Raw genomic sequence first — 288358 nt, 5'->3', positions numbered from 1 at the left:
GTAATGCTCAAAATTCTCCAAGCTAGGTTTCAACAGTATGTGAACTGAGAAATTCCAGATGTTCAAGCTGGATTTAGAAAAGCCAGAGGAACCAGAGGTCAAATTGCCAACATCTGCTGGATCATTGAAAAAGCAAGAGAATTCCAGAAAACCATCTACTTCTGCTTCATTGACTAAACTAAACCTTTTGATTGTGTGGATCACATCAAACTGTGGAAAATTATTCAAGAGATGGGAACATAAGACCATTTTACCTGACTCCTGGGAAATCTGTATGCAGGTCAAGAAGCAACAGTTAGAATTGGACATGGAACAAAAGACGGGCTCCAAATTGGGAAAGGAGTACGTCAAGGCTGAATATTATCACCCTGCTTATTTAACTTATATGCAGAGTACATCATGTGAAATTCTGGCCTGGATGAATCACAAGCTGGAATCAAGATTGCATGTTATATCAATTATCAAGAGAAATATCAATTATCCCAGATATGCAGATGACAGTACCCTTATGGCAGAATATGAAGAGGAACAAAAGAGCCTCTTGATGAAAATGAAAAAGGAGAGTGCAAAAGCTAGCTTAAAATTCAACATTCAAAAAAATTAGATTGTGGCATCCGATCCCATCACTTAATGGAAAATAAATTGGGAAACAATGGAAACAGTGAAAACTTCATTTTCTTGGGCTCCAAAATCACTGTAGATGGTAACTGTAGCCATGAAATTAAAAGACATATGCTCCTTGGAAGAAAATCTATGACAAACTTAGACATCATATTAAAAAAACAGAGACGTTGTTTTGCCAACAAAGGTCCATATAGTCAAAGCTATGGTTTTTCTAATAGTCATATATGGGTGTAAGAGTTGGACCATGAAGAAAGCTGAGCACCAAAGAATTGATGCTTTTGAACTGTGGTGTTGGAGAAGACTCTTGAGAATCCCTTGGACTTCAAGGAGATCAAAGCAGTTAATCATAAAGGAAATCAGTCCTGAATATTCTTTGGAAGGACTAATGCTGAAGCTGAAACTCCAATAGTTGGCCACCTGATGTAAAGAACTGACTCTTTAGAAAAGACCCTGAGGCTGGGAAAGATTGAAGCAGGAGGAGAAAGGATGACAGAGGATGAGATGGTTGGATGACATCACCAACTTGATAGACATGAGTTTGAGCAAGCTCTGGGAGTTGGGGAAGTACAGGGAATCCTGGCAAGCTGCAGTCCATATGGTCAGAAAGAGTTGAACATGACTGAGTGACGGAAATGAACTAAACTTCAATGCTGACTCTCAATAATCATTTTTCTCTGAAGTTTCACTGCTCAAGAGATTCTACCTAGGGGAAGCTGGTTCTAATAAAAACTTCAACAACTCTTCCTCTTACTTTGGGATACCCACCAAAATCTGCTTTATTTTCAATTTCTAAAACAGAATCCATTTTGCCCCTCTTTCTCCCACTCAGTAAATTATTCATAGGTGATGTTAACCCTTCTAGATAGCAAGGAAGATCTAGACCTTAAAATATGGACAATCCAATATAGCTTGGAAGCGAGGGTCCTTCTGAGGTCCTTCTGAGGCTTTTTTCAAACACTCAGTACTTTCCTCAAATACTCAGATAATAAATTAACACAAAATATAACTATTATACTCTGGTAATGAAAGTATTACAGTCAGTGCTTACGCTAGTTAAAGACTTGAGATTGGAATAAGGCTGATGAATTTTGTAACAATGAGAAAGTCAGGGTAGCTGGAGTAACGTGAGCAGAAGGGAAGTTAATAGGAGACAATGTTGGAGAAAAATGCATGAGCAGAGAAAAATCATGGGGTGTCTAGCTACTTGCAAACAATTGACTTGATTCTTATCATGTTGCTCTAGACAGAAGGGTTAAGGGAAAGAAGAATGAAAACATTAAGCATTTCTAGCAGGATATTTAACAACAAATCTATCTTTAATATAGAATATGGAATGTATACATTCAATCTAAAATTAGTAAGTATTAAAAACAATAAAAATGCCAATATTAATAACTTCTTCACGTGTAACTCAAAATACTTAAAGGAAGGACAAAACAGACAGAAACGGTAGGACATCTTTCCAATTTAACCCACTCTGTTTCCCACAAATGCTTTCTTAGTAGCGTTCAATTGAAGACTAAGAGGTTAAAGACTTTGTCATGTTCTCCTAGCTTTCACTGGGTAACTGATGGAATAGACCAAACTCTTTATAAATAGGGTTAAGAGCCCTACAAATGTAAACATCAGTGGAGGTCCAAACAGTAGAAAGTAGAAGAATGGGTAGAAAGTCATCCAGGAAATGGACAAGAGGGTTATATATATTAGTAGGTAGTGGGCATCCACCCACAAAAACTGGAGTAGGAGGCAGAAGTCATGACTTCTCAAAAAAAATTCAAACACTTTGGAGAAAATACTGGCCTCCTTTTCCAGGTGAGCAGGAATCAATTCCGTTTTTGTCATCAGGAACAAAATCTGAGCAAGAGAGTAGACGAGGCAGGTTTTTTGTTTTTGCTTTTAAATAGATTGGAGGAAAGATGCTATGAAGACATCATCCTTCCTGAGTCAGAGCGTCAACAGCAGAGATGGACTGATATTGTGTAGGATGAGAACAAAACTTAGATCTCACCTGAAGACTCTACAGTAGAACCAGATAAGTTAGAGTAAGGCTTTAGGAAGTAGAGTAGGGGTTTAACGAGGAAAATACAAGTTGGAATCTAGAGAAAGAGGACTTTATTAAGAACCTTGAACTGTAAAGAAGCTGTGAATAGAGCTGAGAGTAGGGAAGACTGATGTCCCAAAGAAAGTGGAAAACTCATGGGGAGTTAATTTTGGGAGAGGAGGCAGTGATCTAGCTACTGGAAGTATGAAATAAACTGAGACTTTTTGTATTATGCTAAAGTAAAAGATCCATTTTAAAAATATTATGTACAGTAATATTAAGAATAGGTAAAGCTAGTCACTTATACTCTAACGACTTTATGAAAAATTATTCCTATACTCTATGAAAAATAGCTTTTAAGTAGCTATTTCAAAACAAGAGGAATTCCTTCTAAGACAGAAATGTTACTCATTTCCAAAACTATACAGTCACACATTTTTAATATAGAAAGGATTTCTTAAAGATGAGATGAATGTCTCAGATATATCAATCAGTCAGTTCAGTCACTCAGTGTGTCTGACTCTTTGCGACCCCATGGACTGCAGCACACCAGGCCTCCCTGTCTATCACCAACTCCCAGATTAACCCAAACTCATGTCCATTGATTTGGTGATGACATCCAGCCATCTCATCCTCTGTCATTCCCTTCTACTCCTACCTTGAGCCATTCCTGGCATCAGGGTCTTTTCCAATGAGTCAGTTCTTCACATCAGGTGGCCAAAGTATTGGAGTTTCAGCTTCAGCATCAGTCCTTCCAATGAATATTCAGAACTGATCTCCTTTAGGATGGACTGGTTGGATCACCTTGTAGTCCAAGGGACTCTCAAGAGTCTTCTCCAATACCACAGTTCAAAAGCATCGATTTTTCAGCACTCAGCTTTCTTTACAGTCCAACTCTCACAGCCATACATGACTACTGGAAAAACCATAGCCTTGACTAGATGAACCTTTGTTGACAAAGTAATGTCTCTGCTTTTTAATGTGCTGTCTAAGTTGGTCATAACTTTCCTGCCAAGGAGCAAGTGTCTTTAAATTTCATGGCTGCAATCACTATCTGCAGTGATTTTGGAGCCCCATAACATGAAGTCTGACACTGTTTCCACTGTTTCGCCATCTATTTGCCATGAAAAGATGGGACCAGATGCCATGATCTTAGTTTTTTAAATGTTGAGTTAAAGCCAACTTTTTAACTCTCCTTTTTCACTTTCATCAAGAGGCTCTTTAGTTCTTCTTCACTTTCTGCCATAAGGGTGATGTCATCTGCATATCTGAGGTTATTGATATTTCTCCTGGCAATCTTGATTCCAGCTTGTGCTTCTTCCAGCCCAGAATTTCTCATGATATACTCCGTGTATAAGTTAAATAAGCAGAGTGACAATATACAGCCTTCACATGCTCCTTTCCCACTTTGGAACCAGTCTGTTGTTCCATGTCCAATTCTAACTGTTACTTCCTGATCTGCATACAGATTTCTCAAGAAGCAGTTCAGGTGGTCTGGTATTCCCACCTCTTTCAGAATTTTCCACAGTTTATTGTGATCCACACAGTCAAGGCTTTGGCATAATCAATTAAGCAGAAATATATGTTTTTCTGGAACTCTTTTGCTTTTTCCATGATCCAGCAGATGTTGGCGATTTGATCTCTGGTTTCTCTGCCTTTTCTAAAACCAGTTTGAACATCTGGAAGTTCACTGCTCATGTATTGCTGAAGCCTGGCTTAGAGAATTTTGAGCATTACTTTACTAGTGTATGAGATGAGTGCAATTGTGTGGTAGTTTGACCATTCTTTGACATTGCCTTTCTTTGGGATTGGAATGAAAACTGACCTTTTCCAGTCCTGTGGCCACTGCTGAGTTTTCCAAATTTGCTAGCATATTGAGTGTAGCACTTTCACTGCATCATCTTTTAGGATTTGAAATAGCTCAACTAGAATTTCATTACCTCCACCAGCTTTGTTTGTAGTGATGCTTCCTAAGGCCCACTTGACTTCACATTCCAGCCAGGATGTCTGGCTCTAAGTGGGTGATCACACCATCGTGATAATCTGGGTTGTGAAGGTGGTTTTTGTACAGTTCTTCTGTGTATTCTCCCCACCTCTTCCTGATATCTTCTGCTGCTGTTAGGTCCAAACCATTTATTGTCCTTTACTGAACCCATCTTTGCATTAAATATTCCCTTGGTATCTCTAATTTTCTTGAAGAGATCTCTAGTCTTTCCCATTATATTGTTTTCCTCTATTTCTTTGCACTGATCACTGAGGAAAGCTTTCTTATCTCTCCTTGCTTTTCTTTGGAACTCTGCATTCACATGGGTATATCTTTCCTTTTCTCCTTTACTTTTCATGACCTGGGTTCGATCTCTGTGTTGGGAAGATCCCCTGGAGAAGGAAACGTCAGCCCACTCCAGTAGTGTTGCTTGGAAAATTCTATGGATGGAGAATCCTGGTCAGCTACTGCCCATGGGGTTGCAAAGAGTTGGACACGACTGAGCGACTTCACTTTCTCTTTTCATAGCTATTTTTAAGGCCTCCTCAGACAGCCATTTTGCTTTTTTGCATTTCTTTTTCTTGGAGATGGTCTTGATCTCTGTCTCCTGTACAATGTCAGAAACATCTGTCCATAGTTCATCAGCCTCTCTATCAGATCTAGTCTCTTAAATTTATTTCTCACTTCCACTGTATAGTCATAAGGGATTTGATTTAGGACATACCTGAATGGTCTAGTGGTTTTCCCTACTTTCTTCAATTTAAGTCTGAATTTGGCAATAAGGAGTTCAAGATCTCAGATATAGATACTTGTGTAATTTCTAAGTAGCATAATCATATTTAGGAAATATGTTTGCCACAAGATTGAACATGAGAATGTCTATAATTATCTACAGTAGTACGAAAAAAAAAATAAGAGACATACTCAGACTTGAAGAAGAGTTTGTATCTGTTTACATTGTCTTTTTTACCCTGGATTAAAATTGAATTGGGCTTCCCAGGTGGCTCTAATGATAAAGAACCCACCTGCCAATGCAGGAGATGTAAGAGACTTGGGGTTCAATTCCTGGGTTGGGAAGATCCCTGGAGGAGGGCATGGCAACCCACCCCAGTATCATTGCCTGGAAAATCCCACGGACAGAGGAGACTGGCAGGCTATAGTCCATAGGGTCACAAAGAGTCAGACACAACTGAAATGACTTTGTGCACACAGCACATACAATATTGACATGGTACAGGTATTTTACCACTTTCAAAATTTTCCCTCAATTTAATGACATTTGAACTAACTCCTTTTTCTTGTAAATATATGCCAAGCTTTAAATTGCAAAGCCAAACTATCAAAAAAACAAAAAGAAAGAAAGCCATAGGAGCCAAACTAACAAAAGAGCCATCTTTGCCAACTTGTACTTTTATTATTGAGAATGAGAAGATAGTGTGTAAAGATCTTCTGAGATGGAGCCATTAAAAAGGGATAATTAAGTGAAAGCATCTGAAATACATCTGGCAGTTCACTAAACACAGTTCACTAAATTCTGTTTTAAGTAATGACATATACATGATGCTCCAGAGTGGTGCTTGAGATTTGGTTATTCGAACTGAGGAAGTGAATTTTTATTTAATTTAAATTTAAATTGCTATCTGATAGTGTATGTCTAGAGAAAGTAAAAGTTTATATCTAAAGAAAGGAAACATGTTTTCCTCATGTAGCACTTCATTTGCGAGTTGAGAGAAAAAAATTGAAAAACATCTTTGCTGCTGCTGCTGCTAAGTAACTTCAGTTGTGTGTGACTCTGTGCAACCCCATAGATGGCAGCCCACCAGGCTCCCCTGCCCCTGGGATCCTCCAGGCAAGAACACTGGAGTGGGTTGCCATTTCCTTCTCCAATGCATGAAAGTGAAAAGTGAAAGGGAAGTCGCTCAATTGTATCCAACTCTTCACGACCCCATGGACTGCAGCCCACCAGGCTCCTCAGTCCATGGGATTTTCCAGGCAAGAGTACTGAAGTGGGATGCCATTGCCTTCTCTGGAAAAACATCTTTAAGTGTGCTCAAATCTCTCAAACTGAAATTAGTGGAAACAGTGGTTTGAGTCAAACATGCATGTCAAAAAGTGGGCACTTTGCCGTATACTCACATATATGGGATTATAGGAACATTTTTAAGAGAATTATCAGTCTATCAAAAGAGAGCATGAAAATTTAGAAAACATGAGAAATTGATATCAACACAACTTCATTTAGTTTGTAAACAGTTTTTGTGAACCACACATGCTGATCCTAGCTTTATTATGAACTGTTGGCAGCTCAGTTGGTAAAGAATCCACCTTCAATGTGGGAGACCTGAGTTGAGACCGGCAATGTTTGGTCAACTCCTGAAAAATGGCATCAATAATGAGAAAATGATATGCAAAGTACTTGGGAGGGTTTGCAAGTTTTAACAGTAGGAGACATAACTGAGTGCTTAAAAAAAAAGATAAATGGGGGTATAACAAACAAACAAAACCTGAGCCTTTCAAAGCCTCAAATGCACAGACACATATACTTCAGCATGAGCACAAACATCTATGAAAACTGTCCATCCTCAATTATTTATCTTTCTTTAATCTACCTTTGACATAAACCCAAAATGGTGAAATCTGATTGGAATTGACAGACACTGAAGTGAAAAATAGGGTAGATTGTCTGTTCTCTTTTGTTTTGTTTTTCTACTTTAAGCACAAGTAGCTATGTTTATGTGTGACTGAAATGCCTTTCAAGGAGCTCTCTGCCTAACAGTCCTTATCGCTGAAACGTTGTCTCAGGTCCAAATAAAAAACCCTGGTGACTCAGATAGTAAAGAATCCACCTGCAATGTGGGAGACCTGGGTTCAGTCCTTGGGTTGGGAAGATCCTCTGGAGGAAGGCACGGCAACCAACTCCAGTATTCTTGCCTGGAGAATCCTCATGGACAGAGGAGCCTGGTGGGCTACAGTCCATAGGGTCGCAAAGAGTTGGACACAACTGAGTGATTAAGAACACCCAACACATATTATTAGGTTGAACCATTCAAAATTGCCATTACTCAATCATTTATCTACAAAAATGATAGTTTCAAATATTCAAACTTATAGTACCAGGAAGTACAATTCAAAAAATATTGACTTTAATAATAACCATAAAATCAAAATAACATATACATTGTTTCAAACAGAAATTTGAAATAAAAGCAGCTCTTTTATTTTTGTATAACAGACAATGTAAATTACCATTTGCAAATTTTATTATTAACAATAGAAATATTCCAACATGTTCTCAATTTCTTGTCTAAGTCTGCTTTTATTTGTTTATCTTATAGTTTAATACTCCCTCCTTCACAAAAGAAAAACTTCAGTTTCCTAAAAAACAAAACTAACCAGCTTTTAAAAAATAAAAAAATGTATTTGGCTACCTCAGGTCTTAGCTGTAGCACTTGGGATCTGTGGGCTCTAGAGCATGTGGGCTTAGTTGCTCAGTGGCATGGGGGATATAAGCTCCCTGACCAGGAATTAAGCCCAGGTCCCCCGTGTTGCAAGGCAGATCCCTAACCACTGAACCACAGGGAAGTCCCATCCAGTTTCTTTGGAAATTCAGCTTTCTGCAACTTCAACGTTCTTAACTGGATCATCTACTCCTTAATAGTCTATTTTATTATTGCCATAGTATATTGTGAAATATTATCAAATATCAGCAATTTAATTTAATAACATAGAGAAAACCCTTTAGATTGAAAATAGAGTTAAGAATATTTAGAGTGGTAATGTATATGTTGGGGTTCCCTGGTGGTTCAGGTGGTAAAGAAATCTTCCTGCAACACGGGAGACCCGGGTTCGATCCCTGGATTGGGAAGATCCTCTGGAGAAGGGAATAACAACCCACTCCAGCATTCTTGCCTGGAGAATTCCATGGACAGAGGATCCTGGCTGGCTATAGTCCATGGGACCTCAAAGAGTTGGAACTGACTGAGCAACTAACACACACACATAATATATACATCACAAACATGAAAAGATCTTCAGGAAATATTAAATGATAAAATTAAAGCACAGAACAGTGTATAGTTAGCTATATTTTGTGATAGAAAAAAGAGAAAATAAAGCTATATCTATAAAAATGCTAGTAGCATACACAATAAACTAGTAAACGTGACATAAAGGATGAAAGCAGGAATGGGAGGATGAACAATAACTGTATATCTTTTTATATTACTTTGATTTTTTTGAACCATGAAATGTACTACCTACTCAAAAAATTAAATTAAATGTTAAAATATATAAAATTGGCACTGATTTGCCATTTTATTCTTTTCAAAATAAGAGTGCAGCAGTTATGATGCCTGGGTTTAACTATAGCAATAATTTAGGAAAGAAATTCTCAAAAATGTTAGGTAAAACATAACTAATATACAGTACCGCAGTTCTTAAATTTTACTGTGCATGATATATTCCATATGCTTTGCTAAAAATTCCATAATCTTGCGGCTTAACCCAGATTATAAATTATTAAGTTTCAGCTGGAGTTTAATAATGTATATTTTAACAAACCCTAGGTAAGCATCATGCAGAGGTTAATTGACCCTCCTCTGAGTAATCCTGTTTTAAAGTTAGGGTGTCTAATGTCTTAAAATATTATGCTATTTCAACATTAACAAATTCTCAAATATAGTAAAATAGTGTGTCTGAAAATAGCAATTTCCTAGCATGTATTATTTTCCTTTTTAAATTTGATATAATTTTATTGTATTCACTAATTAATTTAAAAAGTTTAATATTTACAGACCCAAACTTTTCTTTATATTTAATATTAACTGGTAATTTTATACAATAAACCATAAGAAGATAATAAAGAACATTGTATCAATATGATTATCATTTTTTTAAAAGCCTCCATGTCACTTTTAGACTACATTTCAAACTTTTTTTAAAGTGGAGTAGTGGGTATTTTTAACCTTTGTGTTCGTTCATCTTCTGAGCTTTACTTCCATTTGGCAAATTCTCCACTTTGTGAGTTTTGCTGACAAGCAGAAACTACCTTTCAATACAGAAGCTGAATATTCTTTTCAAAACAGTACCTAGCACTGCAACCAAACTTCACGAAAACAAGAAACTCCATTGACTCCACGGGCTCCAAGTCTAGTTCTCTGGCCCTACTAGAGACACTGTGAGCTACCCCAATCCTTTTAATAGATTCTTTTCCTGCTTACAAAATCACAAATGTATTGGTTCTGGTTGTTTTTTTTTTTTTTTTTTTTAAATGTCTAAGAACCTTGACTGATACATGTGAGCTTAGGTCTGAAAAAGCAACTGAAATATCACATAGAAGAAATAAGACTTAATAGCAGTTCAAGCAGGACTTCCCTGGTGGTCCAGTGGTTAAGTCTTTGCACTTCCACTGCAGGGGACATGGACTCAATTCCTGGTTGGAGAACTAAGATCCCGCATGCTGTGTGGCACAGCCAAAAAACAGAAAAAGTAGAATTTCATGGAAAATAAATATAATTGATTCAAGTCTACAATGCTGTATGCTTGTCCCAAAATACCCATACAAACTTGGGGAGGGAGGCAGCATTGAAAGAACAGAGACCAGGACAAGAGAAAAAATGGTACTCTGATGCTATAGGTCTGTCTGGGCAAATTACATTTGGTGCAGAGTCTTAGGCTCTGGGCCCACATCTTAGAGATACCTTTATAAATGTGTGTTTTCAGTGAAAGGCTTGAAAATTATATCATAACTGTCCATGCAAACAGAAACTTAATACTTTAAAGACAAGATTTGATAATGAATATAAAAACATCATCTTTCAACAATTCAAAGATTTTCTAAAGAAATTAGAAATTTAAACTGCTACCAATGGCAGGTATTTTCACAGAATATTATCTCATTGAGAATGGTAACGGACAGTTAAAATTGCAGGAAGAAAGAGATAATAGTATTCAATTAAAGAACTTAATAGCAATAATAGAGGTCTAATGATAACTTCTCAGCATGTTCAAAAGACATATGTTTCCATGTAATGAAATTTACTTAATAAACCCCGAATCTAATTGTCTACTTACTTTGCCTACTTTACATTGTCTGTTTCATCAGAAGATATAATTTCATACTTTTTACTCAAAGGCTCTTGCCACAACATTGAAAATGAAGAGTAAGTTTATAAGTCCATTCCATTATACCAGTGCTGAGACCATAATCAACCATGTCAACACAAAGTGAAAAGTTCAGTTCACACAGACCATCCATCAGTTTTTAGGAGGAGGTAAAGGCATTGCAGGCAGACGCTTTACCCTCTGAGCCACCAGGGAAGCCCCAAAGGCATTATGTTATAGTCATGTAGAGTACAGTTCTGGAGCATCTATAAATGGTTGGTACATGAGACTTCATTGAGGGAGGCAGTGTCATTGCATATAAGGTGATGGGCAGGGCTTCAGTCAATGGAGAGGGCACTTGAAAGGTCATGGCTGGGTGATTCACAAAACAGAAAACTAAAAGTGGAAAATGTGAAATACAAAGAGAGCTGCAATTCAGCTGCTAACATTGGAAGCCAGAAGCCAGCACTGGGTGATCTACAAAATGGCGGGATTCACTTGTAAATAAAGAAGCTCCAAATGTCAGTGTTGAGATCCATGACCTAGGACCTGGGTTCTGTTATCTGAACCCATGAAAAATCCAAACTCGCGGGAAGATGAGAGATTCAGAAACAGGTTTTCTGTATTTTTAGATCTTTTTTCTTTTTTTAATGTGGACCATCCTTAACGTTTTTTGTCAGATTTGTTACAATATTGCTTCTGTTTAATGTTTTGGTTTTGGGATTGCAAGATGTGTGGGATCTTATCTCCCTGACCAGGGATCCAACCAGCACTCCTATACTGGAAGGTGAAGCCTTACCACTGGACCACCAGGAAAGTCCCCCAAATCACATTTAATTCTTATATGCTTAAGTCAAAGAGAGCTGATGAGCTAAAATCTCCAGTCAGGAACACTAATGGATTCAGGAATGAACCCCAAATTCTTATCATCACTAATATACTCCCTTGATGATCTCATCTAGCTCCACTATTTAAAAACTATCACTGTGTTTATAAATTTATCTGGAGGCCTTATGTGTCTTCTTAGCTCAAGGATATTTAATATGTATCTCAAATGCAACATGTCTAGAACTCCCAATTTTCATCCCTATAGTTCTATATACTAATTCAAATAGGAACAAGCTTTTCTTATAGAGAACTCCATATGACTTTCCATCAATCACAGTTCCAGAATTTCCATACTGGCATCCCTTTGTAATAATAATCTAACTGAAAAAGAGAGGTTGGCTAGGGAATTTGGAAAGATGTTTTAGAAACATTGGCATTGCAAGACATCTTTTACTCAATTTGCCTATTTATTTGCATGAAGAGAGCTGGCTCCCACCTGCAGCCCCCACTGGGCATACTTGAATGAATTCCCATTGAACTTAACATGAATGATGTATTGCATCTTTAGTTTCCCTGGGCACTACATGGTCTGGCTTCTGCCTCCATCTCTGATGTTGATCTACCATTCATCCCTACCCTCTGCTTCACCTTTGCCAGCCACATTCTAGCCACAGTACATGGCTCGCTCACACTAAACCTGGAATTTTTCACCTTTTATTCTTTTGATGTGGACCATTTATTGAATTTGTTACAACATTGCATCTATTTTATGTTTTGGATTTTGGCCTCAAGGCATGTGGAATCTAAGCTCCCCAACTAGAGATAGAAACTGCATCCCTTGAATTGGAAGGCAGAGTCATAACCACTGTATCATCAGGAAAGTCCCTCAGCTTTTTTAATATTCTAAGCACATTCCTGATTCCGGACCTTTTCACAAGTTATTTTTTTCCTTTCACTTTTTGGATTACTTTTCCTTCCACTTTTTGAATAGTGGAACTATTCAAATAACTCTGCCTTGTTATTTAAGTCCATTTCATAGTCACCCTTTCCTCAGAAAATGTTTTCTAGCCATCTAATCTAAACTCTCTCTTCTGCCACATCTAATATCCAACCTTGCAATTTCTATCATGTTGCCTTTTTTCATCTTATCAGTTATTTATTTTTGTGTTAACTAGTGAATTTTTGTATTTCTCTGTTGGAATGTAATCTTCAAGGACAAGATGATGTATATCAGGCTTAACATGAGATGCCCTGAATTTAAAGCAGTCAATAGTAGATGTTGGAAAAACATGTTTAGAAAGAGTAGAAAAATCAAAAGTAGATAAATATGCAATGGCATTGGTAAAGCAAAATTTTAGCATTAAGTAAAACTTATTACAGTGTTAATAACATTTTATTTTAAAAACGGATAATAATTGTAACACTGGACTATCAAAAACACTTCGGTCTGTGCTAAAGGTGATGGGTAACTCCTAATAATGATTTACTTGGTGACGTGGTATCCATTACTTGAACATCTTTTCAGCATAGCATTTGACATAGGGTAACAGAAAATTGGAAAACTCATCAGTGGCCACAGGACTGTGGAAAAGTCCATTTTCATTCCAATCCCCAAAAAAGGCCATACCAAAGAATGTTCAAATTACCATACAATTGTACTCATTTCACATGCTAGCAAGATGATGCTCAAAATCCTTCAAGCCAGGCTTCAGCAGTATGTGAACCAAGAACTGCCAGATATACAAGCTGGATTTAGAAAAGGCAGAGGAACCAGAGACCAAATTGCCAACATATGCTGCATCATAGAAAAAGCAAGGAAATTTAAAAAAAATATCTACCTCTGCTTCATTGACTATGGTAAAGTCTTTGATCACAACAAACTGTGAAATATTCTTAATGAGAGGGGAATGTCAGACCACATTACCTGCCTCCTGTGAAATCTGTATGCAGGACAAGAAACAACAGTTAGAACTGGACATGGAATGTGCCTGTTAAATAAGCAGAGTGATAATATACAGCCTTCACATACTCCTTTCCCAATTTTGAATCAGTCTGTTGTTCCATGTCCAGTTCTAACTGTTGCTTCTTGTCCTGAACACAGATATATGCAGAGTACATAGGGCTTCCGTGGTAGCCCAGATGGTAAAGAATCCACCTGCAATGCAAGAGACCTGGGTTAGATCCCTGGGTCGAATGCAGAGAGCCACAAAATTAAAAGTCGCTTGCTCCTTGGAGGAATTGCTATGGCAAACCTAGACAGTGTAGAAAAAGCTGAGAAGTTACTTTGCTGACAAAGGTCCATATAGTCAAAGCTGTGCTTCCCTGACAGGCTCAGATGGTAAGGAGTTTGTCTGTAATGCAGGAGGCCTGGGGTCAATCCCTGGATCAGGAAGATCCCTGGAGAAGGGAATGGCAATCCACTCCAGAATTCTTGCCTGGAAATCCCATGGACAGAGCAGCCTACAGGGCTACAGTCCATGGGGTTGCAAAGAGCTGGACATGACTAAGCAACTAATGCTACACTACACATGGTTTTTCCAGTAGTCATGTAAGGATATGAGAGTCGGACCATTTAAAAGGCTGAGAACCAAAGAAGTGATGCTTCTGAACTGTCGTGCTGGAGAAGACTCTTGAGAGTCCCTTGGACAGCAAGGAGATCCAACCAGTCCATCCTAAAGGAAATCAACCCTAAATATTCATTGGAAGACTGGAAGCTCTAATACTTTGGCCACTTGAAGTGAAGAGCCAGCTCATTGTAAAAGACCCTGCTGGGAAAGACTGAAGGCAAGAGGAGAAGGGGGCAACAGAGGCATCACCAACTCAATGGACATGAGTTTGAACAAATTCAGGGAGATAGTGAAGGACAGGGATGCCTGGCTTGCTATAGTTCATGGCGTCACAAAGAGTCAGACATGAGTCAGCAAATGAACAACTGTGAAGTATTTCCTGCAAATGGTTGCAGTTAAATGTTTGTATATTGAGTTATTTTCTCATCATATACTTAAATTGACTTTTAATTTATAATTAATATCCTTTGACAGTAATTTTTAGTTACTGATATAAGGTTTTATCTCCACACCTTGTGAGGAAATTACATGAAACTATTTAAATATGCAATCGATACTCCTATTTTAGCATACTTTGCTTTAATATTTTTGTTAAGTGAAATAGTAATTTCTCTGTGAAGAGAACTATGCTAGAATATTTCACAAATGCTATCATAAAAGTGTGTTTTATGTACTAAGTTTTCTCAAAGAACCATTGTTGCTCAGTTGCAAAGTTATGTCTGACTCTGTAACCCCATGAACTGCAGCACACCAGGCTTCCCTGTCCTTTACGATCTCCCTGAGTTTGCTCAAACTCATGTCCATTGAGTTGGTGATGTCATCCAACACTCTCATCCTCTATTGTCCCCTTTTCCTCTTGCCTTAGATCTTTCTTAGCATCAGGGTCTTTTCCAATGAGTTGGCTCTTTGCATCAGGTATTGGAGATTCAGCTTCAGCATCTGTGCTTCAATGAATATTCAGGGTTGATATCCTTTAGGATTGACTAGTTTGATCTCCTTGCTGAAGAAGGAGTAATCATTACTTTATATTGCATTTTGAAAAATAAATATATCCAGGTGATCCCAGACAGCATGGATTGTAATATAATTACATAAAATATTACTGACTTAAAATTGTCCCAGGATTAGAGAAATAGGATTATTATTCCAGAAGGAATCCAATTCAATTGATTTCCAATGCAGGGCTTCCTTACTGTCTTCACATGAGCTACTGGAGAATTCTCACTGGGAAATAAGTAGACATTAACAGAGCCCAGGTAATAGAAAAATCCATTTAGAACACTTTAAAATGTCATGGTAGATGTGATTAGACATTTATAAAGTGAAACATGTCACTCACTCAGGAGCTCAGATTTATTTATTTTGAATAACAAAAATACAACTTTCCATGAAAATTTGATGTAATATAAGAAATTACTCTGAAAACTCAGTTTCCATAATTTAAAAAATTCCAATTGAACTACACCTTCCAGCAGAAATATTCATAAAGTTGTTAGTTTGTGTAAGTTGCATGAGAAAGACGATAGAAGTTTCCAGAGAAGGCAAATTTAACATACCATTTATTACAACTTTTCTTAAAGCCATAGTCTAAATACCCTATTTCTCATATTCACATTTCTTAAAATTTAATCCTGATGAGATATGGGTTAATAAGAGTTATAACTATATATGTTTAATAAGTATAAAATTATTTTGATGAAATCTACTATATTAAAGCAACTACAGTTATTTTGCTATTATTATATCACTAAATGGTGCCTGACTCTTTGTGACCCCATGTACTGAAGAGTACCAGGCTCCTCTGTCCATGGGATTTCCTAGGCAAGAATATTGGAGTAGGTTGCCATTTCTTTCTCAAGGGAATCTTTCCAACCCAGGGATTGAACCTGCGTTGCCTGTATTGTCAGGCAGATTCTTTACTGCTGCTTCCCCACCAGGGAAGCACTAGAGTTATTTTTACAAAATTTGAATTCCTTTCAAACTCCCTATCAAATGATAAAACACAATCACTATACACGGACAGACAATGTCTTAGTTCAACATTTTTTGTGGAAGTATTTAGAAATAATAATCTCCCTATTCTCTGCTGCTATGTAGAGGAAAATGTCAAAATTATCTAGAGAATAAAGGATTTACAAATGTTTTTCTACTGTCTACTCTCTTTGAAGGATCACAACATTCCTGGACTAGAATTAGAAAATCTGAATTCTAGTCCCAAATCATCTTTTACTAGATCACTCAGAATAAATAACTCTAGCTTTCTTTCTTCCTTGTACATATAACATGGTGACAGCCACACTGTCCTTAACTCATAAATTCCTTTAGTGGCAAAATTATTTTCAGGGTCAAATCACAGTGTCTATGACCTATTAAAGGAGACATGGGCATAATCCATGAAATATTTGCTGTTTTTTTCAATGATAAAGAGGAGAAAACATTATTTTGGATACTGATTCAATTTTTACCTACTTCTGTTAAGAGATGAGAATAATGGCATATGTGTATTTCCTGAGTGGGTATATGTTTAGTGGCATAAAAGTAAACAGGTTTTAGTTCTATGCAATGCAAACTATGTATTTTGGACCACAACTTCCACATAAGACTATTTTAAAGCTAAATAAAATATTGACATATTTCCTTAGAACATCAGAGAGCAAAGAAACAATAACTCTTATTGCTGACCAGTAGCAACAGACAGCTCTCTCTTCAATAGCAAAAAGGAAGTAAAAAGACAGGAATCATTTACCACAATGGCAATATCAAACATTTCCTATCTAAAAAACTTTTTTTAGAATGAGATCTGAAATACAGGTATTCTCACAAAAACCAAAAAGCAAAGAATTCATTCCAGCAGATTAATGCTAAAAGAAATTCTATCAGATGATGCTAGTAATGTAGAAAAAAAACAAAGAGCACAGAAACCAGTAAACATGTGAGAAAACATTGGTTTATCAGCTAATTATAGATACAATAAAAATAATGCTTCAAAGTGTCTAAAAGGGATACAGAAACAGATCAATATGACAGGATCTAGTAACAGGTTCATCAATGTGTAGACAATTTTTGTATGACAAAGATAGCTTTGCATAGCAATGCAGCAATAAATAGTCCCCAAATAACTGAGTATTCACATGGAAAAATAATATTGGACCCTATTTCATATGGCTAATGTTTATAGAATTAAATGCAGAAGAGCAAATAATAGATAATAAACAGTAGAAAAGACAACAATAGACATAATAATGGAGAATATCAACATGATATTAGGTCAGGGAAATATTTCTGAAACAGAACACAAAAATAATTGTAAAGAAAAGATCTACAAATTGGATTACATTAAAGTTAAGAATGTCTATTTATCAACAGCACCATCAGGGATATAAAAATAGAAATCACTACAGAGAATAGTTAAAAACATTTGTAATTGGCAAAAGGCTTGTATCCAAAACATAAAGAATATCTACAAATTAGTAAGAAAAAGACTACTCAAAGGAAAAATGGGGAAAATGAGTGACTGAAATTTCACAAGAGAATGTGTAATTGGCCATTATATACATGAAATGGTACAACTTCATTACAAATCAGAGTAACTCAAATCTATAATGAAGTGAAAGTGAAAGTCACTCAGTCATGTCCGACTCTTTGTATAGTCCATGGAATTCTCCAGGCCAGAATACTGGAGTGGGTAGCCTTCCCCTTCTCCAAGGGATCTTCCCAACCCAGGAATCAAACCCAGGTCTCCTGCATTGCAGGTGGGTTCTTTACCAGCTGAGCCACAGTGGAAGCTCCTATAATGAAGTATCATCACGCAAACACCACAGTGAACACAACGTAAAATGCCTGATGATACAAAGAGCTGGAAAGAATGTGGAGCAACAGGATTTCATGCAATGTTTCTAGGAATGTAAACAACTACTTTGGGAAAAAAAACCTAAATTCCTGAAAATTATCTACTAAAGTTGAAAATATGCAAAGCCTAAGGCAAGCAAATCTGTTCCTATATATTTAGCCATGGAAATTGTGGGCATATGGTACATTAGGGAATCAGCATACAAAAAAGTCAATGGCAGCATTATAGGTATAAGCTAAAAGTCCATTAACAGCAAAATAAATGAATATATTTTGATTTATTCATTCAATGGAATCAAGTAAAGTGAAAAAAGTGAATGGAACTATAACATTATTGGTAAATTTATAACAATGCTGAGCAAGAGATGTCAAATACAGAAGAAATACAGACTATGATTTAATTTATGTAAAGTTTAAAAATAGCAAAAACTAAGTTATAGTGCTCAGGAATGCATTTTGAGGGTGTAGAAATTATACAGCAAAACAAGGAAGTGTTTACATAAAAGTCAAGAAGGAGAGGTGAAGAGTTAAAAGTAGCAAGTGAGGAACTTCTGGGAACTCATAATGTTTTCCTGACCTGGGTAGTTTAATTGCTGGTCACTTTTTAATAATTTGAAACTGTGTACATTTATGTTTTATGTACTGTTCTGTGGGCATAACTACCACATTTTAAAAAGATGAACATTGTAACAGAAACAGCTGCACTCTGGAAATGAAATGCTTACACAAAAAGCTGAAATTACATAAAGAATAAGAAAATAAGAGAAATCAAGAAATTATATGACATATATTTCAAAGGAGATTGATAGATCTAAAAAGGTGAATTAATACTTTGTTTGAATAAACATTTAAAATACCCTTAAGATATCATAAGAAAACTGGAAGACATGTTTTTCAAATCTCAACTTTCTAATTTATACTTCTTAACTTCCCAGCAATAAATATATACAAAGAAGACTCTGCAGTCTCTGTGTGCATCCAAGAAAATTAATTGCCTTCCACAATGGAAAAGGATTACTGGGAAGTAGAATGAGAGAGGGAAATATAAAGAAGCTACAACTGGAGATAAAGGGTTTATGGCATTAATATTATTTTTAATGGTAAATGCAAATTAGGATAATAAAGAATCATGATTTTGTGATGAAGTAGTGTCTGGAGGAAAAATCTTATACCATTAATACACTATCTAAAACCGACCAGAAAAGGTAAAATACATTTAATAAGCAGAGATAATTATGTAAAAGGACAAAGGAAATTTGCATATTATATTTTTAAGAGCTAGTTATATGGAATTAACACAAAGTACATGTGGAATTTCTATCCATTTCTTCAGGAAGAAAATAATTGTAAATATATATAATATTAAATTTCCTTTTATAATAAAAAGTATAAACATTAAATGAAATTGAAAGAGGAAATAATTAATAAAGTGAGCCGTGAAGTGAACATTGCTCAGTCGTGTCTGACTCTTTGCAACCCCATGGACTATACAGTCCATGGAATTTTCCAGGCCAGAATACTGGAGTGGGTAACCTTTCCGTTCTCCAGGGGATAACCGAGGGATCAAACCTAGGTCTCCAGCATTGTGGGTGGATTCTTTACCAGCTGAGTCACAAGGGAAGCCCAAGAATACTGGCATGGTAGCCTATCCCTCCTCCAGCAGATCTTCCCAACCCAGGAATGGAACCAGGGTCTCTTGCATTGCAAGTGGATTCTTCACCAGCTGAGCCATTAGGGAAGACCAAAGTGAATAGAAAAGGACTTTTAATAAGAAAATGGACTCAAAATGGAGTCAAGTATGCTAAGCTCCATCTCACCAAACTGAGGCATAATTACAGTTTCTACACTCCCAAAAATAGACTGTTAAACTATCAGCAGCCACCAGATCAGCACAAGTTAGTTAATCTGCCTGATAGTCTCCTAGCCGTGCTTCAAAGGAAGGTAACTTTGCAATAAGCAACCCACTTTTTTTGCATAGTGTAACTTCCTTGTGTCTGCTCCCTTCTGCTTATAAAAGTCTTTCACTTTGTACAGCTCCTCAGAGCTCCTTTCTATTTGCAAGACTGGAATGTGCCCCAATTCATGAATCATCGAATAAGCCAATAACTCTAAAATTTACTCTGTTGATTTTAGCAGGGCCAAAGAAGAAAATTTTATCTTCCAAGGAATCAACCTCTATCTTTTCCTACCTTCATTATTCCTAATTAAGGAAAGAATTCCTTATTCAAGGGGTTTCTGCTCCTCTGCTACTCTTTAAATGTACATATTTCCCATGCTTCCATCCTCAAGCCTCCTTTGTCTCTCTCTGTTTTCTGTGGTAACCTCATCCTTTCTAGTGATTAAAATTACTTACATATCATTGATTTCCCAAACACAGTCCTTATTTCTTTCTGTTATACTACTTTTCTGCTGGATATTCCCACCCAATGCCTCAATTTTCCATTTCCAAAAAGGAATACATAACTTTGTCTTGAAGTCAGAATTAAAGCCTGCTTTTGGCAAATAGCAAGACTATCGATGCAGTAATCCAAATAGAAATTTTTAAAATTTCCTTAGCTCTTTATTTTCCTTTGGCAACATTTTCAGCCTTCTCCTCATGTGCATATCCAAAGATCATCATCATTATCACCATCACTGACACCATCATCATCCATCTCCAAACAATTCTGGTCTCTAAAATGCTGCCAAATTTTGCCTATTAAAAGCAAGCCTGAATATATAATATAGTTGCCCACTTAACAGTCTCTGCTGCTGCTGCTAAGTCACTTCAGTTGTGTCTGACTCTGTGCGACCCCATAGAGGGCAGCCCACCAGGCTCCCCCGTCCCTGGGATTCTCCAGGCAAGAACACTGGAGTGGGTTGCCATTTCCTTCTCCAATACATGAAAGTGAAAAGTGAAAGGAAGTCGCTCAGCGACCCCATGGATTGAAGCCTTCCAGGCTCCTCCGTCCATGGGATTTTCCAGGCAAGAGTACTGGAGTGGGGTGCCATTGCCTTCTCCTTAACAGTCTCTACTACTCCGTAATTCTTCCACTTAACACAGAAAATTTTTAATACAACACATATAAATCTAGCTTTATATCTAATTTTATTCTTTGTTTACATGTCTATCTCCATCAAATTGCAAATTCTTCAAAAGCCAATCATAGGCCTCAATCCTTAGAGCAATCAATACCAAATGCAATAAATATTTATGGAATAAATGCTGCTCACTATAAATTCAGCTTGCTTAAAAGCAGGAATTATTAACCAAAGGTCCTTGGATCCCCATGGGATACAGGAATATAATTTATGAGTCATCAAACTTGGATCAAAAGATATATACTAATTTTTTTAAAAATATATACTTAATTTTCACTAACCTGTGATGAAAGTGAGCATTGTCTTCAAAGCAAACTACAGTAGTATCTATAACTTTAATATAGATTTACTCATATCAGATATGGTATTGTAGATATATTAAAATATCTTTAAGACGATAATGATTTTGGAATTTGGAAATTATTAGATCCAAGTTTTACAATCCTTTGTAATATGTTAGCAAACACATGTACATATATTAATGTATACTAATTTTAAATATTTTGGTAAATGTTTTCTATAACATTTTCCTTGATAACCCCAGGTATTTAATTTTATTTATTTAAACCTGAGACAGAAGGGCTGCATGGGCTTCAACCGATACCCAAATGGTTAATGACACCAAAAATGTTAGGAAAACTTGTTTTAAAATGAAGTGAATATAACACACCACTAAAGAATTTATTTTCATTCTTCTATTAGATAAGCAGTTCATATACTAGAAATCACTAAAGGTGAACCAGCAAGTCAGTTGAGAAAAAACAAACAAAACAGAAAAACAACTCAAAGACTATGTGAAGGCCAACAGCACAAGCAGAAAGGAACAGAATTAATATCAAAGACTGAACAAGGAGACAAATAGTCATGAATAAAAAGAATTTTAAAATATAGAACTTAAAATATAAGAATATAAGTAAGGACTGAAAACGCCTGTGTAATGAAAATAATTAGACATTGAGCTATTTGTTTAGAATAGCTAAGTCTGCTGGAAAATGCAAAAGACAGAAGCATTACCACAGATAATGGCTTACCAAGATGAAAATACAGTTTTGAAGCACTTATGAAGAATACAGGTGAAGACCAAGAAAAAAAAAAAAAGTGACAGGTAAAATAAGACAAAACAAGTAAACATAGATATAATCTGTAAGTTAGTGAACTGTGATAAATTCCATGTGGAAAAGAAACTGGTTGCAAAAAACCTAGTTATAATTATATATACAGGAATATCATGTTTTACTGCGCTTTGCAAATATTGAGGTTTTGACTATTTTAAGCTTTATAGAAACCTTGAATTAAGCAAGTGTATCAACACCATTTTTCTAACAGTATTTGCTATTTTGTGTCTCTGTGTCACATTTTGGTAATTCTTTCAATATTTAAACTTTTTCACTATTACTATATTTGTTATGGTTATCACTGATCTTTGTTGTTACAGTTGTTTTGGGAGGTACAAACTGCCCACATAAGATGGCAAAAATCAGTAAATGTGAGTGCTCTTACTGATCCTTAAACTAGCTGTTCCCTTATCTCTTTCACTCTCTTCAGGCCTCGCTGTTCCCTGAGACACAGTAACACTGAAATGAGGCCAATTAATAGCTTACAATGGCCTCTAAGTGTTCATGCAAAATGAAGATCCTCATGGCTCTCACATTAAACTAAAGCTAGAAATTATTAAGCTTATTGAGGAAAGCTGAGACAGGCTGAAAGCTGGACCTCTTGTTCCAAATAGCCAAGTTGTGAATACAAAGGAAAAGTTCTTAAAGGAAATTAAAAATGCCCCCACTGAACATACAAATGATAAGAAAGCAACATAACCTTATTGCTATATGGAGAAAGTTTAAGTGGTCTGGATAGAAGATTAAACACTTCAAACCATTTTCTTAAACCAAAACCTTACTCAGAGCAAGGCCTTAATTCTCTTCAATTCTATGAAGGTTGAGAAAAGTAAGGAAGCTGCAAAACAAAAATGTAAAGCTGGCAGAACTTGGTTCATGAGGTTTGAGGAAAGACACCACTTTCGTAACATAAAAGTGCAAGGTGAAACAGCAGTTAACCATGTAGAAGCTGCCGCAAGTTATCCAGGATATCTAGTTCAGGTAATTAATGAAAATAGCCACACTAACCAACATAGTTTCAATGTACACAAAGCAAACTTACATTGGAAGACAGATACCATGTATGATTTTCATAGTAAGAGAGGAGAAGTAAGTGCCTGGCTTTAAAACTTCAAAGGACAGATTGACACTTCTGTTAGGGGCTAATGCAGTTGGTGACTTGAAGTTGAAGCCAGTGCTCACTTACCATTCTGGAAGTCCCAGGGTCCTTGAGAATTACGCTAAACCTACTCTGTGCTCTATAAATGGAACAACAAAGCCTGGATAAGAGCCCATATGTTTATGACAGGATTTGGTGAACATTTTAAGCCCACTGTTGAGACATACTGCTCAGGGGAAAAAAAAAAGGTTTCTAAATATTTCTGCTCACTGACAAGACACCTGGTCATCCAAGAACTCTGATGGAGATGTACAATGAGATAAGCATTGTTTTCACAGCTGTTAGCACAATATCCATTCTGCACTCCATGGGTCAAGTGATAATTTCAACTTTCAAGTAATATTATTTAAGAAATACATTTTGTAAGGCTATGACAAACATGGATAGCAATTCTTTTGATAGATCTGGGCAAAATTAATTGCAAACCTTCAGGAAAGGATGCAGCATTCTAGATACAATTAAAGACCTTAATGATTCATGGGAAGAGGTCAAAATATCAACATTTACAGGAGTTTGGAAGAAGTTGATTTCAACTCTCATGGATGACTGAGCAGCTCAGGGCTTCAGCAGAGGAAGCAATTGAATATTTAATGGAAACAGCTAAAGAACTAGGATTAGAAGTGGAATCTGAAGATGGACTGAATTGTTGCAATTTCATGATAAAATGAGCAGATGAGGAATTGCTTATTATGGATTAACAAGGAAAGTGGTTTCTTAAGATGTAAACTACCCCTGTATGGATGTGAGAGCTGGACTATAAAGAAAGCTGATCGCTGAAGAATTGATGCTTTTGAACTGTGGTGTTGGAGAAGACTCTTGAGAGTCCCTTGGACTGCAAGGAGATCCAATCAGTCCATCCTAAAGGAGATCAGTCCTGGGTGTTCATTGGACTGATGTTGAAGCTGAAACTCCGATACATTGGCCACCTGATGCAAAGAGCTGACTCATTTGAAAAGACCCTGATGCTGGGAAAGATTGATGGCAGGAAGAGAAGGGGATGACAGAAGATGAGATGGTTGGATGGCATCACCAACTCAATGAGCAGGCTCTGGGAGTTGGTGTTGAACAGGGAAGCCTGGCATGCTGCAGTCCATGGAGTCGCAAAGGTTGGATATGACTGAGTCACTGAACTGAACTGGACTGATCCCATCCTTCAGCAATCGCCCCCCTGATCATCAGCAGTCATCAATGTTGAGGAGAGACCACACCAGGAAAGACTATGACCCACTGAAGACTAGAATGATTGTTAGCATTTTGTAGCAATGAAATAAATTCTAATTAAGGTACAAAAGTCCTTATAGTCAAAGATTTGGATTTTCCAATAGTCATGTATGGATGTGACAGTTGGACCACAAAGGCTATGTGCCAAAGAATTGATGCTTTTGAACTGTGGTGTTGGAGAAGACTCTTGAGAGTCCCTTGGACAGCAAGGAGATCCAACCAGTCCATCCTAAAGGAAATAAGCCCTGAATATTCATTGGAAGGGCTGATGCTGAAACTCCAATACTTAGCACCTGATGTGAAGAACCAACTCATAGGAAAAGTCCCTGATGTTTCAAAAGATGGAAGGCAAAAGGAGAAGTGGGTAGCAGAGGATGAGATGGTCGGATGGCATCATCAACCCAATGGACACGAGTTTGAGTAAAGTCCAAGAGATAGTGAAGAACAGATGAACCTGGTATGTTACAATACATGAGGTCCCAGAGAGTCAGCCACAACTAAGTGACTGAATAACAACATAACTATAATCATAAGGGATTTGATTTAGGTCATACCTGAATGGCCTACTGGTTTTCCCTCCTTACTTCAATTTAAGCCTGAGTTTTACAATAAGGAGCTGATGAAAGAGGAGAGTGAAAAAGCTGGCTTAAAACTCAGCATTCAAAAAACTAAGATCATGACATCCAGTCCCATCACTTCATGGCAAATAGATGAGGGAAAAGTGGAAACAGTGACAGACTTTATTTTCTTGTGCTCCAAAATCAGTGCAGACTGTGACTGCAGCCATGAAATTTAAAGACACTTGCTCCTTGGAAGGAGAGCTATGACAAACCTAGACAATGTATTTAAAAGCAGAAACAGTTTCCACTTTGCCAACAAAGGTCTGTACAGTCAAAGCTATGGTTTTTTCAGTACCTATGTATGGATGAGTCAGTTGGACCATAAAGAAAGTTGCACACTGAAGAATTGATGCTTTTGAACTGTGGTGTTGGAGAAGATTCTTAGAGTCCCTTGGACAGCAAGGAGATCAATCCTAAATATTCATTGGAAGGACTGATGCTGAAGATGAAGTTCCAATACTTTGGGCACGTGATGCGAAGAGTCAGCTCATTGGAAAATACCCTGATGCTGGGAAAGACTGAGGGCAAAAGAAGGAGGCAACAGAGGATAAGATGGTTGGATGGCATCACCAACCCAATGGACATGAGTTTGAGCAAACTTCGGGAGACAGTGAAGAACAGGGAAGCCTGGTGAGCTGCAGTTCATGGAGTTCCACAGTCAGACACAGCTTAGTGACTGAACGTCAACAACGCGTGGAGCGTAGACCTGAGGCGGGCAAGTGCAGATGTGGAGAGATCAGCCAGGGGGCTTGAGTTGACATGATGTAGGAAAAGTACAAACCAGAGAAAATTCCACTGAGGACAGAGAAAGTGGGTAGATTAAAGAGTAAATATGGAGGTTGACCAAGGAACAGATATCAGAGAAAACTTAATTATTTGTGGTTTATAGAACTGAATGAATAGTATTACCATTTGAAGAAATACAGAACCTTAGAAGAGACACAGATTAGAGGCTAACAAGTATAGGATTAGTTCCGGACATGTGACGTTGGAAGTGCATTTGTGATATTTACATGGACATATCAAGTCAATTGCTGAATATATAGGCTTAAAATAAATTGGGAAATCACTGGCATACAGATGATAAATAAAGTTGCAGATATTAGTAAGTTTACTGAAGAAGAGTACATACTATATAACATGAAAAGATGGGCTAGGGCCAAGCTATGAGCAACTCCAACATCTAATTGGAGAAGATGATGATCCTACAAGAAGACTGAACATATCTGGCAACAAAGCTGGAGGAAAACCAGGAGAGGGCAATATAATGGAAGCCAGTAGAAGAGAGTTTCAAGGAGAGAGTTTACAGGTGTCACATTCTAGTGAGTTCTCAAAACAACTGAACAATATCCACTGGAGTTAGAAAATAAAGGTTATCAAAATTTGCTTCAGGAAAGGGGAAGTGATAAGCAGTGCATACACTATCAAGGAATAATTAGAGGGAGTGAACAGGGGTGGGACGAATAACTTCTGCAAAGATTTGCATTGCAAAAAGTTAAAGCACTGTGTAGAGAGAAGTAGGATCTGCTGAGTATTTTCCTTTGGTTCTTTTAAATGGTAGAGTTTAAGGCAAGTTTAGATGCTGCTGGGACAGGTTCTATTAACAAGTGGTTTATTGAATGAGGAAAATGTGATGGGACAAACTATACATTATTTCATATTTCTCTTTTAAAATACAACATGTCAGATTTAACTCTCCCTGTTAAGGACATCTCAGGAAGATCTCACGACTTAACCACCACCCCCAAGAAATAAGGAGTCTGATTCTATTTTACATTAAACATCCAACTCAGTCAAGTTATAGTTTGTTCTCTTCCTTCAAGTTAAGCCTACCTTTTTTTCCTGGAGACCTGGTCTGACAAAGATGTAATTTATCTGGTTTTCCTTCACTTACTTTTCTGCTGTTTGCACTGCCAGGATCAGAGCAGTGATGGAAGGAAAATAGACAAAAGTTTTACTTGATTAGTGCTGTTTAATCCGGCCTTGTGTGAACTATTTTCTGATGTGGGCAAATGCAAAGCAGACTTCTTGCTACATTTCTTCAGCTTCCATCTCCTGGAGGCATGTCAAAGAGTTTCTTAAGTGTGATCCTTTGAGACAGCTCAAGCCCAGGTGTATTCCCTGGCATCTGATTGACTCGTGAGGAATCTTATGTATCTCTGGTTTACCGAATGGTGGATATACAGCTTCAGAAATTAGCACTCTTTCTCTCTCTTCCAGAGAGAAAGTTGTCCCAGTTTACTTCACCAGCTCCAGTTGCAGACATTTACAGGCAGGAAGTAAGTATGTGTTTCTTTGTTTCTATGTTTACATTCAATTCCAAATATTTGATAATCCATGGGGCCCAGCCCTCCCAAAAATACTTCCCCAAACTATTATGAATTAAAAGGTCAGAAAAGGGAAAACAAGTGTCCTCTACATTTACAAATTTTTCTATTAGCAAACCTCTATTTAAGTTTGTAGTGTTTCCTTTAAGCTATGTCACTGTGTCCATTCTGTCATTTTGCAGTGAGTTCTTCATAGATATATCCAGTCATTTTTTCCAGAATTCTGATACTACTAGCATAATGGATCCCATCATGTTAATCAAACCAGTCAAGAGGAGAGGTTGACTAGATAGCAGAAAGAGAGTGTAATGGATATATCGGACTGACAAGAAAGTTCTAAGTCCATGGAATGATTCACCTCAGAAAGCCAGGATCATTCATGAGGGATTGGACACAGATATTTCTTTGTGTTTTTTAAATGTGGATTGCATTCTACTTGTATCACAAGGCTTTTGAATATAAGACTTGTACATTGAAAGATTCAAATCTGTTCTTTAAAACAAAAATAAAACAGGGAAGGAGGGCTGTGTGGGGGGAGTGAGAGCGAATTGAGGGAAACATTTAAAGGAAGCAGAGAATGGTTATCCTTAGTAAGGCAAAGACAGCTGGAAAAGAGAAGAGAAGGTAGATTCCGAAGAGGTCATGGAGTTACAAATGCCAGGTCCTAATGACCAGGGGAATGAGAGTAAAGAAATAGTCTTAGCTAAAGGCAATGGTAGGAATAGGGAACTTCAGATTGAATTCTGTGAATCATCCGAATGTTAAACATTATTTAATTGATACTGAAATAGAGTAAGCTTTGCAATGTTGTATAAGTTTCTGCTGACAGCAAAGTGAATCAAGTTATATGTATACATATATTTGTCCTTTTTAAGATCCCTTTTCCATCTAGGTCACCACATGGCACAACAGTTTCCTGTGCTATACAGTAGGTTCTCATTAGTTATCTATTTTATATATAATAGTGTATATATGTCAATTCTAATCTCCCAGTTCATCCCACCTTGCCTTCCCCCTTTGGTAACCACAAGTTTGTTCTCTATATCTGCGACTCTGCTGCTGCTTTGCAAGTAACTTCATCTATACCATTTTTCTGGATTCCACCTATAACAAATATCATATAATATTTATCTTTCTGACTTACCTCACTTTGCATGACAATGGCATTATTTCATTCCTTTTTTAAAATTATTTTTTCTTTTATTTTTAATTGGAGGATAATTGCTTTACAATATTGTGTTAGTTTATGCCAGAAAGAGAGCGCTAAGTCATGTCTGACTATGCGATTCCATGAACCATAGCCCACCAGGATCCTCTGTCCATGGGATTCCCCAGGCAAGAATACTGGAGTGGATTGCCATTTCCTTCTCCAGGGGAACTTCCCGACCCAGGGATCGAACCCAGGTCTCCTGCATTGCAGGCAGATGCTTTACCAACTGAGCTATGTGGGAAGCCTGTTTATGCCATACATCAACATAAATCAGCCACAGATATACATATGTCTTCTCCTTCTTGAACTTCCCTCCTACCTCCCATCTCAACCCTCCAGGTTGTAACAGAGCACCAGGTTTGAACTCCCTACATCAAACAGCAAATTCCCACTGGCTATTTGTTTTACCTATGATAAGGTATATGTTTCAGTGTTACTCTTTCTACTCGTCACTCTCTCTCCTTTCCCCACTGGGTACACAAGTCTGTTCGCTATGTCTGCATCTCTATTGCTGCCCTGCAAATAGGTCATCTGTACCATCTTTTTGGATTCCATATATGTGTATTAATACATCTCATTCATTTTTATGGCTACCATGTGATCCAGCAATCCCACTCCCAGGCATATATCAAGAGAAAACCATAATTCGAAAGGATGCATGTACCCCAATGTTTATTGAAGCACTATTTACAATAGAAAGTATATGGAAGGAACCGAAATGTCTATGGGCAGAGGAATGGATAAAGAAGATGTGATATATATAGACAATGGAATATTCCTTAGTCAGAAAAAGGAACCAAATGTTATGAATTTAAACTGGTTTTGTCATATGCAAGCTATGAATTTAGCTGCAAATATTACCTTTCTGAGTCACAGAATCTTTAAAATTTAAATCACTTTCATAGTGACTTGAAGACTCTAAGTCCACACACACACAAAAAATATATCTAATTCCTACCTCATTTCACTTTTCTCCATGTCAAAAGGCAATTTTCTTCCTGCTTTTAAAGGTCCTATTCAAAAGTTTTTTTAAGCAAATAGACAAATGGTATTTGCCAGGCATGATTCTACCTTGCAATAAAGCAATTGTTATCACCTATATATTGCAGATGAAGAAATTGAGCCCCTGAGATGCTCAAGATTATGCAGCTGATAAGTAACAGAGTTTAGATGTGAATCCAGTGTGTTTATGGTTATAATTAGGACACTGTACTCTGCTACTTTTCTCTCCTATAAGAAGCCATTCTTGATTCTTTCACTCACAAAAAATTGCTCCACTCACTCTAGTCTGAATTGCTATACTGCTAAATCTGGGCTCCTATGCTGGCAGTTTCTTTCTACCTTGAGTTATAGCTATTAATATAAATGTTCTAACTAGATTATCTACTAAATTCTCTGAGGTAAGGACCACTTTTCATTCATCTTTGTACCTATGGCCTAAACGAGCACAGTATAATATAGTGTGCTGGGTAATATTATAAACCCTAGAATCAGACAGACTTGAGTAGAGTGGATATTACTGAGTTGCTGTGTGACTGGAGCACAGTCCTAAAATTCACACCTTTCAGTTTCCTTACTTGCAAAATTGAGAAAAGTCTTTCTTTTGTTTATGAAGATTAGATAGATAATGCATAGAAACATTTTAACATAGTTCTTGATACACAGTGAGCAACCATGAAATATCTATTGTTTCCATTTTTGTTGCACATAAAAGCTCAGCAGATTTTTATTGAATTCTGTTTTTGAGATTACATATGGAGCTGGCTGGTAAAAAAAAAAACACAGAAGATGCCTCCCCTATTTAAAGTCACAGGAGAAGTGTCTTAAAATATAATTGCAATCAAATATTTCTACTTTCAGGTGTACTGATTAGTCAACATTCAAGCTTTAACTTGTCAAGAACAGCTGTCAACTATTATCCAGTAGTTTATTCTTATGAGAATAAAAATTATGTTCATAAGATTATATCAGATAGGAAAGACACAGGGCAAGTTTTGTTTGAAAATTTACCCAGAATCTTGCAGCATTTCTATCTGTAAAAGAAATAATAAATCAAAACTCAAGATTAAGGCTAATTATTTTGTAATTTAGAAAATGAAAACAAATATTAAGCATAATTGTTCAAATTAAATCAACTGGGACTGAGAATGAATGGGCTTATGAGCTGTTTGTTGTTCTAAATGGCACCAAGAAAACCAGATGTTTTCTATGAAATAGTAGCTGATAATTATTTTCATCCAGCCCTGAATTGCAGACTTTGTACATTGCCCTCTATGGATTCTTATGTGGAAACACTTAATGAAGGATATTATGACTCAATAAGGCAAATAGTACTGCATACTTGAATTTCTTTTCTCGACTATGAAAAGGTAGAGGAACATACGATTTCCCTAATCTCCAAATAACACTCTCCTATTATATTTATTTCTGACCAACTGGGAAAATATTATATGCACTACAAATTGTTGCTATAATGGAATTGCAGACATTGAATGTCTGTACTTTTTTCCTGAAAGGGCTTCCCAAAAGAAAAGCTTTTGTATTATATTGGTGTAAAAGAAGGGCATTGCTTTAAGTGAACCTGAATACTATTTAAAATGTCACACAGGTGGTTTCTCCCTATTTCTAATCCTTCACTTTCATTGGAAGATTTTAACAGGAAGAAAGATGTTACTGATGCCTTTGTAAAGGATAAAATGCTGAGGGTGGAGTAATACTAGAGATAGGGCAATCATTTCAAAGAGTATGCAGGTATAGCTTGATGAAGTCTTGAATTAGGATCAGTTTCAATTATATAAAAATAAACTATTATCCTTTTTTAATTTTTAGTTCAAGTCTAGTAGTAAAGGTTTTTCCTGTTAAATGGACTCACTGTTTAGTGAAGCACTAAGCCATTTAAATCTAAAACTTATAGGAAGAAAGTAGGTGATATACTCAGAGCCACTAGAGTTGAAACATAAACTCATTTGATTTCATGAGTCCTGAAGCCTCTAGGTGATTACTCAGTTCAAATGGAGAATCTCTGAGAACCTTAAAGCAATGAACTCTGAGAAAGAAGGAGCTAGCTTAACTGATTGCAAAAGGCAGAAGATAAAACCCCAGAGCTAGGTAATATGGAAGCAGGATTAACACATCATGTCATGCAGCAGCAGAAATGCCCCTCGGGTAAGGATAAGATGTTCTAGAAAATGCAAGGAAGCCATTTGGGGTTTGCCCTGTTGTCCCTGAATTGCAATCAGCCTAAAATTTGAGGCATGATGGTGGAAGAGGATAAAGTGACAAGAGAAAGAAGAAAGGTTGCAGATTTTATCAACAAGGCAGCTGAGTAAAAGGAACTTGAGCTCACCTGCTCCGATGAACTCACTAAAATCACAAGCAAATTCTGAAAAACCATCAATAACAAAAGACTGGAACCTACAAAAAAGATATTCCATATCTAAAGGTATAGGGAACAAACCCAAGGAGACAGGAGGGGGTGCATTCGTGATATACTCCAATCCCACACCACCCAGGTGACTGACCCACACATTGGAGAACAATTTAATCACAGAAGTTCTCCCACAGGAGTGAGAGTTCTGAGCCCCAGGTCAGCCTCCCCAGCATGGGGGTCTAACAGCGGGAGGAGGAGCCCTCCCACCCCCACCCCCAGAGCATTTGCTCTGAAGGCCAGCAGGTCCTAAGTGCAGAAGCTCCACAGGGCTGAGGGAAACAGAGATGTCACTCTTGGAGCCTGCACACAAGGTCTCAGGGCAAAAGCAGTGACTTCGCAGGAGCCTGGGCCAGACCTACCTCCTGGTCTTGGAGGATCTCCTGGGGGGGCCAGCAGGCGGCTGTGGCTCACTGTGGGGATGAGGGCATGGTGGTGGAGGTACTGGGGGAATATTCATCAGCTTGAGCTCTCCTGGAGGTCCCTATTTTGGCAACAAGGCCTAACCTCGTCCTGGAGAGGATACAGTTCTGGGGTGCCTCAAGGCAAACAACCAATTAGGAGAGAACTCGGGACCCATCAGTAGACTGGCTGCCTGAAGACTGAAGAGCCCACAGCTGCCTTTGGTCATGCCCATAGATACGACCCTGCCCATCAGAATATAATCATGCCCATAGATACGACCCTGCCCATCAGAATATAATGAGACCCAGCTTTGACCACCAGCCTCTCCCGTGAGAAAGCCTGCCCAAGACTCTTAGATCAGCGCCACCCACCAGGGGGCAGGCCCCAGAAGTGTGAATCCTACCCTCCCTCCTGCAACCGGTGGAACCAGTCAGCAAGCCAGTGAGAACCTACCCTGGGACCAGGCTTCCCTGCTGGCTCAGATGGTAAAGCATTTGCCTGCAATGCAGGAGACCCAGGTTCTATCCTTGGGTCAGGAATATCCCTGGAGAAAGAATGGCAACCCACTCCAGTATTCCTGCCTGGAAAATCCCATGGACAGAAGAGCATGGAGGGCTACATGGGGTCGCAAGAGTTGGACACAACTTAGTGACTAAACCGCCACCACCACACTGGGTCCAGCTGGTCCCTGCCCCTTCATGACGAGAGGGGAGTGTACTACTGGGAGGCGCAGGATATTTCCCTACAGAAGGCCACTTCTCCAAGGTCAGGATACATAACTAACCCTCCCCATACGTAAAAATACAAACAGAAATCTAGACTAAAGGAGTATGTTTCAGATAAAGAAATAAGATAAAAGCCCAGAACAGCTTAAGTGATGTAAAGATAAGCAATCTGCCAAGAAAGACGTCAGAGTAATGATTAATCATAAAATGATCCAACAACTTGGGAGAAGAATGGGTGCACAAAGTGAGGTTATAAGAATTAGAAAATATAAAGAATAACCAAACATACTTGAAACGTTGCAGAGTAAAATAGAAAACAAAAAAGCAATTTTAAAAAGAATGAAACAAACCCAAATCAGTAGTTACCAGGGACCAGGAATGGAAGAAATGGATGGATGACTTGATCCTGGTGGGAGTCACAGGCTTAAATGCATTTGTCAAAACTTGTAATACTATTTAGGTGAAAAGGGTGAATTTTCCTGGAGGTAAATTATACTTCATTAAACTTGAAGAAAAAATGTTAGACAAACATGATTCACTTAGAAAGATGAGCATGCTTAAAGAATTTTTTTTAAAAAAGTGAGTGATTTAATTCACAACAATTTAAAATTATAGCCTGTGGATTAAGAGAGGACCAGAGTTTAAAAAGGAGAAAGGGATGGGAAATTATATATTAACTTGACTTTTCAACTGATGGCTTGTGGAGTTTGTGTATTCTTTTTTTTTTTTTTCAAATATATATTTTTAAATTGCGGTGTAGTTGCTTTCGAGCTTCCCTGGTGGCTCAGAAGTAAAGAATCTGCCTGCCAGTGCAGGAGATGCGGATTTGATCCCTGGATTGGTAAGATCCCCTAGAGAAGGAAATGGCAGCCACTATAGTATTCTTGCCTGGAGAATCCCCTGGACAGAGGACCTGAAGCGCTACAGTCCATAGGGTCTCAAAAGAGTTGGACACGACTTAGTGAGAGTTGCACATGACTGAAGCGACTTAGCAGCAGCAGCAGTGACTGAAAAACAACAACAATACAGTTGCTTTATAACGTGTTAGCTTCTGCTATACAATAAAGTGAGTGAGCTATAAGTACACATATATCCCCTCCCTCTTGGACCTGCCTCCCGCCTCCCATCCTACTCATCTAGGTCACCACAAAGCACCAACCTGAGCTCCTTTTACTATACAGTAGGTTCACACTAGATAGCCATTTTGCACATGGTAGTGTAAATATGAGACTGTATATATGAGACTGCATATTGTTTATATGCAGGAACTTCACACAGTTTTGTGTCTTGAATGTGGATCCTAAAGGTGGAGACAAAAGGCAATTGTGCCCAGTTTGCTTTTAAAAGCTGGTGTACCATTGGTTAGGTGCTCCAGAAGTAAATACCACCACTGCTGTTGGTGAGTAAGGTGTTTGTTAGAAAAGGGGAGAGGGAATAAGCAAAATAAAGTAGCAAGAAATCCAACTGTAATGGACCCAATGAAACCTTGGCCAATTTAGTGTGGAGCTTCAGAAAGAACTCTGATGATCCCCAGGGACACTTTTGATTCTTCCTCAACCAATTGTGACAGTAAATGGGTAGGTCCATCAACCCCTGGTTGCCAAACACATCCAGTGGTGGGCCCAGTTGGCCAGGTCTTTCCACCCCTGACTTCTCAGTGTCTAGGCACAGGTGAGGCAGTTTGGTGCAGCTGACACAGACTTTGAAGGAACTGAAACTGGAAGGCCATCTGGTGATGGCATCCCATAGCAAGTCTGTCTTTGAAGGGCATGTGGGTGGCATACTTTCACAGTTTACCCTTTGTACCACTGGCACCTACTTCTCCTACATGTTCAAGTAGCAGCTCCTAGTAGAGCAGGATTCTGGTGGGTCTCTCCCCTGAGGCATCTCTTCGAAGTGGGAGGTCAGTGAGACAAACGACAGCCCCTTTCATGGCAGTTGTGCTTGGAGCCACAGCAGATATTCAGCCACAGTCTTCTCTTTACCTCAAAGACCAAGGATCCCACGTGGGAGATGCTTCAACTGTCCACTGTTAAAATCCTGGATCAGAAATGATGACTGAATGGGTCCATTACCTCAGTGAACTCACTGTAAGTTGGATCTTGGCAAAACTCCATTTATTATCTGGAGACCATGTGTCCAAACTCTAGCAAGGGGCATGATGATACTCTGTGTCTTTAGCTGTCAATGTCCACTCATTCACTCTGTCCTTGAGCCTGCATAATATCTAGGTTTCCCCCTTCCCCGTGAAATAGCTGGAGATTCCTTTGGGGAGAGACCTGGGGAATCAATCAAATATAATTGTCATATTGTTGCAGGGTTATTTCTCTCAGGAACAGCCAGAGTCAGACTGTTGCAGTTTTAAAAACTGGCTCAGGTCTGGAAATAGGGTGGTGTTATAGACTTGTGGTGTTTTTAATAGGGTATCTTCCCTCTACCTCCCCACCAAGTGATCCAGCTTTGATTTTTTTTCTGCTGGTTCAGATGAGCAGTGCCCTTGTCAGCTGTCCATCTGTTATGCCTTTTTGTATTTCCTGTTCTATGAGTCATCTTAATAGCTTTCCTTGGATAAGCCACCCACTAGGATGCCAGACTCGGCTTATTAGTCGTTCCAACTGTCTCTGTATCTTGATTTTTGGTAGTTAAGCACTGCTATCTTGAATTACATTGTTTTGAGGTCTTAGCATCCCCACTGTTATCAGTGAGCCAAGTTATATAACAGCCTTGCCTGAACTACGGAGGAGAACTCTCAGAGGAGAGCTACCACTGAACTGTTTAGTGATGCTGGTGTCTCTTGCACCAGGACATTCCCTATGGCCTTGTTAAATACTGTGCTGTATGGGCCTCCCTATAGAATAGAATAACTGGTGAGTCTTTTTTATTGTGCATAACACCTACATTCCTACATAGTCACTTTCCTGAGCTTTCAGTGATTTCCTTCACCATCTGCCATGGAAATTCTTGCATTTCATGGTTGCTCATTGTGATGGTTAATTCTTTTTTTTTTTTTTTTTAATTTTTATTTTTACTTTATTTTACTTTACAATACTGTATTGGTTTTGCCATACATTGACATGAATCCACCACGGGTGTACATGCGTTCCCAAACATGAACTGCCCTCCCACCTCCCTCCCCATAACATCTCTCTGGGTCATCCCCATGCACCAGCCCCAAGAATGCTGTATCCTGCATCGGACATAGACTGGCGATTCGATACTTACATGATAGTATACATGTTTCAATGCCATTCTCCCAAATCATCCCACCCTCTCCCTCTCCCTCTGGGTCCAAAAGTCCGCTATACACGTCTGTGTCTTTTTTGCTGTCTTGCATACAGGGTCATCATTGCCATCTTTCTAAATTCCATATATATGTGTTAGTATACTGTATTGGTGTTTTTCTTTCTGGCTTACTTCACTCTGTATAATCGGCTCCATCCTGTGATGGTTAATTCTATGTGTCAACTTGGCTGGGCTATGGTAGCCAATTGCTTGATCAAACACCAGTCTAGATGTTGCTATGAAAGTGTTTTTTAAAGGCCAAAAATTAAATCAATAGATTTCTTAAAACCATATCTATCTATATCTATAAAGCTCATACTGCTTCTCTGGAGAACCTAACACATTCATTTGTGGGTTATTGCTTTTTCCATGTTTTTCTAGGAGCTCTTCTGGTAAAGGGCTCCCACCAGCTTCTGTGCTTTGTTGCCAGTGTGTTAAATCCTATATCAGAAGTAAAGCACCACCAAGTTAATCAACTCTTTCCTATATAATTTTAAGTTTTGACCCCCTTGATTAAGAATCCTTAGGATCCAGTTACACAGTACTCTCCCAGCTCCCTGGCCAAGTCTTATAGCTGCTTTGGGGTATAGTCCTATAATCCTTAAGATACTATTTATTTCATACATCTAAATAGGCTGATACTTTGTTTTCACTAGTACATACCTTCTATTGGTATGCCTCTGAACACCACTGAAAAGTTTTAATAAATAGACCACCACACTGTTCCAGAAGCTGTCAGTGTTGGGGGTCCTCACTGCCAGCCAGGTGATGAATAATGCAGCTCTAAAAGTCTATAGTTATACCTGTTTTGTTAGATGCTCCTCGCTTCCCACTTTCAAAGGTTGGATTACCTACAAGTAGATTCTGAGAAGTTCAGGGTGTAACATATTTACTAGGAATCAACACGTAAGAAGGGAAAGGGCAATTAGCATGACTGGGCAGAAGAGGAATCAAAATAACTGGGTTTTATTACATCTGCTACACTCCATCACTAGATGCAGGCTACCCAAAACAGGAGGAAACATTGGACAATGTGATTTCCTGCAGCCAAGGCAGAACTTGAAGCTGCTGACATTTGGATGCTTCCTGCTAACCACACTCTCCACATCTGAGCTGCATCTGGGATCTAAGAAACACAACTGTGTCTACCACATGGAATTTAATTTTCAAAGGCAGGAGGCAGAACAACAACAAAAAAAAAAAAAAAGAAAAGAAAAAGAAACAAACAACAGACCACCTAGCTCTTTCTTTGTATATCAGACTTGATTCTCCTAAGGAAAACTGTAAGTCCATCAACTTACTGCTTCGTAATTTTCTACTAGATTGTTTCCAGTTGGAGAAAGTGATAGAGAAAAAGAGCTCAGGAGAAAAGTGTAGGAACTTGCATTTTCCAAAAATGGCTGCAACATCTTCCACCCTACATGATTTCTAAAAATGTATCTTTGTTATTCCGCCTCTGAAAAAGTGAAGTTGTTCAGTCGTGTCCGACTCTTTGAGAGTCGTGTCTGCCTCTGAAGGTGGAGTCTAATTCCTCTTTTCTTTTGTGGTAGCCAAAATGCCTCCCCAAAGATATTCACACTCTACCCTAGAGCCTGTGAATATATGTTGTTCACAGGGCAGAAGGATTTGCAGATGTAAATAAGGTGATGGGCCCTAAAATATGGAGATTATCCAAGGTGGCCCAACCTAATCACATGCATCCTTAAAAGCAGAGAACTTTTTCCAGCTGGTGCAGGAGAAGAGATGCGGTAAAGAGGAAGTCAGAGAGATTAAAACACATGAGAAAGACTCCAGAAACCGTTGCCTTTTGAAGATGAAAGAACAATGTGATGAGGAATAGAGGTGACCTTCAGAAGCCACCATGGAAATGGGACCTCAGTCCTGCAACTGCAAGGATCTGAATTTTGCAATCAGCCTGGGTGAGCTTGGAAATAAAGTTTTCCCCCAGATTGTGAGACCCTGAGCAGAGGAACTAGTCAAAGTAACTCAGTCTTCTGAACTTATACAATTGTGAGTTCATAAAGTTGTGTTGTTTTAGGCCACTAAATTTGTGATTATCTGTTACAGCAGCAATAGAAAGCTAATATTGACTTATGACTTGCTAGTTACTGTCAGGAAGCATTTAACAGGAGGCTTCCTGTGTGCTATTTTGGATCTATCAGGAATCCTCTGTTCCTTATTAATTCCTGGAATTAAGAGGAGAATTATTCAGGAATTATTCAGGAATTAAGAGGAGAGGCAAGCCTTTCCCGGGGCTGAGGGATCCAGGCATTTTCTTCTTTAGTTTTTCAATACAGTGATAAGTGCCCTCTTCCTTCTTGTGAACCATACGGTAAAAGTGATTGTTAACAACTCTCTCTCTCTTTAATATGGATCGCCTATGTTTTGTAACCAGTCCATTCTGAAGGAGATCAACCCTGGGATTTCTTTGGAAGGAATGATGCTAAAGCTGAAACTCCAGTACTTTGGGCACCTTATGCAAAGAGTTGACTCATTGGAAAAGACTTTAATGCTGGGAGGGATTGGGGGCAGGAGGAGAAGGGGACGACAGAGGATGAGATGGCTGGATGGCATCACTGACTTGATGGACGTGAGTCTGAGTGAACTCCGGGAATTGGTGATGGACAGGGAGGCCTGGCGTGTAGGGATTCATGGGGTCGCAAAGAGTCGGACACGACTGAGCGACTGAACTGAACTGAACTGATGTTTTGTAAGTCTGGAATTTTAATCTTTATGGCAACCCACTCCACTATTCTTGCCTGGAGAATCCCATGGATGGAGGAGCCTGGTGGGCTACAGTCCACGGGGTCGCAAAGAGTTGGACACGACTGAGCGACTTCACTTTCACTTGAGACAGTATATATGCCCACACTATGTTGATTAAAACACCTCTGCTCCATCAGAGCTTTGGTCCAGGTGTCTTGCTTTCTTTCTTTCTCTCTCTCTCTCTCTTTCAGGCTAATTCTCTGGAGTGCAGAGGCCCTCTGGATTCACTTTCCTGCCCAGGCTTCTAAGGCCCTCTCGAGAAGGCGCTCTGCAGCTTCACCCTCCTTGAGAGTGCACCTGAGGCCTTCGTGAACAGAGCAAGCCCTGTGTCAGGCACTTTATTGATTTTCTGCGTAAACCAAGGAATATCAGCCTCTTTCTGTCTCCTTTACTTTCTTATCATTGACTCTGGACCACCAGGTTCTGGTCCATTAAAGGACCTCAACAACTTACCAGTAGAACAGAATGGAAGAGACGCTAAGGAACTTCTGAGTTCACAAGAAACCCTACCTGGGCCTTGGAAGGCTAGTTCTCACTAGGCTGCCTTTAAGAGCACAGTCATCATACTGTAAGAATTCCAAACCATAAAGAGAAACCATGTCTTAGTGTTTCAATAAGGAGACCTTTGAGAACACAGTCCTTGAGTCATTCCAACCCAGAAACTCACACGTTTGGTTGAAGATGCACATTAACAGATTAGGGGCCTGTGTTCTAGTCTTTCCGGCTGAAGCCACAAATGTGGAGTAGAGGCAAGCCATGCATGTTCTGCAAACAGAATACATGAGCGTAGTAAAACTGTTGTTGGTTCATAACGCAATTTAAAAATTTCACACAAAAATATTAACTGGAGCAGAAAGGAAGAGGGAAAATGCTCTCAAATAAAAAGAGGGATAGTTTTTAAAAATCCCATCAGTTCAGTTCAGTTCAGTCGCTCAGTCATGTCCAACTCTTTGTGACCCCATGAATCGCAGCATGTCAGGCCTTCCTGTCCATCACCAACTCCTGGAGTTCACTCAAACTCACATTCATCGAGTTGGTGATGCCATCCAGCCATCTCAGCCTCTGTCATCCCCTTCTCCTCCTGCCCCCAATTCCTCCCAGCATCAGAGTCCTTTCTAGTGAGTCAACTCTTCGCATGAGGTGGCCAAAGGACTGGAGTTTCAGCTTTAGCATTACTCCTTCCAAAGAACACCCAGGGCTGATTTCCTTTAGAATGGACTGGTTGGATCTCCTTGCAGTCCAAGGGACTCTCAAGAGTCTTCTCCAACACCACAGTTCAAAAGCATCAATTCCTCAGCACTCAGCTTTCTTCACAGTCCAACTCTCACATCCATACATGACTACTGGAAAAACCATAGCCTTGACTAGATGGACCTTTGTTGGCAAAGTAATGTCTCTGCTTTTGAATATGATATCTAGGTTGTTCAAACTTTCCTTCCAAGGAGTAAGTGTCCTTTAATAAAATCCCGTACCTGGAGTGAAAAAAATGTGTGAATCTGTCTAAAGTAGTTATGAGATAGAAGTTTTAATCTGGTTGAATGACAGAGGAAGAGAGTATCTTTTCATGCTCTACTCTACAAGGGGATCTGTATTGATAGCTCCCACCTGATAAATGGTACTTCTTGCAGTTAATCTTAGCTAAATAGAAATTTATTTAAAGTAAGATGCCAGTGAAGTGATTAATTTTCTACATAAAACTATTTCTGTTTTGCAACTGTCTAATTGGTTCTTTAAAAATTAAAGAGACAAACATAAATATCAAATATTTGAATTAATTTTTATTGAATGATTCTTTAAATTCTATAGTGCTTTATAATGTTCAAATTTTTAACACACATGATTTCATACAATCTCATAGTAATGTTTCTTTCTCTCTATCCATATATTGCCCCTTCCTTCTTCCTTCTCCCCACTGGTAACCACTAGTTTATTCTCTATATCTGTGTCTACTTATTTTTTATTTATTTTTATTTTTAAATTTTTTCATGACTTCTGTGTGACTTTACTGAGCATGAAACAAACACCACTTTATTTTTTATTCACTAGTTTTTTTGTATTTTTTAGATTTCACATGTATGTGATATCATACAGTATTTGCCTTTCTTTGACTTATTTCACTTAGCATAATGAAAATATCAACTCTTAAGTAATATTACATTTTCCTTTCCTATTCAAAATTAACATCAGTTTGCTTTACTTAATTATGCAACTTTGTTTCTGAAAATAATATTTCCTAAATATGTACATATTTTACATATAATACCATCTTTCATTTCTGTTAAGCTTTAAAATTGAGAAATCATTTCCATTTATTATATCTCCTGTTTGACTCCTCTTAATAATAATCAAATCAAGTTTTTATTACTTATGAAGAAAGTAAAATTTAAAGTCTTTGGCAAATGTAGTGTCTCTGCCAAAATAGTGCATTAGTAAAGTGCCTGACTTGACCTATATCCAATTATTCAGATGCCTAGTAACTGAACTGCACTGATTTTTTAACACATTTTAATTTGGTGGCTCAGACAGTAAAGAGTCTGCTTGCAATGCAGGAGACCTGGGTTCCATCCCTGGGTTGGGAAAACCCCTGGAGAAGGGAATGGCTACCCACTCCAATATTCTTGCCTGGAGAATTCCAGACAGAGGAGCCTGGTGGGCTACATACAGAACACAAACCACAGGCTGAACTTAAACCTACATCACATTTCATATAATAAATCTCACAGACAGTATTTCCTGGGAAGAATTTATAAATGATAATTCAGTTGTGGTGGGCACAACTGAGCAACTAACACTAATTGTTTTTTAACACATTTTAAATTTTATATATTAAAAATCAAACTTTATATAACATGTGTCCACAAAAATATTTGTATTTAAAGATTGACAAAAGTAAATAATAAAATAATCCAAAAATTAATCCAAATATCTTTAAATATATGAATTGATAAAAAAAAATTGTGACATTTCCACTCAATAGAATACTATCTAATAAGGAAAGGAAAAACTACTGATGCTTACACACTACTACATGGATGAATTAAAGAAAAATGAAGAATAAAAGAAGACAAATAAGAAAGACTACATATAATGTCATTCTGTTTATATACCATTTTGGAGTATGGAAAAGCAACTGGTCTATGATGATAAAAACCAGATTAGCAATGGCCTGGGCTTCAGAAAGGATTAAATAAAAATAGCATGAATAAAGTTTTTGGGATGATGGAAATGCTTTATCTCTTGATTAGAGTGGTGAATAAATGGGTATATAAATTTGTCAAAATTCACCAAACTGTCCACTTGAAATGCATGCATTAATGTAAGTTATATATCAATAAATTTTATTTAAAATAGAATAAACCTGGTATATGACAAACATATCCACAATTGTTGCTTGACATCTTTGGCATCATGAAATAAAACTCATTCTCCTTTATAAAGGCTTCTGAGGAAAAAACTCTACATGTCTTTTTTGAAACATGTTTCTGAAGCTCTGGATAACCCTTCAACTCAATAACTAGGATAGTCTATTCCAGTTCAGACTGAAAAACTTATAAACTAATACCCCAGTATTTACACTCTGATACATGCATACACAATTATGGGGTGGGTATAATCATAACATTAGGATCATAAGTCTGTCTGCCTGGGAGAACCACTACTTACATCCAAACAGCTTATTACAGTGCCTATCAAGTAATAGTTGTTTAATAAATATGTCCAATGAATCAGACTCATGAAGACTGAATTCCATGACTGAAGACCTGCATTCAGAAATGAAATTCTGATAAACCAAGGAAAAAAATACAAAATCAATAATCTTCAGGTGACCACCTATATTGTTAGACTCAAGCACAAACCACAGGCTGAATTTAAACCTACATCACATTTCATATAACAAATCTCACACAGAGTATTTCCTGGGAAGAATTTATAAATGATAATTCAAGATCACCATCAATAACTCCCAGGGAAAAAAAATAGCCAACATTAAGAAATCATTAGAATTATGTAACAAAACAGCACAAAACAAATAATGTAGTTTAAATCAATGCCTGGAAGATGGAAATCAGAAAAAGAGCCCCTGAGTGGCAAACATGTATGTAGGTCAAGAAGCAATAGTTAGACTGAACATGGAACAACAACAGATTGGTTCAAAATTGGGAAAGGAGTGAGTCAAGGCTGTGTATTGACACCCTGCTTATTTAACTTACATGCGGAGTACATCATGCAAAATGCCGAGCTGGATCAAGATTGCTGGAAAAATATCAATAACCTCAGATATGCAGATGACACCATCGCTATGGCAGAAAGCAAAGAGGAACTAAAGAGTCTCTTGATGAATGTGAAACAGGAGAAAGAAAAATCTGGCTTAAAACTCAACTTTAAAAAAATGAAGATCATGACATCCTGTCCCATCACTTCATGGCATAAAGATGGGGAAACAATGGAAACAGTGACAGATTTGATTTTCTTGGGCTCTAAAATCACTGCAGATGGTGAGTGCAGCCATGAAATTAAAAGACACTTGCTCCTTGGAAGAAAAGCTATGACAAACCTACACAGCATATTAAAAAAAAGCACAAACATTACTTTGCCAATAAAGGTCCATAGCATCAAAGCTGTGGTTTTTCCAGTAATCATGTAACGATGTGAGAGTTGGACTATAAAGAAGGCAGAGTGCTGAAGAATCCATACTTTTGAATTGTGGTCTTGGAGAAGACTCTTGAGAGCCCCTTGGACTGCAAGGAGATCAAACCAATCAATCCTCAAGGAAATCTTCCTGGATATTCATTGGAAGGACTGATGCTGAATCTGAAGCTCCAATACTTTGGCCACTTGATGTGAAGAACTGACTCATTTGAAAAGACTCTGATGCTGGGAAAGATACAAGGCAAGAGGAGAAGGGGAAGACAGAGGATGGGATGGTTGGATGGCATCACTGACTCAATGGACATGAATTTGAGCAAGCTCTGGGAGATGGTGAAGGACTGGGAAGCAGTCCATGGGGTTGCAAAGAATTGGACATGACTGAGTGAGTGAACATCAGCAAAATGGCAAAAAAAAAAAAAAAAAGGCAAAATGGCTCTCACTTTAGGCAAATAAAACAATGTAAGGCCAGTTGAAAATCTAGATTACTGAGAAGCAGGTAGCTGAGAGTATTTTAGCCTGAAGCTGTCTTGTGACCTATGAGGCATTATGTAAATGCAAACAATGACTAACCCTTCAAGGACAGTCCAGGCACAAAGCAAGTTACACGAGGCTAAGCAGGCAACTTTAAGCTTGCATTCTCATGCATCTTGACCAAAACTACTCTCCAAAATATTTAAAGTAAACAGTTAAGTTTAGTTAGGGGAAAAAAAAAAAAAAATCCTCACCATATACAAATCTGTTCTTCCTCTTCTAAGAGTATGTAGAGTATGTATAATATCTGTGGATCTTTGCATCCTCAAAGTGCTTGAAAGTACCACAGAGTTCTAAAAAGTGCAGCTCAGGTTAAATTCACAACAGCCCCAGCTGCGCCCCCCCCCCCACCCCACCCCACCAAAACCACAAGTACAGGAAAAGGCACAGAAACCTAGCTTCCTTAGTTCCATGTTCAGTCAGTCATCATTCATTCATTTAATAACGTGCATTAAATATGAAATGCTTATAAAGCATTATTGACAAAATTCTTGCCAAGAAAGTTTCTATTGTAAAAAATTTTAATCCAAGTTTTAAATTTTATATGCTTTCAGAATAATTAACATATTCATATGAAGACATCTATAATTAAACTTATATTTAGAATCCACTAAAATTACTTTATACATAACATTAAATGAATTGTAAAATTACGGAAAAAAGGCCAATGCACAGGACTTTAGATGCAGGATCCACTGAGAGATTTTTGGAACCTCAAGAGTTATTTCTTTTGACAAAAGACCTCTCTGAGCTTCTGTACAGTTATTGAAAGGCACTCCATACAACCATGTCCAATATTATTGTTTTTCCTTTTTTATTCTTTGTAAACTGAGACTAGGTTTGCTTTCTCCACAATTCTACGAAGCTTCCATAGAAGAGATTTCCAAAGTAGCCTATATAGAGACACTCAAGATACAAATCTACAAGCAGTGGAGTGAGGTCTTTCATATTTTGTACATTGTATGAAACCAGGTCAGAGCAATCATATTCACAGCTGCTCGCCAGCTACAATCTCTGTCACAGTAGGCTGCCACTGGATGGCAGGTACACGTTCACTTTCGCTTAGGCTGAGGGGAATACTGGGACATTTAGTCTTCTGTCTTTAGTTAAAACCACTCTATTGTGTGTAGTAAACACACATACACACATACCTGTTTTGGTGTCACAGAGTCTTGTCAAGAAAAGGCTGTTGTATATCTAGTTTGGAATCAAGATGAGATCGTGATTATATATATATATATATATACACACACACACATAGAAAAAGAGAGAGAGAGAGCCTTGACTTAAGAACACATTAGAGCATTCTTGTAAGCTCAGTGTTTCATTGGGTCATTATGCCTTATGATTTATAATCTTATTAAATAATATCTTCCATTGGTCAGAATAGGCTTGACTCTGTTCTCATGACAAGTCCTGAAATCTCAATGGCTGAACACAATAACGGTTTCTTGTTCACACAGAGTCCAGTGCAAGTCAAGCAGCCTTTCTTTATCGTTAGTGACTCCATGTTGTAGTGAAACATGTCTATCTGAAACATGAGGCTATTTGAGCAGAGAAAGGCAGGGATGAAGGAGAATTACTGGTTCTTAATACTCTTTAGCCAGAAATTATGTAAGCTGCTTTCATTCATACTCTGTTAGATCTAATCACATGATCCCAATAGAACTGTAAGAGAAACCAGGTTATGTAGTAACATGCAGATCATGGATACTATTAGTGCCAGGAGCCTCTAGCACATGTCTGTTCCAAAAACAGTCACGCTATCATCCTTTTCCTCCATTGGGCAAACATTGTTGATTACCTTCTATCTGCAGGAATTTGTGCTGGATGTTAAAAGATTACAGAGAGGAATAAACCGTCATCGCTACTCTCTAGCAGCCTAAAAGACAGGTAGACAGAAAAAAATTACAATATGGCCAACTGTGTAGCAGAAAAAAACTGTCCCAAATAGAGGCATATACCATGTTCCATGGGAAAGAGCACAGAGGAAGATGGGAATTCATTTTTAGCAAAAAATCCTTGAAATGCTACAGAGGTGATGACTTACATGCTGGGCCTTGAAGGGGGAAAAAAAAAAGGACTTAGACAAGTTTGATACAGAAAAGAGGGTAGGGAATGAGAAAAGACAGAAAAATTGGAGAAGACAACAGCATGACTGAGGAATGAAGGGGCATAGAATCTTGAATATGAGGTTGTGGGTGTGTAATATAAGTTTGGGCTTTATTAGTTTGCATGTTGTGTATATGTTTATTTGTTCTAGGAATATTTAGTCTATCGCTATCCCTTGTTTCTCCTATTGTTATTTCACCTACGAATAGAAATCAAGGCACAAATTTTACCAAAAATATTTCAAGTTCTGATCATATGATTTGATTTCCCCCTAAGTTGTATTTTTTTCTTAATTTCTGAAGAATATTGAGATTGCAAGTCATAGAAGAAATTGACTGGATTTATTTCTACCTAATACTCTTGCCTGGAAAATCTCATGGACGGAGGAGCCTGGTGTGCTGCAGTCCATGGGGTCGCTGAGACTTGCACATGACTCAGTGACTTCACTTTCACTTTTCACTTTCATGCATTGGAGAAGGAAATGGCAACCCACTCCAGTGTTCTTGCTTGGAGAATCCCAGGGACGGGGGAGCCTGGTGGGCTGCCGTCTATAGGGTCACACAGAGTCGGACACGACTGAAGCGACTTAGCAGCAGCAGCAGCAATACTCTTCACAGATTCCTCTCTAAGCCAACCAAATATTTACATAGCAGGCCTAGCCATAGCAACAAGGCAATTTAGAAATGAACACCCACATACTAACACTGGGGCATTAGATAAATTGGATCCAGGGTTTTAATTGTTGGAAAAACAAGACTTAAAAAGAAAATTTGCTACAGTTTTGATACAGTGCTTTGAGTAATGATGGTTAAGAGTTTGTAAATGGGTTAAATAGGCTAAGAATATGAGGCCATGAAAAGTACAGGGTGAAAAAGAAATATAGGACAATAAAAGAAAAATCAGAGAGAAGGAAAAGGGTGAATAGGATCTTTCTTTTTCCTTCTCTTCTTTGAAGTAAAATAAAAACCATGAATGAACTAGAAAAATGTCAGTAGTGAACACTCAAGAAAATGACCTTGAAGTATGTATCTTAATGTTTCTTTTTAAAATTTAACATTCTTCCTTGTGAAAATGAAGTGTACATTCCATCATTATCTAATGTCTATTATATCTTATCCAAGTGTCAGTTTGCAGATTTTTGTTTGTTTGAAATTAAAGTTCTTTCTTGAATTTCTGCCATAGTTATTTAGTTTCTAAACTACCCTTCTGTGTGCAATACGGTCTTCCCCACTTTTTGATGTTACTAATAACATTATTTGGAGAAGGCAAAGGCACCCCACTCCAGTACTCTTGCCTGGAAAATCCCATGGGCGGAGGAACCTGGTAGGCTGCAGTCCATGGGGTCGCGAAGAGTCGGACACAACTGAGCAACTTCACTTTGACTTTTCACTTTCATGCATTGGAGAAGGAAATGGCAACCCACTCCAGTATTCTTGCCTAGAGAATCCCAGGGAAGGGGGAGCCTGGTGGGCTGCCGTCTATGGGGTCGCACAGAGTCGGACACGACTGAAGTGACTTAGCAGCAGCAGCAATAACGTTATTAATTCATCTTATATTATCTTCCATCAACTTCACATATATCATCCCACCTAAATCTTCCAATAGCAATAAAAAGTTGATTTTGTTACTATTTTGTAATAGTAATAAACTATTAGCAGAAAGTAAAATTCCAGCCTACAGACTAGCTGTGGTAGAAGCAAGGCAATGTGAATTTAGCCAACTACTTAGTTTCCACTTGTAAAATGTGAATAATCTGCCCGCTACAAATTGGCACTTGCCATCTATTGCTACAGGATTAAATCATGAGCTGCTGCAGCTGCTGACCTTCAACACCCCCTTAAAGGAGTTCGGAGTGGAGATCAGGAATGAGACGCTCTGTGCTCTGGAAAAAACTGGCAGAAAAGGCCTTTAGATAGATATTTTTCAGGAGGTTTTACAAGTCTGATTCTTACATCTTCTCATATCTAGAAAAGAATTAAAACCCTTCATGGTGACCTCTACTCCTCAGTGACTAGCAGCAACCTTCTGCAAAAACATGTGCTGGTTTGCATGTAACCCCACCTCCACCAAAGTCACATAAATACCGACCTTCACCCTGGCTCTTGAGGGCTGTTTCTCAGAGCTATCTGAAATGCTGGCTTCCAGGCTATAGACCTCATTTTGCCTCAAATTAAACAACTCACAACTCCTATGTGGTGTATTTTTTTCAACCAACAAATCTAATAGTGTTATTGTATTAATTGGGATAATTCATGTAAGTACCTAGAACAGTGTCTGACAGTGATAAACATTTAATAAATAAATAATTATTATAATTATTACCATAACATCATTTTGATTCTTTGTCCCTTGGGCTTCAAAACTGCAATTATTTCAATTAAATTATCTTGGCGGTTTAGAAATGATTTAATTCTAGAACAAACAAAAGCTTCTAGTAAGTTACATTTTTTTACCTAAGATGAATGCAACATTTTTATATCTTTCATTTTGGGGGGGGGGGCAGGAAAGGGGGAGGGTCCCTAATTGATAGAAAAACTGGAAAATGATTTCTCAAATCCAAGACCCTGATTATTCTTCCAGATTCTTTCTTTTTCTTTAAGTAATACTTCAACCTTAAAAATATTAGAGGAAGCCAATGTAAATGTTCATTTCCAGCACTTCTTTTTTCCAACTTCCCCCAAAACATGTCTAGACAGGGGGAGGAAATAAAGGTATAAGAAATCAAACCAAGACTGATTTTACCATTATCCCTAGCAGTGTGAGTGTAAGCGAGGGCGTGTGTGTGTGTGTGTGTGTGTGTGTGTGTAGCAAATAACTAAGTCCTATTTTGAGGAATTAAATAATTTGAAGGACTTCCCTATCTGTCCAGTGATTAAGACTTCTGCTTCCACTGCACGGGGGGCGTGGTTCTGTCCGTGAGGGAACTAAGACCCCCCACAGCCCATGTGGCCAATAAATAAATATATATAATTTGAGAAACTAAAACGAAATCATTTACAAATGACTTTCTCTCACTTCTTTCACATTTTCAAGTCCTTTTGTGCTACTCCTCCGCCCTCGGGGTAAAATTTATTTTTCCCTTAGAGTGTGTGAGTGGGTGGATGAACCGAATCTGCATCACTGCAGTGATCCCGCTTCTTGTGCCCCCCAAAAGACTTCAGTTGAAGAATGGCCCAACACTTTAACTGCGAGCTCACAAGGAGACTCAGAGTTCTGTCTCCGTGCCTTGGGCCAGGTTCTTCTTTTTGTACGGCTTTTCCTGCCTATTGGTTGCCCTACTGCCCAGCGTACCTACACAAAGGTACCACACACCGGCTCCTAGGTTGTGCGCCAAGTACTTCGAGTAAAGCCGTTGTGGAACAACTGTTCGACCAGACTTGTGGCTTTCTCTCAGGGTCAAAAGTAAAGTCTGCAGTGCAGCGCTCCGAGCCATCGAGTGTCTTTGACAGTCGCCTGGAGCATGCTCAGTCGGCTTGGAGTCACTGGGCTGCAGCCGGCGCCCACCCGCGGCCGCGGGTTCCCGCAAAGCCCCGGGGGATCGCCGCCGCCCTCCCCGGCCACCTCCCCCTCACGGAGCCCTCGCCCTCCCCCTCCCCGTGCCCTCCCCGTCCCTCCCCCGGTGTCGCGGCGCGCGCTCCTCGGCATCCACTAGGGTGCTCAGCCGCCGCGCCTCCCCTCCCCGCCGCCTCCTCCTCCACCTCCGGCGGCGGGCGAGGACTCGTCCAGGGACATAAATAAATAAATAATTCCATTCACCCTTTGATAGCGAGGCGAACTGGCGGCAGACGGACCGCTGCAGCGCCCACCCAGTGCCGGAGACCAGGTCAAGTAAGTGACACCCCGGGAGGAAACGAGGACTAGGAGGAGGAGGGGACGCTGGCGGAGAGGAAGGCGAGCGCGCGTCTGTCACCCGAGCTGCCCGGGGAACGGCACGCGCGTGTGAAACTAATGGCCAGTCTGTGACACGCGCGCCAAAGCCAAGTTTGCCCGCGAGCCCTTATATAGACAAAAATCCCCAGAGCGGCCGCCGGGGAGCTCGCGTCACCGAAGCGCGCGGACTGCAACGCGGGACCTGCGGGGGCGCAGTCGGGCGCGGGTTCCGGGCGCGCGCGCGTCGGGGAGGGGAGTCCCGAGGGGTCCAGCGCGGAGAGTGCTCCGCGCCGGCGCGCGCTCCCGGCCTCCAGGTGCCCGCACCCGGAGCTCTGGCTCCGAGGCTCCCGCGGCGCCGTATCCCGCCCTCCCCGCCCCCGCCTCCTTTCTTGGACGTCTGAGTTTCCCTGGCAGGTTCCCACCTGGCGCTTCTCCGCAGCATCTCGCCCCGTGCCCGCCAGCACACCTGGTGGGCCGGGACTGCGAAGCTGGGTATCGGGCGGGAGTGGGGGTGGGGGTGAGAGTGTATAGGGAGCCTCTTCTTTTAGCAGATGGTCGCACTCAGAGAGGCTGGGAAGAAGGGACGATATACCGGGGTCGGGGTGGGGGTGAGAGTTTCTTATGTTTTGGGTCCCAGGTAGCCTGGCGCGGGCGAGGCAGAAGGACGGAAAGGTGTGTAAGGGAGAGACACACCCGGGGACAGAAAAGGAACGTTACTTAACGCGGGCGGAGGAGGGCCTGCGCCTCCCGGCTGTTTTTCCTGGCAGAGCTGTGGCGCCACGCTGGGGGTGCCAGGCCCAGCCAGGTAGCGAGGAGGCTAGTGAGGCGGCTCACGTGTGAACTGCCTCCTCTTTCGGGCGGATGCTGCTTGGGCGGCTACTGTTTCCACCCCATTTTTCTCCCTAACTTCCGCGAAATTGCAGACTGGTCTTGGCAGGGCGGGGTGGGGGTGGGGTGGGGGAGGACCGTGACCAAGGCCACTTTCCTGGTAGGGCTGAGGAGGGAAATTTGTGATCCACGTCAGGGATGTTAAAATTACACACGCAACACACGCAGGAGAGGGAACGTGCGGTTTACTCTACAAGCACCTCTGGTAGTAGTAGTAAAGCTAGTCTGTCGTATCTTCTTTCTCGGGTCTGTTAAGGGGCATAGCAGGGGAGTAAAACCACGAGCAGTGATGAGGGAGGGTGGTGCGGAAAAGCGTGGGCGGAAGGAAACAGTGAGCACAAAATGCCCTTTCCTGGCACCCAGTGCTTTATGGTAAATCCAAACTGGGAACTCAGGAGGGTGCATACTTTCAACAGACCCTTGGCTTGACTGTGCTGTGTCATTGGAATCTCAAGTACTAAGTGCATTTTTGGGGAACTTGGCTGAAAAATTAGAGCTGAGTTCTGGCAGCAGCGACTGATGAGGGTTGAATGAGGTGACCCTTTCATGGCCCTGGTGAGGCAATCTTAGCCCCACTCTCTGCTTCTGAGCACATTGCGTTTAAAGCAATCTAAGTCAGCCGGCAACCGAATGATCTCAGTAAAAGGGAAAGATTACTTAGGCAACTCAGTGTGTTGTGTAACAACTCATAAAGTCAGAAATTAGGTTTTTTTTTGCAAAATTCACATCGGCAGTTTGCAATTACGTACTCCCCTCCCCTTTGGCTGTTTCAATATTGGTAAGTGAACGAACAAATTAGTGCCCCTTGCTATAAATGTTCAGTTTATTTGTAGACGTGCATTTAGTCTTTTATAATATTTAGCTGATATTTTAGGCCTTGAGCCCTCCTGAAGGGAAAAAGGGCAAAGAAACTTTAAGAAATATACTTTATGGAGAGTTATATTCTTGGGTCATGGATCAGAAGTAAAAGAAGTCTCCTGCGATTGCTTTTCATTATGTATTCATTTATCAAACTTTTTTTTTTTTTGAGACATTCACATGGAAAAAGGTGATTAACTTTAGAGTTAGATCTGGATTTCAAGCTCACTTCTTCACTTTTGTAAGGCTAAGTAATTATTCAACAATCTTATCCTTAGTTTTTCTTACTCATACAGTGAAATTAGTGGTATCTACCCTGAAGTGCTATTGTGAGGAATAAAGTGTACTGCAAACAGCTGAAAAATAAACTAGCCAAGGTTGTCCAGTGATAAAGAATCCGCCTTCCAATACAGGGGACACAGATTTGATCCCTGGTCTGGGAAGATCCCGTATACCTCAGGGCACTGAGTCTGTGCACCACAACTGTTGAGCCCAGGTGCTGCGACTACTGAAGCCCACTTGACCTAGAGCCCCTGCTCCTCAACAAGAGAACCCACTGCAATGAGAAGCCTGAACACCACACTGAAGAGTAGCCCCTGCTCCTGGCAACTACAGAGAGCACCAAAGACCCAGTGCTGCCAAAAGTAAAATATATAAAAATATATTTTGACAAAAATAAAGTAGCTATTTTTGAAACCCTAAAATCACTCCAGACACTGCACTGCGGTTACAAAGATAAATAAGGTTGGAATTCTGCTCTCAAAAATAAACAAAAACATTTAGTCATCTGGGCTGATCTTTCTGTCCTCTTTGCTGTTTGTTTCCTTCTCAATGGAAGAAGCATGTTTCTCAAGGAATTTGAAAGTTTGTAGCAGTTTTAAGAAATGTAAGATATGCTAAGAGGCACATTTGAGTAGGGCACCTTGCTTTAGAAACCTGTGTGTCCAGCCCCATCCATTTGCCCATTGACCCCGTATAAACAGAGGATTTTCTGTTGTTATGAAGGCAGGACATCCCTTCCCTGAAGAATGTCTTTGCTAATGGATTTCTTTCTTTTCTTTCTTTTTTTATTTTAAGAGATTGAGCAGCAAGTTTTTTCTGCATGTTGGACAGACTAATCCCCTCACCCTGAGAAGCCCAAGAGTATAGTCACTATAACATTTTCTCCATAATGCTCACCATGTTCTGGGCACTGTCTGTTAACTCCTTTTATCACTTTAACAATCCTAAGAGGAGGATCTATCGATACTCACATTTATAGAAGAGGTGCCGAGTTAAGAAACTGACTCAAAGTGCACAGCTAGCAAGCGGCTGAGTGGGGGTGTGCCCCCAGGTAGGCTGTCTGACTTTAACCACTGAGTAGTATGGCTTCTGCTGCACGAAGCTGATTGAGGGCAGGGACTTCGTCTGTCGTGTTCTTCCTTCCTCGTGCAGTGCCTGGCAGGTGATAGTCTGAACAACTGATTATAGAAAAAAATGAAGCAAGGAGGGAGGGAGAAACAAAGGAAGAGTGAGCATCCTTTCTTGCCTACAACTCTCAGTCTGGCAGGGAATTCCTCCTGGAACTCTGCCCTGGGGGCAGGATAGTTGAGGATCTTTTTGTGATTCCTTTGTTACTTATACTGTGTGAGCACAAGCATAGAAATAACTCAGTATATGGTCTCTGATGAAGCCCCCACAATATTGTAAAGCAGTTATCCTCCAATAAAATATAAATGTAAAAAATCCAAATCTTTCATATTTGCATTAACTCTTGTTTTAAAAGGTGCAGGGACTTCCCTGGTGGTCCAGTGGCTAAGACTCTGCACTTCCAACGCAGGGGTCTGGGTTCCATCCCTGATCAGGGAACCAGATCCCACGTGCCAGCCAAGTAAATAAATGTTTTATTTAAAAAAATACATGGTAGCTAGTGTCAGGTATTAAATATCTGGCCTTAAGACTAATAGGTTTTAAAAGGTTCACTGGCTTATTCTTCTTAACAGATTTTTGGGAAGCCTTTGAAAAGCAAAGTTTCTCAGTAGATGGCATGATAGTGCTGAATTGCAAAATAAACCTTGGAATGAACTCCCATTGAGAGGTCATCATTGTTGACTTTCTCAAAACTATTTGGATCAAAGTATGTAGGAAATGTGTTGAGAAACAACTGCAAACACTAAATCTCTGTGAGTAATAGAACTGTCTTTTAAAAACTTACAGAGAAAGCTTTATTTTCTCAATAGGTCCCTGAAATGGTGATCTACCTACGTGGAAGATTCACTTGTTTTTATTAACCTTTATTGAAATCCCAGATAAGTTCATGAAAATTTTACAAGGCATTTGGGTAACAACTACAAGATGCTGGTGTAAAGATATTTTCGTTAAAAGTTATGCACAGGTAAGATAGCCCCACAAGAAAATGACTTACTATGGGGTTTAGTAGGGCTTCCCTGGTGGCTCAGTGGTAAAGTGGTAAAGACTCCGTCTGCCAATGCAAGAGATGCGGGTTCATTCCCTAGGTTGGCGGGATGCCCTGGAGAAAGAAATGGCAACCCACTCTGGTGTTCTTGCCTGGGAAATCCCATAGACAGAGGAGCCGGGGGGCTACAGACCATGGATTTGCCAAAGAGTCAGACATGACTTAGCAACTAAACAACAACAATAACTTGGTTTAGTTATCTGAACTGCTGATTAATTTTTGGTCATGTTTGGAATGAAACATGGAATTTAATTAAAAAAATTAAAAATTTCAATGAAAGTATCTAGTATGAATGGTAACACAGGGAAATATTTGTTTAGATAAGTAAAGGTCTGTACAAAATACTGGTATTTTTAAAAAGTGTTTGCATTAAACGTTGGCTGTTTCATACCTAATAGCACAATGACATGTAGTATTATTAATCATCCACACTCCTACACAGTTTCTGATTAGAGCTAATGTATAGAAGAGTTTTAAATTATAAGAAGCTGCTCTACTAAGTAATTTATTTGAAGACCTATTTCTTTGGGAACTAAATTAGACATGAATAAACAGTAAAACCAAAAAGGCATGCATTCGCTTGAGAAGTTTCTAAGGGATGAACTGATTAATAGTATTTGCCTGTGTTTGAAATTGATTCTCTAAAATGTCAGAAGCTGAAGTTCTGTCAGTTTTTCTCAAATATACAAAAGGTATATTCAGTGGTGGGCTTCCCTTGTAGCTTAGTTGGTAAAGAATCTGCCTGTAAGGTAAGAGACCCAGTTTTATTGCTGGGTTGGGAAGATACCCTGGAGAAGGAAATGGCAACCCACTGCAGTATTCTTGCCTGGAGAATCCCCTGGACAGAGGAGCCTGGCAGACTCCACTCTATGGTGTTGCAAACAGTCAGACACAACTAAGCGACTAAACCACCACTACCACAACATTCAGTGATAAACAGTGTTTCTCGACAGGTAACAGTGTTGGCATTTTGGGCAGGGCTCTTTTACATGGTGTAGGAACGCTGCTTTTATTGCAGGACACTTAGTGTCTGTGACCCCTGTCCCCCATATGCTGATAGTTTCCCCTTAGTCATAATTACCGAAAGTGTCCCCTGACATTGAATACACTTTTTGGAAGAAAGGTACTATATGTGATTGAAAATTACTGCCTGTAAAATCAAATTGAAAATGTTTAAGGAAAGTATCTTTGAAATCGGTCTATCTTCCAATAAGAAATTCTTTTGTGTTTTCTTCAAAGGAAAAAAAGAGTGAGTTCTTCCTTGTAAGATATATTAAGTATTAACATTTTATAATCAGGTTATAACTGACCTCTGAAGCTCTAAATCTTTACTGACTTCACACTATCCACAGCCTTTGGCAATGTTGGCACCTGCTGCTTCTTGAACTCCTCTCTTGATTTCTAGGTGCTCTTTGTGCTTCTCCTACTTCTCTGATTGCTCGCTAGCGGCTTCCTCTTTGACTTTCCTTTCATTGCATAGCTCAGCTGGTAAAGAATCTGCCTGTAATGCAGGAGACAACCCCCAGTTCGATTCTTGGATTGGGAAGACCCCCTGGAGAAGGGATAGGCTACTCACTCCACTATTCTTGGGCTTCCCTTGTGGCTCAGATGATAAAATGCAGGAGAGCTGGATTCGATCTCTGGGTCAGGAAAATCCCCTGGAGAAGGGAATGGATACCCACTTCAATTTTCTTGCCTAGAGAATTCCATGGACAGAGGAGCCTGGTGGGCTCAAAGGGTCAGACGTGATTGAGCGACTTGCATTTTCACCTACTCACTCAAGTATGTATTCCTCAATTTCTGTTTTGAATTCTTCTCTTGTCTAAATTTGATCCATTGACAAAGCTTGTCCTCTCTTGGACTGTGCTTTGACCTCAGTAGGAGTAACACTCAAGCCATTATCTTCAACCCTGACCTTCACATAGCTGTGGCCAGAACTTTCCAAATGCCTGCTGGACAGCTCCCCTCTTCTGTGCTGCTGACACCAACACCCTTCTGAACACTCTTCTTTCCTTCTGTTGGCTCTGTTTCTTTTATTGGTGTTAGTATTCTAATCTAGAATGAGACTCTCAAGCCCCCCACCCCCTTCCCCAGCCTTGAATTTTACAGTCAGTTGCTAAGACATTCAAAATATTTCTTTCATCAGTGTCTTTTCTGATGCTGCCAGAGTCCAGGCACTTTTGACATACTACTTAGACTCACAACCTAGTCTCTTAGCTGATCTCCTTACTAATAGTTTCCCACTGTACTAGTTAATTCTGTACGTGCCTCCAGATACTCGCACTGAAATACACCTCCCTTTCCTATATGTTAGTAACACTTTGTGACTCCCATTACCTAGGTCTGAGGACCAACATTTCAATCTCTGTATTTCCGAAAATCTTTTCTAGGCTCACCTCTGACTGCCACCATCCTCAGGACAAACTGAACTGTCCCTTGTGCCTCATTTATTTTCATTCGGTTTCCTGCCTCCACATTTTTGGCCATGCTGTTCTTTCATCTTAAGATGCTCTAACCTCCTGCTGTTTCCATGTCAAGCTTCAACCTTCAAAGCTGGGTGTAAACACCACGTTCAAATTTTCTCTGAAGCCTCTGGATAGGTACAAGAAGCTTTTTTAAGATTTCAGTATGTATATTGCAAACTCCAGGGGACAGCAGAGGACAGATGAGCCTGGCATGCTGCAGTCCATGGGGTCAGAAAGAGTCAGACACGGCTTAGCCACTGAACAACAACAAATGTGTACTCAGGCAGCCTGTTCTTTTAAAGGCAGTTCCAGTTGTGACTGCATTCTTCTTACTTCTACCAAGGGTCCTTATCCTTAGCTTTCTGGCGCCACACAAAATAAATCTTTTTCTGGGTTGACTGCCAGCCTGTACATTTGTGGTGACAGCTGACGTGTCTTATGTTTTCTCTATGAAGGTAACATATTCACTTTTCTATCTCTTCTTTATGTGACCTGGTTAAGCTTGTTTTTAGGGCCACTATGTTTCTGGAAGCATTCAAGTTTAGGAAAGTCCGTTTATCTACAAAACAGTTGAAGGATGAAAATGGTTGTTTATGAATATAAATGTTTGATCACTTGCTCATGATCCCACTGGCCATCAGTATCATCTTTATTCAGATTAAATTAGAAGCTGGGAAAGAAAGGCATATAGAGAGATCTGCCTTTGGAAGGACCCACTGTTACCTCAGAGCTGAACATTTTCTTTCTGTGACCCATTACGCTGAGCATAATGAATGAATACATGAATAAACACTGAAAGGGAAGAAAGAAGAAAACTCATTTTAAATTTTGTTTACAATTAGAAATTAGCCCCTCAGTAAAATTATTTGTCTTTGCAGATTAATGCCATAAGAGGTAAAGAACCTAACATGCTGTGTGTTTGTGTGTGTGTGTGTGTAATAAGTGAATTTAGAGACCAAAGATGTAGCTTTTACATAGAGCTATAGAGATTACTTTGAGTAAAAATAGCTTGCCTTCATCCAGGTCTTCTACATGCCAGGCATCATTTTACATATTCATCTTACACATTTTTGACTAATTTAATCCTCCAAGCCTTATGAGAAAACATTATTATGACCCTTATTTTACAGCTAAGGGAATTAGGGCCAGAGGTTAAGTATCTTGCCCAAGGTTGTACATCTTGTCAGTGGAGGGATCTGGTCCTGAATCTATTAACCACAATGTACCTTCTCAATATTAGTATTTTAAAATATGCAATTCTGCACTGGATTTTAAGACATTCTAGAGGAAGGAAGTTTGAGAAATGTTAAAAAAAAAAAGACTAGTCAAGGATAACAGGACTTGATCTGTTAAAACACAGAGTTGGAAGAATGATAAGACTTCCTTACTTTTTAAAGGAAGTATCTGGAACCAAACAAAAAGACTTAGAGAAAATAATGACCACTTATCATCACTTGTGGACTCAGGGAGGCTGGGGAGCCATTAGGGGCTGAATAAACACTAATTCCAGGATTCGATCCCTTTAGCACAGGTAGCAAGATGATGGGGGGTGGGTAAGTGTGCATAGGGTGGCAGGCCTCCTGTGGATACGCCAGGCTGCGGGCAGCGGTGGATGCATGAACAGAGGGGCGTCTGGAGAATTCTCATGGATATGTACATGTCACATCTGCTGTGAAATGGGATTTAGAATAAAGCCTCTGACATATTTCAAGCCAGAGAATGTAATCCTTTTAATAACAACTATTTATTCCTCCACTGTGCTCCAGACACCGTTTTAGATGTTAGAGATGGCTGTGAATAAAACAGTAAGATCCTTTTAGTCTTGAGTCACACAAATAATGGAACCTATTTTCAAAGCAAGTTAAAGCAATTTATGTCTTTCCATCAGCTTTGTGTAGAGCTCCAGTGTCGTGTTCACTCTAGTCTGTCTTATCCTGTGGGTCTCTCTTTTCTCTTTCCCTTTTTTCACCATCACTGTGTCACATGTTGGATCAGAGTCTTTGTGGATAGATAGATAGACCTTGGTGGAATTTTGATTTAGCCACATCTCAGCTGTTTAAGCAAAATTAAGGTATGTAAACCTTCAGAGCCTCAGTTGCCTCATTTTTAAAAAATAGAAACAATAAAGCCTATATCACAGGATTGCTGCTGGAGAGTAACTAAATAATGCAAGTAACATAAGTGGTAATCACAATTACTATTCTTTTATCTCTACTAATATTTTTGGTGCATTTTGAGGCAGAGTCTCTTTATTCTTGAAAAATCCTCTTCTGTGCAGTTATTTATGAATTATATTATTTTCACGGCCTGATCCAAGTAGGAAATTCAAACAACAACAACTCATTGACTTTATAGTAATTTGGGTATTTCCCATATAGACAAAACTCTGGGTTTTGACACATCAGTTCAGTTCAGTTCAGTTGCTCAGTTGTGTCCGACTCTTTGTGACGCCATGAATCGCAGCACGCCAGGCATCCCTGTCCATCACCAACTCCTGGAGTTTACTTAAATTCATGTCCATAGAGTCGGTGATGCCATCCAGCCATCTCATCCTCCGTCGTCCCCTTCTCCTCCTGCCCCCAATCCCTTCCAGCATCAGAGTCTTTTCTGATGAGTCAACTCTTTGCATGAGGTGGCCAAAGTACTGGAGTTTCAGCTTCAGCGTCGTTCCCTCCAAAGAAATCCCAGGGTTGATCTCCTTCAGAATGGACTGGTTGGATCTCCTTGCAGTCCAAGGGACTCTCAAGAGTCTTCTCCAACACCATAGTTCAAAAGAATCAATTTTTTGGTGCTCAGCTTTCTTCACAGTCCAACTCTCACATCCATACATGACCACTGGAAAAACCATAGCCTTGACTAGTAGGACCTTTGTTGGCAAAGTAATGTCTCTGCTTTTCAATATGCTATCTAGGTTGGTCATAACTTTCCTTCCAAGGAGTAAATGTCTTTTAATTTCCTGGCTGCAATCACCATCTGCAGTGATTTTGGAGCCCCTCAAAATAAAGCCTGATACTGTTTTCACTGTTTCCCCATCTATTTGCCATGAAGTGATGGGACCAGATGCCATCATCTTTGTTTTCTGAATGTTGAGCTTTAAGCCAACTTTTTCACTCTCCTCTTTCACTTTCATCAAGAGGCTCTTTAGTTCCTGTTCACTTTTTGCCATAAGGGTGGTGTCATCTGCATATCTGAGGTTATTGATATTTATCCTGGTAATCTTGATTCCAGCTTGTGTTTCTTCCAGTCCAGCATTTCTCATGATGTACTCTGCATAGAAGCAGGGTGACAATCTATAGCCTTGATGTACTCTTTTTTTCTATTTGGAATCAGTCTGTTATTCCATGTCTAGTTCTGTTGCTTCCTGACCTGCATATAGGTTTCTCAAGAGGCAGGTCAGGTGGTCTAGTATTCCCATTTCTTGAGTTTTCCACAGTTTATTGTGATCCACACAGTCAAAGGCTTTGACAGAATCAATAAAGCAGAAATAGATGTTTTTTTGGAACTCTCTTGCTTTTTCGATGATCCAGTGGATGTTGGCAATTTGATCTCTGGTTTCTCTGCCTTTTCTAAAACCAGCTTGAACATCTGGAAGTTCACAGTTCACATATTGCTGAAGCCTGGCTTGGAGAATTTTGAACATTAGTTTACTAGCATGTGAAATGAGTGCAATTGTGTGGTAGATTGAGCACTTTTTGGCATTGCCTTTCTTTGGGATTGGAACAAACATTGACCTTTTCCAGTCCTGTGGCCACTGCTGAGTTTTCAAAACTTGCTGGCATATTGAGTGTAGCACTTTCACAGCATCATCTTTCAGGATTTGAAATAGCTCCACTGGGATTCCATCACCTCCACTAGCTTTGTTCATAGTGATGCTTTCTAAGGCCCACTTGACTTCATATTCCAGGATGTCTGGCTGTGCGTGAGTGATCACACCATCGTGATTATCCAGGTCACGAAGATCTTTTTTGTACAGTTCTTCCGTGTATTCTTGCCACCTCTTCTTAATATCTTCTGCTTCTGTTAGGTCCATTCCATTTCTGTCCTTGAGCCCATCTTTGCATGAAATGTTCCCTTGGTATCTCTAATTTTCTTGAAGAGATCTCTAGTCTTTCCCATTCTGTTGTTTTCCTCTATTTCTTTGCATTGATGGCTGAGGAAGGCTTTCTTATCTCTCCTTGCTATTCTTTGGAACTCTGCATTCAGATGCTTATATCTTTCCTTCTTTGCTTTTTGCTTCTCTTCTTTTCACAGCTTCTTTTCTCCTCAGACAGCCATTTTGTTCTTTTGCATTTCTTTTCCATGGAGATGGTCTTGATCCCTGTCTCCACTACAATGTCACGAACCTCAGTCCATAGTTCATCAGACACTCTGTCTATCAGATCTAGACCCTTAAATCTATTTCTCACTTCCACTGTATAATCATAAGGGATTTGATTTAGGTCATACCTGAATGGTCTAGTGGTTTTCCCTACTTTCTTCAATTTAAGTCTGAACTTGGTTATAAGGAGTTCATGATCTGAACCACAGTCAGCTCCCGGTCTTGTTTTTGTTGACTGTATAGAGCTTCTCCATCTTTGGCTGCAAAGAATGTAATCAATCTGATTTCAGTGTTGACCGTCTGGTGATGTCCATGTGTAGAGTCTTCTCTTGTGTTGTTGGAAGAGGGTGTTTGCTATGACCAGTGTGTTCTCTTGGCAAAACACATACTGGAAGACAATTCAACATTGATATTCATGATGCAAAAATATTTAAGTGCTGAATTTTTCACATAGACACAAAATTAGTAACATCAACTGGGAATATATCCCAAAGGAGTTTTAAGATGGAAATTCCTGACTTTCCTCTTAGAAGTAGTAGCACATATAAGCACATTTAAAGACTGTGGCAAAGGGAAAAGCAATAGTGATTATGCTATCATGATTTAGAGATGTTTGGTCATACTAAGATACAAACCTTTGTCAACATAACTATTGTTGTGCTTTTTTTAAAGCAACATTTAAGTGCTTCCTATGTGTCTGATCTTTTAAAAATAGAATTTCTATTCTTCATTATTACCAAGTAAGACAAATGCAGGTAGAACAAAGACTCAGCAAGGTGAGTTTGCCCATTAGAGAACTCCAAAGGTCAATGTCTCAGTAGATGTTTCAGTGCAGGCTGCTAATGGCAAGTAGATCTTGTTCGCATATGTTAAGTCAATTTAAATCAGTAAATAATTGAGCATTGCTCCATGAAATAATCTGCATAAAGACTCGAAAAGATTATGTCTAAGTCATTTTTCCTGATCTCCCTAAGGAGACTGATTTCAGACACATTCTCTGTGTGGGGAGTTACAGGAACAATCAAGTAGGACTGAGTGTCAAAATGATAGAGAAGTGATTTTCTACAACATTGGTTAACCAAGTATAAATAATCCTTGAGCCGCATCTGGCCTCCTTCCTGTTTATATAAATAAAAAGGTTTTTTTTTTCTGGAATATAGTCACACCCATTTGTTTCTGTGTTTTCTGTGGCAGATTGCCTGCTGCAGATTGAGTTCAATAGTTGTGATTAAATTTTCAGTTTAGAGAAAAATATCCTTCAGTTTAGAGAAAAATCTTTCAGTTTAGAGAAAAGTATTTGTTGACTCCTGCTCTAGGATTCCAGAAAGAGACTTTGCTATGTAATGGAGTGATCAAAGAAAGCTTCAGTGTAAGAAGTGGGACGTTTTAGAGCTGAGAGATGAATAGCCTAAGTAAAATGAGGTCCATAGCTCTTAACTCTGCCTCTTAAGATTCAGTTACTTGTAATGTCTTCCTTTTTCTGTAGTGCCCCTTCCTAGTACCATATGAATTCCAGGTATTTATTGTCTGGTGTCTTCAATGTAGCAATAAAATGCTTGAATGTGTTTTCCTAGAGCTATGGCCTCTTTAACGGAGGAGGCAATGGGCCCCCACTCCAGTACTCTTGCCTGGAAAATCCCATGGACGGAGGAGCCTGGTGGGCTGCAGTCCATGGGGTCGTGAAGAGTCGGAAACGACTGAGCGACTTCACTTTCACTTTTCACTTTCATGCATTGGCGAAGGAAATGGCAACCCACTCCATTGTCCTTGCCTGGAGAATCCCAGGGACAGTGGAGCCTGGTGGGCTGCCATCTATGGGGTCGCACAGTGTCAGACACGACTGAAGCGACTTAGCAGCATGGCCTCTTTCAGAAGAAAAACAATCAGTGTACCAGTTTCTTTTTCTGAACTTAAAAAGTGGCAGATACTGCAGGAATATTTGCATTATCACTAATAGATATGACAGCATAATAAGTAGATAGGAAAAGGTGAACAATTCAAAAGAAACCTCAGGGGATATAAGACAATGTAAGCCCATCCCCCATGGACCATATTAGCATCTCTCTGGAGAGTCATCTGGCCACTGTGCCCTGGGGAGAACATTAATTACACACAGCTTGGCCTACTGCTGGAGGATTTAGTAATGTCAGATCTCAAGCTCATCTAAAAATTGTTTCCTTTTTTTTATTGTTAATTTTCTTAGTAATGTGGTAATTTAAAGGAAAAAACACTTCAATGAGGAAGCATGCAAAATTTATTGTTTTAAATTTATTTTTACCAATAACAGTTTTATTACTCTATTACCCTTTGTGGGCCCATTATCTACATTTGTTTTCAACCATTTCAAAAAAGGCTGTATACACTTATATAGCTGTATTACCAATTAAAAAATCTCATTCTAAATGCTTAGAAACCTAATTATTACTGTTCATTGGGATACTTCAGTATCAATGATCAAAATTAATATGCATATTTGATCTGTAACTTTCATTTAAGAGTAAATGTTCCCTCCAACTTTTTCAGGATATCAGTTAAGTTAGTTCGTCACTCAGTCGTGTCCGACTCTTTGCGACCCCATGAATCGCAGCACACCAGGCCTCCCTGTCCATCACCATCTCCTGGAGTTCACTCAAACCCACGTCCATCAGGTTGGTGATGCCATCCAGCCATCTCATCATCTGTCGTCCCCTTTTCCTTGCATCAGAGTGTTTTCCAATGAGTCAACTCTTCACGAGGTAGCCAAAGTACTGGAGTTTCAGCTTTAGCATCATTTCTTCCAAAGAACACCCAGGGCTGATCTCCTTTAGAATGGACTGGTTGGATCTAATCAGTTTTAAATCAGGCTTCTCCAGTGGCTCTACAATAAAGAATCTGCTTGCTAATGAAGGAGACAGAGGAGACACAGTTTTGATCCCAGGGTTGGGAAGATCCCCTGGAGAAGAAAATGGCAACCCACTCCAGTATTCTTTCCTGGGAAATCCCGTGGACAGAGGAGCCTGGCGGGCTACGGTCCGTGGGGTCACAGCACTCTTTTAAATTATTTCACATTTTATTAAACATCTTGTTTTACTAGTTTTTGTCTTAAAGTGGTACTACTAACATCTCCTCAGCTATACAGTGAGATACTGAGTTGTGGTCTACAAAATCTCAATTGAAAGATGTAATTTTTTGGTCTTCTCTTGGCATTCAAATGATTTACATACTTAGATTTTTGGAATTTGAAAAGAAAAAAGAGAAGACACATATTCAGAGATACAGCTGCAGGGGCTTACATATATCACCTCATATAATCCAGAAAGTCATTATCTGACATCAACAGCCCTGTTACATGGGTATCCTGTATCGTTTTCACTAATTTAGGAAGAAATGAAGCATCTGATGTGTCAGGTGGGTTAGCTCTATTTCCAAAATCCACAAAGCTCTACTTCCAAAATCCATATTTCCCCCTCTGTTCCATGTAATCATCCCAGGTAGAAGTAGAAATAGACTCTTCCCTCTCTGCACACACATTTTATAGAAAAGGGAAATTGTGGGGAAGGTAATAGAGAAACACTTGGAATTCTGTCCTTCTTGAATGTGCTGCTTTTTTAAACGAGTCCTGCTTTTAAATATGAAAATCACACTTGTAAGTCTTTCACACAAAACAAACCAAAAATTAAGAGGACAAGAGAAATGTTGGCAAAATTGTATTTTGTCTCTCTTCCATATTGTCTTAGTCCATTTGGGTTGTTGTGACAAAATATCATAGACTGGGTAGCTTATAAACAACACATTTATTTCTCAGGGTTCTAGAAGCTGGAAGTCAGAGATCAGGGTGCCAGTGTGGTTGGGTGAGGGTCTGCTTCTGGGTTTCAGACTTTCAGTTGTGTCCTGGCACTGTGGAAGGAATTCTGGAGCCCTGTGAGGTCTGTATCTGTGTGCTAAGAGGCTTCAGTCATGTCCAGCTCTTTGCAACTCCATGGACGGTGGCCCGCCAGGCTCCTCTGTCCATGTGATTCTCCAGGCAAGAATACTGGAGTGGGTTGCTGTGCCTTCCTCCAGGAGATCTTCCAGGGATTGAACCTGCTTCCCTTATGTCTCCTGCAGGTGGGTTCTTTACCACTAGTGCCACCTGCGAAGCCCTGTGAGGGTATATATCAGAGTACTAATTCCATTTATGAGGGTTCCATCCTCATGACCAAACTACCTCACAAAGGCCCTACCTCCTGAAATGATCACATTGGGCATAAAATTTGATCATGAGTTTGGAGGGCCACAAGCATTCAGACCGTAGCACGCATGAATAATCCTTCTTTCAAAAATGTCAGCTCTGTGAACTGTGCATGTTGGGATGGATGCTAGTACCAAGAAATTGAGTAGATATGGATAACACTATTTAATTAAGGCTATGTTTAAATAAATTGGGATCTGAATATTGTTCTAACCTTTTTTTTTTTTTGAGTGCTTGATTATGCTTTTTAAAATAGGTACATTCAGTTCCAATTATACCTTAATAAGAAAAACTATTCAAGTCACATTTAAAAAAAAACTTAGTAATAATTGGTTCATTTAAGTACCATAACTTCATTATACTTGAAATTCATTGCAAGAATTCATCTTATACAGAGTCCATTTCAAAAAGACTTAGGAAATTTCCCACTATAAGCAATTTAGCTCTTTACATAGCCTTGTTATAGGAACAGGAGCATTCAACTGTAGCATGTTGAAGACGGTGCTGTAATGAAATTCCATCATCATTGTTTTAAAATGTATTTCTTTCATAGAAGAACAACTTCCAAATACATAATTGAGGTACTACATGTTTTAAAATGTGAGACAGTTGAATTGAATGCTATGTCTTGTTTATCCACTTACACACAATGTGAATGGGACTTTTCTTTGCCATTGACAATAGAACATAATTTGTGCATTGTAATTTAAATGTCCCTTCCTTGACCCACAAAAGATATCCAATCAAGGAAGGCTGGGAAAATTATAAGGTATTATTACCACATACTTAGGACTTTCCTGCTGGTTCAGACAGTAAAGAATCCGCCTGCAATGCAGGAGACCTGGGTTCGGTCCCTGGGTTAGGACGTTCCCCTGGAGGAGGGCCCTGAAACCCACTCCAGTATTCTAGACTGGAGAATCCCTATGGACAGAGGAGCCTGGCAAGCTACAGTCGATGGGGTCGCAAAGAGTCGGATAGAATTGAGCAACTAAGCACATATACATACCACCTACTGAATAGTATTTTTTAGCACAGAGTTGATGGGGAAAAAAGGAAATGCTCCCTTGTTAACGGAACACTTGTATGAATAGTCTAGGGACCTCCTGGGTGGCACAGTGGTAAAGAATCTGCCTGCCAGTGTAGGAGATGCAGGAGACACAGGAGATGCAGGTTCCATCCCTGGGTCAGAAGATCCTCTGGACTAGGAAATGGTAACCCACTCCAGTATTCCTGCCTGGAAAATTTCATGGGCAGGGGAGCCTGGTTGGCTATCATCCTTGGAGTCAAAAGAGTTGGCCACAACTGAGAGACTGAGAACACACAAACACACAGATTCAAGTTGAAAACATATAGGATTATGATCAATAATCCTATTAAGGAGTATCAATTAATTCTGAAAACAAATATGATATCCCCAAATAATGTATTGGGGTGAGAAAACTTTCTACAAGGGCTGTTTTGATTCCTGAAATGGACCATCCATCTTTTGTAATCAAGTAATTAATGATAGCAAAGAAAGTGGTTCTGATATGTTCTTTATGTTATTAAAAGGCATCAGGATAATATAAGGTAGTTGAAGTGCCATGATATTTTTAAATTGAAGTATAGTTGACTTACAGTATTGTTAGTTTCAGCTATATAGCAAAGTGATTCAGTTTTATATGTATATATATGTATACATATATGTATATGTATATATATAGATTCTTTGTCAGATTCTTTCTATTATAGGTTATTACAACATATTAAATATAGTTCCCTGTGCTGTACAGTAGGTCCTTGTTGTTTATCTTTTTTATGTATAGTAGTGTATATTTATTAATCTCAAACTCATAATTAACCCCCCCCCCCTTTCTCCTTTGGTAATCATACATTTATTTTCTATGTATGTAAGTCTGTTTTTGTTTGTAGGTTCATTTGCATAACTTTTTAAGATTCCACATATAAGTGATATCATGTATTTGTCTTTCTCTTACTTCACTTAGTATGATAATCTCTAGGCTCACTTTTTAACTTTATTTCAACAGAGAATTGAAATTTGTTTAAAAAAAAATGTGTGTATTATTTGCCTATGCAGACATCCCCTTTATACATTCCTGGGAATTCTCTCAAATTCCTAGAAATCTGAAAATAAAAACACATATAACTCGTAATTGTTTTAATTTTACAGCTTGATTTTTGTTTCCAGTATATTAGTGACCACTACTAAAAACTTTTATTTTCCTTCACTTGACACTGACTTTTACCTTTTTCTTCTTTTTTCACATTTTCTTGTAGGAGTAGTTTCCTGATAGGATTGAAAATGGGTATGTGGAGAGAAGTGTGTGCCAAGATTGGCAGACATTCAGATGCTGCATTTATTGCCTTTGTGAAACTAGTACACCATGTAGTCACACAGTTGTGCCAATAGTAATAATACCAGCAAAGTGACCAGGCATTTGTATCTTTGGTGACTGTTCCAGTTCTCATAGTGTCATGGATGCTGTTGCCGTTACTCCAGAAATCCATCTTTGGCATGTTGTTGAACGGGTAGTGTCCTAAGCAACATGAAGACATTTATGCTCCTGGCATTTATGTTATATATGGCATTTATATATATATACATTTATGCTCAGCATGTGGAATCTTCCCAGACTCATGTCCCCTGCATTGGCAGGTAGATTATTACCCACTACTCCACCAGGGAAGTCGTCATTCATCATTATTAATGTACTCATAAAACACCACTTGGCTTTGGACAAATTATAGTCCAAATTACAGTCTGTTTGGGTAATGCCTAAGTTCAGAATTTTCCAAACTTGATTATAGATGCCATTTTTGAAAAGAATTTCACTTGATGGAGCACCACTGAGGAAACAGTGCCTGGAGGAAAAACCTCTGTGTTTAATTAAACAAAATAGAATTTTGAAAATATTATTTATAAAGTCTGACATGTGCCTGAAGAGTAACTGAATTTGGATTTCATTTCCATAGTTCAAACATGTGATATATTCTAAGGTATTTTGCAATGCATAACAAAGTAGGTAGCCACTGTCTCTTTCCATAATAAAATTCAAAACATCAGGGTCATATGGATTACTAAAATTTTTATGTTGATATAATCATAATAAAAGCAAAATGATGTGGGGAGTTAATTTTTGAGACCTGTGGTCTGGCCTAATCTACTCAAAATATTGTAAATATAACTTCCATTATTAGAGAACTAAATGAACACATCTCATGTGAGGTCATTATGGTTATTTTGTTTATTATTCATAGACTAACTTTGATTTCCTAAACATTGAAGTTTTTAATCATTAGGTAAACATTTATTTTGCTGACATTTTGTCCTCTTATTTATATGAATTGCCACATTATACATAGAGGCATTCTAAAATTTTGAACTCCTTTGATAAAACTTCTTAATTACTAAACTATAGCTTTATTTTACTATTGTTAACTGACTGACCACATTTTATGTAATTGTGTGGGTTTTATATGTTTTTCTTTTTTTTTTTGGTGGGAGGCAAAGACATTTACTGTGTATTGCAAAAATATTAAGAAAAAAATATTGGAACCATTCCCTGACATCTGTAACCCAAAATTATCTTTCCTTTTACAGCTGTATAGCATTTATAGCTTGTGGCCATATCACTAAGTTGTATAATTATCAATACAATTTATATGCTTATCTGCTATACTTCATAGATTTCCTTAAACAGGCAACTCAGCATCCCTAGATCATTTTTCTCATCATATTCTAAAGCTTTATTGTTTATACCTCATACTCAAACATTTGTTAAACCACATGGCTGACCAATATAGATTTCTGTGTTATTATAGATTTAAAAATATAGATGCTTAGTATTTTTTTTGCTAGTTGTGTTGCCAAATAAGCTCATTCCATACTTTCTAGCATGATTGAGACCAATGAAATTAAAAATATAGTTGTACTCAGTAATGCGGCTAATACACAATGGGATATTACTCAGCTATAAAAGGAATGCATTTGAGTTGGTTCTAATGAGGTGGACGAACCTAGAGCCTTTTATACAAAGTGAAGTAAGTCAGAAAGGGAAAGACAGATATTATGTATTGACACTTATATATATGGAATCTAGAAAGATGGTACTGATGAACCTATCTACAGGTTAGCAGTGGAGATGCAGACATAGAGAACAGACTTTTGAACACAGCTGGGGAGAGAGAAGCTGGGATGATTTCAGAGAATAGCATTGAAACATATGCATTACCATATGTAAAGTAGATAGCCAGTGGAAATTTGCTTTATGACACAGGGAACCCAAAGCCAGTGCTCTGTGACCACCAAGAGGGTGGAATCGGGAGGGAGATGGGAGGGAGATTTTAGAGGGAGGGGTCATTGTATACCTATGGCTGATTCATTTTGGTGTATGGCAGAAACCATCACAGTATTGTAAAATAATTATCCTCCAATTAAAAATAAAAAAAAAAAAATAATAAGGAGGCTAAAAGATGAGTAAAAGTCACCTGCATTCAAGGCCCAGAACAAATTTCCTAAATGTTGACTAATGTTTGGAAGTCTACTAAACAGCACACTAGACTTTCCTTCCACATTTCCCGTACCCTTCAAGGCAATGAAAATAAAGATCATGCAAAAGCTAATTCTTTTAAAGTAGAATGTCCCCCTCCAAGTCCAAAATGCATGGAAGTTAACAGTACTAATTGTTCAGTAATGACACTCTTATTGTGTGTGATCTCTAATAACATGTGCATATTGAGGTCAAGAAGGTCTAAAGAGAAAAGGTTGTGTCTTTTGACCATTGACATCATCATTCCCCATCTTCCTACCTACATTTCACTTTTTCCTTGGTTTTGTGGGAATCGCCTATCAATCATTAAATTCTGGTGCAAAAAGTGATGTCTTTGACTTAGAAATACTGTTTTACTTGGATATTGGCTGTGTTTTCTATGCAGAATTTTTTTCCAATATAATTTTGTGATTTATATATATATTTTTTACCTGTACCTATATGTTCCCATTTACAACACCTGATTATAGAGAAAATTTTCTGGGAAATTTTATTTTATAATTTTTTTAAACTTGTCAGCTACCCTAAAATATTTTACGTGTTGCTGCTGCTGCTGCTAAGTCACTTCAGTCGTGCCCGACTCTGTGCGATCCCATAGATGGCAGCCCACTAGGCTCCTCTGTCCCTGGGATTTTCCAGGCAAGAATACTGGAGTGGAGGTGATTTTACATGTTCAGTTCAGTTCAGTTCAGTCGTTCAGTCGTGTCCGACTCTTTGCGACCCCATGAATCGCAGCATGCCAGGCCTCCCTGTCCATCACCAACTCCTGGAGTTCACTCAGACTCACGTCTATCGAATCAGTGATGTCATCCAGCCATCTCATCCTCTGTCATCCCCTTCTCCTCCTGTCCCCAATCCCTCCCAGCATCAGTCTTCCAATGAGTCAACTCTTCGCATGAGGTGGCCAAAGTACTGGAGTTTCAGCTTTAGCATCATGCCTTCCAAAGAAATCCCAGGGCTGATCTCCTTCAGAATGGACTGGTTGTATCTAAATGAACATTTAAAGTCTTTGAGTGACTTCTTACTTAAACTTGAAGATTTTACCAGATACTTTCTCTTGAAGTGGACATTTAGTCTTTACCTAATCTGATGTGTGAGGTAAACCCTCTTCCTTTTTAGATTAGTATGATTTTAATGAAGGCAAATTTAAATTGTGGGCTTCCCAGGTGCGGGAGACACAAGAGACATGGGTTCGATCTCTGGGTCGAGAAGATCCTCTGGAGGAGGAAATGGCAACCTCTCCAGTATTCTTGCCTGGAGAATTCCACAGACAGGGGAGCCTGAGTTGGGCATGACTAAGTGACTGAGCACACACAAATTTATATTGCAGATTTTTATTGAAGACTTGCAATTTTATAGTCTGTGTAAATTGAATCATGCACTCAAAGGAACTTAGAGGTTATTTAAAACCAATATTTCACCCCATGTGTTAATCCTACTAAATCTGTTGAAAGTGATTATGTAGCTTCCGTTGATAGCTGTGCAGGCATACAGTGAACTTAGCATCTTACAAGTAGCTCATATTTCTCTTAGCCAGTTTCATTTGTTAGTTTATTTCAATATTGCCTAAGAGGGAAAACACCTGTGAATTTTATTAATCTGTGAATTGGAAACATTCATATCAGAAAGGCAGGTCTTTAACCTCTGCTGACAGATCCTAAGGAAATCTGCAGACCCAGTGAGGATAACCATGTGTACATTATGTGATGTGGGCTGAGGAAATCAGAAATCATGGGCACTGAAGTTGTAAGAAATTGGTAACTCTGATCTAGTGGCTGTTTGGCCTGGGCAAATAGAGGAAGCTGCCAGGCAGAGAGAGATGGAGCAAATCTCAGGACAAGCAATTACAACTATGTTATCATAATGACTTTCATTTATTGAATGCATACTGTCTCAGACACTATTCTAAGGACTTTATCTGTGGTATCTTGTCTAATACTGTAAGAATAGTGCTGCTACTGCTTTTCTTTTTTTTAAAAAATAATTTATTTATTTTTGGCTATGCTGGGTCTTTGTAGCTATGCTCAGGCTTTCTCTCCTTGCGGTGTGCAGGATTCTCATTACAGTGGCTTCTCTTATTGCAGAGTACAGGTTCTAGGGTGCTAGGGCTTCAGTAGTAGTGGCACCCAGGCTTAGTTGCCCCAAGACATGTGGGATCTTGTTGGACCAGGGATGAACCTGTGTCCCCTGCCTTGACAGGCAGATTCTTAAACTGGCTCAGTGGTAAAGAATCTACCTGCTAATGCAGGAGATGCAGGAGACAGGAGTTCCATCCCTGGGTCAGGAAGATCCCCTGGAGAAGAGAATGGCAACCCACTCCAGTATTCTTGCCTAGAAATTCCCATGGACAGAGGAGTCCAGAAGGCTGCATTCCATGAGGTTGCAAAGAGTCAGATTTGACTTAGCAACCAGGCACCCACACGAAGTTCACAAAGATCGTAAATAATGGAGATAATATTTGTGACTAGACATTCTAACCTGGGGGTTCTCATTTTATTTTTTAGCTTATACTCAGCATCTGAACCATTCAGGGCTCTATACACACAGAGAAGGCAGCTGCCTAACAACTCTGCAGCCGAGTTCTGTGTTGATCCTGTTTTTGTTTTTCTTCCCCTTTTCCTAAAGCTGTCCCTGTGTTCATGCTAAGTCGCTTCAGTCATGTCCAACTCTTTGTGAACCTATGGACTGTAGCCCGCCAGGCTCCTCTGTTCATGGGATTCTCCAGGCAAGAGTACAGGAGTGGGTTGTCATGCCCTCCTCCAGGGAGTCTTCCTGATCCAGAAATGGAACTCCTCCTCCTGCATTGGCAGGCAATTCTTTACCTCTAGCGCCACCTGGGAAGCCCTTTCTTTAAACTAAATTGAGTGAATTTTGATTTCTTGCAAACATAGATAACCTGCCCATGAGATCGATTTCATTATTCACTTTATTCTAGGTTTTTCCTACATGAAGAACTCTGAGTGTTATTATAGATTCATAGTTGGGACCCTAGATGCAAAGCACAACACATCAACTTGGAAATTATTTACTGCTTCATATGAAAACCCTTTCTTCTGAACAGGTCCAAGTAATTACTGAATTTATAATGAGATATGTTTATAAAATATTGCATATGAAGACAGTACAGTGTGATCTGCATTGGAATTAATATTAAGGATGTAGGCATCAACTGAGTGCCTTATGGATTTAGAACAGTTTTTGGTATGTGGTGTTCAAGAAGTTATAACATTTTTCTTGGCATTTTTATTAGCTAGGGAAGTTGATGATGAAGGTCCTTCTGATCACTTCGTGTTCTCGGTTTTGCAGAAAGAACAATATCTGTAATTTTACTACTATAAAAACAGTATTGAATTAGACATGTGTGTCTTCTTTGAAGGGCAAGGAAAAAAATTCACAAGAAAATGAATCAGGGCATGTGTAGCAGTCGAGGAAGTAGGAGGCAAACTTTCGTGAGGAAGAAAAATAAAATATACAATAAGAATACATCTCAGAGGGGAATCATATTGGATTATTGATCAGAACATAAAATTATGTACAAAAGTTCACCCCTTCCAAACTGGAAGAAATATTTATAATATTTTATTATTATTCATAATATTACTTTATACATAATATTATACATAATTATACATAATATTACTTTTAAAAATTGTGCTTCACACCAGTGTGCTTCACACCAGTGTGCTTCTACAGCCTTTCTTTGGCTTTCCTTAGCTATGCAATTGGCCCACTGATTATATTTGCAAGCTCAACCCAAGTGTAATTTGGCTTTACAGATCAATCTGAATAGAGGCAGACTATGTAATTAAATAGTCCCTGTTCAGGATCCTCAGAAGCAGTGAGGCTAAGCTGGAATGGGGTGCCCCATTAAGCTAAAGGAGGGATTAGCTTTTAGCAGTATTTTTCAACAACATTTAAGACTTGGTCCACGTGGTTGACCCATGGGTTTCCACTGTAGCTCCCTCAAGTCTAGACCTGTTTTCTTTCAATGTGACTTACCTGCCTGCATTCATGAACTTGCGTCTCCCAACCTCGTGTTCTTCTGTTCTTAGGGCTGCTTTGTGCTTGGCTTCACATACTGATTGTAGAAATCTCTAGAACCCTAGTTCTCTGTGAGTACTGGAATGCCACCATGCTGTTTACAGTCTTCTCTGGGTAGAGGAATCCTTGAAACAATCCATGAAATCAAACACTTCATCTGTTTCTCCCCAGGCCAAGTGTCCATTCTCCTGTTAAAATCTGGTTAAAAGCATGGACTGTGCCACACAGTCAGAGATCTGTCAAAAAACAAGGACTGCAGCCTAAATTGCAAATACTAGAGACTGAAGTCTACAGCCTTGCCTAAGGAAACACCATGATCTTTGAACGTTTATTGTGTTGTTTTGTACAGGGCATTCTCTGTACTAGTTTTTTGTGGTTATAAAGCAACTAGCAAAAAACTTAAATTTGTGTTTATTTTCTAATAAATAACTTTCTGATAAACACATTTATTTTCTAATAAATAAATTTCTCTGGCCCAGAAGCTGAAGCCCTGCTACTCTAGAGTAGATCATGATGGTGGTGGCTGCAACCTTACCTAGATTTAAGGTTATCACCCATCATGCATTTCCATCAGTGGGTCCATAATCCTGATTCATGGCATGAACTCTTCCTAATTATGACTAGTAATACTCATATGTCCTCTAATATTTAATCTGATTCAAATGTCCCATTTTTTTTTTGAAGATGTCTAATGCTATTTAGATGTATCAGAATTGCCAAGCTGCCAATTGTTTTCTCTCATTCTTAAATTACAAGGACCTTGAGAGGTGAAATCATGTCATAGTTTCTTGAAATTTACCCACAGACTGTTCTGCACCATTTGTTTCTTTCTGGCAAACAGAGTCAACTTCTAGAATCATTGGCATGGACTCATACTGCCTTGGCTGTGTATGATCAAACTATCACATTACTGTTTGACATATTGTGATGCTAATTAATAGTTAGTTTAAACTTTTTTTGAAGTTGTTTAGTATTTTTGTTGTTTTTTAATATACCACAATAAAAGGCCAAAATTCCTTAATTGTTTCTTTTTTTGGTTAAAACTAAGACTTAGTTCAAATTAGACAACTTGGGTATGTGGTATGAGTATAGTTTTGTTTCAGTGTTTAAGGTATATAAACACAAGTTTTGTAAATTTGTTTTTTTAAAATATGAAACTTCTTTTTTCTATACAGAAGGTAGGAAAGTATGATTTTCATTTTTTTTATTCTCTCCATTGGGGCAAGGGTCAGGAAGTGGATGGTACACAAAGAAATACCTACTCATGTTAATTCAGTGATAGAAATTTGTCTTTTCATTGAGGAAATTGCATTTCAGTTGTATTTTCAGTATTTCCTTATATTTGCAACTTTATCTACATTTTCCATTCCACCCCCCAGTCACACACATCTTGTGTTCTCTGACTCTTTGGATTGAAACAAATATGGAATTAATTCCCTCATTACCACCACATTCTACATAAATGTCCTATGTGCCTCCCAAGTGTGTGTGCTCAAGTAAGGTAAAGATAAATTGTTAACTAAGCTAGAGAACTGTATTTTAATAAAGGATAAGCTAACATTAGAAATATCTATTTAATTACATGTTCAAACATTATTATCAGCCTACTTATATGTTGCTGTGATACTGTCCAAACCAGTGTAATCTTCCTTCTAGGCTGAAAAATATGTTGTCCCCCTCCTACTTTTGCTGATTTAAAACAGAACACAGAAATTTGTCAAACATTTCAGTCTAATCTATTTCATATATTGATAGGATAAATGAGACTGTATTTATTTTGATCATCAAACAGAATGGAGTACCCGATATATTTTTTAATCAATTTTCTATATGATTATCTTTGTGTTGGTTAGGAAGAGTCTTTATATACCTCATGTATTCTTTATGTATACATATAAATAAATTACATATGTATATAAATATTATATATACCTTCCTTCAAGTTAAGGCTTTCTTTTTTATTTTCTATATAGCATCTTTTGATAAATGGTGCTGAATTTTAATAGCTAAATTAATCAGTTATTTTCACCTTTTTTTTTGTTTGTTTAATTTGTTATTCCTTGCTTAATACATCCTTTCCTGGCCCCAAGGTCAAAGATACTATTGTAAATGTCTCTTGGTTCTGTCCAATAGACTTTTATGCAATGATGGAACTATTTTATACTTGCCACTGCCCAATATGGTAGCCACTAACTACATGTTACAGCTGGACAATTGACATGTGAATGGTGTGATTGAGGAGCTAAATTTTAAAATTTAATTTCAATTAATTTACATTTGAATTTAAATAGCCTCTTGTGGCAATTGTCTATTGTATTGGCTAGCTCAGCTGTGGCAGTGTTTTATCAGGAAGGGTGATTATGTTTACCTTATGTTCATTTTTCTTCAGGATGTAAGGAGAAAACTTAGTCTCATATTTTCCCATATGGATGATGAGTTGGCCTAGAGCAACAGTTTTTTTTTTCCCCTACTGATTGATAACACTAGTTTTGAAATTAAAATAATTTGTGAGTGTGCGTGCGTTTCCTGACTTTCTGTTGTATTCCTTGATGAATTCATCTATCTTGGTACTAGTGCCTCTCATTGTCAGTCACCACAGCTTTATAATGAGCCTTGATATTTAGTCATGCACATACTACTCCTCTGGTTCTGTTTCAAAAATAACTTTGCTATTCTTGGCCTTTGATCTTTCAATACATTTTAGACTCAGGTTTTCAGGTTAAAAAAATGGGATTTTTCATTACAGTTGAATCCATGCATCTACTTATGATATTGAAACTTTTAATTCATGAGAGTGATTTATCTCCATTCATGTCTTCTTTCATGGCCTCTATTTGCTTTTAATCTATGAAGGATTTGGTATAGCTTGTTATATTTTAAAGGAAGAACTATTCCTTGAGGATACTATGTATGTTGCTTTTTAAAAATAACGTTCTATCTAACCTCTCAAACTACTAGCATTAAGTATGATGTTACAGGTTTTTGTTTAGTTTTTTATTGTTATAGATACCAGATTAAGGCATTTTTCTTGAGTTTTTAATTTGGTAGAATTTTGAGATGATTTTAAAATTTTACTTTATTGTGATGAATTATTGTAATTGTTTTTAAAATATATACTGATTTATTGTTTGTCTTTTGGCTGCAAGTATTCAGAATTGAATTAAAGACTAATCATAATCTTTAGGTTGTGACATGCTCTCATCATTCATAGCTATATTTAATTATAATTAAATAATTATAATTTAAATATAATTAAAATTAATTATAATTTAAATATAATTAAAACTAACAAACTCACCAACCAGTTCAAGAATTAGAACATTAACAAATATCGAAACTTACTTATGTGCATCTTCCTGGTCTTATTCTTTGATTATTATCCCCTTGTTACTCCTCTCCTTCCCAGAGCTAACCACTATTGGAAGTTTTATATTTTTTTTATCCATTTGCTTTGCTTTGCTTTTGTTTGGTTTTAGTAAGTTATATTTTGGAAAAAAATTTTTTAAATGTTTAGTTCTTATACAGTTCTTCGTGGTCCCTTACTCTTTAATTATATTTTAATCCTTTCCTATTTAAAATGTACTCAATTTATATGTTTAATTTAGCTATCTAATGTATTTATGGACCAGATTATACATCTGTAGTTTCTTCTGGTTTTTGCTTAATAATGCCTTGCAAATGAGTGCCACTTGGATGTTCATCATTTGAGAATTATTTGAAACTTTAACTAAGTTGGATTTCTAGTTGAGAGAATTTGTATTTCCTTTTTCCTGGGTCAGGGGCATTACCTAATATTATAAGCTGTTTTTAGATGTTTGAACCACCTTGGTAGTATGATATTAGAGGGCAAAGTCATGTGAGGGATTACTGTTGGTCACGAATCGTCAGGTGATATTTTTTGTTCCCTATCACCAGTGCCAAATTTAGAGGCAGACTGGTTCCTTTGCAGTTGCCAGCTGTGTTATGTGTGTATGTGGAGCATTGCAAGCTTGCAAACTTATTTCTGGTACAATGACGATAGTTTTATTGGGTCACAGGAGGGCATATCACCCTTTAGGTTTTCCATCTCTGGCTGACCTTGGGTTGTGTGATCTATTGCAAACACCCAAAGGCTGTGAAATCTCAAGTCCAAGTCTGCCTATTTCATCAAATGTCCCAAGAGGAAACCTGAATAAAGTAGCCTTAACCACTTGGTTTCCCCTTTCAGTTAGTTTCATTTACTGGATATTTCTTACTTTCTTTCTAGTTTTATGTACCAAAAAAAGCTACTTTTATGTAAATAAAACTTCTATTTTTTTATGTACATTTTTTAGTTGCTTTCAATGGAGGGATTTTTATACTGTAAAGGACAGAGACTTGTACAAATTGAGTAATAAACTCAGCAATTGGAAAACCAGGGGATTTTTCTTGGAGGCTAATTTCAGGAAGTCTGTTAGGTCTGGCTGGAATGGTAACACAGGCCTAATCTTCCCCATAGTCTTTTGATTTTCCTTTCTGTTGCAGTGCAAAATTACTTCACACTTCCAGTGTCCAGCACCGTCCCACTGACTCAGTCTCTCCATGTATCACTTCAGATTTTTGAGAGAGAAGATAAACTTGTCTTCACCTCACCTATAGATGGTAATATGGTAGTATACTATTTAAGGAAAATATCCTGCAATGGTTAGATCAGTGGTTCTGCATGCAGAAGCAGCTAGACTGGCTGGATTTGAAGCTCAGCTCCAAATCTTTCTAGCCTTGTAATCCTAGGAAACTTTCTTCATGATTCTGTGACAGTTTCTTCATCAGTAAATGAGAATGATGAGAATAGTCCCTACCTCATAGTTATGATGAGGGTTAAATGAGTGACTGCATATGAAGAGTAAAAAGCAAGAGTAGTGCTTTGGATATAGTGGCTACTCAATAAGTATTAGTTATTTCTTTCCTGTCCTCACTTGATGTAAGCCCAGGTCTAATTGGCTGTGGCCTGGGGTTAGGATCATGTGGTACCTAGGTATGTTGTAACTAGCAGGTCTACTTAGGTGTGTTCCTTCATTGTTGAGAAGCAGGTTGAAAGAAAGAAAGGCAATAGCAAATTTGCCTAATATAGATTGGTGAAATAGAACAAAACAATTTGTCAGTTTGGGAAAAACATTTTTAATATTGTTTCTTTTATATAAAAATATAATTGAATCGTGGGGCTTCTCAGGTGGCACTAGTGGTAAAGAACCTGCCTACCAGTGCTGGAGACAAAAAGGACAAGGGTTCAGTCCCTGGGTCAAGAAGATTCCTTGGAGGAGGGCATGGCAACCCACTCCAGTATTCTTGCCTGGAGAATCCCATGGACAGAGGAGCCTGGTAGGCTACAGTTTATAGGGTTGCAAAGAGTCAGACATGACTGAAGCAACTTAGCATGAATGCAAGCATACTTGAATAGTAGAATTGTTACCTAAAAAGATAGATTAAAAAAAAAATACATTGACTGAGCTATATTATGTAGCATCTTATACCTGAAAATTTTCCCGTAGAAATTAATCATATACTTATTTCATTTATTTATTTATTGGCTTCACTAGGTCTTTGTTACTGTGCGTGGGCTTTTTCTAGTTGAGGTGAGCTGGGCCTACTCTGTTTCGGTGCACAGGCTTTCACTGCTATGGCCTCTCTTGTGGAGCACAGGCTTTAGGCACATGGGCTTCAGTACTTGCAGCATGCAGGCTCAGTAGTTGCAGCACAGGAGCTCATTATTGTGACTCAAGTGTCCTAGAGTTGAGTGGGCTCCAGTAGTTGTGGCACATGGGCTTAGTTGCCCTACAGAATGTGGCATCCTCCCGGACTAGAGATTGAACCTATGTCCGCTGCATTGGCAGACAGATTCTTATCCACTGTACCACCAGAGAAGTCCAGTCATATACTTGTTGACAATCTGTTATATATGAAACCCTATTATATAGGAGGAGCAAAAATGAGGTAAAACAGAATATGTTAGTAGCTGTAATTACAGATTATAGAAGTAGAATCATAAATATTTTATAGAAGAAAGTTTTATTCTTTGACTAAATAATTCTAGGAAATCCTAAAACATTTCAAGGAATCATTTTCTCCATCCTTTTAAATGCCTGAGGTTGTTTTTGGTTTTTGACTTTTTTTCTTTCTGGTGGTTTTGTTTGTTTTTTAAGACATAAACACGTGACATAAAAGTAAAGGTCTGGACTCAGCCTAATTCTCCACAAATTAGTACATACAGTTATGTTCTGAGCTATTTCTAGGCCCTTGGTAACTTAAAAATGAGTATGTGATGTGTGAAAGTCACTCAGTCATGTCCGACTCTTTGCGACCCCATGGACAATATAGTCCATGGAATTCTCCAGGCCAGAATACTGGAGTGGGTAGCCTATCCCTTCTCCAGGGGATCTTCCCAACCCAGGGATCCAACCCAGGTCTCCTGCATTGCAGGTGGATTCTTTATCCACTGAACTATCAGGGAAGCCCTGAGCTATAAAGTGAAAATCCATTTCTTCTGTAAACTATGTTATGCAGAGCTAGATCAGGAATCATGCCTCTGAACATTCTACTCTTTATATCTGAACTGACTTCTCAAACCTTCTCCGAACTGTGTGTGTTTCATGACTCAGTTCAATTCTCATTTCCTTTATGAAATCATGCCAGTCCCATATGAAGCATATATTGGTTTCATAAGAACTTAATCTACCCCTGTTGTAACTTTTAGCACATTTGACTATAATTGTCTACTTATATGTCTGTCTCCTCCACTAAGTAGTGAGGAAAAAACACATCATTTCTGTGTGTGTGTGTGTGTGTTTTAACCCACATCAGGGATTGAACCTGTGTCTCCTACATTGTCAGGCTGATTCTTCACTGCTTATAGTCACCAGGAAAGTCCCTTTTCATTTTTTATACACCACTAATCCTCCAACAGAATGATGGCTCCCTGGGGTGGTCTCTTTCCTTGATGGGATACCTTTCCTCTTAGGGAAGCTCATAGTCCTTGCTTGGTGCTCAACATTAAGTGGCATATATTGGTTAACTAGTGAAACACTCAAACTGAACAGATTTTATGACTTTCGTTGATTAAAATGTAATATTGAACAGTATTTTGACATATAGTTGGAAGATCATACTTCAGAAACACTGTTTACTAGTGTTATTAAAATTGGCACCTTGCAAACCTCTTTGAAATTGTTTTCTTACCTGCAAAAACCTGGTGGTGAAACCTCTCTTAGCAGGATTGTTACGTAACAAGTGAAACACACATTGAGATTTCTCGGCTCAGACTGGGGTGCTCCAGATAAATCATCTCCTTTCTCCCAACTGATGGCTGTGGACTAAACAGTGAAAATGATTCTTACTAGCATAGAATCACATAGTACCATGAGAAAACCTAACAGTGACTTTGTGACTTAAAGTTTTGAAAGTTATTATGTTGATGGAATATGTATGCATTTAATCTTCAATAATTTTTTCACAATAACTGTTTTATAATAAACTTGTAAATTTAGACTTGTACCTTTCCAGGTGCTGAACATTAAGCTAATTCTCTCATAAAAGGATTAAATGATTAAAATCAGTAGTTTCTTGGTATCCATGGGGGAAGAACTTCAGTTTCCTTTTTGTCAAGTCACATAAAAATGTAAAATATAATACATTTGTTTCGAGGACAAGTACCTGGAAGACTTGACTGTATGTTTACTGTATTCTTTTTAAACAGGAGATATTTATCCCTGTGTATTAAATACTTAGGTAGTCAGCTTACTTTTGATTAAGATTCAAACTTAGAAATTTTAAATTTAGACTAGTTTTAAGGTTGAGAGTGAGGTAGAGATTGATGGAAATGTGTTTTCCTGCTGCATCAGTTTGGATTCCTGAAGAGTTTGATATACTACAAGGCTATTTCTTCAACAGTTATTAGGAACTGGATTTATTTTCTTTCTGAGTTTAGGCTTATAGCTCAGGCAAAGACATAAGCTCTTCTGCTGCTAGAATAGGCCTTTGGGAAGAAAATACATTCCATTCTGAGCTTTTGTTTGTAGCAAAATGTCAAGTCAGTTACCTACTGAACATAAACCTCAAGAATTCTGGGAAATCAAACCTGAAATAGATGGAGACAGAGGCTTCCCTGGTGGCTTAGTGGTAAAGAATCTGCCTGCCACTGCAAGGAGACACTGATCCCTGATCCGGGAAGATCCCACATGCTACGAAACAACTAAGCCCATGCACCACGACTACTTAGCCTGTGCTGTGGAGCCTGCACGCTGCAACTACTGAGCCCATGTGCTGCAACTTTTGATTGCAAGTATTGATGCTGGCATGCCCTAGAGTCTGTGCTCTGCTACAGGAGAAACCACCACAATGCGAAGCCTATGCAGCAGATCGAAGAGTAGCTCCCACTGGCTACACCTAAATAAAAGCTTGTGCAGCAATGAAGACCCAGCACAACCAAAAAAAATAAATAAATAGATGGTGACATCTGCCAGGAGAAGAAAATTGGTGTCGGATTTAATAAGGCCTAGTAATGCAGTTATAGTAAGATTCAGATAATCAACAGGAAATATTATGGTTAATGTTGTATTATTAATATTATTATATATAATATTATTATATATAAATTCCTCGCTAATTCATTTCAAACATACATTAAGTACTTTACTCAAAGTACTCTACTACATAGAGGTTTTTGTGGATATATATATATATAAAGAAAATCTGATTCATGATTGTAAGGTTAAATGAGCGTGTGTGTGTGTTTGTCTGCATGTTTATATGTGTGTGTATGTGGGTTGGTGGGAGAGGTTGGGTCAGGGATAGGGAGAATTAAAAAAACAAATAAATGACTATAGTGGAATATAAGTACAAAGAAAGATACACGAGAGAGAGAAACAGATCTGAGAAGGGAGGAGTCGCATGTTGATGGGAAGGTAGCTTTGCATCTGAGCCTTAGAGGTAAATGAGTTGAGTGAAAGATACACTAGCAGAGAGAAAACTGAGGCGTAAGTACATAGGCCAGGAAAGAGAAGGTTGAATTAATTTACCTCCATTGTAGTTTATGTGGATTGGAGTAAAATTCAAGCATGCGTGCTGTTTCTCAGTTGTGTCCAACTCTTTGCAACTGCATGGATTGTAGCCCACCAGGCTACTCTCTCCAGAGGATTCTCTGGGCAGGAATACTAGAGTGGGATGCCATGCCCTCCTCCAGGGGAATCTTCCCAACCCAGGGATGGAACCCATGTCTCAGGCATCAGCAGGCATTCTTTACCACCAGCACCACCTGTGAAGCCCTGAGAATAAAACAGATTGAAGCTAAATATTAGAATTTGGTATTACTTCACTATTAGAGATGTTAGATTTAACAAAGTGTGCATTTAAATTTGTAACTTAAAGTGGAAAAGGGAGGGAATCCTGTTTCCAGCCTTGATTTTCTTTAGATTCTTTAAACTGATCTAGGTTTCTTGGTCTCAATATTATTGATATTTTAGACTGGATAATTCCTTTTCAGGGGATGCTTAGAGGCAGCCCTGGCCTCAACCCAGGGCTAAGATTAGAGGGAGGCAAGGGAGGCAGGTAGGCCATGGTGTTTAAGGAGGCAATCACTCTCAGGGTCATGTGAACTTTAATCTTGAGTGTGGATAACCCTAAGAGTGAGTAAGTGCCTCCTTAAATTAGGAGCTCTGGGAACCTCCCATGCCTGTCACAGTACTGGCACTGCCTCTGTCCACTGGAAGCCAGTAGCACCCTCCCAGCTGTGACAGCCAAATAAGTCTCCACATATTGCCAGACATCCTCGGGGAAACAAAACTACCCAGGTTAAGAACCACTGCAGTTTTACTGGAATAACAGCATATTTCTTTTTCATTTGTAAAATGGCAAGAGGAGCAGCCAGCAGTGTGATGGAATTCAACTGAAAGGTAGCAACTAAATACAGATGGAATTTGGGCTGAGACACACTTGGGGAGTAAGATTTGAAGAGAGAACTGTGGGAAGAGGCTGCTGTGATTAATGGGCTGATAGGCATTGGCATTAGGAAGAGACAAGGGTTTGTATGAAAGTTACCTAAAGGTGAAGGATCCATCCTGCTGTTAATAATCTACCTTACTTCTAGGCCTCGGCTGCACTGAAGAATAGTAACTTTGCTGTCAGTCTTGGGGTCGATATGATGAGACTTCCAACTATGTTTTCCTGGTCCTTGTACAAATGCTCAAAAAAAAAAAAAATCTACAGAGTGCTTGTACTTTATTTTCTTTTTATAAAACTAGGCTGTCTTCTTGGTTAATACATCACTGTGCTTATATTTGCTATTATCAGTTCTACCCTACCCTGCTCTATTCTATTTTCCTGGGCTCTGGGGAAGCTGTGGCACTTGGGGATGTGCAGTTTGTGCAGTGTGGTTGCTAAGGTTACAGATACTTAGACCCTAGCAGAGTACTAGCCTTATCAGTTAGTATGAGATCACAAAGGCATGTCATATATATATATATGTTTTCATGGTAAAGGTTAGATATGGCTAATTAATGTTTAGCAATGGGGTTTGAAGCCTAAAATTCCAGGGGCCTCATATTCAATCATATTCAAGCACATAGCTCCATATACTTTTGTGACACTTACCACAAAAGTTGCTCTGTGGTGATAATAAATTAAATGAGTGTTGTAGCTCACTCACATCTGCCAGGCAGTGTCCTGTGTGTTTTATTTGCATTTATTGTTCCAGTAACCTTTGGTGGTGGTTCATATTATCTGCATTTCATGGATGTGGAAACTAAACTTAGCCAGTTTCTTTAACTTGCCCACAGTCACAGGGTTAGGATCACTTGATTTCAGATCTGCCAACTCTTGAGTGCATGTTCTTAACTGTTACTTCAGGGCTGCATGTAAATGACCTTGTAGGTTGTGCAGGGTGCAACTCCAGGTATCCCAATACACACTGTACACATTACGAGTGCTTCAAGAGTATCTTGGTAGGTACACACACAAAGTGAATTCTAATGCTTTGAAGTATCATTTCCTTTTAAATTTTTATTGAATGGTATACAGTGAGGGATGGGAATATGAGGAGTGATTCCCTTCCTTCCTCCCTCCTTCCATCCCTTCCTTCCTTCCTTCTTCCTTGTGAGGACAAGCCTAAATGTAAATTCCTTTGAGGAAAGGATGGGATTCAGATGAAAGATTGTTCCTTACCTATTGTGATTTCCCAAATTCTAGTGTAGCTGATGCTCTTCAGGAATGAAACTACCTCTTTAGAACTCTCCTTTAGCTAGTGTTATTGAAAATCGTATAATACCACCCGAGTTCCCTATCTGAGGCCTGAGGCTAGAATATTCTCTCACTATTATTTATTATTGTCATGGAGCCATTAGCTTTTGCCATTAGAAGCTATACTTATACTAAAGGTGTTACAGCTGGATGTATGTGCTCCAAATTCTCATTATAGGCTGCTGACCTCTCCCTATAAATCTCATCTTGGAGTTATCAGCTTTCTACTTGTTGGCTCTAATTGGAAAGTTCTCTGCTATATCCAGGTACAAAATGTACTATCAGAACTTGAATTTCTGCCCCTTATTAACATTGCCTTTGTGACTTATTTCCTCAATTCTCTTTCCACTGACAATCCAGCTGAAACAAATTCCTTGGTTTTATATACAAAGTGAGCTTGTGGTAGAACACATTACAAATCATACAGTGCAATAAACGAGAGCACAATCTAATACTTTTACCATTAGAGAATATTAAAATGTCCTTTACTTTACTAATTAATTACTTGCACACCACTTTTTCACTTAATACTCTAGAAATAAATTCCTGCATTTTTCATCAGTTTGAAACTCATTTTACAGTTGCAAATCCAAGTGTCAGATAAACAATAGAAAATTCTGTGAAGAGTTTGTGAGGAGTCGTGTTATAATTTCCTGAAACATACCTACACTTCAGATGGTGTCTAATTTTATGGATATGGAAACTAAAGACTGTGTAATCCAAAAATGGCAAAGGGAATGTTTGTGACTTGATTTATCTTTCCATCAGAAATAAACATTTCCATGAGCAAATCCTTTAGAATTTCCAGATATTTAAGCTGGTGAATTTCTCAGTGGTATATCACTATATCCTTTTTTTGAGATAGGAAGTATATATACCAAACTTAGAAACTCCTGAACTCTCAGACATTCCTGTTCTGAGATCTTTATATATGATAATAATGACATACCTGAAATCAGTGTTACTCAGAAAAATTTACCCTAAGTTCGTACTTTGTATCTTCAGTTTCAGTTCAGTTTAGTTGCACAGTCATGTAAGACTCTCTGCGACCTCATGGACTGCAGCACGCCAGGCCTCCCTGTCCATCACCAACTCTCGGAGTCTACCCAAACTCACGTCCATTGAGTCGGTGAGGCCATCCAACCATCTCATCCTCTGTTGGCCCCTTCTCTGTCTGCCCTCAATCTTTCCCAGCATCAGGGTCTTTCCAAATGAGTCAGCTCTTTGCATCAGGTGGCCAAAGTATTGGAGTTTCAGCTTCAACATCTGTATATATTTAAATTTCTAAACAATTACTTCACAAATTTCAATCAAAAGGCACTTACTTTGAAACAATTGTGTAGAGTATGCTGAATGTGAGTTTTGTTTTTCTTAGGTTTTACTTTTTTCTGTTAAAAATTGATTAAGCAATTTTTAAATAAATGAAGCTCAAACTTCATGAGGCCATGAGGTAAAATGATCAAAACTGTATAATATCTAAATTAAGACCTATGTAGAATTATGTTATTTCCAAGAAATTAAACATGAATACATCCTTTTTCCTCAAATGAACTTATTTTCTCTAGCGTTAATATTGAGAAACAAAGAGGAAAAACTTTAACTTAGAAAATCTTCATTATTGAAATATGCGGTTGATCATTTTCTTTTTGCTAATATTTGGAACGAAATTTTTCCAGGCCTCTTCTGATTAAGTTACTGTACAGAATATTTAGACTATGTGCATCTCTTATATTTGGTGACAAAATATGTGTACAGTAAAGGAATTTATTGCAGGATATTGTTACCTTGGGGCTTCCTTGGTGGCTCCGGTGGTAAAGAATCTGCTTGGAATGCAGGAGACCCAGGTTCGATCCCTGCGTCAGGAAGATCCCCTGGAGAAGTGACTAGCTACCCAGTCCTGTATTCTTGCCTAGAGAGTTCCATGGACAGAGGATCCTGACCAGGTCCATGGAGTTGCAAACAGTTGGACATGATTAAGTGACTAACACTTTCATTTTTTTTTTTCATTGTTACCTTCAGAATTATAGGGGTGCTCAGGAGATTCAGCTGAAGATACAATAGGAAAGCTAAAAGATAAACTAAGACATATCAAAATTCTTAGGAATTTGAGCAAAAAGACTATTGGAATTAGCACCAAACCGGAAGTGGTTAAGACGGCTCCACCAAAAGGTACTTGGGGAGAAATTTCATAGAGAAAAAGCAGAAGCAAAGTAAGGAAATTATCACCTGCTTACAGCTCAAAGCCTAGTTGGCAGTTTCGGATGGGCTGTCTTTGGTGTTTTGATTTTATAACTGTGAGGCACAGGCTTAGATTTTGGTGTGTCTACGTAGACCTCCATAGCACATAGACCTCTACAGTCATGGTGTCCCTGCTTGATTAACTTAACAGATAGTACCCACTTTGGATATGTATTATATTATGAATTTGATTACATGGATTTAAGAGAGATTTCAGCTTTGTGTAGCACCAGACACACTAGGTTAATCCAAATATTACTCCTTGGGTGCATAGACTTGATATATTGTTTTTCAGAGAATATGTAGACTATGAGAAAATAATTCCTGATTTCAAACAACTTAGAAAATTTTGTTCCTATTTCCAAAATGGGTCTATACAAGTCAAGTACCCCTGACCTCTTTGCTTATTACTTTATACAGAAAATGGAGACCATGGTTAGGAATAGTCAGCTTCCACCTTTTGAGTATTAAAGAAGAAACTATGACCAAGCCATACCACTCAACTGTAAATCTATTAATAATCTTTCCTGGTTTAGTATTAGTAGATAGGTTATCTTTGTTTCAACCTCAGTTTGCCCTTAGTAAAGGAAGCAGTTCCCATTCTGCTGTTTTTGTGTGCACATTGGAAGACAAAGGAAGAAATGTGTCACAGAAATTGTTTAAAATGCATAAATTTAGGATACCATAAAATGTTAATCTGTAATCTGTAGAACCCTGCATAAATATCTCATGCTCAAAGGACGTTAACAGAATGCATTTGGGAACAAGAGGATTTTTTTCCACAAATACTTTGAATACAATAATAATCTGATATTTTATAGTGACTGGTCATTTCTCCCTCTTTGCCTTCCTGCTCTTTTATCATTCTCTTTCTCCATTTCCTCCTCCTTCTTTCTGTCTTAGCATTCCCCTATAAATAGAAATAGTCACTGCCTTTTTTTAAAGTTGCCATTATTTTCCAATCTTGTGCTTCGTATTTTATAGGAACTATGATTCTAGACAGAGGAATAATTTTTTTATGAGTAATGGTTTTAAAAATTTTTCTTTATCTATTGTCTATCTATCATCATCTATCTATCTATTTATTGGCTACAGTGGGTCTTTGTTCCTGTGTGTGAACTTTCTCTGGTTGCGGTGAGCAGGGGCTACACTCTAGTTGTGGTGTGCAGGCTTTTCATTGTGGTGGCTTCTCTTGTGTGGTAGAAAACAGGAGTGTGGGTTCAGGAGGTGTTGCCCAGAGGCATGTGTACTAGCCCCCAACCAGAGATCGAGCCTGTGTACCCTGCATTGGCAGGCAGATTCTTAACCACTGGACCACCAGAGAAGACCCTGGAGGAAAAGTTTTTTAAAATATATATAAAGTTTTAAATAATACTCTCTTTTTTGTTGTATTCCAGTGGGTTAATACTTTTTTTAAAAAAAATTATTCATAATACTATGTGTTTTCAAGTGCCAAGCTGTCTGCAAGTAGTATATTATTTTTATTTCAATGGCCTATAACATATTTCCATTTTGGAAAAGAAGAAAATTTGACTTTAAGAAAGTTAACTAAAATTTCCAAATTCACATAGCTTGTTAGTGATTAGCCCAAGAAAAGATAGATCCTGACTCTTAATTCTTAAAACATTCTATAAGTAATTCTTGGATGTCTTAGAATTAAATGCTACTAAATATTTTTTCAGTATGTCAAATATAGATATTAAAACCTCTTCCATGATAGTCTTTGTGTTTGCTTATAATTAATATAGGAAACATAGTATTAAGTACTTGTATGAATATCCGATCATAACAACAGCAAAGATATTTTCATGATTTCTATAGCTTTTCTATTAACATGTGAGTTGCATTATTATACCTTAGTTGTTGACATAATTTGAATGAACATAGTTCTTATTTCAGCTTGAAATATTGATACTGTATTTCTTAATCCTATGCAGTTTTTATTAATATCTATCATTGGGAAGTATCAACTCAATAAGACACACCTGACCAAATTTTATAATCCTTTTGGCTCATGGGCTTGGATTTTGAAGACTTTAAAAGCATGCTGATTTTGTTTTCCAAAGATTCTTTAGCAATTCTAAGACTTAGTCCAGGAGTCCAGAGCTACTTTTTCATAATGCTCTTGCAGTTCCCACCATTTTTCTTTGATCTTATCATTCCCTATCCTGGAAATTAGTTTTTAGTTTGCTCTATTAGTTTTTGTTTGCTGCAATATATTGTTGTGCCCCTGTCTTATTCCTCTTCTTATAATGTTCTTACAGATATTATTGTCTATATGCAACAAAACAAAACACAAAGACAACCTAAAACTACAACAAAAACTCTTTATGATACGATGTTGAAACCATGCTGTATAGCCAAAGTGATGTAGGAAAAGACAGAGTTGCCGACAAAGAATTGCAGTCATTGTCATTGGCTCATTCTCATCAGGGGCTCACAATTCATATCCCTACTTAGAGCATCATCAACAGATGCTAACCCATTTTCAGCCTCATGCCAAATTTAAATGCTTATAAGGAAACTCAAGTGGCTCAAGTGGTAAGAATCTGCCAGTGCAGGAGCCCACAAGAGATACAGGCTCAATCCCTGGGTTGGGAAGATCCTCTAGAGGAGGAAGGGGCAACTCACTTCTGTATTCTTGCCTGGAGAATCCCATGGACAGAGGAGCCTGGTGAGCTATAGTCCATGGGGTTGACTGAGCATACAAGTACATGAATGGAAACTCAGAAATACCACTAGAAACAAATGAGGCATTAGACTTACAAAATGTGTAAGCAGACCACAAGGAACTTTGTGATTTAGTCTGCTTTTAATATTTGACTTTTGGGGGAGAGTAATTTCATGATTGCAATTGATACATTCTATTTAAATTTTGGTGAATGTCTCTTTTTTTTGTCATTTGAAATAATATCATATATTAACTTGAACTTTGCACTCTGCAGGAAAAGAAATCTTAGAATTTCATTTTTGGAGTACTTCCCCGGTAGTACAATCACCAAGACTCCATGCTCCCAATGCAGGGGATCTGGGTTCAATCCCTGGTCAGGGAACTAGATCCTATATGCCTCAGCTAAGAGTTGGCATGCTGCAACTAAGACCTGGTGCAGCCAAAAAAAAAAAAAAATTCTTGAGAATTTCATTTTTCCAAACATTGAGATTGTTCCTTTCATTTGCTACAAGAAATTAAATAACTGAAATTCTGAAAATAGCATAGTGCTTTCTCTGAAATACTCTTGGGTTCTAACTACCCAAAACACATGAGGATCCATGCCACCATTGGCTACTAAAACCACTTATCATGCCAAATGTTTGCAATTGTGTAGGATTTATTTCAATGATTGTCTTTTCTTTTTTACCATTTGACTGACAGATATGAAAGTCATTGGCAGCCTCTATCAAACACAAGTGCTGCCATGTATTTAACAACTGAAAATACCCACCTTTCATCTTGGCAGCCTAATAAAGAGCCTGATGTTCTAAATGTCTTCTCAAAAAACATTTTTTTTTAAAGAATATTTTGGTGCTTAATCATAGTCTCCTCAGAAATCTTTAAATTAATGTTGTACAGGTTTTTTTGTGAGGAGCTGTGTGTATGAAAAATGATTTACATTGGCAGACTGAGAAGTCTAAAATGAATACTATTTGAATAAAACATTCAGGGCAAAATTTGTACAGAAATATTTTTAGTAATATCTATATACACACAGCTGATTCTTGAATAATAGGTGTTTGAACTGCTCTAGACTTCACTTTCACTTTTCACATATTGGAGAAGGAAATGGCAACCCACTCCAGTGTTCTTGCCCAGAGAATTCCAGGGATGGGGGAGCCTGGTGGGCTGCCATCTATGGAGTTGCACAGAGTCGGGCACGACTGAAGTGACTTAGCAGCAGCAGCAGCAGCAGCAGCAGCAGCAGCAGCAGCAGCAGCAGCAGCAGTAGTCCACTTATAGAGGGATTTTTTTCAATAAATAACATACTAGAGCACTACACAGTCTGGTTGGTTGACTCTGTGGATACGGAATCTCCAATAGAGAGGAACTTGGGATACGGAGGCTGATAGGTTATACTGGGATTTTCATTCACACAAAGGCTCAGTGTACCTAACCCCTCCGCATTGTTTAAAGGTGGATTGATATACATACATTTTACTTGAAACAGTCTTGTATAAACTCATTAAGCTTTTTCTCTGCCTTTAAATTGGAACTGTGGTTGCCAGAATATGTTAATACCTTGAAATAGCAAATACAAAATATTAAGTACATCTGTATACTAGTATATCTGTATACCTTTTCCATTGCAGAGGCCTTCCCTCTAATCACATTAGCTAAAGGAACCATTTCTCCCAACCCCTTATTCCTATGATACTTAAAAAAAAATTGCTTCATACAAAGCAATACTTTTGTCTGCTTGTATCCCCTACTAGGGCAGAAACATTGTATGTTGATTTGCTGCCAAATTCTCCTGAGTCTAGTCTTCTACATAATATGCATTCATGCATTATTCATTCATTCAAAAATATTTCTTAGAACTTACTTGGCTTGAGATGGGGAAAATGTGATGAACAAAAATGAAGTCCCTGGCCTAATGGGATGCAAAACTTGTATTAAAAAGGAATATTTTTGGTAGTTCCAGATTTATTCTATAGCTGGGCAATAGTTTCTAGGGCTCATATTATATAGATGTGAGAACAGAGATAAAGTTAGTCTCCACCCCCACCAAACGTTCCTTTTATGACTTCTCTATTTTTATTCCAGTGAGTCATTTTAGCATGGGTGCTTTTGATTTGGGGAGAGTCACTGAACATTATCGGTTATTGCTGGTCCTTACTTTGTCCATTTGTGAGAAGAGGGAGCCAATTCCAGTGCTTTTCTACAACTTAGGGCTTAATAAACCACTATCGATTGTGCCTTCCAATGTGTGTCAGCTTCTCTTTATAAAGAGCCTTTCTGGCCTTTTCCTAGATGGCACTAATAAAGGCAGTCTGGAGTTTTGTTTGGTGGAAAGATCTGCACTAATGCTAATAGTTCACCATTCTGGAGTATCAGTAGTCTCTCTAGGTGACCTGAAGTACTGAATAAAATCTAACCAAACAGATGTTTCCTATTATTACTTTAAATGGTGTAAAGAAAAAAAGTTTGAATTTACAGATCTTTTAAATTGTAACCATAATTTATTTTAACTTAAACACAATCTAATATACAGCCTTTCCTATGCATTTTAGTGCTGGAATCATACTTTATGAATTGATCTTACAAGAGTTACAAAATAAATTTGCTGTCTTAGTTTTCCTGTATGACTGCACTGTTTAGTTACCATAAAGCCACACATATTGTTATTTCTGTGTTTTCATAAAGCCAGGAGTATAGTATTTACCTTATTACAATTTTCATAATTATTTGTTTCTAGTTTTGCATCCCCTATTTAGTCTGTGAGCTCTTTGATACTAGACACTCTATTGTGCTCTGTTTTGTAACAGTCTAACCCAGCACAGTGTCTACCATGTACATTAATGTCTACCATGTAGATGAGTGTCTACCATGTAGATTGCTGAAGATCCTTTGGGTGGCTGTAACAAGATTACAGTTCTGGAGGCTGAAAGTCTGAGATTAGGGTGCAACATGGTCAGGTGAGGGCCCCTCTTTCAGACTGCTGATTCCTTGTATCCTCACATGTTGAAGGGGTGAGTTAGTTTTCCAGAGTCCCTTTTATAAGGACCTTAATCCCATTACTGGGGCTTCCCAGGTGGCACAGTTGGTAAAGAATACGCCTGCCAACGCAGGAGATGGAAGGGATGCAGGTTTGAACCCTGGATTGGGAAGATCCCCTGGAGTAGAAAATGGCAAATCACTCCAGTATTTTTGCTTGGAAAGTTCCATGGGGAGAGGAGCCTGTTGGGCTACAGTCCATGGGTGACAAAGAGTCGGACACAACTGGAGCATGCAGGCACATACGAATCCCATCCCTAATCACCTCCCAAAGACCCTATCTCGGAATACTATCACCTTATATGTTAGCTCTTCAACATAGAATAAATCATAGATCTATCATAGATGAGAATAGATCATGCTCAGTATATGCTCAAAAGGGATGAATAAAAATTAAAGATTTAGATTGGATCCAATTCTTTGTGCAGAGATTAGAGCCTTGAAGAGAGTATAGTCCAGAAGGGAGAATACACTTCAGCAATGATTACTTTTTCCACTGTGATAATGGTTGAAGTTATGAAATACAGGGACAATATAGGGACAATAATGAAATGAAAGTTGCTTAGGGAAGAGTATTCGATCTAGGTGAGAGAATTGAACTGATGAATTCAGATTGTTGTTATGAAGACCAACAGAGAAGGATTCTTGAGTGATTGTGAAGGATTTGTAAGGAGTGTACAGAGTAAAGAATGATGAAATTTAATTGAGAATAACTTGTTTAAAATTGGAAAAATAGACATGAAAGTGTTGGAAAATTCATTTTATTATTGTAAATTATTGATGAGTTATCACTGCTAGCATATGCTAAAACTAGATTTCTGTTGTCAATTTTTAAAAGCCCTTGGATAATTTAGATTTATATAATTCACTTCAAAAGCTATATTAAATGTTAATAAGTGATAATACCCACCACATTAAGACTTTGCTCCATGCCATGACTGTGCTACATATTTTTGAATGCATTATCTTTAATATTTAATACACTGCAATTATTCACATTTTACAGATGAGTAAACAGAAGGTTAGAGAGCTCATTTCACTTGTCTTTGATCACACAATTTATGAAATGCCAGATCTGACATTAAATTCATTCCATTTAAAAAATTTTATTTGTTTTATTTTTCTATTCTATTCTTTTTTTTTTTTTTTGTTTGTTTGTTTTTTGACTGTGCCAGGTCTTAGTTGTGGGGTCTTCATTATGGCACACAAGGTCTAGTTCCCTGACCAGGGACTGAACCTGGGCCTCATGCAGTGGGAGTGTGGGGGTCTTAACCACTAGACTACCAGGGAAGTCCCAAATCCATTCCATTTGAATTGAAAATTTGTACTTTGTTGCACTACACTGGAATATATCCCAATGAGTCCCTAAAGTATGTATACATTTTCAGCATGAGTTTAAAGTGTCAACCATAAATGTATATAATTCAGTTATCTCTTAAATGATCACTCATTCATTCATTGATTCATCAAACATTCACTGACAGTCTAGGCACTGAGCAAAAAGTACTGTTTATACAACATGCTCAATGCCCTTTTGAAATTTATAGTGGAAGAGAAAGGCATTTAGAAATATAAATAACTATGTAATAACAATTTTGATAAATGCTATGAAGAAAAATACAGTGCATTTTGTTAAGTAGATTATAGAGCAGGATTCACATGTACTTACTTTCCTGTGGGCAAATGTAATTAGATTTACAATATAGCTTAGTGTAACCCAAGAAGATGCTTAAAATAGCTCTAGATAAGTGGTACCACAGCAGTGTAATCAAACCGAACAGTCTGAAAACATTGGTGTTCCAGCAGCCTTTCCACAGCACAAAGGGAATTTTGGTGAATTCAAGAAAACTGCAATGGTATACCTAACAGGTTTTGAAACTTTACCAAATTTTACATGTGTATTTCAACTTCACAAAGTGACTTTGGAGCTATCTCTGCAATGACCTACAACTGTTCACAAAAAATAATAAACATCCAAGAGTTGACTATTGCACTGCCCTTTAGAAAGCAGTATCTATCCTGCTGCAACTCCAAGCATGTGGGAAATTTTGAAATAGAAATATTGAGAAAGTATTTGTTAAGTTCGAATATTTGGCTTCATATATTACTAACATTTGGCATAAAATCTAAATAGCAGTAAAATAGGAAAATTTATATCTTTTAGCACCTAATAAAGCTGAATGGCCACATTAAACAACCAAAAACAGTTTTAAAAGGCAAACAAATAAAAAAAAATTGTGAAACTTGACTAGATGTTAATAACAACTTAGGTCTTGGCTTTATTGCAATTCAAAGGTTCAGTACAGTTCAGTTGTTCAGTCGTGTCTGACTCTTTGTGACCCCATGAATTACAGCACACCAGGCCTCCCTGTCCATCACAAACTCCCGGAGTTCACTCAAACTCATGTCCATCGAGTCGGTGATGCCATCCAGCCATCTCATCCTCTGTCGTCCCCTTCTTCTCCTGCCCCCAATCCCTCCCAGCATCAGGGTCTTTTCCAATGAGTCAACTCTTCGCATGAGGTGGCCAAAGTACTGGAGTTTCAGCTTCAGCATCAGTCCTTCCAATGAACACCCAGGACTGATCGATCTCCTTTAGGATGGACTGGTTGGGTACCCTTGCAGTGCAAGGGACTCTCAAGAGTCTTCTCCAACACCACAGTTCAAAAGCATCAATTCTTCAGTGCTCAGTTTTCTTCACAGTCCAACTCTCACATCCATCCATGACTACTGGAAAAACCATAGCCTTGACTAGATGGACCTTTGTTGGCAAAGTAATGTCTCTGCTTTTCAGTATGCTATCTAGGTTGGTCATAACTTTCCTTCCAAGGAGTAAGTGACTTTTAATTTCATGGCTGCAATCACCATCTGTGTGATTTTGAAGCCCAAAAAACAGCCCCACTGTTTCCCAAACTATTTACAATGAAGTGATGGGACCAGATGCCATGATCTTAGTTTTCTGAATGTTGAGCTTTAAGCCAACTTTTTCACTCTCCTCTTTCACTTTCATCAACAGGCTTTTTAGTTCCTTTTCACTTTCTGCCATAAGGGTGGTGTCATCTGCATATCTGAGGTTATTGATGTTTCTCCCGACAATCTTGATTCCAGCTTGTGCTTCTTCAAGACCAGCATTTCTCATGATGTACTCTGCATAGAAGTTAAATAAGCAGAGTGACAATATACAGCCTTGACGTACTCCTTTTCCTATTTGGAACCAGTCTGTTGTTCCATGTCCAGTTCTAACTGTTGCTGCCTGACCTGCATATAGGTTTCTCAAGAGGCAAGTCAGGTGTTCTGGTATTCCCATCTCTTTCAGAATTTTCCACAATTTATTGTGATCCACACAGTCAAAGGCTTTGGCATAGTCAATAAAGCAGAAGTAGATGTTTTTCTGGAACTCTCTTGCTTTTTTGATGATCCAGCAGATGTTGGCAATTTGATCTCTGGTTCCTTTGCCTTTTCTAAAACCAGCTTGAACATCTGGAAGTTCACGGTTCAGGTATTGCTGAAGCCTGGCTTGGAGAAATTTGAGCATTACTTTACTAGCATATGAGATGCGTGCAATTGTGCGGTAGTTTGAACATTCTTTGGCATTGCCTTTCTTTGGGATTGGAATGAAAACTGACCTTTTCCAGTCTTGTGGCCACTGCTGAGTTTTCCAAATTTGCTGGCATATTGAGTGCAGCACTTTCACAGCATCATCTTTCAGGATTTGAAATAGCTCCACTGGGATTCCATCACCTCCACTAGCTTTGTTCGTACTGATGCTTTCTGAGGCCACCTTGACTTCACATTCCAGGATGTCTGGCTGTGCGTGAGTGATCACACCATCGTGATTATCTGGGTCATGAAGATCTTTTCTGTACAGTTCTTCTATGTATTCCTGCTACCTCTTCTTAATATCTTCTGCTTCTATTAGGTCCATGCCATTTCTGTCCTTTATCGAGCCCATCTTTGCATGAAATATTCCCTTGGTATCTCTAATTTTCTTGAAGAGATCACTTGTCTTTCCCATCCTGTTGTTTTCCTCTATTTCTTTGCATTGATCGCTGAGGAAGGCTTTCTTATCTCTCCTTGGTATTCTTTGGAACTCTGCATTCAGATGCTTATATCTTTCCTTTTTTCCTTTGCTTTCCCCTCTTTTCTTTTCACAGCTATTTGTAAGGCCTCCCTAGACAGTCATTTTGCTTTTTTGCATTTCTTTTCCATGGGGATGGTCTTGATCCGTGTCTCCTGTACAATGTCAGGAACCTCGTTCCCTAGTTCATCAGACACTCTATCTATCAGATCTAGTCCCTTAAATCTATTTCTCACTTCCACTCTATAATCATAAGGGATTTGATTTAGGTCATACCTGAATGGTTTAGTGGTTTTCCCCACTTTCTTCAATTTAAGTTTGAATTTGGCAATAAGGTGTTCCTGATCTGAGCCACAGTCAGCTCCCAGTCTTGTTTTTGCTGACTGTATAAAGCTTCTCCATCTTTGGCTGCAAAGAATATAATCAATCTGAATCAGTGTTGACCATCTCGTGATGTCCATGTGTAGAGTCTTCTCTTGTATTGTTGGAAGAGAGTGTTTGCTGTGACTAGTGTGTTCTCTTGGCGAAACTCTATTAGCCTTTGCCCTGCTTCATTCCGTACTCCCAGGCCAAATTTGCCTGTTACTCCATGTGTTTCTTGACTTCCTACTTTTGCATTCCAGTCCCCTGTAATGAAAAGGACATCTTTTTTGGGTGTTAGTTCTAAAAGGTCTTGTAGGTCTTCATAGAACCATTCAACTTCAGCTTTTCTTTTTCTTTTTTTTTTGCCGCTCCCCCCCCCCCCCCAACTTCAGCTTTTCATCGTTACTGGTGGGGCATAGGCTTGGATTACTGTGATACTGAATGGTTTGCCTTGGAAATGAATAGAAATCATTCTGTCGTTTTTGAGATTGCATCCAAGTACTATATTTCAGACTCTTTTGTTGACCATGATGGCTACTCCATTTCTTCTGAGGGATTCCTGCCCAGAGTAGTAAATATAATGGTCACCTGAGTTAAATTCACCCGTTCCAGTCCATTTTAGTTTGCTGATTCCTAGAATGTCTACGTTTACTCTTGCCATCTCCTGTTTGACCACTTCCAGTTTGCCTTGATTCATGGACCTGACATTCCAGGTTCCTATGCAATATTGCTCTTTATAGCATCGGACCTTGCTTCTATCACCAGTCACATCCACAAGTGGGTATGTTTTTGCTTTGGCTCCATCCCTTCATTCTTTCTGGAGTTATTTCTCCACTGATCTCCAGTAGCATATTGGGTTCCTACTGACCTGGAGAGTTCCCCTTTCAGTATCCTATCATTTTGCCTTTTCATACTGTTCATGGGGTTCTCAAGGCAAGAATACTGTAGTGGTTTGCCATTCCCTTCTCCAGTGGACCACATTCTGTCAGACCTCTCCACCATGACCCTCCTGTCTTGGGTGGCCCCACACAGCATGGCTTAGTCTCATTGAGTTAGACAAGGCTGTGGTCCATGTGATCAGATTGGCTAGTTTTCTATGATTATGGTTTCAGTGTGTCTGCCCTCTGATGCCCTCTTGCAACACCTACAGTATTACTTGGGTTTCTCTTATCTTGGACGTGGGGTATCTCTTCACAGCTGCTCCAGCAAAGCGCAGCCGCTGCTCCTTACCTTGGATGAGGGGTATCTCCTCACAGCAGCCTCCCGTGACCTCGGGAGTGGGGTAGCTTCTCTCGGCCAGCGCCCCTGACCTCAGGCGAGGTAGTTCGTCTTGGCCGCTGCGCATGACCTCACACGAGGGGTAGCTCCTGTTGGCTGCCTCCCCTGACCTCCGGCGTGGGATAGCTCGTCTTGGCCGCCGCCCCTGACCTCGGGAGTGAGGTAGTTCGTCCCGCCTCCCCTGATCTCAGACGTGGGGTAACTCCTCTCAGCCGCCTCCCCTGACCTCGGGCGTGAGGTAGTTCCTCTTGGCCGCTGCCCCTGACCTCCGGCGTGGGATAGCTCGTCTTGGCCGCTGCCCCTGACCTCGGGAGGGAGGTAGTTTGTCCCGCCTCTCCTGATCTCAGACGTGGGGTAACTCCTCTTGGCCGCCTCCCCTGACCTGGGGCGTGAGGTAGTTCATCTTGGCCGCCGCCCCTGACCTCGGGAGTGAAGTAGTTCGTCCTGCCTCCCCTGACCAGCTCCTCTCCGCCGCCGCCCCTGACCTCCGATGAGGGGTAGCTTGTCTAGGCCGCCACCCCTGACCTCAGGAGTGAGGTAGTTCATCCCTCCTCCCCTGACCTCGGGCGTGAGGTAGTTCATCTCGGCCGCAGCCCCTGACCTCGAATGAGGGGTAGCTTGTCTAGGCCGCCGCCCCTGACCTCGGGAGTGAGGTAGTTCGTCCCGCCTCCCCTAACCTCGGATGTGGGGTAGCTCCTCTCGGCCGCTCCTGTGCCGACGCTGCCTGGCACTCTCGGTTGCCGTCCCTGACCTTAGGCAAGGGATAGCTCCTCTGGGCCACGCTTCTGCGCGGTCAGTTTCAGACGTTCCCTTAGGATTGTATTATAATAATGTTATAAGAACCTGGTCCTTAAGGAATTTGGGAAAATTGCAGAAAAATCAAAGTCAATGATTTCTGTTGTTTTTTTAAAAGTTTCTCACCAACAAATGTGTGTTTAGTTTGATTTTTCCTTCTGCCCTTTCCTTTCCAAGTCTATTCATAAACTGTTGGAAATCTGGTGATTTCCTGACAGTTGAGGATATTTTTGTAATTATCTGTAAAGTTGAAAGGCTATTTGTTAGCTGTCAGAGAGCCACTGAAATGTTTTTCATGAAATAAGTGGAAATATGTGTTAAAGATAGAAGAAAACAAGAAATCCAATATCATAATTAAAACTCATTATCATCTGTCAACTCTATTGTGAGCTACTGTGAGGCTTCCCTGTTACCACCTTTCCTGGGAGTTCCTCTCCTGTCAGTACTTTTCAGTGTCCTCTCTCTTATCTTTCTTCCCTCCTCTCACAAAGGAGGAATTATAAAATTGGGTCTTGAAGAATAAATAGGAACTTTGCTAATAGAAAAGTGAGAAAATGATTCCTTGATAGGCACTGGCAACTGCTAGGGCAGTAAAGACAGGAAGATACGGAATAACATGGGTTGAGCTGAAAACGGAATTCAGTGTGGTTAGAATATATAGTGCAAGGGAAGAAATGACAGGAGAGGAGAACGAAGGGGTCAAATCAGATGGCAAAACCGTTCGGGGACAGGAAGAACATATCATACATTAGATGAGGGGCTATTCGGTGACCAGGAAGGGGGTTACCTCTACTACCAGGGCAGGAGGGAATGAATGAAGGACTCACAGGGGATACAGAAGTGTGCACAGATAAGAACACATTTATGGCATTTCATGCTTGTTCTGATGGTTTTCATTTTCTTTGCAAATAAGAAACCTAGTCAACCACAGATTGACAGATGACCGGGTGGTTGGGAAACTTGAGGAGAAAGGAAGAGTTTAGAACCACATTGGAAAGGAGAGGAATGTGCCAAGAGATATGAAAAAAGTTTACGGGAAAGCCATTGAGAGTCCTGCTAACAAGTGAAATCTATGAATGTATATTGGCATCAACTTGTGAGGTTAATTCATGTTTTTTAGAACTCTACTTAGTACTGTAATTGCAGTGCCCATTTTGAGTTTGGAAGTTCCAGGCTTCTTGTTGCCAGAAGACAAAGATGTGAGTGACTTGAGAACATTGATGATTAAAGGTGATGTTAATATTTATTGAGTACTTGATGTGCTAGAAATTGTGCTTAGTGCATTATAGACATTGCCACATTCGTCCCCTCCTTTCCTATGAAGTATTAAATTTTATGCTCATTTTTAAAAGACAAACAGAATCCTGTTAAGCAATATTCCCAAGATATTTTACCAATGAGTAGCAGAACTGGAATTTAAATGAAGACCAACATTGAAGCAGATTACAAAAGAAAAGAAGGTTAGAAAAGGGCTAATTTGGTGGTCCAGTAGCTAAGACTCTGAGCTCCTAATGCAGGGAGGTGGGGTTTGATCCCTGGTTGGGGAACTAGATTCCATGTGCCACAACTAAGAGTTCACATTCTGCAAGTAAAGATCAAAGATTCTGCGTGCCACAACTAAGACCCCGCACAGAGCCAAATAAATACATACAAATAAATATTAAAAAATGAAGAATAGGGTCAGTAATTTGGGAGAAGATGTAAGCCTGAAAACAGGGGAAACTTTCAAGGAAATCCCAGGACAGAATTGACAGAAATAATGTTTTTAGTTTTGTCTGAAGGACAGGAAAATGATGGGGAATTGGAATGTCGATGTTTAAGACAAGCATTAAGAGTGCCCATTAACTTCAAGCTGTAAGTGAGTAACTGAAAGGAGAGTAGATGTGGAGGTCACAGTTTCTCTGGCTAGGTTACTGATTGTAGTGCATGGTTATTGATTATGAATATTGATTATGGTGTGACTTTGGAGTGCAGAGAAATGAATTTTGAAGATACGGTCTGAAGGATATTAGGTCCTAGTTTTCTGGATGGTATACTTTGGTGAAATGAACTTAAGAAAAATTTCCTTGTGTAAACTGAAAAGTAACAGTAAGATGTAGAGTAGAACTTGGTTTGTGCTGAGCCTCTGTTCTATGCCTAAAGATATGGAATTAGCAGGTATTCAAGAGGGCTCAATCTAAGTCAGGTCTTCAAGGAGAAAAGATCATAGAGTACAATGTCTAGGTTAGGAATTAGGTAATTTATTTGAAAAAAAAAAGGGAGCTATAGAGGATTCAGTGAAAAATATTAGGAAGGACATTAAGAGGAGTGTGGTAGAGTGGAGAGTATGAACCAAAAAGAAAAAATACATTAGCACTGTAGTTGTGTGAGCAAGAGACTGAGAAAGAGGATTCGAGATTAGAGGAAACAGTTTATTAAGGGCTTGAGAGTATGAGAGACGGAGGCATTGTAGAATTTGATAGCTTCAAATTTGTAAATAGAGCTTGGTTTAAAGGCATTTCACTATTTTGATTCCAAAGAGTGCGGTGATCTGACTTCAACCACATTAATATTTGAGTAAGTGACTGTGGCACTGTTGAAAGTTCTGTAGGTGTTGAATAACAGACATACCTTGTCGGTCAGTCAATTCAGTACAAGTTTTGGATTAAAAATAACTGGATTTATGCTTCTGATTCTGTCACCTGCTTAATAATATTTTACTTAAAAATATATTATGGTCTAATATTTAGTATTTAGGTTTGTGTAGCATCATCTTTTGATTATTCGGACAGATTCTTTCTTAATGATGTTAATTTCCATTGCCGTATTTAAAAACAACATGGTCTTACCTAAGCACTGCAATAACTGTACTGGAAATCAAGAACTTTAAATGGGATCTGTAGATTCACTTGTTCTACACTGTACAAGAAAGAAAGGTGGCATATAGAAAATAAAAGAGATACGACATCCTCAAGTGGATTTCCTCAAAAAATTCATCATAATTCAGCATTGGTAGTGGTTTTACACATCACATCGTCCTTCCACTCTTTAATGCAAGCATACAAAGTATTTTAATGAAAGATATATCATCTAACTGTATGGTAGTTTGGAAAGCGTGAGCAAAATTGAGGTTGGAATCTTGGCTCCTGCCCCTAACGTTGTGTAATCCTGAAAACTTGGCTTCTCCAAGCCTAGTGTTCCCTGTTCTATAAAATGGGAATGCTAGAGTAATCAAGAGGATTGTAGCAGCCCAATTAGTTTTTAGACACCTCTATCAGAGGTTATATTTACCTGGGACAAAGCTCTATCTCTCTGTAGTTTTCTAAGGCATTTGTTGGAATTGCATTAGGAAGCCGAAAAATCATTAAAACTGAGTTTCACACTGAGTTTAATTTTTTTCTATGTTTATGCAGCAATCTGGGCTTTGACATCTCAATACCAACGATGGTTTAATTTCCCCCAAAATAACTATTGAACAACCAATGTATACAAGGCAGTGCTATGTGGGAGCCCACCATTCCCCGCTCCCAGCCAAAGCTAGCTATTAGAGGCGTATATCCCTAGGACCATCTGCTTTCATGTCAGGTGTGGTCAGGTGCAGGCTGGGAGAAACCTATGGGAAGTGCGGATTCTATGTAAATCCAGTAATGGATGTTCATATCTCAGCAGCTTGTGCCCTTGTGGTCAGTCATACTCCATCTAGTTGGAGGTCTTTGAAGCACATTGTTTAAGGCACCATACATATTTGTCCATCCTAATCATACGTAAAAATAATGTTGCTAAAGGCTCTAGTGTACACTTTGTTTCAGAGAATAAAATATAAATGTAAATTTGGCTCTAGGGAAGACAGAGGCTAATAGGAACTGCTATATGTTTTGCTTTCTTCACATATCCCCATGCTAGTCCACCTCATAGCCACCTCAACTTGCATTATAAAAATGTGGTAAACTAAGTACGGTGACACCAATAAGACAAGCTCATTAAGATATGGTTTTGCAATGTGTTTTGGCTTCAACCTTAGTCATGGTTAGTTTTCAGTATAGTACTTGAAGAAATTATATTTGTTTTTAATACAGATTTTTCTCTCATCTTTGACTTCTCAATTAGGAGGGCAGGTGATTTACATCTCCATAATAAAGATATGTGAACAAGAATTGTGCCTTTAATATTTTTACTGAAGTTCTGCAATCACAAATTTCAGTTTTTTTATTTTCTCACTTTTTGTTTATTCTAAGATGATTTAAGTCATTTCCTTGAATTCTACTTATGTAATTTTGTTGTGCTTGTTTATCGATTTTAGGTTATACTACTTGTTAAGGAGCATGATAGAATTTTTTGAAGTTGGCCATGAAAATGACTACAGATAGTAGCTGTAAATAGTGTTTCTGTGGTTGTATGTTACAAGGCTTTGGAGAATCTGCCTGCTGTGACTTTCAGAGATCACCTTTGGTGGTTGTGTAAACTTAAAATAGTGGATTTGTTTTTGAGTATCTAAGAGTATGACGTGGAGTCTCATGCCTGTCACTTAACAGCAGAAGGACTGTTATTCTTTAGCTTTGTCCTAATGCCCTCGCATTCTTCAGCCTTGATTGGGTCAGTCAGCCACTTATCAGCTGATGTGATTTTACATTTTTGCCTCAATCATTATCTCTCACTTTAAGTTCTCCTTTTGTAGTATTTGCTATTTGCTTCCATTTTCTGCACTTGTGAGGAAAGGAAAGGAGAAAGAGATTTAAAAGAAAATAATAGGTGGGTTCTCAGTTATTTTTTGCTTTATTACTAATGCTAACTACTAGCATAAAGTATGGAATTATGATTGAGGTATTTATGAATAATTCATTCAAGGAACTTTTTCTTAAGCCCTAATGAACACTGGATATTTACAAATATAATTGGGTGACGCTGCTAAGTTAAAGGAGAAAACACTCTCCTGGGAAAGTAGGTTTATCTGCTGTTTTCTAAAATAGATTCTCTTGACCATTCTGTCAAATATATCAATAAAATTATCTATTTTAGTTAATATAATTTTTTAACTTTTATCACTCAAGAGGGAATAACCAACCATGTGTAAATATGAATAATATATTTTCTTCCTCTACATCACAAGTTCTTAGCCTCTTTAAAAAGAACTTTTATAAAAATATATTTTATTTGTATTAATTAAGATTTGCTAATAAGTTAGAAAAGATCATGAACCCTGAATAATGCATTTTAGTTGCAAAAAAAGATTCAAATTTAAGTTAATTAATTATTAGATGACCATACTCTGGACATAGAACTTCATGACACCATGGAATATTAAAATACTGAAATAGCTGCTGTTTTTTTCTAAAAAGTATGGCCACTTAATCACCTAAATAATGGCCTCTGAAATTACAAAATTAAAAATTTTATTTTTCTACCTGATAATTGCAAAAGAGATTAGACATTAACACAACTTTCCAGGGACTTAGAAATTCCTATTATTTATTTATTTTTTAATATTATTTGTCTGCACTGGGTCTTTCTTGGGGCACATGAGATCTAGTTCCCTGATCAGTGATTGAACCTGGGCACTCCTGCATTGGGAGTGGAGTCTTAGCCACTCGACCACCATTTCTTATTTGTGTTGATTTTCAGTATGATAAGTCAGAGAACTGTGCTCCCAATGCAGGAGTACCCAGGTTCAATCCCTGGTTGGGGAACTAGATCTCACATGCCCCGACTAAGTTGCTCAGTTCTGAGCAACTGAACTGAACTGAACTGGCTGCGCTGGGTCTTAGTTGGGGCACATGGGTTTTACAGTAAGGGACCAATAATATAGTTTTTTGTTAGTAAGTAAAAACCTTTGTCCAACTTCTCTGTGATTTAGACATGCATGTTTCAGAAGGTCACATATACTAACTTTTACACAAGGTGAAGGTTACTCAGAAGGTCAAAAAGCATGCCAAAACAAATAGAAAGCATTTTATTTCACTTTAACTACCCTCTTAAAAAAATTGTTTATTTAATGGATATGATCATATGATCGTCAAATTAGTGCTTTTTTTAAAACACATATCAGCTCACAAGCACTTACCTTTTAAGGCCTGTGGCCTGTTTCTGTTTTAAAAAAAATAATAAAATTATACATTAAAGCAAATGAGAAAACTTTTGTTGCCCCATTTTTTACAACAAAATCCTGTAAATTAAGATTATGCTGATATTCTAGAGTAAAATCAGGAAATTTCTAAACTCAAACCATTAAGAGAATTTTATAGTTAAGATACAAAGGAAAGAAAAAATCTTCCTTATCATTATTCTAAAATATTAGTAACATTATTGGGGCAGGGGATAAATAATGTAATTTGTGGACAAAAATGAATTATATCAAATTATACCAATATATCATCATGTCTACACATGAAATTAAATCCAAAATGATGGATTTTCAGTGGTATTCACTGAAGCAAAAAATTAAGTTAATTGTAATAAGATGTTATGTTCCTAAATGTGTTAACTTTATTATATAAATTTTGCTTATTGTGGTATAACACCACCAGTAATTTTGTAAAATATATTTTAATATTGATTCTAAGTTCAAATGAACTTAATTGTCACTATGAGGAAGTTCTTCATGTGTAGAATTGACAAATTTTCATGGGATAGTTACTAAATGAGACAGTTACATGTGCCTAATCTGCTTATTATAGTCCTGGAACTTCCACAGTAAGCAGATTGACTGCCAGCCTGAAATTCCTTCCATTTTAGACTACAATGTCGAAGTTCTCTGGTCAAACCAGGTAACATTGCAAGTGCTATCTCAATGACATTGTATTATCTCTGTTCTCTCCTCTTAGTCTTTACTTTTGTGAAATATTCAATAATCTTTGCATTACACCATGCTCTATTAAACAATCTGATTTTTCTGGATAATATCTGAAAGTTCCTTAATTATGTTTGTTAATAATATGACAAATAAGACATGTATGTGAATAAATCTCATAGTTTTCAAGTCAGGAATAAACAAGGAACTAATATTTATTCATCTATAAACTAATATTTTCTACCATCTTAACTGACAACTATTAATAATAATAATAATAATAATAATTGTTCATAGTACATTCTTCTTTTCTTATTTAGTTGCAAATACTATGCTCTCTTCAGTTCAGTTCAGTCGCTCAGTTGTGTCTGCCTCTTTGTGACTCATGAAACACAGCACGCCAGGCCTCCCTGTCCATTGCCAACTCCTGGAGTCCACCCAAACCCATGTGCAATGAGTCGGTGATGCTATCCAACAATCTTATCCTCTGTCGTCCCCTTCTCCTCCTGCCCTCAATCTTTCCCAGCATCAGGATATTTTCGAAGGAGTCAACTCTTTGCATCAGTTGACCAAAGTATTGGAGTTTCAGCTTCAACATCAGACCTTCCAATCAACACCCAGGACTAATCTCCTTTAGGATGGACTGGTTGGACCTCCCTGCAGTCCAAGGGACTCTCAAGAGTCTTCTCCAACACCACAGTTCAAAAGCATCAATTTTTTGGTGCTCAGCTTTCTTTATAGTCCAACTCTCACATCCATACATGACCACTGGAAAAACCATAACCTTGACTAAATGGACCTTTGTTGACATAGTGATGTCTCTGCTTTTTAATATGCTGTCTAGGTTGGTCATAACTTTCCTTCCAAGGAGTAAGCGTCTTTTAATTTCCTGGCTGCAGTCACCATTTGCATGATTTTGGAGCCCAGAAAAATAAAGTCAGCCACTCTTTTCACTGTTTCCCCATCTATTTGCCATGAAGTGGTGGGACCGGATGATCTTAGTTTTCTGAAGCTTTAAGCCAACTTTTTCACTCTTCTCTTTCACTTTCACCAAGAGGCTCTTTAGTTCCTCTTCAGTTTCTGCCATAAGGGTGGTATCATCTGCATATCTGAAGTTATTGATATTTCTCCCGGCAATCTTGATTCCAGCTTGTGCTTCCTCCAGCCCAGCATTTCTCATGATGTAGTCTGCATAGAAGTTAAATCAGCAGGGTGACAATATACAGCCTTGACATACTCCTTTTCCTATTTGGAACCAGTCTGTTGTTCCATGTCCAGTTCTAACTGTTGCTTCCTGACCCGCGTACAGGTTTCTCAAAAGGCAGGTCAGGTGGTCTGGTATTCCCATCTCTCTCAGCATTTTCCACAGTTTATTGTGATCCACACAGTCAAAGGCTTTGGCATAGTCAATCAAGCAGAAATAGATGTTTTTCTGGAACTCTCTTGCTTTTTCAATGATCCAGCAGATTTTGGCAATTTGATCTTTGGTTCCTCTGCCTTTTCTAAAACCAGCTTGAACATCAGGAAGTTCACGGTTCATGTATTGCTGAAGCCTGGCTTGGAGAATTTTAAGCATCATTTTACTAGTGTGTGAGATGAGTGCTAGCATTTTACAAATATTAACTGACTTAATTTAGTAATCATGCAGTAGTTAAATATTACTACATCCTCTTTTATTTTTTACAATTAATGGGATTGGATGGAGAAGTCAAAAACTTGTCTTAAGGACTATATAATCAAAGAACATACATGATGGTAAAATTATGATGATCTTTTACAAAATTTTCTGATTTATTGTTAGAGCTCAGAAACCTTACTGAAATTCTCCTTCAGTTTTTAAAAGAATAAATTTAATGGAAATAGTGTCAATGCATTTATGTAAAATTTTCAAGTTATTGCTTTATAAACATACACATACACACACACTTTTTCATTAATCCTACCAAAAGTGGAAGGAAAAGTCTCAAAAAGTTAAAGACAAGCTATTGTTAGTTTTGAAGTCCCAAATACACTGGACTGAGGTGAATCTCTTTGATGTTTTTGCAGGAAAATGTAACGGCAGGCACATATAAAGGCAGGCATGGTAGTTATAATGAGCTAGTGGTGATGTGAAGTAATTTAACGAGAAAAATTGTCCCTGTCTAAAAAAGGGTTTGAAATAAAGCCTTGGAGATTTAGAAAAGTCAAATAGTAATTTCACCCTAGACAATGGAAAGCTACATGCTATCCAGTCTTTCAGAGATATAATTGGATATTTTTTCATTTTTCTTTTTATCACGCATCTCAATATTTAAGTGATTACGCCATTCTCTGATTTTTTTTTTTAGGAGTTAATCTGAAGATGTGATGGTCACCTGGGCATCCTTAGACACGGGAATCTTAGAAACCGAAGGACTTTTGGACTCTGTGCTGATAGAGCTCCCTTGTGAGTACTCTCAATGTATAGTAACATTTTTTCTGAGTCATTCTAAATCATGCTGCCTGTGGAAGTGGTGGATCTTAAGGAACCCACCTGCCAATGCAGGAGATGTAAGAGATGTGGGTATGATCCATGGGTTGGGAAGATCCCCTGGTGGAGGGCACGGCAACCCACTCCAGTATTCTTGTCTACAGAATCCCAAGGACAGAGGAGCCTAGCAGGCTACAGTGTATGGGGTCGCAAAGAATTGTACATGACTAAAGCTACTTAGGATGCATACTCAGTGAGAATGGGAATATTGGCTTGGCTGGTATTCACATCCCTTTCAAAAATGAAACAGATTTTAAAGTTGACACTTTAAATCTTTAGTCCTTTTGTGACTCTATATTCTGTGTGATTTTAGTGAAGAGCTTCAGTTTCTGTGTACATAAAATAGAGCTGAATATAAACACTTCTTTCACTAAAAGGATATTATAAAGGTAGTAAATGATAAATTTCAATAATAATAACAATAGAATTATGTTTTGTTACTATTACTAATATAAATGTTGGTTTTAATATATATGTGGAAGCTTTAAGTTTTTTATTTTTTCTGATTGTCTTTGTCATTTGCACCCTTTAAAAAATAACTGTATCTTGAACAAAAATGATTGTGTTGGGATTTCTCATTCATATTTTATTTGTATAAGGCTGTCCATGGGGTCGCACAGAGTCAAACACGACTGAAGTGACCTAGCATGCATGCATGCATGCATGCAATGCAGAAGGAAATGGCAACCCACTCCAGTATTCTTGAATGGAGAATCCCAGGGACAGAGAAGCCTGGTGGGCTGCCGTCTATGGGGTCAGAACACAACTGAAGTGACTTAGCAGCAGCAGTATGAGGTTCTCAAGGCAAGAATACTGAAGTGGTTTACCATTCCCTTCTCCAGTGTACCACGTTTTGTCAGAAGACTCCACCATGACCCCTTAGTCTTGGGTGGCCCTACATGGCATGGCTCATAGTTTCAGTGATTTAGACAAGGCTGTGCTTCATGGTGATCAGTTTGTTTAATAATCTATGATTGTGGTTTTCATTCTGTAAGAGGGTTATGGAAGCTTCCTGATGGGAGAGACTGACTTGGGGGGAATCTGGGTCTCCCTCTGATGGGCAGGGCCATGCTCAGTAAATCTTGGATCCAATTTTCTGTTGATGGGTGGGGCTGTGTTCCCTCCCTGTTGTTTGCCCTGAGGCCAAACTATGGTAGGGGTAATGACAGTAATAAGTAGTAAGTCCTCCTTCAAAAGGACTTATGCCCTCACCGTTGCATTCAGTGCCCCTGACCCTGCAGCAGGGCACTATTGACCCACGCCTCCACTGGGGACTCTTAGACGCTCATCTAGACCCAGACATCCTGGAATGTGAAGTGCAGTGGGCCTTAAGAAGCATCGCTACAAACAAAATTAGTGGAGGTGATGGAATTCCTGTTGAGCTATTTCAAGTCCTAAAAGATGATGCTGTGAAAGTGCTGCACTCAATATACCAGCAAATTTGGAAAACTCAGCAGTGGCTACAAGATTGGAAAATGTCAGTTTTCGTTCCAGTCCCAAAGAAAGGCAATGCCAAAGAATGTTGAACTTACTGCACAATTGCACTCATCTCATATGCCAGCAAAGTAATGCTTAAAATTCTCCAAATAAGGCTTCAACAGTATGTGAACTGAGAACGTTCAGATGTTCAAGCTGGATTTAGAAAAGACAGAGGAACCAGAGATCAAATTGCCAACATCTGTTGGATCATAGAAAAAGCAAGAGAGTTCTGGGAAAGCATGTACTTCTGGTTTATTGACTATGCCAAAGCCTTTGACAGTGTGAATCACAAAAAACTGTGGAAAATTCTTAAAGAGAGGGGAATACGAGACCACCTGACCTGCCACTTGAGAAATCTGTATACAGGTCAAGAAGCAACAGTTAGAACTGGACATGGAACAACAGACTGGTTCCAAATGGGGAAAGGAGTATGTTAAGGCTGTATGTTGTCACCCTGCTTATTTAACTTCTATGCAGAGTATATCATGCAAAATGCCAGACTGGATGAAGCACAAGCTGGAATCAAGATTGCCAGATTGCAGGGAGAAATATCAGTAACCTCAGATATGCAGATGACACCACCCTTATGGCAGAAAGTGAAGAGGAACTAACGAGCCTCTTGATGAAAGTGAAAGAAGAGAGTGAAAAAGTTGGCTTAAAACTCAACATTGGGATAGGGAGAGGGTGGGATGATTTGGAAGAATGGTATTGAAACCTGTATAATATCATATATGAAATGAATCGCCAGTCCAGGTTCGATGCATGATACTGGATGCTTGGGGTTGGTGCACTCAGATGACCCAGAGGGATGGTATGGGGAGGGAGGAGGGTGGGGGTGTTCAGGATGGGGAACCTGTTTATGTGTGTATACCTGTGTATACTTGTGGTGGATTCATGCTGATGCATGGCAAAACCAATACAATATTGTAAAGTAATTAACGTCCAATTAAAATAAATAAATTTATATTAAAAAAAAGAAAAAAAAATCAACATTCAGAAAACTAAGATCATGGCATCCAGTCCCATCACTTGATGGCAAACAGATGGAGAAACAATGGAAATAGTGACAGACTTTATTTTCTTGGGCTCCCAAATTACTACAGATGGTGACTGCAGCCATGAAATTAAAAGACACTTGCTCCTTGGGAGAAAAGGTATGATCATCCTAGACAGTGCATTAAAAAGCAGAGACATTACTTTGCTGACAAACATCCATCTAGTCAAAGCTATGGTTTTTCCAGTAGTCATGTATGGATATGAGCGATGGACCATAATGAAAGCTGAGTGCTGAAGAATTGATGCTTTTGAACTGTAGTATTGGAGAAGACTCTTGAGAGTCCCTTGAACTGCAAAGAGATCCAACCAGTCCATCCTAAAGGAAATCAGTCCTGAATGTTCATTGGAAGCACTGATGCTGGAGCTGAATCTCCAATACTTTGGCTACCTGATGTGAAGAATTGACTCATTGGAAAAGACCCTGATGCTGGGAAAGATTGAGGGTGGAGGAGAAGGGGACAACAGAGGATGAGATGGTTGCATGGCATCACTGACTTGATGGCCATGAGTTTGAGTATGCTTTCAGAGATGGTGATAGACAGTGAAGTCTGGCATGCTGCAGTCCATGGGGTCACAAATAATCAGACACGACTGAGTGACTGAACTGAACTGAACTGTGATGAATTTACAAAATTGTTTCACCTGTTTATTAGAAACAGTTCCTAGAACAACTGTATGATTATATTCTGCGTTCAATCTAAATTTCATGAACACATCTTTGTATGTCCTGGTGGAGGGCAGAATAAGGGCAAAATGATGGCTCCCCACATCATCATCCCTTCACCCTAGGAGTGTTTTGTTACAAGGCAGGAGAGAAGTAAGGCTGTTCTTCAGATGACCTTATGATTATCCCTAATAATCTACAGGTGTCCACTGTACTCACCAGGGGTCTGATGAATGAAATAGCAGCACAAAAAAGATTCAGCCTAATGTTGGTGGTATGAGGATGTAGGAATGTGGCCACAAGTCAAGAATTCGGGAGAGTTTTAGGAACTAGAAAAAGCAAGGAAACAGATTCTTCCCTTGGCCTCCCACTGACACCTTGAGTTTAGCCCAGGGAGATTTCTAACCACCAGAACCATGATAATAAATTTGGGTTATTATAAGCCACTAAGTTTCTGATGGCTTATTACCGCAGCTGTAGAAAACTAACACAGCCTGACACTGTGAGATTAGGCAATGAAGCTTGAGAGCAGAGTGGTTTATGCCATGGTGACATGAGGTCAGTCACGGTGTTGAGGTAGGTTTAATATGTCATGTGATTCCTTTTGGCTACATGATTTCCTAGGGGAACTGACTTGTCCCTGCCTGTTCCTTTCTAGTTAAAAGCATAGGCTATGGATCCTGAGTATATGAGTTCAGATCCCGCCTCTGATTCTTACTTCAGGCATACTTCATTTTATTTGAGCTTTACTTTATAGAGATTCCCAAATATTGTGTATTTTACAAATTGAAGGTTTTGGGGAAACCCCACATGGAGCACCTTTTTTCCAACAGCATTTGCTCACTGTGTGATTCCATGTCACATATTCATAATTCTCGCAATATTTCAAACCCTCCACCAGAGAAAATGTTACAACTCACTAAAGGCTCAGATGATGATTTAGGATTTTTTAGCAATAAAGTATTTTTAAATTAAGGTGTGTACATTTTTTAGACATAATGCTACTATTGCACACTTAATAGAATATAGTATGGTGTAAGCTTAACTTTTGTGTGCACTGGTTATGTAACTTGCTTTATTTTGATACTTGCTTTATCATGGTGGCTGGAATTGAACTGCAGTATCAACAGGGAATGCCTGTAATTATAAAATTCCAGAGCATGCAGTTTTTCATCTGTGAAACAAAGACAGTAAAAGCATCTTCTTCATAGAGCTGCTGTGAGAACTAACTGTTAATTTGCATTTTAAGTACTTAAAATGGTATTTGGCATATAGTAGGAGAATCCCAGGTTATTGATATTTCTCCCGGCAATCTTGATTCCAGCTTGTGTTTCTTCCAGTCCAGCGTTTCTCATGATGTACACTGCATATAAGTTAAATAAGCAGGGTGACAATATACAGCCTTGACGTACTCCTTTTCCTATTTGGAACCAGTCTGTTGTTCCATGTCCAGTTCTAGCTGTTGGTTCCTGACCTGCATACAGATTTCTCAAGAGGCAGGTCAGGTGGTCTGGTATTCCCATCTCTTTCAGAATTTTCCACAGTTTATTGTGATCCACACAGTCAAAGGCTTTGGCATAATCAATAAAGCAGAAATAGATGTTTTTATGGAACTCTCTTGCTTTTTCCATGATCCAGCGGATGTTGGCAATTTGATCTCTGGTTCCTTTGCCTTTTCTAAAACCAGCTTGAACATCAGGAATTTCACAGTTCACATATTGCTGAAGCCTGGCTTGGAGAATTTTGAGCATTATTTTACTAGCATGTGAGATGAGTGCAATTGTGCAGTAGTTTGAGCATTCTTTGGCATTGCCTTTCTTTGGGATTGGAATGAAAACTGACCTTTTCCAACCCTGTGGCCACTGCTGAGTTTTCCAAAATTGCTGGCATATTGAGTGCAGCACTTTCACAGCATCATCTTTCACAATTTGAAATAGCTCAACTGGAATGCCATCACCTCCAATAGCTTTGTTCGTAGTGATGCTTTCTAAGGCCCACTTGACTTCACATTCCAGGATGTCTGGCTCTAAGTGAGCGATCACACCATCGTGATTAACTTGGTCATGAAGATCTTTTTTGCACAGTTCTTCTGTGTATTCTTGCCGCCTCTTCTTAATATCTTCTGCTTCTGTTAGGTCCATTCCATTTCTGTCCTTTATCAAGCCCATCTTTTCATGAAATGTTCCCTTGGTATCTCTAATTTTCTTGAAGAGATCTCTAGTCTTTCCCATTCTGTTGTTTTCCTCTATTTCTTTGCATTGATCGCTGAAGAAGGCTTTCCTGTCTCTTCTTGCTATTCTTTGGAATTCTGCATTCAGATGCTTATGTCTTTCCTTTTTTCCTTTGCTTTTTGCCTCTCTTCTTTTCACAGCTATTTGTAAGGCCTCCTCAGACAGCCATTTTGCTTTTTTGCATTTCTTTTCCATGGGGATGGTCTTGATCCCTGTCTCCTGTACGATGTCACGAACCTCAGTCCATAGTTCATCAGGCACTCTATCTATCAGATCTAGTCCCTTAAATCTATTTCTCACTTCCAGTATAATCATAAGGGATTTGATTTAGGTCATACCTGAATGGTCTAGCGTTTTTCCCTGCTTTCTTAAATTTAAGTCTGATTTTGGTAATAAGGAGTTCCTGATCTGACCCACAGTCAGCTCCTGGTCTTGTTTTTGTTGACTGTATAGAGCTTCTCCATCTTTGGCTGCAAAGAATATAATCAGTCTGATTTCAGTGTTGACCATCTGGTGATGTCCATGTGTAGAGTCTTCTCTTGTGTCGTTGGAAGAGGGTGTTTGCTATGACCAGTGAATTTTCTTGGCAAAACTCTATTAGTCTTTGCCCTGCTTCATTCCATATTCCAAGGCCAAATTTGCCTGTTACTCCAGGTGTTTCTTGACTTCCTACTTTTGCATTCCAGTCCCCTATAATGAAAAGGACATCTTTTTTAGGTGTTAGTTCTAAAAGGTCTTGTAGATCTTCATAGAACCATTCAACTTCAGCTTCTTCAGCGTTACTGGTTGGGGCATAGACTTGGATAACTCTGATATTGAATGGTTTGCCTTGGAGATGAACAGAGTTCATTCTGTCATTTTTGAGATTGCATCCAAGTACTGCATTTCGGACTCTTTTGTTGACCATGATGGCTACTCTAAAAAGCCTCGTGATGAAAGTGAAAGAGGAGAGTGAAAAAGTTGGCTTAAAGCTCAACATTCAGAAAACGAAGATCATGGTATCCGGTCCCATCACTTCATGGGAAATAGATGGGGAAACAGTGGAAACAATGTCAGACTTTATTTTTGGGGGCTCCAAAATCACTGCAGATGGTGACTGCAGCCATGAAATTAAAAGTCACTTACTCCTTGGAAGGAAAGTTATGACCAACCTAGATAATATATTCAAAAGCAGAGACATTACTTTGCCGACTAAGGTCCATCTAGTCAAGGCTATGGTTTTTCCTGTGGTCATGTATGGATGTGAGAGTTGGACTGTGAAGAAGGCTGAGCGCCGAAGAATGGATGCTTTTGAACTGTGGTGTTGGAGAAGACTCTTGAGAGTCCCTTGGACTGCAAGGAGATCCAAACAGTCCATTCTGAAGGAAATCAGCCCTGGGATTTCTTTGGAAGGAATGATACTGAAGCTGAAACTCCAGTACTTTGGCCACCTCATGCGAAGAGTTGACTCATTGAAAAAGACTCTGATGCTGGGAGGGATTGGGGGCAGGAGGAGAAGGGGACAGCAGAGGATGAGATGGCTGGATGGCATCACTGACTACATGGACGTGAGTCCGAGTGAACTCCGGGGGATGGTGATGGACAGGGAGGCCTGGTGTGCTGTGATTCATGCGGTCACAAAGAGTCGGAGACTGAGTAACTGAACTGAACTGAACTGAGCTGCATTTCAGACTCTTGTTGACTATGATGGCTACTCCATTTCTTCTAAGGGATTCTTGCCCACAGTAGTAGATATAATGGTCATCTGAGTTAAATTCACCCATTGCATATCCTATTACAATTCAAATCCTTCAACTTGTTTGTGTTTCTGTTTTAGCTAATATTGTCAGTCTCTTGTTTTGATGTCACTGTTTAAGCATGCATATTTCTGGTGCCAGGAAAAGTATGCAACATCCTATTAAAAAAGTGTCTTAGATTAAAAAAAAAAAACTACTTTGCAAGTGAGAAAACCTGGTATGAATTTTCAAAGACATTCTGTGAAGAGGGAAGCCTCTGAACTGGATGGTTAGAAACTGCTACTCTGTCACTTCCATATTCACTGTGTTTGACAGTGATGTGGTGCATATTCCAAAGGCCTGGTAGGATGGTATATTTGATCCACTTTTTAGATTTTGCCCGCAATAAGTATATTGTAAGGCACAATATATTAATTAATTTTGCCAACATATTTTGCTCAGCTCCCAATATCAATGAATAACTTATGTCTCTTCAAGTCTTTCCTGGGACTGTGGGGAAGAAACAATGATCCCAAAATATTAAAGCTTCCAGAAGTAGAGTCAGGCAGGGAGGAAGGATCTGTTTACTCTGTCTAGTGCCCTGCATTCAGAGGCCAGGAGCAACATGCCATGATTCCTTATATAGTTTCTTTTAATATTTTATTTTGTTTTATTTATTTGACTGTGCCAGGTCTTAGCTGTGACATGCTAGATCTTTAATTGTAGGATGCTGGATCTAGTTCCCTGGCCAAGGATTGAACCCAGGCCCCTACTTTGGGAGCAAGGAGTCTTAGCCACAGGACCACCAGGAAAGTCCTTCTTTTATAGTTTTTAATCACACATTGTTAGAACTATTGGAATAGTTTGTCTGTGCTTGTTTTTTGATTCTCTAGGTTTTCTCTAGCAATTGGATACTTGCAAACTGTATCATGGCTCTACTGAATATGTGGTTTAGAAACACACCAAAGATCATGTTGTATGCCTTTAATTCAATGTTATTTCTATTTTCCTTCACATATACTTGGCATCTTTGTGGTGTCCTTTGGTCATTTTTTCCTACTTCTATTTTATGCCCTCACTTCTCTAACACTTCACTAATTGGCATCTTATTTGCCTGGATGCAGTTAAAAAGTCAGAAAGTTGGGAGGGGCTTTCCTCGTGGCACTTAACCATATGGAAGTATATAGATCACTGTGTAGCATCAGAAACTTTTGAACACTGAATGTACAGAGGATACCATTCTTTTCTATCTTTGCTTTAACTTTAATTTGAGACTTGACAGAAGAGTACTTGAAAAAAGAAGAGAAACTATTTGAATTAAAAAAGTTAGCTGGAATGAGTTAGTGGAAGGTTTCAAAAAAACTGCATACCAAATTCCTTACCATATCTTCTTTACCTCTGTATGCCTTTTTACGTTGAAATCACATCAAGAGATCAGTAGGGAGGTAAGCTGAGCACTCTCAACAGTATTTTCCCTGTTAAAATTAATCCCACCCTTACTGTGTTCTCCTTTCTCTTACATAGACTGTGACTCCTGGGAGGTTGATGTCAATACTGAGAGCAAATAATTAGACTTTTTGTTTCAGGCTGAATTGACTAGATACGTATGCTTTTGGTGGTCTTTCTTTTTTTAAATTGGCCTATAGTTGCTTTATAATATTGTGTTAGTTTCTGTTGTACAATAAAGTGAGTCAGCTATGTAGACTTGTGCTTAGTTGCTCAGTCTTGTCCAACTCTTTGTGACCCATTGGTCTGTAGCCCAACAGGCTCCTCTCTCCATGGACTTTTTCAGGCAAGAATACTGAAGTGGTTGCCATTTCCTTTTCCAGGGATCTTCTTGACCCAAGGATCGAACCCGGATCTCCTGTACTGGCAGGTGGATACTTTACCTGCTAAGTCTTAAGGGAAGCCCAATCAGCTATGTATATATATATATATACATGTATCCCCTCCTTCTTGGACCTTCCTCTCTTCCCACCTCACCCACCTAGGTCAGCACAGAGCACTGAGTGGAAACACAGTATGTTTCCACTAGCTATCTATTTTACACAGTCTCTTTAACCTAGGAAACTTTGAAAATTAATTATTTCATCTTCCCCATTCAAGTTATATTCAGGAAATAATGAATTGTGGATTCCTGTTAAGAGTAAATCAGTTACCTTCGCTAATGTGTCTATGAAAAATCTGAATAATAATGAATACATTGGTTTCAGATATAGGGTACTATTTCTTAGATCTCAAATTCTGATCATCAGATCCTAACATTGCTTAACAGCTTTATGATTCTATGGCAGATGACCTGAGCAGATAATTTTATGATTGTGGTTTTGTCTATAAAATATGTGAATGTATGTAGAAATGAGTTAAATCACACAAGATTCTGTAGTATATGACAACTCATAATACTTTATATTTTAGGTTTAATAGCTAAGCTTTGTTAACTGTATATGAATCTACTTTCCATCATAAGAGTGACTGTTTGAGAAAAGAAAACCTGTCTTACTTATCTTGACCTTCTTACTGTTCATAACATAATGACTTTTATATGCTAGCTACTTGGTAAATGTTGTTTAAATTGATTAATTAACACAAGGGAAAAATAGATTTGGCTAGTCCATTTGACTCATCTTTTTAATTCTTAAAATTGATGCTAACTAAAGAATGTGGCTTGGATATGTGGTCAAATGGAGTTTCTAATTGAATTTTTCTCCAAAATTTAGACTCTCCTTGTAGGAGCACAACCTGCCCTAGTATATTCATAGTATGGATCAGATTCGGCTTCCCTGGTAACTCAGCAGTAAAGAATTCACCTGCCAGTGCTGGAGACTTGGGTTTGAACCCTGGGTTGGGAAGATCCCCTGGAGAAGGAAATGGAAACCCACTCCAGTATTCTTGCCTGGGAAATCTCATAGATAGAGGAGTCTGGCAGGCTGCAGTCCATGGGGTTGCAAAGAGTCAGACATGACTTAATGATAAAACAACAACAAATGAACCAGGCCAGAACCCAGCTCCTCTGTAGGAAGGCACATATCTAAAAGAGAGCTCCAGAAATGTCTGTCCTAAGCTTGCTTAGTTTTCTTTTTTCAAATTCAGCAATCATATGTGAAATATATTGAAGTATTATTTTACCAGCATTGTCTCTATAAGGAAACGTGAAGCCAGTAGGTAGGTGAGAAGCCTGAGACTCAGAGAGGTCAGGTACTTTGTTCAAGGTCAGAAGTAGAAGGTAGGTCTGAACCTGAGCTTTCTAACACTAAATCAAATGCTTTTTTTAAAAAAAGAATCCTTTAGAATAGGGTGAAGAAGAACAGCAAGGAGTTGTTCTGCACTGTAGTAGGAAATAGCTGGTTCCCCAGCAGGAGGAAGCCGAGTAAGTAGACTGGGGCTCCTCACAGGGCCAGACAAAGGTGAAGACAGTCTGTGTGCTCTCTCTGCTACTAAGGAGGATGTCAAGAGAGTTGAGTCCACACAGGGAAACCAGAGACAAAATAATTGAAGCCATAGGATTTTTATCAAGTCCTAGGACATGATTATGACTCCTATGCTGCTGCTGCTACTGCTAAGTCACTTCAGTCGTGTCCGACTTTGTGCGACCCCATGGACGGCAGCCCACCAGGCTTCTCCGTCCCTGGGATTCTCCTCACAAGAACACTGGAGTGGGTTGCCATTTCCTTCTCCAATGCATGAAAGTGAAAAGTGAAAGTGAAGTCGCTCAGTCATGTCTGACTCTTCGCGACCCCATGGACTGGGCTCCTCCGTCCATGGGACTTTCCAGGCAAGAGTACTGGAGTGGGGTGCCATTGCGTTCTCCGATGACTCCTATAAACCTTGCTTTTGCTGTTATGTCTTTACGTTCTTTTTTCAGTGCAGCCAAACTTTACTGGCAGGTGTTAAGAGTTAAAAATCCAGAGGGATGGGAAGGGAGGTGGGGCTTGGCTCTCCTTCCCTCCTTGAGGACTCTGTAACCACGCTAGTAGAGTGGAATCACTTGACTACAACTACTTTGCACCCAGCACCCTCTAGAAAACAACTCCCAAGCATGAGGGCTCCTCCTGAAATGGGGGAAGGGAGCAGCACTCTGGCAGGGGCATGGACTGTGTCCCACCCCAGGATGCTTGGTTCCTGCCTACCACACCCCTCAACAGCCTGGGGTAGGGGTATTAGGGGACTGAGCTAAACCTATCCCTTTCCAAATCTAGGTGTCTGCTTCATACCTCTGCCTCATTACTTTTTTCCCTACCTCTAGTGAGATGTACTAGATGACATATAATGTTATCTAAGTTTAAGGTGTACATGCATGCATACTAAGTCACTTCACTCATGTCTGACTCTTTGTGACCCTATGGACCATAGCCTACCAGGCTCCTCTGTCCATGGGATTTCCCAGGAAGAATACTGGAGTGAGTTGCCATTTCCTTCTCTGGGGGATCTTCCCAACTCAGGGATCACACCTGCATCTCTTATGTTTCTTGCATTGGCAGGTGGGTTCTTTACCACTGGCGGCACCTGGGTATTTGATAAACACATGTATATTATGAAGCTATTGTTACAATAAAGTTAGTTAACATCACCTTACATAATTATCATTTTGTTGGAGTTATGGTGGGAACATTAACACTGTACTCTTCCTAGCGACTTTCAAGTATACCATATGATATTCTTAGCTATAGTCACCATGCTGTACTGTAGATCCTCAGAACTTACTCAGCTTATAACTGAATCTTTGTACTCTCTGACCAGCATCTCCCCATTTCCCCCACTCCTCAGCCCCTGGCAACTGCCACTCTCTTCTCTGTTTCTATTAGTTCAGTTCCACATATAAGTGAGATCACACCATATTTGTCTTTCTCTATCTAAATTATTTAACTTTTAGCATAATGGCCTCAAGGTCTATCTATGTTGTCACAAAAGGCAGAATTTTGTCTTTTTATGGCTAAATAATATTCCAGTTTATATATATACATTTTTTTGTGTGTGTGTGTGCATGCGCATGTGCACGCATGCACGTTTGCACATGTGTGTGGCACGTTTTCTTTATCCATTTGTTTGTGGTGGGCACTTAGGTTGTTTCTATATCTCAGTTAGTGTGACTGATACTGCAGTGATCTCAGGAGTGCAAATATCTCTTCCAGATATTAGTTAAATCTTCTTTGGTTATATACCCAGAAGTGGAATTGCTGGATCATTACAGCAGTTCTACTTTTAATTTTTTGAGGAACCTCCATACAATTTTCCATAGGGCTGCAGCAGTTTACAGTGCCACCAACAGAGTGCCACCAGGGCTCCCTTTTTTCCACATCCTCACCAGCATTTGTTATCTCTGATCTTTTTGATAATAGCCACTATACTTTTAAAATTTATATTTTGTGACATCAGCATTTGAAGATTTTATACTTTAAAGTAATTTAAAATGTTTCAAGGTTTTTGTTAATTTTTCATAAAGATGGAAATTCATTTTGAGGTGTAGAAGAATCTCGTGACTGGGCCTAGATGTATTGTTACCTTGAGCTCTATTTACTCACATCTCATAGTAATGTCTAATGCCTTTGTAGAATTTTTTTAAAAAATGAGAAATGATGGCTTCTATGTTACTAACAGCAGTGAAAAGTCCATGAAAATTGCCATTAATATTAAAGCTCCAATGTTAGTATTATTGATTATAATAGTAGATGGAAAGTACAAATGATTGTATTATAACATGCGCTAAGTCGCTTCAGTCGTGTCCGTCTCTTTGTGACCCTATGGACTGTAGCGTGCTAGGCTCCTATATCCATGGAATTCTCCAGGCAAAAATACTGGAGTGGGTTGCCATGCCCTCCTCCAAGAGATCTTCCAGATGCAGAGATCAAACCCACATCTCTTTAGGTTCCTGCATTGGCAGGTGGGTTCTTTACCACTAGTGCCACCTGGGAAAGCCCATCTTGTGACATATCCCAAGGTATACTTGTGTGTGTGTGTCTGTGTGTCCACAGACGGCGGTGGGGTATGAGGGTAGGAAAGCAGCAGGGAGGAGTTACTGATCAGTGTGCCATGGTCTGAGCTTCTATTAACTGACCAGTTTAGGCAAAGATACTGCGGTACTGAGGCTTTACTCAAATAGAGAAAGTGGATGCTGGTATAACAACTGGAAAGCTATCAACTTTACTGAAATAAAATTGTGCCTATGGGAAAGAAGGGAAGGGGATGTATTTGAGTCCTTGTGGGAGTAGAATCTACCAGAACTGGTAATTTGATGTGATTGTAGAGAAGGGGAGACAGGATTGCTGACTATGGCTTTGAGCTGAGTCTCTGGCAGAGGCTGCTACATTTACTAGAAAGCTATGAAACTGCATGCATGCTGAGGGTGATGGTGGGGAGCTAAGAGGAGTCAGAAGTTCTGAGCTAAAAGTTCTGAGTCAGTTCTCTCTCTGAATGTGTTTCCTGTATCGGCTGAATACAGGAAGATCTATTAACTGGACAACAGTCAAAGAAGGAAGTATCTGAAATGTTCCCTATACTCAAATCATGTTTCCAATAGTTCTGCTCTAGTATTATTGAGCTGCTGTCATCAGCAAAAGAGGAAATCTGTTGAAATGGCAGAATACCTCTGTATTTTGGGTTTAGGACCCCTTTGCTCCCATTATATTTTCCTGTGGTATTTTGAAAGTTTGGAAGAATTAGCTTATGCAAGAAAATTTAACTAAGGACTTTTTTTCCTTCTATGCTTATCAAAGTTAAAAAGAGATTTCCTTTTTCATTATAACTCTGAGGGATAATTAACTCAGGGAATAAATTTGGGTTGTTATCTTCTATTATATGCTGATTTCAAACTCTATTATAATTCTAGAATTCTGAAAATAACGAGATCACAATTATGCTTAATGAATGTTAAGAGTATAGTACTCTTTCCAGGAAAAGAATAGGAAAAAACCAACAACCAGATGGGAAAAGCAACCCATTAAAAGATTTCCATTGTGTTTGTGAGGTATTTGATTAGGCTTTTGACTAGTTCACTGCTTTTCCTCACCCAAATATCTATAACTGAGCTTTCCGCTTTGCAGAATTTCTTACATTTTTTATGGAGATTAAAAACTTGCATCTTCCCTATTAGCTCAGTTTTTACTCCTTAGTCATAATGTAGAAAACATCAAAATCTCACAGGGGAAATATGTGAAACCTGCATGGAACTTGGGAATAATGTTATAAACAAATTCATGGCCAAGAACCCATTGTCATGTTTCAAATGCAGAATTAATAACCTGTTCCAATAGCACACATGCTATTTATCAAGGTTTTCCCCTGAGGCTACTTTCTGTCTTTCACTGTTTTGTCCCTGAATTATTGAAGAATTTTGGAAATTGGAAATTAAAAAAACAAAAAAACTCATTCTACCACATTTTTGGAATTACTCTTGAGTATTTATAACCTTGGCAAAGGTTAGTCACCTTCAGCCCTGGGCTCTTGGTGAACGAGTCTGTTTTGCATTTGGCTTTTCTTTTCTCAAAGGTTTATGTAATAAACATGACTGTCTGTATTACTCAGATAATAATTTTTTTAAGGATTTAATGTTGTTGTAACAATAAGCAGAGTCATACAAAATAAGTACCAAATATATTGTTCATACTTCTGCCAATTCTAATTTTTATAGCTCTTATGTTATAGTTATTCTCTTGATAATATAATATTTATGTATTAAACAGATATATTTTTGTATTTCTCTTTTTATTTAACTTTAGAACATTTTATAATACTAAGTAAAAATATTAATCGCACATGAGACCTTTTCAAATTTAGCATTCTTCGTATAATTAATATGGTATGTTTGCTTAATAAAGTTAATAATAATTTATTTGCATAGAATTAGGTCTTGTCATTTGGCATTATATAAAAGTAATTGATAAAGCAAATGACTATTGAAATTTTATTCTTATGTATTTCGAAAAAATATTACTTGAAGTATGTCTATGGAATACATAATGAAGTTATTATTAATTGATTAATAACTTATGTTACATCAGGTAATTTTACCCTAAATAAATGTACTGAACACTTACTACCTACTAAGCACTTTTCTGTGTTGGGACAAAGGTATTTGAAGAGTTCTCAGTAAAGATGTCATATGCTTTTGATTTCTGTAAATACTACATTAATTCCACAATCCATATTACAATTCATTTAGTGTTTTAAAATTTCAGTGTATGTCTAATATTGTACAAGACAAAATTTCCCAGTGCTTTTATTTTGTTTCATTTTTTTAACTTAAGATTTTAATAGAAGACGGAGAAACACCGAATGTCTTATTTTGTAAAAGCATCTGCATCATTTAGTTAAAAAAATTAGAAGAAATATCAAGAGATTATTTATGTTACTTTCTGGTTATTGAAACCATTATATATGTACATTTAGAAACGCAGCCTATTAACATCTTTGGAGATTGTATTTTACAAGTCGTTGCTTATTGCCTAAGTCTAAATAATGTCATCTTTTGTATGGGAAATCAAATTCTCATCTACTAACCATAGAAAGGCTGATCTGCCATTCAGTGGAGAAAAATGTGGGTCTTGGATCCAAGTAACAAGAATAACCAGAATTGGAATCTAGGACCCAATATTTACTAACTATCTGACCTAAGTAACCAAATCTGAACCTCTGTGTCCTCATGCTTTAAACATGTATCATAATAGTCTTTTCTTATAGGGTCCAGAGAATGAGGTCATGAATGTCAATTGTTCGGTAAAATAACCTACCTAGAATATGGGAAACAGCCCTAAATGATGGCTCTTCATTTCTATAAAGCTTATTGTAAGTGCATAAATACAAAGACTCACCATCAGATACCACATTACACTCTTAGGGGAGGACCCTTTGTGACAGAGGGCAGGCATTTACAGAATGGCTGGGCAAGTAAGCTGTATAGTGTGTGATTAGGCAACAAGATGAAACTATCTGCCTCTCAAGGGGTTCAACACATGGCCTTGGCCTCTTTATTATTGTTCATAACTGATTGAGTAGTAGTATACCAGGTGAAAATTCACTGACATTTTAATTTATATATTAGTTTTGCAGTATGTTCTATTCATGATGTTAAATCACACAATGGTCCATATACTTGAAAATGTGGTTGTAGCAACATCAGAGAAAGAGAATCAGAAGGTTAAATTTAGCAGTTTCAATTGCCAAACTTGGTTACCTTCATTGACCCAGGGTATAATTTAAGCCAAGTTAACTTTACACTGTAAAAAGGATGAACTAATGGTGCATATCAAAGCAAGTCCTGCAAGAAGAGACAGTGCTACCTTTTCCCTGATTTGAGAGAAGCAAGAGTGGGAGGGCAGAGTAGAGAGTCTCTTGAGATATGTATGCAAGTTTGCTTCCAGCTAAAAGTTAATGATCAGTTGCCTCGATTCTCATCTCCGAGCCCTGAGAACTGTCGTGTTCTCTTTCTATTCAGGTAACTTTTAAAGTATACAGCTTGTATCCATGTTAAGCTATACTTTTTAAATAATAGACTTTTAAAATTCCCTTAATATCAACTGATTTTATGTTCTAAGTTTAATGAAAGAGGGTGAAAAAGTCTGCAATTGTTGGCTAATAGAAAAAGATTTTACTTTTGAGTGGTACTGGGTTAAGGGTAATAGGTATTATTCTATGCTTGTATTATGTCAAAAGATTTTTAAAATGTTTTTATGAAACTAACTATTGTCATTCTTAAATCTCTTGGCTGAAAGATGTATTAATCACACTTACTTAATACAGTAAGTCAGCCAAGTTGTCATTAGTTAAGAAAATTTTGAACTTTATTTAACATTGGAATTTTGAAGGAACTCTGAATCTTTAAATAGTAAAATTTCATTTTTACTTGATATTAGATAACAATATTGGAAGTAATCTTATTTTTCTTATTCTAAATCATAATGTTTATAAACATCTATGTGTACTTTGCTATAAAACTGTAAAAATGAATTGGGTTTTATTATAGGGCTTAGGTAATTTATTCCCAAAATGTTTGGAACTATATTATGGAAAGATATAAAGTTATTGTGTATGATGCTTCTGTATATTTATATGTAATTAAAGACATTGACTATTAATTTTACAGTTTGAAGGCTGGTTTCTCAAAATAAAAATATCTACTCTATACATTTACAGTGTAATCATATTCTGTACTGAGTTCTCAACATAAAGAGATACATTTCTTAAGCCACTGGAGCCGTAACTTAGATGAATGTATTTTCTGTTCTTTCTAAAGTGTCTGGCCATTGTTGTCTTTATTCAGCAAATATCCAAGGTCAAAAAAACCTTTTGGTTGTATTTAGGCTCACATGATAAAGACAAGTAAACATCAAAAGCTAAGTGTAATTGTGGTACTACTTATGCAGTTTTCTATTTATATTTCTCTTGAACTGAAATTAAATGTCAGACAGTGATAAATGATTTTGCTATTGAAATTGGGAATTCATAGAAACCTTGAAGAACCATCACATTTTATATATGAGAAACTGAATCCAGAAAAGGAAAGTAAAAACAGCTATTGAAAGTTTTGGGACTGGTAACAAAAACTCTATTTGCTGGGTGACAAATAGAGTTAATGATTTCTTAGGCAATGTTCATGTTGTTTTTGAAAAGGAAATCATTTTTAGTCCTCAATACATTTCCATTTGGAGGAAGAGCTAAATAAATACTGGCATTTAAGGTGTAGTTGTGCAGTGATATTTTCCAGATTCACTACAAGTGTGGCTGAAACTTTTGTTATCAATTTATTATAACTTATATAATCTGTGTCTGTATATGGATTTGCTTAGTTATGTTTATGTTCTCAAGGTTAGAGAAAATAGTTTTGTAACTTCTCCTTTTGTTACACACTAAAGCCATTCTGACAGGTTCATAATTTGTAAGTTAAATATTCAGATCGCTGAAGTTTCATTAATTAAGGAAATACTAAATATGAGGAAAATCAGCATATGCAGATATATATGAGGCACCTTCATTTAAAGTTTGAAACAATTTGCACGCAGTCTAAAGATAAAACAATTTTTAATTATGATGATCAAAAAACCAAAGTTTGAGCTCTTAGCACATTTTTCAATTCATCTTTTATAATAATAAAATGTTTATATTCAGACCTTGGCTTGCACTTATTAATGTGTAGACAAGAGTCTAATTTACTGTGCCCATTGGATATTTACCTACTTCTCACTTTTCTACTGAGAGTATGCAAACCAAATTACCATAAAAAAGTTTGTCTCTGTTCCTTTAGTTCATTATCAGATCTACTCCTGGAACTGCTGAAAATGTCACCACCAAGGCCCTTTGACAGTTACCCATAAATATTAACACACAAGTATATACAGACACACATGCACACAGACATGCACACATGCATACAGACACATAAGATCTATCTAGGGAGGAAAATAGAGCATTGATGCTTTCAATTCCATGAAGGATGTAGGTGTTGGAAAACTTTGCTTAAAATCCCTGCAACATAGTTAACTTGCTTTGCCCATTATGGGCAAATCACATAACTTGTAAGAGCCTCTGTGAAGTAAGCTATAAATGGGGGTTATAGCTTAGGGCTTCTGTAAGGAAGCATAGGGCTTCCATCACTTGTTTAGTTTGAAAATCATGTGAACTTATATAAAAGTAGATTCTAAATTCTTATTGAGCACTTCCTAAGCCTTCAGTTCAAACTAGGTGGCTTGAAATACAGAAATGTATTGTCCCTCAGTTCTGGGAATAAATAAGTCTGAAATAAAGCATTGGCAAGGCTTTCTTGAAATCTTGTGGAAAAGGATCCTTCATTTCCTCTCCCAGCTTCTGATAGATGGAGGTGTGACAGCATATCCAATTTATGCATCTGTGTTGCTATGGCGTTCTCCTTGTGTTTGTCTTCATGTGGCCATCTTCTTATAAGGACATGTGTCTTATTGAATTAGAAGTCCATTATGCTTCAGTATGCAGGAGATGCAAGAGACATAGGTTCAATCCCTGGGTCAGGAACATCTGTTAGAGTAGGAAATGACAACCCACTCCAGTATTCTTGCTTAGAGAATCCTGTGGACAGAGAAGCCTAGTGGTCTGTGGTCCATAGGGTCACAAAGAGTCAAACAAAACTGAAGTATCTTAGCACAGACACACACACGCATGCATACATACTTCAGGATGATCTTATCTTAAAAATAACATCTACTCTGGCCCTATTTCCAAATAAGGTCATGTTCTGAAATTTTGATGATTAGGACTTAAACATGTCTTTTTTGAGGGACACTGATTAATCCATAACAGTTTGTGTTTTGATACTCCTCAAACTCAGGTCCTTCCCATGTAAAAAATATGTTCACCCAGTCCCAATATCCTCAAGGTCAATCATTGCAGTATCAACTCTAAGTACCAATTTTGTCTAAATCAATTTTGGGTGAGGCTTGGCATATAGTCCAGCCAGGGAAAAATTCCTCTCTATCTGTGGACCTCTGAAGCCTGGAAAACAAGTATTCTTGTTTCCAAAATATAACAGTTAGAGAAATATAGAATAGGCATTCCACTTTATAAAGGGAAACATTGGAAGGAAAAAAGGACTGCTGGTCCAAACTCTAAAGCGGGTTTTCAACTTAGCTGGTCAAATTCCATTAGGTTTTAAGACTGGAGAGCAGTTCTCTGTGGTCTGATGCTCTGTCCTCTAGACCTGCTGGGGTGGCCCCTCCCCTTAAGCCCTGCCTCTTAGAACAGGGGGTTGGGGGCCCGCCCTCTGGAACTGAACTGCTCCTTAGCTGAGGCATCGCCCTCTGTGGTTCTTCCCTCAGAGTCCCTCTTGCTTGACTTTATCCTATCTCTTTCAACAATGTTTCTGCTGTTGTAAAAATTTTTAAAAACATGGTCTGCCTTGTGCAATTCATGGGGTCCAAGCCATCAGACTAGAAGGTTCTCCACAGAGCTTTTCTGGATTCCTGCATCTCAGCCCCTGGCTTCTGAGGAGCTGCTTGACTGGATCCATGAGTCAAACACCTAATCCCTTTAGTAAATGGTTGTTCTGGACAGTTTCCAGAGCACACTATCTGGATAGGCTGAGGATTCTTCTAATCATAAGTTCTAGTTCCTTCTTGGGTAACAATTTCTGCTTCAACTTTTGTCTAATCCCATTTTACTATCCAAGTTAGGGAGTTGGTTCCCAGGCCTTGCCTCCCAGTTGGTTGGAAGTGACAACTCCAGCTCTGTGTCCAGTTTTATTACTTAAAATTTTTACAAAAGAAGAATACAATTCAGTCAAGTTCTCTGCCACAAGGATCATCTTTGCTTTGGTGACCAATAACATATTTTTTTTTTTCTATCTGAAACCTCAGCAAAGACATTTTCAACATTCATATTTCCAGTAATATTATGGTCAAGACAATCTAAACTTTTACAGTCAAGATCCTCAGAATTATTCTAGCCTCTATCCATTACCCAATTCCAAAAGTGGAAAAAGTGAAAGTTACCCAGTTGTGTCCAACTCTTTGTGACCCCGTGGGCTATATCCTGCCAGACTCCTCTGCCCATGGGAGTCTCTAGGCAAGAATACTGGAGTGGGTTGCCATTCCCTTCTCCAAGGGATCTTCCCAATCCAGGTATCAAACCCAGGTCTCCTGCATTACAGGCTGAATCTTTACCATCTGAGCCACCAGGGAAGCCCACCCATTCCAAAGCTACTTCCAAATGTTTAGGCATTTTTTATAGTAATATTTCATTTCATGGTACCCCCAAATTTTCAGCGTTCTCCAGAGAGACAATCCCAAGAGATTCATTTCAAAGACTTGGCTCATACGATCATGGGGGCTGGCAATTCTGAAATCTGTAGGGTAGACTGGCAATCCATGTAAGAATTGATGTTGTAGTCTTGAGTCCAAAGTTCATGGAAACAGGCAGGATTTCCATGTTACAATCTTGAAGCAGACTTCTTTCTTCAGGAAATCTCAGTTTTTGTTTGTATGGCCCTCAACGGATCAAATGAGGCCCACCCATATTGTGGGGGGTCATTTTCTTCACTGGAAGTCAATTGATTGTAAATGTTAATTATATCTACAAAATACTCTCACAACAATATCTCAACTAGTTTTTGACCAAACAGCTGGGCACCCTATAGCTTAGCTGAGTTGATATATCAAATTAACTGTTAGTGGTGGAGTGTAAAGGGGAAAAGATATGGAGAAGCATTTGATTTTTTTAAAGCAAAGTGCCTCTTTCTTCTTGTCACTTTTTTTTTTCAGTTAAAAGAGTTGACTGGAAATTTTCTAGGAAAACTCTAATTTACACTTTTTGTCTTTTGCCTCCTTGGTCTTCCTTCCTTCTTTTATGACTTATTCTCAGTGAGATATAGGCTGCTTAGAAGGTCTTGGAGGCTTGACTGTATCCGTGTGTGCTAAGTCACTTCAGTCATATCTGACTCTTTGCAACCATATACACCATAGCCCTCCAGGTTCCTCTGTCCATGGGATTCTCCAGGCAAGAATATTGGAGTGGGTTGCCATGCCCTCCTGCAGGGGATCTTCCAAACCAGGGATTGAATCTTCATCTCTTATGTCTCCTGCATTGGCAGGCAGGTTCTTTACCCCGGTGCCACCTGGGAAGCCCCTTGAATCTGTATAGTAGAGACCAAAATCCATGTATAATACATTTGTCTATCTCCTACCCATCCAGGTGGTTCTATTAAAATAACTTGAAGATCATAACTGTTCTTTGTAATATAACTTCATTGTCTACATGTGCCTCTACCTCACTCGCAATTGAAATTGCAATGCACACTGCAGCCTCAGGGCCTTTGCATGTGTTCTCTCTTCCAGGATCGCTTCCGTCATTCAATTTTATATTGTATACTGACACTTAATTTTGATTATTTATTTAAAAGTCACTTTCTCAATGAGGTTAGCCCTATGAGGTGTTCTCTGACGAACAGATTTAAAATTGCAGCTTCCTACTCCTACACTTTTTCATTACTTCCTTTTGGGTTTCATTTTACTCCATAAAGGTTGTCATCATGAGAAATGCCTTTCATTTTACTTACTGTTTCTTCTTTTCCTTCACCTGTTTTTCTACTGGAAAATAAAAAACCATGAAAGCAGTAGTTCCCATCTGTTTTGTTTATCACTTATTCACCGTGCCTGTAATAGTGCTAAGCACATGTACATAAAATAGTTCCTCATTGAATAATTAAATTTCGTCTTAGCTCAAGTACCAGTGTTTCGTAGATGCACTTCATAGATGGAGACCCATGCTTTTCTCTTTTATTGCTCCCCTTCTCTCCTTCCCCATGCCCTGTAATAAAAGCCTTTCTGGGACTTCCCTGGTGTTCCAATGGTGAAGACTTCACCTTCCAATGCAGTGGGTATAGGTTCCATCCCTGGTCAGGGAGCTAAGATCCTGCGTGCCTTGTGGCCAAAAGACCGAAACATAAAACAAAAGCAGTATTATAACAAATTCAATTAAGACTTTAAAAACAGTCCACATTAAAAAAAAAAAAAAAACACTTAAACTTGAGATTTATCATTTTAATTCATGGTTTTATATTATTATTGTCTATAAATGTTTCATATATAATGTTTTATGAAGTTTTTATTAGTTATTAGACCTCATATTACTATTTTTTTATTTTTTTAATTTTATTTTTACTTTATTTTACTTTACAATACTGTATTGGTTTTGCCATACATTGACATGAATCCGCCACGGGTGTGTACGAGCTCCCAATCCTGAATCCCCCTCCCACCTCCCACAGACCTCATATTATTGATGTACTGAATTAGTCCTTTTACTACATGCTTTGTTTATTTGAGGTGGTTCACACGTATAAGTTGAGCTCATCCAGTTTAAATCTGTATAGTCCATTCTGTGAATATACATACTTTATCATTCTCCTATTGATAGACATGTAAATTCTTTCTAATTTTTAAACTTTTATTTCCATCCTACTATAAACATTGGTTTACATGTCCTCTTATGCACAAACATGCACATCTAAAAGAGAAATTGATGATTGTAAGATATGTATAGCTTCAACAAGCAGTTTTTTAAGTGTGGACGAGTAACCACTGCTCCACATTGTGTACTTGTTTGGAAGCTATAGATACCTAAGATGTAAGCCATGGAGTAGCGTCATTTGATTTTTTTTTTTTTTTTGCAAAGTTCTGCCTGTGTCCCTTTGGCTCCAATGTTAAAAAAAAAAAAGTGTCTCAAGTGGTGATAGGCAACAGGTTTATTTTTCTTCCTCCATTAGAAGGGATTAAAGAGGGTACAGAAGATAGCCCAGACCAGCACCTGGCTTGCATCAATGAGTCAGAGTTTTATTTTAATTGCACTGGGTCTTCCTTGCAGTGTGTGGGCTTCTCTACTTGTGTGTGGGCTCTGGAGCATGCAGGCTCAGTAGTTGCTACACTCATGAACTGACCTGCCCCGCAGCATGTGGGATCTTATTCCCCAAAGAGGCATTGAACCTATACCCGCTGCACTGGAAGGTGGATTCTTAACCACTGGAAAGTCCCCAAGCCAGGCTCTCATGTCTTCCCCTTTGCATGGAGCCCTTTGAGGCCCTTCTGTCATGCAGAAGATGAACTTCTGCTTCAGTGACTGATTCTGGCTCCAGATTCCAGCAGCCTCACTGTTTCACCACACTGTGAAATGAAGATGTTTATTGTCACTGTTGTTACTGTTATTACCCTTTTGGTTAGTTATTTAATTTGGTTTTCTCTTTGAGATTTTATTTTTCATCACCATTATATCCAATGCAAAGTTACAGAAGTAACTTGATCTAGGGGCTTACTTTTTACTAAAGTTGTTCAGTTAAGTTCAGTCACTCAGTTGTGTCTGACTCTTTGCGACCCCATGGACTGCAGCACACAAGATTCCCTGTCCATCACCAACTCCAGGAGCTTATTCAAACTCCTGTCCATTGAGTCAATGATGCCATCCAACTATCTAATCATCTGTCTTCCCCTTCTCCTCCTGCCTTCAATCTTTCCCAGCATTAAGGTCTTTTGAAATAAGTCAGTTCTTCTCATCAGGTGGCCGAAGTATTGGAGTTTCAGCTTCAGCATCAGTCTTTCCAATGATTATTCAGGACTGATTTCCTTTAGGATTGACTAGTTGGATCTCCTTGCAGTCCAAGGGACTCTCAAGAGGCTTCTGCAACACCACAGTCCAAAAGCATCAATTCTTTGGCACTCAGCTTTTTTTATAGTCCATAATTGAGACTAAAGAGGCTGGCATTTCCGGATTGTAACAAAATAGATCTGCTTTGTGTTCTAAATGTGTGGGTTGCAAAAATGACATTATTGTATAAAAATCAAAGAGCCTTACTTATATTCTTACCTGGATGGAAGACTGTAGCATCTCTGTAATAATATGGTTTTGTGGGATTAGTTTACAATAGTCCTAGGGCTTTAATTCAAAAGCATTTTAGGACCTAGTCTGGAGAAGGAAATGGCAACCCACTCCAGTACTCTTGCCTGGAAAATCCCATGAATGGAGGAGCCTGGCAGGCTACAGTTCGCAAAGAGGCAGACATGACTGAGTAACTTCACTTTCTTTCTTTTGGATCTAGTCAACTATTTGAACCAAAGCTTTAATAAAGCTGTGGAATTCTGCACTATAAAGCATAAAGAAGTTGGCTCTGACTTGGGATATTTTGTAAGCAAGAAGTTTCCATTTCAATTACTGCTTTCATAAAATAACTTAAAAGGCTTTTATATAATTTAGAAATTTTGAGCAGTGTAATAATCATGTCAGGATGATATCAGACATAATCCTCCCACATGTAATAAACTTAACCTGTTGGATAGAATTTTTAGCATTTTATATCAGAGTGTAGAAGAGCATGTTCAAGCTGGTTTTAGAAGAGGCAGAGGAACCAGAGATCAAATTGCCAATATCCGCTGGATCATGGAAAAAGCAAGAGAGTTCCAGAAAAACATCTATTTCTGCTTGATTGACTATGCCAAAGCCTTTGACTGTGTGGATTACAATACACTGTGGAAAATTCTGAAAGAGATGGGAATACCAGACCACCTAACCTGCCTCTTGAGAAATCTGTCTGCAGGTCAGGAAGCAACAGTCAGAACTGGACATGGAACAACAGACTGGTTCCAAATAGGAGAAGGAGTATGTCAAGGCTGTATATTGTCACCCTGCTTATTTAACTTATATGCAGAGTACATCATGAGAAACACTGGACTGGAAGAAATACAAGTGGAATCAAGATTGCCGGGAGAAATATCAATAACCTCAGATATGCAGATGACACCACCCTTATGGCAGAAAATGAAGAGGAGCTAAAAACCCTCTTGATCAAAGTGAAAGAGGAGAGCGAAAAAGTTGGCTTAAAGCTCAACATTCAGAAAATGATCATGGCATCCGGTCCCATCACTTCATGGGAAATAGATGGGGAAACAGTGGAAACAGTGTCAGACTTTATTTTTGGGGGCTGCAAAATCACTGCAGATGGTGATTGCAGCCATGAAATTAAAAGATGCTTACTCCTTGGAAGAAAAGTTATGACCAACCTAGATAGTGTATTCAAAAGCAGAGACATTACTTTGCTGACTAAGGTCCATCTAGTCAAGGCTATGGTTTTTCCTGTGGTCATGTATGGATGTGAGAGTTGGACTGTGAAGAAGGCTGAGCGCCGAAGAATGGATGCTTTTGAACTGTGGTGTTGGAGAAGACTCTTGAGAGTCCCTTGGACTGCAAGGAGATCCAACCAGTCCATTCTGAAGGAGATCAGCCCTGGCATTTCTTTGGAAAGAATGATGCTAAAGCTGAAGCTCCAGTACTTTGGCCACCTCATGCAAAAAGTTGACTCATTGGAAAAGACTCTGATGCTGGGAGGGATTGGGGGCAGGAGGAGAAGGGGAAGACCGAGGATGAGATGGCTGGATGGCATCACGGACTCGATGGACATGAGTCTGAGTGAACTCCGGGAGATGGTGATAGACAGGGAGGCCTGGCGTGCTGCGATTCATGGGGTCGCAAAGAGTCGGACACGACTGAGCGACTGAACTGAACTATAGAAGAGCAACAACCAAAAATAATGAGTTAGTTTTGGCATAATTAATATTGAGCTTTTCTTTCTGAGAGCAATTGGTAAATAGATTCACTTTTTGTTGAGACTAATTCTGGAATATATCAGTAGGACCATGTCATTAACTTAGAATAAATGCTGAAAATGAGACTTGTGATGTAGAACAAAATTAAATCTAACTCAGTAAAGAGATAGCTTGTGTTACTTTTAAACTAGACTCGTTGCCAGTGAATATGGATATTTTTGGTCTGCTAGTGTCCTTATTAAATTTTTTTAACAATAAAACATTTCATACTAATGCTTAATAAATACATTTTTTTCTCTTCATCATAGGCTAAAATCATAGAAATAGTGAATAGCTGTTTCATATAATTTAGGAGGATATTGGTAGCCATGAAGAAAATATCACAATATCCATTTCTCCCCCATAACACTGAACTTAATGTTGAAAACACTTTGTAAAGATGAATATTTCATTTAGTGTATCAGTTCTTCAAATGGCTTCAGTGTCTGTTGGAATCTGCTATGACATTTTCTGCAGCATCATTGGTTATCTAACAGAGTCAACTTTTTCTGTTAGCTGTCTAAATATACCAGCATCTCTTATACTAGGAACCTTTGCAAAATATTGTTGTTGGGATCATTTTTCTCATTTCTTTTCACTTGACTAAATCATCTCATTATTCCAGACTCAACCAAAATATATTTATGATCTCAGCCGGTTTAATTGTACTTCTAAGTACAATAGGTATTATCATAGATGAGTTTTTCTCAACTAAAGTTTGATGAAAAAAATTAATTAAAAAACCTTTGATGAGAAAATTAAAGCTAATGCCTTATGTCCTGGAATGGATTGAGATGCATAATATTTATGTAATATTATTAGAACTCAGAAAATGGTCACTTAAATCACTGTCTGTGTTTCAAATAACACCAGCTGAGAAAAGTTGCCACAGATTATTATAATTTTCCTTCTTATTGTTTGCTATCTCCAAATAATTGTATATTCTGTGAAGTTATGGACCACATCTTGTTCCGTCATGGTAGCCCTAATGCTAACACTTTGAACTCCTTCCATGTAGGAGTTGCTTGATAAATATTTGTGAAAGGAATGATAGAAAGAAGTTTCTTCTGGAAGAACTTTGATGAAATAAGGTAATTTATATTACAATATCCAAGGAGAGATAATATGAACCCAGATCATATATGAATTAGTGTTGATATTTGAAAGATCTAGTCAGGTGGGGAGAGTGGTTATAATCTATGGTTATAGTCCTGAGCTCTCAGGTTATTTTATTCATAAGTTAGCTAGTCTGGGTCAGCAAGGATGAAAATGAGTAAGGCCACATGTCTCATTATCCAGCAGGCTAGTGAAAGTTCCTTTCGGAGTAGTGATGACAACGGTTCTAAGAACACCAAGAGGAGAGGGGCTCAAATGGTATTCAAGTAACTACTAGTTTTATATTTGCAAATGTTCCTTTAGCCACAGCATTATGGACTGAATATTTGTATTCTCTCCAATTCATATGTGAAAGTCTTAACCCCCAAGTAATGACTTTAAGAGACGGGACCTTTGGCAGGTAATTAGGTTATGAGGTGGGTGATCTAGTGTGATGGAATTATTGCCCTTGTATGCAGAGGCACCAGAGACCTTGATCTGTCTTTGCCTGTATCCATACACCATTGTTAGATAGCGTCACTGACTCATGGTTAGATAGCCTCACTGATTCAATGAAATAGTGGAGGACAGAGAAGCTGGCATGCTGCAGTCTATAGGGTCAAAATAGTCAGACATGACTTAGTGACTAAATAAGAACAAATGCACCAAGAAAGGCAATGTAAGCACACAGTGAAGAGACAGTTTTCTGCAAATCAAGGAAAAGGCTTTCAGTGGAACCTGACCACACTGGCACCCTGATTACAGCTTCTAGCCTCTAGAAGTGTGAGAAAATAAATTTCTGTTGTTTAAGCCATCCAATCTGCCACCCAATATATGATACTGTGTTACGGCAGCCCTCATAGACTAATACACACAGCAAGTCACATGGCCAAGCCCCGAGGAAATGTGAAGAACTATTTAAAGAGATAGATACCATAGAAAGGGGGAATAATTTCTGGCCAATTTGGCTAATTTTGCAGTCTACCATAATTGCATCATAGTCTTTAAATAAATATGCATGTTTATTTCAGTTCAGTTGCTCAGTCGTATCCAACTCTTCTGAATTGTAAATTAGTGAATTTTGCTTCTTTTGGGTATAATTTTTAAAAAAAAAACACTACTACTTTAGAATAAATGACCTGAAGCCAAGTATCCTGATGTTATTCAGTGCTTACACATGATGCATGTACTCTTTAAGGGCACTCGAGGACTATTATGTGTTTTACTAGTTTTGCAGATTAGTTCATATTTCCTAGTGGTTGTATGCATGAGTCCAAATGACAATGCAAGTGAAATACTGATTAAATCCGCCTTCACATAATCTGTTCAGAACTTAAAATTTCTATTATTTCATTGCCAATTGACCTTCAGGCAAATTGTCAAGAAATTTATGAGGGTAGCAGCATGAATATGTGTTCCCAAATGTCTCTTGGGTAAAATATGACTCATGGTTTTCTTGCTCCTGAAATGATTAAGCCTCAAACCTGAAGTTGACAGCAGAGTCATTGTACAGATTGATGTTCTCAATGACTAATATTTGACAGAGTTTGCTTCTGATTTATTATGCTGCTAGGTAAAAACAATCTACCTCATTTTTTAGTATTTTTACTTTGCTCTTTCACTAATTGGATGAAAAATTCAATTTCTTTTATATTGAGAGACATATGCATTTTTAATAAGTTAATCATTTTAAATTAAACTTTTATTCTTTAAAAGTATAATTTTAATGTTTTTTTAGTAGGCTGGTATAGTTCTGCACTTCTTTTTTAATGTCATGTAGCTGCTGATTTTTTTCCTAACAGTAAGCCTAATACTTTTGTAAAATCTATTTAGTAATTATTGGATTTTTACTATCATTTATTTATTCAAGCACAGAAAATGTACTTGAAAAACAATAATTGACAATTAGGTCAGCCTTTACTAATAACTGAGCTTGAAATTCTAGAAAACAGAAAACTAAGAAATCACTTTTTTCTTACTCAGAATTACTTTTAGAGAATTATGTTACATTAAAAAAGGAAACAATGCAATAAATAAAAATAGAGGGAGAGGAGATAATATATAGTTCCTTCCTACAGTATTTTCATCTACTAAGCAGATACTAGAACATTGGTATTTATTATATAGCTTATATGCCACAGGTATTTTTAATAAATGCAGATTTCAAGTAACATTTACATAAATTAGAACATTTCTTAAAACTGAAGTGAGTCTCTTATAGGCTGTATATAGCTGAGTGTTTTTGTCCATTTAGCCATTCTATACCAATTTGATCTGCTTACATTTAAAGTGATTATTGATGGGAGAGGATTTACTAACACCATCTTGCTAATTATTTTTTGGCTACTTAATAGCTCCATTATTCCTTTTTATTCTTGCTGTCTTCTTTTATGAATTTATGATTTTCCTTAGTAGTGTGCCTTAATTTGACTTCCAGGTGGTGCAGTGGTAAAGAATTGGCCTGCCAATGAAAGAGATGTTAAGAGACTCGGGTTCAATCCCTGGACTGGGAAGATCCCCTGGAGGAGGAAATGCCAGTCTATTCAAGTAGTTTTACCTGGAAAATTCCATGGACAGAGGTGATTGATGGGCTACAGTCCATGGGGTCACAAAGAGTCCAACAGGACTGAGTAACTGAGCACGCATACCCTGTGGGTGTTAAGTTGTTTCAGTCCTGTTTGACTCTTTGCGATCCCACGGACTTTAGCCCGCCAGGCTTCTCAGTCCATGGGATTCTCCAGGCAAAAGTACTGGAGTGTATTTCCATGCCAAGCAATCTTCCCTACCCAGGGATGGAACTGCATCTCTTATGTCTCCTGCATTGGCCCCCTCTTGATCTTTTGTGTATTTTCTGTAGGTTTTTGCTTTGTTTTGGCCATGAGACTAACATTAAACATCAACATCGTATAGATGTTAACAGTCTATTTTATTATGATAATTTAACCTCTGTTGCATAACAAAATACCCTCTCTTTTCCACCCCCCACATTTTATGTTTGGGATGTCAAAATTTACCTCTTTTTATGTTGTGTGTCCATTAACAAAGTTTTCTAGCTATTATTATCTTTAGTAAGTCTGCTCTTCTCTCTGTCCCTGTAGCTACTGCTTTGTGATGGCTTGTCTAGATTACTGCAATAGAATTTAACTACTTTGTTGATATATCCTCTGTCTTCCTTCAACCATCTTCTCTGACTTACCTCTAGGATTATTTTCCAAAATGCAAACTAACTAAATCATTCCCTTGCTCTAAACACAGAACATAAGCTCCAAAACTTTAAGATGAATAGGCTATTTGCTCCTCTACTTCTCCAATCATATCATGGTGTCATGTCTCTCATTTCTAGGACATACCAACTGGTATTTTTTGTGTGTGTGTCACCTATTACCACTCCCAATCTCAGTCTACTTCAATCCAGCCCAGAAGCTCCCATTCATCTTTCAAGACTCAGTTCTGCCAAATCAGTGTTATATCAGCTCTTCTGGAGACTGTTTCTTGACTATCACCATATATTCTAGGTGATCCTCCTCTTAGTTTCATAGAAATCTGAATTTACCCATCTAATGATGTTTGCCATACCATAATGTTATCATCTATTTCATAACTTGCTTCCTGGATTGAGTAATTTTTTAGGCCTGGAACAGTGCCTTATATCTTAGTCATCTTTATGTTTCTAATGTCTGGCCCATTCTTTGGCATGAAATGAGATACCCAGTAAATGTAAAGTGAGTGAATGAATGAATGAATGCTGGAGACAAGATATGAAAAACAATGTTCTACTTTGATTTCATCATCAGGGCAGAATTAGAATAAAGGAAGAAGCTTGATAAGGCTTATCTCTAGGAATAAAAGCTCAGAATAGAAACTCATTTCCACTTTAATTTTAATCTGAGAGTGAGGCAGGATCTGTAATTGAGGACCAGCACAGTTAATACTTTATAAGCAGAGAATCTTATCCATTTTTATCATTTTTCCTCTTCCCACAGGGATGATTAGTAATAACCTGAAAAAGAAAGGAGTTTTGTGTTTAGAAGCATTGAGGAAAGGCAGGTTTAGGGAGACTCTCCCACTTTGATGTCATAATTGCAAGAGTAGAACTTTTTAAAGGACAGAGAGGCAATAGACAAGATGATAAGAAAACAGACTGAGTCCCTGGGACCCATAGCCAAGAAAACATGAAGCAGGGGAGAAGTGAATTTGTCCTGAGAGTTTTCAAGAGCCTTGTATATTACCATATGTAAAATAGATGACCAGTGCAAATTCGATGCATGAAGCAGGGCACCCAAAGCTGGTGCTCTGGGACAACCCAGAGGGATGGGGTTGGGAGGGAGGTGGGAGAGGGGTTCAGAATGGTGGGACACATGTATATCCATGGCTGATTCATGTCAATGTATGGTAAAAACCAACACAATATTGTAAAGTAATTAGCCTCCAATTAAAATAAAGAAATTTTTTTTTTTTTTTTTTTTTAAAGAGCCATGGGGCTCAGCATGGTAGAGCTTGGGGGGCATTTTCCAGTACAGCATTTTCCAGTTAACCAAATTTGAAAAACACCCTTGAGTTTTATAGGCATTACATTGGAGTGGGTTACCATTTCCTTCTCCCTGACCCAGGGATCAAACCCCTGTCTCCTGTATTGGAAGGTGCATTCTTAACTGCTGAGCCACCAAGGAAGCCCTACTCTTCAGAAGCAAATAAAACAAAATTCCTTCTCATTTTACTTTTATTGACTACATTTTTGTTTACCCCACCCCTGAATAAAGATTCTTTATCATAATACCCTATTTAATTTTGTTATAAAGGGCATTGATCTGTAATTACCTTGTTTATATTTGTAACTTTCTTTTTGCCTCTCTCCTCCACTAAAACATACATCCATAGGCTGAGATTTGTTTTGTTCAGCACTGTAGCCACTGTTCTCGGAGAAGGCAATGGCAAGCTACTCCAGTACTCTTGCCTAGAAAATCCCATGGACGGAGGAGCCTGATAGGCTGCAGTCCATGGGGTCACTACAAGTCGGACACAACGGAACGACTTCACTTTCACTTTTCATTTTCACGCACTGGAGAAGGAAATGGCAACCCACTCCAGTGTTCTTGCCTGAAGAATCCCAGGGATAGAGGAGCCTGGTGGGCTGCCATCTAGGGGTCGCACAGAGTTGGACACAACTGAAGTGACTTAGCAGCAGCAGCAGCAGCCACTGTTCTAGGTACCTAGTAGGCTTTTAATTGATATTTGTTGAATGTTTACTGAATATGGAGTTCGGTTGCTATTAATAAACTCAGTTTTTCTGACTCTTTACCCTTCACTTGACTTTACAAGGACCTCAAATTCTCCAACAAGTCTATAGCTGACTATTTCTGGGAATCACATGAGATCAAAGAGAGATCAAATGAGTTTTTCCACAACTGTTTCTCACCATTGCTAATACCCTCAGTGGAAACATTGCCTATATAAAGGATCTTGTCTCTTGATGCTTCCAAAGTAACGATTCTGCAGGACTCAAATTTTAGGTGTAGGCTATAATGGCAAAAATGCCCCTTGTCCATATCTTCACCAAATTTTCTCATCAGAATCTCAAACTTTTGCTGTGTACAAAGCTTCAGTCTCTCAGGAAAACAGTTACTTTAGCTTCTGTCTTGAAACTCTGTCCACTGGAACCTGCAGGCTGGACAGTATGGACACCATGCCATCCATCTTGTTTATTGTTTTACTCTCTTCTGAGTATCTATATATTCTGCTCTCTGCCTATAGCCACATGGCACAAGAAACAAAAGAAAACAGAGTTGTCAATTTGTGCAAATAGATTCCTAGAATCATCTTCAGTTCACTAGCTCTATAAGAATAGTTTAGAACCTCAGTTTTACCTGTATCAGAACAAACTCTCTGCATAAATAAATATACTGTTCTTCTCTGAATCTAGAAGCCTTCATGGCTCATCACGAGCAATTTTTAAAAATAGAACTGCTCCAAAAATTGTAGAAAAATTGTTGACAACATTGTTTCCTAACCGGATTATCTACTATAATAATCTCCCTGTTCATCAGGAGGAGCATACAAATTAGAACAAGGTATAATCATGGTGAAGACTGAAAAGGGATGAAGAGTAGTTCTCATTTTGCAAGCCCCTTTTTAAAGTCAAGTGTGACTGAACATAATACATCAAATAGTGATTCAATCTACAGCATTTCATAATCTCTTAGATGTGAATGCAGATCACTGTGTTACTCAGCTGTGAGAATAACTGGAATCAATGACAGTCAGGTTATTTTCTTCTTAAGTCCTTGAAGAACATGGCTTAATCAGTCCCAACTCCTCTCAGAATAGGGTTAGAATGAAAGATCTAATTACTTCCATCTCTTAGAAGGGCCTGTGTAGAACCATGAGACCCCAGGAGTCCATAAACACAGCTTCATTCCTCAAGGTCGGTGGTGATAAATTTTGTCTGTTTAAACTCAACTGAACTGGGTAAAATTAATCCTAGAAATTCCAAAATGTTTGACAAGAACTCAGCTGGCCTTTCGCTTTTTGTGAGACCAAATTTCTTTTATCTGATTTTATTTAGTCCTTTGTGAATCCTGCACCCTATTTATTGAAATAAATTCAACCTTTTAATCTAAATCCATTGAATAGATCTAAGCTTTATCATTATCTCTGGATAATGACTCTAGCACCAATGTCTATTGTAGGATTGCATGAGTAACAAACTATATGTTAGAGTTATTATGTTATTTTTAAGGACTAGTTTATATAATTGAATGTTCGTGGATTTCTCTATCTTGAGAGCTAGAAGAAGTGAAATATTTTAAAAATAGTGTGAAATTTTGCATATCCTGCAATACTCGGCTGAAGTTTCTGGTATAGGCATTAATAGAGAACATAACTTATTCATGGTTCATGGCCTCAAGATACTTATAGTCTCCAGTAGGAGAAAGACATGAGTAATTTCAAAATCAAAATATAGTCTGCTATAATCAAATAGCTTTATTTGAGAATTTAGGCTGATTTTTCTTTCTTAGAAACAATTTTATTGTTTTATTTTACAAGGCACTGTTTATTTGTGTGGAAGGATGTGTGTGATTTCATCATGTGACAATGCAGGAGGTTTGGGTAAAGGTAGAGAAAGTGGATTTTTTGGCAAAAAGCTTCCTGTATGAAAGTCTGGGAGTTCTTCATTGTATAATTAAGCAAATTGAAATGCCTATTAGCATAGTGAATATGTTAATAAACAGACTTGCAGAAATTGTGAAATAAATACATCATTTAGTAAAGAATTTCTCAAGTCTACCTGATCATTTACATGTAATTCTTACTTTTCTGATATAGTATTTTGCAATTTAAAACAAATAGAATGGTAAAAATGAGCAAGACAAATTTAATGTAGTCAACTTTTGTAATGCCTTGGATTCATGCTGTGGGATTCCATTGAAATTTTGAGTGATAGAGTAACCCAGTCTGGGAAGTATTTTTTATAAATTCACTACTATTTTATTAATTTTCTTTAAATTATTTTTATTGAAGTGTACTTGATATTGTGTATGAAGAGTCCTTTGGAGAGATTAATTCTGAAGAGCAGCTGGATGAATGGAGAGGTGTGGGAGGCAAGGATGGGAAATTTAGTTGAGAGAGTTCCTTAGGGGACTGTGTGAAGGGAAAAAACGTGTGAACTAAGGTGGTCAAAAAGAGAAATGGAAAAAAAAGACACATTCAAGGGCTATTAAAGAAAAAAGAGGCATGAAAGAAAGGGGAAGAGAGGACTCAGGATCTTTCAGCCTAGGGACCAGCTCTTATTAAGGTTAAAGAACTTGGGGCAGTTAACATTTCAGTAGGGCATCTTCTGAAAATCTCCAGGAAGCAGTAGGGCTTCCCATGTGGCGCTAGTGGTAAAGAAAGTGAAAGTTGCTCAGTCGTGTCCGACTCTTTGAGACCCCATGGACCGACCATACAGTCCATGGAATTCTCCAGGTCAGAAAACTGGACTGGGTAGCCTTTCCCTTCACTAGCAGATCTTCCCGACCCTGGAATTGAACCGGGGTTTCCTGCATTGCAGGAGGATTCTTAACCAACTGAGCCATCAGGGAAGCCCAGTGGTAAAGAACTCACCTGCCAATTCAGGAGACTTAAGAGCTGAGGGTTCGATCCCTGGGTCTGGAAGATCTCCTGTAGGAAGGCATGGCAACCCACTCCAGAAATCTTGCCTGGAGAATCCCATGGACAGAGGAGCCTGGCGGGCTACAGTTCACAGGGTTGCAAAGATTCAGACACGACTGAAGCAACTGAGCACACACGCAGTGAGAGTAAGAAATGAAGAACTATAACTTAGGAAAAGGATTGATACAGGGGATTCTGGGAAAGAGTGAAGGCAAAAGGAGAGAAAGGCAACAGAGGATGAGACTGTTGGACAGCATCACAGACTCAATGGGCATGGACTTGAACAAACTCCGGTAGATAGTGGAGGACAGGGAGGCACGGTGTGCTGTGGTCTATGGCATGCTACAGTTTATGGTGTCACAGAGCTGGACAGGACTTAGTGACTGAACCACAACAACATGGAAAATTGGAACACATCAAGGATAAAAATGTTAGCTGAATTTGTAAAGGTACAAAATACTATGAAGCATCTGTAAAGAAAGAAGAAAATCAACAAGATAATGTTTATGAGAACTTATATTGGACCTGAAGAGGAAAAGTAGTCATGGAGCAGAGGGTCTAGGGATATAGTGCAATAGAAACCAGAGTCTCAAAGACAAGATCCAATGAAATAATTGCTAAATATTTTATACAGTTTTAATGAAATAATGCTCAGTGGCTTTGGAGATTAGGAAGTCATTGCTCATCTTGAAGAGAAAATGTATTCAGTGACATTTGCAAGAGAAGGACAGATTTTAGCAAGGAAATAGGATTAGGTGGTAAGAAAGAGAGGTTACAAAGAAAGGCAGCCCTTGTGTGAAGTTTTGAAGTGAAGATGAAAGAAATATAGTGACAGCACAAGAGAAAAAGAGGCTCTAGAGGGAAGATAAATGTTTTGTAGGCTAAAGAAAATGAAAAACAAGACATAAATTAAAAATAAAGTGTGCAAATGATTGGAGCCAAATCCCACAGACAGACAAGAGAGACTTCAATAGGACCTTTCCTGACAGTCAAGTGGTTAAGATTTTGCCTTTCAGTGCAGCGGGTACCTACAGTACAGTTTCAATCCCTGGTCAGAGAGCTAATATCCCATGTGTTTTGTGGCCAAAAAGCCAAAACATAAGAAACAGAAGCAAGATTGTAAGACATTCAATAAAGACCTTTTTAAAAATGGTCCACATCAAAAAATTTTTTGAAAAAATGAGAGACTTCATTAACAATGATAAGCAAATGAATCACAGGAGAAAACAAGAAGTATGTCTTTTTCACTGAACTGGAAGTTCAAGTTTGTTTTCAATGGTTTCCCATGGCAGTCAAAGATAGGAATCCTCTTCCTGTAGTTTCCAGGTTTGGAATGTTGGCACTCTTGTGAACAGGGCAGAAAGCGTGGCAGCCTGTGGCTCCTATTTCACCTACTTTCCTTACGTTCCATCAGTCTGGGATGTGTGGGATTGGTCAACAAAAAATCCGAAAAGCCGTCGAGTTCTTGTGGAGCAAGAAGGACTATAAAGGAGGCCTTAGGGCAAGGAAGTGAGAGCTCTTCATCCAATCTGCAGCAAAGAGTGAACCTGGAACAGAATGGTCCCTGATCAGGCAGGAGAATCTCTGGTCTGGGAGAATGGGTTGATGCTAGGATGTAAGGTGAAAGGGCCAGGTGGAAACAAAATTAAACTAATAAAACAATCTAAAAGTAGAGAAATTAAATTAGGATCAAGATGATGCTTGACGGCTTCGCTGGTGACTCAGTGAAGAAGTTGCCTGCCAGTGCAAGAGACACGGGTTTGATCTCTGATCTGGGAAGATCCCCCCATGTTGCACAACTGGACTGTTGACCCACAGTATTGAGCCTGTGTTCTGGAGCCCAGAAGCCACAACTTCTGAAGCCCGAGCACCCTAGAGTCTGTGTTTTGCAACAGGAGAAGCCACTGCAATGAAAAGCCTGAACACCACAACTAGAGAGTAGTCCTCACTCGCCTCAACTAGAAAATACTCCAGGCAGCAATCAACACTCAGTACAGCCAAAAAGAAAAAAAAGTGATGCTTGCACTTATTGATATCTTCCTTGTCCAGCTGACAGCCAAACCTGAAAGAAGGGAGCCTACAGGTGCTTAGGAGAAAGCTAACGGGGAGGAAGAAGAATGCAGTGTGCAAAGGCGAAATGTTTCCCGAATTTCATTCTTTACAATTTGGTATAGTACGAGTGTTTCATCACTTCTCAGAGGTCTGCTTTGGTTTGTGTATTTTTATGGTATTCACAGTCTTGACGAGTACAGTAAGGAAAGGAGGAAGAGAAAGGAGTTTTTCTCTGCATCTGGGATGATGCTTCTTTCTGGTGACCTTCTAGAAGTGACAAGTACGATTGAACCAATTTATTTCTTTTCAGTAGCTTCAGAGGCTCTCTTCTAAGTTATATTTAACTTTGGGTTCTTTTTTGTTCCAGTCAGCACCACCTTCATTATCAGTGTTCAGGGAATATCAGATAACAAAAACATCCGATTTTAAATACAAAGGCTTGAAATCACGAATTCAGCAGAGCTTCACAGAGAGGCTTCCTTAGAGAGAATCTTCATGGCGAATCTTGACAGTGTCATAAAACGTTATGAGAAGGATTGCTCTCAGCTCTGCCTCCCATTTCAGCTAGATTTTTTTTGATCTTTTATAAGAAATGACTGCACTTAACATCCCCACGATGTCAGTGTCATAAAATTTATATGTAAGCTTGACAAGAGGAATACCTTTTGGCATGTTTGTAAATAGTTCAGTTCAGTTCAGTCGCTCAGTTGCGTTTGACTCTTTGCGACTCCATGAATCACAGCACACCAGGCCTCCCTGTCCATCACCACCTCCCGGAGCTCACCCAAACTCATGTGCATCGAGTCAGTGATGCCATCCAGCCATCTTATCCTCTGTCGTCCACTTCTCCTCCTGCCACCAATCCCTCCTAGCATCAGGGTCTTTTCCAGTGAGTCAGCTCTTCGCATGAGGTGGCCAAAGTATTGGAGTTTCAGCCTCAGCATCAGTCCTTCCAATGAACACCCAGGACTGGTCTCCTTTAGGATGGACTGGTTGGATCTCCTTGCAGTCCAAAGGACTCACAAAAGTCTTCTCCAACACCACAGTTCAGAAGGATCAATTCTTTGACACTCAGCTTTCTTCACAGTCCAAATCTCAAATCCATACATGACCACTGAAAAACTATAGCCTTGACCAAACGGACCTTTGTTGTCAAAGTAATGTCTCTGCTTTTGAATATGCTATCTAGGTTGGTCATAACTTTCCTTCCAAGGAGTAAGTGTCTTTTGATTTCTGGGCTGCAATCACCATCTGCGATGATTTTGGAGCCCCCCAAAATAAAGTGACACTGTTTCCACTCATACGTTATTAACGATATCTTTAGTGACAATTTAAAATCTATTGAAATTTTATCTACCAATTTATGACTGACATTCCAAGTTGTTGGTTGTACAGTTTATATATTTTTTTAAATTTAAGGGCCTAAAAGTTGGCAAATATGGGAACCAAAATACATAGTGTGTGAATTGAAATATCACATCATTCTTTAAAATATTTTAAATATATAACATACAAGGTGCTGTTTTCATGATTTGCTGTTTTCAGCAAATCAAGTGATTTGCTGGCATCATTGAACCAAATTGTCCCACTTTTATGGGAATGTATTAAAGAATGTGAAAATATGCTTCAGTATTTTATCTTGATAAATGAAAAAGTATTTGGACATCTACCAGTTCCTCTGAGGATCTTGTACAATAGCTTTTATAGGAACTCAACTGTGATTTGGGAATTGAATGAAATTCTAAGCAGACTTAAGGAAGTAATACATGGCCTCTAGTAGTCTCTGTGTTTAATTATACATGAAACTGTATCTGTGTATGTAATGGAATTTCTTCAGATGACCCTTTCAAAAGAACTTTTCTCATTCAGCCCATAGTTTTTAGAATCTTGGAAAACTTGCTCAAATAATGTCTATCTGTTCATTACTTATATTTTAACAGCAGTAGATTTTTTTTTCTCCCAGAGAAAGAAAGGAATTTGTAGTTTATGTGTTAAGAAAGTCTATAAAATAGAACTTTGTCTTCTAGTATCATAGAATCAAAAAATGAGCTGAAAGGGACCTCAGAGAACACTTAATCCTCTGGCTTTTTACAAATAAGCAAACTAAGAACCAGCATGAATGTCACTTGCTCATAGGGTTACAACACTTTTGTGACTATTATATGTATTTGTATTTTTCATAGTATTATATGTTGTACGTGACAAAGGCAAGTTATATATACTGGAGTTATTTTAATCACTTGGTCATTTGACATTTCCAACAGTCACTATTATTTTCTGTCCAAGCTGGTAGCACATTTTATAGTATAATCCTTTGAGGGATATTTTTCAAATTAGTTGATTTCAGTTAGTGCAAGTAATAGTACTCTTAGTTCTTTATGAGGCTCTAAATTTACTGAATTATAGGAAAAAAATTGAGATTATTAGAACTTGAGGGATCACACCATTGATCTCTTCTCTACACCCACTCCCAAATTTGTTACAAACTGAAAGAATTTATTGCTGTTTAACTTGAGCAGGTAAGAGAGTCTAAGAAAAGATACTAAGACCATACTGTTGGTTTAGTCTTTTCCTTGCTTTAGTAACCTTTTGATATAGTCTTTGTCCTGAGTGAGTGTCTTCACTTGAAAATATTTTACCAAGCTAAAGTAAGGGAGAAATGTGTCTTTCAGTCTTGCAAGTCCTATAATACATGGCTTAGTCCTTTTCCCCTTTTATCCCTTGCGAACAGATGATGCCTATCATGATTTCATTGCCTCTCCTCAGTTCAGTTCAGTCCAGTCACTCAGTCGTGTCTGACTCTTTGCGACACCATGAACCATAGCATGCCAGGCCTCGCTGTCCATCGCCAACTCCCGGGGTCCACCCAAACCCATGTCCATTGAGTCAGTGATGCCATCCAACCATCTTATCCTCTGTCATCCCCTTTTCCTGCCCTCAGTCTTTCCCAGCATCAGGGTCTTTTCCAATGAGTCAGCTGTTTGCATGAGGTGGCCCAAATATTGGAGTTTCAGCTTCAACATCAGACCTTCCAATGAACACCTAGGACTGATTTCTTACTGGTTGGATCTCCTTGCAGTTCAAGGGTCTCTCGAGAGTCTTCTCCAACACCACAGTTCAAAAGCATCAATTCTTCGGTGCTCAGCTTTCTTTATAGTCCAACTCTCACATCCATACATGACGACTGGAAAAACCATAACCTTGACTAGATGGACCTTTGTTGGCAAAGTAATGTCTCTACTTTTTAATATGCTGTCTAGGTTGGTCATAACTTTCCTTCCAAGGAGTAAGCGTCTTTTAATTTCATGGCTGCAGGCACAATCTGCAGTGATTTTGGAGCCCAGAAAAATAAAGTCTGACACTGTTTCCACTGTTTCCCCATCTATTTGCCATGAAGTGATGGGACCAGATGCCATGATCTTAGTTTTCTGAATGTTGAGCTTTAAGCCAACTTTTTCACTCTCCTCTTTCACTTTCATCAAGAGGCTCTTTAATTCCTCTTCACTTTCTGCCATAAGGGTGGTATCATCTGCATATCTGAGGTTATTGATATTTCTCCCGGCAATCTTGATTCCAGCTTGTGCTTCTTCCAGCCCAGCGTTTCTCACGATGTACTCTGCATATAAGTGAAATAAGCAGGGTGACAGTATACAGCCTTGACGTACTCCTTTTCCTATTTGGAACCAGTCTGTTGTTCCATGTCCAGTTCCAACTGTTGCTTCCTGACCTGAAGACAGGTTTTTCAAGAGGCAGGTCAGGTGGTCTGGTATTCCCATCTCTTTCAGAATTTTCTGCAGTTTATTTTGATCCACACAGTCAAAGGCTTTGACATAGTCAATCAAGCAGAAATAGATGTTTTTCTGGAACTCTCTTGCTTTTTGGGTGATCCAGTGGATGTTGGCAGTTTGATCTCTGGTTCCTCTGCCTTTTCTAAAACCAGCTTGAACATCTGGAAGTTCACAGTTCACATATTGCAGAAGCCTGGCTTGGAGAATTTTGAGCATTACTTTATTAGCGTGTGAGATGAGTGCAATTGTGCAGTAGTTTGAGCATTCTTTGGCATTGCCTTTCTTTGGGATTGGAATGAAAACTGACCTTTTCCAGTCCTGTGGCCACTGCTGAGTTTTCCAAATTTGCTGACATATTGAGTGCAGCACTTTCACAGCATCTTCTTTTAGGATTTGAAATAGCTCAACAGGAATTCCATCACCTCCACTAGGTTTTTTGGTAGTGATGCTTCCTAAGGCCCAATTCACATTCCAGGATGTCTGGCTCTAGGTGAGTGATCACACTGTCATGATTAACTGATCAATTTAGGACATTAACATCGTGATTAACTTAGAACAATGGGGGAAAGGAAATCTTCGTTATAAAGATGCAAAGAACTCACTGGAATTGTGTTCATCTTGGAGTTCTGGAGTGGAACTGTGAGTAACGAAATTGGGTATATAACTGAAGCTATTTCTAATCAAAGTGTTGAAGGAGTGTCCTTGGTTTCTCATAAAGCTTTAGAGTAAAGTGAGAGATGAGAGAAATGACAAAAAGACAAAATTGCTAATGAGAAAAAGGTGTGAAGAGCCCTCAACCCATTCATATCGAAAAGAATGAGCATATAGGGTCAGAGGAGAGCCCTGAGTGTATGGATGAAAAACCATTTGATAAGATTAGTCAGCCATCTCAATGGAAGCAGAAGCCATTGTGAAAGACAATGGAAGAATTAACCCTGAAGTTATTTGGAAGTCAACAGGGCTACCCCTCCCATTACAGGCCCAGAGTACAGCGGCCCCGCAGGCAGAGTAAATTCAAAGAGGGGCTGCCTGAGTCTCTGAGACCTTGGGCTGTGCTGCGAAGTGCTGCCTCACACCGTGGGCTCTGCTCTCTGCACTCCAGCACTGTGCTCTTTGGCTGCCCCAGGTGCAACTCCCATGGGCTCTGGTTTGGTACCATGGTGGCCATCCCTGTGGAGGACACAGGCAGCAAACTTTGGCAGTGTCCACACTCCCCACCTCTTCACCCACCATATCTGTCAGTGTACAGAGTGTAAGAGCTGCGGGGGTATGGCTGTGTCCACCTACGTTCCAAAAGATGCTCTCACTCAGTAAGAACTGTGGGCACAAGACCCCATTCTGCAGGAGCAGAGCCCAGGCACCGAACTCCTGCAAGGGTGGGGCTACTAGATAAAGCCCCTACCAGGCTGATGCTCAGTGGTACCCAGGGGATCTAGCTATTCTTCAGAACCACCAGAATGCAATTTCAAACCCAGGAGTATCTTAGCCACAGAACTGCCACCCATGAGAGCTCATGGATGAGACCACAGCCAGTGGGTCCAGAAGCCGAGTATCCAGTCAAAGATCATTCTTGATCCTTAAGGTCTAATATTGAGATCTGAACTTACTTGGGACCTGTACCCCTTTAACCCCTTTCTACTTTCCCATCTTTTCCTTTCAGAATAGGAATGTCTACCCCATGTCTGGAGTAGACATATAATATAATATAATATAATATAATATAATAAATATAATTCCCCACCATTATATTTTGGAAGATTTTATAGGTTCCCAGATGGAGAGGAATTTGTCTCAAAATGAATCATACCTTAAGTCTCACCCATGTCTGTTTTAGATGATATGAGACTTTGGATTTCAGAGGTTGAGTTGACTCTAGAATAAGTTAAGACATTTGAGACTATTTGGATGGAATGGATGTATTTTGGGTGAGCAAAGGGCATGGATTTTAGAAGGTCAGAAATGGAATGCTACAGACCCCAAAACGGTATTCCTCCATGTCCTGATTCATAAGCTGATACATAATCCCCAATGTCATCAGTTTTGAGGTGGGGCCTTTGGAAAGTGATTAGGTCATGAGAGTGAAACCCTCATGAATGGGATTATTGCCCTTATGAATGAGGTCCAAGAGAGCTCCCTTTCCGCTTCTGCCAAGTGAGGACATGTGAAGATGGTCACCCATGAACCAGGAAGCTGGTTCTCACCAGACACTGAATTTACTAGTACCTTAACCTTGGATTTTCAAGCCTCCAGAATGCCACCCAGTCTATGGTAAAAGGTGAATAAAGTAAGACTCTTGATAGAGAAGTTTTCCTCAATTATCCAGGTGGTCCCTAAATACAAAATTCTTATCAGAGGCAAAGGGAGTTTAGAGACAGACTCACAGGAGGGAAAGCACAGAAAGAAAGCAGTGATATGAAAATGAGGCAGAGCAGAAAGTGATGTAAACAGAAGCCAGAGACTGCTGATTGTCACCAGCAACTAGAAAAGCATGGAGCAAATTCTTCCCTAGAGCCTCTTTAAGGAGGGCAGTCCTGCTGACACCTTGTGAAGTGTGAGAATAAATAGCCATTTCCTTAAGTCGCAAAATTTGAAGTGATTTGTTACACTTGCCCTAGAAAACTAAGCAGCAGAGATGACATCATTTATGAGAAGTCATGAACCCAGCAGTTCCAAAGATGTCTCTCTTATAAGCACTTGCATAGCTTTGCAAGGACACATGTACAGCATGTCCAAGGCAGAATCATTTATAAACTGTGGCAAACTGAAAGTCACTAGGAAAATGGGTAAATTGCTACACATTCATAATAAAGTACTACACAACTGTAAAAACAATGAGGTAGATCCATATGTACTAATATAAAATACTGTTAAAAGTATAAAAAATGCAGTAACAATAAGCTGTAAGGCAAAACATGATTACATTTACTTTAAAGTGTATACACATAACAACTTAGGTTTATATATATTTGTATTTTCATACAAATACAAACAAAGAATACCTGAAAAACTATTAATAACAGGTGACTTTGGAAAGTGGCTGTATATTTTTGAAATGCTTAAATATTATATAGTGAATATATCTTATTTTTCTTTTGAAAACTTTACAAAAATGCTAAAACAGAAGTTGTAACCGGTACTTCTATTTCTATTTTATATAGGCTTTTCATATCTTTTTCTCCTAATGCTATTTTTTCCTGCTAGTTAAATTTTAATCAACTAAGATAGAAAAAGTTGGCTCCTGCTTATAAATCTTGCCTAGTAGTTCTCATAGTGTGGCCCCCAGTTGAGCAGCATAATCATAACCTGATATCTTGTTGAAAATGCAGATTCTAGATACCACCTCAGATTTACTGAATGAAGCTCTGGAAGTGAGACCCAGCACACTATAGATTAATAAGTCCTCTAAGTAATTCTGATGCCCACTAATGTTTGAAAATTACTGGTCTAGGCTCTTCCTCTAACACCTGCAAGTGTTGGTGCAATAAATGTAATTATCTGCAGTTCTTGAGCATCATGATGTTTTACTGTTCCACATCCCACCTGCTCTTTCCTTCAGCTGAAGTGTCCTTCACCACTACCTTCCTCATCTGACTAATTCTTGTCTAGAATATAAGATGAATGTGTGTGTGTATGCTTAGTCACTTAGTCATGTCTGACTCTTTGCAACATCATGGACTATAGCCCACCAGGCTCTTCTATCCATGGGATTCTCCAGGCAAGAATTCTGGAGTGGGGAGCTATTCCCTTCTCCAGGGGATCTTCCTGACCCAGGGATCGAACTCAGGTCTCCTGCATTGCAGGCAGACTCTTTACAGTCTGAACCACCAGGGAAGCCCAGAATGTAAGGTACATAGAAACATCAACTCCCCTATCCTGGAGGTCTGACATTGCTCCAATTCTAAATCCCTGTGCATGCCTTCACCATAACAAGCATATCACATAACACCATGTATATTAAATTTACTTGGCATGCTTCCTGTTCTTGAGGACAGAAGCTATATCTTATTTGACTTAATTCTCAGAATACAGTAAGGTATTCAATAAATATTCTTGAATGTACAAAAGTGAAAAAGAAATGAATGTCTTGGAAATAAGTGTTTTAACCATTTTTGAATTAGCATACAGCTGTGTAATACAGAGAAAAAAAATTAAATACTTTGTTTCTGCAATCAAAACTCCCTGAATTCAAGCCCTTATTCCACTACGTTCTAGATGTACCTTTTAATTTCTTATATTCTTCCATTGTAAAATGAGAATTTTAACAGTGACTATCTTTCAAACTTGGTGATTAATTAAGCATTCAATAAAGATCTATACTAATATTAGCAGAATCATTATCCAATAGCATTAACAGTATGTAATTCATTCTGTCTGAATAAGAATAGTCTGCCTAAACTTTTCAATGTTTTTATGTTTAGAGGAAACTTTATTTGATCTTTTTTTAACCTTTTAGTATGCTTGTAGTCTTTTCTTCTCTCCCTGAGCCATAACTTAGGAAAAATAATGTATGATACCACAGTCAAGGAGGATGAAAATAAATGTATGATTTTATTTTGTTCCCTCCATCTCCTCACAGTTTTTAAAGCCACAGAAAACTTCCTAGAAACAAGATCTTACTCAGAATTCTAGTATCCAAGAGTCGTAGAGATCCTGACCTCTACCTAATGCCATTCCCTGACTTCTTCCCTGAAATGATCCCTGAGATTCCTCTTAAAATGCTTAGAATTTCTTGGAGCACAGTTGGAAAGCCATTTATATTATCTTTCTCACCTCTTGTATTTAGTGACATTCTCTAGTTGAGATAAATGGAATTACATCTAAGAGATCTTGAGTATCACATATTGCATTTAGTCTTAAAGATTTTCTGGTATTTTCTTTCTTCCCTCAATTTGAAAAGAAGGTTATTAACTGGCATTAGGGAACGGAAATTGAAAAAATAAAAATAAAAAAGATCCTGAGTTTTTCTAAGAAGACTACAGGGCCAGAGAATGCCTTTCCCACTTTTCTATTAAAAAGCTCATTTTTTAAAAATTGAATAAGAAAAAAAAATCAAGAAAAAAAAAGAGTCCATAAAATCACATTATACCAATGATAAGATGCAGAAGTACACTAGAATCCCCTAGAAGTTTCTATGAACTACAATACTGTTGGATTAGGATTAAGAAATAGTACTACAGCAAGGTGACTCAACCTGGCAAAGGCATCCAGTAACATGGGCTTGCATCGCACTACCGTAAGCCTCCATGGTCTATTGACTCCTCTGCCTACTGAATGGCTGAAGCTACCTGGGAATCATTGCTCTTTTGGGGAATCATAAACATATTCAGTTCCATCTATGACATATCATTTTGTCAATTGCAGTCTCATGTTTTTATGACCCCTGCCCCTTATGTCCCTTGAGTTATCACGTTTATGGGAGCACTGAAGACAACCTAAGGCCCAGATCTGGCAAGTGGGTGAATGTATTATGGCCATTGATAGACAGAGAAGCCTGGTAGGGTACAGACCATGGGGTCACAAAGAGTCACACATGACTTAGTGACAAAAGCAGCAGCATGTACTCGATAAACTATTATACATATATTAAGTAATAGTTATGAAAATTATAACAATAAAATGGAAAATACTTATATAATCTTTAATGAAAAGCTCATGTTTCTGCAAAGTTCAAAATATGTGACAAAAATGATACATAAACAAAATATACACAGGCTGTAGTAGAAGGGTGAGGATTATAGAAAAAATTATATTTATTTAATTATTCAAATTTGGGATAATACTATTATACTATCATGGTACATTAAATACTTTAAGTTAACATTGTACATTTCATTATTTGTCCTGGTTGGGGTTTTGTACCTACTTTGAAAAATATTTTAATTTTAACTAGTCTACAACCAATTCAAATATGTAAGATTATATAGTGAAATTGGAAGCTACATTTTATTGAAAGATCTTAACTCCATTTTTAAAGTTTCTTTTTTGCTTGTTTAATGACATTTCTTTAGTTATGCATAAATGAGATTATGAGGTTCTCATATAAGTTGCAAAGAGGTACAAAGAGATGGTACCCACACATTTTATTTATATATAAATTACATTAGCTGATTAACAACTACCTATAACATTTACTGTACCTGGTTTTGTCACAAGTAAGCATCACTAAGACAATTGAAACTTTAAGCTAAAAATTCTCAGAATTTAGTTTAGTAGCTATTACATCCATTTTGCAGAAAATGAAACTGTAATTCAACCATGTCAACTATCTTTTAAGTCCACCAGCAGCATTTGTTTTGAACTAGGCTTCTTACAGTGGAAAAGGCGATGGCACCCCACTCCAGTACTCTTGCCTGGAAAATCCCATGGACGGAGGAGCCTGGTGGGCTGCAGTCCATGGGGTTGCTAAGAGTCGGACATGACTGAGCGACTTCACTTTCACTTTATACTTTCATGCATTGGAGAATGAAATGGCACCCACTGCAGTGTTCTTGCCTGGAGAATCCCAGGGATGGGGGAGCCTATCTATGTGACCCCTGTCCATGGGGTCACACAGAAGCAAACATGACTGAAGCGACTTAGCAGCAGCAGCAGCAGGTGGTGAGGACCCTTTTAGAAGAGGATAGAAAAATGACAACTTCAGTTAGGCAGTGGCAAAATATTTGGTAAAACTTCTGCCTATGCTACCTTGAAAGAAAATACACACAATGCAGTTGAAGTTCTGGGACAAGAGATATGGAGAAAAAACACGAGTAGATTAGTTGGTTGTTATTACTCTGTTTAATAAGTATTAGATGTTCAAGCTAATTTTAGAAAAGGCAGAGGAACCAGAGATCAAATTGCCAACATCCGTTGGATCATACAAAAAGCAAGAGAGTTCTAGAAAAACATCTATTTCTGCTTTATTGACTATGCCAAAACCTTTGACTGTGTGGATCATAATAAACTGTGGAAAATTCTTCAAGAGATGGGAATACCAGACCACCTGACCTGCCTCTTGAGAAACCTGTCTGCAAGTCAGGAAGCAACAGTCAGAACTGGACATGGAACAACAGACTGGTTCCAAATAGGAAAAGGAGTACGTCAAAGCTGTATATTGTCACCCTGCTTATTTCACTTATATGCAGAGTACATCAAGAAAAATGCTGGGCTGGAGGAAGCACAAGCTGGAATCAAGATTGCCGGGAGAAATATCAATAACCTCAGATATGCAGATGATACCACCCTTATGACAGAAAGTAAAGAGGAAAAAAGAGCCTCTTGATGAAAGTGAAAGAGGAGAATGAAAAAGCTGGCTTAAAACTCAACATTTGGAAAACTAAGATCATGGCATCTGGTCCATCACTTCATGGGAAATAGATGGGGAAACAGTGGCTAACTTTTTTTTGGGGCTCCAAAATCACTGCAGATGGTGATTGCAGCCATGAAATTAAAAGACGTGTACTCCTTGGAAGGAAAGTTATGACCAACCTAGACAACGTATTAAAAAACAGAGATATTACTTTGCCAACAAAGGCCTGCCTAGTCAAGGCTATGGTTTTTCCAGTCGTCATGTATGGATGTGAGAGTTGGACTATGAAGAACGCTGAGTGTCAAAGAATTGATGCTTTTGAACTGTGGTGTTGGAGAAGACTCTTGCGAGTCCCTTGGATTGCAAGGAAATCCAACTAGTCCATCCTAAAGGAGATCAGTCCTAGGTGTTCAATGGAGGGACTGATGTTGAAGCTGAAACTCCAGTACTTTGGCCACCTGATACGAAGAACTGACTCATTTGAAAAGACCCTGATGCTGGGAAAGATTGAGGGCAGGAGGAGAAGGGGATGACAGAGGATGAGATGATTGGATGGTATCACTGACTTGATAGACATGGGTTTGAGTGGACTCCAGGAGTTGGTGATGGACAGGGAGGCCTGGCATGCTGTGGTTCATGGAGGCCCAAAGAATCAGAGACAACTGAGTGACCGAACTGAACTGAATGGAAAATTATAGTCTAGGTGACTTATAAGTAATAAAATATATTTCTCACAGTTTTGAAGATTGGGAAATCCAAGATCAAGATGCCAGCAGATTCAGTAACTGGTGGGGGTTCTCTTCCAGCCTCATAGACAACCATCGTTTCATGTGTCTTCAGATGGTGGAAGGGGCAAGGGAGCTTTTTGGGGTCTTATATATAAGGGCAGTGCTAAGTCACTTCAATCGTGTCTGACTCTGTGTGACCCCATAGATGGCAGTCCACCAGGCTCCCCCATCCCTGGGATTCTCCAGGCAAGAACACTGGAGTGGGTTGCCATTTCCTTCTCCAATGCGTGAAAGTGAAGTCACTCAGTCATGTCCAACTCTTAGCAACCCCATGGACTGCAGCCTACCAGGCTCCTCCATCCATGGGATTTTCCAGACAAGCGTACTGGAGTGGGGTGCCATTGCCTTCTCCGATATATAAGGGCACTAATCCCATTCATAATGGCCTAATTGCCTCGAAAAGACCCCAGCTCCAATTACCATTAGGTATCAGCATATGAATTTGGGGGAAATATAAACATTCGGTCTATAGGGTCATATAAAATATATTGCAGAATCTGGAAATTAGGACATGGACATATCTTTTGGGGGACCACTATAACCTCAGATACGCAGATGACACCACCCTTATGGGAGAAAGTGAAGAGGAACTAAAAAGCCTGTTGATGAAAGTGAAAGAGGCGAGTGAAAAAGTTGGCTTAAAACTCAACATCAGAAAACGAAGATCATAGCATCTGGTCCCATCACTTCATGGGAAATAGATGGGGAAACAGTGTAAACAGTGGAAATAGTGTCAGACTTTTATTTTGGGGGGCTCCAAAATCACTGCAGATGGCGACTGCAGCCATGAAATTAAAAGACACTTACTCCTTGGAAGGAAAGTTATGGCCAACCTAGATAGCATATTGAAAAGCAGAGATATTACTTTGCCAACAAAGGTCCGTCTAGTCAAGGCTATGGTTTTTCCAGTGGTCATGTATGGATGTGAGAGTTGGACTGTGAAGAAGCTGAGCGCCGAAGAATTGATGCTTTTGAACTGTGGTGTTTGGAGAAGACTCTTGAGAGTCCCTTGGACTGCAAGGAGATCCAGCCAGTCCATCCTAAAAGAGATCAGTCCTGAGTGTTCATTGGAAGGACTGATGCTGTAGCTGAAACTCCAATACTTTGGCCACCTGATGTGAAGAACTGACTCATTGGAAAAGACTTTGATGCTAGGAGGGATTGGGGGCAGGAGGAGAATGGGACAACAGAAGATGAGATGGTTCTGTGGCATCACGGACTCAATGGACATGGATTTGGGTTGACTCCGGGAGTTGGTAATGGACAGGGAGGCCTGGTGTGCTGTGATTCATGGGGTCTCAAAGAGTCGGACATGACTGAATGACTGAACCGACTGATGCATCTCACGATAACTGCTTTTACACAGTTCTCAAAGTATAGTATTATAAATCAGAGGAATTATTTAATATTTCTAACTCATCATAAATAACTATCTGCTGGTTCGTATTATTTTTTCTAATTTTCCCATTATAAAAACATCTGTAGTTAGTTTGACCCTTGATATCAATTGTTAGCATTCTCAGAGTCCCTTTAACTATAGTACTAGTTTGCATCTACAATGAGTTTTGTGTTACTGACATTTTGTGGCCCATGCTCTGTTGATATCTCTGCTGTCTAGTTGTTAAAGTAAATCCGTCAGTAGGTTGTATAAGGTGGCCCACTTTGAAGAATAAAATAACCCCCCAGGATTAGACTCTGGTTTAAATTCAATTACATGTTGGAAAGGAAAAGATTTGATTCAGTTAAATTCCTATTGTAAAACTCAGTGAGTTGTCACCAAAACATAAACATTGTACATTAAATTGACATTGCTGTATCCTCTGTATAGACAGAGGGAAATAAGTGCAAAAGACCAGTCCATTATTCTCTAAGGAAGATATTAATTCCTGTAGGTGAAAACACAGTTCACTGTATAGGTAGAATGTGAAGAACAACTCATACTTTATTTATAGGCTATCAAAAATAATTTATAGTGATGGCAATAGCCTCTGAACATCTATTGCTTTAACTTGTGACTCGGTTTGCTAAATATATTATTTCTGGGCTATTTTGAAACATTAACTACTGGATTGTGTAGACTGTTCATAAGGGTTCATGAAATTGACACATCATGGTTTAGATTGAGGAAGTTAAAGAATTATTATTTATAAAGTATATAAAGGATCATTCTGATGTAACTGAATGAAAAAGGCCTTAAATATAACACTAACATCTAAGCATTGACCATCACTTTAATACATTACTTTGTTCTACACTTTCTTCTCCATAGGTTAATCAACCTATACTGATTTCTAGAAGGGAAGGTGCAATTCTTGGGCTTCAGACATCCTACCACATACATTTTCTGGAAAACACTTGAAGAAGCCAAATGTTTTCATTAATTCCCCTTTTGTTAACAACAATGTCATATTGTAGCCTATATACTAAAAAACATTATTGAAAGACATGTAAATAAGGTGGAATAATAGTGAATTTTCTAAAGACTAAAGATAGTTGGCAGTTAGTATTCCAGAGGACAAATATTTGAATTCTGATGGAGAAGACAGACAAGAATATGTGCAAGGATTGAAATCTGTAAGTTCACTAGAAATAAATAAATAAATACAAATAGAAATAAAACTGAAAGAGTCTATTTGGAAGCAGAAGAGCAGCCTCCAAGTTGGTGTGCTAAGATGGAATTGGTAACAATGAGCCTAACAGAAGGATGCTAGTCATGATATCAATGTGATCACTGACTGGACACTGCACTTTGGAAAAATCACTTCATACCTCTGATTCCTTATGCTCTTATCTGCAAATGTGATTAAAAATACCACTTCCTCTTAGTTCATGGCATTATGATAATTAATTGAAGTTTTAGAAAAAAGAAAGCTCCAAAGCATTTCTTAAGCTCCTTGTTTTAAGTAAAACCCATCATAAACATGTGACATATATGTAAATTGCTAAGAAATCAAATTAGCCAATACTACAGCATGGCCTCAGTATATATACTATAGTATATATAGCCTAGATACAGTAATCAACACTGCTTTAAAAAAATTATTGGAGTATAGTTGCTTTACTATGTTGTGTTAGTTTCTACTGTATAGCTAATTGAATTAGCTCTGTGTATACATATATCCCCCTTTTAAAATTTCTTTCCCCTTTAGTCGCCATAGAGCACTGAGTAGAGTCCCCTGTGCTATACAGTAGGTTTGGTTAGTTATCTATTGATGGCATGGCAACCAAGTATTCTTGCCTGGAAAATCCCATGGACAGAGGAGCCTGGTGGGCTACATTTTAAATACTTAAAGAGCTGTACACGACTTAAACAACTTAGCCTGTACACAGTGTTTATATGTCAATCCCAATCTCCTAATTCATCATCTGTTAGCCCCCCTTAGTGTCTATACATTTTTTTCTATATCTGTGTCTATTTCTGCTTGGCAAATAGGTTCATCTGTACCATTTTTCTGAGCCTGGTGGGCTGCCGTCTATGGGGTCACACAGAGTCAGACACGACTGAAGCGACTTAGCAGCAGCAGCAGTACCATTTTTCTAGATTCAACATATATGCATTAATATACAATATATGTTTTTCTCTTTCTGACTTTACTTTTGATAGTCCCTAGGTCCATCTACATCTCTACAAATGGCACAGTTTCATTCCTTTTCATCGCTGAGTAATAACACTGCTTTTATAGAGGAGAATAAGCTTTAAGCTTGATGCCTACCTGAACACAGCCTCCAGAATAGTTTCTTTCCTTCCATATTAACGATTGTTTTTTCTTCTATTGGTTTTTTTAATCCAACACACAAATTTTAAAACACTGACTTCCATTCTTAAAACTAAAGATCAGTATGTGCACTGCATGATTTTATTTGCATAAATGTATGTAAAAATATGATAGCTTAATAGGTGTTGAGAAAGAGATATAAAATAGATGAATATAGTTATAGCTATCACAGAAATTTCCTCAGTTATTGACTAATGTGTTGAAAACACCCTGGATATGGGTTTGTCTTTCTGGAGGAAAATAGAACAGTCAGGTTAAAGCTCTGTGACAATTTTGTAGAAACGTTGCTAAGCATTTAAAATGTGGCCTTGTCATGTGCTCTTGTGCTGGCCCCTGTGTTGACCTTCATGAACCATGATGATAATTAAGCACAGATGGAGGGTCAGTGCTCATTTGTCAGGAATGCCTGAGGCTTTCCTCTGAGGCTTTGCCCTGAACTCCAGGCAACTCTCTCTGCCAGAGGAAACTGACTAAAAATGTTTTTCCTCCAAATATAAGAAGGATTTTCTTAATTTAATCAGCTGGTTACTTGTGGTAGGGTAGAGTTGCCACCCTTGAATTACTCAGCTTAAAACAAGTCACAGAGGCTCCTGAGCCTCCTGGTAGGTCCAGAGCAGAGGTAGCTGCTTCTCCTTGCTGTTATTCCAGACATAGAAGATCCACTGAGTCTGGAACTCTCCATTCCTAGCCTAAGTTAAAACTAATTCCAACCTTATCCGTTTCTCAGATTTTATTTGTGGCTCATCTTAATTCTAATCCTAATCCTCCTTTTCTCACTGACTCAGCAACTAGATAATAGACTTTCCTCATGCTCTCAGACAAACCTCATTTGGCCTGATATTGATTCACTTTCATTCAACACTTTTGGATAGGTGGCCCTGGGTGCAAGGCAGGCAACTGATTATTTAATTGACAGAGTTGAGTTTTTCTTAACTTTCATCTAGGCAAAGGAATGTGTGACTCAAATAAAATAAACCCTAAGTACTAATTTCTGTATACTCAGTATCAGATTTAAGTTGAAATAAAGACATTTGATATATTAGGGCAATTTATTAGCTTATTCATCAATCACCCAGATCTGATTAGGGCATTTGATTTTTAAACCACAAGATTTCTAAATACTTTTGGTTTCATTTTTCATGACTCAGTGTGTCTCATTGTAAGACATGTATTATTGATTTGTTTTTTTTTTCTTTTTTTTTAATTTTTATTTTTACTTTATTTTACTTTACAATACTGTATTGGTTTTGCCATACATTGACATGAATCTACCATGGGTGTACATGAGCTGTTATTGTATAGTCACTAAGTCATTTGCGACTCTTTGTGACCTCATGACTGTAGCCCACCAGGTTCCTTTGTCCATGGGGTTTCCCAGGCAAGAATACTGAGTGGATTGTGATATCTTTCTCCAATATTGTTGATAGTATATCTAATAATTATCTTTAAAATTTTCTATTTATTTTCATTGTCAATGGATATTTTACTTAATTGAATTTTAGAGCAAATTATTTAAATGAGTATAGGGAGTTATTGGACAGCTAATGAATACCAATAAATGTCCTTTTCAAATGGTAGATGGGTAATTTTAGTTCAGTTCAGTCGCTCAGTCATGTCCAACTCTTTGCAGCCCCATGAATTGCAGCACGCCAGGCCTCCCTATCCATCACCAACTCCCGGAGTTCACTCAAACTCACGTCCATTGAGCCGGTGATCCCATCCAGCCATCTCATCCTGTCGTCCCCTTCTCCTGCCCCCAATCCCTCCCAGCATCAGAGTCTTTTCCAATGAGTCAACTCTTCACATGAGGTGGCCAAAGTACTGGAGTTTCAGCTTTAGCATCATTCCTTCCAAAGAACACCCAGGGCTGATCTCCTTCAGAATGGACTGGTTGGATCTTCTTGCAGTCCAAGGGACTCTCGTCTTCTCCAACACCACAGTTCAAAAGCATCAATTCTTCAGCACTCAGCTTTCTTCACAGTCCAACTCTCACATCCATACATGACCACTGAAAAAACCACAGCCTTGACTAGATGGACCTTTGCTGGCAAAGTATATCTCTGCTTTTCAATATGCTATCTAGGTTGGTCATAACTTTCCTTCCAAGGAGTAGTGTCTTTTAATTTCATGGCTGCAATTACCATCTGCAGTGATTTTGGAGACCCCCAAAATAAAGTCTGACACTGTTTCCACTGTTTCCCCATTTATTTCCCATGAAGTGATGGGACTAGATGCCATGATCTTCGTTTTCTGAATGTTGAGCTTCAAGCCAACTTTTTCACTCGCCTCTTTCACTTTCATCAACAGGCTTTTTAGTTCCTCTTCACTTTCTGCCATAAGGGTGGTGTCATCTGCATATCTGAGGTTATTGATATTTCTCCCCGCCATCTCGATTCCAGCTTGTGCTTCCTCCAGCCCAGCGTTTCTCATGATGTACTCTGCATATAAGTTAAATAAGCAGGGTGACAATATGTAATTTACCATTACTTAAAAAAACAATCGATCTTCATTTCATACTTTTAATTTTTTTCTCTTGCACCTATTTCATCAATTTGTTCATATCTAATTAATTGACAATGAACTGACAAATATATATGCACAAATATATTTATGTATATATATTCAGTTTTGTTAATTATTAAAACATGGTCACAATTTACTGGATGAATTAAAGGTAGTGGCTCTAATGAGACTTGTGAAACTCAATTATACATGTAACCTGTGTTTTTCCATTTCTTTAGAAAATCCAGAGTATGCACTACCCTCTCTTCCTTTGTATTGCCTTCAAATACCACACTTCTAGCAATAGTAATGAGGGTTAACAATATCACACATAATCCAAAGAAGTCTATTCAAGTGAACATCTGTGAACTGTGTTTTTTTCTACTCTATTTTTTCTTGATTATGCCCAGAAATAAAAGGAACAAGACACAGTAGCCATAAGTTGTATAAAATATAGAATTGTGCACAGAAAAATAACCTGAGCCTAATGAGTGTGTATGAATTTGGTCTGAACTATTGGTCAAGTCAAGACTTGTTAATAATAAATAGATAATAATCTTGAAAGTGAAATTTTTTTATCCCTTCATTGATTTTGGTCTAATTTGCAATGATTCAGCTCAGAGACCCTAAGATATCAATTTAAGTAGAAGAAACAAAACAGGTTGGAGATAAGGAAGTGAATAAGTATCTGAGTAGTGACTTGCAATGAGGTAGATGTGATTATAATTAAAGTCAAGTAAAATATGCTGGAGAAAGAGTAGAAAAGATAATATCCTGAGGTAAACTGGTGAGCTATGAAAAAATAACAATACAAAAATCAAAGTACTGGGGAAAAAAATAACTATACCATATAATGCTTCTTAAAAAGGCCTTTTCACTTTTCTGTGAGCATAGATTTCAATGGAAATCCTAACATCAACCTTGCTCATTGGTAAATTTCAATATTAATAATAATATTTGCATATTAGTATATTTAAATATTTATATTGATATAGTGATTTTAAAATAATGGACTTAAGATAATTAAGAATTGTTATTTATGACTTGTTAAATGACTGAAAAATAAATCATCCTGTTGTATTTCTGTGTTTACTCTAGCTTATAGATGTGATAAATGCTACGGTAGTTTAAAATCATGAATTGATAATGAAAGATGTTTTAAATTCCTTTATGGAAGCAGGAAAATTGCAGAATGAGGACTTTAAAACTCATGATAGTTTATACACTCTGATAATATAACAAATAGTAGTTTACCACATATAAATGCCCTTTGATAGTTCTTTAGTATTTTTCTAGAATTATTTCCTTTCCAAGCATTAAGAAATTTGATTACTTTAATAATGACAAAATTCAATAATATATAAATTCAGATTATTTAGACAATTTTCAAAGACTGAGTGCTATTTTCAGCTGATTTAACCACCACTTACAATCTGTCTCTTTCCTTTTCTGTCTTATTTAATATTATACTTTTTATAAGATGCTATTTCCAGTGCTTATATGCCATCAGTCCATCACGTTGGATTAACTGATGACCAAAGAGAAATGAAATTAAATAGCTATATAGACAAATTTTTATTGTTTCCGAGAAACCAAAGATGATTACAAAAGCAGACTGTAAACATTCTGAAGACATACAAATCTTTTCAAAACCATTCTTTGACAAGATATAATATTTTCTATCAATTTAAACAATTAGCAATGTGGGATATTAATAAACTTACAGAAGTGTCCCTGCTAGGATGTGTCCATTTTTCAATAGAATCTACATTCTGTGCATTATTTGTGGTGAAAGTTTTTCATTTAACCTTAATGCTGTAGTTTTCCTGACATTTCAGATAGGTTTCTAACATACAAATGTATCTATGGAGAGAACTTTTACAGTTATTTTCTTAAAGTCTTGGAACATTAGATGTCTTTGACTATTTTGATCCATAAGAATATTTTAGATATGCACAGAGGACATAATAAAAAACTGCTTAGGTTTCTTTTATGCTTGTTTCCTCTTCTGAATACATTAAGCAAGAGTCTTATTTCTAATTTTATTTATGTAATTTTCAGAGTCACCAGTGATTAGTGAAATCCAGTCCATGACATTATTGTTTCACTTGGGTTTAGTTTCTAATATTTCCTGAGCTTTAGTCTTATTTAAAAGATAGGAACAATATCTTATAGGGCTTTTGTGAAAATTTAGCTGAGTAAATAAATACTTGATAAGAACTTAGCATAAGTACTCAATATTTGAGTTAGAGATCCCTTTATTCATTTTTGTATACTTATGACTTAAGTTATAGACTAATTAGATTATACTACCTTTGAATCAGTAAATTCATCAGAAATGTATGAATATAGGAAAACAATAAAAATACATGCAAAATTATTAATAATATTGTGTTAGGATAGTGTGATTATGTAGTTTCTTTATTTTCTTGGTTTTTAAATAGTATTCTATTACAGGGATCAGCAAACTATAAGCTTAGTCTAAATTGTAAACAAAAGTTTATTGGAATATCCACAGTCAATTTTTTTTTAGTATTGTCTGTGACTGACTTTGCATTAAAACTACTAAGATATGAGTAATTATGAGAGAGACCATACAGCCTGCAGAACCTTAAATATTTATTATCTAGCCCATTACAGGTGGCAACCCACTCCAGTATTCTTGCCTGGAGAATCCCAGGGACAGAGGAGCCTAGTGGGCTGCCGTCTATGGGGTCACACAGAGTTGGACACGACTGAAGTGACTTAGCAGCAGCAGCAGCAGCAGCCCATTGCAGGAAATGTTTGCTGATTCCTGCTTTATAACTATCAATGTTATAAAATAAATAAAATAAAATGTAATTGTTGATCTAATTGAGAAATATAATAGAATATTCACCACAATTATCCAAAAGGAGAAATATCAGAAGGTGATAGAAAATGCCAGTAGATATGTCTAAAGCTCATGCAAGAATCATTCCATTCCTTGCTTCAGCATCAAACTGGAAGGGAAATCCAGGGCTATTAAGTATCAGTTAATGAGATCAGGATGAACATATGGTGGTTAAGTACTTAAAATCCTAGTCAAAGAAATTAGGTAAGAAAAAAAAAATCAAAGACATCAAATTTGAATGGAAGCAGTAAAAAATTGTCTGTTTGCAGATGACTTGACCTTATAGAAACCCTATACTCCATCCAAAAAAAAGAAAAAAACCTGTTAGAGCTATCAACAAATTTGTAAAGTTGCAGGATACAAAAATTAGTACACAAAAATTAATTGTTTCTATGCACTAATAATGAATTATTGGAGAGAGGAATAATAAATTGTTGTAAGAAAAAAAAAAATCATTTACAATAGCACCAGAAAGAATAAAATTCTTTAAAATACATGTAACCAAGGAGGTAAAAGATGTATACATTGAAAACTATAACACTGATGAAAGAAATTAAAGACACAGATAAATGGGAAGCTATTCCGTGTTCATTGATTGGAAATATTAGTATTGTTAAAATGTTCATATAACCCAAAGCAATCTACAGATTCAGTGCAGTCCTTATCAAAATTTCAATGCCATTTTTTGTTGAAATAGAATCATCAATCCTCAATTTTGTGTGGAACCACAAAAGAGCCTGAGCAGTCTTGAAAAAGATCAGGAGGTATTACACTTCCTAATTTCTATGACCTAATTTCTAATTCTATAGAAATAGATTTCTAATTCTATTACCTGATTTCTAACTCTATTATTTCTAATTCTTACTCATAGAATTAAACAATACCACATTGTAGTATTGTCTAAAAACAGACACATAGATCAGGAAAACAGAATAGAGAGCCCAGAAATAACTGCATGTATTCTGTCAATTTGTTTTTGACAAAGGTCCCAAGAATATACAATGGGGAAAAGATAATGTCTTAAATGGGTGCTGGGAAAACTGGATATCCACATGCAAAAGAGTGAAACTGAACCCCCATTTTACACCATTAATAAAAATCAACTCAATATGAATGAAAGGCTTGAACATGACCTGAAACCATAAAATTCCTAGAAGAAATATAGGGGTAAGCTCCTTGACGTTGGTCTTTGTGATGATTTTTTTTGGGATTCAACATCAAACGGCAACAAAAACAAAAGTAAACAATTGAGACTATTAAACTAAAACTAAACTAAAAAGTTTCTTCACAAAAAAGAAAACTGTCAACAAAATGAAAAGGCAGCCTATGAAATGGGTGAAAATACTTGTAAGTCACATATCCAATAAGAGGTTAATATCTAAAACATAGAAGGAACTCATGCAACTCAATAGCAAAGAGCACAAATAATCCAATTTTAAGATGGGCAGAGGACCTCAATAGGTATTCTTCTAAGGGAGACATAAAAGGCCAACAGGTACATGAAAACAGTGCTTAACATCACTAATCATTAAGGAAATGAAAATCAAACCACAATGAGATTTTACCTCATACTTATTAGAATGGCTATTATCAAAAAAACAAGTAATACTGGCAATTATTTGGAACAAATACTGGCAAGAATGTGGAGAAAATGGAAAACTTTCATGCTCTTGGTTGGAGTGTAAACTGTTTCCAGCCTCTATGGAAAAAAGTATGGAGGTTCTTCAAAAAATTAAATGTAGAACTACTACCATATGATTTGGCAGTTCTACTTCTGGATATATATGCAAAGGAATTTCAGTTCAGTTCAGTTCAGTCACTCGGTCATGTCTGACTCTTTGCAAGCCAATGGACTAGAGCACGCCAGGCTTCCCTGTCCATCACCAACTCCCAGAGCCTACTCAAACTCATGTCAGTTGTGTCGGTGATGCCATCCAACCATCTCATCCTCTGTCATCCCCTTCTCCTCCTGCCTTCAGTCTTTCCCAGCATAAGGATCCTTTCCAGTGAGTCGGTTCTTTGCATCAGGTGGCCAAAGTATTGGAGTTTCAGCTTCAGCATCAGTCGTTCCAATGAATATGCAGGACTGATTTCCTTTATGATTGGCTGGTTGGATCTCCTTGCAGTCCAAGGAACTCTCAAGAGTCTTCTCCAACACCACAGTTCAAAAGAATTAATTCTTCAGTGCTCAGCTTTCTTTACAGCCCAACTCTCACATCCATACAATACTACTGGGAAAACCATAGCTTGGACTGAATGGCTATTTGTTGGTAAAGTAATGTTTCTGCTTTTAATATGCTGTCTAGGTTGGTCATAGCTTTTCTTCCAAGGAGCAAGCGTCTTTTAATTTCATGGCTACAGTCACCATCTTCAGTGATTTTGGAGCCAAAAACATAGTCTCTCACTATTTTCATTGGTTCCCCATCTATTTGCCATGATTGATGCAACTGGATGCCATGATCTTAGTTTTCTGAATGTTGAGTTTCAAGCCAATATTTTCACTCTCCTCTTTCACTTTCATTAAGAGGCTCTTTCGTTCCTCTTTGCTTTCTGCCATAAGGGTGGTGCCATCTGTGTATCTGGGAGGTTCTTGATATGTCTCCTGGCAATCTTGATTCCAGCTTGTGCTTCATCCAGCCTGGAATTTCACATTATGTATTCTGCATAGAAGTTAAATAAGCAGGGTGACAATATACAGCCTTGACGTACTCCTTTCCTGATTTGGAACCAGCCTATTGTTCCATGTTTGGTTCTAGCTGTTGCTTCTTGACCTGATTACAGATTTCTCAGGAGGAAGGTAAGAAGATCTGATATTCCCATCTCTTTAAGAATTTTCCAGTTTGTTGTCAACAGAAAATTGGATCAAAGATTTTCTGAACATGGCCCCACTCATCAGAACAAGACCCTGTTTCCCTCTCAGTCAGTCCCTCCCATCAGGAAGCTTCTATAAGCCTCTTATCCTTCTCCATCAGAGGGCAAACGGAATGAAAACCATAGTCACAGAAAACAAACCGAACTGATCACATGAACCACACCCTTGTCTAGCTCAATGAAACTATGAGCCATGCCATGTAGGACCACCCAAGATGGATGGGTCATGGCAGAGAGTTCTGACAAAACTGGAGAAGGAAATGGCAAACCACTTTATTATTCTTGCCTTGAGAACCCCATGAACAGTATGAAAAGGCAAAAAGGTATGACACTGAAAGATGAACTCCCCAGGTCTGTAGGTGCCCAATATACTACTGGAGAAGAGTGGAGAAATAACTCTAGAAAGAATGAAAAGATGGAGCCAAAGCAAAACCAGCACCCAGTTGGGGATGTGATAAGTGATGGAGTTAAAGTCCAATGCTGTAATGAGCAATATTGCATAGAACTTGGAATGTTAGGTCCATGAATAAAGGGGAATTGGAAGTAGGCAAATAGGAGATGGTAAGAGTGAACATTGACATTTTAGGAATCAATGAACTAAAGTGAAATGGAATGAGTGAATTTCTCAAATGACCATTATATCTACTACTGTGGGCAAGAATCCCTTAGAAGAAATGGGATAGCCCTCATAGTCAACAAAAGAGTCTGAAATGCAGTTCTTGGTTACAATCTCAAAAATGACAGAATGATCTCTGTTCGTTTTCAAGGCAAACCATTCAATATCACAGTAATTCAAGTCTATGTCCTGACCAGTAATGCTGAAGTAGCTGAAGTTGAGTGGTTCTATGAAGACCTACAAGACCTTCTAGAACTAACACCAAAAAAAGATGTCCTTTTCATTATAGGGGACTGGAATGCAAAAGTAGGGAGTCAAGAAATACCTGGAGTAACAGGCAAATTTGGCCTTGGAGTACAAAACAAAGAAGATCAAAGGCTAACAGAATTTTGTGAAGAGACCATGCTCATCATAGCAGACACCCTCTTCCAGCAACACAAGAGAAGACTCTACACATGGACATCACTGGATGTTCAACACCAAAATCAGATTGATTATGTTCTTTGAAGCCAAAGATGGAGAAGCTCTGCTGCTGCTGCTGCTAAGTTGCTTCAGTCGTGTCCGACTATGTGCGACCCCATAGAGGGCAGCCCACCAGGCTCCTCCGTCCCTGGGATTCTCCAGGCAAGAACACTGGAGTGGGTTGCCATTTCCTTCTCCAATGCATGAAAGTGAAAAGTAAAAGTGAAGTCGCTCAGTGGTGTCCGACTCCTAGCGACCCCATGGACTGCAGCCTTCCAGGCTCCTCCATCCATGGGATTTTCCAGGCAAGAGTACTGGAGTGGGGTGCCATTGCCTTCTTCAGAAGCTCTATACAGTTAGCAAAAACAAGACTGGGAGTTGACTGTGGCTCAGATCATGACCTCCTTATTGCTAAATTCAGACTGAAATTGAAGAAAGTAGAGAAAATCACTAGACCATTCAAGTATTACCTAAATCAAATCCCTTAACGATTATACAGTGGAAGTGACAAATAGATTCAAGGGATTCGATATGATAGACGGAGTGCCTGAAGAAGTATGGATGGAGATTTGTGACGTTATACAGGAGGCAGTGATCAAGACCATCCCCAAGGGAAAAAAAAAAAAAGAAAAAAAGAAATACAAGGGAAAGGCAATCATTATCTTGAAGAGATATCTGTATTTCCATGTCCACTGCAGCATTACTTACAATAGTCAAGATATGGAAACAAGCTATGTGTCCACTGACAGATGAATGGATAAACAAAATGTATACACAAACGGGACTTCACCTTCAAGTGCAGGGCATGAAGGTTCAATCCTTGGTCAGAGAGCTAAGATCCACAGGCCTCATAGCCAAAAACTAAAACAGAAACGGAAACAATATTCTAGCAAATTCAATAAAGACTGAAAATAGTCCCCATCAAAATGTATATAATATACACACACACTTACAATCACTCATATACACAATGAAATATTATTCAGCTTTAAAAAATAATGAAATCTTTCCATTTGGGACAACATAGATAAACCTGGAGAGCATTATGCTAAGTGAAATAAGCCAGATGGAGAAAAATAAATTCTGCATCATGACATTCAGATGTGGAATTAAAAAAAAAATCATACTTGTAGAAACAAAGAGTAGATGGTAGTTGCCAGAGGCTAGGGGATGTAGAAATGTGGAGAGGATGGTGAAAAGGTATAAACTTTTAGTAATTATATGAATAAGTTCTCAGGATCTAATGTGTAATAAGGTGACGACAGTTGATAAAATTGTGTTGTATAATTGAAATTTGCTACTCTAGTAGAACAAAGTGTTCACAGCAAAAAACGTAAATATGTGAGGTGACAGTTGTATTGATTAATTCAATTGTGGGAATCCTTTCATAATGTTTATCAAACCAGCTTGCACATTTTAGATATATTTTTGCTTTATTTGTCAATTATAACTCAATAGAGCTAAAAAAACTCACAGAGGTTATTATAGTTGAATGTGTGAGAACTTCCTTGCAGATATGCCTGACTCACAAAATGTAAAATAAGTCTTTTAATCTGTAGCCTGTTATCTGTTAATTGCAGATTATACCAATTTCTCTCCATATTTGAAATGCTGTAAAATATTATGTTAAAAAATCTTAAGTATATTTGTAAAAATTAACATTAAATTAAAAAAGAGTAAAAGTGATAGTTTTCCACACTGTTACTTCCATCCTACTACTCATCACTGTAGTATTTATTCCAGGGAAGCAGTACTCTACCTACTTTAAGTTTCATTTTTATCACTTTGCCTGTATGTGTTTCTGAAGGTAAAGTCCTTGGATAGAACTATGGACAAATTAGAATACTTTAAAGAATATTTTCACAAAGCCTGGAAGGTGATATAGAAGATCACTGAAAATATCTTCGATATAATTTGACATCAGACAAAAATTAAACCTTTGTTTCTCTTCGTAGATACTGTTTTATTTATTTTTATTTATTTTTTTTTATTTTATTAAATTTTAAAATCTTTAATTCTTACATGTGTTCCCAAACATGAAACCCCCTCCCACCTCCCTCCCCATAACATCTCTGTGGGTGATCCCCATGCACCAGCCCCAAGCATGCTGTATCCTGCGTCAGACATAGACTGGCGATTCAATTCTTACATGATAGTATACATGATAGAATGCCATTCTCCCAAATCATCCCGCCCTCTCCCTCTCTCTCTGAGTCCAAAAGTCCGTTATACACAGCTGTGTCTTTTTTCCTGTCTTGCATACAGGGTCGTCATTGCCATCTTTCTAAATTCCATATATATGTGTTAGTATACTGTATTGGTGTTTTTCTTTCTGGCTTACTTCACTCTGTATAATCGGCTCCAGTTTCATCCATCTCATCAGAACTGATTCAAATGAATTCTTTTTAACGGCTGAGTAATACTCCATTGTGTACATGTACCAAAGCTTTCTTATCCATTCATCTGCTGATGGACATCTAGGTTGTTTCCATGTCCTGGCTATTATAAACAGTGCTGCGATGAACATTGGGGTACATGTGTCTCTTTCAATTCTGGTTTCCTCGGTGTGTATACCCAGCAGTGGGATTGCTGGGTCATAAGGTAGTTCTATTTGCAATTTTTTAAGGAATCTCCACACTGTTCTCCATAGTGGCTGTACTAGTTTGCATTCCCACCAACAGTGTAGGAGGGTTCCCTTTTCTCCACACCCTCTCCAGCATTTGTTGCTTGCAGATTTTTGGATCACAGCCATTCTGACTGGTGTGAAGTGGTACCTCATTGTGGTTTTGATTTGCATTTCTCTGATAATGAGTGATGTTGAGCATCTTTTCATGTGTTTGTTAGCCATCCGTATGTCTTCTTTGGAGAAATGTCTATTTAGTTCTTTGGCCCATTTTTTGATTGGGTCGTTTATTTTTCTGGAATTGAGCTGCATAAGTTGCTTATATATTTTTGAGATTAGTTGTTTGTCAGTTGCTTCATTTGCTATTATTTTCTCCCATTCAGAAGGCTGTCTTTTCACCTTGTGTATATTTTCCTTTGTTGTGCAGAAGCTTTTAATTTTAATTAGATCCCATTTGTTTATTTTTGCTTTTATTTCCAGAATTCTGGGAGGTGGATCATAGAGGATCCTGCTGTGATTTATGTCTGAGAGTGTTTTGCCTATATTCTCCTCTAGGAGTTTTATAGTTTCTGGTCTTACATTTAGATCTTTAATCCATTTTGAGTTTATTTTTGTGTGCAGTGTTAGAAAGTGATCTAGTTTCATTCTTTTACAAGTGGTTGACCAGTTTTCCCAGCACCACTTGTTAAAGAGATTGTCTTTACTCCATTGTATATTCTTGCCTCCTTTGTCAAAGATAAGGTGTCCATATGTGTGTGGATTTATCTCTGGGCTTTCTATTTTGTTCCATTGATCTATATGTCTGTCTTTGTGCCAGTACCATACTGTTTTGATGACTGTGGCTTTGTAGTAGAGCCTGAAGTCAGGCAAGTTGATTCCTCCAGTTCCATTCTTCTTTCTCAAGATTGCTTTGGCTATTCGAGGTTTTTTGTATTTCCATACAAATCTTGAAATTATTTGTTCTAGTTCTGTGAAAAATATGGCTGGTAGCTTGATAGGGATTGTGTTGAATTTGTAAATTGCTTTGGGTAGTATACTCATTTTCACTATATTGATTCTTCCAATCCATGAACATGGTATATTTCTCGATCTATTAGTGTCCTCTTTGATTTCTTTCATCAGTGTTTTATAGTTTTCTATATATAGGTCTTTAGTTTCTTTGGGTAGATATATTCCTAAGTATTTTATTCTTTTTGTTGCAATGGTGAATGGAATTGTTTCCTTAATTTCTTTTTCTACTTTCTCATTATTAGTGTATAGGAATGCAAGGGATTTCTGTGTGTTGATTTTATATCCTGCAACTTTACTATATTCATTGATGAGCTCTAGTAATTTTCTGGTGGAGTCTTTAGGGTTTTCCATGTAGAGGATCATGTCATCTGCAAACAGTGAGAGTTTTACTTCTTCTTTTCCAATTTGGATTCCTTTTATTTCTTTTTCTGCTCTGATTGCTGTGGCCAAAACTTCCAGAACTATGTTGAATAGTAGCGATGAAAGTGGACACCCTTGTCTTGTTCCTGACTTTAGGGGAAATGCTTTCAATTTTTCACCATTAAGGATAATGTTTGCTGTGGGTTTGTCATATATAGCTTTTATTATGTTGAGGTATGTTCCTTCTATTCCTGCTTTCTGGAGAGTTTTTATCATAAATGGATGTTGAATTTTGTCAAAGGCCTTCTCTGCATCTATTGAGATAATCATATGGTTTTTATTTTTCAATTTGTTAATGTGGTGAATTACATTGATTGATTTGCGGATATTGAAGAATCCTTGCATCCCTGGGATAAAGCCCACTTGGTCATGGTGTATGATCTTTTTAATATGTTGTTGGATTCTGATTGCTAGAATTTTGTTGAGGATTTTTGCATCTATGTTCATCAGTGATATTGGCCTGTAGTTTTCTTTTTTTGTGACATCTTTGTCAGGTTTTGGTATTAGGGTGATGGTGGCCTCATAGAATGAGTTTGGAAGTTTACCTTCCTCTGCAATTTTCTGGAAGAGTTTGAGTAGGATAGGTGTTAGCTCTTCTCGAAATTTTTGGTAGAATTCAGCTGTGAAGCCGTCTGGACCTGGGCTTTTGTTTGCTGGAAGATTTCTGATTACAGTTTCAATTTCCGTGCTGGTGATGGGTCTGTTAAGATTTTCTATTTCTTCCTGGTTCAGTTTTGGAAAATTGTACTTTTCTAAGAATTTGTCTATTTCTTCCACATTGTCCATTTTATTGGCATACAACTGCTGATAGTAGTCTCTTATGATCTTTTGTATTTCTGTGTCGTCTGTTGTGATCTCTCCATTTTCATTTCTATTTTTATTGATTTGATTTTTCTCTCTTTGCTTCTTGATGAGTCTGGCTAGTGGTTTGTCAATTTTATTTATCCTTTCAAAGAACCAGCTTTTGGCCTTGTTGATTTTTGCTATGGTCTCTTTTGTTTCTTTAGCATTTATTTCTGCCCTAATTTTTAAGATTTCTTTCCTTCTACTAACTCTGGGGTTCTCCAATTCTTCCTTTTCTAGTTGCTTTAGTTGTAGAGTTAGGTTATTTATTTGACTTTTTTCTTGTTTCTTGAGGTATGCCTGTATTGCTATGAACTTTCCTCTTAGCACTGCTTTTATAGTGTCCCACAGGTTTTGGGTTGTTGTGTTTTCATTTTCATTAGTTTCTATGCATATTTTGATTTCTTTTTTGATTTCTTCTGTGATTTGTTGGTTATTCAGAAGTGTGTTGTTCAACCTCCATATGTTGGAATTTTTAGTAGTTTTTCTCCTGTAATTGAGATCTAATCTTAATGCATTATGGTCAGAAAAGATGCTTGGAATGATTTCGATTTTTTTGAATTTATCAAGTTTAGATTTATGGCCCAGGATGTGATCTATCCTGGAGAAGGTTCCATGAGCACTTGAAAAAAAGGTGAAATTCATTGTTTTGGGGTGAAATGTCCTATAGATATCAATTAGGTCTAATTGATCTAATGTATCATTTAAAGTTTGCGTTTCTTTGTTAATTTTCTGTTTAGTTGATCTGTCCATAGGTGTGAGTGGGGTATTAAAGTCTCCCATTATTATTGTGTTATTGTTGATTTCCCCTTTCATACTTGTTAGCATTTGTCTTACATATTGCGGTGCTCCTATATTGGGTGCATATATATTTATAATTGTTATATCTTCTTCTTGGATTGATCCTTTGATCATTATGTAGTGGCCTTCTTTGTCTCTTTTCACAGCCTTTGTTTTAAAGTCTATTTTATCAGATATGAGTATTGCCACTCCTGCTTTCTTTTGGTCTCTATTTGCGTGGTATATCTTATTCCAGCCCTTCACTTTCAGTCTATATGTGTCCCTTGTTTTGAGGTGGGTCTCTTGTAAGCAGCATATAGAGGGGTCTTGTTTTTGTATCCATTCGGCCAGCCTTTGCCTTTTGGTTGGGGCGTTCAACCCATTTACGTTTAAGGTAATTATTGATAAGTATGATCCCGTTACCATTTACTTTATTGTTTTGGGTTCGGGTTTATACACCCTTTTCGGTTTCCTGTCTAGAGAATATCCTTTAGCATTTGTTGGAGAGCTGGTTTGGTGGTGCTGAATTCTCTCAGCTTTTGCTTGTCTGTAAAGCTTTTGATTTCTCCTTCGTATTTGAATGAGATCCTTGCTGGGTACAGTAATCTGGGCTGTAGGTTATTGTCTTTCATCACTTTAAGTATGTCTTGCCATTCCCTCCTGGCCTGAAGAGTTTCTATTGAAAGATCAGCTGTTATCCTTATGGGAATCCCCTTGTGTGTTATTTGTTGTTTTTCCCTTGCTGCTTTTAATATTTGTTCTTTGTGTTTGACCTTTGTTAATTTAATTAATATGTGTCTTGGGGTGTTTCGCCTTGGGTTTATCCTATTTGGAACTCTCTGTGTTTCTTGGACTTGGGTGATTATTTCCTTCCCCATTTTAGGGAAGTTTTCAACTATTATCTCCTCAAGGATTTTCTCATGATCTTTCTTTCTGTCTTCTTCTTCTGGGACTTCTATAATTCGAATGTTGGAGCGTTTCATATTGTCCTGGAGGTCTCTGAGATTGTCCTCGTTTCTTTTAATTCGTATTTCTTGTTTCCTCTCTGATTCATTTATTTCTACCATTCTATCTTCTATTTCACTAATCCTATCTTCTGCCTCCGTTATTCTACTATTTGTTGCCTCCATAGTGTTTCTGATCTCATTTATTGCATTATTCATTATATTTTGACTCTTTTTTATTTCTTCTAGGTCCTTGTTAAACCTTTCTTGCATCTTCTCAATCCTTGTCTCTAGGCTATTTATCTGTGATTCCATTTTGATTTCAAGATTTTGGATCATTTTCACTATCAATATTCGGAATTCCTTCTCAGGTAGATTCCCTACTTCTTCCTCTTTTGTTTGGTTTGGTGGGCAACTCTCCTGTTCCTTTACCTGCTGAGTATTCCTCTGTCTCTTCATCTTGGTTATATTGCTGCGTTTGGGGTGGTCTTTTTATATTCTGGTGATTTGTGGAGTTCTCTTTATTATGGAGCTTCCTCACTGTGGGTGGGGTTCTATCAGTGGCTTGTCCAGGTTTCCTGGTTAGGGAGGCTTGTGTTGGAGTTCTGGTGGGTGGAGCTGGGTTTCTTCTCTCTGGAGTGCAGTGGAGTGACCAGTGATGGGTTATGAGACATCAAAGGTTTTGGAATAATTTTGAGCTGCCTGTATATTCAAGCTCAGGGGAGTGTTCCTGTGTTGCTGGAGAATTTGAGTGATATGTCTTGTTTTGGAACTTGTTGGCCCTTGGGTGGAGCTTGGTTTCAGTGTGAGTATGAAGGCATTTGATGAGCTCCTATTGCTTAATGTTCCCTGAATTCAAGAGTTCTCTAATGTTTTCAGGTTTTGTATTTAAGCCTCCTACTTCTGGTCTTCAGTTTTTACAGTAGCCTCTAGACTTCTCCATCTATACAGCACCGATGATAAAACATCTAGGTTAAAGATGAAAAGTTTCTCCACATTGAGGGACACTCAGAGAGGTTCACTGAGTTACAAGGAGAAGAGAAGATGGAGGGGGTAGTTAGAGGTAACTGGAATGAGATGCGGTGAGATCAAAAGAGGAGAGAGCAAGCTAGGCAGTAGTCACTTCCTTATGTGCGCTCTATAGTCTGGCCCGCTCAGGTATTTACGGAGTTATACAGGGAAGAGGAGAGGGAGGAAGTAGACAGAGGTGGCCAGGAGGATAAGAGAGAGGAATGAGAAGGAGAGAGACAAATCCTGCCAGTAACCAGTTCCTTAGGTGTTCTCCACTGTCTGGAACACACAGAGATTCACAGAGTTGGATAGAGAAGAGATGGGGGAGAAAAGAGACAGAGGCCACCTGGTGGAGAAAAAGGAGAGTCCATAGGAGAAGAGAGTGGTCAAGCCAGTAATCTCGCTCTCAGGTAAACTTGGGTAGTGAAGTTTGGGTTTTTAAATGAACATAATTGACAACAAAAACCTAAGAGCAAAGGTTAAAAATCTAGAGTAGAGGTTGGATTTTCAAAAATACAATATTAAAGAAAAGAAGCAGAAGGAAAAAGCAGGAAAGAAAGAAAGAAAAAAAACCAAGAATTATTAAAAAAAAAACAAGCAAACAAAACAAAACAAAACAAACAAACAAACAAAAACCGCACCAACAACCATCCAAAGGCTATATATGGTGTTTGCCTTAAAAAAAAAAAAAAAGTCTTTTTTTTTAAAAATAGTAATAATAGGTTATAGTAATAAAAATTAGAGGAGAAATAGAAGATTTAACAATTAAAAAAAAAAGGTTAGAAAAAAAAAGAGAAAAAAAAAAAAGGAATGATTTTTAAAATAGTAAAAATATATCTGGCTCTTCTCTGATGTTTTGGGCCGTGTGGGATCACTTCCAAGGTGGTTCCCTCTGTTTAACCTGTTTAACTTCTTCCGTTTGCTGGTTTTTCAGGCTCACTAGTTCAGTCGCGCTGTGGGGAGGGGGAATGCCGCAAACTAATAGCGCTGTCGTGTGCTCACAGTGTCACAGCCCCGCTTGACGTGTCCCTTCTCGCGGCACACAAACCGCTCCGGCTCTACGATGCACAGCCGGGAACCGTCTGGGGCTGGCCCTAGGCTGCGTGCACTTCCCGGTCCAAGCCGCTCAGGTTTGGCGCTCAGGCAGCCCTCAGAGGCACAGATTCGGCTGGGACTGCGCTTTGTGCCCTTCCCAGGTCCGAGTAGCTCAGGAGTTTGGCGAGCGTGATCACCGCGGCTTGTCACCTTTTCTGTCGCTGCTGCTCAACTTTCTGGGTGGACCTCCGGCGTCCCCCGTGAGGCAGATTGTGACTGTCCAGCACCCCCAGAAGTCTTAGCAAAGAAGCCCGCTTGCAGTTAGGTAAGTAAAGTCTCTCCGGGTCTGCAATTGCCCCTTTCCAGTCCTTACGGCTCTGGCTGCCTGTCCCCGGCGGGGGATGGTCTGCAGCCGGCTTTTTCCGTTCCGTCCTTTGTTCTGTGCTCGGTCCTGGCGGCGTCTTATGTTCGAGCTTTTCGTGCTGTAGCTATCCCACAGTCTGGTTTGCTAGCGCAAGTTAGATCGTTCTGGTTGCGCGTGGGGCGTTCCTGCCCGATTCTTACAAAGCACTGCAGCCCGCGCCTCCCGCACGTCCCTGCCCTGCCCCCACTTCCCAATGGCGGATGCAGGCGTCTGTGCTGCTTTTCCGCTGGGGGAGTTACTGTTGGGCTTGTAATCTCTTGGTTTTAATTATTTCTTTATTTTTCCTTCCTGTTATGTTGCCCTCTGGGTTTCCAAGACTCGCCACAGACTCGGCAGGGAGAGTGTTTCCTGGTGTTTGGAAACCTCTCTTCTTAAAATTCCCTTCCCGGGACGGGCTTCCCTTCCCGGGACGGGCTTCCCTTCCCGGGACGGAGTTCCCTCCCCACCTCCTTTGTCTCCTTTTTCGTCGTTTATATTTTTTCCTACCTGTTTTTGAAGACAATGGTCTGCTTTTCTGGTTGCCTGCTGTCCTCTGCCAGCCTACAGAGGTTGTTTTGTGGAGTTTGCTCAGCGTTGAAATGTTCTTTTGAGGAATTTGTGAGGGAGAAAGTGGTCTTCCCGTCCTATTCCTCCGCCATCTTTATGCTCCTCTCCGTAGATACTGTTTTAATTTTTTTTTTTTTGGTAGTTTTCCTGGATTAGTGGCAGATTTAGCTTTTATTTGCATATTTTCAAAATTGTATTACCAATGGACAAGTGTTTCCTTTTTCCTCTGTATTTCAACTGAAAAATATTTGCAAATGGAATGAGAGTAGTAAAAAGAAGATACTGAAAAGTATTGGCAATTACAGCTAAAAGCCAAGTAAGCAACATCATTCTACAAAGAATATTGATGCTAGGGAACCAAGGTTTTTTTAAATTTAATTTCAGTTGTATTAAGCTATATGTGATCATTCCTTCCACAAGAGAGTGGGTACTCTATACCATAAAGCTAGCAGTTAAGTGTTCCTGTTGTTCAGTCGCTCAGTCGTGTCCGACACTTTGCAACCCTATGGACTGTAGCCCCTCAGGCTCCTCTGTCCATGGGATTCTCCAGGCAAGCATACTGGAGTGGGTTGCCATTCCCTTCTCTTTAAGTGTTCCTAGGCATATCCAATGGAGAAGGCAATGGCACCCCACTCCAGTAGTCTTGCCTGGAAAATCCCATGCACGGAGGAGCCTGGAAGGCTGAAGTCCATGGGTCGCTAGGAGTCGGACACGACTGAGCAACTTCACTTTCACGCATTGGAGAAGAAAATGGCAACCCACTCCAGTGTTCTTGCCTGGAGAATCCCAGGGATGGAGGAGCCTGGTGGGCTGCCATCTCTGGGGTCGCACAGAGTCGGACATGACTGAAGCGACTTAGCAGCAGCAGCAGCAGCAGCAGCAGCAGGCATATCCAAAAAGAAAGTCTGAATAAAAATAACATACAATCTGTTTGATTGGGAACATTTCACTGCTATGAAGAATTCATAAAATGATAGGTAGTACCAGTTTTGGAAGTGCATTAAAATTAATTTATTAGAATCATACAATTTCTAATCTTATAATTTTAGGAAATATTGATAGATCTCTGCTGAAATATTTTTATTTATTTATTTATTTTTAATTTTTATTTTTACTTTATTTTACTTTACAATACTGTATTGGTTTTGCCATACATTGATGTGAATCCACCACGGGTGTACATGCATTCCCAAACATGAACCCCCCTCCCACCTCCCTCCCCATAACATCTCTCTGGGTCATCCCCGTGCACCAGCCCCAAGAATGCTGTATCCTGCTTCGGACATAGACTGGCGATTCGATTCTTACATGATAGTATACATGTTTCAATGCCATTCTCCCATTTTTAAATATTCTCAATTACCCAAAGTGGAAAAATTATAAAATATGCCTACTATTTAATTCTCTAAAATTCATCAAATGTAATATAAGATCCTTTTAACCTTGGTAGAGAAAATATTAAATGTTTGGATTAAGAAATCATTCTGTTTTAAGGGATGACAGCTCCATTTATCTTAGAAATCAGAGTGAGATAGCGTTTGTTTCTTTGTTGGTACTTTAGTATAGATCTGAATTCAACTTTCTCTTTGGGTGCTTTTTGTTTCCATGAACAAAATGCTTTCAGTTTTTAGCTCATAACAGAGTTACATACCTCAATCTAATTTTTTGGTAAATTTGCTGATAACTTTCTGAATAGCAGGGTATTAAAAATATTTATGAAAATTATACAGTTGTAGTTAATGTAATAAAAATATAATATTATTTTGGTAACTCAAGAGTGACATGAAAATGCAAGTATGGCCTAAACTATTATTTCCTTTTTTTAAATACAGGTTACTTGAATTTCAAATAGAGAAGCAGAAATGCCACCACCAGGAGGCACCCCACCACTACATCCACCTCCTGATGGAGGATGGGGCTGGGTAGTGGTTGGAGCAGCTTTTATCTCCATTGGATTTTCATATGCGTTTCCCAAAGCTGTCACAGTATTCTTCAAAGAAATCCAGCTCCTGTTCAACACTACCTACAGTGAAATAGCATGGATATCATCTACTATGTTGGCTGTTATGTATGCAGGAGGTAAGCTTCTTTAGACTAAATTGATTTCTGGTTTAAGGAAACAATTGCTTCATGCCACAGTATTTTACATGTAGTATCTTGATACATTAAAATCCTGTTTTCATTACCCTCACTTAAAACCAACCAGAAGGATAATTAGGACTGAATTTTTAGTGATTTTTAGTGATTCAGCATCTAGAACTATTCACTTCATTCTGAGTCTTACTAGAGTATTTATTTGAATGAGAATGTCTTTGCAAAAACTAAGGTTTACTAAATTATGGAATTTTTAAGGGTGGCAAAGTTCCATTTAATTTGGAATAGAGACTATACTGTAATGTTAGTATCATTTCATAATATTCCTGCAATTGGTAGACATGCTTTTTTATGAATGGGAAAGAAACTCAAGTTGCTGACAACCTATTTTCTAAGCCTAGGAAGTAATTCACTTTAAGCTGAAAAAATGGAGTGTTATCATGTACATTCTGGATCCATTCAAGTTTGTGTGAATAAAATCATTCCTTACCTCTATAGCTTATTAAATCTGTAGTTATTTAATATAAATTAAATATTAAATATATCTGGAGCTTACTTAAATATTTTAACATTTAAATGGTTCTTGACAGTTTTCTTGTTACATTCCATGTTCAAATGAGGGTGTGATTCATGAGGGATAGTGAATAAATTGGTACCATATTAGTGTGTTGGCCAAAAAGTTCATTTGATTTTTTTTTCTGTAAGATGGCTCTAGTAGTGCTTAGTTGTCTTTAAATTCACTTGAAACAATTTTGTTGAATTGTATTATGACAGATGTCATAGTGTGCATTAAAAAAAAGCTTATTAAAGTTGGTGCATTTTTGTGTAGCCATTTTAATATTGAAGATGGAAGAAAACATTTTTGGCATATTATGCTTTATCGTTTCAAGAAAGGTGAAAATGCAACTGAAACACAAAAAGATTTGTACAATGTATGGACAAGGTGGTGTGACTGATCAAAAGTGTCAAAAGTGGTTTACAAAGTTTCATTCTGGAGTTTTCTCTCTGGACAATGTTGTACCTTTGGGTAGATCAGTTGTAGTTTATAGGGATCAAATCAGGACATTTATTGAGAACAATCAATGTAATACTATGTGGGAGGAAGCTGACATACTCAAAGTATCCAAGCGTTGAAAAGCATTTGCACCAGCTTGGGTGTGTCAGTCACTTTGATGTTTGAGTTCCCCCATAAATTAAGCAGAAATAAAACCTTCTTGGCTATATTTCTACATGTGATTTTCTACTTAAATATAATGAAATGTTGTTTTTAAAACACATTGTGATGATGAAAACTGGATGCTATACTATAATGTGGAGTAGAAGAGATTGTGGGGCAGGTGAAATGAACTATCACGAATCACACCAAAGTCCAGTCTTCATCCAAAGAAAGTGATGTGTGTATGGTGGGATTAGATGGGAGTCCTCTATTATGAGCTCCTTCCTGAAAACCAAACAATTCATTCCAACAAGTACTGCTGCCAGTTAGAACAATTGAAAGCAGCACCTGAGGAAAAGCCTCAGAATGAGTAAACAGAAAGTATGTAACTTCCCAACAGAATAATCCAAGACCACACATTTCTTTTATGACCAGGCAAAGACTGTTACAGTGTGGCTTGAAAGTTCTGATTCATCCATCACATTCACCAGGCATTGCAGCTTCAGATTTCTGTTTATTTTGATCTTTTTAAAACTCTCTTAATGGAAAAAAATTCAATTCCTTGGAAGACTGTAAAAGGCACCTAGAACAGTTCTCTGCTCAAAAAAGACAAAAAACATGGGGAAGATCAAATTATGAAGTTGCCTGGAAAATGGCAGAAGGCAGTGAAACCAAATGGTGACTGCATTATTCAATAAAATTTATGGTGAAATTAAAAATGTCTTCTATTTTTATTTAAAAACTGAAGGAACTTTTTTAGCCAACCTAATACTACTGACTATTAAAAACTACTGGATTATTAGTGCATTTTTGTGTCACCTATCAGCTTTAAATCAATCCCAACATCAGACAAGATTGTCTATAGATTTTTTTTAGTCATTACTTAAAATATTTAAATTTTAGGATTTTCATTTTTCAACTGGATATTTGACTTTAAGGTACAGATATAGACTCAGAATATAAGCACTTAAAAGTGTGTGTTAATTGCTTAGCCATGTATGACTTTTTGTGACCCCATGGACTGTAGCCCACCAGAGTCCTCTGCCCATGGAATTTTCCAGTCTAAAATGCTGGAATGGGTAGCCATTCCCTTCTCCAGGGAATCTTCCCAACCCAGGGGTTGAACACGGGTCTCTGGCTTTGCAGGCAGATTCTTTACCATCTGAGCCACCAGGGAAGCCCAAGCACTTAAAGAAGTTATACAAATCATCTTTCAATGTCTTCCTTTATAGGTGAGGATAATATGGTTCATAGTGATTGTGATATAACATTAGGAATAATATCCAAAACGTGTTCACATTTATTTTCAGCTCAGGCTTCTCTAAATGCTTGCTGTGTGTCATATAACTTAATCCTCTTAACATTCTGTAAAATAAGAATTACTGCTCTGCATTCTATAGCCAAGGAAATAGATAAAATACTTTTCCTAGTTCAAGCAACTCATTAGGGACATAGAAATTGAGACCCTCCCACACACGTCTAGTCAAGGCTATTGTTTCTCCTGTGGTCATGTATGGATGTGAGAGTTGGACTGTGAAGAAGGCTGAGCACCGAAGAATTGATGCTTTTGAACTGTGGTGTTGGAGAAGACTCTTGAGAGTCCCTTGGACTGCAAGTAAATCCAACCGGTCCATTCTAAAGGAGATCAGTCCTGGGTATTCTTTGGAAGGAATGATGCTAAAGCTGAAACTCCAGTCCTCTGGCCACCTCATGGGAAGAGTTGACTCACTGGAAAAACTGATGCTGGAAGGAATTGGGAGCAGGAGGAGAAGGGGACGACAGAGGATGAGATGGCAGAACGGCATCACTGACTCGATGGACGTGAGTCTGAGTGGCCTCCGGGAGTTGGTGATGGACAGGGAGCCCTGGCGTGCTGCGATTCATGGGGTCGCAAAGAGTCGGACATGACTGAGCAACTGAATTGACTGACTGACACATGTAATCACTATGCTCTTCTGCCTTTCTCTTCCCTTTGTAAAATGGCAGAGCTATATCTGTTCAAGGCCTTCCACAAACCTGATTCAGGTGCTACCCCACCAAGATTTTTGCTTTAGTGACATAATAATTATTCTATTTGCTGTTTTTGTTGAGTCACTCAGTTGTGTCCAATTCTTTGCAACCCCATGGATTGCAGCACGCCTAACTTCCCTGTCCTTCACTATCTTCTGGAGCTTGCTCAAACTCATGTCCATTGAGTCAGTGATGCCATCCAACCATCTCGTCCTCTGTCGTCCCCTTCTCCTCCTCCTTTCAATCTTTCCCAGCATCAGGGGCTTGTCCAATGAGTTGGCTCTTCACATAAGATAACCCAAGTATTGGAGTACTGAATTCTTCAGGGTATAGTCTTTATTTTCGTACTTCAAAGGTAAAAATTTGATCCCCCAATAATCCTTTGTGTGTATGTGTATGTGTGTGTGTGTGTGTGTGTGCGTGCATGTGTGCACTGGTGGGTATTTTCTACTTTCCATAAGTCAGTGATTTTACATTAATCCAATATACGTCTCCATTACCCTTTTGGTTACGTTAAATTGATGCATTTCTGTTCCAGTACCAAAAGGTATGTCAATGGACAATTCTGCTTTTAAAACACTTTGAGATTCTGTTAGACAGTTGCTTTAAAGGTTGTCCTCTGTTGTCTCTGATGACTGTAGAAACAGTAGATACTGTGCACTCAGTCTAGTTCATCTACCCTTTGGGTCAGGTGGTCCTTAATAATGTTTTGCTAAAGCAACACTGATAACTGTTTTGTCCTGAGTTCTGAAACATGCTAATGTTAAGATATGTAGTTTCCTGCTTCTTAAATACAACTGAAATGGATTCCTCTAGTGAATTTGTGTAAGTCTACTTAAATTTGGACTTTGGGTTTCATGCAGTCATAATTTTCAGTTGAGTTGATCATTGACTAACTTACAAGCAACACAAAAATGTATGTAACCTTTTTGAACGTGAAAGTTGCTCAGTTGTGTCTGACTCCTTGCAACCCCATGGACTATATAGTCCATGGAATTCTCCAGCCCATAACACTGGAGTGGGTAGCTGTTCCCTTTTCCAGGGTATCTTCCAAATCCAGGGATCAAACCCAGGTTTCTCACATTATAGGTGGATTCTTTACCACCTGAGCCACAAGAAAAGCCCAAGAATACTGGAGTGGGTAGCTTATCCCTTCTCCAGGGGGTCTTCCCAACCCAGGAATCGGACCAGAGTCTCATGCATTACAAGTGGATTCTTTACCAGCTGAGCTATCAGGGAAGCCCAAAGCCTTTGTAATCTTCCCTTAATAAACTTCATCCAGATAGACAGAGAATTAACAAAGAAAGCATGGAAGATCATATGGAATATTTTGAGGGCCAGGCTTAGAAGGGTTAAAAGACATTTCTGCACACCTTCCCTTGGTCAGAACATTTATACTGCCCTACCTAAAGGCTTCCCAGGTGGTGCTAGTGGTAAAATCCCACTTGTCATTGCAAGAGAACATAAGAGATGTGGGTTTGATCCCTGCATTGGGAAGATCCAATGGGGATGGGCATGGTAACCCAGTTCAGTATTCTTGCCTGGAGAATCCCATGGACAGAGGAGTCTGGCAGGCTGCAGTGCATAGGGCCATAAAGAGCTGGACACTACTGAAGGGGCTTAACATGCATGCAGACCTAGAAGCAAGGGAAGGGTTTCTGGAAATTCAGGGTTTCTAGAGGAAGAAACAAAATAGGATAACATGGAGCAAGTCTCAGACAGAGCTTGATATCCCAATAATCATTCTCTATCCAATGAAAGCAGGATGTATTTATAGACTTAACCATGATCATATGGCAGCCTTCCACTCCCTGGCTGGCTCTGAAAGAATGCTTAGAATGAAGAACAGTCTAATTGCTTTTCTCAAACCAATAAATCTCAGCATCAGATTATAAATAAGTAAATAATATAAATGGAGGTTCTCAGGTGGTGCTGGTGGTAAATTTGAAGACCATAAGGGAAAAGGCATATAGAACAATGAGTCTCTATACCAAGTAACTGAAATATTGTGTTCAACATAATGCTAATTGCTTTAGCCTAGAGAACATCTAAGATCTGACACTCATTAGGGCTTAGCACTCAACCTATTAATCACCATGATGGGGTCATGGGGTAAGATGGAGTGTGTTCAGAAGCTTGGCCTATCATGTCTGGGCTGGAGTCTCTTGTAGCAATTAGTTGGCATCTGGGCCTTGGTAGCAAGGTATTATCTTCCCTTCTGATGTCTGAATTAAAAATGAAACTAATAAAAGGAATGCAGGAAGGATGGCAAAGAATGCAAATTATGTTTGTCCCTTACTTCATCCTTAGAATAATAGCATTAAATTACAGCAACCCATCTGGTCATCCATATGGTCTCCTGGAGTTCTAACGAATTTTAGCAAATAGGTCAAGCAGAGTGGTCACCCCATTAATAAAGCACTAATTAGAAGTAGAAAACATATTACAAGTTAAACTTTCCACATTGTTTAGACAGATACAATGATTTATTTTGTAAACAGTAATTATGTAGGATTATCTTTTAGAGCAATGCGTGTCTTTGTTACTATATCAAAAGATAATGTGAACACAGTTAGCTACACAATTGTAGAACACAGATTTGGGGCTGCCAGTCTCTGTGAGAACCTCATGTTATTTTTCTGGTATATCTGTTATGACTTGGAATAATCAGCCATTCTAAAGAGAGTTGGCTTTGTCTCCATGGCAACTTACGCTTCTGTTTTATGTGAACATTGACTGCCAATTGTGCTAAAGTAAGGGTGATGGTTTTAAGATGGATTACTTTACACAAGGGACCAAGCATCAGACCACTGAGCTTATTTCACTGGAGGCAAACAAGCAAATGGTTTTAGGCATAGGAGGTTGGTGACCATGGTATATAATGTGTATTTATCTAATCTTTAAAGTCAAAATAAGTTCACTATATTATTTTACTTTGTGTTCTGAATAGGTTTGCAGACTGGAGACTATTAAAATAAGTCATATAGTGCTGTATCTTAGCAGCAGTTAAAAAAGGAAAGTTCATTCTAACCCTGTGATTGTGATACCTAGGACTTTCAGCTTCAGCTTAACTTTACAGAACCCAGGAAATACCAGGTAAACTTGGACAGCCCTGCACAAGAAGTTTATGTCCTTCTTACACCTATGCCATAAGTACCTGTGCTCAGTCATGTCCGACTCTTTGTGGTCCCATGGTCTGTAGCCTGCCAGGCTCCTCTGTCCATGGAATTTTCCGAGCAAGAATACTGGATCAGGTCGCCATTTCCTCCTCCAGGGAATCTTCCCAACCCAGGGATTGAACCTGCCTCTCTTACATCTCCTGCATTGGCAGGCAGGTTCTTTACCACTAGTGCCACCTGGGAAGCCCCATACTTATGCCACGGTGGGTAATTTCTTTCATCTATGAGTGTATGTATTGCTGATTGTCCTAGGAAATTTGGTACAATGTGGCAGAAGTCATTTTGCTCACCAAACTTCCATATCCCCTTGAATATTTCCCAGCTTCTCTACACTCAGGTTGAGGCCAAGTGACTAGTTCAGACCAATGAATTGTGAGTAGAAGGATGTTTCTCATCCCTGGACACCTGGGCAAGGCAGTTCTAGCTGATGCAATGTCTTCCTTTTGCCCACAACCTTCTTGCATATGATGTTGCTACAAGGGGCATATTCTTGGCCCACTTAATATTGATACTTTGGATGAGTAAGAAAGGACTTTCTATTAAGCTTCTGCAGTTTTGTCATGTGGAATAAAACCTAGATTATACTAATCAGTACATACATGGAGGCTTATATTGTCATGTAACTATAAATTATATAAATTTTAAGACTAGAACAGACTACAGGATGTCCTTAGTCATTGAGTTTATAGTATGTCATAAGGTTTGTATATGTGCTACTTTTTCAGTTCTCTGTTAGAGAAGAATAAGCCTTCAGTATCACAAATGAAAAAGGAGTCATATGTGGAAATCAGCATTGTCAATTTTGAAGGGAATAAAAGTGAGAGGCGGACACTTCAAGACACAGAAATAGGGGTCAAATAACGCCCATGGAGCTTTCTTTGTCCCTCTCAAGACGAGGATGGAGGAGGCAGGAGTCAAGGGCAGATCTTAAGTATGCTTAGGCCTTTGAAACTATTCAGGGAGATACTTTCTTACAGAAGGCTGCTAATCCAGTCCACATAGTATTGGATTATTATTAAGGTTTATTTTCAAAAGAGAGAATTTAAGAAACTTTACTCAATCCCCTTTTGATATGTATGCTTTAGACAATGAACATTTTACTTACTGACTTATGGAAAGAACCTACTTATTAATTTACTCCTTGGCAAGAATAAGAATATCATTCCTGATTTGGGGCTTAAAATTTCTCTAAAATATGCTGTTCTCTCATAGTTTATGCAGATGTGTTTTGGCTGCAAATGACAGAAACCTTATTCAAATCCCCTAAGGCTTAAAGAGAAAACATCCTGCATGAAGATCAAAAAGGGGCTCAGGTAACAGAGTCTTCCAGGTCAGCTAATGCAGATGACTGCTATCTGTCCATCATATTGCTGTGTCCCCTCTAGTCTCTGGTGGAATATCTTTGTCTGTTTACTTTAGTAGCCTCCTGCTGACACAAGGAAGATGATTAACAGCTTCTACGTCTTATATTTCAGTCTCAAATTTGACATAGGGGAGACTGCTTCTCTTCCCTAAGTTGTATGTATTCAACTGGGGAAGACTGCTAGAATCTGGCCTACTTTTCATCTGCCCCTGCAGGCAGTGAATGGATGAGAAGCTAACATTGGCAGCCTAATGGAACTGTGTATTTGGTGTAGGACATGGGCAGCTCTCTAAAAGAAGGATAACAGTCTTCCCTGAGGAAGGAAGGCTCTTGAAGAGAAAGCAATGTGTCCATGACTCTTTTTAAAGGAGAATCCTCAGTGGCTCAGTGGGAAAGAATCTGCCTGTAATGCAGGAGATGCAGGGGACCCAGGTTCAATTCCTGGGTCGGGAAGATCCTCTGGAGAAGGAAATAACAACCAACTCCAGTATTCTTGCCTGGAAAATCCCATGGAGAGAGGATCCTGGCAGGCTGTGGTCCATGGGGTCCCAAAGAGTTGGACCCGACCGAGTGACTGAACATAGCATTTTTTAAAACAGACTAATATATGATTCCCCAGGAATAAAACCATATGCCACCTTTTTACTAATCACTCATGAGTAACTTTGTATCACTATAGCTAAGTAGCGATCTAGGTGTATATCAAAATGCCTGTACTGTATGTAGACACTGGGTTGCCTAATGGAATATAATACTTAATAGCCAACCAGAGGACTCAATTGTATCTGACAAAAAGTTGGCTCCTTGAGTGGAGCTTCAATCTACAAAGTCCTAACATCTCAGGATTGTTTGTTAATGGTTTAATATTCCTGTGAGATACAGAAGTGTATTGCCATTAAAATAATGAGATCCAAGATAACAAATATGAAATGTGGACTTGGCCACTTTGTTGTTTGTGCCACAATTTTGACCTTGGATCCTCATTTTTCCTATCTGTAAAATCACAAAAGAAAATAATGTTTGTATAGGTACCATATGGTATCCACTGGTCAGGGTCATTGCCCAGGAATAAATCATTATAATGTAGAGAAAGCACTGTGTTTCATGCTTAGGAATTTTTACTGTTTGATTTGTGGTGGTTCTTCCTGTTGCTGGTGTTGGTCTTGATATTAGCCATTAAGAATGAAACTTCTGATTAGGTTCAAGCAAGATAGTACATCTTACTAGAGCAACCTGTGCCAATAAAGTGTGGAAACAGAGAACAGAGCAAGAAATTAATAGGTCGATAATCAGTTCGAAAGAAGTATAGCATTTATTCATATTTGCTGTGGCATTTACCCTATGCCTCCTACTTTTCAGGTGGTAAAGTGGACATAGCTCATTCTTTTGGGCCATCATATGTGTATTCACGTGACCTTAGTCACGTCCGACTCTTTGTGACCCCATGGACTGTAGCCCTCCAAGCTCCTCTGTCCATGGTATCTCCAGGCAAGAACAGTGGAGTGGGTTGCCATTTCCTTCTCCAGGGGATCTTCCCGACTCAGGGAATTGGGCCATTCATATATATCTGAAAATCCTTCCTAAGTTTAGAGAAATCCAAACTTCATAATTCCCTGCCTCCCCATGAGGGTAAAAAGTCAGAACTTACTTTCATAAAATTTCTTGCCCCTAGGGCCTCCAGGCCCCATTAACCCAGTACTGTAGCAAGGCTGTGGTGTTGGAGAAGACTCTTGAGAGTCCCCTGGACTGCAAGTAAATCCAACCGGTCCATTCTAAAGGAGATCAGTCCTGGGTGTTCTTTGGAAGGAATGATGCTGAAGCTGAAACTCCAGTCTTTGGCCACCTCATGCGAAGAGTTGACTCATTGGAAAAGACTCTGATGCTGGGAGGGATTGGGGGCAGGAGGAGAAGGGAACGACAGAGGATGAGATGGCTGGATGGCATCACTGACTCGATGGAAGTGAGTTTGAGTGAACTCCAGGAGTTGGTGATGAACAGGGAGGCCTGGCGTACTGCAATTCATGGGGTCGCAAAGAGTCAGACACGACTGAGCAACTGAACTCAACTAAACTGAACTGTAGCAAGGCCAGATTTATTTCAGAAACCACTGATATGAAGAAACATACTACTGAGTTTCATGCTTAGGAAATTTTAGTGTTTGATTTGTGGTGGTTGCTCCTTTTGCCAATGCAGGTCTTGATATTAGCCATAGTTAAGAATGAAACTTAAGATCAGGTTCAAGCAAGATAATAAATCTGACTAGAGCAACCTGAAGAACACATTCAGATGAGATGGTTACAGAAATTCCATGACCCGGAGCAACACAAAAGTGGTGTCATGTTCAGAGCCAGTGGGATTTGTGTTACAGGATGAGGGTATGTGTACATTGGTGGCAGCCATAATATGCCTACTGGAGCAGTCAGTTTTGCAGTATGGTTTAGGCTGTGCTATAGACTGAATTGGGCTTCCTTGGTGGTTCAGACAGTAAAGAATCTGCCTTCATTGTGGTAGACCTGGGTATGATCCCTGGCTTGAGTAGATCCCCTGGAGAAGGGAATGGAAAGCCACACCAGTAATCTTGCCTGGAGAATTCCACTGACAGAGGAGCCTGGCAAGCTACAGTCCATGGATTCACAGAGAGTTGGACACAACTGAGTGACTAACACATGCACACACACACACACACACAGACTGGTTAGAACTGCATAGACAGATGTGTATTCCATGGATCTGATCCAACGATGAGGTTCCCAACTGTGGCAGAAATGCTGGTTCTGCCCAATTATGCACAGTATTTGTGATCATCAGAGATGGGGATGTGTGGGTAATCTAGTGTCATAATTAGGAACTAGGCATCCATGCTTAGTCATGTCTGACTCTTTGTGATCCCATGGAGTATAACCTGCCAGGTCCTGCTGTCCATGGAATTTTCCAGGCAAGTATACTGGAGTGGGTTGCCATTTCCTACTGCAGAATTAGGGACTAAACCTTATATAATGTCATTCACTCATTTATTCTACATGTGTACATTGAACATCTACAGTGTACAAACTAGTGGCTTGGCACAAAGCTAGCTATCAGACACAGGAGGTGCTTACAGAATATGAAATAGATACTTTCACTTTTCTTTATTTAATATCATCTATGATATATATGAGTAAAGAAACATAATAGTTGGTATGAAACTGCATAGAAAGGAAACATATCTCAAAAATGTGATCAGGAATTGTTTCTTGAGCTGAACTTGAAGGTTGAGGATATATACATCAAAGAAAGGGAAATATCTGAAGCAGAAGAAATATTTGTGGGGAAGAGTTATAGAGAGTTCTAGTAACAAAGGAGAGGGATGTGATTAATACTTGAGGGCAAGATGGAGAGAGGTATAGTTGATAGCATAAAATCCACTGAAATGGATGGCATAAAATCCAGAATGTATTAAGATACAGTTGATTCTCCTTATGTGAATTAGTTATTTATGTTCTATGAAAGTGACATAAACATTGAAGTATTGACTACTGAGCTCTCCTGCTCCTAAGGGAAATACAAGATTAAGTTCCTACAAGCTGCTGGTCATGTTTTCATCAGCTGATCAATAGATAACTTTATTTTATGTGTGTTTCTAGTTAAAGACACCTTATTTAATCTATATCATCAATTCATTAACATGAAACTCATGGCAAACAGCACTGTTACTTGTGGCCGAAAGAAAAATGTTTAACACGTATATTTCTCTTCTGAGGCTCATCACAGTCTTCTTGTGCTTAGTAACCCTAGGCAGCAACTAGAGCACTAGGTTTGAAAGCCATTTTCAGACAGCATAATCACCAGTAGAAAGTGATTTGGGAAATGTAGGAACTAGGTAGAGAGACTCTTATTTATCGATTGAGAGCTGAAACAAGAAGGCAGAGTGTCATCTTGTTTGACACCTCAGTTGGGAACATGCATGGCAACGGGTTCCAGTTTGTTTCCACTTTCCACATCTCCATGATGACAGAGAAATTACTGCAAATATTGATTTGATGGTTACAAATGCATTTTAGGGAGCAGACAGGTTCAAAAATGCAGAATCCAAGGATAGTAAAGCTCAACCTTACCTATAGAATTTATGTGAGAGAATTACTGTTTCCTGTGCTGTACAAAAAAGGTTTGGAGTAACCCAGTTTTATTATAGTTGTTTTATCTATTGTTTTTAAGAATGAGATAAGCCTGAACAATCAAAAAGTTAATTTACATTAATGTTTATGATTGCACTGATGCAATTGATTATCACCTTCGATTTTACTGAAGTTCTTATTAGTGGAATACAAATTTCTCAAGCTATTAAAGAAATAATAATGATACTTAGAATCTTTCTAGTCACTAGGAGGGCATTAAGTGGAAAGCTTTGGGAAGCTTCTATGGGAGCTATGATAAATTTTTGAAGTGATACTCAGTAGCCTTACATTGTTCTCATTAGAATGTGCTCTCCACTCCCTAGGAATGTTTTACAGTTATAGTGTGTTGTTGGTTCAGGACATTCTTCTTTGGCCTCACCTCCCATGCAATCAATGATTGGATTAAATGTAAATCCAAGGGACCAAATGGAAGCAACCTATATATTTTCTCAGCACCCTAGTAATGAGTGTGTATTTCTGACTGAAAAGGAATAAATCCAATAGAACTTTGGTCTACTTCAGATTCATGTGTTCTTTTCAGATGATGAGTGAAAAAAATTTGTGAATAAGAACATGCGTGAAACGCAGATAATGAATAAAGAAGAACAAAAGGATAAACACTGTGTGTGTATTAGTGATTTGGAGTTTCTTTTAATTTTTCCAAACTCTCAGTGTTCAGGTCCACAACTTACATTGACGAAGAAAAATCATCTAGAGACCAAAAGCATTTACAGTATCCTCTTAGTCCTATTAATTAGGAGGAAAAAAAAATCAGAGTAAGATCAAAGTATTTGAGATTTTATCTCAATTGTTGTAAGCTGTTGGAATGTTAGTGGAAAGATGAAATGTTATGTTCTGTGGAAATGATGGTTGTGAAATCCATGTGGCAGAAATAACAGGCAGTTGCTTATTTGACTTTTGGGCTACAGAAACTATTTTTGAAACAGATCTTTCTCAATGTTGCAGATTTCTGTCATCTTCCAAAGAACAGACAAGGATCTAGAGATGGAGAAACTTTTCAAAGCCGTCCTGTTTTCTTTTATCTTATTGTCTGGGATAAACTCCCCCCCCCACCCCCACACACACAATATCAGAAATATGCAAAGGATTAAATTTTAATAACCTCATTTAGAATGTCTTTGAATGCTTTAGAGGTTGTCATCAACCTTCCAAATACTTCTTGGTTATGAAGAGTATTTCACAATTAAAGTATATATAAAATATCTAAGTAGAGTTAATTTTCCCTTTTCAGATAAAGAAAAGCAAGTTTAATGAGATGACTAAGAAGAAATGAACTATAAGCTTTTCTCATGAGCACTGAAGCTATCAAGAAATATTAAGTACCTTTATGTTGTGGCAAAGATATTACTTACAGGTGTTCGTTAAATCAAACATGATATGTTTTAGAAGCTGGATGAAACTTTACAAGGGCAGGATAACCTCTGCTCCTTAAAGTTGGCTCTCATGTTAGTTCATATGCAACTGAAGTAGAAGTTTAAGGCAATTTATGAGTTTTCCTGACAAAATAGTGTGCCCCCTATGTACTACAAACATCCCAAAATATGCACGTGAGAGAAAACAAGGAAAACGTTTTTACCCACCTTGTATTTAAGTTCATATTTGTTACCTCTTATTCTTTTTAGCTGGCATTAATCTCATAGGTTTAATGAATGATATAGCAGTTAATATTGAATAATCAGCAGATATAGATTTTTTTTCTATCTACTGATTAAAAAAATTGAAAACAGAAATGGTTTATTTCTGTATTTTCTGTAGCCATTCCTTCTCCCTTGGAGGGCCAGTAGCAGTGGCAGAAAAACATATCTCACCAGGAAACCTGAATTTCTGTTTGGTTTCAGACATTTTTGTTGCTTTAGCTAAGTCACAAATATTTACCCTAGAATGAATTTAATAAGTCCCTAATTAAATTAGTTAAATATTTGAATATTAGTTTTATCTTCAATGATACTTATATAATATTCATGATCTTTCAACTGTCACTGTTATTTCATTTTTTTTCTAAGAAGTGATCCTTTTTCCACTGACAGACTGTTTCAATTTCTTGGTAGTGTTTAATTGTTGATTTTTAATGCATAATTCAAATATATAAAAACTTTCAAATATTAATAACTGATTTTTAACTAAATTCCCAAACAAAAAGAGGTCTTTTTTTTGCCACTTCCCCCACCTTGTTTTTTTTTAAAGAGACAGTATACATGCATGCTAAGTTGCTGTAGTTGTGTCTGACTCTGTGATCAATCATATGACAGTAGCCCACCAGACTCCTCTGTCCATGGGGATTTTCGAGGCCAGAATACTAGAGTGGGTTGCCATCCCTCCTCAAGGGGATCTTCCTGAACCAGGGATCAAACCCATGTCTCTGTTTCCTGCATTGGCAGGTGGGTTCTTTACCACTAAGTGCCACCTATAACATAGTGCAGATAGTGGTTTAGGGTATAGACTTGGATTTGACTGCCCAGATTCCAGGCCTGCCACTAACTAGTGGAGTAGTTCTAACAAGTTACTAGATATCTCTCTACTTCAGTTTCTTATAAATAAAATGTTTTTGTTTCTTTTCATGAATATATATTTCTGAACTCTCATTCAATTAGTTTGATCCCCCTAATTAAACATGATACAAAAGAACAAGGTGGTCATTGGGGCAAACATACTTGCCATGTAAACCTGTGTATGTGATGTTACTCTAATGCTCTAATCACTTAATTGCAAATACATGGGCAAAAAGTAGAAGCAGTGGCATATCTCCTTTCTTGGGCATGAAAACACTGCAGATGGTGACCACAACCATGAAATTAAAAGATGCTTGCTTTTGGGGAGAAAAGCCATGAAAAACTTGCTGCTGCTAAATCGCTTCATTCATGTCCGACTCTGTGCGCCCCCATAGATGGCAGCCCACCAGGCTCCCCCATCCTGGGATTCTCCAGGCAAGAACACTGGAGTGGGTTGCCATTTCCTTCTCCAATGCATGAAAGTGAAAAGTGAAAGTGAAGTCGCTCAGTCCTGTCCGACTCCTAGCAACCCCATGGACTGCAGCCTACCAGGCTCCTCCGTCCATGGGACCCTCCAAGCAAGAGTACTGGAGTGGGTTGCCATTGCCTTCTCCCATGACAAACCTAAACAACGTATTAGAGAGCAGAGACCACTTTGCCAATGAAGGTGCGTTTAGTCAAAGCTATGGTTTTTCCAGTAGTCATATACAGAGGTGAATGTTCAACCATAAAAAAGGCTGAAGAACTGATGCTTTCTGATTGTGGTGTTGGAGAAGACTCTTGAGAGTTCCTTGAACTACAAGGAGATCAAACCAGTCAATCCTAAAAGAAATCAACTCTGAGTGTTCATTGAAGGACTGATGCTGAAACTGAAGCTCCAATACTTTGGTCACCTGATGTGAAGAGCCGACTCATTGGAAAAGACCCTGATGATGAGAAAGATTGACTGCAGAAGGAGAAGAGGGCAGCAGAGGATGAGATGTTTGGATGACCTCATCGACTCAATGGACATGAATTTGAATAAACTCCAGGAGATAATGAAGGACAAGGGAGCCTGGCATGCTGCAGTCTATGGGGTTGCAAAGAGTCGGACATGACTGAGCAACTGAACAACAATAAGAACAAATAACATTGAGCTTATTTAAGTTGTTTCAAAAAATCTAAATTATCCAAAGGCCTGCACAGCATCTACAGTGTAGAAACTGGGGAAAATGGATTAAGGAGAGAAAGTATCAAATGATAATGTTAAATTTGCCTTTGATTTCAAATTAAAAGAAGTATATAAATAAGGTGAAAAGCTCATCTTTCTATTACTATGATCTTGTTTTGCCTATCTTTCTTCTATAAAAATGTCAAATTAACTTTAAAATTTTAGTCCCAGCTTAATGTTCTGTATTCTAGGTTTCTTTCCTTTCATTTCTAGTCTTTTTTCATGCAATAATCTGAGAAAAGCTATCTGATGTGGGATACATGCGGTGCCAAATCCATCATAATTTCAGAGAAGCCATTGAGTCATCATCTTTGGCTGTGAATGGCTGCATATTGTCTGAACAGATTTTAACACAATATGTATGCAAAGTGAGCACCATACAGGGTAACATAATGCAGCCAGAGAAAATTCAAAACAGAGAAGCTAAAAGGATCAGAAACACATAGGTGGTTTTGTGTTTATTTTTGAAGTAGAGGATAGCTCTTCTATCAAGACAGACAAATCAGATTTTGTCTTTATAGTATAGAAATATCAAGTCCAAGAAGAGAGATAATAAAAGAATATAAAGTTCTGAAGGGTATGGATTATGTGAATAGATGTAACTAAATTCCACAATATTGGAATTTCAGTGAGAGAGAAGGAAATGTAGGACCCAAGACAGCCTTAAAAAGACAAATTTTATAAGAGAATCATAATCCAATAAAATGTGTGATCCCAATAAAAAATGAATTAGACCAAAATTTTAAAAGAATCAAAGTTTAGATAAACTCCTGAATGGTAGATCTAGATATAAATGGCAATGAAGGTGTTTAATTATATTCCTTATCAGTTCACCCTTATTGAGGTTGTTGAATTGTGAATTTACTAAGAATAAGATAGCATGCTAATCTTTCAAGGAAATATTGGGAAAGAGACTCATAACTTTGGTCTGTCTGACTTTAAAGTTCATATTTCTGTTTACTTTCTGTTTTAGTGAAAAAAGAACCTTATCCCTCAATTAAAAAATAAATTAAAAAAAAATCTTTAAAAGACCCTTATCCTTTTCTTTCTTAATTTCCAGGTTGGGATAATATGCATCAGTCATATCTTCCATCCATTATGGCATCACTATCAAAAGAATATAAAATTGGAAGGAGAGTATATTTGTCCTAGTTTGGAATTTTCTTATATTACTGTTAAATTTGTATACGTATAGTTGACTAAAATTTCTTGATATCACTTTTTTCTTATGAATTTGATGTTTTCTTAAATAAAATATAAATTTCTGAAGGCATAACTAGTTCTCATGCCAATAGAAATGTATCTTTCTGTTACTGAAAAGGACCAGTCATAGTCGTATGAACTTCCTATGTCACTAAAATAACACAGAGAAGAAGTACAACTTTGAAGTCAGATAGGCCTAGGAATGCCATGTTTCTAATATCTCCTAAAATATGCTATCTAAAGCAAATATCTTATATCTACTAAAAGTGTGTTATCTAAAGAAAGCTTTAGTGCTTTCTTTACAAAATGAGAGAGGATTATGGATTCCAACACAGAGAGTTTGTTGTAAGAGAAAAAGTAGTTCGGGAAGTAGTAGTTATCATCAATCTATCACCATCATCATTCAGTCTCTTTCGAGTGAGAACCTAACTCCATATTAACATCCTTAAACTTGCCATCACCAATGACTTTTAAACCTTTCACATTCTCAGTTTTCTAGTATTTTACTCTCCACTACTGGATTCTGTCTTTGTCCATTTCCTCCAGTACCCAACTCTAGTAATCCTTCAGGTGACTGGTATTATCTATATATGTATTGATACTGACCCACTTGTCAGTGTACTAGCTTTACCTGCCTTACATAGCTAAAGGTCAGATTCGATGATGCTAACTTCTTTGCATACATTCTCAACTTGCCTGCCTCACTACCCACTCATTTCCCTGCATCCCCTGATGAAACCAGAATTGCCTTAAGTTGGCTCTTCACCAGGTCTGTGCCTGCATTTGCGCAGCTCAATGAAACTGTAGAAAAATAGGCTGCAGGATGTCAGTTCAGTTCAGTTCAGTTGCTCAGTCGTGGCCGACTCTGCGACCCCATGAACCACAGCATGCCAGGCCTCCCTGTTCATCACCAACTCCTGGAGTTTACCCAAACTCATGTCCATTGAGTTGGTGACACCATCCAACCATCTCATCCTCTCTCATCCCCTTCACCTCCTGCCCTCAATCGTTCCCAGCATCAGGATCTTTTCAAATGACTCAGCTCTTTGCATCAGGTGACCAAAGTATTGGAGTTTCAGCTTCAACATCAGTCCAATGAACACCCAGGACTGATCTCTTTTAGGATGGACTGGTTGGATCTCCTTGCAGTCCAAGGGACTCAAAGTCTTCTCCAACACCACAGTTCAAAAGCATCAATTCTTCGGCACTCAGCTTTCTTTATAGTCCAACTCTCACATCCATACATGACTACTGCAGGATGTACTGGTCTCTTAATTATTATCATATTTGGTAGCCATACTCTGTATTCTGTTACTCTAATCCAGTCTCTCTCCCATTCCATGAGGTGATTATTTTTCACTGAATTTTCATTCTTAACGTCATAGTTTCTTGTGCTATACAATAAGTCCTTGTTGGTTATCTATTTTATATATTCTAGAGTGTATATGTTAATCACAAATTCCTAATTTACCCCTCCCCCCTCCTCTTTCATTTTTTTAAAACATTTGTTTGGCCATGTCAGGTCTTAGTTGTAGCATGTGGGATCTTTGATCTTTTTTGTGGCGTGCAGGATTTTTAGTTGTGGCCCGCAAACACTTAGTTGAGGCTTGTGGGATCTAATTCCCTGACCAGGGACTGAACCCAGGCCCCCTGCATTGGGAGTGTGGAGTCTTAGCCACTGGACAACCAATGAAGTCCCATCTCCCTCCTTCTTCATTCTTTATCCCAGGTGATAACTTTGATTCTTACTTCATTAAGAAAGTTTAAGTAATCAGAAGAACTGTCATGCTTTACTACCACATTTTCCCAACTGTGTACATCTAAACCTATGTAGTTTACCTTCGTACCTATACTGTCTACACCCCAGCTAATGCCAACCCCTTTACTCATGCACTTCCTCTTTCATCTCTCACTTGTTGAAGATCACTACAGATGAACTACTTCTGCCTCCTTCATTGGCAGTAGTGTCTGTTACAACAGGACCATTCCCATAACACAGAAACATGATATTTCGTCTTCCAACGTGGGGGAAAAAAATGGAACAAATGTAAAACATTATCTAGACACATATTTTCTGTCAACCACACTCTATTTCCTTCCCTTTAAGTAAAACTTCTTAAAATGTTGCTGTATTTAGTATCTCTAATTTCTCTCTTCCTAAACTCTTTGCCCTCACTCTCATCAGTTATTATTCCCACCACTCATCTGAAGTTGCTACTTTGGAGATCAGTCATCACGCCGACATTATCTGTTTAGTGATTGTAGTTCAGTTCTCATCACACTGGACTTTTCAGCAGTATTTGATATTGTAGTGATTGGTCTTTTATTAAAATTTCTTAATTTTACTTGTAAAAGACCATGCCAGTGTTTTTTCTGTTGCTGCCACAAATGGCAGTTCAGTGTTTATTTCCTTAAACTCTCAACATTGGAAAGGTTGCCTCTTGAATCTTATTTTCTACATATATACTTGCTATGTAGGTGACTCACACTTTTTTATGACTAGAGCTATTATTTATGTTAATGCCTCCCAAATTTATATTTCTAGTCCCAATCTCTCCTGAACTTTAGATCTGTGTAGAAAGATTCAACATTTCCACGCAAAAGCCTCATAGGCATTCTCACTTAACCTATCTAAATTTGATCTGAAATTCTCCCCCGAACATATTGTTCATGCCAAAATGTTTAGAACCATCCTTGAATTCTCTGTTTATTTTTTTCTTAATCCCAGTTAGCACATCTTTTGTTCTGCCTTCTAAACAAATCCTACATTTGATCACCTTTCACTCCCTCTTCTGCCATTACCTGGTCCAAGGTATGATTATTTATGGTTTAGATTAATTTTGTAGCCTGTGATTTGGTGTCCCTGTTTCTGAATATAGTTGCTGGTGAAATCCTGTTGTAACCTAAGTCCAATCTTGTCTCTCCTCTCTGCAGACTTACCCTAAGCTTCCACAGTTTCCTACCTCCCTCTGAATATCTTCTCTTCTATGTTGCTTCCCTGACCTCATCATTCTCCCTTTTGCTCACTCTGCTCTGGTACCCTGGTCCACTTGCTATTCCTAGGATATGTCAGCCTCATAGGAACCTGCTTTCACTGCAGATATTCAGTCACTCAGTCATGACCGACTCCGCGACTCCATGGACTATAGCCCACCAGGCTCCTCTGTCCATGGAACTTTTCAGTCAAGAAAACTGGAATGGGTTGCCATTTCCTCCTCCAGGGGGTCTTCCCGCCCCAAGGATCAAACCAGCTTTTCCTACATTAGCAGATTTCGTTTTTTTTACCACCTGGGAAGCCCCCATACTACACTTGATCTTAGCCAAAAGGCTGAGAAGTGACTTACACCTCTTCTGTAATAAACACCTGTTCACCTCAGGGATGTACATCTATTCTGCCCTTTACCTGGAATTGCATTTTCTTGATGAATATCATTTAAGTGTTGCTACACCCCTGCCTCCACTTCATTCAGGTCTTTACTCAAAATTCACCTTCCCAGAGAGGCCATCATCTAGAGCTGTCCTAACTAAAATTTCAACACCACATCCACACAATTTTGTCCTCCGTTTTTGCATTATTTTTTTGCTTCTGTAACAATTGTCACATTCATTTAGTTTTTTTATCAGAAAGCTTTCTGTTATGATACAAATGTCCTTTAAATATGATTATCCAATATATGTTATCTGTTAACCACATGTGACCATTGAACATTTGATATGAAGTTAGTTTGAGAAATGAACTGCATTTTCATTGTTTTTTATTTTAACTAAAATTTTAAAAAGCCTTAGTTGACTAATGGCTATGTGTTGGAAACCCCCCCCCTCCCCACCCAACTAGAATATGAACCTCATAAGAGCAGGGATTTTTTGTGTGTGTTTTGTTCACTGTTGTAGCCCCACTGGGTAGATATGTCCTGGAACATAGTAGGTGCTTAATATTTTGAAAGAATGAACAAATGGATCATTGTCAAAATTATTGAAAATCACAAACTTAGCCATGAGAAAATGAATTCTCTTCCTGGCTATGGTACTCAATAATGGTGTGATTTTACATTCTCAAAACCCAAATTTCTTCGTTCATGTTTGTTTTTTTCCTTCATTTAATTAATATGTATTGAACTAGTCTGTGTGCCAGAAATTGTTGCTGTCCCCAAATAAAAAAGACATAGTCTTTTAAGCAAATCGTTATATGGTAGAAAGTGTAATACACTTTCCATAATTAATCTAATTTACTGTTATGTCATAAAGTAAAAATGTTCATTCAGTTAAGACAAAAAAGAAGTAAAACTTATTAAATCTATGTGATATTTCTAATGACAGAAATATGAACTACTGTGAGTTCAGAGAAAAGACATAAAAGGCAGTCTTAATGGTCAAAGAATAGTTGGTATAAAGGGAAAAGCAAGATTTCCTGGAGGATAAAATGGATTTGAAATGTTTAGAAAGAATTGGCATTTTAGTATAATGGCAACAGAGAAATGTGGAAATGTGAGATATCTGAGTGTAAGGCATTGCATCCTATGGCTTTCTGTGCTATTATGAGGTCATGATATAAACACGCAGAAAATACTCATAAATTCTGCAAATCCTCTGGTACTTTCTATTACAAAATTCTAAAATAATAGTTTTTTTCAACTGTTGTTCCCTGTTTGCATTGATTTTAAAATAATATCCATTGCCTTTCTTTATATAGAAGTGTTTTCCTACTTATAGTTAGTGAATATTTTACAAATCCTTCTTTTTTTCATTCCTAAACAGGCATACAGGTTATAAAAACTAACAATGAAAGTTGTAATTGTGGTGATAAAGAATATATATATATATATATAAAATATCTATGTCATGGGATATCCATCTATATGATTTTAATGCACAGATGCCTCCTCAGCTTTGTGAGCAGTTGTATACACTTTCCAAGAAAATTTTAAAGCAGCAAAACCCGGAAGACTATAGAAGTGCAAAGCAACTTCTCTTATATTTTTAGTACTGCTTTTGTGTCCATCTCGTGCTAGTCCTGAGGATTAGGTGACAGTGAAAGAAAAAGTACAGTTAACATGGCAAAGCAGGATGCTGTTTCCTCTTTCACACCAGCCAGAGAGGATATCAGGTGTCTCCCTGGAGGCTGTTGATTGTCATAGTTCAATATCAGCTTTCAAGCATGTTCATATACAAGGAGAGAAGAAAATACGATTATCAAACAAGCATAATAATGTTAATATTGACAATATGTTTAAAAACCACATTTCAAATCTTTCTTGAGGTTAGTCTGTAGGCTTTAATAACAATGAAAAATACTTTAAAGAGAATTATAATCTAACTTGCTAATCTGATGTATTATTTCATACTTCCCAGGGAAATATATGTTGTTTTATATGATAGAATTTATAGTAGACTTGCTGGAACTAGTTGGGTGCTTATATCTGTGAGATTTTTAAGTGGAAAATAAATAAATAAAAATAAATAAATGGGACTGGAATTTAAGACATAAATGGACTCTAATTTAATTATATGGATCATTATAAGCAGTTAATTATATCATTAGAATATTTTATTAAAAGTCTATTTAAAGAAATGTTGGAGGGTTTTTTTTTGTCTTTTAGGGATAATTTCTTTAAAATTGAGTCATAGGTGAATTTTCTGCGTGTGAGTAAAACAATGACAGAAAATTCTACATAAGATTTTTAGTTGTAAAATAAAGATGATAATAGAACAGTTTTAGTTTATGATAATATCAGTAAATTGGATAAATATGGAAAGTGTAATATACTTCCTACTACATAACAAGTTTCTTTAAAATGGTGTCTATTGAAATTCCATGGCCGAAGGACAATAATATATCCCTCAAAATATTGTTGAATAAATGCTTTCCCTCAAGAACACCTTCGTATTTAATCACAGAGATATAGGGAATAATTCTTTTCTCATAGTTATAACTAAATAAACCTCTTCCCTGGTGGCTCTGGTGGTAAAGAATCTGCCTGCAGTGCAGGAGATCTGGGTTTGATCCCTGGGTTGGGAAGATCCCCTGGAGAAGGGAATTGCAAACCACTCCAGTATTCTTGCCTGGAAAATTCCATGCACAGAGGAGCCTGGTGAGCTACAGTCCATGGGGTCCCAAAGAGTCAGACACACCACTGAGCAACTAACACTACTATTACTATTACTACTATAACTAAACAAGTAGAATGTTGCTGTTTAGTTCTTAAGGTCATATTATCAGTATAGTTTATCATTGAACTAGTAAACATTAAACACCTAAAATCCACTTCCAACATGTAATTTAATGTTATTTCAAGAAGCATTACATGAGTTCGTAGACTTTTACAAAGTGAAAGAAAATTTTCTTCACTCTAATGCTGACTTACCTTACAAATAAAAAGCAGATGAAAAAATTTATGTGTTTTCTAAAAGCTACCCAGAGAATAACAGTGCTGGGCTGAGGACACCTGCTACAGAATTCCAGGCTTTTGTGGTGCCATCTTTCATTCTTCAAGGATTACTTCTCTTTGTTAGGTCAGACTCTATCTTTCCTATGAAAAATGGAAATAACATTCTTCCATTAGAAATAACTTCTCTTGGTCAAATTATTTTCATCACCAAAAAACGTCTTATGGATTTAAAATAATTTCTGTACTGCTTAATTATATTCAATGATATGTCAGATGTATTTTGAAAAGTATGCTAAAGTGTCAGCTATATAGTGATTATTATTATTATCCTACTTGGTGAATAATAAATGCTTTTACTTTTCAATATGTTTAAGTCTTTCAAAAAGAATATGAGCTGTTATTCCATCACCTTCCTTAGTATTATTTGATCAAGCTACTCATTTTTTGTTCTCTTCATCATCTCTCATAAATCAGTGCCTCAGGCTTTTAGACATTTCACTTGTTTCTCCCTGAACTGCCTCCTACCTGTTCTTATTATTGTAATTTATTTCTTGAGTGTTGACAGTTTATTTGGCACTGTTCAGAACAAAACATCTTTCTTTTTAGAGAGATGACTCAAATTGCCACATTGTCTTTAGTGTGGTCTCAGCAGACCACAGAAAGAATGTGGACTGAACCATCCCAGTAAAGTTCCAGTTAAGAGAGAAGGATCAAAGCCATTAGTTAATGAGTAGAGTTCAGAAGCATTTTTCACCTCAGTCTAATCTTTCCCCTGACTATGTTTAAAGTTATCTCGGTTATAGTGAGAAATGAGTACACGTGGCTGATTTGGGTTGCCTTGGACCTACAGATTGCTGGTGCCGCTTGTCGCTTCAGTCGTGTCCAAATCTGTGTGACCCCATAGATGGCAGCCCACCAGGCTTCCCCTGGGATTCTACAGGCAAGAACACTGGAGTAGGTTGCCATTTCCTTCTCCAGTGCATGAAAATGAAAAGTGAAACTAGAATCTGATTCTGATAGCATTCATGTAGCAAATACAAGCAACATGAAACTTCCAGGAAGGCCTTCAGAATATAAAGAATAGCTATTTTCAATTGGCCAAAGTGTGAGTTTTAATCAGTATTATCAACTGTCTTGAAAGGAGAATATTTAAAGTTTTTAGGTATAGATTTAGAGGCATATTAAATATATATGGCTTTTATTAATAAGTGGGTGTTCCAGTTCAAAAGATAGAAAGGAGAAAAAGGTAGAGAAAAAAGGAAGGAAGGGAAATATACTGATTTCAGAAATTATGCTTGTTCTCACTAATCTCTGCTTTTCAGTTTGATATTGAATTATATGGTCTAAATCTTATTAGCCAATTTCTGATCCACCAGATTCTAACAACCCTCTTAATAGTGAGCAGTTAGTAAACAACCTTGAAAATTAAAAGCATACTGAATTGGGCACCAGGAAACCTGAATTCTAGTCTAGTATCTTCCATCTTCAGGCTCTCAGGGTAGCTTGCTGTGATGGCACAGGTTGTACTCTATCTCATTTATCCTAAGACCTAGTACCCTCAGTTCAACTCCTCTCCAAACTCACCACTCAATAAGCATTACTTACATTTCTTTAAAAAAAATTTAAAAAATGGAGAACTTCATGCGATACAGTATTTAGAAGTAAGATTATCCAGAGATTTATATTTTATGGCCAATGCATAAATAGATCAAAATAGAGATGTGCAGAGTCACCTTAAATAATAAAAAAGAACCTCTAGGCTGCAGTAGTAATTACACTAAATTCTTTTGTTCATCTAGATAAGAACGATACTCCAAAGGAGTAGTCATGAGGCAGAACCTGCTAATACCCATCCAAACACTGTCCAATGGGGAGGGAACTTTAGCCAGGTGATTCTGAGTATTACACTTTTGTTAGCAAGATTATTGAAAATGTGAGGTGGATATACATGTGTTGAGAAGGAATAGGAGTGCAAATTTGAGTAGAGTTGGGTGTTTAGACGTGGAAAGATGACTTAATCCCTGTGATGACTTCTCTGGTCTCCACTGGCTGACTGTGGAGAGATGGGTACCGACAGAGAAAGTGGTATGTGAAATCCTGCATGCTCAGTTGTTCAGTCATATCTGACTCTTTGTGACCTCCATGGACTGTAGTACACCAGGCTCCTCTGTCCATGGGATTTTCCTGGCAAGAATACTGGAGTGGGTTGACATTTCCTCCTCCAAAGTATCTTCCCAACCCAGGGACTGAACTCTTGTCTCCTATGGTTCCACCATACTGACCATCATTGGCAGGGGGATTCTTTACCACTGAGCCACCTGGTAAGCCCAAAGCTGGATTATTAGAAAAGTATAGAGCAGCACTGGGACACTATTGAGATTACATTTGCAGCTTGAGATCATGAAACTTAAAAGCACCAACCCATATAGTTTTATGATTTTTCTACACCAGTTTTCAGGTCTTTAGTAAAATAAGTACGGGAAAGGAAATCTTCCTGAGTTCAACCTGAGTTAGGTATTTTCCAGATAAGCATTATGGAGGAAGGAGTAAATGAGCCAAGGATGTTTTGAAGGAGTTTTTCTAAGAATTAACCATCCAATTTAAATTCCACAAGGAAAAGAAGTATAGGAGAACTTGATAAATGTTGGAGATTGGAGACGGAAGCAATAGCATCTATGGACTGGAACTTTGACGAGACTGGAAATTGTTGATAGTAAGAGGAAGAGCAAGTAAAATGAAAGGTCCAAGTTGTTGAAAGCGATGTTTATACTGGAACTAGAGGGAAGGTAGTGTCTTGTTGATTGATGATAAATTCCAGTTTATGACCATTCATTGCGTCATTGAGGTAGAATTCAACCCCAAAAGAGAAACAAACCCAAAAGGTCAGGGGAAATAAATAAAAAGGTCAAGAAAATGCATCAGTTCAGTTCAGTTCAGTCGCTCAGTCATGTCCGACTCTGCGACCCCATGAATTGCAGCACGCCAGGCCTCCCTGTCCATCACCAACTCCCAGAGTTCACTCAGACTCACGTCCAGCGAATCAGTAATGCCATCCAGCCATCTCATCCTCTGTCGTCCCCTTCTCCTCCTGCCCCCAATCCCTCCCAGCATCAGAGCCTTTTCCAATGAGTCAACTCTTCACATGAGGTGGCCAAAGTACTGGAGTTTCAGCTTTAGCATCACTCCTTACAAAGAACACCCAGGACTGATCTCCTTCAGAATGGACTGGTTGGATCTTCTTGCAGTACAGGGGAACTCTCAAGAGTCTTCTCCAACACCACAGTTCAAAAGCATCAATTCTTTGGCGCTCAGCCTTCTTCACAGTCCAACTCTCACATCCATACATGACCACAGGAAAAACCATAGCCTTGACTAGACGGACCTTAGTTGGCAAAGTAATGTCTCTGCTTTTCAATATGCTATCTAGGTTGGTCATAACTTTTCTTCCAAGGAGTAGCGTCTTTTAATTTCATGGCTGCAATCAATGCATAGCTACATGTATATTGATGTTCCTAAGAAAGGTGATGGCAGTGAAGTAAAGCTTGACTCAGCCAGGAGCCAGCCATGAATGTGAGAGGGAGAGACCCAGGTGCCAATAAATAATAGCAAGAAAGAGTTTGGAGAGCATGCTATAACTTTATGGAAATGGCTTCAAAGAAGCCCAGAGATTTATAAAAGAAAGAGCAAAGGTGGATAGGGAGTTTAAAAGTTGATAGAAAACTGGGAGAACACATATGCCACCTCCTGGCCCTAAGTACTTGGGTGGGAGATAAAATATTTTCCGATTGAAAGGGCATCTAGGGAAATAGTTTCTTAATGGAACAGCCATGACACTGAAAAAAGACAAAACAAGAAAAATCAAACCATAGCATATGAGTTCCATAGTGCACATTAGAAAGGTAGAGAAAAGAGAGTATTGTGTGATCGATTTGATGGAGCAGCAGGGCTATGAAAGATCACTTCTCGGGTGATTAGAATGAACAGGATTTGATGCGAATGGGACTAGGGCCAGCTAGAAGAGTAATGGCATTACTCAAGTCTAGTTCTCTGTTCCTAAATATTTCCTTCTATGACATGAAAGCATCAACTGTATATTCTCCTCTTAGCAATGCACACAAAGTGTCCCTGATGGCTATGACCTGGTATTTATGCAGCATTCATCAGTCTATCAAAATAAGTGATAATAGCTTGAACTGGCATGGCAAACAGTCAGTATGACTTTGTCCACAGGTGATGAGTATACTCTTAAGTTACTGATGAAAATAGTATTTGAATCTATAAGACACAGAACATATCCTCGAACAATGTTCTAGATTATGAATGCCACACTGTGAAACCTATGGGATGATATTCAGTCATGTTCCCCCTGAAGGGACCCATACTTCTATATATTGTATTATACTTTATACAGGAAAATAAAAACCTAGAAATTCTGAAAAGGTACCAACTTCGGAAATAAGGAAATATTAAATAAGTGTATGTTCTGCTTAGATATTTGTCTGAGATTGTTTTTCCAGTTTGTCTTATAGTTTGTTTTTGTAACTTAAAAACTGTGGAGTACTTTTCCACTTCAGATTGTTAGTGGAGCCATTAAGTTGGGTAAAAGTCATGCCCCGTATATATCATCAGTTCAGTTCAGTTCACTACTTAACATATTCTCATTAATCATGCCTGTGTGTGGTTTGGATAATTAAGTTCATGATTATCCAGTTTTCCCCTTGAAGTCATTTTGTCTCTAGTGTTGAGCTTCCTGTTAAAATCTACACAATTTCAGTATACCCATAGGAGATGAGGTTACCTGTTGGCATTATAACTCATATGTTGATTACTAGACAGATCAACTGGGTTCTTCCTTCCCTTTTTCTGTCATCTCTTTCTGACTTCTTACTTCATGTGAGTCTTCTGTGACAGTAAATAAATAATTGTCTGGAAAAATGGTGTCTTCATTCTCTTTCTGTCTTTCTCACATGTCTTTTTATTAAATGTAATTTTCTGATTCCCATATCATTATTCGCTCACCATTTTCCTTCCTCCCTTTTGACTGTAATTTTATAGCCTTCATTCTTTAATTATCTGTAAAAATTAAAACATTTATGACTCATCTTTCTCTACAAAAAGCCCAGATTTTTCCTTTTTCTTCATCTTTATGTGACAGAGTTTTATAGTTAGATGGTTTTGCTAATCACATGTCTTTATGGTTTTTAAAATGATCAGGCAAAAAAGTGATGAGTCCTCACTTTGTTAACCAATTTATTTCATTCATTTTTCATGTAAACCAAGTTGTTATTTCTCATTTAAACTTGGCCGGATCAAAGTAGGCCTCTGAAGACAGAATGACAGTTTAGGAGAAGCTAAACACAGCTTTCAAATAGCAAATAAGATAGCTGACTTTGATACCTGGATAGTGCTATCCAGTTGTCTACTTCTGTGAAGTGAAGTGAAGTGAAGTGAAGTGAAAGTAACTCAGTCGTGTCTGACTCTTTGCAACCCCATGGACTAAGTCCATGGAATTCTCTAGGCCAGAATACTGGAGCGGGATCTTCCCAATCCAGGTATCGAACCTAGGTCCTCCTGCATTGTGGGCAGATTCTTCAGCAGCTGAGCCACAAGGGAAGCCCTACTTCTGTGGGTACAATTAAAAGTAGGTCTGGGAATTTATTCATTCTTTTTTTTTTTTTTTTGAAAATTCAGCTGTCTTTATTTTTTTAATATAAATTTATTTATTTTAATTGGAGGTTAATTACTTTACAATATTGTATTGGTTTTGTCATACATAAACATGAAACTGAAGCCTATTTTACAGAGTCAAGTAAGCCAGAAAGAAAAACTCCAATACAGTATACTAACACATATATATGGAATTTAGAAAGATGGTAATGATAACCCTGTATGCGAGACAGCAAAAGAGGCATAGATGTATAGAACAGTCTTTTGGACTCAGTGGGAGAGGGCGAGGCTGGGATTATTTGGGAGAATGGCATTGAAACATGTATAATATCATATATGAAACGAGTCACTAGTCCAGGTTCAGTGCATGATCCTGGATGCTTGGGTCTGGTGCACTGATTCATTCTTTAAAGTTATTGATAATCATTGAGGGTCTACTTTTGTTGTAGTAGGTGAACTGCAAGTTTTCACATTTGCAAATAAACTCTGCAGTGTCCACACAGAGGTCAGTTGTGACCCAACTACTTGTGGGAATCTAGACTGATTTTTTAGAATGGAGATTCTCAACCATTAGTTCCACATTTACCAGCAATGATTGAAGTCTTACTCTGCAGGATACACATAACTTATTGTTACCACAGTTCAGTTCAGTCACTCAGTCACGTATGACTCTTTGCGACCCCGTAGACTGTAGCATGCCAGGCTTCCCTGTCCATCACCATCTCCCAGAGTTTACCCAAACTCATGTCCATTGAGTCAGTGATGCCATCCAACCATCTCATCCTCTGTCTTCCCCTTCTTCTCCTGCCTTCAGTCTTTCCCAGCGTCAGGGTCTTTTCAATGAGTCAGCTCTTCGCATTAGGTGGCCAAAGTATTGGAGTTTCAGCTTCAACATCAGTCCTTCCAATGAACACCCAGGACTGATCTCTTTTAGGATGGACTGGCTGGATCTCCTTGCAGTCCAAGGGACTCTCAAGAGTCTTCTCCAACACCACAGTTCAAAAGCATCAATTCTTCGGTGCTCAGCTTTCTTTACAGTCCAACTCTCACATCCATACATGACCACTGGAAAAACCATAGCCTTAACTAGACAGACCTTTGTTGGCAAAGTAATGTCTCTGCTTTTTAATATGCTGTCTAGGTTGAACATAATTTTCTTTCCAAGGAGTAAGCGTCTTTTAATTTCATGGCTGCAGTCCCCATCTGCAATGATTTTGGAGCCCCCCAAAATAAAGTCAGCCACTGTTTCCACTGTTTCCCCATCTATTTTCCATGAAGTGATGGGACCGGATGCCATGATCTTCGTTTTCTGAATGATGAGCTTTAAGCTCAACTGGGCTAAAACATTGGGCTCTCTAAAATTAGAAATACCTGAGAAAGACAGGTCTAAAAATGATAATTTTTTTCTCTATTTTCTATGCTAGTAATGCTGCTGCTGCTAAGTCACTTCAGTCGTGTCTGACTCTGTGTGACCCCATAGGTGGCAGCATACCAGGCTCCACCATCCTTGGGATTCTCCAGGCAAGAACACTGGAGTGGGTTGCCATTTCCTTCTCCAATGCATGAAAGTGAAAAGTGAAAGTGAAGGTGCTCAGTCATGTCCAACTCTTAGAGACCCCATGGACTGCAGCCCACCAGGCTCCTCTGTCCATGGGATTTTCCAGGCAAGAGGACTGGAGTGGGATGCCATTGCCTTCTCCCATGCTAGTATATAAGTATAGTTAAATGTGAGAATTGAGTGTGTTAGCTTATATATGTATATATTAGACTCACTGTTATGTAGTTGCAACTGAATAAAATATTGGTAGCTCTTCCTAGGTGGCTCAGTGGTAAAGAATCTGCCTGCCAATGCAGGAGTTGCAGTTTCAGTCCCTGCATTGGGAAGATAGTCTGGAGGAGTTACAATCCATGGGGTCGCAAATGAGTTGGACAAACTTAGCAACTAAACAGCAACAAAATATCGGTAAAGCAAAAAGCACTATTATTTAATAAACCAAGTAAGTCACAAAAAAGCACAAAGAATGACTTTACTAAGGAGCATTTTGTTTTTCCTGAGTATCTGGACCAAGTCCATATATTTTACTCTTTCTTGTATTAATTTATTAAGAGATGTATTCAGATTCCAGGTGGCATTTTTGAGCTCAGCAACTCGCTCTTGAATTGCATGCTTCTCAGAATGGAAAATCCCATGGATGGAGGAGCCTGGTAGGCTGCAGTCCATGGGATTGCAAAGAGTCGGACACTTTCACTTTTTCACTTTCACTTTTCACTTTCATGCATTGGAGAAGGAAATGGCAACCCACTCCAGTGTTCTTGCCTGGAGAATCCCAGGGACGGGGGAATCTGGTGGGCTGCTGTCTATGGCGTTGCACAGAGTCAGACACAACTGAAGCGACTTAGCAGCAGCAGCAGCAGCAGCAGCAGCAGCAGCAGAATGGAAAGGTTTAGTAGTCTTCTATTTCACTGAAATATGATTCTGTTAATAGAGCCAAGGAGTTTTCAAACTCTGACATCTCTTTACCACTTATGCTTATCTACAACAATGTTTATCCATCCGGCCTTCCTACACAGAGTCCAATACCCATAGAGAGCTTTTTAATAGATTATAAACAAAAGGGGAGGAAAATCTATCACTGCACAAAATAAAAAGCAGAGACTTTTTTTTTTTTTTCCCTGACAAAGGCCCGTATAATCAAAGCTATGGTCTTTCCAGTAGTCATGTATGGATGTGAGAGTTGATCCATAAAGAAGGCTGAGTGCTGATGAATTGATGCTTTTCAACTGTGGTGTTGGAGAAGACTCTTGAGAGTCCCTTGAACTGCAAGGAGATCAAAGCAATCAATCCTAAAGGAAATCAACTCAGAATATTCATTGGAATGACTGATGCTGAAACTGAAGCTCCAATACTTTAGCCACCTGATGGGAAAAGCCAACTCACTCGAAAAGACACTGATGCTGGGAAAGATTGAAGGCAGGAGAAGGGGATGACAGGGGACAAGATGGTTGAATAGCATAACTGACACAATGAGCATGAATTGAGCAAGCTCTGGGAGATGCTAAAGGACAGAAAAGTTGGCATGCTGCAGTCCATGGGGATTGCAAAGAGCTGGACATGACTAAGCAACTGAACAACAATACCACAAAATAAAAAAAAATATGCAAGTGTAATCTAAAAGAAATAAGCTGATTAAATTTCTGCTGGACAGATCCTTTATTTCCTTATCCCTTATGTCTTTGAGGGAGAAAGGGAACTAATCTAATTGTTTTAATATAATAGTTAATAACACATTCACACCTGCTGCATGCTAAGTTGCTCAGTCATGTCCGACTCTTTGGAACCCTATGGGCTGTAGACAGCCAGATTTGTCCATCCAATGGGATTCTCCAGGCAAGAATACTGGAATGGTTCTCCATGCCCTCCTCCAGGGAATCTTCCTGACCCAAGGATTGAACCCACATCTCTTGATTCTCCTGCATTGGTCAGCAAATTCTTGACCACTAGTGTCACCTGGAAGCCCTAATAATGAATATTGTGAGTTAAATGCAAAGTTATCCAAGCTCAAGCATGTTTAGATATTTTATTCTTATGTATGTTCAAGACTTATGAGGCAAATAAGAATCTACCCTTAAGACTTTTTCAGAAAACTTCAAATTAAGTGACAAAAACTGTAATATTTTATATTTGTGTGACATTTTAAAATTTCTAACATTCTTTAATATGCATTACCTCATTTGAATTTTGAACAACTTTTGAATTTGGGGAAGGATATGATCATCATTTTCTAGGTTACTGAACTGAAGTTTAAAAGGTTAAATAACTGTCCAAAGATCAGAAGACTAGTCATAGGAACACAAGCCTTGTAGCCCCAAGCTTCGTGCTTTGAAGTCTTTGGCATCAGGATAAGAATCCCAGATATGTCTCATTAACTTTTATCTCAACTTTTTCCAATCCTTGAGTTCATTGGCTATCTAAGCACTTTAGATTTTTTAAAAAACTACATTTTTGTCTTTACTCCACTATTGGTTAGCCATGTGACCCTCATGCCAGGCACCTAAACTCTCTGAGCCTGACTTATTATTCTGTCCATTGTCCACATGCATACTCAGTCATGTCCAACTTTTTGCAGCCCTATGGACTGTAGCCTGCAAGTGTCCTCTGTCTATAGGATTTTCCTGTTTTCATCCAATATCCAGTTATATTTACACATTACAGATTGTTGTGAGAAGTCAAATGGAACAAAGACTAAAGGTCTTCATACACTGAAAAGGTGCTGCTATGCAAATATACATATATTAGAGAAAGGCCTTAGCAGCATGTAGTATACTTTAAAATGTTACTTATTTGTGTTCCTATGTTGCAATGTAAGGGTTCTTGAATTTTTATGGGTTCCTAAGGAAATAAGCCAAAGCAGGTATATGAAAGGGTGCTATGCAGAAGAGGAGGACCATCTATTACTAAAGTCTGTTGTTTGGTTTTTTAACTGGCTTGTCTTCTTACTCTTGCCTTTCTAAGGGATCTTCAACCTCTTCCTTTCTTTATTAACTTTCTCAAATACTCAAGGTTCTTATTTTTCCACTGCTTTATAAGGGACTTACTAAAAGTCGAACAGATATTCCATACTGATTCCGCCCTTTATAATTCATCAGCCCATTCACTCCATTGAAGTGACTGCATGCTTGAGCAAGAGCCAGTTAGACTCCTAGCCTGGTTAGCTCTAGGCCTCCTTAACCCCTCCTGCCAATATGTATTTTGCAAAAGAGAGGGTGTTAGATGAAGAGTTGAGTTTTTTTTTTTTTTTTTATAGCTTTGTTGAAAAAGTATGCAGTTTATTTATTATTTATTCACTGTCCTAGACTGCTGCCTGTGGACTTTCTTTAGTTGCATTGAGCAGAGGCTACTGTTTGTTGTAGTGTGCCAGTTGTCATTGCCATGGCTTCTCTTGTCACACAGCATGGGCTCTAGGTATGCAGTCTCAGTAGTTGTGGGACACTGGCTTAGTTGCTCCATGGCACACAGGATCTCTCTGGACCAGGGATCAAACCTGTGTCCCCTGCACTGGCAGGCAGATTCTTAACCACTAGACCACTAGGGAAGTCCCAAAGTATGCAGTTTATTCTCACTAGAATATGAAAGATATCTCTGAGATTGGCCACACAAGGGAAACACAAGAAGAGAACTAGGAGATGAACAGACATATTTAAGTGATAATCTTACACCCTTAATGTGCAAATGCTGTGGATCATCTCAATTCTAACCTGACTTTCTGGCTAGAGAGGGAATTCACACAATAACCTGAGAGATTCAGGTAAGAATCACAGATATTCCTAAAATTTCCTTAAGTTGATGATGTGAAGGTGGAGACTTTGACAGTTCAGATTGTTGTAGCTATTTATTTATGTGATTAGATGTTGTTCAAAAGTTATATTTGAAAGAAAAATTAACGGATGAAAAAAGTTGTTTCCTCAATTCCATTCTCCATTGCAACGAAAACAATAAAATACTTAGGAATATATCTACCTAAAGAAACTAAAGACCTATATATAGAAAACTATAAAACACTGGTGAAAGAAATCAAAGAGGACACTAATAGATGGAGAAATATACCATATTCATGGATCTGATGAGTTAATATAGTGAAAATGAGGATACTACCCAAAGCAATTTATAGATTCAATGCAATCCCTATCAAGCTACCAAAAGTATTTTTCACAGAGCTAGAACAAATAATTTCACAATTTGTATGGAAATACAAAGAACCTCGAACAGCCAAAGCAATCTTGAGAAAGAAGAATGGAACTGGAGGAATCAACCTGCCTGACTTCAGGTTCTACTACAATGCCACAGTCATGAAGACAGTATGGTACTGGCACAAAGACAGAAATATAGATCAATGGAACCAAATAGAAAGCCCAGAGATAAATCCACACACCTATGGACACCTCATCTTTGACAAAGGAGGCAAGAATGTACAATGAATTAAAGACAATCTCTTTAACAAGTGGTGCTGGGAAAACTGGTCAACCACTTGTAAAAGAATGAAACTAGAATTCTTTCTAATACCATACACAAAAATAAACTCAAAATGGATTAAAGATCTAAACGTAAGACCAGAAACTGTAAAACCCCTAGAGGAGAACATAGGCAAAACACTCTCCGACATACATCACAGCAGGATCCTCTATGACCCACCTCCCAGAATATTGGAAATAAAAGCAAAAATAAACAAATGGGACTTAATTAAACATAAAAGCTTCTGCACAACAAAGGAAACTATAAGCAAGGTGAAAAGACAGCCTTCAGAATGGGAGAAAATAATAGCAAATGAAGCAACTGACAAACAACTAATCTCAAAAATATATAAGCAACTCCTGCAGCTCAATTCCAGAAAAATAAATGACCCATTCAAAAAATGGGCCAAAGAACTAAATAGACATTTCTCCAAAGAAGACATACAGATGGCTAAGAAACATGAAAAGATGCTCAATATCACTCATTATCAGAGAAATGCAAATCAAAACCACAGTTAGGTACCATTTCACGCCAGTCAGAATGGCTGCAATCCAAAAGTCTATAAGCAATAAATGCTGGAGAGGGTGTGGAGAAAAGGGAACCCTCTTACACTGTTGGTGCAAATGCAAACTATTATAGCCACTATGGAGAACAGTGTGGAGATTCCTTAAAAAACTAGAAATGGAACTGCCTTATGACCCAGCAATCCCACTTCTGGGCATACACACCGAGGAAACCAGAACTGAAGGAGACATGTGTACCCCAATATTCATCACAGCACTGTTTATAATAGCCAGGACATGGAAGCAACCGAGATGTCCATCAGCAGATGAATGGATAAGAAAGCTGTGGTACGTATACACAATGGAATATTACTCAGCCATTAAAAAGAATATATTTGAATCAGTTCTAATGTGGTGGATGAAACTGGAGCCTATTATACAGAGTGAAGTAAGCCAGAAAGAAAAACACCAATACTGTATACTAATGCATATATATGGAATTTAGAAAGATGGTAACAATAACCCTGTATGCGAGACAGCAAAAGAGACACAGATGTATAGAACAGTCTTTTAGACTCTGTCGGAGAGGGAAAGGGTGGGATGATTTGGGAGAATAGCACTGAAACATGTATAATATCATATATGAAACAAATCACCAGTCCAGGTTCGATGCATGACACTGGATGCTTGGGGCTGGTGCACTGAGACAACCCAGAGGAATGGTACAGGGAGGGAGGAGGGAGGGGGGTTCAGGATGGGGAACACGTGTATACCTGTGGCAGATTCTGTTGATGTATGGCAAAACCAATATGATATTGTAAAGTAATTAACCTCCAATTAAAATAAATTTCTATTAAGAAAAAGAAACGTTGTTTCCTGAGATTTATAGCCATATTTTTTTAATCCTCACATATTGCTATAAATTCATACATTCCTTTCTAGTTTCTTAAAATTCAGCTAGAAGTTTATTTTTCTAGGATACCAATAATAAAACCCAATACATTTCCTGTATAATTAAATCATCTTGAAAAGAATTTAAAACATGATATAAAAGTGAAAGCAAAATTGTCTTTTATAGCTCATGAATATATTTTGAATGGTCTCTGTGTGCTTTGTGATTTAAGTGCAAACAGCTAAGGTATAAATAGTATACCACTACAAGGTTCCTGAAAAGTCATTTTGATTTGAAACATATTTAATTTCTACCTCAGAAACATAATTTTTATAGTGGAAGAAATATTTTTGCTACTAAGAAACCTAAATAATATTCTCATCACAAGCCTAACATGCTATATCCTTCTTGAAGTTGGTGTATTTCATTGGATCATTTTCATGTGCTCTGGCTGAAGAATATCAATATCTTTCTTCAGCTGAAAGGGGGTTCCAGTAATGTCTGATGTCTAAGCATCATTTGTAATACAAATGATGGGGAGCCTGTGTTTTAATGGCCACTAATTTATTTTGAATTTATGATGCATTGCGGCCATTAAAGTAAGTTGCTTTACATCAGTTCATGGGGATTAAGAGTTCTCTTTGTGGTGAGTTTTATTTCTTGATGTCACATAGGAAAATATGCCCATTTTAAAATGAAAAAAAAAAAAAAGGAACACATTTGCAATAAAGTGGGATTAAGTGAGAAGTATACCAGCTCCATGTAATGGTTCTCATATATCATGCACATCACTGTGCATTATCATAGGTAACCATGACAGTGTTTTTAAAGAAGATACTGTGTGGCCCTACTGGTTTTCCATTATATTCAAACATAAATTTAACATGAAATTTCCACTGGGGTTTTTAAGTGCCATTTCTTCATATTTATTTATCACAGAATATTTCAGAGTAAGTAAAATATTAATTTCATGTAATAGAGGTTGCTGCTGCTAAGTCGCTTCAGTCGTGTCTGACCCTGTGCATCCCCATAGACATCAGCCTACCAGGCTCCCCCGTCCCTGGGATTCTCTAAGCAAGAACACTGGAGTGGGTTGCCATTTCCTTCTCCAACGCATGAAAGTGAAAAGTGAAAGGGAAGTCACTCAGTCCTGTCCAACTCTTCGTGACCCCATGGACTGCAGCCTACCAGGCTCCTCTGCCCATGGGATTTTCCAGGCAAGAGTACTGGAGTGGGGTGCCATTGCCTTCTTTGGTAATAGAGGTTACCATATATTTAAATACATACCAATATTAGAGTAAAATTAAGCTCTCAAGTAACACTTATCAAGTATAAATACTACCCTATGCTTGGTACTATAGGAAAAGAGAAGCAAATGCATACATTTGACCTTCAAAGAGATTATCATCTATAGGAAATAACAAGATTTGGGTAGGAAAATATATTTTAAGGCATGATTTTAGTTAAGAACTCATGGAAAAAGGTGGTGATATTTGTTCCTACATTTGACAATAGATAGTGTCAGTGGTTGGAAACATGAGAGCAAGGCTCCAAGGACAGACCATCACAGACATGGTGGGGTTTGAGTCTTTAAAGGAAGAGCAAAACATGAGTAGAAATTAGTGGTGAGAGAAGAATAAGAAGCAGACAATGAATCATGAAAGAATGTAAAAAGCAAAGTGGGAAATTGTGAAGTTGAAGACAGGTAACATGATGAATGAGCCATATCTCATTTGTAGGTATTTAGCTTTTATTCTGAAGCTGATAGGCAGTCAGTTAACAGTTTTAAGAAGAAAGCCCATGATCAATAATAAGCTTTTTGGAAAATGACTTCTGGTCAAATGATTAATATACTTGCCATTCTAAATCTAAGCTCATATTTCTATATGTTTACAGTTACTCCTTTTTTTATATATTATTTTCTACTTTATGTCTAGGATTTTTAAAAAAAATCTTTAAAAGTTAAAATATACTGCAAATACCTTTCTATTTTCTTGGAGTATTGTGATGTTTGCTTCTGAAAACCAGTGTTCACATCTCATATATCCATTCAGTTCTCTTTTTTGTGGATCTTCAATGCAGGTATTGTTGCTACAAGTTGTGTACAATAGTTTCTGGAACTTGTTGACTTCTCATTCAGAACATACACCATTTATTTGTTAAAGGATTTTATTCCTTCATTTATTTACATTTGCTCTGTGAACACTAATATAGCTGGATCCATTCATAGAGATTCTGTGTATGTGTGTGTTGAACGCTCAGTTGTGTCTGACTCTTTGTGATCCCATGGACTGTGGGTTGGCAGGTTCCTCTGTCCATGGGATTCTTCAGGCAAGAATACTGGAGTAGGTTGCCTTTCCCTTCTGCAGGGGATCTTCCCGACACAGGGATCGAACCCGAGTCTCCTGCGTTGCAGGCAGAGTCTTTACTGTCTGGGCCAGCAGGGAAGTCCCATAGAGGTTCTAGATAGCACCAAAACATAAAATGTCTCAATGTAGGGTTTTTTGGATAGTATTGTCTCCTAGATTAACAGCAATGTTACACAGATTAGAAAGTATATGCCCTACAATTAATTATAAGTAATGAGATTTAAAACTATTCTTACACTTAAAAATTGTATTGTGAATTAATAAGTGTGTGTGAGAGTCTGTGTGTGTGTGTGTAAATGATAGTTTGTATAAAGAGGTTAAATATAATCCAAATACAAAGACATGTCTAGACAATGTCATACATTATCTAAATTTCCATGAAGCTTGGAACAGCAATAAACCCTTGTCAACTGAAAGTTCTCATTTAATTTATGAATGCATGTAATGCAATAAATTTGCATGCCACTTATTTCAGGAAACCTGTAAAACAAGATATTAAACAAAATATCCAATTCTTCAAAATAAAATTGAATAACAGCTTCTCAGTCAGACAAGTGATTGAATCAAATATTTTTGTTATAATTACTTTTGGTATTTCCAAAACTGTCCTATATTATACCATAATATTTAAGAAAAAAATAATCTATTTTCCTACAGGTTTATCTGCTGGAATGCTTTCAGCATAAACACTCAATAGGCTTCCACACTACCTAAATGGGTTTCCCCAGTGGCTCAGTGGTAAAGAACCTGCTTGCAATGCACTCCTGTGGGTTCAAAGCCTGGGTCAGGAAGATCCCCTGGAGGAAGGCATGGCAACCCACTCCAGTATTCTTGCCTGGAGAATGCCATGGACAGAGGAGCTTGGCAGGCTACGGTCCATAAGGTCTCAGAGTCTGAAGTGACTGAGCAGGCATGCACACACACACTACCTAAACATATCACTTCATTCATAAGAATTTTGAAACATAGAATGAATAGAGAATGGCATCATTAGGGCTCCAAGTTTACTGTGATGCTCTTGAAACTGGTAGCTTCTGTGTTTCGGACTCAGGCCAGCTCTCTTTCTGTTCACAAGAAGGCTGTTGTGGTTCAAGGAAACATGTAAATGAGACAACATTTAGGGATTTCTTGGTAACTGTTTATAAGCAGAGGAAAATCATGCCCAGAAATTCCTAATAGGTTTCCACTCTTTGGCCAGAATTGTGTCATAGCACATTCAGTGGAGAAGGGAATGAGATTACCATGACTGGCTCTTTTAGTAAATCTCACCACAGTATAGAGTTTATTTCTCTGAGCACGTGCCTGCACAGCGAAAAACAGATTCTTGCAAGGAGTCCATGTTCTCTCAAGAGAGGAGTAGGAGAAAATAGAAGTACAATCAGTAACTAACAGTGTTAACCAAGGGAGGACTCAATTAAATATTAGTTATAATTTCTCTGATGATGACTGTATACTCTGGAATAAGTAGATGATACTAATTATTATTACTTGGTGTTTCTTTTATAGTATGCCAGAACTTACATAAAATATGCACAAAGAATACTAGGGGCACACTCTCATGGTACTATGTACCTTGGATCGATGACACAAATACATCTATATCTGTAGTAGACAATGATAAGGCCATAGGAGCAGGTGGTTCTCATACCTTTAGTTAGGACTTTTTTGATTGCTTAAAACTAATTGTTACTCATAAACAAAAGCACTTTTAAAGAGAAGAGTTAGATGAATCATGATGATACATCTCTAAAATACCTTTAATCTGGCATATGTGTTGTATTTTTGTTTCCTATATGATTTAGGTAAGACAAGAAAGAAACTCAATAGTTAAATATCCTGTTTAAAATCTTGTCTGCTATGGTAAATCCTGATATCATACCAATGTAGTGATGGTGGCATCATATGAAGATCCTAGGTACTTCCCTGTTGGTCCAGTGGTTAAAACTAGGCTTCTAATGCAGTGGCACAGGTTCAATCCCTGGTCAGAGAAGATCCCACGTGCTGCACAGTGAGGCCAAAAAGGAAGAAAGAAAGAAAGGAAGAAAATCCTCAATGAACTTAGAAAACAATTTCTAATTAAATTAAAAATTACTATCTACTATATGAAATATATTTATCCTATGCCTAAATAAATTATAAATATAATATTACACCACTGGCCTCCAAGAGCTGAAATTCTACTGATTAAAACAAATATGCAAATAAATATGTCACAAAGTAGAATATTAATACTATCTTTTAAGAGGGATAGGAACAAAGTAGTATAGTAATTAAAACTTTATGGCTTACATTATACAGATATATTCATGAAATGCATTCTGGCAGTGTTATTTAAAACTAATTTTTAAGAATAGAGGGAAGAAAAGAAAGACTTCACATACTATCCTACACACAATTAGAATTATGAGGGAAAAATATCCATGAGCAGAAATGTATTTTAGTATCCTTTGGAAATGGCCATACTGTTTATCAGTTGCTTGAAACAGACAGAAGTCTTCAATATACAAATTGAATATTCCTGACAGGCTAGTGGAAATATATGCATGTATACTTTTTAAGATACATTCTAAATTGCATATTCACATTTAAAAATCCTATTGAGTTAGACTATTCTAACTTTAGTTAAGTTTTAAAAATTGGAAATGTGTCAGAATCACTTTAAAAGTTCTGTAGTTAGATCACACTGAGATAATTCTTCAAATGAAGTTAACTTTCAATTTAGAGGAAAAGAAAGTATTTAGTAGATGTTAATACTTTTTATGAGATGATATTCATGGATTTTAAAAAAATTTTAATAGGAATTGAATTTTTCTATCATTGAATTTGTTGATATATCTTCAGTTCACTTCCATTCAGTCGCTCAGTTGTGTCTGACTCTTTGAGACCCCATGAACCGCAGCACACCAGGCATCCCTGTCCATCACCAACTCCCAGAGTTTACTTAAAGTCATGCCCATTGAGTCAGTGATGCCGTCCAAACACCTCATCCTCTGTCGTCCCCTTGTCCTCCTGCCTTCAATCTTTCCCAGCATCAGGGTCTTTTCAAATGAGTCAGCTCTTTTCATCAGGTGGTGGGATATCTTAGACTGCAAATATGTAAAAGGTCAATGTCAGTTTGTGTAGAAAGTGGCTTAGAGTTGAAATTCTTTAATGAGTCAGCTCTTCACATCAGTAGACCAAAGTATTGGAACTTCAGCTTCAGCATCAGTCCTTCCAATAAATATTCAAGGTTGATTTCCTTTAGGATTGACTGGTTTGATCCCTTTGCAGTCCAAGGGACTCTCAAGAGTCTTCTCCAACACCAGAAAATATGTACAATGTTATGAACTTTGTCCATAGTTCTTTAAGCACTCTGTCTACCAGTTCTAATCCCTTGAATTTGTTACCTCCACTTTATAATCATAAGGGATTTGATTTAGGGCATACATGAGTGGCCTAGTGGTTTTCTCCACTTTCTTCAATTTAAGCCTGAATTTTGCAATAACAAGCTCATAATCTGAGCCACAGTCAGCTCCAGGTTTTGTTCTTATTGCCTATTTAGAGCTTCTCTGTCTTTGGCTGCAAAGTCAGGACAGAGGAGCAAAAAATAGGAGTGTGCCCTTCCCTTTAAGGGGACCAGATAAATTCCTTGTATCACTTCTGCTCTTGGCTAGAACTTAGTCAGGTGGCCATAACTACCAGAAAGACAGAGCAATAGTCTTTTAAGATGGAGGGCACTGTCAATCAACTATGCTCCCTTATAAAATTTGAAAAAAAAAAAAAAAAATATATGGAGGATAGAGTAGCCAGCCAACAAATCAGGGTTCTTACTTAGGAATAAGAGGAAACTAGATATTGGGGGAAATCATAATACATGGGCCTTGTTAATTCTTCTAAGTGCTGAGGCAGTAGGTTTGGGTTGAAACTGAGCCTTCTTTTATTTATTGATTTACTGATTTATTTAGCTGCACTGGGTCTTAGTTATAGCATGCAGAATCTTCCATTTTCCTAGGAACATACAGGTTCTTTAGTTACATGTGAGATCTAGTTCCCTGAACAAGTATCGAACCCCACCCCCTCTATTAGGAGCATGGCGTCTTAGCCCTGAAACCGGGCCTTCTGACTAAAAACCAAACCAACCCTATAGCTGCTCCATGTATACTCTTCATGATGGAGAATCTCAACTCTAAGCCACCAACCCCCTTTTTGGTTTCTGTTGCTGCTGCTGCTAAGTCACTTCAGTTGTGTCCGACTCTGGGCAACACCGTAGACGGCAGCCCACCAGGCTCCGCCATCCCTGGGATTCTCCAGGTAAGCACATTGGAGTGGGTTGCCATTTACTTCTCCAATGCATGAAAGTAAAAAATGAAAGTGAAGTTGCTCAGTCATGCCTGACTCTTAGCAACCCAATGGACTGCAGCCTACCAGGCTCCTCCATCCATGGGATTTTCCAGGCAAGAGTACTGGAGTGAGGTGCCATTTTTGGTTTGTATGACTACTCAAACCATTCTTTCAAAACTTTTGTGTGCCATCTTATGGGTTTTCTTGATGGGTTTGGTAGTAAAGAATCTGCCTGCAATGCAGGAAAATGGGGTTTGATTGCTAGGTTGAGGAAATCCGCTAGAGAAAGGAGTGGCTACCCACTACTGTATTCTTATCTGGAGAATTCCATGGACAGAAGAGCCTGGTGGTCTAAAAATACTAGTTGAGTGTTGTGTGAATACATAATGACTCTCTTCAGCTGATGTAAGATTCATCTTCTGTAGAACTAGCTGAACTCTATTTAGTCAAACTAAGATAGTTATCATTGAGCAATTTGCTCCTTGAAGATGATTTACATGTGTGACGTTTTTATCTTCATCCTTCATAAAAGCGAATGCAATAGCTGCTTCGATCAGCCCTGGGTGATGCTAAAGCTGAAACTCCAGTACTTTGGCCACCTCATGCAGAGAGTTGGCTCATTGGAAAAGACTCTGATGCTGGGAGGGATTGGGGGCAGGAGGAGAAGGGGACGACAGAGGATGAGATGGCTGGATGGCATCACCGACTTGATGGGCATGAGTTTGAGTGAACTCCAGGAGTTGGTGATGGACAGGGAGGCCTGGCATACTGCGATTCATGGGGTTGCAAAGAGTTGGACACAACTGAGCGACTGAACTGAATTGAACTGAATTATTAGGAACTCTTTCCTCATGTTTTTTCACTGACCCCAAATGAAAGGAGATTACATAGAGAGAGAAACCAGGTGGACTTTCAGTCCCAATTTCAGTGCAGGAATAAACCTCAGGCATATTAATAAGTAGTGAATGAAGAAGCTCTTACCCTCTGCTCAAATGAAAATAGCAGCAATTTTATATTTCAAAAAGTTCCTTTGAAAAATCTTTCAAATTTAGAAAAACTCCATTAGTAAGAAAAATACTGTCATAGTAAACACAGATAAATTTCTGTAATTGCAAACAACTTTCTCCTAGTCCTGCACTAGTGCTTTTTGTCATTTGACTTGACAGGATACCACATATACAAATTTGAAATAAAGCAAATGAAAAATAAATTATAGCAGTTTATCATTTCTTCTGTTAGTGTTTATGCTATGCATAAAAATTTTATAGAACTCAAATTGATAGTCAATCCCAATTCATGGTTTTAGATTGATAAAATATATTTTATGAAATGTTCCACACATAACATACTCTCCAAATTGTCTCACATTTATCATGTACTCATGCAACATTCAAAAGAAATAAAAATAAGCACTATGAGTTCATGTTTACAGAAGAGAATAACAATATACCAAAGAATATACCAGTTCACATATTCATGTTTGTATGTCACATACTTTAAAAATATGTAACAAAAATCTGTGTTTAAAACAATATACAAAATTTGAAGTTAACAGTAGGAGAGATATAGTAGTTTTATTGAGTCTGTAAGAACACTTTTGATGATTAGCTAGAAAGATTTGAAGGACTTAAAAATGCCATTTTAATTAAAATAGAAAACTTTATTTTGTATTGAGATATAGCTGGTTAACAATGTTGTGATAATTTCAGATGGACAGCAAAGGGACTCAGCCATATATATACATGTATCCATTCTTCCCTAAACTCCCTTCTCGTCCAGGCTGCCACGTAACACTGAGGAGAGTTCCATGTGTTATACAGTAGGTCCTTGTTGGTTATCCACTTTAAATATAGCAGCGTGTACACGTCCATCCCAAACTCTCAGTCTCTTTCCCCCATCCTTCCCCCATCCCCTACAACCATAAATTTGTTCTCTGAGTCTATGAGTCTGTTGCTGTTTTGTAAGTTCATGTGTATCATTTTTTAGATTCCATATATAAGGGATGTCACAATGATATTTCTCCTTCTCTGTCTGACTTACTTCACTCAGTATGACCTTCCCTAGGTACATCCATGTTTCTGCAAATGGCAACATTTCATTCTTTTTAATGTTTGAGTAATATTCCCTTGCATATATGTATCAAATAATCTTTATCCATTTCTCTGTTGATGGGCATTTTGGTTGCTTCCATGTTTCGACTATTGTAAATAGTGGTGCCAGGAGTATAAGGGTGCATGTTTCCTTTCGAACCATGTTTTTCTCTGGATATATGCTCAGGAGTGGGATTGCAGGGTCAGGTGGTAGCTCTTTTTTTTAGTTTTTTAGTTTTCTCATACTGTTCTTCTTTATAGTGGCTATAGCAATAAACATTCCCATCAACAGTTCAGGAGTGGTCCCTCTCTATACCCTCTCCACCGTTTATTGTTTGTGGATTTTTTTTTTTTTTGATGATAACCATTTTGACTGGTGTGAGGTGATATCTCATTGTAGTTTTGGTTTGCATTTCTGTAACTGAGCTTCCCTCGTGACTCAATGGTAAAAGGTCCACCTATAATGCGGGAGTTGCATGTTTGATCCCTGAGTTGGGAAGATCACCTGGAGAAGGAAATGGCCACCCACTTCAGTATTCTTGCCTGGAAAGTCCCATGAACAGAGGAGCCTGGCGGGCTACAGTCCATGGTGTCACAAAAGAGTTGGACACAACTTAGCGACTAAACAACAAAAATAATTAGTGATTCAACATTGTCTTTTTCATGACTGCTGTTTACTAAAATGAAAGGAAGTAAAATGAGAAAATAACCAGAGAAAAGTATGGTGTACCAAGAATGGAGGAAATGAAGTCCACATTTCCAAGAGTCCTCTCCCTATAAAATCACAAAGGACGGGTTTAATTCCTTCTGCAACGAGTTGTGACAACACGTGTGAAGTGAGGTCTACAGAAACTTCATTAGAGACTCGATGCTTAAGATTTCTACTGGGTTGTTGTTCAACTGACATTGCCCATCTGGCATGTACCAAAATTTCAGACTCCCAGAAGGAAAGCAGGCATACCACATAAATTGCATTGTTTGTAAAAAAACAAGGCAGGTATAGTGAGCCAGTCTTATTTGTTAGGGAGTGGTGGGAACATTTCTGAAATCCAAGTTCCCAGATGCCAGCCAGGAGCCAATCTTGAAAGCAGGCTTTCGTAAGGATGGCATCCTTAGCTCTGCTATTTCTGCACAGTAGTTAAAAGCACAAGTTTTATAATGAGATGATCCTGGGCTCATATCCACATCCTACCATGAATATTGATGTTGACCTTGAAGAAGTAATCTGAACACTGCATATCTCAGTTTTGTCAACTGTTAATAGCTTTAATTAGGCAATTAATTATTTAAGCCATGAAAATCAGATGCAATAATGCATGTAGAATTCTCAGCATGTTTCCTCAAAGAGTAATAATTTGATAAATGTTGATGAATAATAATAGTACCCTGGGTCAGGAAGATTCCCTGGAGAAGGGAATGGCCACCCACTCTGGTATTCTTGCCTGGAGAATTCCATGGACAGAGGAGCCTGGTGGACTACAGTCCGTGGGATCTCAAAGAGTCAGACACAACTGAGCGAGTAACACTACTATTACCATATGGCAGTTATCTTAGGACAGATTGTATGAAGAAGACTCAAACCAATAAAATGGACAGCATGTATTTTTGTTCATGTGTGTGTTACCAATTCTAAGTCCAGCAGAAATTCTAAGAATAGGCAAATGCTGTAATTTATAAGAACCCACAAAAACTTCCTTGCTACAATTAATATTCTTTTGCTGAGTGTTATGGAGCCACATCCATAAAAGTCAGAAGTAGCTTTTAGAAGACAAACAAGTAGCTGAACAATGGGGATAATATTTTGATCCTTACTTTGCTCTCTGATGAAGTCCTCCTTTACAACTTCATAGCTAGCATGAAAGTGGCCATTGCATGTGACACTAAAATTCTGAGATAGATTGGAAAGCTGGATCAGAAGATAAGTGGCTAAATGAGTCCGATTTAGTATACTCTGATATTTTTGTGTATGTTTTTGGGTGGCTCAGACTAAGCGTCCACCTACAATGCGGAAGACCCAGGTTCAATCCCTGGCTCAGAAAGATCCCTTAGAGAAGGAAATGGCAACCCACTCCAGTATTCTTGCCTGGAAAATCCCATGGACGGAGGAGCTTGGTAGACTACAGTCAGTCTCTGGGGTTGCAAAGAGTCGGACACGACTGAGCGACCTCTCTTCATTTTGGAACAAAGATATTATTATTCTTGCATACTATTTCTTTTAACTGCTTGACAAATAGAATGAAGCATTCTGATGAGCAATACTTTTACTCTACCAACATATAGGCTCAGATATAACTCTCTCAGCAGGTAGATTTTCCTTTTTTGACATAACTAATGATTAAGTACTATGATTACCTAAAAAACACATTCTGAGTAAAAACTTTCAGAATGATTGAATTAATAAGTGAATGAGTGAATGTACTCAGAATATAATTAGGCCTAAGATTCCTCAACAAGGGACACCTGTGAAGCTAGTTCATGTTTAACAAAAATCATATACAATCAGAATTTATTTTCTTGAAACTTTTTTCTTGTTATTGTAATAAACCAAGTTGCTTATAAGGTTGAAGAGATATGTTGGATGGTTTTGTGTTTTTATATCTAATGTTAGAGGTCTCCTTAGGCTAATATTAAGCATTTAGAGATAGCTTATAAAATAAGCATATTTTATTCCATATCATAATTTTAATTTTCTGTCCATAACCTTTTCAAAATAAAATAATTTATGACATAAGCATTTAATATTGAGGGATAAGGAATGTTGATTATTTATCACTTATCAAGTATATCTTTTTGTGCTAGAAAAAAGTATAATTGTGTGAGCATATTCTTTACAGGATATCATTTAACTAAGGTATCTAATTTAAAGTTATTTGTTAAAATTAGAACACTCATTGCATCTTGATGGATGCCATTATGGAATTTATCAAAGCTTGCCCCCCCAAAAAGTGCTGACACATCTAAATATTTTCTTTAGTGGCTGCCTTTAATCAGTCACAGTAATGGGAAATAGTCTTCATATGGTTAACCCCCTCTATAGATATTATTTCTCATATGTTGCAAATGAGGTTTTGATTCATAGATTGTTTTAAAATTTAAATTTATACTATTTAGGCAAACATATTTATAAAACAGTAATCAACCCATTTGTTAGTTATCAAGGCATCACATATAAAACAGAATATGTAATATCAGTGAAACTGGGAAGAAATCATTGTTATTAGTCCAAGTATTGATAAGTACCTCTGATAATCTAGTATCTATCAAAGCATCCATCACAGTTCTTAAAATAACTTATTGATTATTTCTTCCTCTGGAACATAATGCATTGAGGATTATAGCTGTGTTTTGCTACTTTATCTTAGGTGTCTGTCAAGTGACTTTATACTAGGAGCTCAGGAAATGCTGCACTGAACTGATCTGAGTTGAATTGAATTGAACTGAATTGATATTTTAAAAAAGGACTCTACACCTAGATTTAGTTATTAATCAAGTTAATCAATTGATTCAGACTCTCTCCTTCTCATAAAGGCTATTTGAATTTAACTTTATGCTTTTACTTAAAACATTCATTTCCTAACCACTATATATGTTATAATAAATAATCATATTTTATATATAATATATATAAAATTTCTTCAGATGGGTTTTTCCATAATAGGGACAGAATTCTATTCTTTTCACATGATCTTGTACAATTTTCATTTATTTTTCCCCCCTCCAACCCTTTTGATCTTACTGTTGTTGTTTAGTCGCTAAGTTGTCCAACTCTTTTGCAACCCCAAGGATTGCAGCCCACCAGGCTTCTCTGTCCATGAGATTTCCTAGGAAAGAATTCTGGAGTGGGTAGCCATTTCCCTGTGCAGGAAATCTTCCCAACCCAGAGACCGAATCCAATGCAGGAGTCTGCATTGCAGGCAGATTCACTGCTAAGCCAGCAGGGGAGCCCATTGATCTTATAGAGCTGTCTTACATATGGCCTTTTTCAGTTTTATTTTGTTTGGTATTAAACGCAAAATGTGGTATTCTGTTTTTGAGTTCTTTTTATAGAATTATGTGTTATTACCAATATCCATTCAAAAGATGTTGTGTAGTAATATTTAATACTATTTGGCCGTGACTATTTTTATTTATGCATAAGAATAAAAATACTAAGTATAGCTGTGTGATAGAGTGACTAAGATAAGGTATGTGTGTGTGTACTCGTGTCCAACTCCTTGCAACCCCATAGACTGTAACCCACCAGGCCCCTCTGTCCATGGGATTCTCCAGGCATGAACACCAGAGTGGGTTGCCATCTCCCTTTCCAAAAGGAAATATAGAAAGAAAGAAAGTGAAGTTGCTCAGTCATGTCTGACTCTTTGCGACCCCATGGACTGTAGCCTACCATGCTCCTCCATCCATGGAATTTTCGACTAAGGCTCTACTGATAATGGAATCTCAGTGTGTTTTAAATACCATCCAAGTAGAAGTTCTCATATGTAATGCAAATTTTTAAAGTTTTAGTATTAACTAAAAATCATTTAGTTTTTTCTAGCCTATATATTGGGCTGAGAATTCTGACCTAATATAATGTTTTTCTTCAAAACAGAACAGTTAGTTTCAGATGAAATATAATTTTAAGCTAAAAAGAAATGTGAAAGCAAATGATTTACATTTGGACAGGTCTTATAAAGAGGTATGGACTTTCACTGAATCTAGGATTGTTAAGTTGCATCACTATTTTATAAAGCACCACTAAAGAAAGAAATTCTGCATATTAAAATTAGACCCAACTCTTCTAATATTTAGAATTTTTATTTCCAAAGTAGTTTTTTAGACATAAACATAAATTATTTTAATCATTTTGATCACTCCTAAATATTTTGTATGCGCACACATACACATACATCAGAAAATGTACATAAAATAGATTGCATAAGTCACTCCTAAAACATCATCCTATTCAGTATCCAGCTCTTCAAAACTGATTTTTGAGTCAGAGTATTCGATGTGCCTATTTCCCACACTAAGATTGTTCCTTTTTTGTGAGGTGCCTGTCTTAATAGAGAGAGCCTTCGTTTTCTCTGGCTGTTCCATCTAAACTGCTGCACCCATTCTAAAAGTTTTGATGGTGGGACTTTCTTGACGTTACCAGAAAATATCAACAGAAGCTTTTTCACACAACAATCAGGATTCATATTACTTTTTCAAATGGTCTGATTGAAAATTGGGCAATCGTCATTGTCTAACCAAGCCACAGAAATAACCTAATAATTTCAGTTGAGCTATTTCAAATCCTAAAAAAAATGATGCTGTTAAAGTGCTGCAATCTATACGCCAACAAATTTGGAAAACTCAGCAGTGGCCACAGGACTGGAAAAGGTCAGTTTTCAATCCAATCCCCAAGAAAGGCAATGCCAAAGAATGCTCAAACTACAGCACAATTGCACTCATCTCACATGCTAGCAAAGTAATGCCCCAAATTCTCCAAGCCAGGCTTCAACAGTACGTGAACCATGAACTTCCAGATATTCAAGCTGGATTTAGAAAAGGCAGAGGAACCAGAGATCAGATTGCCAACATCCGTTGGATCATTAAAACAAAGAGAATTCCAGAAAAACATCTACTACTGCTTTATTGACTATGCCAAAGCCTTTGACTGTGTGGATCACAATAAACTGTGGAAAATTCAAGAGATGGGGATACCAGACCACATTACCTGCTTCCTAAGAAATCTATATGCAGGTTAGGAAGCAACAGTTAGAACTGGACATGGGACAACAGACTGGTTCCAAATTGGGAAAGGAGTATGTCAAGGCTATATGTTGTCACCCTGCTTATTTAACTTCCATGCAGAGTATATCATGCAAAATGCCAGACTGGATGAAGCACAAGCTGGAAACAAGATTGCCGGGAGATATATCAATAACCTCAAATATGCAGATGACACCACCCTTATGGCAGACAGCAAAGAGGAACTAAAGAGCCTCTCAATGAAAATGAAAGAAGAAAGTGAAAAAGTTGGCTTAAAGCTCAACATTCAGAAAACTAAGATCATGGCATCTGGTCCCATCACTTCATGGCAAATAGATGGGGAAACAAAGGAAACAGTGGCAGACTTTATTTCCTTGGGCTCCAAAATCACTGCAGATGGTGAGTGCAGCCATGAAATGAAAAGACATTTACTCCTTGGAAGAAAAGCTATGACCAACCTAGATAGCATATTAAAAAGCAGAGACATTACTTTTTCAACAAACGTCTATCTAGTCAAAGTTATGGTTTTTCCAGTAGTCATGTATGGATGTGAGATTTGGACCATAAAGAAAGCTGAATGCCAAAGAATTGATGCTTTTGAACTCTGGTGTTGGAGAAGACTCTTGAGAGTCCTGGGAATGCAAGATTAAACCAGTCAATCATAAAGGAAATCAGTCCTGAATATTCATTGGAAGGACTGATGTTGAAGCTGAAACTCCAATACTTTGGCCACCTGATGCGAAGAATTGACTCATTTGAAAAGACCCTGATGCTGAGAAAGACTGAAGGTGAGAGAAGGGGATGACAGAGGATGAGATGGTGGGATGGCATCACCGACTTGATGGCCGTGAGTTTGAGTAAGCTCCAGGAGTTGGTGATGGACAGGGAAGCCTGGCATGCTGCAGTCCATGGGGTCGCAAAGAGTCAGATATGACTGAGTGGCCAAACTGAAATGAATTCAAACATACCTAATGCATGGAAGCAACATTGCTACCCTTGGTGGCCCCTGATGAACAGGGATTGTTAAGAGACTGTCAGTATAAGAATCCTCATTTCTAATATAATGAGATATGTAAACAGTTGGGGCCTTAAAATAAAAAATATGGTATTAAAAAGTCACAGTGGGGTATAATAAAAAGAAAAACAAGTCAGCTTCAATTAAAGGCATATATCTGTGTGCCTAAACACACATACTCCCAAAAGTAAAATTCTAAGAGATAGATCATTTATATAATCCTTAAATTTTTATTAAATAAATTTATCTGCATTTATTAAGATATTTAGGGCTTCCCCAATGGCTCAGCATTAAAGAATCTGCCTGCCAATACAGAAGACATGGGTTTGACTCCTGGGTCAGGAAAATCTCCTGGAGAAGGAAATGGCACTCCCCTCCAATGTTCTTGTTTGGGAAATCCCATGGACAGTGGAGCCTGGTGTGATACAATCTATAGGGGACACAAAAGAGTCAGATATGACTTAGAGATTAACAACAAGTTTAGCTATGTCTCATTAAAAAGCTTTTCTGTCAGAAGTTGAATTATTATGGTCCTACCAAACTTGATATTAAATAATTCTAATTGATTATTTTATGTGCTTGTAGATATATGGGTAAAGACAACCAGTCAAATGGATTGGAAAGTATTGAAAAGTTTTCATGTTGTTCCATATAAACTAATACTTTTCTTTGATCGTTAAAATGTGTTTTCTCAACTTTCAAAATTAACATATGTTATAAATAAATAAATAACCCAGGAACTGAATATTTCTTAACTTCTTCTCTACCTCAGGTCCTATAAGTAGCGTTTTGGTGAATAAATACGGTAGCCGGCCAGTGGTGATGGTAGGAGGTTTGTTATGCTGTTTGGGTATGGTCTCGGCCTCTTATAGTACCAACGTAGTAGAGCTTTACTTCACAATGGGATTAATTTGCGGTAAGTGGAGATTTGTTTTCAGCTTATTTTCTTCTTAACACTTCTACTGTTTGCAAAGTTCTGTCAGAAGCATGAGCAACAAAACAGTCTTATTTTCTTTGATTTTTTTTTTAATATCAGATGCTATATACTTTAAAGTATTGTCATCTGGTATTTTAAACTCCTGGCTATAGGCTGACCAATCAAACTAATTTCAAGAAATGGAAAAAGCAAGTTATCAGACATGTTATGGCTATGATATAAATGTCAAAAAGAAAACTTCTTTGGTTTGTTTTTACTGTTTCAACATTTAATCTTCAGGCCATGAAGACTGACATGGCCACACAGACTCTGGCATATAAATAGCTTCATTTAAAAAAAAAATGCTTTCACTACTTATTACTATTAGTGTCTGACTGATCACTCATAATAGGTTAAAAATGGTGTCAAAAAGATGTTTCCTGGATTCATTGATTTAGCTTTAACATAGAATTGTTGCTCATGTTTTGATTAGTGATAGAGCTCTGCATGAGCCTCCCTACTTTTTCTTACTAAAGGATTCTATTTAAAAATTTGAAAGACACATTTGTCACTAAACACAAATATTTTAAAATGAGTTCCTGTCATTTGGTTATAGTTGTTTCTTAAGCATGTCTGTAGGCTCTAGCTACCTGAATATGCACATTTGGAAAATATGATCTTTATTAGCTTCAACGACTTCCCTGGTGGCTCAGATGGTAAAGCATCTGTCTATGATGCAGGAGACCCAGGTTCAATCTCTGGGTTGGGAAGATCCCTTGGAGAAGGAAGTGGCAATCCACTCCAGTACTATTGCCTGGAAAATCCCATGGACAGAGGAGCCTGGTAGGCTACAGTCCATGGGGACTCGCAAAGAGTCGGACACAACTGAGCGACTTCACGTTCACGTTCACATTAGCTTCAACAGCAAATTGCACTAGTTTCCCAAGTTTTAGAAAAATTAGACTTCAGTATATAAAGAAATTTAATTGTTTCCTTTTGCTCACAGATAAAAAGGTAAATATATCTTTTATGACTTTAAGTCAGTCTGACCTTGGATTAATGCATCATTTGATTGAAAAATTAGATGTATTAAAGCCTACAGTAATAGTGATGTTAAAATCCACTCTTTACAACCTATGGACAACTCTTCTTTTTTGACTTTGTAAAACATCTTTGACATTCTAAATGAGAATCTTCTTATATCTAAGAATTGTCATGGTGGAGAGAATAGTGTTTCCTTTGTGAAGAAATACTAGGTACAGCTGACCTTGAACAACATGGATTTGAACTGCAGGGGTCCACTCTACTACTCAGTCCATAGTTGGTTGAATCCTAAGGCGAGCTGGCTATAAAGGATACATAGATTTTTCAGCTGTGTAGAGGGTGAGCCTTAAACCCCACATTGTTCAAGGGTCGGCCATATTTCATTTGGCCATAGAATTCAGGCTGGGCCCACAAAGTCATGTATTAGGAAAAAGGTGATTTTGATGTTACTGTATCATAAATATCAATTGTATTTTATGTTATTCTAACTTCAGTTCCATTTATTTGAGTCTCAAAGGCTCTGGTGCTTCTAGTCAACCATTAAATATAACTTTAAGAGATTTATCTTAAGTCATTATCAGCCAATATTTCTTGGTATTTGAAATCATTCAGGTCTAGCTTTTAAACCTAACTCAGCACATATTAGCTGTGTGATTGTGGATAAATACCCCTCCTTATGCCTCCATCTCTTTGTCTTTAAAATGGAAAAATGATAGCTCTTTCCTTTGGAAGGAAAAGGAAATATGTAGGAGGAACCATATATTCATTTGTAAAAATAAACTATATATTCATTTGAACTATATATTCAATGAACTAGATATTAATTCATTTGTTAAAAAAAATGAATATATGATACTTTACAGAGTATCCAGCATTTTGTCACTTTTAAATAAATACTAACATATAATAATCATCATCACAAAAACATTATACATCATCTTGGAGCTGTAGACCTCACTTGATTTTAGCAAAACCCTTTTATGTTCTTGTTGAAAGAACTGGAATTTAAGAAATCTAAGTATTTTGCCCAGTAGTACACATAAGTAAGTAGCTGAGACAGACTTAGATCTTTTCATTTCAAATGCCATGCTCCTTTTACCATGTCAAGTAGGAAATAGATGACCACAAACTCCTAAGGAGAACTTGCATTAACATGTGAAAGCAAAATTCCAGGTGACAGAATAGGGGCACAGGAAGGAAGATGGCATAGGTAAAGAAATTTGAACCTCAAAGCACAATTCCTGGGAATTTGAGTCCTTCCTCTTACAAGCTGCTGACAATAGTTTCATTACTTAGACCTTGGATCTATTGATAATTACACTCATTCTGCATATCTCACAAGTATGGCTAAGGTAGAATCGGAGAGCATACTGCCCTGTCATTCACCAAAACTGCTTACTGGTTCCTTCATATCAGTTTTTTGGAACACTGTTCAGTTCAGTTCAGTTCAGTTGCTCAGTTGTGTCTGACTCTTTGCAACCCCATGAACTGCCACATGCCAGGCATCCCTGTCCATCATCAACTCCCACAGTCTACTGAAATTCATGTCCATTGAGGCGGCAATGCCATCCAACCATCTCATACTCTGTCGTCCCCTTCTCTTCTTGCCCTTGATCATTCCCAGCATCAGGTCTTTTCAAATGAATCAGCTGTTCACATCAGGTGGCCAAAGTATTGGAGTTCAGCTTCAGCATCAGTCCTTCCAATGAATATCCAGGACTGCTCTCCTTTAGGATGGACTGGTAGGATCTCCTTGCAGTCCAAGGGACTCTCAAGAGTCTTCTCCAACACCACAGTTCAAAAGCATCAGTTCTTCCACACTCAGCTTTCTTTATACGCCAACTCTCACATCCATACATGACCACTGGAAAAACCATAGCCTTGACTAGACAGACCTTTGTTAGCAAAGTAATGTCTCTGCTTTTTAATATGCTGTCTAGGTTTGTGATAACATTCCTTCTAAGGAGTTAGCGTCTTTTAATTTCATGGCTGCAGTCACTATCTGCTATGATTTTGGAGTCCAAAAAACTAAAGTCTGCTGCTGTTTCCCTTGTTTCCCCATCTATTGGCCATAAAGTGATGGAACTGGATGCCATGATCTTAGTTTTCTGAATGTTGAGCTTTAAGCCAACTTTTTCACTCTCCTCTTTCACTTTCATCAAGAGGCTCTTTAGTTCTTCTTCATTTTTTGCCATAAGGGTGGTGTCATCTGCATATCTAAGGTTATTGATATTTCTCCCAGCAATCTTGATTTCAGCTTGTGCTTCTTCTAGCCCAGCATTTCTCATCATGTACTCTGCATGTAAGTTAAATATACAACCTTGATATACTCCTTTTCCTATGTGGAACCAGTCTGTTGTTCCATGTCCAGTTCTAACTGTTGCTTCCTGACCTGCATATAGGTTTCTCAAGAGGCAAGTCAGATGGTCTGGTATTCCCATCTCTTTCAAAATTTTCCACAGTTTGTTGTGGTCCACACAGCCAAAGGGTTTGGCATAGTCAATAAAGCAGAAGTAGATCTTTTTCTAGAACTCTCTTGCTTTTTGTATGATCCAATGGATGTTGGCAGTTTGATCCCTGGTTCCTCTGCCTTTTCTAAAACCAGCTTGAACGTCTGGAAGTTCATGGTTCACATATTGCTGAAGCCTGGCTTGGAGAATTTTGAGCATTACTTTCCTAGCGTGTGAGATGAGTGCAATTGTGCAATAGTTTGAGCATTCTTGTCATTGCCTTTCTTTGGGATTGGAGTGAAAACTGACATTTTCCAACCCTGTGGCCACTGCTGAGTTTTCCAAATTTGCTGGCATATTGAGTGTAGCACTTTCACAACATCATCTTTCAGGATTTGAAATAGCTCAATTGGAATTCCATCACCTCCATTAGCTTTGTTCGTAGTGATGCTTCCTAAGGCCCACTTGAATTCACATTCCAGGATGTCTGGCTCTAGGTGAGTGTTCATACCATTGTGACTATGTGGGTCATGAAGATCTTTTTTTGTACAGTTCTTCTGTGTATTCTTGCCACCTCTTCTTAATATCTTCTGCTCCTGTTAGTTCCATACCATTTCTGTCCTTTAATGAGCCCATCTTTGCATGAAATGTGCCCTTGGTATTTTAACTTTCTTGAAGAAATCTCTAGTCTTTCCCATTCTGTTCTTTTTCTCTATTTCTTTGCATTGATTGCTGAAGAAGGCTTTCTTATCTCTCCTTGCTATTCTTTGAAACTCTGCATTCAAATAGGTATATCTTTCCTTTTCTCCTTTGCTTTTCACTTCACTTCTTTTCACAGCTATTTGTAAGTCCTCCTCAGACAGCCATTTTGCTCTTTTGCATTTCTTTTCCATTGGGATGGTCTTGATCCCTGTCTCCTGTACAGTGTCATGACCTTTCATCCATAGTTCATCAGCCTCTCTATCAGATCTAGTCTCTTAAATTTATTTCTCACTTCCACTATATAATCATAAGGGATTTGATTTAGGTCATACCTGAATGGTCTAGTGGTTTTCCCCAGGTTCTTCAATTTAAATCTGAATTTGGCAATAGGGAGGGAGTTCATGATCTGAGCCACAGTCAGCTGCTGGTTGGTCTTGTTTTTGCTGACTGTATAGAGCTTCTCCATCTTTGGCTGCAAATAATATAATCAATCTGAATACTATTACAAATATTAAATACAAATATTTGTATTAGAGATTTGCATTAAGTATTTGTTCAGAACCCAGTGTCCTGGAGTCTAAATACTTAACCAATTTGCAATACTGTCTCAAATTTGCATAAATTGGTAAATGCCAAAGAATTCCTACTTCTATAGATCCTAAATAATACAAAATCATGTCTAGGCTAAAGGGTAAAGAGAGGTAGTTTGTATAAATCACTTGTATTTACTTTTTAAACAAACATTCATTTTTGTTGCCGAATAGTATCTTGATGAGCTAACTCAACACTGTCAAGGTGTCCCTAGACAGCGGGAACTTTTGACCCATATAAACAATCAGCTTAAAATTATTTTTTAGTTAATGCACATTTACCTCTATAGTCATGAAATGTGGAATGTGAGGGATGAAGAACATGAAATTAATGGCATGAACTGATTACTCTTTTTTAGTATTTGCATAGCTTTGAAAGAAATACCTACAGGAGATCTAAGATTATTTATAAACAACAACCTTTTTAATCTGTTTCGTCTATTCTGTACTGAAAAGAAAGTATTCATATTTTAAACACACTCTTGCCCTCAAGGAAGATATCTATTCTCTGCATGTGTATATAAAGAGAGAGATTAGAGAGATTAATTTATTTATGGAATTAAGTGATTATGACTAAGAACTAATGAACTGTGTTCCAATTTCAACCTATTCTCTGATTGTTGCAACATTAGGAGAAGTTCTTGGCTTTATTTTTGTGTTTTAAAAGGAAAGGGCTATGAAACAGTCTTGCATCTCAGATGTCTAGTTATGAGAACCTTTTTGTTTATGTGCTATCTTATTGATAATATGTAATTTTTTTAATTTTTAAATTTTTTATTTACTGTGTGCTGTTGCCTTTTCATTCTACCATCTCCACTTGAATGTACATTTTGACAAGTGATTTCCTTTGTGAGTGGCATAATGTGTTTTTTTCTTCCTTTTGTTTTGTTCTTTTTAGGTTTAGGTCTAGCCTTCAACCTGCAACCTGCCTTAACGATCATTGGCAAATACTTCTATAAGAAACGACCTGTAGCGAATGGCCTTGCAATGGCAGGAAGTCCTGTTTTCTTAAGTACATTGGCTCCTTTCAATCAGTACCTCCTTAATACTTACGGCTGGAAGGGAAGTTTCATGATTTTGGGAGGTTTACTATTGAACTGCTGTGTGGCTGGGTCCCTTATGAGACCTGTTGAACCCAAAGCAAGTACTGAGTCTAAAAATAAGGTTAGTGTAAGTGAACCTGATTCCAGTGTGAAGAAAAGACAAAAAAAGTTATCAGTATGGGAAGAAACTAATAAATATTTAGATTTCTCCCTTTTTAAGCATAGGGGATTTCTGATATACTTATCTGGAAATGTCATTATGTTTCTGGGGTTCTTCGCCCCCGTTATATTCTTGGCTCCATATGCTAAAGACAAAGGAATTGATGAGTATTCTGCAGCTTTCTTGCTCTCTGTTATGGCTTTTGTTGATATGTTTGCCAGACCTACTGTAGGACTTATTGCCAACTCCAAGTTAATCCGACCCCGAATCCAGTACTTCTTCAGTTTCGCAGTGATGTTCACTGGAATCTGTCATCTCTTATGCGCATTGGCTGAGGACTACACAAGCCTGGTGGTGTATGCTGTATTTTTTGGCCTTGGATTTGGGAGTGTTAGCAGTGTCCTCTTTGAAACTCTCATGGACCTTGTTGGTGCTCAAAGATTTTCCAGTGCTGTGGGACTCGTCACAGTTGTGGAGTGTTGTCCTGTCCTCCTTGGTCCTCCTCTTGCTGGTAAGAATATTTATCATCAAAGAAAGCAAATAGCATAAAATTAATATCCATTAGCTGAGACTTTCTTTGTAGTGTAAATGTGGTTTATAATAATAGATACTGATACCCTAAAAGACTGTAGATGTGTTAGTTTTAGCCTTATTATATCTTTTCAATTTCCTAATTAGTCTATTTTAGACAAAAATTTCATTTATAGCCTGGTATTATGAACTTGAGAATTTAAATTAGACTGATAATTAGCATGACTTGCAGATTTTTACCTATATCAACTTGTATTGTTAAAAATAAATCATATAAATAAAATATCATTTATCTTGGTAAACAGATTTCTCTTGTTTTTTTAAAAACAAGTCAAAAATTTAAAGTAGTGCTCTCAAAAGGTTAAGATCTCTTTTCTTATTGGAGTATAATGGTTATATTAATATAGAACTTGTTACATGCTTAAGGAAGGAATATGTTTATAATATCACTGATCGGAATATATCAATAGGAATGCAAGAATGAAGAAAAGTTCAGTCAAAGTCATTTTCTTGATCAAATACTTATATCCCATATTTGTAACCTTTATCTTTAGATTTAAAGATCTAAAATACTGTCAGAGATGACTATAAATGTATCTGCGCTAAATTATCAAGTAAAGAGACTGAGTAAAGACACGGGTACATTACTTTTTGAAGTGAAGACTTCGTTTAGTCTTAGACTTACATGTAATAAATATTAAATACTTTTTGTTGGCCTGTCTTTTCTAGTAATCACTGTCTAAGTTCAGTTCATTTCAGTTCAGTTCAGTCGCTCAGTCGTGTCCGACTCTTTGCGACCCCATGAATCTCAGCACGCCAGGCCTCCCTGTCCATCACCATCTCCCGGAGTTCACTCAGACTCACGTCCATTGAGTCAGTGATGCCATCCAGCCATCTCATCCTCGGTCGTCCCCTTCTCCTCCTGCCCCCAATCCCTCGCAACATCAGAGTCTTTTCCAATGAGTCAACTCTTCCCATGAGGTGGCCAAAGTACTGGAGTTTCAGCTTTAGCATCATTCCTTCCAAAGAAATCCCAGGGTTGATCTCCTTCAGAATGGACTGGTTGGATCTCCTTGCAGTCCAAGGAACTCCCAAGAGTCTTCTCCAACACCACAGTTCAAAAGCATCAATTCTTCGGCGCTCAGCCTTCTTCACAGTCCAACCCTCACACCCATACATGACCACAGGAAAAACCATTAGCCTTGACTAGGCCGCCCTTAGTCGGCAGAGTAATGTCTCTGCTTTTGAATATACTATCTAGGTTGGTCATAACTTTTCTTCCAAGGAGTAAGCATCTTTTAATTTCATGGCTGCAATCACCATCTGCAGTGATTCTGGGGCCCAAAAAAAGAAAGTCTGACACTGTTTCCACTGTTTCCCCATCTATTTCCCATGAAGTGATGGGACCAGATGCCATGATTTTCATTTTCTGAATGTTGAACTTTAAGCCAACTTTTTCCCTCTCCTCTTTCACTTTAATCAAGAGGCTTTTTAGCTCAGCATTGCTTTAAATAATGCTAAATGTAGGTACTTACTTAGACCTCTTGGCCTGCCCCTAATTGTCACAATAACTGCCAGCCATTCATGAATTTCTTTCATGTATATAAGGTCAGTGTTTAAACTCTTCCTACATGTAGTATGGAATGAAGCAGGGCAAAGGCTAATAGAGTTTTGCCAAGAGAAAGCATTGGTCATAACAGACACCCTCTTTAAACAACATGAGAGAAGACTCTACAATTGGACATCACCAGATGGTCAACACCAAAATCAGATTGATTATATTATTTGCAGCCAAAGATGGAGAAGCTCTATGCAGTCAGCAAAAACAAGACCAGAAGTTAACTGTGGCTCAGATCATGAACTCCTTATTGCCAAATTCAGACTTAAATTGAAGAAAGTGGGGAAAACCACTAGACCATTCAGGCATGACCTAAATCAAATCCCTTATGATTACAGTGGAAGCGAGAAATAGATTTAAGGGACTAGATCTGATAGATAGAGTGCCTGATGAACTATGGACGGAGGTTCCCGACATTGTACAGGAGACAGGGATCAAGACCATCTCCATGGAAAAGAAATGCAAAAAAGCAAAATGGCTGTCTGAGGAGGACTTACAAATAGCTGTGAAAAGAAGAGAAGCGAAAAGCAAAGGAGAAAAGGCAAGATATAAGCATCTGAATGCAGAGTTTCAAAGAATAGCAAGGAGAGATAAGAAAGCTTTCTTCAGCAATCAATGCAAAGAAATAGAGGAAAACAACAGAATGGGAAAGACTAGATCTCTTTAAGAAAATTAGAGATACCAAGGGAACATTTCATGCAAAGATGGGCTCACTAAAGGACAGAAATGGTATGAGCCTAACAGAAGCAGAAGATATTAAGAAGAGGTGGCAAGCATATACAGAAGGACTATACAAAAAAAGGTCTTCATGACCCAGATAATCACGATGGTACGATAACTCACCTACAGCCAGACATCCTAGAATGTGAAGTTAAGTGGGCTTTAGGAAGCTACACTACAAACAAAGCTAATAGAGGTGATGGAATCCCAGTTGACCTATTTCAAATCCTAAAAGATGATGCTGTGAAAGTGCTGCACTCAATATGCCAGCAAATTTGGAAAACTCAGCAGTGGCCACAGGGCTGGAAAAGGTCAGTTTTCACTCCAATCCCAAAGAAAGGCAATACCAAAGAATGCTCTGACTATCGCACAATTGTACTCATCTCAAAAGCTAGGAAAGTAATGCTCAAAATTCCCCAAGCCAGGCTTCAGCAATACGTGAACTGTGAACTTTCAGATGTTCAAGCTGGCTTTAGAAAAGGCAGAGGAACCAGAGATCAAATTGCCAGTATCTGTTGGATCATCGAAAAAGCAAGAGAGTTCCAGAAAAACATCTATGTCTGGTTGATTGACTATCCCAAAGCCGTTGACTGTGTGGATCACAACAAACTGTGGAAAAGTCTGAAAGAGATGGGAATACCAGACCACCTGACTTGCCTCTTGAGAAACCTATATGCAGGTCAGGAAGCAATAGTTCAAACTGAACATGGAACAACAGACTGGTTCCACATAGGAAAAGGAGTACATCAAGGCTGTATATTGTCACCCTGCTCATTTAACTTATATGCAGTGTACATCATGAGAAACACTAGGCTGGAAGAAGCAAAAGCTGGAATCAAGATTGCTGGGAGAAATATCAATAACCTTAGATATGCAGATGACACCACCCTTATGGCACAAAGTGAAGAGGAACTGAATACCCTCTTGATGAAAGAGAAGAGTGAAAAAGCAGGCTTAAAATTCAACATTCAAAAAATGAAAATCATGGCATCCAGTTCCATCACTTCATGGCAAATAGATGGTGAAACAATGGAAACAGTGAAAGACTTTTGGTGGGGGGAGCTGCTCCAAAATCACTGCAGATGGTGAATAGAGGCTTGAAATTAAAAGATGCTTGCTCCTTGGAAGAAAAGCTATGACCAACCTAGACAGTATATTAAATAGCAGAGGCATTACTTTGTCAAGAAAGGTCTGTATGGTCAAAGCTCTGGTTTTTCCAGTAGTCATATATGGATGTGAGAGTTGGACCATAAAGAAAGCTGAGCGCTGAAGAATTGATGCTTTTGAGCTTCGGTGTTGGAGAAAACTCTTGAGAGTCCCTTGGACTGCAAAGAGATCCAACCAATCCATCATAAAGGAAATTGGTGTTGAATATTCATTGGAAGGACTGATGCTGAAGCTAAAGCTCCAATACTCTGGTCACCTGATGAGAAGAACTGACTCATTGGAAAAGACAGTGATGCTGGGAAAGATTGAAAGGCAGGAGAAGAAGGGGATGACAGAGGATGAGATGGTTGGATGGCCTCACTGACTGGATGTACATGAGTTTGAGCAAGCTCTGGGAGTTGGTGATGGGCAGGGAAGGCTCGCATGCTGTGGTCTGTGGAGTCACAAAGAGTCACAAAGAGGTGGACACTACTGAGCGACTGAACTGAACTAAATTCTAGTCAGAATGTTGGAAACTCTGACTAAACAAATAGGTCTGTTTCAGAATCAGCTGAATATGCATATGAAAAATAATTTGGGTTTGTGCCTACAAAATTTTGCCAGTAATAACTATTGTTAAGAATTAAATGTTTGCATAAGCATGAGGCAAAACTAAATATAAACAATATAAGCTGTAGCTTGTTTAAAAGTCAATAAACCTTCCAATTATTTGGTACCAGGCTAGTTTTTCAATGTTCTCAATAATCAAATGGAGCAAAAACTTTCTCCCTGACTAGTTTGGCCTTAATAATTTGGATTTAGATAAAGTGAAAAACTATGATTAGTCCAAAAAGTGACACGACACTTAACCAAGAGGTTTGGTGGAGCCATTTTATGGAGTAGTTAAGAATATGAGATGCATACAGACTTTGGTAAGATCCTAGTTTCTGCCACATTTGCTATGTAATCATGTTTGGAATATGTCATAGTGATTTTTTTAAGGATTAAATGCAAAATTACAAAATAAAGTGTTTAGCCTAGTGCTAGGCATAGAGAAGTCATTTAGTAAATATTATGACCCATTAGGAATCTCATCAAAGCCTTTGACTTTCCCTAAAGAATGTAATGTATACTCTTTGTAGAAAAGATAGGAAATATGGAAAGGATGAAGCAATCTCAATATATATGCTATAAATATATCCATATATATGTTTACATATGTAAATATGTATATATGTTTCTACATATGGAAGTTTAAAATGTATGTCATGTATGTATGAACATATAGACAAATACAGATATGCCTTGGAGAAGGAAATGGCAACCCACTCCAGTACTCTTGCCTGGAGAATCCCATGGAGGGAGGAGCCTGGAGCGACTTCACTTTCACTTTCACTTTCACAGATATACCTAGTTTGTCTTGGTAGCACACTTTTATTGAAGGCAACAACTTTCAATGCATTTCATATACTGGTAGTACAATGTAGTATGTGCCTCTAACATGCCTTTACTATGTATATGTGGAAGTCATAATCTAGAATATTTTTTTATTTATTTAACTCTCATTTAGTATTAAAGAAGAAATAGGTACACAGTGTGGAATAAATTTATTTGAAACTGTTATCATTTTATGGCTGATTTATAATGCTGTCTTATAAAACACTCTATGTCTCTTAGGTAAATTGGTGGATGAAACTGGACAATATAAATACATGTATTTGGCCTGTGGAGCTGTTGTGGTCCTAGCCAGCGTGTGGCTGCTCATCGGTAATGCTATCAACTACAGATTGCTTGCAAGGGAAAAGAAGAATATACATACCAAGGAATCTCAAGAAACTGAACCTTTGAAGACATCTCAAAGTCCCAGTGTTAATATCGAAAGTGGCAAAACTGAAAAGTGGGAAGGAGCAGAGGTTAATCCCTCAGAAAGAGAAACGAATATTTAACAAGAAGCATATCTCGGATTTCAGTGTTCCTAACTTTCTTAGGAGTATTTTTTTTCAACATATTGGAAGATTTTTAGTTGAAGAGTCATAGTTAAGGATGGAGATGAGATTTTCCTTAATGACAAATTTTAAATGTTTGTCTTTAAAAACTTATTTGGGTAGTTAAATTTTGAGATTAAGCATATAAAGAATTCATGCACTGGGTTTATGTCCATACATGAGTCTGGTTGTGGTGGTTAAATGATTTTAAAGTCTTCCAGTGACTTCTAGTCTTGGTTACAGAGATCTGAATTTCAAAATGCTGGTTTAAGTAGTTAGAAAGAGTATGTTTAATCCTATAAGAATACCCTCTCCACATTTCATTTTTTATTCAATATTGGTGAAATGGAATTGAAGGAAATTAATTTTTTTCTAAACATCCTCATACACACCAACTTTCATACACTTAAGAATGAGCAGACAAGATATCTGGAGAAAAAAGACAAGTTTATAAAGAATATTATCACTGTATATATATATATTTAAATCCATGGAGAAAAAAAATGCATTATATCTGCTTAGTACCTTATAATGTGGATGTTAGAGATAAGAACATGGGTGAAAATGAGGGTGCTCTTAATTTGAAAATGTAATTAACTGCTGTAAAACAAAAGCAATTGCATATATGAAATAAATTTGAAAAAAGTAAAAACTCTATTTTTTAAATAATTATTTCTGAGCCATGTCCAATTTGATCCATGCATGCACATGATTTCTTTGAGGGGGGCCATCTGTACCTGGTGCTACTGAATAGAACCCTCAAATAATCAGGATTTACTAATAAGTAAATCAAATTAAAAATGTAAATAACTCCTAGCAAGGAGCTGTATCTTTTGATTTGAAAATCCAGAAAGTAATAAATAGAAACTTCTTTTAACCAAACTTAGTCCAGAATAGCTGTCTTACTAAGACACCAAAGTGGAATCAGCTGAAATCTTGGTTGACAGACTGACAAACAGGCAGAAATATCATTTTTCCCAACAGATAGTGGTGATAAGAGGGTTACTATTATGATTATTCCATCTGAATAAAGCTAAAAGTGGAAGGTACTTACAATGAGTCCTCCAAGCTCACTCATTTCCCTCCATTCACCAACATGCAAAAGCAAAACACAGAAATCCAAACAGGCTTTTCACTCAGCCACTGAAAATGTCTCATATTATAGGAAAGGAAGCAATAGAAATCCCACCCTCTACTAACTAGACTTCCTGCTGCCTGTAAACGTAACTAAACCAGGACACTTATAAAAGGCTTCTAGACCTGGATGTTGTGTATGACTTTATATACACTTCTGAAGTGGAGATTTAGTTTATAACTTGATAGAAAGAAGATTGCAATATGGGAATCCAGGTTAATTTAGCAGTTCCTCATTTTCATAACCATGTGAAAAATCTGGGACTGAATTGCTCTTGAATATAGAGGCATATGATAGATTAGTGAGTTCAGAACTAATAAATAGCATTTTGAGTGATAAAGTACTTTTAAACAAGAAATAATGTATGCATTAGGTATAAAGATATAAACATTCACCTTTATAAATCTGAAGTTTAAGATCGTGATTAATAAAAAACATTTAGCCTTTGATTATTGAATGTTATTCTTAAGGTGTCACAAGGATTTTGGCATTCTTTCTTCTTACCATTGCAGTAGAGATAGATGAATAAGGAAATAAGTATTCTTATTTCCTTTAAGATTGTGCTTAGATACCAAGCTTTTGTGATAATTAACACTAGGGATTTGATTTGTAAACTTTACGTACTGTTTGAACATGTAGCTTGTGTTTATCAAGCTGTATACAATTCCATATTTCATTTCACATGCACTTTTCTGCATGGAAAGAAGTATTTGTATTTTTAAAATATTAACCGAAACAATATGTGCCAATACCATAGCTAAATAAATCAGGGAAATTGTGACAGTATATAGTTGTTTTTAATTTAGCTTCATTCAATCTTGAATCTTGAATGAGCTGTTTCATATTATTAGTATGTTTGTATTCAACTCTGACTAGTCATAAGAAATGTGACATCATAAATTGTGCAGTAGCTTTCCAATCTTAAACGTTTCCAAAAAATGTCTTGAATTCTCTGAAGATACATATTTAAATTAATACAGATAATAGATCCCTGGGGCAAGTAATGATCATGGGGTTTTAAAGGGCTAATTTATCACCTACCAGTGGATGCATTCCAGTGGTTTTCTCCATGGAAGGAGGTTTATTTACTTGCTGATGAGGTTCTTGTCAAGACAAAACCGATTTTTATTTGTTCTGTTGCACTTTTATCATCTTCTTTAATTTCATTTCTAACATTGATTACATTAAATTGTTAAAAAAACAAAAGGAAATTGAAATTGCACATTCAAAGCACATAATGTGAGGTATACAGTCATGCCTGCCAGTCATACTGTACAAAGTTACAAGTATGCATGCAGCTTAATTCTCATCCATAAATGTTGAAAATTAGAACATACTTGAACAGTGATATAAACACACTCAGGATTCAGAATTGTTCCAAGATAAAATAAATGTTTCAAGTTGTTTACTCTCTCAAATAAGTTAAACTTGTTAGAATATTTGCTGCTTGAACAGAACCTTTCAGAGACAGAAAAGAGAATGCCAACCTAGAACATTTATTATTATAAAGCTGCCTAAATGGAGTGGGAAATATAGTTGGCTTCTGTGTCTGCAGCAATGAGTGATTAGTGCAGAACACACTTCTTCCCCGAGGGAATGACAGGTTTTAGATGTTCAAGCTATCACAAAACAAAGTCAGAAACCATTAAAATCCCTTTTAGTCCATTTTCCTATTATGGAATTGTGCAGAAAGAAGGTTATCATAAACATGGGTACCAGAATAATTCATTATCACTGGCTAGATTAAGACACCCAGTATTAGTCACTATTTAATCTTAAATATGTCTTCATTAATTTGTGAATGGAATACAGGGTATAGACATCTCTTGACACATGCCAAACCTCTTTTCCGGCTCTTTTTGGACCCAGTAAACACATATTTAAGAGACAGTGGGTCAGGCTCTAGTGTGCTTCACATTGGAAGACATGATATTTTCTCAGTGTGAATTGACTTGGCTCATAAATTTCACTTCATTAGTATTAATATGTTAGTTGCTCAGTCAAGTCAGACTCTGCGACCCCGTGGACTGTAGCCTGTTAGGCTCCTCTGTCCATGGAATTCTCCAGGCAAGAATACTGGAGTGGGTAGCTATTCTCTTCTCCAGGGGATCTTCCCGACCCAGGAATTAAACCCAGATGTCCCGCATTGCAGGCAGATTCCTTACCACTGAGCCACCAGGAAAGTGTTAATACCAAATTGTAACCACCTTATTTCATGGAGTCTCTCCTAGACACTAGAAAATACATAAAGTAATTTGGTTTGATATATTTGAATGTGCACTTTAAAAATTTAGGTATTTTTACTCATCCATCTCTGGCTGTACATGATAGTTTAGGATATAGGGGGGAAAAGACCATAAGATGTACGTTGTAAATGTAAGTTTTTACATTGGTGTTATAAAATGTAGAGAGTTACTTAAACAGTTAATTGAAACTTATTTTCTATCCAAAAATACCTTTTAAAAACAACTTTACATGGACAGTGTTGCAAGCTCTTGCTATAAATAATCATGATAATTTAGGTTCAAATTAATAGGGGAAAAGAATGTAAAGTGGAAAGAGAACAGATATTTATATTTCCTGCATTATTCCTATTAAAACCTTTTAGTATTCAAATCAAACCATAGATATTGTCATGATGTAATAGATGAGTGAAACAAAACAAAAAGAGACATACCAAGAAGCTCAACAAATTACCTAAAGTTAAAAAGTAGTATGTGACATAAACAGAACTAAAACTCAGGTTTACATAAAAGCAGAAAGAGTCCCTAGAGTGTTCACTGCCGTACTGCCTGCCCATAGTAGCTATAGATACAAAAAAAGTAGATAAATATAGATACAAAAAGATTAAACGCTATATGGTAAAACAGAGAGACTCTGCTGCAATTTGTGTTATGATTTAATTAGTGTTTATTAAAGACTGCATTTGCCATAACCTAAATATATGATTTCAAGTTGCCTACTTTTCTAGCCAATGCAAATTATCCCAAATAATGATAATGATTATATAATAGCCATAATTGCTTCAATGTGACATTTTTTGGAAAAACTAATGAAACATTTATAGTACTCAGGTATACTATATTTTCCCTGAGGTTGGGTTTAGAAGAAAAATGCTATTTTCTTTATGGATAAGTAATTCCCATATTAGTTGCTACTTATTATGACTCTAAAATAAAAGTACTTACTATGAAACATTATGTTCAGAATTATAAGTGATTCTTATAAGTGATTCTCACTTATAAGATTATCTTAGTGGTGAAAGTCTCTCGTTGTGTCTGACTCTTTGCAACCCCATAGACTGCAGCCCACCAGGTTCCTCTGTCCATGGAATTCTCCAGGCCAGAATACTGGAGTAGGTAACCATTCCCTTCTCCAGGGGATTTTCCCAACCCAGGAACCCAGGTCTCCAGCATTGCAGGTGGATTCTTTACCATCTGAGACACCAGGAAAGTCCAAGATTATCTTAAGCCAACAAAAATTTGTAAAAAGCTTCTGAGATACATAGATTTAGTTCATCTACACAGAATTATATTTATTCATACCACTTAATGCAACTGCCCCTATACCGTAACTAATTTGTCAAGTTTTCCTGAACATCTGTATTGTTATTCTCCTTTCTGTCCCTTTCTTCTAAAGACAGAACAAATGCCGTTACTTTTGTCTTCTTCTGAACCTTTGGCATCCTTAGAACATTCTCTTTATCTCTGTTACAGATTGTTGTCATTTAGTCGCTAACTTATATTTGACTCTTAGTGCACATATTGCGCTTCTAATGTCTTAGATCTTTCACAGTCACTCATGCTACATCTGGTCTTGGTTTGCAGGAATGACTGTATTCCTGAAGTCAGCAGTGACACTTGTGGCTAAAACCAGTCATTTTCACCAATAAGGGAACTCATGTGAGTGTTGTCTTCAGGTTTCCTGGATGAGGAATATATTTTGTTGTTATGAAACTTCCTTATACACAATAAATAGATCATTAAACATGACTTTTAAGAATCTAGAAAAATAGATCATCCTGTCCTTGACATTTACTATTCTGATGCTTCCAACTTTCTTAAAGTGCCTGAAATTTTGAGAAACAGAGCTTACCATCACAACATAGCATCAATATATGTCACCCTGTAGGCTCATGGGTACCTCATAACAACTAGATTCTCGCCATGACAATTCACAATGCCAAAGAGCATCAAAATCATTGAGATAAAAATTGAAATGATAATATATTCATTTTGCTTGATTTTAGGTTTTGATTTCTACATATTTCTCAAGTGCATGATCTCATGTTTGAGAAATGCACTTAAAACATGAAAACCTCAATTAATAATTAGTAATTAGAAAGAATTAGTAATTATAGTGCATATATAATCAAAATCATAAACTATCTTTATTGGTGATTTTTTAAAATGAATAATTTTCTGATTTCACATCCTTCTTCATAGTTCTGATTTTCTCTTCATTGTTATCAAATTGTACAGTTTAGGTCTGAATGCTTCGTGAGGTCCTATGATCTTGTCTGTCCTAGTCTTATGCTTTGCTTTCATTCTATCTCACATATGTGCAGTTCATGAAAGAATTCTTATACCCATGGGAATCACAATTTTAGGTCTCTACCTTAGGAGGAAAAGGAGTATTGCAAAAATAATTCTTTAGTGGAGCATATGAAAAAATTTTTAGACCAAATATTGCTCCCAACCCCATTCTGTGTATCTTCCTCCCTTTTTTTCCTGTGATTATTTTTTAAATAATTTTTAAAAATTATTATTCTTTCATCAATTTTTGTAATTTCTAGGCCAAATTCTCTAGCATTTTTATCTGATTATGGGCATTTTTAACATAGCATTTTTGTTTCTTTGGTGGGTTTAGTTATACTTACCCTACTTGTATGATCTTCCCATTTTTCAGTCTTTATGTGTACTTGTTAATAAGATGAGTAAAATTTAGGAGTATTTCAGTAGGCAGTGAGTCTGTGGTCCCAAATTCATTACCATATCAGCAAATACTTTTCTTCACATGGTAAAAAAAAAAAAATTGTTTCATTGTTTTAAATTCAAATATGGCAAAATAAGCTAGCCAGCTCTGTATGAAAACATTGGTATTCAACATTATGTTAAGACATATATATGTGTGTGTGTATATATATATATATATATATATATATATATATATATATATATATATATATATATATCAGAAAAAGGTTCTGTTCAGATGAACAAAAGAATGGGATTCTTATCCTATATGAAATTCAGGGTGAAATTTTGAAATGTTCTTATGACTAAGAGTTTTATTTTGAGTTTTTAGTTATTTTTTTATATGATCTAAAAAATGTTTTTAAATTAGACTCAGTTTATATAATTTGTTCATTTAAGTATAAGTTTCTGATGTATTATTTAATGGACTTTATTTTTCTGCCACATGCTACTTCTAACTAAAGATGAAATTTATGGATTTGGTGAGAAAGGGTATGTAAACTAAAATGTTTATTTTCTAAGCATTAGATGCAATTATGTTTTGATTTTTGCTGTATTTTGATTTTGATATATTAAAGTTAGGTTTGTTAGATATCAGCATTTTGACAGAATAAGACTAGAACAGATAAGGTCTTTGCCTAAACGTGTATTTGTCCTCTGAGTAAATGCAGACTTGGAAATAAAACCAGGTCTTTTAACTTCTAATTCACTTTTTTTTCTCCATTGGTCACCCTATTTGTAATAGTGAATTTTGTAGCCTGAACACATATTTTCCTTGAAACACATATTCTAACCTTACTTGATAAGTTTTTTATTTCCAGAATGAATACATTTCTCCTAATTGAATTCTACTTTGCAAAATGATGTTCATAAATTTAATTTGAAAAATATTTGCTGTTTCCCACAGCAGAGAAGTCTGAGTGAATTGGACATAACTACTAGGATGAATGATTTTGCACAATATCTATTGTTACAGAAATATGTGAGTCATTAAAATAATACTCACCATAACTTGTTTATAGAATCCATGTGTCAATATTCCATTAATTCTTTTTATTTCGCTTATATTCATGGTTTGTTTTAGAAGCATCATTCGCTTACTTGTTCCTCAAAGTATAATGCCAGAGCATAGAATGTGCAACATAAATTTGTTAAATTATTAATTTAAGAGAAATTTTTGCTATTTTATATAACCTTGAGGAGAAGGAGCACCCCAGCAGTATTTGTTGATCTAAGAATCTGAAGATGAGCTAATGAAATTCATAGAATAAGATTTATCTAAAAAATTCTTGCTTTTTAAATGGTGATTTCACCTATTTAAACAATACTAAAATTTATAACAGATGTCTGGCAACAATAAGACTAGAGTTTATTTTTAGAGATAGAATCTACCTGCAGCCTCTTCTTATCTAGGTATTTCTAGACTTTTCCCTTTTGATTTCATTCCAGAAAAAAACAAAAAAGTACTTCTGAATACAAAATCCCTGGTGAAGGGAAAGAGTGGTTGCTATTAGGAATTCACTCAAAGTGTAAAAACAGTACTCTCAGTATTTGTTTGCTTATTTCATTAAGAATATTTACTCTAAGAACATAATTCAGTAAAAGTTTTGATAAACTGATGTGTCACAATAAAATTTTTCATAAACAAGGCCTTAAATACATTTGCTGTATCTGTGACATGTTTGGGTGTTCTTGGTTCGATTCAACTAAACTGACATCATAGTCAGTGACATGTTTGGATCTGTTTGCTTAGATACAGCTAACCTGATATCCAGATACTAAATGTTCATTGTCATTGTGTCATGGTGGGGTGGTGGTGTCTGCAGCTACAGTGAGTATGTCAGTGTAATACAAGGTCCTTTCTTTGTAATGATAAAAATGATGTCACACGTTACTAATGTATTAGCCATAGAAATTCCTTTGTTGAAGATGGAAGAGCAGGATCTTTTCAGGTATTTACTAAACTTTACCTTTGATTTCAAGCTTTTTATTTAAAAGCACATTCCTTCAAATATTTTAAACTAGCATGTTGATTTATATTTCTGATAATGAATAATTCCCCATTTTAAAAGAATTTTTGAAAACATTCTATTTACTATTTACATTTCTTCAGCCCATGTTTTTTCTTATCCCATTATTACCTTTGGGCAAATATTAAAAGTAAGACTACTGGGTTGAAAGTTATACCTAATGATGTTTCTTATAAGACAGACAAAGGCATTTCTTGGCAATAGCTTCATCTAGCTAAATTTTGCAAGAATTCTTCAAAGATTGGATTTAAGGGTTAACCTATAGAATTATTTTTTAAATATCAATTATATTTTAGGCTGTATTTTTATGATTTTTAAGTAATAAAATTTAAATGTAGTTGGTTCTGTAGGCATCCTCAAGACCACTATCATACTGTCACATGGTCTATCAACTGTAATTACTATTTTAATGAATTAAGGAGAAAGATAGCTTTGCTTGACACCAAAGGTAATCCAGTCAGTTGTTTCTACATGACTGAAATCATAATTGTATATTTGATTTTCTTTAAAAAATTCAATAAAATATAATTAATGTAAGTGCCTGTCAATGTTTAAAAATAGAACCCTCTTCTCTCTGCCTTCTTAAAGATAAATGTACTTAAAGTGACTGTGATTTGACCGTGGAATATATATTTATGTCTGTAATTTTTGTATATGTAGTACTGAACTATGCAAATAAAATATGTGGGAAAAAATTAACCAAAAGTGAAAGAGCTTGGAATTTTCATACAACTATGTATTTTGTTTTTAATCTAAACAGTGTTGTAGTTGCTGTTGTTCAGTTGCTGAGTCATGTCTAATTCTTTGCAATGATTTATTTAAATCAGGAATATATTATATTGTTGATCATTTTTAAAGTATGCTTAGTTTAATATGTTCCAACTTCATTTTTAAGCAAGCTTGTTTGACTACTGAATCATTTGCTGCCTTTTATCATTTATACTATGATATTATATGGACAGATATTTTAGAGAACTCTCTATTGTGGTTTCTAAGTTTCATTGTATAACTAACTTGGAACTAGGTGTTGATTACTCAGTGGGAGCACATATTTTGCTAGCAGTTTTGGATATATTTTCAAATTTATCTCTTTCCTACTAGTCTGTGAGCTCCTTGTGGACAAGGATATTATCTTAGTTATAATAACAACTTTAATGCCTAGCAAGGTACCAGGCACAAAATAATTCTTTAATTGAAATGAATTGATGAACCCAGATTATTGAATGAATAGTACAGTATTCTATGATGCCGGCTGAATGTATATTAGAAATTTTCTGGCTAATTTTTAAAAACTCAGTGTATACCAAAGGAATTTTCTGGCTAGTTTTTAAAGATTGGGAAAACAAACACACAGCATTTTCCGTATCTTAAAATTGAGACTCTGTTGTGAAGATTTATCTTTATTTTATGAATAAACAGTCTATGCAAATGCTGAAATATGCAACAGCTAAACTTCATGGTACATAGTAGCTAGTTTTATTTTCTTTACAAAATCAGAAATGCTGAAGGTAGACTTCCTGGAAATAGACATTGAAAATCATTAATAAAAGGTGCTACTTATTTTCCAGTATTTACCTTAATTATAAATGCCCCTGTCTGCCTGAGCTTTATTTCTTCCATTTCGGGGGGAGTTGTAGGGGAAGGAGTGCAAAAAAGAATTCACCTTTTTTGTCTGAATTATGAAATTTTGCACTGAATATTTTCCTCTGTACTCTATTATTATTGTATTTTGATTATTTCTTAACTGCTCACTAATTTTTATTTCAGCCTATGCTATTTCTTAGAAGGTATATGCATATATATTTATATAACATGTAAGAAAAAACCTACATTGCATTGCTTATTAAATTAAAATGATGAATAAAGGTTTATGTTAAATTTTGAAATGAAATCTGCACTGCTTTTTTTAAAGGATTATTAAATACTATGCTAAACTATGCTAATCAAAACATAATTTCCCACATCATCTTCTCAATTGTTAGGGCACTTCTTTTCTCTGAATGTACATGACTGATTAATGTCAGTGGAAACAGGCACAGCCAAAATGCAAGCCATTCATAAGGGCAGAAATGAGTGTCTGTTTTTATGTGTAGACAGTTTACTAGATTTATGCAGAGGAGACACATTTGTTCAAGAAGAGAACACTACCTATATGGTAGAAGTTTCATCCCAGCCTACTCTTCCTCCTTTAACTTTTTCTTTCATAGGCTACTTTTTACAGCAGTTTTAAGTTCACAGCAAAATGGAATAGAAGGCACAGAGGTTTCTCAATATATGCCCTGTCCCACCAGTGTGCAGATTTCTCATAATCAATACCCACCTCTCAGAGTGGTACATTTGTTACAACTAATGAGCCTCCACTAATGCGTCAACACCCAAAACCCATAGTTTACATCAGGATTCAGACTAGGTGCTATACATTCTATCAGTTTGGGCACATTTATAATGACATATATCCACTTTCATAAAATCATATAGAGTAGTTTCACTGCTGTAAAAATACTCTCTACTCTGCTTCCCTTCCAGGAAAATGTAGATAAGGTGGTATTTGCATAAAAACCTGAGGAGGTGAAGGAAGGAGACATGCAGATTTATGAATAAGGAATGTCCCAAGGGAAGGCAACAGTTTGAGTGTGAAAGGTCTGAGCCAGGCCCCTGTGTGACAAACTCAAGAAAGGGCAAAATGTTCAGCCTCGCTGGAATTAAGAGAATAAAGGGGAGATGCAGCAGATGAGATCAGAGAGAGGACTAGGGGTTGATTTTAGAGACTTACTGGTCAGAGGATCTTGACTTGTACAATGTGGGAAAACAACATTTTTTAAACAATCATTTTCCATGAAAATAGAAGACAGAAATAAGAAAAATAATGCAACTGTAGAAGAAACCTATAACCAAATCAGTAGCATTCTATCAATTCCATCTCCCTGAACACTATGGCAACTCTACCTGTGGTCTTTGTCTATTTACACAGTCTTTGCATGGCTGTGTGCTCAGTCCCTTCAGTCATGTCCCCTTCTTTGCAACCCTATAGACTGTAGCCTACCAGGCTCCTCTGTCCATGGGATTCTCTAGGCAAGAATACTGGAGCGGGTTGCCATGCTCTCCTCCAGGGGATCTTCCCAACCCAAGGATTGAACCCATATCTCCTGAGTCTCCTCCATTGCAGGTGAATTCTTTATCCACTGAGCCACCTGGGGAAGCCCACATAGGTTTTTACCAGTCTTATTTTTAGTATCTAATTTCCTAATCCATTTTTTTGCCAATATCTCTAGTCCTCCAATCCATTTCCCCTCATATTTATTCACATTCTAGCTAGATTTCTATCAAATCATGGTCATCCTCACGAATATTCAATGAACTCTCCATTTTGTGCAGGAAAAAGATTAAAGTCCTATGCATGGTATTAAAATCCTCATTATTCTATCACCACTTACCTTTCCAGACTTATTTCTTGGTAAATTTTTTTATAATTACTAAAATACAGTCACATGGGTCTCTTTTATTTTCATAAATCTGGCAATTTTTCTGCCTCATGCTATTTCATAAGTCTATATTTTTTTTCCTCATTCCTTGACCTGGTGAATTACTACTTTATAAGGTCCTCCAGTAAATGTTTTTCAGTTACTGACATTTACTATAAAACATTTATTAGACTTCAACTTAGAGGTAGGGTTGAATATACTCATCTAATTCCATCCATTCTATTCTCAACAAAATTGTCAATACACTAAGAGAAATAATCTACACTTGCATTTGAAATAGGAAAAAAGTATATAAACATGGCAAAATCTTAAATTTCTCCTAGATAATGTATAGAATGGCTATAAGAAGTCACAGTAACATTTGTGATGTTTGCTCTCATTAATGTCCCTTACTCTTCTTAGCAAACTCCTACCTCGCTCATTCCTTAGCACAGATACTGAGCTCAAGTTTTTCATAAACCTTTGTCTCTTGGATAAAACCTTCTCTGGTATTAGTCCTTTGTTAAATCACTATTTCCAGACTCTGACTTTTTTTTCTCAGCCTTGATATATACTCGATTAAAAAAAGTGTATACTTAAGGCACACAATGTAATGTTTTGATATACATTATGAAATGATTGGATTTCCCTGGTAGCTCAGCTGGTAAACAATCTGCCTGCAGTGCACAAGAGCCTAGTTTGATTTCTGGATTGGGACAATCCCCTGGAGACGGGATAGGCTATCCATTCCAGTATTGTTGGGCTTCTCTGGTGTCTGAGATGATAAAAGAATCCACCTGCAAAATTGGTGACCTGGGTTTGGTCCCTGGTTGCGAAGACCCCTGGAGGAGGATCTGGCAACCCACTCCAGTATTCTTGCCTGGAGAATCTCCATGGACAGATGAGCTACAATCAAGCTAATAAATATATAAACTGGCTCACATAGTTATATTTTATGGTGAGAACACTTCAGATCAACTCAGGAAAGTTAAAGTATCAATTCAGTTCAGTTTAGTCACTCAGTCATGTCAGACTCTTTGCGACCCCATGAATTGCAGCACGCCAGGCCTCCCTGTCCATCACCAATTCTCGGAGTTCACTCAAACTCATGTCTATTGAGTCGGTGATGCCATCCAGCCATCTCATCCTCTGTCGTCCCCTTCTTCTCCTGCCCCCAATCCCTTCCAGCATCAGGGTCTTTTCCAGTGAGTCAACGCTTTGCATGGGGTGGCCAAAGTATTGGAGTTTCAGCTTCAGCATCAGTCCTTCCAATGAACATCCAGGACTGCTCTCCTTTAGGATGGACTGACTGGACCTCCTCGCAGTTCAAGGGACTCTCGAGAGTCTTCTCCAAAAACACAGTGCAAAAGCATCAATTCCTCGGCACTCAGCTTTCTTCACAGTCCAACTCTCACATCCATACATGACCACTGGAAAAACCATAGCCTTGACTAGACGGAACTTTGTTGGCAAAGTAATGTCTCTGCTTTTGAATATACTATCTAGGTTGGTCGTAACTTTCCTTCCAAGGAGTAAGTGTCTTTTAATTTCATGGCTACAATCACCATCTGCAGTGATTTTGAAGGCCAGAAACATAAAGTCTGACACTGTTTCCACTGTTTGCCCATCTATTTCCCATGAAGTGATGGAACTGGATACCATGATCTTTGTTTTCTGAATGTTGAGCTTTAAGCCAACATTGTCACTCTCCTCTTTCATTTTCATCAAGAAGCTTTTTACTTCCTCTACACTTTCTGCCATAAGGGTGGTGTCATTTGCATGTCTGAGGTTATTGATATTTCTCCTGGCAATCTTGATTCCAGCTTGTGCTTCTTCCAGCCCAGTGTTTCTCACAATATACTCTGCATAGAAGTGAAATAAGCAGGGTGACAATATACAGCCTTGACATACTCCTTTTCCTATTTGGAACCAGTCTGTTGTTCCATGTCCAGTTCTAACTGTTGTTTCCTGACCTGCATACAGATTTCTCAAGAGGCAGGTCAGGTGGTCTGATATTCCCATCTGTTTAAGAATTTTCCAGAGTTTATTGTGATCCACACAGTCAAAGGCTTTGGCATAGTCAATAAAGCAGAAGTAGATCTCTTTCTGGAACTCTCTTGCTTTTTCCATGATCCAGAGGATGTTGGCAATTTGGTCCCTGGTTCCTCTGCCTTTTCTAAAACCAGCTTGAACATCTGGACGTTCATGGTTCACGTATTGCTGAAGCCTGGTTTGGAGAATTTTGAGCATTACTTTACTAGTGTGTGAGATGATTGCAATTGTGTGGTAGTTTGAGCATTCTTTGGCATTGCCTTTCTTTGGGATTGGAATGAAAACTGACTTTTTCCAGTCCCATGGCCACTGCTGAGTTTTCCAAATTTGCTGACATATTGAGTGCAGCACTTTCACAGCATCATCTTTCAGTATTTGAAATAGCTCAACTGAAATTCCACCACCTCCACTAGCTTTGTTTGTAGTGATGTGTTCTAAGGCCCACTTGACTTCACATTCCAGGATGTCTGGCTCTGGGTGAGTGATCACACCATCGTGATTATTGGGGTTGTGATGCTCTTTTTTGTACAGTTCTCCTGTGTATTCTTGCCACTTCTTCATAATATCTTCTGCTTCTGTTAGGTCCATACCATTTCAGTCCTTTATTGAGCCCATCTTTGCATGAAATGTTCCCTTGGTATCTCTAATTTCCTTGAAGAGATCTCAAGTCTTTACCATTCTGTTGTTTTCCTCTATTTCTTTGCATTGATCACTGAGGATGTCTTTCTTATCTCTCCTTGCAAATTAAAGTATATAATATGGTATTTTAACCAATATTCCCCATGCTACACATTAGACATCCAGAACTTGTTCAACTCTCAAAACTGAAAATGTGCACCCTTCTATGAGGATCCTCCATTTTTCCCATTCCCCAGGCCCTGTCAAATAGCTTTTATTCTCTGTTTCTGAGTTTTTTATGTTTCACACATAAGTTAGTTCAAGCAGTATTTTTCTTTCTGTTTCTTCTTTATTTCACTCAGGATAATGTCTTCCAACATTTATGCTGCCACAAATGGCAAGATTTCCTTCTTTTTCATTGGTGAATAATGTTTCATAATATGTATACCACTTTTCTCTATCCATTTATCTGTCCAGGGGTATTTGGGTTGCTTCCATGTTTTGGTTTTGTGAATATGCTGAAATGAACATGATTATACAGGTATCTCTTGAAGATATTGATTTCACTTCCTTTGGATATATACATAAAAGTGGGATTGGTGGATCAGGTGTCAGTTTTCTTTGTAATTTTTTGAAGAATCTGCATGCAGTTTTTCATAATGGTTATATTAGTTTACATGTCCACCAACAGAATTCAAAGTATTTTTTTTCCCCACATACTTATTAGCACTTGTTATCTTTTGTCTTTTGGATAATAGCCCTCCTAACAGATATGAGGTGAAATATTTGTGATTTTGATTTGCATTTCCACGATGATTAACAAGCCCTTTTTTATATACCTGTTGATCATCGGTTTGTCTTCTGTTAAGAAATATCTATTCAGATTCTTAGCCCATTTTTTAATTGGGTGAATTTTTTGTTGATTGCTCTTGGGTTGCTATTCGCTTAATCTGATATTAGCTCTGTATCAGATATATGGTTTGAAAATATTTTCTCCCACTCAGTGTCCTTTGCTATGCAGAAGTTTTGTAGTTAAGTGCAGTCCCACTTGTCTATTTTTGCTTTTGTTGCCTTTGCTTTTGGTGTCATATCAAAAAAAATCATTATTCACATCAAGGTCAAGAGGATTTTTCCATATGTTTTCTTCTAGGAGTTTATGGATTCAGGTCTCACATGTAAGTGTAATCTATTTTGAGTTGATTTTTTTTGTGTGGTGTAAGATGTGTGTTCAGTGTCATTATTCTGCATGTGGATGTCCAGTTTTCCCAACACCATTTATTGTAGAGACTATTTTTTCCACATTGTATGTTCTTTGCAATATTGTCAAAGATCAGTTGACCATAAATACATAGATTAATTTCAGCCAGTTTTTAAAATATGGAGCATCTCTTTCTAGTGGCTCCTTTCTAAGCTCTGGGATTCCCTTGGATTGCATGAATCTGGGTCATATGCTCATCTTTCATCCATTCTCTGTGTATAAGGCTATTTAAGGCTTTGTTTGACCAGGTAAAATCTCAAATGCAGTCTTCTCTACTTTTTTGCCTGAGTGTGAGTGAAGTATATTTTCCAGAGGATATTTGAGATACTGTACTGAAAAGAAGATGCTGGGTAGACAAAACCAATAATGGCTACTACGTATTCAAAAAAGTTGATGACTTCTAGTAACTATGTTTGTATTGATTATATTTTTTTCATTTCTAATTTGTTTTATTGCAATGAATGATACCTCATGAAGTTCAAATTAAAAACATAATCATCATTATTGTATCAACTTTCTTGACTTATATATGAAAGGCACTCTAAGATAAAATATGCTCATTACTTGAAGTTGAAACTCATAACCATCTCCTATTTTAAGGAATAATTGACTATAAAACATAACTATATTCCCTATTACAAAGTTAGAGTTTCACACTGTATTTATGCTCTACAAGACTGACTAACTTGAATCAAGACTATCTCCTTAAAATTTCCCCATTTTCTTCTTCATAGAATTTTCTTTATAAATACAGTTTGTACAATTTTCATCTCAAAATTAAGAAGTCAACTTAAAGCTTGGATTTGTTAAGTTTTGTATAAGATTAAAACCTGGTGTCCTAGTAAGTGAAAATTAAATTGAAAACCTAATGACATAATACAAATCAATGTTTAATTAATTAATTAAAGTTATTTATTTTGGCTGTGCTGGTTCTCTGTTGCTGTGTGGGCTTTCCTCTAGTTACGGTGAGCGGGGGCTATTCTCTAGCTGCAGGGCCTGGGTTTCTCACTGCAGTGGCTTCTCTTGTGGAGCACAGGCTCCAGAGTCCATAGGCTTCAGGAATTGTAGCATGTGGGCTCAGTAGCTGCACCTGATTGGCTTTAGCACACAGGCTCAATAGTTGTGGCACACAGGCTTAGTTGTTTCGCAGCATGTGGGATCTTCCCAAATCAGGGATCAAATCCATGTTTCCTGCATTGGTAGGTGAATTCTTTACCACTGAGCCACCAAGGAAGCCTGATACAAATCATTTGTATACTCTTTTCAAAAATATATATATAACCAAATTTTATATTTACATTTGGAAAATAGTGAAATCATACGTATTTCTCTAAAGCGCTAATTACTCAGTCACTGAATTTTTCATACAAAACATTAGGTGACAGATACTTTAAAAAGTAGTATGAGGAGAAAGAGGTTGTTTAGTGATATCACACTAGAGCAAATTAGTAAGTAGAAAGATGGAGTAGAAAGACGTAGATATCTTCATGCTTATATATATTAAAAAAATAGCCTGTGGAAAATAAAAATAAAGTCACACAGAAATGGAGAGTAGAAAAGTGGTTGCCAGGGGCAAAGGTTGGGGTAAATGAGGAGAGATTGCCACAAGGAGACACTCTCAGCTGCAAGATGAATAAACTCTCAGGATCTAATGTAAAACAGGGTGACTATAGTTGTTAACATTGTATTGTACAATTGAAATTTGGTAAGAGAGGTAAAATTTGCATCACACACACACAAAAAAAGACAAATATGAGAGGTGGAAGATATTAGCTAGATGGGGGCAATCGTCTCACAATGTGTATGTATATCGAATGGCTATGGTGTATATCTTAAAAGTTTTATAATTTCATATGAAAATTATACCCACACCCAATAAAGCTGAAAATAACAAAATAAAATATGATGTAAGCTTTCATCCCCAGGAAATCTTTCCCAGTCACTTTTCAGTTCATTTCCGTTCAGTGCTCAGTCGTGTCTGACTCTTTGCGACCCCATGAATCGCAGCGCGCCAGGCCTACCTGTCCATCATCAACTCCCAGAGTTCACTCAAACTCATGGCCATCGAGTCGGTGATGCCATCCAGCCATCTCATCCTCTGTTGTGCCCTTCTCCTCCTGACCCCAATCCGTTCGAGCATCAGGGTCTCTTCCAATGAGGCAACTCTTCTCATGAGGTGGCCAAAGTACTGGAGTTTCAGCTTCAGCGTCATCCCCTCCAAAGGAATCCCAGGGTTGATCTCCTTCAGAATGGACTGGTTGGATCTCCTTGCAGTCCAAGGGACTCTCAAGAGTCTTCTCCAACACCACAGTTCAAAAGCATCCATTCTTGGGTGCCCAGCTTCTTCACAATTCAACTCTCGCATCCATACATGACCACTGGAAAAACCATAGCCTTGAATAGATGGACCGTTGTTGGCAAAGTAATGTCTCTGCTCTTCAATATGCTATCTAGGTTGGTCATAACTTTTCTTCCAAGGAGTAAGTGTCTTTTAATTTCATGGCTGCAATCACCATCTGCAGTGATTTTGGAGCCCCCAAAAATAAAGTCTGACTCTGTTTCCACTGTTTCCCCATCTATTTCCCATGAAGTGATGGGACCAGATGCCATGATGTTAGTTTTTGAATATTGAGCTTTAAGCCAATTTTTTCAGTTTCCTCTTTTACTTTCATCAAGAGGCTTTTTAGTTCCTCTTCACTTTATGCCATAAGGGTGGTGTCATCTGCATATCTAAGGTTATTGATATTTCTCCCGGCAATCTTGATTCCAGCTTGTGCTTCCTACAGCCCAGCCTTTCTCATGATGTACTCTGCATATAAGTTAAATAAGCAGGGTGACAATATACAGCCTTGACATACTCCTTTTCCTATTTGGAACCAGTCTGTTGTTCCATGTCCAGTTCTAACTGTTGCTTCCTGACCTGCGTATAGGTTTCTCAAGAGGCAAGTCAGGTGGTCTGGTATTCCCATCTCTTTCAGACTTTTCCACAGTTTGTTGTGATCCACACAGTCAAAGGCTTTGGCATAGTCAATAAAGCAGAAATAGATGTTTTTCTGGAACTCTCTTGCTTTTTCCACGATCCAGCGGATATTGGCAATTTGATCTCTGGTTCCTCTGCCTTTTCTAAAGCCAGCTTGAACATCAGGAAGTTCATGGTTCACATATTGCTGAAGCCTGGCTTGGAAAATTTTGAGCATTACTTTACTAGCATGAGAGATGAGTGCAATTGTGCAGTAGTTTGAGCATTCTTTGGCATTGCCTTTCTTTGGAATTGGAATGAAAACTGACCTTTTCCAGTCCTGTGGCCCCTGGTGAGTTTTCCAAATTTGCTGACATATTGAGTGCAGCACTTTCACAGCATCATCTTTCAGGATATGAAACAGCTCAAGTGGGATTCCATCACTTCCACTAGTTTTGTTCGTAGTGGTGCTTTCTAAGTGATCACACCATGATGATTATCTGGGTCATGAAATTCTTTTTTGTACAGTTCTGTGTATTCCTGCCATCTCTTCGTAATATCTTCTGCTTCTGTTAGGTCCATACCATTTCTGTCCCTTATCAAGCCCATCTTTGCATGAAATGTTCCCTTGGTATCTCTAATTTTCTTGAAGAGATCTCTAGTCTTTCCCATTCTTTTGTTTTTCTCTATTTCTTTGTGTCAATCGCTGAAGAAGGCTTCCTTATCTCTCCTTGCTATTCTTTGGAATTCTGCATTCAGGTGCTTATATCTTTCTTTTTCTCCTTTGCTTTTCGCTTGTCTTCTTTTCACATCTTTTATGGCCTCCCCAGACAGCCAGTTTGCTTTTTTGCATTTCTTTTCCATGGGGATGGTCTTGATCTCTGTCTCCTGTACAATGCCATGAATCTCTGTCCACAGTTCATCAGGCAATCTGTGTATCAGATCTAGTCCCTTAAATCTATTTCTCACTTCCACTGTATAATCATAAGGGATTTGATTTAGGCCATGACAGCCACTTTTAGATAGTTTTTTACAGAGACCAAGGCATTTTTGCAGACAGTAGAGGAGTCATCTCTGGGGCAGAGGGAAGTTCTAGAAGATACTATAAAATCAGGATGCTCTCTACCTGCTTCAATGCATGTAGCTACATCTTGTTGAAGAAGGATCAAGTATAAATACCATTGTATATGAGAAAGATTCCACTGCTTTAAATAAAAGTTTGAAGACTCCAAATAATAACAGTAACCTGAAATATTTAGTAATTGTATTAACCATTTCAATTGCAAGTGATTAGGACCCAATTTGATCCTGTTTAATTAAAGATAAAATGTATTGACATGACAGCATACAGAATTGAAGGAAGACCTATAGACATGATATGACAGTATCACTGACATATTCAAACTTGATACTCTTAGGATAGTCTCTGCTGTCTCTCACCTCTGCTTTTCTCTATGTGCATTTTCATTCTGTCTGTGATATAGAAGTGTGCTCAGGTGCTATATGTGTACAATTCTGACCACAGGCAAAAGAAGTATCCTCCATCCCCTACACATGCATGTGTGCACAATGCCCCTAAGTCCAACACACAAGTATGATAGTTCCAGTTAAAAATCCAGAGGAATGATTCCGAATTGTCTTTTCCTGGATTATTAGGCCCATTACTAGACCAATCTCTTAAATCCAGTTTAAAAATTACAAATATTCCAACTTGGGTCACATGTCTGTCCCTAGGATTAGGGACTAGGTTCTACTAAGAGTAGGAGGGAAAAGGACTCTTTGACAGACAGACAATTGCCAAAAAAAAAAAAAAAAAAAGATTGATTAGAATAATTCAAAAAACTGTTCTAATCCCCTTTTTATTTTTGCTTCCCTCTGGGCCAGAAGTATTTAAGATTATTTAAGTATATAACAAGCTTTGGAGTTAATGAGGGCAAGACATGAGGGAGGTGTGTTGGAGTCTTGAGAGCCAATTTAATTTCAAAACCTATTTTCAAAATCATCAGTATCTTAATGTTTATTCAAATATTTTTCATTGTGTAATTTCAAATTACATTAAATGAGAGATTCATATTTTTATATTTATCAAAAGAGTCCATAGGTTGATAAAGATTTAGAAAATTGATAGAACTTATTCTGTCCACAAAACATAAACTCTCAAATTGATGCCAGTGTAATGCTTGGAAACAAAGTTGCTAAAAATCAGTAAATGAATGAAGATTGACTTTGTACTCATTTCCATCCTATATCTAAGGAATATTTAGCAAATCCTTTGGATATTGCTCAGTGACTCTAATTTCTAATTGAGCTTGAGAGAAGATCTCCAATCTCTGTCTTTTGTCCTTATTGCATCATGACTAAGAAAGATAGGAAGCACAATGTTAGCACCATTCCCAATAGGATTCTCAAATATTTTTTTTTTCATTCCTTGCCCTTCTTTGTGAAATTTTAAATTATGCCAATTTAACTTAGGTTTTATTTATTGAAAATATATCCTGAGAGAAGGATTTTCATGAGTCAATCCAACTCGTGAAATATTTAACACTACTTTGTACACAAGTGTGCGTTTGTTTGTGAATATGTATATGTGGAGAGGGGATTCATATTTTATCAAAATTACTGAGACATTTATGACTTAAAAAACCCTTAAGTACCAGTAAGATCATGGGAAACAGAGTTACTTTTATATCAAGAATTTTAGGATTTTGGTCCTAGTTCTCTCCCCTGGGGATCTTTTTAAAAACTTTGAATATTAGTTCTAGTAATACTCACAAGAATATCTCATGTGCTTGCTGTGAACTGGCCTCTGTTACATTCTGTACATTGTCTAACTTAATACTTGGCACCAACTGATAAACAGGTCTGATCAACCTCACGTTGCAGTTGAGGACACAACTCAGAAAAGTGATACACTTGTCAAGGTCACATAATAATGAGTGAAAGAGCCATCATTAGTAGCTGTCTCTCTTCTCAACCCCTTTATCTTGCCAGGAATAAGTACAGTAAAAACTCAATGGGCTTCACTGCTGGCTCAGTGGTAAAGAAAAGCAGAGAAGTGGTTCAATCCCTAGGTGAGGAAGATCCGCTGGAGCTGGAAATGACAACCCACTCCAGTATTCTTGCCTGGGAAATCCCATGGACAGAAAACCCTGGTGGGCTACAGTCCATGGGGTCACATAGAGTCAGAAATGACTTAGCAACTAACAACAAACATTCAATAAACATGAATTGAGTTAAACAAAAATTTTGACATGAGGATTGTGTAATAGGGTAAGAATGATCATATTCACTGCTCATTAAACTGTCCTTGAAGTAAATAAACTATATTATTCCCTCTATTCTATCCCAACCCATAGATAATATTTTTGTTTTAAAATATATGATAAAAAATTTTATTTTAAGTCAGCTCATCATTTTGATCATTTAGAAAAAAATGAGTCTCGAGTGAAGCAGAATTCTCTAAAAGTGCAGAGATCAATTACACTATTACACTAATAGTTAAACTATTACATCTTTTTCTCTGTACTCTCAAATTCTATTAATATAGAAAACAGTGACATTAAGTCTCAGTCATATATGTCATATTGTTAATTAAAGTCAATGAAGACTACATTTTTATATAGGGTTCTATAAAACTACATCTTCTTCATCTATATAATTCCAGTAGGTTTCTGGATACAACTATAGTATTTTACACTGATTTCTATGAAATATTTAACAATTAGATTCAGTTCAACTCAATTCTAACTTAATTAAAATTTTGAGATGCTGATTGCTACATCCATATTAGCACTTCATTTGTAGAGCAAAATAACTGGATTTATAGATTAATCCAAATCAAATTAGAGTTGCAACTATGAAAAGAAGAAATGATTATTGTAATTTCCATTTTCTTAATATTAATTAATATTACTGCTGCTGCGGCTAAGTCACTTCAGTCGTGTCCGACTCTGTGCGACCCCATAGACGGCAGCCCACCAAGCTCCCCTGTCCCTAGGATTCTCCAGGCAAGAAATCTGGAGTGGGTTGCCATTTCCTTCTCCAAATTAATATTACTAATTACATCTAATTACTACTAACAAGCAATTTTTTGTTTTTCACATTTCTAAGAGCCCTTCTTAGGAGAAGGCAATGGCAACCCACTCCAGTACTTTTGCCTGGAAAATCCCATGGATGGGGGAGCCTGGTAGGCTGCAGTCCATGGGGTCACTAAGAGTTGGACATGACAGAGACTTCACTTTCATTTTTCACTTTTCACTTTCATGCATTGGGGAAGGAGGTGGCAACCCACTCCAGTGTTCTTGCCTGGAGAATCCCAAGGACAGCAGAGCCTGGTGGGCTGCCGTCTATGGAGTCGCACAGAGTCGGACACGACTGAAGCAACTTAGCATCAAGAGTCCTTCAACTTTTACTTACTGGCCCTTTTAAAATTTAGTACTACTCATTACTACTAATGATGAAATTAGTAAATAGTAATTTAGATAATACCTTCTCCTTGTTCTCATTGGTCCTTAAAGGAGAGAGAATGATGGAATCCATCCACCTTGCTAGCACAGAACAAAAAGTTTCATTTCTTCTTGCTGAAGGCCAAAAAAAAAAAAAAGGTACATGAAAGGAGAGAAAGAGTAGGAGAAGGAGAATATAAAGTCCAGAGAAGAGGAAGAGGAAGAAGAAAAGGAGGATAAGGGGGAGGAGAAGAGGGGAGAGGGAACACACTGTTGGAGAAAGTCTTTAGTTGTCTAAACCAGCAGGGTATATGCCTGTGGTGGCTGAGGTGAGAGATATGGTTGTAGATGATGACATCACCTATGACTCTTTTCTATCAATCCCTGCTATACCCTTGAGGTGGCACAGAGTGTTGAGGCTGATTAGATTTTGGTTTATATTAAAGCTATGTGAGAGATTAATTAAACTCTTAGTCATTGCTGGAAAACAACTGGAACAAAATGAGAGATCATTTTCTGAAAGTCCTAGAAATCGTCACATCACTAGAAACCCAAAGAAGATTTTTCTGAAATTCTTTCTGTGCCTTGAAATAACACAATTGGGCACTGAAGCATTTTTTATGAAAATTATTGCTCTGGCTTGTATAAGTGCGAGCTTATAAAAATCTGATTACAAATATCCTGCCCCAAGTTGAATCACCAAAATCTCCTGCAGGCTATCCTTAGAATAGAGATGAGATCTATACAGTCATCTTCCCAGGGACTGCTCCAGTCCCAGATGCAAGAAACACAAAAATGGAAAAAATTAAAAATTCATGAAACTAAAGTGAGAATTACATTTTACCTGATATATAGTTGTCAGTTCTCAAGGAACAAGAGCCAGTTCTCAACGGTGAAAGGGATAAGCCAGGTGGTCTCAACCTTTTAGGTGCCTGCTTTTCAGCTTGACTAGGGAATATATACATATATATATATATATATATATATATATATAATGCACTCTGCAAACATAAGATAGAATTTGGAGAGACTTAACTTTGGGATATAGAGTGAAGTACTGTTTGTATTAAAATGAAAGATTTAAAATCCACAAAATTAAGGACACATTTTACTAAACATCCCCTTAATCTCCTTAATATCCTGTCAATCCTTATCAGAAACACTGTGCTTTGGAACTGGGAAATGAAGATGCAAATGGTTGAGCCTTATTTTAACTTAAATATAAAAATAGATCTCCTGGTTTAAAATTAAATTGGAAAGAACATGAACCATAGAGGTGTCCCTCTAATATGATTTTTCCAGTTAATATTGATATTTTAGAGGCTTCCCCAGTGGTTCAGCTGGTAAAGAATCTACCTGCAATGCAGAAGACACAAGAGACACGGGTTTGATCCCTGGGTTGGGAAGATCCCCTGGAGGAAGAATGGCAACCTACTCCAGTATTCTTACCTGGAGAATCTCATGGACAGAAAAGCCTGGCAGCATACAGTCCATGAGGTTGCAAAGAGTCAGACATAACTGAGTGATAATAATTGGATTTTGGATTGATATTTTAAATACTCATTTACCTTTCACTTTAACTTAATTTAGAAAGGGAAAATTCAATACATTATGGTGAACATAGGAAAAATATGTAGCAAGTCCACACTGATGAGCTATTAGAATCATTAAAAAATGGTCAACAGTCTATTTACAGAATCACTGCCTTTAGCCCTGTGCCTTTGGTGGATACTAAAAAGATATGATCTTGTATGCCCTTCATCTTATTTTCAGCTGAGATAAATAAAAATAATTCACTCATAGATGAAATAAAGCAGAGAGAAGTTACATGGCAGACCCAAATTTGCAAATCATGAAAAAGAAAGAATTTGATTTAATTGTGTACTTCCTCCAAGTACACAAAATTGCTTCAATTTTTCCATTTAGTTGCAGACTGGAAAAGGATGATAAAGAGACAGTTTAACTACCAATCTTAATTAAACCCCATACTTGATAGAAATACAATATTTGCTTTGCTGACCAAATGAAAATGTTTATGTTCTTTAGTAATGAAACAAAGTAGTAGAAAGAAGACAGAATGATCAAGAAGAGAGAACACTGGGAAATCATGGGACAGAATACATTAAAGGAAAATTTCCATATCAATTAACTATTTTTTTTTTTTTTTAGGTCTATGTGCATAGCTCCAGCAAGAGTTATTTGGATAGCAAGGACAGAAGGAATTTATTTGCAAGTCTTACCTTTTAACCTCTTACAGTGAAGCCAAGCATTAATAGGTTAATACTAAATATTAATTTCCTGTGGTGCTCTCCAGGTAATAGTCTTTAGAATTAACATCTATTTCATTAGATAATAAAACATCCTTATAACTGATTTTCTCTTTCACTTTTTAAATCCTCCCTCTATAAGGTAAAACTGATGATTAAGAATTTTTTTTATCCTTCAGATTTTCCCCACATACAAGCACGATTTGGAAATATTGAGGGTTTGCTTCCAGATTACTGCAATAAAGTGAATATTGCAATATCGCAATAGAGCTATTCACTTAGATTTTTTTGTTTTTTGTTTCCTCGTGCATTAAAAGTTACATTTATACTATACTGTAGTCTATTATATGTACAATAGCACTATGTCTAAAAAACGTACATAGCTTAATTTAAAAATACTTGACTGCTAAAACATGCAAAGTATCATCTGAGACTTCAGCAAATAGTAGTATTAACACCAAAGAACAGTGACCACAGATCACCATGAAATAATGATAATGAAAAAGCTTGAATAATTGTGTCAATTATCAAAGTATGACACAGAGACCCCAAGTCAGCAAACAATGTTGGGAAAAAACAATGGCACTGGTAATCAGACTTGCTCGATGCTATGTATCTTGGATCCTGCTTTAAGTAAGCCAGTTGGTCATGGTAAAAACAATAATAATGTGATAATACTTTATAAAATGTGTTTAAAAAATTAATTTATTTATTTTAATTGGAGGCTAATTACTTTCCAATATTGTGGTGGTTTTTGCCATTCACTGACATGAATCAGCCATGAATGCACATGTATCCCCCATCATGAACCCCCCTCTCATATCCCTCCCCATCCCATCCCTCAGGGCCATCCCAGTGAAGCAGCCCTGAGCACCCTGTCTCATGCATCGAAACTGGACTGATGATCTATTTTACTTATGGTAATATACATGTTTTAATGATATTCTCTCAAATCATCCCACCCTCAACTTCTCCCACAGAGTCCAAAATTCTGTTCTTTACATCTGTGTCTCTTTTGCTGCCTTGAATATAGGGTCATCATTACCATCTTTCTAAATTCCATATATATGCGTTAATATGGAGAAGGCAATGGAAACCCACTCCAGCACTCTTACCTGGAAAATCCCATGGAGGGAGGAGCCTGGTGGGCTGTAGTCCATGGGGTCACTAAGAATCAGACAGGACTGAATGACTTCACTTTCACTTTTCACTTTCATGCATTGGAGAAGGAAACGGCAACCCACTCCAGGGTTCTTGCTTGGAGAATCTTAGGGATGGGGGAGCCTGGTGGGCTACCATCTATGGGGTCGCACAGAGTTGGACATGACTAAAACAACTCAGCAGCATGCGTTAATATACTGTATTGGTGTTTTTCTTTCTGACTTACTTCACTCTGTATAATAGGCTTCAGTTTCATCCACCTCATTAGAATGGATTCAAATGCATTCTTTTTAATAGCTGAATAATATTCTATTGTGTATATGTACATGTATTCTCATCCATTCGTCTGCTGATGGACATCTAGGTTGCTTCCATGTCCTAGCTATTGTAAACAGTGCTGCGATGAACATTGGGGTACATGTGTCTCTTTTAATTCTGGTTTCCTCAGTGTGTATGCCCAGCAGTGGGATTGCTGGGTCATATGGCAGTTCTATTTCCAGTTTTTTAATGAATATCCATGCTATTCTCCACAATGGCTGTACTAGTTTGCATTCCCAACAACAGTGTAAAAGGGTTCCATTTTCTCCACACCCTCTTCAGCATTTATTGTTTGTAGACTTTTTGATAGCAGCCATTCTGACCAGTGTGAAATGGTATATCATTGTGATTTTGATTTGCATTTCTCTGATAATGAGTGATGTTGAGCATCTTTTCATGTGTTTGTTAGCCATCTGTATGTCTTCTTTGGGGAAATGTCTGCTAAGTTCTTTGGCCCATTTTTTGATTGGATCATTTATTTTTCTAGAATTGAGCTGCAGGTGGTTCTTGTATATTTTGGGGTTTAATTCTTTGTCAGTTGCTTCTTTTGTTATTATTTTCTCCCATTCTGAAGGCTGTCTTTTCACCTTTCTTATAGTTTTCCTAATTGTGCAAAAGCTTTTAAGTTTAATTAAGTCCCATTTGTTTATTTTTGCTTTTATTTCCATTACTCTGGGAGGTGGATTGTAGAGGATCCTGCTGTGATTTATGTCTGAGAGTGTTTTGCCTATGTTCTCCTCTAGGAGTTTTACAGTTTCTGGTCTTACATTTAGATCTTTAATCCACTTTGAGTTTATTTTTGTGTATGGTGTTAGGAAGTGTTCAAGTTTCATTCTTTTACAAGTGGTTGACCAGTTTCCCCAGAATCATTTGTTAAAGAGATTGTATTTTCTCCATTGTGTATTCTTGCCTCCTTTGTCAAAGATAAGGTGTCCATTGGTACGTGGATATACCTCTGGGCTTTCTATTTTGTTCCATTGATCTATATTTCTGTCTTTATGCCAGTACCATACTGTCTTGATGACTGTAGCTTTGTAGAATAGTTTGAAGTCAGGCAGGTTGATTCCTCCAGTTCCATTCTTCTTTCTCAAGATTGCTTTGGCTACTCAAGGGTTTTTTTTTGTATTTCCATACAAATTGTGAAATTATTTGTTCTAGTTCTCTGAAAAATACTGTTGGTAGCTTGATAGGGATTGCATTGAATCTATAAATTGCTTTGGGTAGTATAGTCATTTTCACTAAATTGACTTTTCTGATGCATGAACATAGTATATTTCTCCATCTATTTGTGTCATCTTTGATTTCTTTCATCAGTGTTTTATAGTTTCCTATATATAGGTCTTTTGTTTCTTTAGATAGATGTATTCCTAAGTATTTTATTATTTTCATTGCAATGGTGAATGGAATTGTTTCCTTAATTTCTCTTTCTGTTTTCTTATTGTTAGTGTATGGAATGCAAGGGATTTACGTGTTTTAATTTTATATCCTGCAACTTTACTATATTCATTGAATAGCTCTAGTAATTTTCTAGTGGTGTCTTTAGGGTTTTCTATGTAGAGGATCATGTCATCTGCAAACAGTGAGTTTTACTTCTTCTTTTCCAATCTGGATTCCTTTTATTTCTTTTTCTTTTCTGATTTATGTGGCTAAAACTTACAAACTATGTTGAAATAGTAGTGGTGAGAGTGGGCAGCCTTGTCTTGTTCCTGACTTTAGGGGAAATGCTTTCAATTTTTCACCATTAAGGATAATGTTTGCTGTGGGTTTATTATATATGGCTTTTATTATGTTGAGGTATGTTCCTTCTATGCCTGCTTTCTGGAGGGTTTTTTCATAAGTGGATGTTGAATTTTTCAAAGGCTTTCTCTGCATCTATTAAGATAATCATATGGTTTTTATTTTTCAATTTTTTAATGTGGTGTATCACATTGATTGATTTGCGAATATTGAAGAATCCTTGCATCCCCGGGATAAAGCCCACTTGGTCATGATGTATGATCTTTTTAATATATTCTTGGATTTTGTTCGCTAGAATTTTGTTAAGGATTTTTGCATCTATATTCATCAATGGTAGTGGCCTGTAGTTTTCTTTTTTGTGGCATCTTTGGTTTTGGTATTAGGGTGATGGTGGCCTCATAGAGTGAGTTTGGAAGTTTATCTTCCTCTGCAATTTTCTGGAAGAGTTTGAGTAGGATATGTGTTAGCTATTCTCTAAATTTTTGGTAGAATTCGCCTGTGAAGCCATTTGGTCCTGGGCTTTTGTTTGTTGGAAGATTTCTGATTACAGTTTCGATTACCATGCTTGTGATGTGTCTGGTAAGATTTTCTATTTCTTCTTGGTTCAGGTTTGGAAATTTATACTTTTCTAAGAATTTGTCCATTTCTTCCAAGTCCATTTTATTGGCATATAATTGCTGATAGTAGTCTCTAAATGACCCTTTGTATTTCTGTGTTGTCTGTTTTTGATTTCTCCATTTTCATTTCTAATTTTGTTGATTTGATTTTTTTTTTTGATGAGTCTGCATAATGGTTTGTCTATTTTATTTATCTTCTCAAGAACCAGCTTTTAGTTTTGTTGACTTTTGCTATAGTCTCCTTTTTCTTTACTCTCCTTTTCCTATTGTTTCTTTTTCATTTATTTCTGCCTTAATTTTTATGATTTCTTTCCTTCAGCTAACCCTGGGGTTCTTTATTTCTTCTTTTTCTAGTTGCTTTAGGTGTAGAGTTAGGTTATTTATTTGATTTTTCTCTTGTTTCTTGAGGTAAGCTTGTATTGCTATGAACATTTTCCTTAGCACTGCTTTTACTGAATTCCAAAGGTTTGAGAGTTGTTGTGCTTTCATTTGTTTCTATGCATATTTTGATTTCATTTTTGATTTCTTCTGTGATTTGTTGGTTATTCAGAAGCATGTTGGTTAGCCTCCATATGTTTGTATTTTTAATAGTTTTTTTTTTTTTCCTACAGTTGACATCTAATCTTATCATGCTGTGATCAGAAAAGATGCTTGAAGTAATTTCAATTTTTTTGAATGGACCAAGGCTAGATTTATGGCCCAGGATGTGATCTATCCTGGAGAAAGTTCCGTGTGCACTTGAGAAACAGGTGAAATTCATTGTTTTGGCGTGAACTGTCCTATGGATATCAATTAGGTCTAACTGGTCCATTGTATAATTTAAAGTTTGTGTTTCCTTGCTAATTTTATGTTTAGTTCATCTATCCATAGATGTAAGTGGTGTACGAAAGTCTCCCACTATTATTGTGTTACTGTTAATTTCCCCTTTCATATTTGTTAGCATTTGCCTTACATATTGTTGTGCTTCTATGTTGGGTGCATATATATTTATAACTGTCATATCTTCTTTTTGAATTGATCCTTTGATCATTATGTAGTATCCTTCTTTGTCTCTTTTCACAGCCTTTATTTCAAAGTCTATTTTATCTGATATGAGTATTGCTACTCCTGCATTCTTTTGGTTTTCATTTACATGAAATATCTTTTTCCAGCCCTTCACTTTCAGTCTGTATGTGTCCTTTGTTTTGAGGTGGGTCTCTTGTAGAAAACATATATAGGGGTCTTGTTCTTGTATCCATTCAGCCAGTCTTTGTCTTTTGGTTAGGGCATTCAACCCATTTACATTTAAGGTAATTATTGATAAGTATGATCCCATTGCCACTTACTTTTGGGTTCAAGTTTATAAGCCTTTCCTGTGTTTCCTGTCTAGAGAAGATCCTTTAGCATTTGTTGAAGAGCTGGTTTGGTGGTGCTGAATTCTATCAGCTTTTGCTTGTCTGTAAAGCTTTTGATTTCTCCTTCATATTTGAATGAGATCCTTGCTGGGTGGGTTTTTCTCTTTCACCACTTTAAGTATGTCCTGCCATTCCCTTCTGGCTTGAAGAGTTTCTGTTGAAAGATTAGCTGTTATCCTTATGGGAATTCCCTTGTGTGTTATCTATTGTTTTTCCCTTGCTGCTTTTAATATTTGTTTTTTGTGTTTGATATTCATTAATTTGATTACTGTGTGTCTTGGGGTGTTTTGCCTTGGGTTTATCCTGTTTGGGGCTCTCTGGGTTTCTTGGACTTGTGTTACTCTTTCCTTCCCCATTTTAGGGAAGTTTTCAACTATTATCTCCACAAGTATTTTCTCATGGGCTTTCTTTTTGTCTTCTTCTGGGACTCCTATGACTCAAATGTTGGGGTGTTTAACATTGTCTCAGAGGTCTCTGAAGTTGCCCTCATTTCTTTTCATTCTCTTTTCTTTTTTCCTCTCTGCTTCATTTATTTCCACCATTCTATATTCCACCTCACTTAACCTATTTCTGCCTCAGTTATTCTATTGCTGTTTCCCTCCATAGTGCTTTTGACCTCAGTTATTGCACTATTCATTATTGATTGACTCTTTTTTATTTCCTCTAGGTCCTTCTTCTCAATCCTTGTCTCCAGTCTATTTATCTGTAACTCCATTTTGCTTTCAAGATTTTGTATCATTTTTACTATCATTATTCTGAATTATTTTTCAGGTAGGTTCCCTATCTCTTCCTCTCTTGTTTGGTTTTGTGGGCATTTATCATGTTCCTTTACCTGCTGAATATTTCTCTGCCTTTTCATTTTGTTTAGATTGCTGTGTTTGAGGCAGCCTTTCTGTATGCTGGAAGTTTGTGTTTCCCTCTTTATTGTGGAGGTTCCTCCCTGTGGGTGGGGATGGACGAGTGACTTGTCAACATTTCCTCATTAGGGAAGTTTTGGTCGTTGGTTCTAGTGGGTGGAGCTGGATCTCTTCTCTCTGGAGTGCAATGAAGTGTCCAGTAGTGAGTTTTGAGGTGTCTGTGGGTTTGGTGTGACTTTTGGCTTCCTGCACTTTTGTGCTCAGGGTTATGTTCCTGCAGTGCTGGAAAATTAGCTTGGTATATCTTTCCCTGAAACTTGTTGGCTCTTGGGTGAAGCTTGGTTTCAGTGTAGGTATGGAGGCTTTTGGATGAGCTCTTGTCTATTAATGTTCCCTGGAGTCAGGAGTTTTCTGGTGGTCACAAGTTTTGGATTTAAGCCTCCTGCTTCTGGCTTTCAGTCTTATTCTTACAGTAGCCTCAAGACTTCTTCATTAATACAGAAACAGTTGATAAAACATCTGGGTTAAAGGTGAAAAGATTCTCCACAGTGAGGGACACCCGGAGAGGTTCAAAGAGTCACATAGTGAAGAGAAGAGGGAGGAGGGAGATAGAGATGACCAGGAGGAGAAGAGGGGGAATCAAAAGGGGCGAGAGCAATCTAGCCAGTAATCAATTCCCTCTGTGCTCTCCACAGTCTGGAACATTCAGAGAGGTTCATGGGATTACATAGACAAGAGAAGAGGGAGGGAGGAGATAAAGGTGACCGGGAGGAGATAAAGGTGGCCAGGAGGAGAAGAGGGAGAGTCAAAAGGATAGAGACAAATCTAGCTAGTAATCAGTTCCCTAAGTGTTCTTCATAGTCCAGAACACCCAAAGAGATTTGCAGACATAAGTAGAGAATAGAAGGGAGAGGGAAGAGATAAAGGTGACCTGGGGGAGAGAAGGAGAGTCAAAAGGGGGAGAGAGCAATCAAGGCAGTAATCACACTACTAAGTAAAAATGGATATTGAAGATTAGATTCTTAAAGGTGCAAAATTGATAACAAATACCAAAAGGCTAAGATTAAAGTCTAAAGTAGAGGTTAGACTCTCAAAAGTACAATATTAAAAATACAAAACAAAATCACAAAAATTATAAAAAGCATATATATATATGAAGTTTGCTTTAAAAAGTTTTTTTTTTTTGCAAGGTAATAGTAGGTTATGAAAATGAAAGTTAAAGAAGTAATAAAGAACTTAAAATAAAAAATTAAATTAAAAATGATAATAATAAAATGTATCTAGGAATTTCTCTGGAGCTCTTGAGGGCAGTGTGGGGTCAGTTCAGTTTCAGATATTTCCTTGTTCCAGTCTATACTTCTTCTCAAGGTCTATAGGTCCCTTCCAATGTAGTCAATGCTAACTACAGGGTTTTCATCTGTTGCACCTGTCACTTCCAAAGTGGTCCTCTCTCTGTTTATTTTGGCTTCCTCTGTTTGCAAGTCTCTTCAGTGTCTAATTTCCACCCTGACACAAATGGGGGAAGGTGGTCACTTATTTAGGCTCACTTGTTCAGTTGTGTTGTGGGGAGGGAGAAATACTGCAAACAAATATCACTGGTGTGTGTGGGGAGTGCTCACAGTATATGGACCACAATGGGTTTGCCCCAGCTCATGACACATGTGCTTTACTGGTCTACACTGCTCAGGTTCCAGGTTGCTCTGCAGGGGAACTGTGAAAAGTGGGTCTGGGTTTCATGAACTTCCCAGGTCTAAGCTGCTCAGGTTCAGGTTCTCACATACTCCACAAGACACAGACTCGGTTGGGCCTGTGTTTTGGGCCCTTCCCAGGTCCGAGCAGCTCAGGCAACCAGGTGCTTGGTGAACATACAGTCCCAGATGGTCTATACATCTTAATCACCTCCCCAGTCACAGCCACTTGATTCCCTGGGTGCACTGCAAGAGCGCCGTCTCAGGTGTGCCATGTATCTCCTCTGGGAAGCTGATCTATGACTGCAACCCTCCTGGCAGATGTCAACCATCCAGGATCTCAGGAAGACTTGATTAGCAACTGGGAGCCTGCTCACAATTTGGTGGAGGATGCCATCTCTGGGGCTGAGATTGCCCCTTGCTTTCTGTCTCTGGCTGTCGCCCACCTGCCTCTCTGCCTCTGTCGGGGGGATAGGCCAGTCCACAGCCGGCTAGCTCTCCTCTGGTACTTGCTCAATCCTTTGTTCTGTGAGCAGGCCAGGGTATGACTTTGGTTAGAGCTTTTTGTGGGAAAGTTCTCACTCTCTCTCTTTTCTCTCTCTCTCTCTGGCTATCCTACAGTTTGGGTTGCTGCCTCACATTAGCTCCCTCAGATTGTCCTCAGGGCATTCAGGCCCAGTCCTTACCCTAAGCATGCAACCTGCACCTCCTTCTTCGGCCCCCACTTGCTGGTGGTGGACATAAGCATCTGGGCTAGTTCTCTACTGGGAGTTGTAGTTAGGCACGTATTCTGTGTGTGTGTGTGTGTGTGTGTGTGTGTGTGTGTGTGTGTGTTTCCTTCAGGTTATGTTGCCCTCTGAGATTCCAAAACTCCCCCACAGACCTGCCAGTGAGTGGGTTTCCAGATGTTTGGAAACTTCTCCTCCTTCACGACTCCCTCCCTGGGATAGATCTCTATTACTAACTCTTTTGTCTCTCTTTTTTTCTTTTATATTCTGTCCTACATCTTTTAGAAGAGGATGGGCTGCCTTTTGGGTTGTCTAGTGTCCTATGCCAGCATTCAGAAGTTGTTTTGTGAAAGTTTCTCCTCATTCAAATGATCTTTTGCTGAATTTGTGGGGGAGAAAGTGGCCTCCTGTCCTATTCCTCTGCCATCTTAGAACCTTCCCGACACATGTTTTACATTTTTTATCCTCTGAACACCTCTATGAGATAAATAGTGTTTGCATAATTTGTTCACTCAGTTATCTACTGAGTTCCTAATATGTGTCAGACACTGTGCAGAGGGTAACTCTGATGTCAGTGTGATCTTGTTCCTGTCCTCAAGGAGTTCATGCTCTAGTAGAGAGACACAGAACATGTTGTCATGGTAGGAAAGCACTTAAACATTTGGCCTTTGTCCTTCCACAAAGTACATTCACCTGAGGGAGGCATCTGCTCTTCTCTGGGTGTTTAAAACACAAAATCAGGAAGAAAAGAGGAGGCATAAGAGGAATGCTTCTTTAAATGCAACAAAACTCAAAGACTGAAATGTGGGGCCAAAGTTTTAGTTGGACTACATAAATAACAGTAACAGGTGGTGGTACTGTAGAGTTATAGATAAGGAGTAATGGATTTTCAGAGAAGAATACTGCAACTTTGAGATGTGGGGAGATCTGTGGGAGAATCAAGAAGACTGACTGGGACAGAGGGAAGAGCAAAGGTTTGCTAGGTGACATAGTATTTCCCCAGTCCTTGTAAGACATATTTCATCCCACCACATGGAAATAAAAGCAAAGGCACCCCAAATAGAGGAAACAGTGTGAGCAGTCTGTAAAGATTGGAATGTACACTTGCAACAGAATGTATTATGATTCAGCTGGAAAAATTAGCAGTGGATAAGTCAGAGTACTGGGAGTTCAGTTTGGAAAGGTACATTGGAAGAGATCATGGAATTTATTCATGAAGGATCCAGAGAGTCTGAGTAACTTATTGATGGATTTGCACATGTGTGACTCCATTCCCCTTTAAGGAAGAACTTGATGCCCTGCTTTCGGGAATGCTATCAACATATGACCCAATTTGTGGCAAAGGTTTTGCAACCATGTATGGATGCCAGTGGGATCCACTAGTTCTACCATACAGTGAATCACCTGATAGTGGACTATCCCATAGAATGTTGAAGAGATTCTTGCAAAGTTTATCAATGGTGCCACCAGGGGTGTAGAATGGTGATTCTGTTCTTTGGGGCGTGTGTTGAAACACTGACACAAGACTGTTGTGTCCCAAACAGTTACAATACCTGGGTCTGGGATCAAGGAGTCTTCACAGAATTAGTCCTCTTACCATCGCTCCTAAAGACTCACTTGGAAATGCCTCTTTCCTATCCCCATAACATGAGTCTCTACTGAATTAGAAGTCCTTATGTCCAGGGAGAGGAACACTTCCACCACTGGGCACATTAATGTTTTCACTGAAACTGAAGTTATTATAGCTGTGTGGTCATTAGGGGCATCATTTGTCAGTAGACTAGCAGACAAAGAAAATAGCTGCCATGCTGGTGAGAACTAACTCTGATAATCAAGACGAGCTAGACTTTGAGCTGCATAATCAGAATGGAGAGGAGATCTTGGAGAACTACTGAAGCATCCCTTGGAGCTTCTATGCCTGATAAGAGTAAAAGGAAAATTGCATCTTCCACAGACTGACAAAAGCAAAACAACCATGCTCATAAAGGAACCTCAGGAATAAAGATCTGAATCAAGATACCTAGAATACGAAGATTTAATAGATCATTTGTCAGCAACCAAACACTGACATGAAAAGAGCAACCAAAGTCTCAGACTTCTCAGGGAAAAGGCTCTCCATCATCTGACTGGACAATTACCTAGACCAGCTACAGCCCTGGACAAAGGTAAGAACAATCTAGAAAAATCCATCTAGAGGGTGGAGATAATAATCAATATTTATGGTCTTGGGGAAAGCTGCAGCAGTGGGTACTGTAGCTCATGCCATTAATCCTAATTGCTTAATCTTATTAAAAGAATGTAATTGGATGCCACCTTGAAGAGTAGTTGACAGTGTAATGAATGTGAGTTACAAGTAAATCTTCATGGCATAAGGGTGGGTTGGAACAGATGCTTTTGCTAGTCTACAACATATCCTTTTCCCACTCCTATTTCCAGAGGTGCAGACACTTCTGTGTGTGCTAACAGCACACATCCTCCAACATAAACCACTCATCTTGTTGCATTTCTGTCCTGTAATTTTCACTGAAGATGCAGAAGCCAACTCAGTTCACACGCAGGAAATCCCTGGCAGTGCAGGAGTGTTCTTTCTGGACAGGATGGGATCTGATGAGTAAGCACCCTAGCCATCCTCTCCATGGGCAGTTTTTGGAGGAATTCTATTTATTTATCAGAGGACCAGGCTGAGTTGAGTCTCTGTCACCTACAACTGCGACCTCGAGAATGTGTCTTTCATTGGCTTTTTGTACTTCATGTCACATTTCCCTATAGTAGCTTTCTGGAATGTACTCCCAAATAAAATGTGTGTGTGCTGTCATTAATTCATGTCCAACTCTTTGCAACCCCATGGACTGTAGCCTGCCAGACTCCTCTGTCCATGGGATTTCCCAGGCAAAAGTACTAGAATGGGTTGCCATTTCCTTCTCAAGGGGATCTTCCCCATCCAGGGATCAAATTCATGTCTCCCGAATTAGCAAGTAGTTTCTTTACTAGGGAAGCCTCCCTAAAATATACCTGTACCAGAATTTCTGTCTCAAGTCCTGTTTATGGGAGAACTCAAACTAAGACAATTTTGACGTAACTTTGAAAAACAAGGATATGTATACATAATAGATTACATATAACAATGAACCGAGATGTCTGGGGAGTCAAATAGGACAAAGAATAGCAAAGGATCATTATTTTGCAGCAATAAATAGTTTTACATGAAATGAGTTGGACAGTCAGGAAGAGTTTTAGTGTTGGGAAAAAAGTCCATCTGTCACTTGTGTTAAGATGTTTATTATTAGGTGTCCTACATTGCTGTGCTTTGTGTACCAAACTAATACAGATTGAGCAGAACAACTGCATAAGTTGTTTATCTTCTCAATTTTTTTAAATACAGCATGTATTGCTTATTTTCCTATTTATGAAGTGAGATCTATTTATCATAGAAAATTTGGATGTTACAAAATATATAGAAATATTACTTGTAAGCCTACCATCCAAGATTTTCTGTAGGTAGTGTGAAACAAGTTTAAAGTTGTATGCTATCTATATCTCAGTTCTGTATATAAATCTAGGACAGGATTATGCCATGTAAATATGAAATGAAAGGTCTATGTTTCAGACTGTGAATATGAAGCTCAAATTCTGGCTCCCTGCACCTTTATTCTTCTCCAACATCAAAATTCCTGTCATAAACCTGAAAATAATATTTTAGCCTATAAATATGCCATAGTTTGTTGACCCACTCATAGATAATTGAGAGTTTTTTAGTTTGATTAATTAATCATTATTATGTGGCCAAATCTACAATGAGACTAATAGGGTGAAAGGTTAGAAACACGTTTTTAAAAACATTGCCAAATTGCTCTTTTAAAGATTAACTCAATCAGCTTTCTATCAGATAGCAATGAGTAAACCTTACTCTCACCAACTCCACATTTGGTTTTCTTTTTATTAAACAGTGATAGGCCTGGATCATCAGGGGAGCCATATTAAGAGGATATTGCACACAAATGATTTTAATAAGTGAACTACTGGGCCTTACCCCCTGCAGAAGGAAATGGCTAACCATTCCAGTATTCTTGCCTGGAGAATTCCATAGACAGAGGAACCTGGTGAGCTATAGTCCATAGGGTCACAAAAAGTTGGACACAACTGAGCGACTTACACTTTCACTTTCACTGGGCCTTACCAGTTACTTCCTGGTAAGAATGAGTCTGAACACTTGATAAGACCTTCATATGGTACCATCACGACATGAAATAATTAATGAGGTATACATCTAATTCATAATCATTTACTAATTTATATATATATATGGTTTTATGACAGAGAAATCTATTAAAAAATATGACCCTTAGAGGTATGACATTTTCATAAGAACTGAAACTTTTAAAAAAACTTAAAAAAAAAACAAACAGATCATCCTCAATACTGTTTAGCCCTCTGAGTCAAGCTCAAGTCCTCCCTCATGAGTAATGCTGTCTTCATTAATTTTCTTTTCTGCCAGATGGTTTGCTAATTTAAAATCCCTGAAGTGATAGGTGTTTTATTATAGACAACCCACTTGGCTGAGGAAAGTAAGACTGCAGCCTTTCACACCTTCACTGATGAAGTTAATGAGTTTATATCAAGTTTACGAAATTCATTTCACTTATTCAGACTTGCAGAATTGGATTCAGGGAGGAAGAACATTTATCTCAAGTTCCAGGAATGCTTTGATGAAGTCCATCCAGAAAATGTTATGAAATTAAGAGAAAAAATATGTATAATGTTGTTTTCCATTACGATTTCCAATATTTTAAAAATGAAGGCCTTTATTAACTCACAGCAAGTCTATTGCCAAAGTTTCTTATTTAGTCTTCTGGGGATTTTAATTTCTTGCTTTTCTAAACCACTCTTCATATGGCCATCACAATAATATCCCCCCAAATGCCTCCAATATCATGCAGTTGACAGTTATTTAAGATCCAAGTCCTTTGCTTGTCAAATCATCCATTTGCAAGTTACCTCTCTTGTACTTCTCTGCACAAACCTGTCACTTTTGCCAAGATGAGTCCACTCATAGTAAAGTCACATTAATTTTGGTCAGTTCAACTTTTTTCTTTATATTTCTAATCTTGGTCTTTCTATTTCTATTTTACTTACCATCTGAAGCCCAGCTCAAAGGCCACTTCCCTTATTAAGCCTCCTTCATTTCCTCTTCTAGGAGTTATATCATTTCTTCTGATCTCTTATAGAACTTGTTTTCTGCATTACTCTTGGTTAACAATTGGCATTTTGTCTTTTATTGCAGTTAGTTGAATTTATATGTGGTCACTTCAGATTATAATTTACAATAGTGCAGGAAACATAGTTTATGGATTGTTTATATTCCTTATTGTACTTGCAGAGAACTTATGAAAAGTAGGTGATAGATCAATATTTATTTACTGGAAGTCTAAATGCACTTTCCAGGCAGTGATGAAAAATATTTAATGACTCATAGTAAAACAGGACACTGAATTGCTTGTCATGAAACATTCCAAGAAAGACTAAATAATATACTTTCTTGATGGTACTGCTAACTAAGGTGCACAAACTAGAGTTTTCTAATAACAGATCTAATTCAGGCATGTGGATAATTTTAAAGTAAGAATTTACATATACACTTAAAATAGTTCAGACCAACATATGACATTTAAATGAATAAAATACTACAATATTAAAGCATCATTTTGTAATTCAGTTACTGGTATAGAGAAGATCATCCTTAAGAAAATCATGGACTTCCAGGTGGCATTGGTGGTAAAGAATCCACATGCAATGCAAGAAACACAAGACACCTGGGTTCAATCCCTGGATAGGGTAGACCCTGGAGGAGGGCATGGCAGCCCACTCCAGTATTCTTGCCTAGAGAGTCCCCATGGATAGAAGAGCCTGGTGGGCCACAGTCCACAACATTGCAAAGAGTTGGACAAGACTGAAGTGACTTAGAACACACTCACACAAGAAAATTACATAATTTCAGTTTAATGAAAGAGTATTTGCCTTCTTAGTTAATTATTACAGAGAGGTTCAGAATTTTTTCAGGAAGTTTTTATAGGGTCTGTATCTCTTTTGACACGTTTTAGGAGAAATCTGGCCTAATTTATATGCTAATAATAAGTTTAAATAGAAAGGGTTCTGCCTCCTTTTTCTATATCATTTACACCCTTATCAAAAACTGTGTTCCATTCTAAGCATGTACTATTGCTGAAATATCAGCATGTAAATATAGAAAACCATCTTCTCTTGAACTTTGAAATATACTCTTTGTTTATCAAGAACTTAGAAAATTAGAATGGTCAAATATTCACTTATCAACAAATGCTTCTTGGACACCCATATGCACTAGGTGGTATTTCAAAAGGCAAAACATTTCAATTTTAAACAAACAGACAAAATTTCTAACCATATGGAGTATATATTATAACTGGGTAAGATAGACTGGTAACTCAGTGGTAAAGAATCTGACCGACTGCCGAAGCAGGAGATATA

The 288358-nt window shown here is 37.9% G+C and overlaps 1 protein-coding gene across 2 annotated transcripts; it reads left to right on the top strand.

Moving 5' to 3' along the window:
* Positions 1-50318: 50318 nt before the first annotated feature.
* SLC16A7 (solute carrier family 16 member 7) lies at positions 50319-248737 on the top strand. 2 transcript variants are annotated; one of them, XM_068970669.1, is made up of 6 exons: positions 50319-50454; positions 109078-109175; positions 183217-183463; positions 236021-236164; positions 241849-242664; positions 247846-248737. In XM_068970669.1, exons 3-6 carry the CDS (start codon positions 183247-183249, stop codon positions 248112-248114), a joined length of 1446 nt encoding a protein of 481 aa, XP_068826770.1. In that variant the 5' UTR covers positions 50319-50454; positions 109078-109175; positions 183217-183246; the 3' UTR covers positions 248115-248737. The 2 variants fall into 2 exon arrangements, with proteins under 2 accessions (XP_068826770.1, XP_068826771.1); XM_068970670.1 differs by lacking the exon at positions 50319-50454 and adding an exon at positions 54503-54616.
* The last annotated feature ends 39621 nt before the right edge of the window (positions 248738-288358 follow it).

The sequence above is a fragment of the Capricornis sumatraensis genome, chromosome 4, assembly GCF_032405125.1.
Source record: "Capricornis sumatraensis isolate serow.1 chromosome 4, serow.2, whole genome shotgun sequence".
NCBI lineage: Eukaryota > Metazoa > Chordata > Mammalia > Artiodactyla > Bovidae > Capricornis > Capricornis sumatraensis.
The sequence above is the reverse complement of the archived record's forward strand: the minus strand, read 5'-3'. Positions and strand labels throughout refer to the sequence as shown.

What these genes read in the sequence shown, in the direction of transcription:
- SLC16A7 (XM_068970669.1), top strand. Translation starts at nt 183,247, where the DNA reads ATGCCACCACCAGGAGGCACCCCACCACTACATCCACCTCCTGATGGA. An exon ending in CACAATGGGATTAATTTGCG is followed by an intron (nt 236,165 to 241,848) that starts GTAAGTGGAGAT and finishes TGTTCTTTTTAG; the next exon opens with GTTTAGGTCTAGCCTTCAAC. An exon ending in CCTTGGTCCTCCTCTTGCTG is followed by an intron (nt 242,665 to 247,845) that starts GTAAGAATATTT and finishes TATGTCTCTTAG; the next exon opens with GTAAATTGGTGGATGAAACT.